Raw genomic sequence first — 219604 nt, forward strand, 5'->3', positions numbered from 1 at the left:
AATGACATGAGAAGCATTACTGATATGCTGCGTCCAAGGCGATTATCTCACTGGAATGAGAACATTTTGGGTTAAGCTTGGGTACATTCACAGAGGTTAACACCTGTTTGCCCTCCAGACATCCACTCAATCAACAGGTGGTTGACTATCACTCCTTCAGCTGTGTGCCAACAGAAGTGTACAGCCTTCAGCAATAGTTCATGTCATACAAATGAGCAAATAATTAAAGAACATATTCCAATGCTTCATGCAAATTCAACTTATATAGGTTGAATTGGCACAAGGGTGCTGTGACTGCCTCTGAGAACACTGATCAACGATCCCCTGCTGATTTTGCCTGGGTTCTAGTACCCAGTTACCATGAGCTGCCACGTGGAGGCACAGCAGAAGTCTTGGTGATGTAGAGGCACTTCAATCAATAGGTAATGCCTTATCAAACTAAGGTTACCTTCCACTTTTATTTTTGACCTGAAGTGCCTCTCATCACCCTGTGGCATATTGCACACTAGCTCACAAACAGTGTTGGGCAAGTTACTTCAAAAGCGTAATGCATTATTTATTACTTGCTACTGTCATTTCAAAGTAATTAGTTACATTACAATATTACTGTCTTTGAATTGTAAGGCATTACACTACTTTTACATTACTTTTGCATTACTTTTCGCCAAAATAAAAGGAAATATGGATTTTTTGTTCTCAATAGATCTTCTTGTGTTCAATGCAGCTCATTACACAGCAGGATGTGATGTTTTTCGCTTCAAAAAAAAAGAACGAAAAACGGAAAATGACTCGTATCCCGTTATTCGTTTTAAAAACGGAAAACGACTTGTTAACTGATATTAGATATTGTGTTCATGAATGGGATTCGGGGATGAAATAACAGGGCCATGTTTCATTCCAGATTGTCCGTACGTCTTTTTTAATGACCCGGAAGGCGCTGTGTTATGCTGCGAAATTACCTGAAAGCCTACCTGAGACATTTAGGGGGAGCTCTAAATAAACGCTCTGACAGCGTCTGACGCTCGCGTTTTGAAGTAAACCTACTGTTTTAAACACGCACCTAAAGCGTTATGACGCGGACATAAAAGCGGTTCAAAACCGACGGGGAGAATCGGAGCCTTCGCCTCTTCGCTGCCGCCCCTCAGCTGTTGATCCCCGGTGTGACTGCCGGGGTCGGCTGAGCTCTGACCCGCTCCGTGAGTCGGTGTCCAGCTCATGGAGCCTGCTAACAACAGCGCTTAATTAACATAGTGTAGAGTCACACGGACCGGCTTTCACACTTTTCCAAAAGTGGAGCGTATGCCCATCTCGCCATCGCGAATGTAGAGTCAATTGGTTTCGGGTTTAAAATGCATTGTAACGCGCGTTACTGAGATTTGTACCGAGTAAAATATTACCCGTTTTTTTTTTTGTAATGCCTTACATTACCGCGTTACAGCAAAACGTAATGCATTACAGTAATGCATTACTTTTGTAACGCGTTTCTCCCAACACTGCTCACAAAAATAACTCTCTAAAAACTGTCCCCGCCTTGATCTTGTGAGATTATCGTTGCCCACGTGTGCATGACGTCAGAGCAAGTCGGGATCAAGTCGGACACAAAACTACCCAGCATGCATTGTGCGGCGATCGCCGGCGATTGATTCTGCGCAGGCCTGGCTCATCTCCAACGAGCCTATTGAGTGGCAAAGTTCAGCCCCTTCTGCTAGACTTCCATGGGTCCTCTGAGATCGTAAAAAATGTATGTAATGTATTAGCTCAATGGAGCTAAAATAATTATTTGCTGCTCCCAGTCGTTATATGCCCCGAATAAGAAATATGTTGTTTGTGGATTTAAATTTAAATTTTTCACGTCAAGAGTTTATTGTGCAATTGTTCAGTTTAAGGCTGTAGAGAAAACACAATGAGAAAGACTACATGTCACGTATGTATGCGTAAAATAATTTCGATCTCGCCATAGGAATACATGCATCAGAAAATAGGCTCGTTCGAAATGAGCCAGGCCTGCGCAGAATTGATCGCCGGCATCGCCACACAATGCATATCGGTTAGTTTTGTGTCCAAATTGATCCCGATTTGCTCTGACGTCATGCACACGTGGGCAACGATAATCTCACGAGATCAAGATGGCCGCAGTTTTTAGAGCCAGTTGCTCTCAACCGACTGAAAGCCCCGGGGCATGATGGGAATGGGAGTCTTTCTTCTCTTTCTCTTATGAAGCAACTACAACTGTACATTTTCCCGAGGGGTTACTAAAGTATTCTGATTCTTATTTCCACAGATATTTATGAAATATCTGTGGAAATATAAATAAATGGGAATGTGGTCGCAAACTACAAATAGCCTACAGATCGCGTCAAACAGGATGTAACTTTTTTATGACTTCCTGTCAAATCTTCGAAAACCGATGGAAACTGTCCGACCGGAGCGCAGCTTTTAGGCTCCGCCTCCTGCTGCTCCGCCTGCTCTCGTCTACTTTCCAGGCGAGGCGCAGCTCATCTCCAACGAGCCTATTCATTTTGATGTACAGGACATAGAAAGGCGGGACTTCGCCACTCTATTGCGGCTGAACACACTCATGCCTGAAACCACAACCAGGAAATCATCTGTAGACCAGACTTGGCCGACGTAGGCTCCAAAGGATGGGTCCTGCAACTTTGTTGAGTTTCTGTGTGGTCAAATCCTTGCTTCACTGAGGAACCATAGGCTTTCTTCCAGAGATTTACAGGCAAAGAGGAACCGGTCTTCTTGGGGTGTTGTCTTCCTGGGACGGCCACTTCGTGGGCTGTCTTTGACTTCACCAGTCTCACGGACCTTGCTCCTAAGTTTGGAAATGGTACCAGGGCTGACACCAAATAATGCTGACTGGAACACCAGCTTCCACTTGCCCTATTGCACGGGCCTTATCCTGAAGGGACAAACGTGGCATGTTTACACTTGGAGCACACAAACTCAACAAAGTTGCAGGACCCATGCACACAAGTGCTGTCAATTAGGTGCCAATCAGGTACCAGTCACACACCTGTGACTGGCAGACACCTACCAGCACTTGAAGCTCAAAATGAGAGTGAATACCAACAGAAGAACATTGCAGGGGATTTTGGCCCATTTCTTTGGGCCACTACCAACACGGTCCCACTGACAGTTGACTGTGGATTATTTAGGAGGGAGGACATTTCACGACTGGACTTGTTGCACAGGTCGCATCCTATCACAGTACCACGCTGGTATTCACTGAGCTCCTGAGAGCGACCCATTCTTTCACAAATGTTTGTAGAAACAGTCTGCATGCCTAGGTGCTTGCTTTTATACACCTGTGGCCATAGAAGTGATTGGAACACCTGGTTGCAATTATTTGGATGGATGAGTGAATACTTTTGGCAATATAGTTTAGATAGTTTAGAATAGATAGATAGATAGATAGATAGATAGATAGATAGATAGATAGATAGATAGATAGATAGATAGATAGATAGATAGATAGATAGATAGATAGAAGGAAGGGCGGACGGACGGAAGGAAGGGCGGACGGATGGACGGACAGACTCTTTGGTGCATACAACAACAACCATTCAATGAATCAGATGGAACTGTTCACTGAATGTGGGTCACACCGGAGCGCCTCTAGAAAACCCAAAACTGCTACCAGAGTAGCCGACAAATAAAGCTCAGAAAGCCTTAGGTCCAGCACTTCAACCCTGACCTTCTACCTTTATGTTTTTTTCATACCCTGAATGTGGGCAAACCGGAGCGCCCGGAGAAAACCCAAAACTGCTACCAGAGTAGCCGACAAATAAAGCTCAGAAAGCCTTAGGTCCAGCACTTCAACCTGACCTTCTACCTGCATGTTTTTTTCATACCCTGAATGTGGGCAAACCGGAGCGCCCGGAGAAAACCCAAAACTGCTACCAGAGTAGCCGACAAATAAAGCTCAGAAAGCCTTAGGTCCAGCACTTCAACCCTGACCTTCTACCTGCATGTTTTTTTCATACCCTGAATGTGGGACAAACCGGAGCGCCCGGAGAAAACCCAAAACTGCTACCAGAGTAGCCGACAAATAAAGCTCAGAAAGCCTTAGGTCCAGCACTTCAACCCTGACCTTCTACCTACATGTTTTTTTCATACCCTGAATGTGGGCAAACCGGAGCGCCCGGAGAAAACCCAAAACTGCTACCAGAGTAGCCGACAAATAAAGCTCAGAAAGCCTTAGGTCCAGCACTTCAACCCTGACCTTCTACCTGCATGTTTTTTTCATACCCTGAATGTGGGACAAACCGGAGCGCCCGGAGAAAACCCAAAACTGCTACCAGAGTAGCCGACAAATAAAGCTCAGAAAGCCTTAGGTCCAGCACTTCAACCCTGACCTTCTACCTACATGTTTTTTTCATACCCTGAATGTGGGCAAACCGGAGCGCCCGGAGAAAACCCAAAACTGCTACCAGAGTAGCCGACAAATAAAGCTCAGAAAGCCTTAGGTCCAGCACTTCAACCCTGACCTTCTACCTACATGTTTTTTTCATACCCTGAATGTGGGCAAACCGGAGCGCCCGGAGAAAACCCAAAACTGCTACCACAGTAGCCGACAAATAAAGCTCAGAAAGCCTCAGGTCCAGCACTTCAACCCTCATCTTCTACCTATATGTTTTTTTAATACCCTGAATGTGGGACAAACCGGAGCGCCCGGCGAAAACCCTTCCCTTTTTGTTTGCTGTGCGTTTAGACCGGTGAAACCGATCTGAAGCACCTGCAACAGGCTCTGCCGACTGACAGGAAGAACCTGCAGACGGCGTTACGCTTTTTCTGCGTCAGGTGATGTTTGACGAGGCAGGCGAAGCGTTCTTCAAGTGCTGGGTCACCTGATGTCAAGTCAAGCAGCAACATGTCCCTGTTACTGCCCTGCCCAAGACACAGATCCTGGACAAGCGGCGTGAGATTTTTGAAAATGTTTCGGTCAATATCAAAATCAACGCCCTCGAGTTCAAGCAACGTTCTTTCGGTCAGGCGCTTGATGATGTCCTGGATTTGTTTTGAGGTGAGAAGCACATTTGCTTTCTGGTAAATGTGCGAAACCAGCCTCTGCATGATTAACTCCACGGCACACTCCCTTCTCCGCTGCGCTGCAGCATCCTGCTGATGTTCGGCAGGAGTTGGCGAAGCTATGCTGACCTTGGTGACCCCTGGTGACTTAGTTGCAGGGCCCATTATAGCCCGCGGTGGCGTTGCTGCAGGGCCCATTATAGCCAACACCATGTTGTCAACGTGTGTGTTGACCTGAGTGCTTAAATAGTACGCCATGACTCCCAGGAAAGTCAGCACTCTGTTGTGGATCTCATGGTACTGTTGGGCATTTCGCTGGGTCCTTGGTCTTGCGGGGATGCCGGGTGCCTGTTGGGGTCTCAAGCTACGATAGAGGAAATCACTCAGTTCCTGTGTGATTACCAGGGTTCTACCTGCTTGAGCGTTCATGCGGTTTGGCATCTCACAGAGCACATTTACAGCCTGGGCTCCCTCTGCAGACTCTTCCACAAACTGGCTGACGACCTCAGTTATGTCTGATGAGTTGCTTGACTGTTTGCGTGGTGTAAAGCACAGGAAAGCGTTCCTCAGTTGCGCCAGCAGCCGAGCGAGCATCACCTTGACAAAGAGCTTTGCAGAACACTTCTTGATTTTTTTCTGGATTTCCTGCGTGGACACTTCAAGCTTCTGTTGGGATGCTGGACTTGCAGCTCTTGATGCTGGACTTGTAGCTTCTGATGCTGGAGTTGCAGCTTTTGATGCTCGACTTGTAGCTTTTGATGCTCGACTTGTAGCTTTTGATGCTCGACTTGTAGCTTCTGATGCTGGACTTGTAGCTCTTGACGAACTTGACAAACTCTTCAGTTCTTCAGAAATTTCTCCTGCAACGATTGAAATCTGCAGAGAACATTCTGATTCCATCGACTCATAGTCAGACTCTGGCAAGTTATCCAAAAGAGGCTGAATGAAACCCCTCATCTCGGTCTCAATTTTGTCCTGCAGGGATTCCGCTTTTACAGACTCCTGTGATGACAGAGAGGACTGATCCTCTTCAGAGTCAGTTGCAAGGTCTTGTGATTTGGTGACTTTCAGAATGGGACTCTTCCTTCGTGATCGTGGTGTCAACGTGCTTTTCATTTTCTTCATGAAAGCCTTCATCATCGTGGCGGCGTGACTGACCATTTTGCTGAGTCGGTGAGGTGGAGTGTTGTGCAGGATGAATTCAGAGCTTTGATTCTCGGAGAGGGCAGTTTTGACGCTGACTGCGACATCTTTCCCAATCAAGTCTTCCAAGCTCTGACTGCTGGCACAACTGAGTTCGTCACCAACATCCATGACATCTTTGAAGGTCTGTGTGACTTTGCTGCACAGGTTGGCCTTGATCCCTTCCCCGGTTTCTGTGGCACTCATGCTCCTCATCGCTGACAGGAACACCGATGACACCATTCTCACGATGTCCAGCAGCAGCTCTGCCAGCAGCAGTTTGGTATTGACATCTGGATTACCAGATTTCAACACTGCGTACTGTTCATGTGTCAGCCTTTCAAAGAAGCCTTCGATCAGCGGACGAATGGTGTGTGAGATGTCTGAATGATCTTCCATTGCAGTTATTTATGAATCTGTGTTGAAAATGAATGTGGTGATTTGTTGATTGTTAATGTGTCGATGCTAAGTTTCTTCCTTCTTCGCTCTGTCTCTGAATGTCTTCTACTGAATACACTCTTAATGTGTTTGCTATTGGATCCTATTTATAACCTTTGTTCATGACGTCACAGCTTGATCAAAGCCAGATGGAACGTCGCTTTCGAGATCAAAGCTCCACTGACGTCACAGCTGTCTCCGACGTCTGAGCACGGGAGACAGCTGTGACGTCAGTGGAGCTTTGATCTCGAAAGCGACGTTCCATCTGGCTGTGACGTCACCTGACTGCGCTCCACCCGACGTCTGGCTTGACAGCGCAGGTTTGCAGCGGTTGCTAGGCAACGGCGCCGCCGACTCGCCACAGCCGGTGAAACTATCGAGCGAGTGTTGTCATTTCAGCCGCAACAATTGACTAAAAGTGAGACTCTTGCGTCTGAAGTCAAATGTTTGTGAATCAGCAGCAAAGCGTTTGTTCACTCTGACTTCTTCCAGGAAGCTCTACTGCGGTCAAGTGAGCCGTCATTCGTTTTTCCGAAGTCAAACTAGCCGCCCGTATATATTGAAACTGCTCAGAGGAGCTGACATGAAGGACGTTTTCAGAATAAAGTGTTGCACAACCAGGCTCATATACAGGATAACTCCACATTGAAAAGTTGTGTAATTTTGTGAGAAGATACCTGAAGTCATCTAGAATGCACCTGAATTAGTCATTGGAAAGAGACAGTTTTTTAATAATGACCTGTATATGAGCCTGGTTGTGCAACACTTTATTCTGAAAACTTCCTTCATGTCAGCTCCTCTTAGCAGTTTCAATGAATTTACCATAATTATCACAATACGGGCGCACTACAAATATACGGGCGGCTAGTTTGGAAAAAAGAAAGACGGCTCTCTTGACCGCAGTCTCATAACGGCCGATACATTTTCTCCGCATTCATTCACATTTATGTTCAATGTTAAATAAAAGCACACATAGAAGCTACCGCCACCTCTACTAGCCTACTGCTACACAAACGTGAATTAAAATTAAATCAAAACTACAACAATAAAAAAGCGAAAATAACAATAATGGGCTAAACATACAAATAACAACCACGAAAAGAGAACAATTGGTACAAATCTAGGGTAATATGTTCCAAATAGTTTATTATTTGATTTTACACCAAAAACTCACAAAATAAACTTCCCTGCATGTCTTTAGTTGCAGGGAAGAAAGCTTAGAAGGAGTACTTGAACGCAACATTTAAAAATGATGCAAGCAAGTACTGATTGTTCTGAAAAAAAATAAATCAAATCGTTTTATTAAATAAAGTACAAAATACACTCTCTATTGCACCAATGTCTCCCATTTAATTTCACAATGCTGAGAAGGTTTTGTTGCAAGAGCTCAGCATGAAAATCACCCTCAAGCTTTCCAAAGATGTCAAAGCTGCCGTTGCTATCATCATAACCAAGCACAAGCCAGTTTGTTTTTCTCCTCACATTGGCAGAAATATAGTTTCCATACACATATGGGACCCTCATTTGGCAGGATTGAGTGGGAAACATCATATTGATATCATATTGAGATTTGAATTGTCTGTAAATATTTGTAATTGTACAGAGCCCCCTGGTGGTTATGTAGGAGAATAAAAGTAAAGGGTCAAAACCCGGTCAAAAGGAGACATAAGATGTTCTGACATGTCAAGGTAGGAAAACACAGGTGTGAATACGAAATGATGGCTGAACTTTATTTAGCTGCTTTATTTTATAACGGCTCACTGTCACAACAGTCAGGGGTGATCAGTCCATCAACATCCTGCTCTACTAGATGTCATTATCCCATCAGGGAATTGTAGCTATTAAGGCTTGGGAAATAGCTACAAGGATGAGCAATGATTCACTTCTACAAAGGTTGTACTGTTTCCTTAACGGCAGGTTAATTATCACCACGCTTTTATTATTGAGATTTTCTAAGACTCTCATAAACATCGAATGCATTTTGGCTTCGAAAGTTAATTCAAGTCATTTTTTTTTTTTAACAATGCTGTGTTTGCAAAACATGCTCTGGAATCAGTGAGACAAACTCATAAATCAAACGTCTGAGCATGAAATTATAAAACCCCACCAGCCCTCCACCATGCCTCAGAGTGTTTGCCGTTCTCTCTTATCTTATTAATTACAGTAAAAGCTGCATCAACATATTCTTTCTCCCACTGCCCACGTTTGTAAAATAAATATGAATATGAAGGAGTATCAATTCACAACCTGCTCTTTGTGCAAATACACCTTGTACATGAGTTGCATTGTGCTCGACTATGCATTCAAATATACACATATGGAAATCATTTATAAGACAGTGATGGTTCAGCCTAAAGAAACTAATCTGAAATTCAGATCAGTTTTCTAATAAAAGAATCCAAAAGAGGTTCTGAGCTGTTTTAAACCAGCACATCACGGGATAAGGAATATAGCTGAAGGCTATCGTGCTTTTTTATTCAATAAACCGCTTAAGTTTCAGTCCGTGGAGGACACACATGTGTATCCACCTTTTCATCTCCTCCCTGAATGGGGATAACGAGGAGGCAAGAAAGAGATGATGGCCTGGAATGTAAAAATGTTAAATAAAAGAGTGAAATACCCTTTGCGGGGCAATTAAGAGCGACCTGCTGTTGAACTCTTGCTGGCCCCGTTTTGTCCCCCAGGCAGTGCAGATGTGGGAACTGCTGACGGACATCTTCCACAGGGGTCACAGTGACATTGCACAAATTAGCTACTCACAGAGGGTCTTCTAACAATTGATTCTGACATTTTACATCACTTAACTGAGATTGAATGATTTAATTTGACACCTGATTATCTTCCTCCCAGTGAACGGGGATGTATTTGAGTCATTAACCTAATTTTTAGCCTAGCGGAAAGACTGAAAATTGGATTTAACATCACATATCGTGTAACAAAGGTAACACAATCTGCCTCCCTGCCCCAACACGTTCACATCCTGTTTGTTAAATCAGTTCAAAAAGTGTAAAAGTAAAAACAATGCGGTTACAACTATCCCTTAAATCTACACATGCATTCATTCACTTTTCTAGTCACTTGTGTGCAGCACAACACTGACATCACCGACTTATTAAGTTGCCACATCCAACCTGTTGGAAAGCATTTGCTTATTTACACATGAAGCAGACACAAAGCAACACACACAGTCATTCTAAGCCATGCTTCAGGGCCATCTGGTTGTTAAGCCACTGATATACTCCCGAGTGGACACGTACACAGACTGCTGCGGTTACCACAGGAACGTAGCGGTTCTGTTTACAGGCCAACACTTTCTGGAGTTTTGCTTGGTTGGATGTGCAGATCGACAGGAATACGTTTTCCCTATTTTCTGGAGAGGTCAGTGCAGTCACAACAATTTGGAGGTTTATAAATGTACATCACACGGACCCTCGCAGATACGTAAACTATAATTTTGCCTCTCCTTTTAGCTCAGTTTTTGGTCTGGACACAACTCCCGGGGGAATAACTGGCTCTTTAGCTGCTATATGCTCCACTTTGTCCATTTTGATAAAAAACAGCTGTCTGATTAGAGCGTCGAGACTGTACTAAAATAGTAAAGTTGTTCTAGAGCTTCTTCAGCTGAAAGGAATGACAGAATCGTGTAGGCAAATATCAGGAAAAAACATGGAAAAAATAATCTACCATCAGCACAAGATTTTACTGCTTTTTGGAGTGATCCACGTACCTCCAAGAACCCGAGTGACAGATGAACACGGCAGATATTAAGAAATGAATGTTTACACCCGTCCAGTCACTAGATGGAGACATTCCATAGTGTTTATGTTATAGCCCCACTTAACATCTGTTGACCCAATAGCTCTCAGGACAAAATCAACACCTCCTTCATTAATTATGGAATAATAATGGAAAAAATAAAAAATAAGTATCATTATGAAGTCTGTGTGTAAAGTCATTCCTATTTTCTAAATCACTAGTAGCTTGTTTCAAATAGTAATAATAAATCCTTTATTATAATAAGCTGTAACATAACTTCCGATTGTTCCTTATTTTATTTATACTTACATAAATGTTTAAAGTTAGTTGTAATGACGTTCAGAGAGGCAAACAAACTTGAATATAAATAAATCAAATCAAGTGATTTTTATTTCGTGCAAAATGTTGCAAAAATGTTTGTTTGCCTGGACAAATATTAGTTTCCGTCTGGTTTTTTAATCATTTATAAATTCTTATTGTTATTCAGTTAAAATTTGGGACATTTGTGAATTTACACACGTATTGATCTAAATCGGAGGTTTTCAAAGCGGGAGGTGGGCCTCTCCAGGGGGGGCTCCCGTTTCAGGGGAGGATCAGTGACTGGAAGTGGAAAATAAATAGCTATTACATTAGTTATCAATGTGTGTGGTTTTGTTAATGAGATAGTTTAAGGATTCAGTAGGGGGGATTTTATTGTTGTGAGTAAGAAACTAAAAGACGCCTTAAGGCAAACCTTGTTTTCTTGCATTCGCTGCAGTCTTAATTAATCTCAAATGGCAATATTAAGCTGTCTTGTCTCAATTGTTGAATGTTTATTGGCTTTTTTTCAAGCTTTTTGTGTGCGAGGCCCACCGTCTCACTTTGAAAACCCCTCATGTAGATAATTCAAATGGGACAATAACTGTAGTCACCTCCAGGCACAACATGAAGTGGATTTTAAAGAGCATAATTCATCAAGATATCGCTCACTCAATCAATCAATCAATGATCTTGCTATGGGCACAGAAGCAGACAAACTCATGGTGCAGCAGTAAAGTGACTGGACAGTACACAGCTACTTCTACAACACAGATGCTTTGTGAACATTTGTTGTTGTGATCCTCTGTTGTATTTTTAAGGGCACGGCAAAGTCGCAGTGTAAATTATTGATATGACAAACCGCAGCTTTGAATGTCAATACACTTCCCCGGAGACGCAAAGCGAAAGAAACCCCCCCATAATAAAAGTCAAATCAATGTGGAGTCTGAGAGAGAGGAGAAGTGGAGGACCACAGGGAGAGCAAGACGAGGTAAACAAGTGATAAGTTGCTGACGACGAAGGGAGATAACGGTGCAGAAGTTTGAACACAGAGCTGACTCGCACATACGGATCTGCACGTAGGACAGTTATACAACAACGCATGACAATGAGAGCCTTCTTATGTCGTGCTACGACATCAAAGGTCAAGATGCTTTGGTTAATTGAATTCCAAATGTGTTGTTGCATGGCGGTGCCTCTCCTCATGGTTGATAGCTTTGAAGGGCTCCATAATAACACACACTGGGCTTGTTGGGTAAGTAAGTGTATTATTTGTGGATCTGCGTGTCGGCAAAGCGAAACATTCGGTAGCAGTGGTGTTAAAATATTGAACAAAGTTGTCTTTATTGTGCTTAACTGTCTCACACTGAGAGCCGGGACGCTGCCGAGGCTCGGTCAGCAACGCCTTAGATGAATAAAGGTTGAAAAACAGACTTTATAGGCATTCTATTTATTATTCATGCATTTGAAATTTTTGTATTATCTTTATTTGCAGGGGTATTTATTATTGTCTATGGAAATATACAAAACACAAAATATATCTGAGGACAGATTTATTCAATTGTGTTCAGCATGCAGTGGTGGTTTAGGAGGTTGTTATACTGGGACTCCAGCCTCTATTTATTAATTTATAATTACAATAATTGATTTGCTTGGAGTAAAGTGCGTAATGCGTATCTTAGAATAACTAAATTACATTCCTAAACGCCTCTTTTTATTCCCTTTAAATGTTGCTTCATGCCTTCCCATCGCATTCTCCGACATTTACAACTCTCCTTTCTCCAACACCACCATGGAGTTTGTGTTTACAATTGAAATGTGGTGCAGCTGCCATAATGTTTATCATGTCGTGAAGGGGATCAGTGTAATGGGCTCCCCCTGTGCTCAAAGGTGAGCCACATGAGCCACATTTTATTTGTTGTTCCATGTTGTTGCAAGAGCTCAACCGTTCACGGTTCAAGTGCTGACAGCCGTGTCATAAAGAGCATCTTTCAATCAGGCATCACTCTGTGTGTGTGTGTGTGTGTGTGTGTGTGCCTTGTAATCCCAGCACAAATCTCCCGTCAAACGCTTGGTGTTCACTATTATTACCATGACTCACATGTAAAACACGGTTAATGCCAAATTACACATTGAGGCCGTGTTCTCAGAGCGTCCGCTTCCTCTCACCCAGCCGCAGTGAACATGTCCGGCTGAAATTAGGACAAAATTGGAAAATTACAACATCACATTCGTGGTCACTCATCTGTGAGGCTTGAGCATTAGAGGATGTCATCTTTCTAGGTTGCCGAGCAATTCTGCCCGGGCCAATTGTGGAAGAAACAACTCAATTGCGAAGCATGATCACAACTAGAATCACCGCCTGGTAACGTGGTTGTGTGTCTGTGTCAACCGGTTTCCATTCTAGTCCGTCTGAAATGTCATCATTTCGTCATTTTATCTTATTCGACTAGACTAGATAGTCATAATTAGCATGAAATCTTGAGTCATGTCCAAGATTGTGTTCTGTGAGGTCAGGGTGACATTTAACTACCAAATTCTAATCAGTTCATCCTGGAGTCCAAGTGGAGGTTTGTGCCAGATGTAACGAGTTTCCCCTCAAGGCGTCCCCGAGAATGGGACGGCGGCGAGGTCACAGTGACCTTGACCTGTGATCCCCGAATTCTAATCAGCTCATCTTTAAATCCAAGTGGATGTTTGTGTCACATTTGAAGAAATTTGCTTCATGTGTTGCAGAGATATCAAGAGAATGGGACAACCCGAAAAAAGCCTGTCAGTTATGAGAAGTGCGGATGATTTAAATGTGTTACATTTTGACTGTTTGTTTACCAAAAATTGGGCTGTATAGTTAAAGTTTTAATCTCTTTTTTTCTTTTGCTGATGCATTCAGCGTTGGTTTGTTGTTGTTATTAATTTCTAAAGGCATGGTTATCTGCCCGCTCGGTGCTCACAGCCTACATGATAAGTCTAATCCATTTGTGTGCGACTGATGACTACTTACCTCTCTTGACTCACCTGCTGCATTTGCTGAGTGCACACTAAAAGAAATATAGTTGGAATTTGCATCGTTTTTTTCTCTCTTTCTGCATTTGCAGTTAAATCACCCCAACGTCAATTCTTAGTCTCTCAAATTGAATATGACCGTGAGAGTTTATGGTGCCATTAGAGAGGCCATCAAAGTGCCCGAATTTAAGATTGGATGCCATTTATCCCTTTGAAAAATATATTGTTTGGTTTTTCCTAGACAGTGTTTTTCCAAGACATCAGCAAAAATCTTACTTTGGTTTCATCCATCTTTATACGCGCCTCCTCTTTCACACAAGACACAAACAGTTACTTCTCCCCAACCGCCGAGGACTCCTCACATATCAATCTCCTAGTTTAGTTTCCCTTCCGAACACGACACAATTAATCATGCTGTCGCACAATCTGTGCATGAGCGCTAGAAGGCTCAGGGCTACAAGGCACAGAGTGACACTGTCAAAAAAAAAAAAAAAAGCTAAAAAATAGCCGAGGATGTTAACTATCCTCTTGTGTGCAAAAAAAAAAGATTTTCATTATCACTGAGATCAAGGATGAGAGTGTTGGAGTAGGCGTTCTCATTTCATCTTGCCTTACATAAATATTTTCTGAACTCAAAGTCCACTTTAACCACTCACTCAGCTGTCATCTGAGACGCCGTCCTCTTTCTGTGGAGCCATGCAAAAAAGATTAAAATGAATATTAAGAAATGAATTGTTCGTCCCATCCACTGTGCTCATCACATGCAGATAATCCAGTCTCCGGGGCTCCTATGATTTGCCTCTCTTTGATAAAGCTTTCAAAGATTACCATGACCTGGACGACTGAGAGTCTTCACAGATATGATTCACCTTGTCAAAATGAACAAACCTCCCTAATCCGACAGTGTGTTAGACAGAAATTCAGTCATACCAGGAACAGAACGGCAGATGTGTGGCAACACTTCGCGACTGTCACAGCGACTGAAAGAAATAATTGGATAATGCTATATTTGACTTTATGTTTGTGTGTTGAATCCGTGGCTGATCCCCCACCAGCACCCTCCCTAATCTTCAGCTATAACACGCCAACTAGATTAACAGATAGTAATGCAAAAGCGAGTTCCCCCCTTGTTTCTCAGCCTGCTACCCCCCTCTCTGTGCCGTGCACAGGAAGTGACACCGACACGGCGGCGCCCTGGCTGACAAAACTGTCCATTTCCGTACCGTCTGTGGAAAATAATAAGACATTAAACCCTGGGAGGGCTGGAGAGCCTTATGTTGCTTGCACCCTGTCTCCGAAGAGCGGCTTTGCCTCCTTCTCACCAAAGGAGCTTAGATTCGGGGGGCTCCTGCCTCCTGCCACATTGCTGAGGCAGCTGTGTTATTATGGATGGAGATTACCAAGGGTTGGTGGGCAGAAGACGACCTCAACTGATTATTAGAGAAACAAAGAGCACTGCCAGTTAAGGGCGGACTCCTGGATGGCTGCTTGAAGCCATTAACTCTTAAAATTCTCTCCTAACGAGGTTTGATAAAGAGTGCCAGAGTTTCAATAAAGGAACACAAACATGTTCAATATTAGTACAGAAAATGTTGTGTTATTTAAGTTTATTTCTACTTCTTCTGCAGAGGGAAGCTGCAGCACTTCTACATTTTATTCCAGAAGTAATAAGACCTCATTTAAGATCAGTGCATTAACCTTGCATTCTTTCAAAAGGCCATCTGGGGGCGACTCTTCTGGCTAAAAAGTCTGATTTTTATAGAAGTCCATGAGAAAAATGACCCTAGTTCAAGTGTTCCTCGGTGCAACATGATGTCCATTTAGTAAATTACGGACCCATTTAGAGTCAAATAGACGATAAAGCAGGGGATGCATCAGGGCGTGGCTACCCTGTGATCGACAGGTTGCTACCACGGCAATTTAAATATGGGTCAACACCCATTTTTTCAGTGTTTTTGCAAATTCTAGTTCCAAACATACAACTGGTGAAATTATAGCCTAAATATTGCGTAAACAAAGACCTACCTACATAACAAGACGTCGCCCGATGACCTTTTCTTTGTATTACTCTTTTCTATCTAGTTTCTTTGTTTTCCTCCTGATGCGATTGTGTGACTATTTTTTAAACGCAACAAAAAAAAGAGACATTTCTTTGTGATGGCTGAGCAGCATCTGATTAAAATCTTTCCCCGTATCTTTAAGACTGACAGCTGAGAAATCTAAGGCAATTAAGCGATTTGCTGAACCCGTTTTTACTTCTTGTGTGATTATTGAAATAGAAAAGTATTAAATTGAAATTGAAAAGTGTTCTCGGTTATTGAGACAACAGTCATGGCTGTATTTATCTGCATGGAAACAAATCACGCTTCACAGCCAAACATCCCATCATTCTGCCTGAATGATTTCATACTTGGAGAAGCTGAGGTTGGGAAGATCAGACTTCTGGTGTGGGAGCAACTCGGACACACAGACAAAGCTTTGCTCATGTTTAGCACATGCACATTGTTTTATTGCTTTGGGGGTTGCTTAATGTCTAAACTGTTCTTATAGCATTTGATTCGATCACTTCACACAATTTGAATGGTCAGAATTACAGTTTCTACTGACAGAATTTCACTAAAAACATGAACATTCTTAGTACTTACAGTACTGTGTGACATTTGTTGCTCATATTCTTCAATTAAACAATTTATTTTGCGACATGCCTGAAGTATAGCCTATGATGAGTTATAATTAATGTTTCGGACACACTGCTGATCAAACATTGAAGTATTCCTTTCATATGACTCCTTGACTTTAATTTATGAAACCTGTGTGCATCCCTGGGTTCAGTTGCCGTGGTGACTAGATCACATTTCCTGCTGTATAATGAAAACAAGCTCATTTGCTCTATCATCTCCGGGCTCCGTGTTCCTCCATTTCTCCGTGCACCTGCTCAATTCAAGGCTATAAATGTCTTAAATGACCCAGAAAACCTCTGTTGCATGAATTATTAATTACGCATAAAAAATGTTGAATGGGTTTTCATTATGTAGCATTTTTAAAATAGTGGAAATATTTGAATTTTTTTTTTTTTAAAGGTTGCACCTGTTGTTTTCAACAACAACAACAACCCAACAACCAATCAAGTCATTTCTGATCCAGACATTTTTTTTATTTTAAATGAAATCAAAAGTTAACATAATCTCAGAGTAGACAAATCCAATATATTGGGCTAGTCGGTTAATGTGTGTTTTTGTCACAAAGTGATGAGAATAAAACACCATCAGAATTGTTATGTATTATTAAGTACTCATATTGTTACACTAAATGTCAGCGAGTACTCAAATGTAAGTAAGTCCTAAGACATCTTTTAAAATGTCACAAAGATTGTCAGTTATCCATCGCAGTCCAATGCAAACTATTCTATATAGTTGGAATAAAGTCACAGGATCATCAACACATTCTCACTCCTGCTATAACACTCCATAGGTATCGCTCTATAGTGCCAGGTTCCACTCTTACATGTATACAGTCTTTTCAACAAAACTTCCATCTTTACAGGAAGTGAGGTTCAGGCAGGTTTTAGGACAATAGTGTTTTCCAGTTTTCCTTTATAATCCCTGAGCCTCACATCAAGTAACACAAACTGCCTTCTATCGCTTTCATAAAATAGCCATTTGATCAAAATCAGATCAATCCTCGTACATGCCTTTGTGACGTCGAGAACAGACTAGTGTAGCACAGGGACAAAAGATCAAACTGGTCCAGAACGGGGCTGCCAGAGTCTAACAAGCTGGATCATATAACTGCTGCTGATGCATCGGCAGAACCGTCCTTACATTCAAGGCTTTAAGTTGACAGGCTCCCTCATATACATCCAGCCTTATTTCCCCCCATATCCTCCATGCACATGCTTTATGTTCCCTTGATGCCGGTTACTGAACCATAACTGGGTATAAAAAGATTTCGTTTGCTGGTTGAGCCTTTGCCCACCAAGCTCCACTTCCCTGGAATAATCTCCTAATAATCACAGCACATTCAGGAGGCGCGCTCGGGTGATACTTTAAATCCAGACTGATCTCTTCTAATTTCACCGGCTTGGAACTCAAATCACTGTTTGTTTTACCTCGTTGACGAGTAGGCTAGCTGTTGTCATGTTCACATTATTACTCGTGAATGTTTGTTCTACCTTTACATGGAAAAAAGCTTTTGACTCAGAGACTAATACACAGACTGTCTGGGTGTGGATATGTATTAGCAGGCTAATGCCGTATGGCGTACATGCAAAATGATTTGCATAGTTTAATAATTAAATTGTTTGACTTTATTTCTTATGCCTGTACGCTCAGTATTAAGCTACAGGCAATTGCCGATTAGCTTAGCATCAAGACAGGAAGCAAAGGAAACAGGAGGAGGAAACTGGTTGGTTCACAAACAAGAATACGTGTGATTTTCTGTCCGCTACATCAGACCTTCATAGCTGCCTACAGAAGCTATGAATCTCATTGTCTCATAATGGGCAAGTGTCTGAATACATCATTTTTAATTGGTTAAACCATCTACATATTTTCTGCTGCAATCTGGATCCAAGTTGCGTTCATTTAATTCATTCAGCAGGAATCTTCTCGCCTATATCCCCCCCCCCGCAATTGGTTTTTAACCATGCTTTAAAACTTAAGTCTGTATGACGGTGAAACAGGTGTTAACTTTAATTCCACACGCTGTTAAAAATGTGTTTGAAAAGTCTTACATTTCATTTCGGTGAACGCTGCAGAAAAGAAAGAGTCACAGTCGTCACGTATTGATTATGTTTAACTTCTGGGTATTTTGTTGAAGGTTTGCACTGTGTTGACCTACAGAAGGATTTAAAGAATCAAAGCACTGAGAGCATCAATATGCCGTGGGATTGAAAGGCATGACGGTGGGGGGCGGGGGATCGACTCTTTTGGACTCGATCCCTCTTCGGCTCGGCGCTGACATGAGCTCAATTAAACGCCTCATCTCAATGACACGCGGGACGTGTTCGGATGAGATACCGCTCGGCCCACATTTCACCTGGACACCGAATAACGACGCTGCTCCCGACCCATGTCGCAGGTAATGTCACTCTCGTTCATCATGTTGTGTGTGCGCATGCCTCATTGACAAACATTGGGATAATATGGCTCCGTGAGTATTTAAAGCCCCCGTTGAGGGGCCTTTACGGAAATAGCTTGTGTCTATTTCATTGTAAATCCTGCGGGCGTGCGTAATATTCATTGGCAGATCTATTTGTTCACAGATCATCGCTTCATCTGTTGTATTGTAGCTTCGGAGCACCATCCATCAAATCCCCTTTGCACAATTTAAGACTGTTACTAATGGGCTTATAGGAGTCAAAATAGAAATATTCCTCTCCATCGCCCCACAGCTGAGCGAGGGAGTCTTTCTGATTAACACGTCGTGACAATACATAACACACCGACGCACACTGAATGTATACTGTAGCCAACCCCTGCCACCGTGGCCCTCAGGAGAAGTTTGTTGAAGTGCTGATGTTGATTAGCATAGCTTTGAGTGAGCCAACCCTTTGTCATGCATTTGCCACGATGAATCAAGTTCAACATCCGCAGCCACCGGGCTGTCACCGCAGAAAGATTTGCCACAGATGAAGTTGATTTGCATATCAAACTGGGTGGGGGGGAGGGGGGGGGGGGGGGGACGACCTCATGTGCCACAACCCCCCACCCCCCACCCACTCATTTGCTGTGAAAAATATGCCCACACCTGCTTCAAAATGATCAATATGACCATCGCAGCCCTCCTCATTTATTCATAGCTTATAGGCAGAATCCCTAATGACAGCAGACTGAAATGTTTGAAATCCGTGGGATTATTAGTACTTTCTACAACAAGCTCTCTCAGCAGTCGTCTTGATTATCGCTTTGAATCACCATCGGCATACAGACAGGCCTCCATTCGTTTTCTTTAAATTACTTTTGTTGCTGCGGAGATCTAAATTATTTACACATGGAAACACATTTATACGAGAGACACACATTTTTTTTTTTTGTTCTTTCCAACCGTGCTTCGTGAATAATTAACAAAGAGTGTAAAATGTATACTGTGCGATTAAATCGGAGCCATTTAATCAATGTTTCATTGTGTTTGACTTCGGCGGCCGTTTGAACACACAAAGTGTCGTCTTTGATTTGATGATGACTGCGATCATTTCATCTGCTGTTGCCTCAGTTAATACAGTGTTGCAGCTTCTTAAGTGAAAGTAGTAACACCACTCTCTGAAAATACTCCAAGTATTCCTGCATTCAAAACCTTACCAAAGTAAAAGTTAGTAAGTAATATCAGCAATATGTATTTAAAGTTGATGATTTCTGTTTTGTTTTCATTGTGTAACATTTATGACTTTAAAGTATCAGGAGTAAAGGTGCACAGTACATGATATATGATGTTTCTGGATTACTACTTCTGCTGCAGTATTGCATTTTACTACTAGATGTTTATGGGTGTATTCATTTTAACTCCTTTATATAATGTTGGGTAGTTTAATCTACAGCAATGCATCATATTGTATAGGATCACCATCTGTTTGTAGCATAGCTGTCCGTTGAGATTTGTGTATCTCTAAAAAGAAAAGCAGCTCTGGGATGAAACATTTCTCCAGCTGATCCAAGATGGTTTTTAAACAGTTTAATATTAGCTGATGAAGTAGGACAATTTCCTCAACACACGGGGGAACATATCGTCCTTCAGTTCAACACAAACATTCTCGTTCTGAATCACCATATTTCGGGAAAATTGTAATCTGAAAAGGCTCTCAGACAAACGTAGTGGAGTAGAAATATCCTGCCTCTGAGATGCTGTGGCGTAGAAGAAAAAGCAGCATAAAATGCAAATGCACAACAAACACCTTGAATTATTCTGCTGACTTCCCCTGTGTGTTTCATCTATCTACGTTATATATTACGCACCTTGTATGTGTTGTGATGTGAAATTTATGTCAGACTGCAGTGTTTTTGATAGGATTAAATTAATGCAGAATAAGGGCGAGAACAATGGAGCCTTTTCTTGGTTATTATCTTTTTTCTTTTTTTCGGTTTATTTCCCAGCTGTCTCCAAATGATGGAATATACTTTAAGAAGGAAGCAGTAGCATTATTTTTCAAACATACTGGACATCCTTGGACAACACCCGGTAAATGATGTAGAACGAGGTAGAAGTGTTGCACCCCAGGCCTACTCCCTTGAAAGCTGTTACATTGGTGGTGTTTGCCACACCAAGTGAATACAGGTAGTGAACCTGTTTGCATTAACAACACCGCCGAGCAGACGAAGGGGGCGAGTCAGTATCAGCTGCAGCAGACACAGGGGAGTAATTGACTCTTTTTAAAACCTGCAGCCAGAAACGATTTGTTATTTGCCTGTTAATCAGGAGCGGCCAAGAGGAGCAGATCCAATCTCCAGTTTACAGGAAGCACCGTCGACCGCCCAGACCCAACCTTTGAGGGGAACCGCGGAGTGGGGGGCTGCGATAAGCTCTCAATTATCTGAGCCATCTCAGAACAATAGCCCACCAGTGTAGACAGCGTAGTAGTTCCGCCCTGGTTTAACTACATTAAGGAAGGGAGTCACCCCGAGATCTGGTTAAAAACTCAATACCACTTTATAATTACAAAAGCACGAAATCATTTTTCTAATGCCTTATTCGTCACAGGATTCATTGAATAACTTTAATTAATGGTTAAGAACGTAATTAAGGGATAAGGTCAGGCCAGTTGGCGTACGCTGTAGTTCAACATAATATAGCAGAAAAGTCAAGTCAATTAGGTTTAGCTCGTTATTTTCCTCGCCCGGGGTTTTTTTTCACAGCCTTGATTTGAAAATAAACGCATATGAACGGTCACTTGTTCTAATTATCGGACATGAGAAAAGCATTTGAATTGAATCCTCTGAGGTTTATATATATATATAAAAAAAACAGCAAAGGGAATCAGCTGCAAGAGATGTATTTGCTTTTATTCAACTTCATTAGCTCCGCTGTCCCAACGGATACAGCTGGGCAGTTTTCACATCCCAATTCACACCCAGTTAAATAACTGCTGCAAAGTTAGAAACAGGTACATTCGCTCAAGTACTGAGGATAAGTACAACTTGTGGGTACTTTAACTTTATTTGAGTGTTTAAAGGTTATGCTACTTTCTACATTTACTACACTACATTTCAGAGGGAAATATTTTAGCTTTTTATTCCACTACATTTATGACAGCTGGAGTTAGAGATCAAGAGTTGACCAAAAAAAAAAAAAACTATTTATAAAATAAGATACTGTGCTAGTAGTATGTAGATTAAACAGTAGCCAAAATGTGCTCCACTAAAATATAAATTTATCCAATAATACGGTTATGCATAATAACATAACTCTCTGAAAGGGACCATTCTGACCAACAAACGCATACAAATGTAGGACTTTAACTATATTGTTAAACGACGTGGTGTGGCTACTTTTAGTTGAGTAAAAGATATGAGTATTTCTTCCACTCCTGCAGCCTGATGACTTCTCTTCCTCTCCTCGTTTTCTCTTTCACACGTATAGTTAAACCCTCATCATTACGGGTTGTAAACACTCGAGCATCACAAACGGAGCGATGGGGGACTGGCGGTGGGAGAAGCCAGATCTGGGAAAGTCACAGGTGGTTTAGCTCGGGGAGAAGTTTATCACAGGGGACATCTTGACCTGCGGGGACCAGACGAGTCAGTCAAACTGTGAGAAAAACAAGCCCAGTGGTCGTTATGTATTTTTTTTTAGTTTGTAAACACTGTGACGGCCCCAGAGTCCTGTTGCCTCGGTGCTGTGTGTGTGTGTGTGTGTCTTCCAGGTCTTTGACTGAGTGGCACTGAGGTGCCGTCATGTTCTTCATGTTATTTAAGCTTGCCTGCCCAGACGCCAGTCGCTTCACCCACCAAGCTGATGGCTTCTCTGTTCCATCGATTTTTGTTTCCTCGCACGCCGAAGACACGCGCCTCACATTGACCACTCGTCACGCGCTCTCACACGCCACCGACTTTCACATCTCATTGGAATCATCGCTGGCAATTGACTTCAACGCGTTTCGGCTCGTCATTGCTCAGTTTGGCGTGACTCTCCCTCCTTTGTTGAGGCAGGGGGAGGGGGGGAGAAGGAGTGGTGGCACGGGGTTACAGTCGGATCCAGAGTGAGAGTGTCGGGGGGGGGGGGGGGGGGAGTGATGCAGAGGGAGGGGGTAGTCTTCGGCTCTGGTTAGTAGTTGTTGTGTTTCTTCGTGACTCGCGTTTCGTATCATATATGTGATGCAACAAATCACCTGGGGACAAATGAGATTCATTATGTCCTCACACATTTTTGCACACACGTTATTACGCATGCAACATACACTTAACAAGCTTGGCCCTGCTTTCACACACTGAAACACACACACACACATAGATATCTACATACATTCAAACACACTTGAGAGACAGTGGAGAAGAAGAATCTGTTGTATTCATCTTCTTGCATGCTAGGCTGCTGCTGCTGCTGCTGCCGCCGCTGCAGCGTATGTGTGTGTGTGTGTGTGTGTGGGTGTGTTAGTTCCCTTGGATGAGCACACACACGGATGAGGATGCAGCTGGGAGCATGAGTTCTGACCGAGAGGAGTATGACATGGTCTGCCAGAAAGCCGTGACCCTAATTGTTGACCTTTGCCTGCACAACAGCACGCTGTTGGATCAGGACACCTGTCAGGATTACCTCTTCCTGTTGTCCAGCCACAGCTCTGAACGCAAAGACCTAGGTAAGGACTATAATTAACTCCTCATCTATATTGGGTGAAAGGCAGCAGCCTTTCTAGTGTGCTTTGTAAGTATCCATGCTTAGTTTATCACGCAGAAGAAAGCTAATGAGGATTTTGTGTAGCGTTACTTGCAAGTGGGTGCCAAATTAGAATCAACATTTTTTTCTTCTTCTATTTAACATGTAGTTTTACCTCTTTTTTCCCCTTTTGTTTACCATATGTAATGGTCACGGATGGTTGCCCAGACAGAGCTTCGGCCGAGCCATTAATACAGCCTTAATGAGTTTTTGTGACCCCAGGGGCAACGGTGAACAATAGGTATATAAAACAAACTCACATTGACTCCTCAGTTGGCTCCAGAGAGCAGAGCTTCTATATACCGTTAATAGATAAGCCTTCAGGCTGACTAATGCCAGCTGATGTTGTCCCGACCACTCAGGCTTACAAAGAGAGGAAACAAACAAACCTTTTCAGAAATGTATGTTGCTGTGCCTGTGGAGAACAACAGAAAGCAGCGTGTGTTTTATCTGCTCTGCAAAGTTGAATGTAATTTTTGACTTATTCATGAGGGCGCGATTTACACATCTGTTGCAGCGTCGTGCATCTGTTGCTTTGGCACTTGTAGTGAGCTCTCTTTAAAGGAATAATCCCCCTCTTGTTAATAGAGCAGCTCTACTAAGGGCGCTTGCAGGCTTTAATTCCTCGTTGCGTGAATTCTAGTCGTGACAATGTGCCGTTAAATTTGGCAAATATAGGCTGAATCGTCATGAAGCAGAGAAATCTCATGAATTTTCTGTTGTATTGGAGATAACGTTATGCAAGATATGACCAAAGGGTGTGTGAACAATTGTAGCTTTACAGATGTAGAAAAGCACGTGTACAGGTTAAGGGATTTTAGATAGCTGAGATCAAACAAGGAACTGTTTCTGATTACAATTTCTTGAACAACACTTTATTTTTGCCTGAACTGGATTTAGAATACCAATGCAGTATATCAGGTGATTCACACACATACGTGTTCTTTAATCATTTGCTAATCCAGACAATTTCTCGCTAGTTTCTTGCAAATCCACGGACCTTTAGCTTTGTCAGCAGGTGCACAAGAAAGAGGATATATCGTTTGTGGCTGCTTTTTTCCGAGGATGGGTCCCTGTTCACAGAGTGCATGTCACACCAATCCTGACCAAATCCACTGTCAACTCACATCATTCTCAGCGGAGGAATTGAACGTACATTACAGTGCCACTGGCATCCACCACTGTGCTGCGGGGACATTAAATGCCATTGCATGTTATGCAGCCATTGATGTGAATTATTTCTGCCACATGGAAGCTAAACAAGCTGCTTCACATAATGTTAGAGGATGTGTAGGTTAGGAGGGGGGGTTGTATGAAATGTTCCTGTAAATATTTTTCTTTTCAATAATTCATAAATCCCACTAGGAGCACTATTGCAAACACTATGTTCAAAGAAATTTAGACAAAAAGATTTATGCTGAGGCTGCAACACATCTATGGCATCAAGAACACAAACCAAAAGCTAAAATATCCTTACTATGTTATTTGTGAGGATACATTGTTCTACTATAAAGTTGTAAATGTAAAATAAAAATTACATTTAAATAAAGATCAGCGGTATATATCCTGGGCTATATTTGGTATCAATTATAATAGAATTGAAGAAATTTACCATAGACCATCAACCATAGACTTTTTTTTAGATAAAAAGCAGTGGACATATCTTCTGGGTCTGAAAAGTGACGCTAAGGCTGAAGTGCCTTAGATTCTTTCTAATGGCCAGCAGGGGGCGACTGATTTGGGATTGAGACCGGGAACTCACCCAACTCCTCAGTGGATTTCTTACCTTAAACATTGTAAATATGGATTTATTGTCTCACCATCATATTGATTTTAGAAATTACTGTGCCATTTAGAGTAAAACAGATTATAACACACGTGTACTTTAGGGCATGACTTGTGATTATTGCTATTTTGGCGAACTGTCAACGCGGATAGAGGAGTAAACAGTCATAGTTTATTAGTTGATTGAGATTTTCTAAGATTCTGAATCATCAAGGTAGCCTAACTAGTAACTTGCATTGTCAAATATATTGTGAAGTTAAAAGTACAATATTTCTCTGTTATGAGGACTAGACGTATAAAGTGCATAAAATGGAAATAATCAAATTTACATAATCCATAAAATACAAGGTAGCTCAATATTGGACAGACGTACAATACTTGAGAGGCTGAAATGTACTTATTTACATTCCACCACCGACAGGAAAAGAACACACAATTATCTACAGAGCACAAAATTCTTCATAGATCTAGCTTCTTAATTTTGCTCTCACAGTGCAGCCGACTGATGCATTTAACATTAAAATGGACAAAAAGTTCTCCCGGGGGAGCAGGACCTCGAATGCATTAGAGGGAAATAAGTTAAGCTTTAAAACTTCCACTTTAAAATACAAAATTAGTAGTATAGGTGTTCCTTCCAAATGTTTAATAATGAAACCGAGCACACAAAAAATAATTGAGCACACAAAAAGTAATCGAGCACCCAAAGAGTAAGGAGAATTCCAATTTCAGACACACTATTATTTTAAACTTGCAAAAGTGTGCTGCATGTTTTCCGTTTCCCAATACTTTTCTCATTACTCCATGAACCTCGAGAAGCAGTTTTCACAGAATACATACACTTGTGACAAAAAAACCATTATGCATTCACATAGTGTTTCTACTTTCTTTACTGCTTCAGATGGTCACATTATCAATAAACTCTATTGCTCCAGACTACAAAAAAAGTTGCATTTTTCAAATCTTTCTCAGCTTTTAGGGCGATTTAAGAATTTCTTAAAATGAATTGCTTTAATTTGCCCAGTTTTTCTGTTGTGACAGCGCACAAGCACACATTAGGGTTGCAAACATACAGCTGTTCTCATATACATCTCTAGCTATCAGGGTAACAGCAGCAGTCATTTGTGAGTAAAAGTTCCCTTTAGGGGTGTGAATCTTTGGCTTCACAGCGATTCGATTCGATTAACGATACAGTAGGCGATTCGATTCAAGGACAATTTAGTTTTTTTTGTGACGATTCGATTCAGTAACTTGTAACCAAAATTCTATATCCGTGAAATAAACATGCAATAATGCAAGTGAGACTATCTGTATTCTTCTGAAAGGTGAAAAATAACATATTTATTCTAGAAAAAAGTAAACCTGCATAATATTTTATGCTGAATACAAAAATGTAATTAAACATTGCTCAGTTATTTTGAACATTATTCAGTAGACCACATGCTGGGAGGGGAGAGAGTGTCTTAAACGTATTAAAACATTAATCATAAGTAAGAATCACGATTCATCGGATTAAATACATTCATATTGATTATTGGTGAAGCCAAAACGATTCATTCTATTTATTTATTGTAGCAGATCGATTTAGTAGAATCTATTCATCGATTCATCGATTAATCGAATGAAACGTTACACCTCTAGTTCCCTTCCAAACTCCCAGCTGTTCCCCTCACTATTTTGATTGATTAAGATCAAATAAGAATGACTGATTGGAAAGCCTGAGACTTTAATTCCCTAGATAATAACCCATTGTCTATATTGACCAATTTGTTGAGACTTGAGTTGGCTGATTGTATTTCAATCAAGGCTGCGCGAGACCCACCTGCTGTGTGTGTGAAAGACAACAGAAGACTTTTTCAGGGATCGGAGTCTCACACTCTGCTGAGCGAACGTTTCCCACTGATCAACTGCCTGCCTAAGGTATTGATATTTACTGAGAGCTAATACAAGTTACAAAACACATCCCATGAGCCTGTGTAGCTCCTGAACAGCCGGATGCACTCTTAACCCACCTTTCCGCCCTCGACACAAACCCCTCTGTCATTATCAGCCGCAGCTTCACGTATGTGAGCTTTGAATGGATGATGTTTATTTTTTTGGATCATGCTATTTCTTCGCACGCCCATCTCATCTTGAGGTTTATTTAACAAGACCTTGGCTGGCAGAGGACATTAGCATCAGCAAATCATTCATTTAGTTCCTACTAGTATCCACTCGCTCTGTGTCCGTGGTATTTGCAGGGACGCGGTGGTGCATTGCAGGTTGAATCCGAAACAGAAAAACAAGAACATCAAATTAACTGCACTGTGGAGATTAGAACCACATTCGAACCACTGTGCCTTTCAATAATTAATACCCACCGTCGGTGTGTTTTATCGATACAGCATTTCACTGTAGACCACAGAAGAACCAGACAGACCTGAAAAATACCTGTCATTAAAAGACCAAGTGCAGTCCTCACAGGCTTGTGCTATCATTACTGTAATCACGACAATAATAAAACAATAAATAAACCGATATCTTTCACCTGATGACATTAACTCCAGCAAGGTGGAGCAGGGAAATAGATCCCACGATGCAGAATTAGATGTGTTTATGTATTTATCCAGCCGTCATCCTTTCTTTGCGCCTGAACACAAGTGTGAAGGTGTATCTAATGTAATGTATGACTATTTACATGACACCGGGGGTTCAGATCCAAACGGATACGCTAGAGTGGGGTCAATGAGGTGGTTCAGCAGCAGGAGGATAATGACCAAGTGGAACACATTTTTCATTAAAGTTAATGTGCTAAAGACAAAAGTCAAACAGTGGCCTGAATACCAATCAGCTGTTCTGTAAGCAGCCTGTGAACGGCATTACAAACAGGAACGCCTTCATCTTTCTTTCTCTAAGGGCTCCTCTGGTGTTTCCTCCCCCCCCCACACACACACACATTTTTATTCTGAGGCTCAACTGCAACAAGGATGTCCCCCGAAGGCACTAATTTCAAGTGATGTTATCTACTCCCCGGTGGAACAGCTGTGGAACTATCATGAATGCGAATCTATCTCACTGAATAAATAATAAAAAAAAATCCTTCTTCCTCAAGACTCCATAGTGCAGACACCAACACACTGCGTTTCACCTTTGTCAGTGTTTCTCTCCCTCTCTCTCTGCGTGGCTTTCTCCTACAAAGTGCATCAGTGTCATTAATGACAAAAGTGTTAGGAGGATGAGTAATGTAGAAACCTGCTGCATGCTATCCAGGCCAGCACCCTGGGCAAAGCCTCCGCCGAGCTATTGAGCGGTAACATCGGTTTATTGATTAAAGAGTCAGGCCCCGAGCAAGCTGAGCTGCGTTGGCCTTACAGGGCTGGCAAAAAAGACACAACAGAGCATGGGAAAATTATTTTCCACCCCGAAACATTATACTACAACGTGGCATCAATATACAACAATTAACCGTTGGCTTGGCACCGTCTCGCTTAGTTACGGTCGACAACGAAAACAAGGCCGCATTTGATACGTGATGTTCATGGTAATGTTTTACACAACGGGTCCTTGATTTCAGACGGAGGTCAATTAAAGCAGGTTTCTCACGCAGGCATCCTTCAGCCTCTGTATGCAACGCATCAGGCTTTCTACTAACACCAGTATAACCCATCCGTGTCGTTATTATTGCTCAGAGCAACTGAAGTAGTATAAAGTGGCACTAAAGTCCACTTCGGGGTGGGATGGACCTACAAAGATTAGATTAGTGGTGTGAGCGAGCTTTCCAGACGTGCTAATCATTGCAAGCTCACAGAAATAATCCATTCTTACACTCTTTTTTAAGTTTTTTTTACTGAAGAGAAACATCTTTATACAGCAGGTATCACTCTGACTACAGCCCATAAACACACGACAGACTATCGGCCTCCTGCATTAAGGGATGGTATAAGTTTTTGGTAGAAGCTGAGAAGGGGAAAAGAAAGTGGTTCTTAGCCTTTTGTTTAACCTCATTTGACTTTCTCACATGATCAATGTCAAGCTCTTCTCGTTCCCCTCTTTTCTAACGAACCCTCTAGTACCTTCTTGTGTCTCAGAGTTTTGACTGGCTGGTTTTGGTTCATGCTGCTGTCAGAAAGGCTGTTGAGCTGTCTGTCACCGTGAAGGATTTAGGGGCCTACGGGGGCCGATGCTCCCGTCAAGCACGCAGGGTTGACAGCGTAGATCAAACATGGGTCCCGCACACTTCATCACACAAATGAACGTGGAGACTTAGAGGGTAATTTCACTAAATGGTTGAACACTTTAAGTCTTTACACGATGGGGACGTGATGAATAAATGACAGGAAATGCTAAATAGCCTGCATATAGTATATGTCTCGTGCTCTTATTGTGAAAGGTAAGTACAGGAGTGGATAAACAAACAAAGAGAGACGGTTTGCCTCTGGATAAAGGGAAGGCTGAAGCATAAAGCAATGAATCTGATCATGTTTTTCAATACAGACATACAATAACATCCTGTTTCCAGTCGTGGAAAGGAGAAATTAATCACGCTATAAAAATATTTTCTGACCTACCTTCTGAAGAACCTTGAAAGTTAATGTATTTCATGATAGATGCCACCAAAACTGTGGAAGCACAGCGAGGCAATGTCACGGGCTTTTGGAAAGTCAACATTTACACAAACATTATAGCAAAACATTTAACATATTTGGGCTGCGTTCAGGGTCACTAATGCATGGGTACAGCAATATCGTTTTGGGGTAGAAAGTCTTGGAATTACAGCATATTTTTGCTAAAAGCCGTTACGTATGACTTTAAAGGTGCATGTGCACTAATAGTGTACCCAAAAATACTCGATTTCTCAGTTCCTTTAAAACTACTACTCCCTTTTCCACTCGACCTACATTTAAGTGCCATTAGCAAGTATTCCATTGGTATCTTATTCATACAATGAAATGACACTGCAAATCCTGGGCTACGTTATAAAGTGTTAACAAATCTTTTTCTCTCTCGAGCCGATTAAATTCCTCCAGGGAGGCGTACATAATTCACATCATTTTATGATTAAACCATATACGCGCGCATATATTTTCTTGTTAAGTGGAGTCGCTTGCTGAGGAAGTGTTGCTATTCTCACGCGTGTCTGAATAACACACACGAGGTCCACTCAACAGAAGAGTGTGAGCTTTTTTTAATCGGTTGCCTCCGGGTGAAGAATGTGAGATATTTTCCTTCTACTGTAACAGCCCACAGGCTACGACAAGATAATGAGGAGGAGGTCTACTTAAAATCCGCAAATTAGAAAGAGACGTTGCTGCATGCGTGAAAGGCTAAATTAAACACAAATACCAATGCTTAAGGGGCGAACCTGCGCTGCATAGTTTTATGCTATGATGCAAACAGGGTACTGAATCTTTACGCCATGTGTAATGACAGTGACTGAAGATGTTTTCCTTCTTGGTTTTTTTTTGAGAAAATATAATAATATATTAAAAAAGCCCATTAAAGAATGTGTAGAATAACGTTTTTTTTAGATTCTAGACTGTATGCTTTTGTGCCTGCCTATAAAATCATGTATTCGTGAGCTGCCAGCAAATGTGTTAGTCACAGTGCACCTAGAACATATGGTGCCTTGGGCCCTCCATCACTTCAGAGTATACCCTTCCCATTTCCTGGAATCTCCGCTGCTTCCTATATTTTGTGTTTTCACTTATATCACCATTAACCGTCCCCCGAGGAAACATGACCCACAAGAGAAGTACAATCAGGGTAGATGGGAGATGGGGGGAAGGACAGACTGAATAACAACCTCATGGCAAAAGACTAGAGGCATGGAAGGGCATGGCCAGCATGTCAATACGTGTGTTGTTGTTGTTTATGAGTCTTTTGACCATGTTTGAATAAAAACAAAAGGCAGAATTCAATTTATTTTCTTGCCATCTTTGAACACAACTGGAGGTTTCCAATTTGAGGTTTGTTGTGACATTTCATCCTCTGATTATATTAACGGGCTCTGCAAAGCAGCTGCTGTCTGCTCTGAAATGATGTTACCTAAGCTGACAAGAATTGATGCAATGACCTTACAACTTGTCCACAAGCGGAAAATTGCGTGAAACATTGGAGATGTGAAAACAGTCTCTGTCAGCCACTATTGTTCATCACTAATATTACACCAGTGGAACGACAGTAGAATGTGACTCAGGAGATCAGAGGAGTCAAAGCGTTCTTGGAGAAGAGAAATAATGCAACATATAGGAAAGTATACAAACAGCCAGACATCATGAAGGTATAATCACCTCTTACACACACACACACACACACACACACACACACAGACACACTGGGGGCCATGTTCCATTATTCATCAACAGACACGTCCTTTAAATTTGCATATTTCATTTATCTGTTAGATGCAGTAATACATATCCAGATATAGGTTCTGCTCTCTGACAAAATTACTGGAAAATGCATTAATTCAGAGGCAGAGGTACAAGGTTTACCCAGAAGAAAACAATGTGACAAAAAGTTTATCAGAAAAGAAAAAGTGGAACTTTTTTCTGAAACATATGAATAATTCTAACAGACAGGCGAGTTCCAACTTATGGGTAACATTATTACCAGCCATGACAGCAACGTCGGTTCTGATTTCACCTTGTGGATCGGTATGTTTGTTGTGGCATTGATTTCCTCTAGTTTACAGTTAAATGTGTGTAAATCAGCACTCAAAGTGCAGCTCCGTAACATCTGGATGAGTGAAAAGTAGAAATGATAAGCAGTAAGATGCATACCTTCCAAATGCAATACAGTTAATTTTTCCCATAGACAATGACACACGAGTCACAGTTAGAGCACTGCTATGGTTTGGGACATTATGGTTAATTCATCAGTACAAAATAATAATAACAACAACAACAACAACAACAATAATACACTTTCAAGAATCAATTATCAAAAATAATCAGGAACCAGGAATTCATTACAAAATAACAAGACTTTTAACTGTTTCCACGTCTAGAAAATAGCTGATCTGCATATGTATCAGCAGGTCGATTACAATTTGAATATTAATAATTTCCCCTTACATGACAAGGGGGCATATCTGTTGGCATATCAGTATCATACATTGTCGTGAATTCTTCCCCTTAGTGGTAATTAATCTTATAACAGGTGAAACGTGTTGGGAGAATGACAGGAATGAGTCGCCCCGCCCAAGCTATTAGTAATGACTGGGGGTCACTTATGGAAATCCCTCTTTGTAAATACGTTTTACACATGGGGATCCTCCCCCCGGTAGATCCTAGAGCCCCCCCCCCCACACAATTTGACAAGCTAATCCTCAGCCAAGCATGTAATTAAGAACAGAGTCTGGTATCCTGGGAATGCAATGCATGCGTGTGACATGAGAGTGAAGCAGCGCTCTGTGTCATCAGTGTGCAAACTAATCACCTGTCACTGGCCGTTACTGACCAAACAGTCACTAATGTGTCCCAGGAGCCTGCTTTGGATAGAGAGAGAGAGAGAGAGAGAGAGAGAGAGAGAGAGAGAGCGAGAGAGAGAGAGAGAGACAGAGACAGAGACAGAGAGACAGAGGAGGAGCATGGAGAGCCGAAGTCCCAGCCCTTCCAGGGATCATCAGAAAAGATTTATATGTTAGTCAACGGCAAGAGACAAGTCATTTTTTGGTCTTGTTTGAATTGTGCCATGACTTACAAATATGATGATTGCCAATTTTAAAAGATCATTTTGCATGAGTTTGAACTGCATCTCGTCTTGCACAATGTACGTCAACATGGCCATTCCCTTGGAAAGACTGCACAGTCTCTCGTGGAAGCTACAATGCCTGTATGGGTCTTACTTGTCCTTTTGCTTCCCGGCTAAATTAGACAAGCCAAAGTTGCAGCCATGTTGCTGTTGGTGAGGTTCATTGTTCAAGAGGAGAGATGTAGTTCACAAACGACAAAACTAATAACTGGTACTAGAACAAACTGTGACTTTCTTGACGTGCAAAATTGACAAACATCATATATGAAATTCATTGAACAATTCAAACGGGATACAAAAACTGACGTACATATTTCTTTTTACAAAATAAGGTCCCATGATGGAAACCGGATGAGGGTGGACTTCACCTCTCTGTTATTAAGTGGTGAACATTATTAAACATTATGAAATGACAACAAACGTTCTGTCACATGCGCAGGATGTTTCCTATGGATATTTCTAAATGTTACTAGCCTGGGTGAGGTGTTGAGGTTTGTAGCCTGAGGCATGAAGCAGCATTCTGAGTGGTATTATCACTGTATTACCATAGCATTATTATCCTTCCATTGCAGCAGAAATTGCACATGTACCTAAAGGGTTTGTTACTGAGAATCTACTGTAGTCAGCAGTCTGTGCTGCATTATATTATAATGACCAGATTTTCTTCTACCTTTCTATGGTTGTTGATGACTCAGATAATAACTGAAATACAGGCACACTATCTTTAAAGATGCTGTCATTTTTAATTTTATAATATAGTATCAAATGTCAACAAGAAAGCAACTTGGCCATATCAATTTTAAAAAAGTGATGCTATTTCAATGATGTTTTAAGTTGTTTTTTAATAAAGAAGGTATTGAAGGCTTAAGAATATAGTAATATTTACTATTTGTCACAAGACAGACACACAATGCGATCCAAAGGGACTTTATTGACATACCTTCCATGGAGATTGACTTCTGTTTTTTAAAAAGGAGTTTTTTTAGACATTTGGGGCCAGTATCACTTGTTGCATATTTACTAATGCAGCAGACACAGAGCAATATTAGCATTCGTTTCAAGTCGTCTTTCTGGCCTCCTTACGATCTAATATTAATTCTTCTTGTTGCAATGTGGCTCTCCACCAACTCCTGAGAGGAATATCTGTCTCTTTAGCTGCTAAATACTATGTTCATCAGATAGTTGCTAACTGTGTCTGTTTTTAGCTGACAACAGCTGCTTTCAGCTGCTAGAAAGGGGCATGATGAGAGTAGAGAGTGAAGCTAAACATTAAAATTGTTAATTTTTTTTTAATTCATAAATTCCTTACAGGCTGTTAAAAGTCAGCCCCCCCCCTGCCATTACACAGCTGACCATGATTAAATCTCCTTTCAAGGATACCCTTCACGTGAATTCACTGCGGACCCACTCCCATCGCGGTGAGTTGCCTTTGCATATCAAGGTTCACATGGTAATGACTCCGCAACACCCTATAGAATGCAAACATAACACATCTGACAGGACGGCCGCGGCTGAAGTGAATTTATGTCGGTATTGGAGAGCTTCCCTGCATTCAGAGTAGAGCAGGTCAGTCTGAGAGAGGAAATGGAAACACTCTCCCAGGACTGTTCAAATCACTAGAGAGAAGTCCTGTAATATTCGGCCTCCACCTGACTTGATAAGGAACTGCCACAGCCCCCTGAAAGATATATATATATATATATATATATATGCCTGGTCCAGCAAAGAGCTTGTGTGCTTAACCTTTGTAAGGATCAGTGTCGAAAAATAACAATCACTAGCCAGGTTTTAGACTATACTAACTCAACGTAACTTAAAGTCATTTTTTTGATCATATTCACTGAAGCCGACACATAAATCATCCGGTTTTAGAAAAAAAAGAAGCGTGCCTTTACATGCAGTAGATCCTGTTGTTAGTTTTTCAGAAAATCGACAGCGCCCGGATCATCCTGTCCAATCAGCACGCAGGGCTGTGTTCGTGCACACACAGAGCCCCTCCCCCCTCGGCTCGTACCACTATCACAGGGGGGAGGCGGAGGGAAGTAGCAACAAGCTTCCTATTCCTCGTTAAAAACCGAAACGAGGAGGTCCAAAACAACCAAGGAAAAGAAAACACCGGTGGAAAAGAAGGGAAAAAAGAAAGATGGCGACGGGGCCTATGATCTAAGGGATTTCAAAGGGCACAGAGTCGAGGAGAAGGAGCTCGGTGGTCGTGGGGGAGGAGCGTGAGAGTTCCGACTGGGACTTTAATTTACTTAAGTCGGTTACAAATTGCAACTTCATAGCTAAATAACGCCAAATCCTCGACACTGCACCTTTAAATAAAATATCTGATTACTTCTTCCACCACTTACCATTCCCTTCCTAATGTATCGTTGTATGAGATGTAGTGTTTACATCCCCTCTGTCATCACTGGAAACCATCATGAGAAGAGCTCACATTTCTATGAAACGAGAGTATTTTGAAAGTATAATGCCATTTCTGTCCCTTCTTAATAGAAGCATAAGATGCTCCTCCATCCCATGATGCTCTCATTCCTGCACCTCTTGCGTATCTTATTTAACCTCCTTCCCATCCTTTCTAGAGTTAATGCACACTTCCAGGTCTGCCTTGCTGATGCATGGGAGGATTTCAGGGGGCTGTAATAAATCTCCTCTGGCAAGTACCTGAGTGGATTTTGATTTTTATTCTCGAAGCACCAGGCTCCGGGGAACACAGTCCTCCAGCCTGAGCTCAGTTCCCTTTGAACTCGACTTAGATTTTCTCGCTGGGCCACAAGCCATAAGCAGATCTGATGTGTTGTGAGACCCAAGAGGACAGGAGACTCCTGATGTATTGTCCATTGGAAGGAGGATTTTTTTAAGACACCTCAAATATTGCATCCCCAGCAAATTGCCTCCGTGTATCAAGTGTTAATGTATTCTTTTTGGGAGCCTTCGAAAAGGGCTAAGATCTGGTCATCATCAATTCTGAGATGTAACATTTGTAATGATCCGTGGCAGTTTTTATTGGTGCTGCCATTCAAAGAAAGAGTCTTAGACTCTCGAGGATCTCTTAGTTGCTAAATAAACGTATTTTCCTGGCAAGAAGATGTTTCATTGAATCAGTTGAGTGCAGCTTTATAAATGGAAGGCGGCCACTGATAAATCATTTAACTAATGATCCAAGTCTGTGTTTCCCTTTTTTTTCCTGGAGACCCACTTTTAAACAATAACAAGGCATCGCGACCCAATTCACAAAAAGTACTTATCTATAAATTATAAGAAGGCTTTACACGTGAATGAACATTTCCAAACATTCTAACTGACATTTCTGCATCACGTTGTATTATTTGGAATCAGATAAAGCACAACTTAATTTTATATACGTGTTATTGTTATACAGTATCAGTAATGCAGCTTTAAGTTGTGTCAAATCTGGCAAGTGATGCTATATTTATGTCCAAATCAAGCACATTTTTTTTATTTGTATAGTACTGAAAGGGGGCTCGGTGTAACAGTGTCTGTGAATCAGGGTTAGGGGCTTTACTTTCAATACCACATGGCACAAAACACAAACAAGGCTGTATATACAAGCACACTGTAAGTAAAAATAATTTTGTGGTAAAAAGATATAACGCGGCTGATTTATGGATGCATTTTAAGTAGGTGAGGTAGGACCAACCAGATCTTTTCTCTCCTTTTAAAAGCACCCTGTGACATGGCACTCTGACATTTTCACAATGAAGAGGGCGATAAGGGCCGAATGACTCACAAAAGCTTCCCCAAGTGTATATTAAGGCTTCTGTGTGTCATTGTCAGGTAAGGGATTACATTCGGTGAGAATCTTAACTTTAACCAGAGCAGAAAATCGTGCTTCTGTTCCTCGGAACACCATCACCTATGTATTTTCTACACAAGACATTTTAAATTAACTTGAAGGGCAACATACAAAATAATAATAAAAAAAAAAGACAAACTGTGTGGGAAGTTACACATCATGTATTCTTTTTAGTTAAATCAAAGTTCAAGAGGGGATCACTGACCATTTTGTGAGGGATTTATAATAGTATAGTTTAGACAACAGAAACAATGTGAAGCTGGGGCTGTCAGTTTGGAGTCGAGACCTAGAAAGAGTGTCAAGGAAAACATCCTGAGATGATCAAAGATCAGCAGACTCGGTTTTTGTAAAAACAACATTTCAGAATAGATGTAGCAAACCCTGCAGTGGCAATTCTTCCAAGCAAGAAAATTTTGATCTGAAACTAGAAACAGGTATACATTTCTGACCAAGTGGTGAAAAAGATAAAAAAATAAAATAATCATTAGTAGTGAAACACTGCACTACATTATTTATTCCTGATGGCTCGAGGCAGTGTTAAATACTGTATACGTTTGACTCACACATGCACAGGTCAAGACATTTTAGCAGCACATTTTCCGGCGTAATGGCCCCACATTTCCCCTCATCATCGTCACATTTTAAGCTGCTTTGCTCTCTCATTTCACGCACTTTCTGTCAGCCAGTTGGGCAGGAATTACCGAGAACTTGCTCATTTTCTTTGACACATCTTTGCATAAATTATGTTCTGTTGACCAAGTCCAGGAGACCAACTCTAAAACACACATATAAGATGGGAAATGGTATTTCTGCAATATACAACATTCATTTATTAATAAAGCAGCAAACATCTTTTTGCGATGTAAAGATATAGGTTTATTTAACTACTTGATATACTGTCTGGTATGTGGGAGAAAAAAATATATATTTTCTTTTAATACAGAACTGTATTCATTTTTTTGGTATTTTCTTCAGTCTTTATTTATCGTTAAAAATATTGGATAACATGATCTATTTTGGCCCGGGTTTTTTAAATGAGACCATGTCAGGTGTTTAGAGGAGAAAGGTCTCTTATAAAGAGGTCACAAGCTGAAAAACAACAGCTAACAATGCATTGCATAAAGCTATCATATCTATGCAAACCTTCATCTGTAGAGTAGCCAGTAACTGCAGATGTCAGATAAATATAGTAGTAAAAAGTACAATATTTCAGAAAATGCAAGTACCTCAAAATTGTAGTTTTTTTAATTCACTTGCACCACTGCTGTGTGCCCTGTACACAGGATTGTAGTGATTCTAGCCACACATGAGCTAAATGTTTTCTCGCTTGCTCCATTCAAGACTGTTATAGTGTAGCTTTTTCTCTGTTTGGCCCCTAATCGTCTTCATCCACTTATGTTAGTCGGCTACAGATGCTCGGGTAACTGTTCCAGAAGGAATACCTTTATCCAGCTCCCCACAGGTGAACTCTGTCCTTCCGGCATGTTTTGAAGTAAATCTTGCGTTCCTTTTTGCCCCTTAGTTAGGTGACTGTTTGTTTTGCCCACGCAGACGTTAACATCCTGTATCTCAAGTTATCCTTGGTTGCCCAGTTTCCTCAGGCATGCAAACCACCAGGGCGGCATGGCAGAGTGCAACAGTTTTTCAGCTATTTTACATTTTATTTATTATAGCGAGCGTTTTCTTTTCTGTGGAAACAAGCATGGAAAATGCAGGTGACAACCTCAGGTTCTGAATAGTTATTCCATTGCAGGAGTGCCTTAAGCCTGCATTATGTCTAACAGTATAGAGGTCTATCGGAAAATGACTTCACGTGATTTATTACCTCAGTAAATATTGTAAACGTGAGTTAATGGTCTCTCCAGTACAGCATGATGTCTGGAGGTTGTCTATGTTTCCTCTTACAACTGAACCCTTTCACAGTGTGTTTTCAGTTCCTAAAATTTAACTGTAACATTTTGGTAAGTCCGCTTCTTATACACAGTCTATTGTAATAGGCACCGTGGTGACCTTTTTCTCTGCAAAACAAGCCAAAACAAAGAACACATTATTTCTGCTGACTATGGTGGGTCCTATAGAAGCCTCTAATACCGCTGCACAATATTTGGGAGCACTACTTCTAGCCAGGGGACTTAAAAGACACAGGGCGAGAAAAAAACACAAAATAAAACAACTTCAGTAGTATTTATGTCACTGGAATAAAAGTAATTAATTGCACTATATGAACACAATTATCGCACTATTATAATTATAAATGTAATCATCATCCATTTAATTATTCAGTACAAGAGCAAGAATACAAGTTCCTGTATTTATTTATTTATTTCGGGCATGTTAGTTAAATCATCATCGTCACATTTACATTTACATTTAGGTCATTTAGCAGACGCTTTTGTCCAAAGCGACTTACAATAAGTACATTTGTCAAAAGAAGGAAACAAAGAAACCACAACGTATCATTGCCGATAAAGTAAGATGTTCTCATCTGAGTAAAGTAGTACTTCAAGAGCAACAGTGCTATGATCAGAGTGCTATAGGTAAGGGTGTTTTTTTCTTTGGGCAGCCTTTCAATGCTTGTTGAAGTTAAGTGTGCGATGGTAAAGGTTAAGTCTGGTGGTTCTTGCTTTGTGCCGTCGTGCTTGTAGCGCTGGGGCAACAGGTCGACTGGTGAATCCAGGAAGAGTCCTTGAGAATGTGTTTAGCTCTGCAAAAGAAGAGATGTCCTCCAAGGATGGCCGATTGCTGCCGATGATTTTCTGTGCGGTGTCGATGGCCTTCTGAAGAGCTCTTCTGTCTGCTGCTGAGATGTAGTACGCCAGCACACTCTCAATGAAGGCGTGGTAGAAGTTTTTCTAGGGCACTCCCAGGAACTGTAGTACTGTGCCTTCTTAACCACGGCATGGGCTCTCCTGTATATGAAAGTAGGCACCCTTTGCATACACTCGATGTAGAGTGGAGCAGGGTCCAATCTGTGCTTCCATGTCGATAATGAGTTTCTTTGTTTTTCTGTTTGCGGATCAACACACTCAATTTCTGAACCTCATCTTTGTAGGTCAATTTGTCCCCTCCTGAAATGAGTCCGACCACAATGTCATCTGCAGATTTGATGATGTTGTTGATGGGGGTGCGTTGGAGTGCAGTCACAGGCGTAGCTGCAGAAAGCATGGCTCTATAGGTTCACATGCTTTCTCCAGATACAGTACAGTCGTGTACAAATTATGCTGAATTAGTCGCTCGACTAAATAACCAGATTGCAGAAGTACTGGGGGAAGACGACAGTAATGATTCAAGGACTGTGGCAGCAATGCAAGACACTGGCCTCTATTACCTGGACCACATGGATTCATGGCTCTGGAGTGCCTTGCTTCAAGCCCCAGAGCCATGACATCACCATAAATACTCCCACTTTCATCTCATGTTTGCCTTCGATTATTTCTTGCTGTCAGCTACAGGAGACCCACCTGAAGTCCTTTGCCTGTATAATAAGGAAGCTTGGCGGCTGCCACCGGTTATATCCACATCTTAGAGTCATATCAAATAATGCTTTCTTGGTATACTTCCAATGGCGGGAGAGAACTCAAACTCAGACCATTTTCCCCCACCTAGACACACCACTCAATACTGCAATAGAGCCTATAGACCAGCCAAGGTTGTATATATTTTTCCAACACGTTGGCTAAATATAATTTTCTTGTCTAAACATACACACAGCCTAACCGTTTACCAGGGAAACAGATTTACTCGGAACACTTTGCTACAATGGATCTCAATAATACATCTGTGCATCGCTGCAGCAAGGTGAGTTATTTCAACCAGTCAGCAAAGACAACATTTTCAGGGGATGTTATTGTTGCTCATTAGTGCTAATTTTCAGTCACAGCAGTATGCAGCTGTTTCCTGTGCTCTAATAGTTCTGATGAAGCCGTGAGCGGCTCCACGTGTATGGTGGAGTATTTAGCAGCTACAGAGCAAAAATGTTTGCCCACAGGAGTTGGTGAAGACCAAAACAGAGCTCAAAAGGAAAGTGAAAAGATGGCCCAAAATGAGACCCCAAATGAATGCTAAGGCTGTTCTGTATATACTAGATATATAAATAGGCAAATAGTTAATATGCAGGATTTCTGCTCCTCCAAAAGTGGCCATGAGAATAATGCTTAAAGTAGTCTGAGATTGAAAAGTGGAATTTTAATTATTTTTGCTGTAATTGGTCAGATTGAAGGCTACAGTGGGTTGTGAGGGTCAACTGGACTTAGCAAAGTTAAATATGGCCTTTAATTAGTGTGCTCCAAACTCAAAGTCAAAATGCTCATGTTTAATTAAAATTAGGGCTGTTTAAGTTGGCAATGCTGACTGTTAAAAACATCCTTTACATCTCTCAATACAAGATAAAACATGCTTAGGACAGCGTCCCCCCTCCCCCCCAGCTCATACATATTGTGCTCGGCTACATACAGAACTGCCATTTGTTTGGCTAACAATCATCAGCAGTCTACCTTTAGCTGAGGCATCACCATCTCTCGGCTTACACCCATCAATGCCCCATCAAGAGCCTGTCCAGCGGCTGTCAGCCGATTGTCATGCTGTTCGCTTCTTATAACCCAATCTGTCATGCATTGTTAATGTGTAAGGGGCATCGTTGTGTATGCTGTTTGCAGCGGCTACATCACAGGAAGCTGAGTGATGTGATTCGACTACAGGATTATGGGCACATCTGTTTCTTTGATATTAGAATTTTTTTTGGGGGGGGGGAGGGTGGAGGGGGAGGGGGGGGGGGGGGTTCAGCTTACAATACAAACGCTTGATTTGATTTTAATTGTTAAAGAAACGAAAGGACGGCGCAGTAAGTCAAAATCGCATTAAGCTACTTAGCAGGATGTGCTGCGTGCTGATGCGGCTGGCGATGAAATACATAAAGTGATCCGGTGTCAGTATTATACACATAAAAAAGGATCGACATGGAGTTGATCTTATGATGACAACAGTCATCACTTATCACTCATCACTCATTCCACAGCACACAGATCTAAAATATATGTTGAAACACTGCAAAATGCAACTGAAATAATGCATGAAATCATATACGAATGTAAGAAGAAGTGGACGTAGTCACCGTTGCTGCATCCACTGGTTTGTGGACTATATTTTTAAGCCTCGAGTTCAGCATCGCCATCTTGGTTTTCGGCATACAACCAAACATTCAAAGACATTTTTAGATGACTACAATGTAACAATTAACTATGATGAAATGTAACTATGATGAATTGAAGAAGCACTGTGAAAGGGTTAAAGTTCACCCAGACGGGACAATACCTTGTCCCTAAAGCATATCCTGTTTATCTATTTTACTCTAAATGGGACTAAATGAACGTCATGTTGTATTGAAGAAAACGTGAAACTAGTGATTAAGACCATAAATTCATGTTTACAATATTTACTGAGATAATAAAACAAGTGAGAAGTAGGGTAGTTTTCTCGTTCCTCCTGCTGTCCATTTGAAAGAATGCAAGTTTAAGGCGTTTCCGCCTTGGTTTTACATTTCAGAACTGGAGGTTGTTGTCTGCATGAAACCTTCAATATTGTCTTCAAATTACACATCAAAACACATTGTTTGTTAGAAGTGTTTCCTGACCTGATCGAACACCACCCTCCAAAATCCGCTTTATCATCTGTGGGCAACTTAGTTTAGGGAAAGCTTGTGGTTTGGATTAAAATAAGTACTGGAAATCCTGGTTTGGGTAATAATGACTACTTTGTTGGAAATGAAAAAGAAGAAAGTGAAAGTCTGATATTTAGTCTGACATCCATGCAACTCCACCTGTTCCCTGTGTGGACTTTGTTGCTCCATAAAGTCACCTGACTCCCCCTTTCCTCACATCATTTATTACGATTATGATTATTATGGATTCTCTTTGTCAATTAATATTATGTTGCTTTGGTAGACTTGCGGTAAAGATCTTCTTGGGAAATCAGTCTGGAAAACTGCACCGGTGTTCTGATTACTCGCGACATCAAATATGAATCAGGGACAAGCCAAGATATTGCACTCTCTAGTTTTTAAACATTCTGCAGGAGTATTTTTCGAAAGCAAATGCATAATGCATTAGCTACCATGTAAGAGCAAAGAAACCCTCTCAGCTGATCTGTGCTGTTCATGTTACCCATCCCTTTCTAGGACCGCAATTTTGAACGCTTGCTCAACTCACAGCATTGCATACATGTGTCGAGCGCTCCGAATGCAATTAATTTCTATCCATTTTGTCAGTGTTGCGCGTCCAATTGATTTCAAGGTGAGACGCATCCTCTGCGGACCTCAGCCTGTTGAGGATCTGATGCTATAGTCTAGATGGAGGGAAGACTTGGGGGTTTCACTTTCTTCCCCCACCCCTCCTTCTCTCTCCCTCTCTCCCTCCCTATCTCTGTTGAAGATTGTACTGATTGTGCTGCAATATGTCGCATGACCATGGTCAGGACTGCAGGCTGAGGCGCAATTTCTCCCATCCTTATTAAATCAGCGGTGTGTGCCTCTTGAAGCAGTGCGTGGATGTACATGTGTTCATCACAGCAGCTTACCGCAAGCTCTCATTGACACAGAACAAAGCAAAGGCTTGCATGTGTTGCTCATCAAAAAAAACACTCTCTTTTGATCCCTCTTGATTCATTTGCCTAATGTCATTCTATGTAGAAATAAAACAACTCTTGTGTAATGTTTTATCTGGACATCTATTCAAAGAAAAGCTTTGATATTCATGAGAACACCACTCATGTTTATTCATGCCCCTAAACTTATGCATGTTTCCTTTCTTTTGCTGCATTGCCCGTGTTTTAGGGAGCAGACAAACATTTTTCCTTGCCGGGTCCCTCCCGTTGCTTTTTCCCCTCCGCTGCGTGTTCTCCTGCAACAGAAGTTCAAGTGGCTTGCGGTTGTTTAAGCACAACGAGATTGAAGTGAGAAGCTATTGAGCTTGTTTGACTGTTGGCTGGGCTGGGTGGAGGGATCTGCCCCTAGACATTTGCACTACAGTATCCTGCTGACTTGCTCGCTTGCTCACACTGCCATAGAAACTGGGTTTCTGAGCGCAGTGGAGGCTCATTCTGTTCAGGAGCGAGCAAGGAAGAGGATCGGGAGGAGAGAGTGAGGGGGGAGAGGGAGGAGAAAAAAAAGAGAGAGACAGAGAAAAAAGGAAACAGAGGGTAGATAAGAGAGAGAAAGAGAGAGAGTGAGGGATCAAGAGAGGAAAAGTGAGAGACACTGGTGAGTACATAGCTGTCACAGCAGATTGAATCAGTGTTTCAAATCTGATGCTTTGAGCGTCTTTTCTTCCTGCTTTGTTCGTTTCGGACGATTGATTTCCCCGGTTTGGTTTCACTGCTGTGCTGAGGTGCTGCGAGGCAGGTTGCAGGTTGCTAGTTTGTTGGGGGATGTGAGAGGCTGAGACGCACGGTGCTTCGCTCTCAGCTGCACAAGACAGATGCAGAGCAGAGCAGCGGCGGCTTCTTATTTATTACTCAATGATGTGTTGATGTCACTGTTGTAACCTCTATACTGGTAATCTTTGTCTAATATTTACTTTTGAATAATACATGCTGAGATAAAACTACTCTTTTTTTTTTTTTTTTTTGCCAAGACTATATCATACTCTTCTCTATCATTTATGAAGCAGCATGTTAATATTTGATAAGAGCGGATGTCTGCAGCTGCACTCTCCGCCTCTATCTCACACACCTCTGCCCATTATGCTGCTGTATGAACCCGGGTGATAATTGGCAAGATATTGATTTATCCTTTCCGCAGCTTTTTATTGAATTATTGAAAGACTCATCTTGTGCTTTTTTGTTCAAAAGTACACCTGCATGGCAGAGGAGAAGGGACTCACTCAGCAGCAAAATGTTAAGTCAGGTCACTGTTTTGTGCATGTTTTTCTATTTGCGTCTCTGTCTGCTTCTGTTTGCACATGCTTATGTCACTTTTCTCCTCCTCCTCCTCCTCCTCGCTCTTGCTGGGTTTGATCAACGTGCATTATGACACTTTGATAAAGCTCCAGAGCTGTGGGGCTAATAGAGGCGGAGAGACAGAGCAGGATACCCTGTGCTTCATGTCAGCCTCAGTGCAAAGGAAATTGTGTTATTCCTACCATCGTCTGCCACACATCCACCGAGGATTTCAAGTACTTTGAATGTGTTAATGAGCAAAGATTCCTGCCCAGGAAATGCTGTTGGAATCACAGCCTACAAAAAAAAAAAATGCACAACCTGTTAATCCAGTCAGTGTTTATGTTTATCTCTGCGGTTCACTTGGATCCCCTGCCTCCCATCACCTGTTCCCACAGTGCAGTCATATTTTTTCCCTCCCCCCCACTCCGCTAGCAGCAGCTTTGGGAGAAGGCTGAATTAAACAAATCCAGCCAGCCTTATCAGTTTTCTGCTGGCTCCTGCCATGGCTGGACCCCGGTGGCCCTTCCTGGCAAGCTGTGTGTGTACTGTGTGTGCGTGTGGACGTGCCTGGTGGCTCTGCCCTGGATGTGTTACAAAGCACATGTGGCCGATCGCATGCATGCGTGCGAGCGTGTGTGTGTGTGTGTGTGTGTGTGAGAGCAGCATTGACATGATTGTGTGTGATCAGCGTAGCCGCAGGGGCTCTTTTGCTGTTCTTTGTGAGAGGATTGGGGGATTCTGGCATTTGTTATCTTCCCTCTCTCCTGTGACATGTTTTACGACTTCTTGTTAAAATGTCACTCAGTGAGGCTGGACTGTAAAATGTCCCTGCGCAGGAGCGCGGTGTGTGAACAATTGTACACAGCGGTGTGATAAACCCATAAAGCACACAGCTGGGAATGCATGGATGCAGGGTGGGTTGAGATAATGCTGAGCTCACTGACGGGCCCCTACGGGCTCAATTTGTTTCAATACGATATAAAAACCGGCCCGAATTTTGACAGCCCTGTTGCCTGGATCAATACGGCGGGGTTGTCCGTGAGAGGAAACAATATTGCTCTTGTAAACGAGAGGATGTGCTCTACCGACAATGATTGCACTTGTTAAGTGGAGGCACAAGATGCTAATGTTCGATGAAGCACATGAGAGGACAATCCTGTTCAGACGGTGGCCAAATGTTGCATCTTTGAATTGTGAGAGAGAGAGAGAGAGTGAGAGTGAGAGAGAAAGGGAGAGAGAGCGCATAGATGCCACGTGGCACCTTAGAAAGAGAGAGAGAGAGAGAGAGAGAGACAGAGAGAGGCATAGTGGCATAGATGCCACTGGAATATAAATGGCTGTTTGGTGAGTATAGTCCAGAAAGCCGGTTGCATTTTGGTAAAATACCAAGATTGATTCAAATCTGAGGCCAACAAATCCCTTATCAAATATTTAATTCCCAATCTCTCTCAGATACTCTTGTCTGCCTCTGTCTGATACTGCTGAGTTAGTTCAACCAGTGCTGAAGTGTAAACACACCTTACCAAAGGGGGAAACAAGTCTCCCACCTGTTCATCTTGTTAAAGTACAATCTTGCGTCAGATAACTAGAGAAGAGCCAGTGCTCCTCCTCAGACCAGGTGTTAAACTTCATCCTGTAACCCATTAGATTCTGTGACCTTCAGCAGTTTTCCTGCAAGTAATGTTAACCTGGAAAAATCTGTGTTGTATTTAGTTGATATTTGCTGAATGATAAAGTAGACCTAATGTTCTCCACTATGTTTTTGTTTTGACTTCTACAGCTGTAGCACCACCCCCCCCCCCCAGTGAGCAAAGGCCATTTTCCATCGCAGCAAAAACCAAAAAATGAATCAGGACAGGGTTAATGAATGTCACAGGGCAGTGACAAAACATCTGGTGAAAGCCTTACTCCCTTAGGCGAGATAAAATGCACAAAAAAACTCCTGGGACAAGGCTTTGAGAATTTCAGTTTTCTATCGTACGAGATATTGTTTTAATAACCTCTTAAATTAAAGCAGCTACCCCTCAATGTGGAAGTCAACAAGTTACAAAGTGGGACCTCTAAATAGCTGTGTAAACTGTTTATATTAACTGTTTTTTTCCCCTCTACATAACCTATCCCATCATGCATTTCATGAACCCCTCAGATTTTATGCCCCATAGGAGGGGTCCCAACCGCAACAAATGTTCACAATTTAAAAGCTGTAGAATATTTGGCTTTACTTGAAAAATTACGCAAATTATTAATTGGTGACGAAAATAGTGTTTTTTGCTGACTGGCCGATCTTACCCATCAGCTTGAAAGACGTCATCTCTAATCAATCAAACGACCTAAAGTATTTGGTGATAAGGGATTCAGATTCTATAAAATGCTATCAAACCTCATCCCTATGTTAGCAGGCAACAGGGTCATATCGCTTCTGACCTAAATGTTGCTGAAATTGCTCCATAATTACACTCGATCTCTTGCATGAAAATAAAAAAATATATATACAAAAATATGATGAAATCCAAGGCTGTCATGAGTGGCAGTGAGCTTAAAAGCCTTTATTTCATTAAGCTTCAGGCATCGCTTCTCGCTGTTAGTCACGTTGCAGCCATAAACCAGTGCTTTCATCACAACCTGATGTTGTTGTTGAACACTGTGATCTCTCCCCCAAAACACCACCAGCAGATATAATACCAAAGCAGCCTAAAGGCACTCTTTCACTCGGTTTTTGTCCAGTACTTAAATTTAGGTTTCGAACAGAAAGTCGATATGGACAGTTTCAGTGTTGGATGTTGCATCCAAGAATATTTTACAGGAGAGAAAAAAAAGTGCTTTAATGGGTTTTGTTAGGGATGAAATAAAAGTATAACAGGAAAAAAGTGAATCAATGATTCATTCATTGCTTCTCTGTAAATGTAGAGTAGTACTCCCCCATTTTAAACAATAATATACTTGACACCGCTACCATATACAATGCAGAGAGCCTCTGAGAGCAAGCTTCGAGATCGATAATCATTTATCAACACCTGATGGATCAAGTCAATGTAACTACAGAGAGGAGGCATGAGTGGATTCGGCTGCTAAAGCCCCGCAGCTTGTTGAGCTGTGCTGGGGTTCCTTTAAGCCTGATAACGCTCCCCTCGCGATAAAACGCCTTCTGCTTGCCATTTTTCATCTTATCAGCTGGGCTACAATGCATCATGAGGCGGCCGGCTTCCGAGCATGTGGGTCTCGAATGTCAAGCCCGGGTTGATTCAACACAGTCAGAGTGATGGATGCATCATTTCCTCGTGCTGACTGGTTATTTGCCGCCATCATTCCGGTGCCCAGAGGCCGAAGGTCAGGTCGAACCGAGGTCCTGCTCCCACAAAGAAATCTGATGTGGTGGCATTTTTTTTTTAAATTGGATGAGGGGATGAGGGGTTTACAGAGCATAATTTGATGTGTCCTTCAAAATTTAAAGATGGGAAGGATTGGTGAAATTAAATATGGAGACAAATAGCAGGTCATAGTCTGACATTTCCGTAAATGAAGTAATTAGCTTTCTAGGGATTTAGAGGAGAAGTCACTCATCTGTACAGTAAACGTGAAAGCCAGAAGATAGTTAGTTTATCTTAGCATATAATCTGTACAAAGCCAAAGAATAAAAATGTGTTAATTCATGGGGGTTTTGTGGTGCAATAACAACATCCTGGCTGCGGCTTCAGATATATCCCAAAATCCAATTTAATGTTGAGCCATGTCTATACTTTCTTTTTTTTAGGCCTGTGTGTGCGTAACGTGTATTCTTTATGAGCTACCTCTTATCTTCACCTGACTGGAAACACTCTTTTCATGATACATCCTGAGGTATTTCCCAAAATGTCTTTAAAATACCACTTTTACTACTAAAAACATCTATTATGTAATGCACAGCCTACATATTCAGTGCCTCACTCCATCTTCTAAACAAATTGTATTGCCCTCATACCCTCTGGTAAACAATCAAACATTTTAATAGGCTCTTAAGTACGTGGCAAAACATATTACCATTTCAATTATGTTTCTCCCCCATATTTCCCTTAAACCTAATTAGAGACATTAAGAAGCTATAGTGTCTTCCCACTCCCTCCACATCACTCACACCCTCTCTATGCACATGACAGGGTGGCTGCTATAGTTCTATTTATTTCTCATGATTAACAACGCAATATTTCAGGGCAATGGAGCATTTTTGAGTGCAGCAAAAGCTGTCATCGAGCAATAACAAGCGCTTATATCTTCCGTCTGTCAAGGATGTAGCACATCCTTTTAAAAAAATCCTCGGTGATGAAAATGAGCTTAAGCTATTTTTTTTTTACAAGTGTTCAGATTGCTCCCCGTTAGTTTTATCGTGATGCCCCTGGAAATTAAAACACCCATATAGTGGAACGCTTGGGCCAAGTTGATATACGGTTCTCCACCCTTGTTAAGTCGCACATTTTCAGCCTTTATTATTTGATAGCATCACGCTGTCCACCTGCTCCGCCGGTCTCATGAGTTCTTGTATTATCGAGATTCCTACTCCGGCTGGTTTTTCCTGCACATCTCATATGAAACAAATCATACGACTCTATATTGGATATAATATTGTTAGCCCTCAGTACGGTAAAAATGCATTAGTTACAGAAGGACGGGGCGAATTTAAGACAAGGCTGTGGAAAGATGATGGATCAGGCAGGATGCAGTGCCACTTGTCAGGTGACTGGGGGAACGGTAATGGAGATCGAGGGCAATGATGAGGTGTGTCAAGGTCAGAGGCTCATTAAAACATGCAGAGAGATCCATATCTGTCATTGATCGGCATGTCCGAACCCAACAAACTGCCTGAGGGAAGGATTTAGCTCAACAGGTGTGGGAAGTAAGTCCGTATTTCTACATCTTAAGATTTAAGTTCAGTGCCAGTACAAAAAGTAGGTACATTTTCTATACAAATTGGTGTTTAAAAAAGTGACCGCAATAGTGGACAAACGGCTACCCAGAGGCCCCCAACGGATAAATACGACCGGTGTTAACCTTAACGTCGATTCGTCCATAAAGGTGTTACCCTCAATCGTTCTTAACTTTAGCCACACAGGAGTTGCCATGTGTAGATATTGTATAAAGCACACATTTTTAAATGTTAGTATTGTACATTACAATAAACCTTTATCCAGAGATTTGCAGAACAACGTTCTTCTCTGGCAATAGGATTTGGTTTGTCTGGAAACGTCAATTTAATGACATACCTTCTCCAGCGATACCGCCCCTCACTTTTGTGCACCAGGTGCAAAATGTAGAATGCCAGACGTATCCTGGACATAAGGTCTCCTCCTGCCTTTGAGGAGGAGGCAGTTGCAAGTTTCAGTTTTATTTTATTTTTACTTCCTGAGGATGGAGAAGATTTCCCACCAGTCGCATAGCTGATTTTATTTGGATAAACAAGAAAAATCTACATGGTCTCATGGGCAACACAACTGAGACATGATGGAGTGTTTTGGGGGAAAAAACGCCTCAGCACGGCTTGAAATACAAATTTACATCAGGCACATGCAGATGTACTTACAAATAGAGTTACATTTCTTTCTAAATATATCTTCATGTATTACTCATTTACTTACATACATAGCAAAAATATTGAACAGAATATGGAAAACCTTAATAACTTGTAGTTTGCACTTTTAGTTTTAGTGCCGCTTTTAACACGTGAGTGTGGATGAGATAACATTCGTCTGGTGTCCAGCGATACAAAGCGTCGTCAAAGGATTTTCATTGAAACTATAATACATTTCATATAAGTGTGTTAATTTGAAATATTAGATTATTTACCATTAAAATGTCTTCAGTTTTGTGGTACATTATATAGATTTTTTGAAGCGCTGTTAAATGTCACCGGTTAGCACGTTTTTAATAAAAGATATAGATGGTTTAATTTAGTGCTGAAATGTAGTAAATCATTCTTTTTTCTTTCTTTTTTTTTGGTTTGCCTCAGTGCTAATGGATTGATTTTACAGTATTTCTCTCATGAGGAAGGTTAGGGTGCAGAATGTCTACCGCTCCAAATCCCTTTTGAATGTTTATTCCATCTTGAACAGGCTGCTGAAGCTCTGCAATTTCAACATTTGCTCTCAGCACCCATGAGTAAAGGCAACCTGGCTGGCTGCAAGCTGTGTGACAGAGATAGGGGCTCCTGGTCAACAAGCAGGTTAATTGTGTGATAGGACCATATGCTAATTCTGGACTGAACTCAACAGCCACAGCTCGGCAGGAGGCTCCCCTGTGGCTCCTGACTGGCCGCAGAACATGGCAATCAAATCACATTTGACACTGTGGAAAACGTGCTCAGCCCAAAATCTACTGAATTTTTCAAGTGAAGTTAGTACCGACTAACTTCTATGGATAGATGACAACAGTGTTTGAACCGTTTAGAGGATTAGGCGACATGTAGGGGGAACAGGAGCGGCACTTTGATTAACTTCACACTTGTGGAGGAGATAACAGCTTTTTGAGAGTCTCTCCTGGGTGGATTATTGAGTGTGAGCACTGGCACATTGTATGAACTCTCTGAAGCCCATTAGCAAACTCAAGTCATTACGTAGTGAGACAGTGGGAATGCGAGGCTTAAAGTATGAGAGCCTTCCGGGGGGAAGAAAAATGAATTTAAAGCAGGTTGATTTTTAAAAAAACATCAATAATCAAACTCAATGATGCTCATCACATTCGACTGTGGTTAGTTTAAAACTGTAATATGATGCTGAAGTTAAACTTTCAAGACTAAAAATCTTCGGTAAACAAATACACTCCAATACTTTGAATACTAAGCAAAGAATTGCAAAAATAATGGCAGGAAAAACGTAAATTACATAGATCTTATTTGGGGGAAATATGCGACAGCTAGCTGCCAGTTAGCTTAGCTTAGCATAAAGACGCCTACCAGCACTTTTGAAGTATCACATTGTTTTCGTTTTGTCCCAATTAAACAAACAAGATATAATGTGCAATGAACATGTTAGGTGGTTTTGTTGCTGTTACACATAGCCAGGCCAGCTGTTTCCCCTCAGTTCCCGTGTTTGTGCTAAGCTAAGCTAAGCTAAGTTAAACGGCTGCTGGATGTAGCCAGAGGGTAATTATGAGAGTGGTATCGATCTTCCTATCTCTCTCCACTGGAATGTGAGTGAGCGTAATTCCCACAATAACAAACCTTCGATTTAAAAAGGATGAACACCGACATAGTCCTCGTTTACAACAACTCCCTACCTATTAATTTGCAATTAACGGAGTCTTTGACCCGTTTCACCTTTTGAAGCCGTTGCTCTCTGTTCAAATTATGGGGATTAGTAAAGTTGAATGTTTTTTTTTTTTTTGCATTTCAGTGACCAACTCTTTCCCTTCTGGGTTCCTCTGTCACCGTGTTTGAACATTGTCACCGTGACACTTTTCTGAACGAAGACATCTCAGTTGCACATTTTGGCCAAAAGGAGACAGAAAAACAACCACCGCCCTGCTCAGACAGCTCCATATTTTAACATATTTCACACCTGGCAGTATGTCTTGGCCTCGACATGTGGAGCTGTCAACCATACTGAATGACTGAGCTGATAAACAAGAGCAAGAAAAGGTGCATCCCCCAAATCATTTGTCTGTACTGTTGCATTCGATGTACCCAATATTACGTTTTTTCGCTTAAGGCTGCTGAGTTCACAGGAAAAAATAGCTATTGTGTGTTCAAAGGTTCTGCCTCTGTTATCTTTTATTGCCAACACAGTTGGGTACTCCGAGTGGAGAGTTTAGTCTGGAATGAAGTACTACTTTTAGTAAACTGGAGAGAACATTGTTATCCCTCCCTGCTGCTTTCTGTGTTTACTCAGTATTTCAATCATTAAAACTTGTTTACAGTCCCTATTTAGGCACGCAGATTAACTTGGAATTAAAGCAGATCAATGACGAGTAATGAGTTTCTACATATTTGAAATAAGGGTAATTACTAAAACATGCTTTTTCCAAGCCTAATTTAGAGAATTCCTCCATAACATCTTTTCCCCCACTTTGGTGTGATGTGAACTTGAATGTTTTCTCTTCACGGCCTTAAATTCCTCTCCACACCTCCAGCTGATCTGCTGCAGTCTAAACTCCTCTTTGCATGTGGCGGGGCTTTAGGATTTGGGGATCTGTGGGATTATGGGATTTTCTGATCGCGTTGAAAAAGACACCATGGGATACAGAAATCCCAAAATGGCTCAGGTACCCACATCAAGATTAGAGCGTATTATAGCCCCCCCCCTTAGGGAAAGAAGACACTACACCGCTGACAGCCTTGAAACAAGTGTGTTCTGGAAACAGTTACATTTTAATGAGATTGTAGTAAACTACAAAGCCTACTTTGTGCTGAAAGCAGCTGTGTACTTTTAAAATGTCAAATTAATACATTTTAAAATGTCATTAGCTTTTGTCGAAAGTGTACTTTTCCTGGAGCGGCTTCATTTTCTCTGGAAACTGTGACCATTAATAAGTCAAATGCACACACCTCTTACACTTAAATGATTGGGGTAAAATTACTTGTACACCTGCAATTTATCCACTTACCCACCACCATCGTACAATGCGTTGCAAGAACAAAAATATATCTGTAGATTTTGGAGGGTGATACATTATATTGTTCTGGGAAGATATTAATTTGGCCAAAATTGTAAAATGTCATAAGGAATTTAAATCACAGCTCGCCCACATTTGCATGTTTTTTTTTTCTCCCCCCCTGTGGAAATATTGGATGTCGTGTGTGACAGGCAGAGAGCATGAGTAATTGTGGGCTACGGGGCAGAGACAGCACCAGCACTCACCACCATCCCTAGACGTTGGCCTTTAGGTAAATTAAGCTAACAATGCATACCACTGCAGTTGTTTTGTTGCTGTTGATCATTGGGAGGTAGTTAGGGACTGTATGCAAATCTTGGGATGAGATATTCATATTTTCTAACGTAACTTGTAACCCCCAAAAGTAATGTTTTAGTGCCCCCTGCCTTTGGGCATAACGCTTGGTTACGACTGGAGGTAAAAGCTCATTATCTGGGCTACTAATGTTTGCATCTTACGGTAGAGCAGCACACTTACATTTTTGCTCTTATGTTTGTTTAGGTGATAAAAAAGAAAAAGATCACTATTGAGATATAAGAGTCTGTATTACTGTATCTGTATTAGTGCCTGACTAACTTAAATGGTACATTTAATATTTGAGCATTGATTTTTTTCACCAAATCTTTAAACAATAAGACAAATTACATTCCCCTCCCCTCTTATAATTTCCATACAGTCCCTTGTATGACAATAAAACCACTGCCATCACGTTAGTGCATCAAAGGCTTAGGTAACGTACTAAACACAAACTGCATTTTGACATATCTATGACCTTTTTTCTACCATTGTCAGTGAAATAGTTGCCACGGATGAATCCATTCATAACGGCAAACAAAGAGACTGCATATTCTCTAATGACCAGGTTACTATGGAAACGAGGTCAGGTTTAAAAGCAGACGACGAAAAAAAAAAAAGAAAAGAAAAAGAAAGTCCTCCGGCTTCACTTTCCTCTAGGACTCGACTTCAAAACAAACCTTGATTCAATTTGTGCACCCTGAGAATCACCTGATAATGTCTCGCCAAGCTCTGTTGTGGTGAGATGAGCAGCACGAACAACAAGCGTTGTAACTGAATCAAACACAATCTTACCAAAAACATACAAAGCGGCAGCGGGGAAGGGCATAGCCACCGGTTGCTCGCTGCAGACCTCGATGCGGTTCAGCTTGCGGGAAAGGGTAAACATGCCACAACGTTTTTACGGCACTGGAGACGTCGCTGCATCCACGCAGCTCCCCCAGCTCAGGAGGTCGAAGGCATGTTTTTAGTCGTCTAAAACTGAAAAACCCTGTCTTTCACACAGCAGCACCTCGCTGTCTTGCACTTTTGCACCTGGCCCTAAAACCCCACCTGGAGGGTATTTACCGTGAGCTTGAGTCAGCTCCTGAAGTATTGATTATGAAAGGTGTTATCAGCATGGGAGGAACCAAAAATAAACTTGTGATTGACTGCAGGGAAAGTGCTGGTCCACACTCCTTCATGGCGTGGGTGTGATCATTAATAGTGTGCTAAACCCTGAGGTCAGTCTAGTCTCACGCTGTCAGATCCGGGGGGAGTAATACGTTCACACTGCTCTGCTCCATTACCCATCTGTCTGGGGAGGAAGAACAATGGTTTTTCAATCACTCTCCGTTTCTCTTGAATTCATGCCTCTCTCTTTCTATCTCTGCATCATTAGTCCTCTGTATACGGCGTGTCTAGCCTTCTCACTAGAAGGTAAGAGAAGGAAATTAACACTTCTGCTGTCATTATGGTAGATATAACTTAAAGTACCTGGCATCGCAGTGCCGGAGTTATCTCATTAACCTTATCACACCAACCACTAGAATGATGGCAGCTGCATGGTGTTATAACAGAAACCACCAGAAGGCAGAAATAAAAAAATAAAAAAAAGAAGGTGCGTGCCGAGGAAGTTGGCTAGTGGAGTCTATCCTACAAGATTTAGCCCGTTTACCCACAAAGTGGGAGCTGTAGCTGTTGGAGGTGCAGCAGATGCTGCGACACACATCATCGCGGAGGTTATTATGGTGCTTCAAACCCTCAGCGTCAGTCATAACGGAGTCAATCCTGAACAAATATGCCACGATATTTTTAGATTCAATGAGATGTCCACTTTTGGTCCTCAATCGTCAAAAAAAAAAAAAAACACCACACACCTCTGCTTCACTTTGAAGAGTGCTGCTGCCGTGGAAAAAAGTGAAACGGGCCAAAGTCACATACTCAAACACACATTTCTGGCCTGTCAACACATATCGTAGCGATAGATTGTCACCATGGGCGTTCGTACTTCGGCGCCGCCAGGATCTGCTTCGATTTGCCGTGACGGCAGATGAAGACTCTGCGAGCGACAGTCCAGTCAAGATGAAGCTTTGTGGGGAGCTGTGTGAAATTTCAGATGACATAGAGAGGCCAGGGCCGTGGACAGCTGAAGAAATCCTCCACAGGCATAAATCCTCCAGACATGAAATCCTGTCCACTGCACCCCTAAGCCATGAATACTTCTGAGTGGACAATCCATTTAGTTATATTTTTAAGATTTTGAATGCAGGACTTTTACTTGTAATGGAGTATTATATCACTGTGGTATATCTACTTTTACTTAAGTAACTATTACCTATTATCTGTTGTTCCACATACATAATAAATCACATGTATTCCCTACAAACCTAACCTGCAGGTTTCAGCACTTGTTGTTGCTCATGATGTGCCGAAGCGAGGAGAGGTTGAGCTGAGTAATTATTAGAGAATCGCTTATTCAATGCACCGTGAAGCGACTTCCTGTTAGCGCTGGACCGTTATGTGCAGAAAGTGATTTCAGGGATCCTCTCAAAAGCCACAGAGATGCGCCTCGGCGTGAGTTATTGTAGATAAATCCAACCAATCTGGGCGCACGGAAAAGCAACACTCCAGCAAATAAAAAGAATAGAATTGAATCCTGGATGGGAAAACCTGCAAACGTTCCGAGTATCAGGTAGACACATATAATGACTTCAAGAAAAGAGATAATGCAAAAGCCAGAGATACACTACTGTATGGTTTCTGTGTTTGTTCTTTTCCCTTTCTGCTATGTAAGTTCTTGCGCCTGTCAGCATTCTTGGTACATCTCCGGCATATAGGAAAATAAATGAGTTTGACTGTCCCCGGTTCCTTTTTATCTGTTTCATGTTTAAAAACAATCCTTAAGGGAAGGTGCCTGACACCTCATGCCTATTCCAGAGTATTGTATTTTTTTAATCTATATCAAATAGATTATACAGTTTTGGGTTTGTATTATTTGCCGGAATATAATTAATTTTATCTCAAATGTCATAATGTTCATGTGCATACTCTTTTGCCTGAATATGCTTTCCTTATCCCTTGGCTGAATTGAAGACTAATGGAAGTTACTGTAATATTTATGAAGCAAATCTCCCAGTATACTTGGCTCGTTGTCCTTCATCTTCTATAAAAAACTACTGATATAGAACCTGAAGAATCATGTTCTAATAGACTCTCTCTCTCTCTCTCCCTCTCTCACCCTTGAAATCACCATCTGTTTGTCCATATTGTGTGATCCTCTGTTTCGGGTCCCCGCGGCTCGCCACCAGACGCTTCTTTTGGCCTCCTCATCGCCGTGTTTGTGGTCTGCGGCCTGGCTCTGCTGGGCCTTCTTACATTCGTCTCCTGGAAGCTGTGCTGTGTGCCTTGGCGAACGAAGGCCCATTTCCCCAGCCCATCCCTCACCCCGCCCTGTGACCCAGAGGACTGCCCGCTCCAGCCGCCTCCCCATCTGCCCAGCCCCCAGCAGCCACTGGTCACCATGGCGACAGAGAAGGTGAAGGACCCCATGGGTTCGATGGGTTTTCTGGAGGCGGCGGTGAAGATAAGCCATACATCTCCCGACATCCCCACCGATGTGCAGCTTTCCATGAGGGAGCACTTCCTGCGTCGCACGCAACGCATGCAAAGGCAGGCCACTGAGCCGGCTTCCTCCACTCGGTTAGTCGTATGCAGGCATTTAAGACTGTATGATGTCGTTATTCATGTGTAAATAAGCTTAGGGATACATACAAGCATGCATGCACACACGGGCAGAGTTTGAGACACAAAGTCATGTGGTATCAAGGTCCATTAATCCAACATAAAATAAAGGAGAAAAAAAAAAATGCAAATCAGAAAGAGCCTAACTGCGAGTACATTTTAAGTGAGTAGGCAATACATTTAATATTTCACTAAAAGGGGTGAGAAATTTTATATCTCAGCAATTTGGTTTCTACAAAGTTTATGATAATAAATGCTGCAGATCGTTGTGCCTCAGAGGCATCGCTTCGGAAGTCATAATGGCAACCCTAATTGCATGTAATGATTTGTTCCTGAGAATTAATTGAACAGAGGGTGCTGTGATTGTAGCATAAGTGCACGTGTTCACCTTGTTTAGAAGTGGACATCAAGAATCCCTTCTGCTTATAATGCAGCTAGACTTTAAAAAGTACAATGTTCTAAAAGTACTAACTATTTGTCCTTGGGACTAAAGCAGCAAAAAAAAAGGCAGTGTCCCCTGATCCTCATTTGGTGTCACTGTGCTTTGTTGTTGTTATTCCTTTAACTCAATTTTACTATCCCCCACAAAAAAGACCAGACATTCCCAGTGCAAAGCAAATAAAAGCACTACTATACAGTGTCAGATGTAAATCTACATTCTTAATCTCTATTCCAAGCATATATCAATGCTAATAGTTGGGCAAAGTGGGCTTGCTTTGGAGGACTATTGTTTTCATGCATTTAAAAATGAGCAACAATATTAATACAGGCCACTAGTTATTTCCTTTCACACAGGAAATAACTCAGCTAGCCGTGCCGTCGTTGGCTGTTGTCTTTGATCAATTGCAACCTCAACAGAAGACGTTAAGTGACATGAAGTGACACATCCGTCACCCTCTGTCAGCGTTGGTTCTTTGAGGTCGTCTTGGTGTCTCCGAGCATTTGCATTCAAAACTTCCCTCCTTCGAATTCAAAGCCGCCCTTTGTCCCCGCTCCTCTACACTACTCCAAAACAATCCACCAGCTATTCCCTGTCAGTCACTCCTCCTTTCTTCCTTCCCGTCTTTTCTGTCCCCGCAGGCACAATTCATTCAAAAGACACCTGCCCAGGCAGATGCAGGTCAGCAGCCTAGACCTGGGAAATGAGTACGTCCCGGACAATGACGAGAAGCCCAAAGGCATCGGTCGCATCCAGCCAGAGCTCTACCAACAGAAGGTCCCGGAACTAGAGGATTCGTCGAAGAACGGCAGCAGCAAAAACTGTGGCAGGATTAACTTCTCCCTTAAGTATGACTATGAAAACGAGGCCCTCGTGGTCAACATCCTCAAGGCAGCAGATCTACCTGCCAAGGACTTATGCGGCACATCTGACCCTTACGTGAAGGTCTACCTGCTGCCTGACCGCAAGAAGTTCCAGACTCGCGTACACCGGAAGACCCTCAACCCCACATTCAGTGAGACCTTCCTGTTTCCTGTGCCTTACGATGAGCTGGCGATCAGGAAACTCCACATGAGCGTCTTTGACTTTGACCGGTTTTCGAGGCATGACATGATCGGGGAGGTGGTGCTGGACAACTTGTTTGAGACATCAGACCTCTCCAGGGAGACGGACATATGGAGGGACATCCAATATGCCACCAGTGTAAGAATCTATTGGCTTTTTTCTATTTCTTTTAGATCTAGTATCAACCGACTGATTATATAGTGGCACTTAAATTGAATATGTTGTTAACTGTATACAACAGTATACACAAGGGTCTATAGCTACTAATGAGCATAGTGTCCACAGGGAAATTTCTGGAAATTTGAGTGGAGCGCAGACACTGTACATATTCGGCTAACTAATTTTGGCATGAATTGTTGCCTGATGGATTTCTGGCATGTCAGTTTCGGTTGGCTGTCTGTCTTACGGTTTGAACACATTAATGAGCTTCTTTTAATAAAAGCACAGCAGTATTTTACAATGTGTGGCAAAAATATGAACTTCCAGAGCATAAAAGTTGCAAAGCGATCTAACAGGACATACAAGATAAATAAAAATGCACAGCTTTTGGCCAGCTTTAGGTGGAAGAGTACACTGTACAGTTAAAACCTGGTATTTTTCTTACTTTGAAATTCAATTTTGTCCATCTGTGTGTTGTTTTGGAGCAGTTATTCAGTTATTCAATTATGGCGGCAAACTGCATACTTTTGGTGGAAATTGGGTCTTGGACATTGTGTTGAGAATAGACATCTCAGAACCAGTTCACTCGGTTGGGCTATTAGAATGACTGACAACTGGCTCTCTATTAGCGTCTAGGCTAAAATGTGTGTGAAAGAAGCGTAGCAACAATTCAAGAAAGTAAATTGAAAGGCTGGTTGGTAGTGGGGTCGTCTGAGACTTACCTTAAGTTGACATCAGCAGCATCTTAGTAGGCAAACGGGTGCAGGCCCTCCATCCAACAGTAGCTTGATAAAGCCACCAGCTAGCAAATAAACACAACAAAGGTGACGTTAATGGAATATGTTGGGATGTTTGTTGTCATACTTTATTGTGATTGGCCCGGCGTTTTCACAGTAATGGCTGAGAGAGTATATATTGATGACCACACCTTCGATCTACATTCAATTTCAATTAGCCCTTTTGCATCCTGCGCATGGGCATCAAAATAGCAAATGGGCTTAAAGGTCTCATCTGGATGTTGCTCCTAGGCTATTAAAATAGGGCCCGAAATTATATATTTTCACTACTTTTTGGCCAATAACTTAGTAAGTTATTGCTCGATTCTTCCATTTGCATTTTCTTCATTTTATTATGCAGCTTTTCAGCATTTTTGTCTTAATTTCACTGAATAAAAACAACACAAAAAAGAGAGACCTTCTTTCACTATCCATCATTTGCTAAGAGGCGTTAAGGGTGCATTAATGGGATTCAAATCCTGGGCTTCAGCCCTGTAATCTACATGAAAAAAGCAAATGCGTTATCATGAATCAGACGCACACTTCTGTTTTATATTCTACAACACAAAATGGTCACTTATGAAAATGCATAAAGGGACTGGCTGGAGTCACGATGTGTTGACATCTGAAGCACAAAAGGATATTTTTGACTCACAGCTCACTCATGTAATTATTTCCCGTTGGCTTTGTGACTTGTTGATGATGTCCAGTGGTCACTTTCAGGAACAAAGTGTTCTCTCTGGCATCCTGTTAGGAACTTTAAAGCCCTCATCACCTCCCAAGAGCCCTTTAACATGGAAGTTTCCCCTCCTCCAGTTGTTGAACTTGAGCTTCTTCAAGGGTTGCTCAATAATCTCTGCGTTATTGCCTTAGGAGGCAGAAAAGCAGGCGGCCCCTCGGCTTGGCACGCAAACTTTATTGAGCCACCAAATGATTTTATGACAAAATCCCTTGCTCACATTAAATACAAGACTGGCAACATAAAGTTGCACAGATGGTGAGGTTAAGTAGAAATTAAAAAAAAAAACATGAAGTTGAGTGAATGGACGTCCTGGGTATGATAAAGTCACTGCTTTATAAACACTGTTAACTCTTAATGAGTGGTAGAAACTCCTGCGTTTAGCAGGGGGAGGAAGCGTAAAGGAAGAGAGCCAGCAGCTCTCCTCAGTAGATCAAGGAGAGATGATCACTGATAACACTGACTTAGCATTCCTAAGATTAAGATTTCTGGGGCAGAGCTGTATACTCAGATCATTTATCATGTAAATAATGCAAAACCAAGACATAATTCATTTTGTTATAACGCGTCCTTAGTGCGTTATGAATTAAGCAATGAACATTACAGTCAGTGATTGGACTTGATGGTGGATTTTTAAAACAAGAGTCTACAGCCAATGCTTGCAGCTAAATGCTAATGTCACCATGCTAACATGCTGATGTTTAGCAGGTTTACCGTCTTGCTGGAAAACATATCAATATTATTTATCAATTAGGGGATCAGCGCTCCCGATCATTGGCGCAGATATTGAGCATTTTTATGGTTATCAGTATCGGTCAATGGTGGTCCTAGATGAAAAGTCAGAAGATCAACAATGTTATTGGAGGGAACCACTACACTACAAAAAGTTAGGGGGGCTCCAAAATGATTACAATAGAACATCTTGGAGCCCTGAATGTCTTTGTGAATTGTTGAGCCAATCCGTCTGGAAGATAGTAATATATTTCACGGTAAAAAATGAGTCTCAAGAGGGAAAGTGAGTCAGCATGCTTCATCTTCTGGGGACCATCAAGGTCACTCCAAAATGTAATTACATTATATATAGTTATAAATATAGATATTTCAGTCTGCATCAAAGTGGCAGACTGACCTGGCGGGCCAATCAAGAGGCCGACATCCCTGGAGATTGGTCGCTAGCGTGGCCAAAATTTGATTAATACAGTGCAGATGATACGGACCGTCACCAAAACATCCTGTGTTTCTACAAGGACAATCAAAGTGTCACTTCATGCTTTTACAACACTTGACGTTTCTGCTGTGCTCTCACATTATGGCTGAACCTTCACACCCTTCAAACGAAATCCCTTCCCCAGCGGAGAAAGCCAAATCGCAGCTGTATGCGTGAAGAGACGTTAAGACCGCAGCGCTAGTGGGGTTCTCACCAAGCTCATTCACAGTGATTAGGGGTACTGTGAAGATTTAATACTGTTTATAGGACGGGCCAAAGAACTCACAGGACTCTCATTAGCTCAGTCGGGGCTCATGCAGTACTGTAGAAGCTTATATTTTAATAGGCGGGTTGTGCTTGTCCTGAAAGTAATTTAGAATATAGAAAACATTCTTACATGAGGGACATCGGTGATATAATTATCAAAAAAAAACTTTTTCAAAGACTCATTCACTTGTTTTTTACGTGGGGTAATTTGGGATACATTGTGTCAAAGTGCTGAGCTGTAAAATTCATTTCCTCTCTGCTTTTGTTTTAATTTTCCGTCTTGAGTGATGATCACCCGGAAACATAAATCAGAATGTATGCTCTTGGCTAATGAAATATACACTGCAATGAGAATAATGAAATTCCCTTGTTTGGCAAAGGCTTTGATCGGGGAGGTCGGCCATAATTTCAGCATCAAACGAGATTTTCAAGAGGATACCGACAGCTAAATAACCTCAAGGACTTGCGGTGAAGCCCAGCTGGTTGATTTCCTTGCTCGCTTAAATAGCTCATCGGGTGTTGAGGCTCGTGGCACCTTTAGCTACTTTCTTGTACACAGTTGCAGGATAAAAAGGAAAAATGAAATTATTTTTCTATTGGGATTGATTCAGATTAATTTGACTATTTCTGCTCATTAGATGAGAGGATCATGATCAGTGAGCGAGAGCTGGAAGGTGATCATCTTAGTTTTGCACAAACACAAGGGGAAGCAGCTAACCTCGCTTCCTCCATATAGTGCACCTGATATTAATATTCATGTTTGCATTTCACTACAGCATACACATTTGCTCTTTAAATGTCCTGTGTTCTCTTTCGAGAAAAATAAAGCACTAAAGTATTTATATTTCTTTCTTTCAGGCCTCCTATCTTAGCGTTAGGAGGCCTTATTTCTCTGCAGCCAATAAAATCCTGAATAAAGCAATAACATCAGTGTTCTATAATAGGCAGAGCGTACGGTCACACTGACACACTTCAACCCACGATAACGAGCGACCAAATAAACATCCAGCACAGAAAGGTTCTAACGTCTATATGCAGACAGCCAATTACCTCTCTGCAGCACATTCAACAGCATGTAAACACACCTGCAAATGTCACTTCAGAACTTTTAAATGCTGGTGCGACCCTTTCACTTAAATACCACCTCCCTATGCTCTGGCAGCCGGCTGTAGCTGCTGTCAATCAAACCCAGACATGGACACACCCCTGCAGCCGGCTGAGATTTAAAAAGAAAGGAGAATTTCTGATATTTCCCCCAAAAGACCTTTCCTTTCAACAAACTATAAATACATTTACAACACGTGAACATTACTCCTGGCAACAAAAAATATGCACTAAATGGGATTTCAGCACCTCCATCCTTTTAATTTAACCTCCTCTGTCGATTTATGAACGGCTTCGTGAAAGGAGGACGTGTTTGCAGTGAGTTACGAGACCTGAGTTGAGTGAGTATTTTGCTAGATGACTCCTGAAGGAGTACTTGGCTGAAATAATGAACAAAAGACTAGTTTGAGTAACAATAAAAATCAATCAGAAGAACATTACAATTTAATATTAGACCCACTAAAGCTAGTTTCAAATGAGGTTTGAATGGCAAAAGGGTGCTTTTCCACCCGACTAATGCACCAAAACATTTCACCTCTATGAACCAATTCGTTATGGGAGTGGTGTCAATCTTCTCATCTAAATCTCTGCAGCGACAGCCTTTTTTTACCTTAAATGTCGAACTATGTCTTTAAGAAAAAGAGAGGACCTTCTTATTTGTATTCATCTGTGTTTCAAACTGACAGAAAAACAACTCATTATCTAAGCTGCAGCACTGCACTTTACAACACATTATCCATTTGTCTTCCAACACAACTCACAGTACGCACAATGCTGTTCTCTTTCAAGCCAAAAATGCAAATAGAGGAGTTTCATTATTCTGCATAAGACCCCTTTGCGTGTAGTCTGTGCTCTCATTTAATATTCTCAACTGTGAGAATCTGGTTTTTACGGCTTGTGGCAACAAGAAGACACACGTTTTTGAAAACGCCACGAGAGTTGAAGAAGGATAACAGATAACCCAAGAGTACATTTAAATATATCATTTGTTTGTTAGTCTTCACTGACTTTTTTTGAGGTATAATTAAATGTTTTGCTACTTCTACTAAATTTCGGAAGGAAATCTTTTTTACTTTAACGCTTCAGCTACTTTGCAAATTTAGATTATTAACACAAAATATAAACCAAATAATAATGTGTAATCTATTATCATAGGTTAAATTACCTGGTAGTAAAAAAGTAGCCCCACATGTACCAACGGCATGTGATGTAAGCAGGAATGCATCACTTATTCTAATACAGTAATATTTTATAATTCTGCATAATTAGCTGGGTTTTTTTTAACTTTACTTTAAGAGTTTGAATGCACCACACCTCTGCACCTCCGCGATCAATGTAAGTTTATGTGAAACTGAAATGTTTTGCTTTTTATGTATCTTTCACAGGAAAGTGTTGACCTTGGGGAGATCATGTTCTCACTATGCTACCTGCCCACCGCAGGCAGACTCACACTCACAGTCATCAAGTGCAGGAACCTAAAGGCCATGGACATCACTGGATACTCAGGTGTATTTGTGTGTTATGTGTGTGTTTGTGTGAGATTCACTTACAGCTGCAGGGGCTCAACGTGAGTGAATCGAATATCTGTGTCAGGAAATGTGAATAAACAGCGGAGAGCGGACTCTCCCCAACTGTGCGCCGTTTATTTCAGCAGTTATTAATATTCAACACTTGCAATATAAAAACATTGTCAGCATATAGTCACAGGCGGTCTGTATTACCTACAATACTGATATCACTTGTAAGATATGACATTTATTGTGCATTAAGGGCCAGGGCTCAGGTGTAATTCGGAGTGAATGTGGCATTTCCCCCCCCCCCCTCCATGTTTAATGACATTTCACAATTTTAATGTGAGTCCCAATTTGAATCCCCTGAGTTTTCAGGCGTTTATCTGTCGGCCATTATTGGGATCTGTGCATCGTAAACCCATAGCTATCAAATTGTGCCTTCGGGCATGTTAGGCTGCAAGGCAAGCACTCTTGTTTGTTGTTTATAGATTTAGGGCAGCTTACATCTCACTAAAACGTGACATAATGGATCACACGAGTGGATTTGCTACTTATGGATGACTCATAGAAGATTGAAATCCATCAGGAAGCTTTCCCCATCATGCCGTTTAAGTTACTATCGTCCTCTGTATTTACGCAAGGCGTCGACTCATCTACTGTAATGCACCTTACCGATGCCAGGTCCAGCTGCTTTCATGCTCAAGCAGAAAATAAATCACACACACGCACACCGGGTGATGAGGTCACCAATTGCTCTTCCTTCACAGACATCTTTGAAGGTGTTTTGGCTGCCAAAGCAAACATTTGTAAAAACGTTGTTTATTTTGCCCTGACAGTTTCCTTTCGACCTTCAACCTTGTTGAAACATGATGACACTTCATTATCAGCACTTCCCGTCTTGATAAAGTCACTTATTTTTTTTTTTTGTCCTTCCTCTTTTCCTCCCGCCGCCATTAGATCCCTACGTGAAAGTGTCGCTCATATGCGACGGGAGACGATTGAAAAAGAAGAAGACGAGCATAAAGAAGAACACTCTGAATCCCACCTACAATGAGGCCATCATCTTCGACATCCCACCAGACAGCATGGACCACGTCAGTCTGCACATCTCTGTCATGGACTACGACTTGTACGTACAAACCAAACATCTGCATTGAAACAGATCAGGACAAAATATAAAAGCCCCCTCCACATGAAAACAGAATGTTGTTTGTGTATAAAAGTCTGTTTTAGAATGAATCTGCTGAAGTCACAGGTGTGAAAATGGAAAAACACACAGCGCAGACACACTAAGAATTGACTTTTCAGTCACATAAAGGCAAAGTGAGTTGGATTTTCTTTGAAAACCTTGTAGACTCACAGGAAAATAATCCATCTCAATCATCACTTAACACCCACCAGGAGAGTGTGGCGGTGTCTGTACCCACAGTGACCCTGCCCTATGCTTTCTCCTTTCATTTTGCTGTGTTTCCGTGAACCTCTATGCAAACTAAGTGACCAGCAACCATCAAACAGGAAGCTACACAACTGGTGGGCACAGAAAAAAAAACCCACAAACCCCAAGTGGACAAAGCTTTTTTTCCAGAATGAGAGTGAATCTGGGATTGCAGTTTCCTATAATCTGGATTTTTCAACAAAGGACTAGTTTATTATTGATGCAGATCTGGAAGGAGGTCTTTAATGGGAAAAAATGTTTAGATTATTCCTCATTTTCAAATTAAAGTCAGCTGTATTTCTTCAAAGAAAGAGTATCACTACTGTAGGTGAAGCAATAACAGGAAAGGGAAAACATGCATACAGTGCAGACAGCTGACAGAATGAGAGCATGCACGTTAAAGGTCAGTTTTTTTTTCATTGTGTAGTATAAAAAGCACCAGACACTTTTAGAAACCTAGCTTCTTCTTGTGGGGTTTTTTTTCTGCCTGCTTTCATGCTAGGATTAAATCAGTTTGTGCCAATAACTGGGGATTATTAGGACTTTTATTTGCACTTCAGACATAATGGAGTAAAGATCTCCTTCCTGAGATAAGTATATTTTATTGTCACGGCTGCAGATTCTAATGGGCAGGACATCCATGCTCAGATCTGTGTCTCCATTTATTACAGAATGCCCTTCTTGAAATAAAAAATAAACACTATTTGATGTATGATATGTCTTGTCAGGTTAAGTCAGATGAATTCATACGGTACATGTGTGTGTCCTCCTCCCACCCCCTACAGGGTAGGTCACAATGAGATCATTGGCGTGATGAGGGTTGGCTGCCATGCCGAGGGACTTGGCAGGGATCACTGGAACGAGATGCTGGCTTATCCGCGCAAACCCATTGCGCACTGGCACCCCCTACTGGAGTCCAAGAAGTCTGAGAAGGAGGTGTGTGGTTGGGGACTGGAGTCATTTAAAAGGGGGGGTATCCTGTATCGTGGTCATCATTTAGGGTGGAGGAATCATGGTACATCGACTCCCAACAGTTTTAATCAAACTGCGAGGAGGGGGGAGGCTCGGAGGGGAAGGGAAACTTCTAGAATGTCGTGACGTGTGCAAAATGCTAGTTTAAGCTAGTTTTAAGCTAGTTTGACCGCTTAACTTTACCAATGGTTAATCTGACGATGTTGACAAACACGGTGGACAATAAAGCTCCTTGTCCTCAGTCAAACCCGAACACACAGACACGGTACACATATTTTAAAACAGTAAATACAACTTACTCTTTCTGAAGATATGATTTCAACGTCCATAAAACCGCGTAGAAGTTACGGGGGGGGGGGGGGAAGACGCTCCCGGTAGTTTTCTTCAGTATATCCGGTTACAGTTGTCTGCACATCTACATCCGTGATAAAATTCCAAATAAGAGCTAATTACATTTAATTCGGCGTACTTTTAACGATGCTAATTGGACGCAATGTAATTAAAAGGTAGCCATCCGTTGGTTGTAGCCCGTAATCCATAGCTATTTTACACTTCCTGTTTACATCCCTGAAGCATTATGGGAGTTCCATTAGAATTGTAGTAATGACAAAATATTAACAATTTGAATATTATATTATATTATATTATATTGTATTATATTATATTATATTATATTATATTATATTATATTATATTATATGCTATTATATTATATCATATCATATTATATTATATTATATTGTATTATATTATATTATATTATATTATATCATATCATATCATATCATATCATATTATATTATATTATATTGTATTATATTATATCATATTATATTATATTATATTATATTATATTATATTATATTATATCATATTATATCATATTATATTATATTATATTATATTATTTTCCCTGTATTGAAAGTGACCTGAAAGTGACATTGCTATAAAAAGAAAGGACAAGCAGCGTGTGTCTTATGAATCATTCCTTGTCTGTGTATCCTGCAGTGGAAGGCGAGGACAGCCAGCTTTGACAGCCAGGGCTCCTGCCCCTCGCCCAGACCCCCTGCTAGTCCCTGAGCAGAGCCACCTGTGACCCAGCAGCCCAGAAGGGGGTTTCCTCCCTCCTACTGATCCACTTCCTGTCTGTCTGATTGAAGAGAAACACAACCCCACAGTCTCACTCTCTGTCTCACTCTCTCTCTCTCTCTCTGTTCTTCCCTTCCTCCCAGAGAACTAACAAGAACTGATTTTGGAACACCGTCAAGTCAGTTAGTTGTGTGAAGTGCAGTCTTTTCGGGTTTTAGCGGGGTTTGAAATGTGGGTGTTGTGATGACCCAGAGTTGCCATAGTTGTCCTCAGAAGAAGAGACTGGCTGGACACCCAGTCTGCAGACAATTTAATATCAAGCTGGCCGAGCTGAACAAATCATAGTGTCCTCGTGTACACACTCGTCAGACGCTGAAGATTTTCACTTTGTGCTGCAGAGACTCTTTGATAGAAAAACTTGGATATGGGATATTGCTCCACCAGGGCAGCAGAAGTTTCCCAGCGGAGGACACATCTGGGGTAGATAAAGAGACGTTAACTGGAACTGAAGCAATTTCAAAACTCTCCAGCTCTGTCTTATAGAATTTTACAGTGCCGTATTAACGTAAAAACGATACTGAACTGTAGCATTTTGGAACTATTAGATGTAAAAACCGCTCCGTTCTTCGTAATTTTTTGTGAATAAGCAAAACTGGAATGAACTCTGACTGAGTTCACCGTACTTCCAGTTTCCGCCAGTAACGTAAGCAATTATCTGATCCGCGGCTCATCGAGAGCATGGGATGGCTGAAGCTAAAATATTCTGATCTTAGCAATTTTGCAGCTTTAGTGTGTTTTCCTGAGCAGCCAAGACGATACCTTTTATGTAATTTAGAAGAAGGAATTACAGGATCATTGGCATTCACTTGGCTGCAGTTTTATTACTAATTTCAATTCTAAAAGTGTTTTTTTTTTCAATTTTAGATAAAAAATGTAGAAGGGGGAAATTACCTGACGAAGGCACAAATAGCTCATTGAATACAATTACTGAGCAGAAAAGATAATCTTGGCAGAAATGAGCTTTATGTCAGTGGAGCTCTGTAAAGGTGGAACTTGCGAGCACACTTTACACATCCTTACCTCCTTTCTCTGTTTGATGTTTGCTTTTGAGCAATCTCACCCTTTTCTTCCAAACAAAAACTCACTCACGTTTCCCTTCAGACAAACACTGTTCAAAAGCACTTCTTTGTCTCCTGGTTCTTTTGTTTCTGAACAGGTTTTGATGGATCTGTATAGTTTCATGTACAGCCCTCCGCTTGTTACTCTGTGTACGTTTTGTTTTTCCAAATCAGAAAAACCAAAAAAATATAGAATTAAAACAGAAAGATTAAAAAAAAAAAACACTGACATTTGAATATATGTTATAGCTTTGTTGGTGGTGATGGTTGAGAAAAACCTTAACTCTGAAAGAGGCGAACGTATTCATCTTTTGAATTGCGAAACATGCAACTTCCTTGATGTTTATCCTTTCATTACTCATGCTGTCGTACGAGGAGAACATTTGCTTTAATTTGCCATCCAGATGCTTGATCTGCAACCTGTGGTAAACTGATTACATTTGTAGATATGTGATGTGATAAAGACTGCAGCACCGCTGTTGTACGAGATATATATTTTACAACAGTACAACTCTTTAAATGGCTCCCTGCAGATCATGTGGTCTCTTTCCTAAAAGTTTTGGTCAAGATAAGTAATATGCACAAACTATTAGCAGTTCATCAATAGCTTTTAATCAAATATTACATAACGGAGGTTCCTCATTTCTTTGTGATGAGAATAAAACTATTTGGTTTCTCTTTTACACAATGTCCGGTTTACCCTCCGGTAGTAGTTCTTCTGTTTTGCTGTAATTGGCGATCACAGACAACATCAATACATTTGGATCAGGAAATGTTAAGCTACGGAGTCATATCAGGCAGGAAAACTGCCGGGAATCATTCAAGGTTATATATATTAGGGCTTATACTGATAATAATAATTCAAAATGGGAGCCTTTTACTTGCATCCGCAACTTAAATCTGGTATAATGCTCCAAGACTAGTCTAGACCTCTGGTGCCTCATTCTGGACAAGTGATACAACAGCTCAAACTACTGTACAATGAACATGCTGCATATCGCAGACTTTGCGAAATTTGGGGGGGCCAGACATGAAGTACACGAGCAGATGCATTCAGCAGACCCAGCCGGATCTGTTTTGTCCATTTCCTTCATGGGTAAGTTTAACCAGGGCGAGCTGTTCAGCACCTCGGCGTGCATGCTCGCGATACGACGGCGGGTGCCGGGGCCAGCTGATGGGGTCGAGAGGTCAGCATCAATAGAGCAGTGGCATTTCTCTAATTGGCAATTGTTCTAGTGAGAACGAGTCAGTGCATTATCGTTCATGCTTGACGGAATCCATCATGGCATCGACCAACCCGCAAATGTGACGGTTTGAAATTCGCTCTCATACACACAGTTGTTTTGATAATGAAAGTCCTCCCCAATGGCATTATTCATCAGTTTCTTATATATAGGTGGTTGAATAACAACCTATTTTTTATTATTTATTTTGTTTAATTCGTGCTTTACAAAAGGTCATATATCTCTCTGACAATGTGGTGTGTTTTCATAGTAGAAGAAACCTGTTAAATCAATTCCCTCGGTTTTATGGACTGTTTCAAGACCTTCTAGCTTTGCCCAATATTGTAATGTTTCTTCATATGATCTTGTATCCCTTCCAACTGTTATGATAGCACTGAATTTCCAATTTTTTTATTGAACATTTTGTATTTGTAATAATAGAAATGTTTGAGAAAATGTTCTGGTAATTGACATCGACGGTTGTTAGTTGAGATAAAAAAAAAAAAAGTCTATTATGAGTTCCAAGGATCATTATCAAGACTCAATATAAGTGACCGAGTGTGTAATTAAGTAAAAGTGAAATAGCAGACATTTATTTCATTCACAAATCATTGTTTTGTTTCAACATGTCTGAAAATCAACAACAGTTTGTTGTTGTTGTTTTTTCTCCCATGAGATGTGATGTGTTATTGGTTCTGTGATATGTTTTTTTTTCTTTGATTAAAAGATTTATGCAAAAAAAAAAATGGGCTCCACGCTGGGAGTTTTGCTGCGAAAAACAACAAAACACATACAACACAGGCAGTGGCTTAACGAGCAGGAATGGGCACAGATAAAAAAAATGAATGTTTGTCTGAATGAAATGAGGGGAGGACATGAAACGCCACACAGCAGGAAGACTTCACAGCCGCTAATAAACCGGGTGGCATTTCTATGCTTGTTTTGATGCATCACACACAAAAGGAGAAGAATCATTTCAATAAATAGTTCCATTTCATTCGCTTCAAAAATGTGATGATGTTATGGATGATCTGGATTAAATCTACCATGAATGGACGCTACGGGAAGACCCAAAAGCACATGTGAATTCGCTGTGCCAAACACTTCCCTGCCGTCACACCAGGAGTTTCCTCTTCATGGTCAGTCTGTAAATGATTTGGTAGCCGTCGTCCCAGCCGTACAGCTGTTTCTCCTCGGGGTTGTATTTCAGACTGGCGTGGGCTCCGTACCTCCTGGGGAAGTAGATCAGGGGGGCCTCCTCGCTGACCACCATGTCATTGACGTCAAACAGGCACTGGATCCGGGAGCGGCTAGCCTGACGGGTGTTGTAGACGACGTAGACCGTCCCGCAGACTACAAAAGCCGCCTCCGCGTTCTCACGTGGGCACCGCGTGTCCCAGATTTGCTCAATATCGAGCGTGTCGGGGTCCATCTTTGCGAGGCTGATGTTGGGCTCGCTGTCGGCGGAGGCGTACAGGAGCCAGAGGCCTTCGTCGTCTGCCGCGAGGTCTGCAACGGTCTCTGGGTTGAGGTTGTAAACAGCAGCGCGGCTCTCCACGGGGAACATGGCGATGTCTGTCACCAGGCCGCTCAGCAGGTCATATTTGACAACCTGCACGTCCATATCAGCCTCCTGCTCTATGTAGTACAGATAGCCGTTATAGACGGCGCTGCCGGGGCCTCGCCACTCAGAGGGAAGTGTGATCTCTCGGCTGCCGGTGAGGCCGGGAGAGCGGGAAAAGTCTTTCACGGAGGGAAACTGGTAGACGGTGTCTCCTGAAGTCCCGTTAAAGACGTAGACCTTGGACGACCTGGAGTCTCTGGTCCACATGCCCTTGAGACTGCCCACTCTCTTCAGGATCTTCACCGACCGGATGCCAGAGATGATGTCCACGCAGTCTGCAATCAAAGAAAACACAAAGAGAGTGTAATTGTGGGTTTGCTGTATCGTTCCTACATCTATCGAGCTTTCCTTGTTGTCGAATTCATCACAAATTCAGCCACAATGCGAGAATACATTGATTTAACTGCAGATTGTCAGCTTTCTCGACACTTTTAACAATGCCAACAGAACTAACAGCGAAAACGATGGCAAAAGCTCTACTCAGCTAGACATTACTCCACTATATCATTATAGCAAATACGTGTTTGCTGCTATATTAATGTGTGAGTGTTTCTACTGACTTATAAGGGGCTTCATTTTTTATGTGACGCACAAAGAGCCTCAGTGCAGCAACAAAAAACATTTGAATCAACATGTGAGGACAGTTAGGCTGAGTGCTCATGTTGGCAGGGCACTGACAGTCAAGATCTTGTAACAAAATTGGCTGTTTTATCAAAACTTTAACTTTGGTTGTTGGTTATATTTAATATTATGGAGAAATATATAAGGCTCTAAAGAATCCTTACAGGGGAATCCAGATGCTGCACCTCTGATTAATTACTATTTTTATATAATATCTACACAATTATTATATTAAAATCTTTAACGGGCGTGAGGTTAATATAATTATAATATTTATTTATCATCCTCCAGCTAGCACAATCAGCTCCATTAGCAAAGTAAATGTCATTCCCTCAATCCACACAACCTAACATTTAGAAAACATCCAGCACCCTGCAGCAGTCAATATCTGGCTCTCCACATTAAGGCAAATTCAAACCAGTCAGGGGGAAATTGGACATGCAGACTCATAATGAGTGGAAGTACGTGTGCAGCACACAGACTGAATGAGGATGCCGTCTGAAGGAGGAGGGACACAATGCTTTCACTAAAAATGCATATACAAAAAGGGATGTTCCCTTCCCCCCCGAATGTGTCCTGAAGCAAAATCAACATCATACTCACAAATCTGAAATGGGTCACTACAATGCAGAAAGCTCGTTTTGGGTGACTTGACAGACATTTACAATGGTTCACTGTGCGCAGAGCGAACATGAGCTCAGAGAGCAGCGCGGCTGACCTCGGGGCAGTTTCCTGTCCCTCGCCTCTGCAGTGACACAGCTCCAGATTGCACGGGAGATTTTTTACACAAGGAAATTAATAGAAAAGCCCCGGCTCTGCATTGCGCCATCATCCACTTAGAATTAAAACGTCTGAATGAGAGAAATCTCCCTTGATTGTGTAGCGCATTACTGGCATCTTCAGGGATTTATCTTTAGGAACCAATTAAAAGTATAGATCTTGCTGCTTAAAAGGAACTAAATGCAAAATTCATCGATTGCCCCTTAAAGCTGATGGTTCCAATAGCACTAACAGTGAAAACAAGGGCAAAACTGACAGAGATAGCACTGTTAACCTGAGGGGGCACCGGAGGGTCAACGTTATCAGATGTAACCGCCATATGTATGAGATAAAAACGCACAGAGAACAAAGCACAGAGAAGGACTACAACACACACAGAAGGACTACAACAGACACAGAGAAGGACTACAACAGACACAGAGAAGGACTACAACACACACACAGAGAAGGACTACAACATACACAGAGAAGGACTACAACACACACACAGAGAAGGACTACAACAAAGCAAAGAGAAGGACTACAACACACACACAGAGAAGGACTACAACACACACAGAGAAGGACTACAACACACACACAGAGAAGGACTACAACACACACAGAGAAGGACTACAACACACACAGAAGGACTACAACACACACAGAGAAGGACTACAACACACACAGAGAAGGACTACAACACACACACAGAGAAGGACTACAACACACACAGAGAAGGACTACAACACACACAGAAGGACTACAACACACACAGAGAAGGACTACAACACACACAGAAGGACTACAACACACACACAGAGAAGGACTACAACAACGCACAGAGAAGGACTACAACACACACAGAGAAGGACTACAACATACACAGAGAAGGACTACAACATACACAGAGAAGGACTACAACACACAGAGAAGGACTACAACACACACACAGAGAAGGACTACAACACACACAGAGAAGGACTACAACACACACAGAAGGACTTCAACACACACACAGAGAAGGACTACAACAAAGCACAGAGAAGGACTACAACACACACAGAGAAGGACTACAACATACACAGAGAAGGACTACAACATACACAGAGAAGGACTACAACACACAGAGAAGGACTACAACACACACAGAGAAGGACTACAACACACAGAGAAGGACTACAACACACACAGAGAAGGACTACAACATACACAGAGAAGGACTACAACATACACAGAGAAGGACTACAACACACACAGAGAAGGACTACAACACACACAGAAGGACTACAACACACACACAGAGAAGGACTACAACAAAGCACAGAGAAGGACTACAACACACACAGAGAAGGACTACAACATACACAGAGAAGGACTACAACACACACAGAGAAGGACTACAACACACACAGAGAAGGACTACAACACACACAGAGAAGGACTACAACACACACAGAAGGACTACAACACACACACAGAGAAGGACTACAACAAAGCACAGAGAAGGACTACAACACACACAGAGAAGGACTACAACACACACAGAGAAGGACTACAACATACACAGAGAAGGACTACAACATACACAGAGAAGGACTACAACACACAGAGAAGGACTACAACACACACAGAGAAGGACTACAACACACAGAGAAGGACTACAACACACACAGAGAAGGACTACAACATACACAGAGAAGGACTACAACATACACAGAGAAGGACTACAACACACACAGAGAAGGACTACAACACACACAGAAGGACTACAACACACACACAGAGAAGGACTACAACAAAGCACAGAGAAGGACTACAACACACACAGAGAAGGACTACAACACACACAGAGAAGGACTACAACACACACAGAGAAGGACTACAACACACACACAGAGAAGGACTACAACACACACAGAGAAGGACTACAACACACACAGAAGGACTACAACACACACAGAGAAGGACTACAACACACACAGAAGGACTACAACACACACACAGAGAAGGACTACAACAACGCACAGAGAAGGACTACAACACACACAGAGAAGGACTACAACATACACAGAGAAGGACTACAACATACACAGAGAAGGACTACAACACACAGTGAAGGACTACAACACACACACAGAGAAGGACTACAACACACACAGAGAAGGACTACAACACACACAGAAGGACTTCAACACACACACAGAGAAGGACTACAACAAAGCACAGAGAAGGACTACAACACACACAGAGAAGGACTACAACATACACAGAGAAGGACTACAACATACACAGAGAAGGACTACAACACACAGAGAAGGACTACAACACACACAGAGAAGGACTACAACATACACAGAGAAGGACTACAACATACACAGAGAAGGACTACAACACACACAGAGAAGGACTACAACACACACAGAAGGACTACAACACACACACAGAGAAGGACTACAACAAAGCACAGAGAAGGACTACAACACACACAGAGAAGGACTACAACATACACAGAGAAGGACTACAACACACACAGAGAAGGACTACAACACACACAGAGAAGGACTACAACACACACAGAGAAGGACTACAACACACACAGAAGGACTACAACACACACACAGAGAAGGACTACAACAAAGCACAGAGAAGGACTACAACACACACAGAGAAGGACTACAACATACACAGAGAAGGACTACAACATACACAGAGAAGGACTACAACACACAGAGAAGGACTACAACACACACAGAGAAGGACTACAACACACAGAGAAGGACTACAACACACACAGAGAAGGACTACAACATACACAGAGAAGGACTACAACATACACAGAGAAGGACTACAACACACACAGAGAAGGACTACAACACACACAGAAGGACTACAACACACACACAGAGAAGGACTACAACAAAGCACAGAGAAGGACTACAACACACACAGAGAAGGACTACAACATACACAGAGAAGGACTACAACACACAGAGAAGGACTACAACACACACAGAGAAGGACTACAACACACACAGAGAAGGACTACAACACACACACATAGGGAGAGCGACGTCATTCTCTCTTCAGGTAGTAATCACGCCTCCATATCTTGCTGCAGCAAATGGTACTTTGCTGCTCTATTAATTATCTGAATACCATATGGAGAACCTTTTAATGTGCACATTCATAGGAATCTGACGATATAAAACTGATGTAACTACAGGGAAACAAACTTGTGTCTCACAACTTTCCACATCATGCTTTAAAAAGGGTTTAGACGGCCCCATATTATAGTGATCGAGCCCGCAGCAGTGCAGCAGTCACATCTCAGCATTGTTCGTAGCAGCACGCCTTGGGATCCGAAGATTAACACAAGACAAACACGGTGCTCAAACAGCGCAAGCAGGGGAGTAGCTCCGCTGAAATAAATGAGTTGCGTCGAGCTACATTTCTCCTGGAAAACATGACGGCCCACTGACTCGAAGCACTCTGTTAAATGACTTGTAACAACACTGTGTTTGTTTCCCCGTTTTCCAGGGACATGGAAAAAGACAGGCATGGTCCAAGACAGCAACTCTGTGTGTGTATGTGTGTGTGTGTGTGTGTGTGTGTGTATATACTGTATACAGTATATACACACACACACACATACACACAGACAGACACGACAGCAATCCCCCTACAGCAGAGTTTAATTAAAATTAAAGATCAAACACAGCCATCCCGTGGAGGACATCTGTGCATGTACTTCTCTGCAGCTCACCAGAGACTCTGGAGTGCAGTTCCTCCCAGTCTCCCTCCTCTTCCTCCCCTCTGCTCTCCTCCAGCCTCCAGGCTCCTGTCTCCACCACCTTGTCCGCCTGATTCGCACAGGCCCGGGGGGAAGTCTGGCTCTCCACGTAGTCCATCCCTCGCTCTGCCCGGTCCACCCGGGCTGCAGCTCCTTCCAGGTCTTTGAACATCTCGCCGTGGTCATTTCTCAGCCCGTCCATAGCCTGAGCCGTGAGCTTTTTGAAATCCAGCAGCTCTGTGTGGTAGCGATGTGATTGATCATGCCACAACTGCATGCGGTCCTAGCAGACGTGAGAAGAACAGATTAAGTGTTAATGACTGCAGGATGAGGTTATTTTTCCCTGGCTTTCAATTAATCCACAACCCTGAGCAGCGACAAAGCTGAAAGCATACAGTCTTACTAGTGGTGCTTTTAGCTAATGCTAACGTCAGCATGCTAACACTGGCAGAATAACAATGCTGCGTGCTAATATTTAGGAGTTATGTTTACGATGTTCACCATCTTAGTTTAGTGTGCTAGCATGCTAACATTGTCAGAATAACAATGCTGACATGCTAATGTTTAGGAGTTATGTTTACCATGTTCACCATCTTAGTTTAGTGTGCTAGCATGCTAACATTGGCTGATTAGCACTAAACATAAAATACTGTTGAGGCTGTTTCAAGGATAATTTATTGTCTTTGTGCAACGCAGGGATGTACAATGAAATGCAGTTGGAGCCCATTAATGCTAGACAAGAAAACATGACAGACAAAACAAAAGCAGTTGTGCATTTCTGTAGGGCATTTTTCAAAAATGTATCATCAAGGAAACATGAACTCTGACCATGTTAAGAATCACTGATTTCCTGATTGAAATGCAATAAGTTTTGCCTAATGGTGTATTTGTATTCACACCTTGTTTCTGCTGCCTCCAGGTGACTGAAAAATCAGTTACACAAAAAAAGCCTAATGAAAGCATGTTAACATGCAAAACCAAGATGGCAAACATGATAAACAATTCAATAAATCATCAGTATAGTTGTGTCAGCGGCCACTTCCTTTGGAGGACGCAGCCTTCCTTTGAAGACCGCGAAGGTCTCTGAAATAAGAGGGTCTGGTCTACAGAAGATTACTCCTGTTTCCCACAAGTGTATTCCCTGCTTGTAACTCCTCCCACAAACCTCCTTGCTCTTCGACATGCGTTTTAATGGGGATGTCCTTCAAGAGTGCTGAAGGATCGATTTTCCAGGTCCTAAGCCTTCGGGATCGAGGATGAAGGGGGCACAAAATCAAGAAATAAGAAGAGCGACCTCGTGTTGTTGCCTACCAAAGTATTATCACCGTCACCAAACAGAATGCAGTCTTTCATTGTAGTGATTGACAGTCGTAGTGACGGGGAAATTATACAGAGCGAGATGTAATAACTGACTGCCTTCTCCGCCGCCTCCTCCGCCACAGATTCATTTTCTCCCTTTGCTTACTGTGGGCCGTGTGGTCAAATGGAAATGAAAGTTCAATGAAAACCTGTTTGATGAATTGCCGCGTTCATTTCAATGCAGAAGTTGGAACCAGCCGGCATATTGGAATTGAGACTGAAGGCGAACCACAGGGGGGGGGGGGGGGGTCGAGGAGAGCAGGATTTAGCTGTAAATAGACTATTCATTTCATGCGGATAACAGCTTTAAAGATGGTTATTTTTGCGTTGCAGTCGCACCAAGGATGAAAAGAAGAAACAAAATGTGAAAATATACCCCCGAAAGAATACATTACAAGAATTATTTAAATGAGGGTTTACTGAAATCACACACCAAGGCAACCGGATGTGTAATCCTCCTGCATTACACATAAGCCAACAAAAGTCTTCCCTTACACAAACTTTGCCGTCTTTAAAACACTTAACGTTACTGAACTGTCAGCAATTTGACTCTTTCTATTAGGATATTGGGATGTAAAGGATACGCTCGCACTGATGTGTCATTGTCTTAAACGGTGAAGAAACCGCAGAGAGACAGAAACGGTACATGCAATGACCGATAATCCCTCAGAGGCCCCTGCAGAAGTTGATGAGCTGGGCAGAGATCGCATTAATTAGATCGCATTAGTTGAGACGTTCAGGAGTCAGTCAGGAACTCGTATCAACCTTGAATTGCTAATTGTTAATGACTGTTAACTTTTAACTCATCTGCTACATGAACACACGTTGTTAAACATGATTATCTCGGCGTTTTGCACATATTCTTTACACTGTGAACTTTTGCAAAGTCTTGGTCAACATGTTCCAGATACTTTTCTTTTTGAGACACGTATTTAACATATTTCTCTCCTAATTCCTATTTTATATGCATTATTTTTGACTCATGCAGTACTTCTGCGTGCAAATTCCTTGTATGTAAAAACCTATTTGGCAATATTCTGAATCAGATTCAGGGAGGTCTGTCCTGTCCCTTAACTTGTGGGAAAACGACAGTGTATTGATCAAGTGTCCGTCATTTAAAGGGGTATTGCTTCTTACCTCAATAGCCAACAACCTGTTCTCCAGATAATCCATCAGCCCCTGGTAGTAATACTGGGCTCCAGTGAAAGTCCAGGCGGTGGAAACAAGCAGGACAAATACCGGCTTCATTGTGAGCCGGTCAATGGGTGATGGCTGAGTTTCTTTGTCTGTCCGGAGTTTAGATGCTTCTTAAGGTTATTCCCTCCAAGAACTGTCCTCGGAGCTTCTTGCAACCTCAAAGCACTTTGTGTACAGTATAACTGCATGTGCAAAGAGGTGAGACAGATAGAGTGTAAGTAAGAGGCCGCTCAGAGTTTCCAATTCTTTGACCGCTCTCACTTTGCTGGAATGTTTTCACAAACTCTCAGGGAGGAGCCTTGTGCCTCTTACCCCTCTCTGTCCTCCAAATAGTGAATGTGCTCGCTCCACCGAACCCTGTGCATGTTGGCGTTTTGTTGCACATGTTGTACACACTGTCACATAAGCAGGGATTATACAGAGAGCACATAACTAAACAGCTCTGTCCACTGCAACTTGCTAATACTGCAGGGATCCAGTCCGGATACTGCGATTTAATGAGTTATGATGCCTGTCAGGGATAATGAGTACAGGCAACAGAGGGAGGACTCAAACGCAGACAGCTCAGGGATTTATTGAAGGTAAGATAAAGTATGAAGCTTACTGGCAAGTCCAAGTAAAGTTGTAATGAGTAAAAGGGGGCTGGGGGAAGTTTTGGCAGGCAGGTCCATCCAGATACAGACAGCACAGCAAGGTTCAACGGCAAGGGATGGGCAACTTAAACAATCTGGCTGGAAATGGGCTAAAAATGGGGCTAACGACGGAGAGTGGAAACAGGTGAGTGGGTCTGGAAAAGTCAGACGCCATCTAGTGGACAGGTAGAGAATGGCAATGAATAGGTTTGGGGTTATGTCCTCTTGTATCTAATGGTCATATTCTTAGAGCCTCGACCACATTTATGTCACATCCTTTTTATCATCACTCAAAAACAACTAAGAGCACGTATTTAGCTGGTGATAAGGTCAATAGAGTTTAAACAACACACAAAAAAATCAGCAGCAGCATCAGCAACACAATAGGAAAAAACACACAACGAGGAAACCAGACTAAAAAAAGTGAGAGTAAGAATATTCCGAAAAAAAGTCTGGTGACAGAAAACTTGTTGAACTTTTACCAACCTGCGCTTATTGACAAGCTAAAACATTTGCAGTGTTGAATTTGCTCCATTAAACAACAATTTGTCATTTGGTACCCACGATCGGTCCGCCTTATTGGTTCGAGCGTACGGCTCCCCCGCGCACATTGACAGCTAGAATTAGTCAATAACACTTCATTGCCGCTTGGAAGGAGATTGCTTTCCTCTGATGCGAGCGAACGGCGTATACTGTAGATTATCCTCTCTGCAGGGGCGGCAGGGCATGAGGGTTTGATTACAAAGGCGATCAACTGACAACGCCTGACCTTTCACCCCGGGGGCAGTTAGAAACATGTAATTAACTCCGTATAGCCGCATAGTCTTGGACAGAATATGAGACAACGGGCCCCTGGACACAGACCTGTAAAAGGTCCCCCACCTGTCCTCCATAGGACCGAGACCATCAGACTGAGAGACATCCAAAACAGCTACGAGGGAGGGATCGGTGTCCCTTTTTGGTCATGTTGTTCTTACTTTATGGCAATGATACGTTGTGGTTTCTTTGTTTCCTTCTTTGACAAATGTACTTATTGTAAGTCACTTTGGACAAAAGCGTCTGCTAAATGACCTAAATGTAAATGTTGCGTCTGTCTGCGGTCATTGTTTGTCCCTTTAAGGTTTAAGGTCACTTTGTGCCTCTTTGAGGTCATTTTGCATCCCAATCTATCCCCTTTGTGTCTTTATTTGGTCATGTTGTGCCTCTTTGAGGTCATTTTGCATCCCAATCTATCCCCTTTGTGTCTCTATTTAGTCATTTTGTGCCTCTTTGAGGTCACTTTGCATCGCTTTCTATTCCATTTGTGTCTATGTGGTCAATATGTGTCCCTTTTTAGCTGTTTTTGCGTGTATTGGTGGTCCCTCTGTGCCTCTTTGCCTGTGTTTTGCGTGCCTTTGTGGTATCTTTTACACATCTTTACACATGTGTGTATATGTGTCTATGCATGTATGTATATATGTATACATGTATATGTATATATATGTGTATATATGCCTGTGTATGTATATATGTACATATACTGTATATTTCTATTTTTCTATTGATAAATATTGTTGAATAATTGTATGAAACCCTACCTGTCAAGCCCCCTTTTCTTGTTTAATTCATGCTTTTTTAACATGTGCTAAATAAATAAATCAAATCAGAAATCTTTATGCTCATTTTGCATCCCTTTGTTTTTGTTTTATGTCACTTTGAGTTCATTTTACATATCTTTCAATTTGCTTTATGTCTCTTTGTGGTTGTTTTGCACCCTTTACCTGGCCGGCCTGTTCACTACCTTCAGACTAGGTAGGTAGGTGGAGGAGACAAACCAGAGTCCAAGAAGTTCAGGGTTAAGGCTCGCCGCTTGTTGCTGTATCATCATAGTTTGATTAAGAGACCAGGTACTCCGGCCGCCTAATGACTGAGGTCTAATCATGCTATTCGTTGATTGTCTGCTGCATCCACTATCATGTCATCGGGTCCTGAACCGAACCACAGCCCCCTGTCTATTTTTATGACCGCAGACAGCGGACCAGACTGTGGGTGTCGTCATGGTAACAAAGTGCCGTACAGCTGCTTTTAGAAATCGAAATGGGCAACCTGGAGTTTGATCTAATCTGGAACACATTGCCTGTCTGGAGCTGGCAGGCGAGAGCATTGACAGGCCTGGCTGTAAAATGGTGGGGTTTTTTATATATGTGTGTGTGTGTGTGTGTGTGTGTGTGTGTGTGTGTGTGTGTGTGTGTGTGTGTGTGTGTGTGTGTGTGTGTGTGTGCGTGTGCACGGGTTCTTGTGCCTCAGAGGTTGTTATTTTCAATCATAGTTCTTGATTGATGTGAGTATAATCACAGTTTTATACCCTTTTTTTCTCTCTGTTTGGCCAAATCGATTGGAAGCATGTGTCTCATACAGGCTGCCAGTCACTGTGGATTTTTAATCTATTATTAATTACCGGCTTAATTGCACCATTGAGTAGTGTAATGTGATCAAAGGGCAAGGCATCATTCAACATTCATTTTGTTTGACTAAACATTGGCATATTGACGTCTCATAACCTTTAAGCTGGAGGGTGGTGCACAGTGAGAGGGTGGAACTGTAGCTCAGACATTTGTTAAAGGGTGGCACACATTGATTCAATTTATTCGGGGGACAGAAGACAGAAATGTCCCGTGGCGATGGCAAATCACTAACACACTGCCGCGCATGGTTCCTTTGTTATCCACAAGATGGCAGCATCTCTCTTTATAGGAATAACATCAGCAGTGAAGAAACCTGCTCAGATATGTAAAAGCTACCAGTACAAGGGTAAAAATACTCTATTACAAGTTTTACATTTAACCCCTTACTTCAGTAAAAGTCAGAAAGTATCATCCACAACATTTACTTAAAGAATCCAAATTTAAATTACATGTAGTTGTACTTGTATTGGTAAATAAATGACCTGTTAATACATATTCATCAATGTTGGAGGTGGAGCTAGTTTGAATGGATACATACCTTTAGATGTAGTATTAGTCCAGTGGTCCCATACCGAGGCCCTCCGAAGGGTCACGTGATCAATCTGGTGTTGTGAGATGATTCATGAAAAAAAGATAAGTTATGCTGTGAGACATTTTTGATTTTTTTAAAAATAATTTTACTCTTTCATGCAGTTCTTTCTTCAGTTATTTAAATAAAACCATCATTGACATCTGAACGGTGACGATCCCCAACTTTATTATTGGTGTAATCACCATCAATGTATTGTGTTTTATAGGTTTTTCATACTCAACACTCATCTGTAAAGTATAAAATAACTTTAGTTGTAAAATTATTGTAATGAGGTAAAGAAGTATATATTTTCTCCTACACTGCAGTGGAGTAGAAGTACAAAGTAGCAGGAAATGGAAATAGGCCTACTCAAGTAAACCACAAGTACCTCAAGGGTACTTAAGAACAGTACTTGAGTAAATGTTCTTAGTTTCCATCACCAAGAGTCATTGTGTTTGGCTTCATTGTGGCTTGGATCAGAAATGTGTGTCCCCTGAGGTAAAGTAGACATTATTGGTTTAAGTTTTGTTGAAATTGGCTCTACTTCCTCACTGTTTTGAAGTTCCAATGCCTGACGTGTCAAAAATAATAACAATAATCGTAAAATAAATTAATTTTATACGAATGTACCAAGTAGAATATCACAAATGTATGCAGAGAAGTTGAATTCCTCGGTTGACCTTTTATGATCAAACTTCAATAACGGAAATCCAAATAGACCCATTTCAGTTTTGGGAGAAGTGATTCTCATAAAAATGGGGAAAGTCATTAAGTAATGAGACGATAAAACCGCGTTAAGTATGATGTTTGAGCTCAGAACATTTGGGGCAAAAATATCTACCTCAATAAAAAAAATAATTGAATGTCCTTTAAAAATGAGTTTTCTTTTAAATAATACATTCTCAGATTATCATGAAGATATTAAGTCCTTGAACATTTACTAAATAGTTTATAACACTGTTGCAAATAGGACATTTTTAAGTGGTGTTCCACAACAATTATAACTTCAACATATTTAGTACAACAGTGTTGCATCTGTTCCTACAGCAGCCTCCACGTATCAGTGCCCACAGGAGCAGGAACATGTATATATAAATACATTAATACACAACAATACGCATATAAATGCTAAATACTGGGCTTAAAGTTTAGTGTTTACCCTAAATTTGAAAATGCTCCAAACTTTGTTTATGGTTTACAAATGTGTGTGCATCTACATGCATGTGTGTGTGTGTGTGTGTGTGTGTGTGTGTGTGTGTGTGTGTGTGTGTGTGTGTGTGTGTGTGTGTGTGTGTGCTTAGGATCTCATGTAATCTCATGCGTTTGCCTTCACACCAGGCGTCAGGAGCCATCCATAAAAACCCTCCTTTCCGACTGAACAAAAAGCCAAACAACCGTTAAAGGCAACGTTCTTTATGACCCTTTCGTATTGATTGAGAGAAAACTCAGCAGCCCGGTGCCAGGTCGTATAAAAGTGCAGACCGAATGGGTGAAGCAACGTAAATCCTTTAGTCCCTTGTAAATAGCTTTAATACACCCGAGGCGCCAAATCACTTGACCTGCGTTAGCCCTGCCATTTGGGGGCTTTCTGGCTGACTGAGCAGTGTGGAGCCAACCCTTCTCCTCCCATTCTCTGGCTGTCAGTCCAGGTAATAGTCAAGGCCTTATTAGTGACACACTTGCTCTGCCTGGCTTCATGGCATCTCCTGTATTTAATCAGCCACTGAGGGCCCACACTTAAGATAACCAACTTTTTTCTTTTTTTCCTTTTTATTGCAAGAATGTGCAGTGGAAAATATTCAAAGTCATTTCTATTGAAGAGCTGGATCTCTTGTGTTTGTGTTGTTGGCCGCGCAATCTTGGAAAGTTAACAGCCTGGTGTGACTACAAACCAAACTTTTGGGAACATCCGCGCAGCGTCAGTGAGTCATCTTACTACCAGGAATTGTGAAACGGTTTGAGGTGTATCCATGCCAGATTTCAGCGAGGTATGCATTATGTACACACATCAAGTACGCACAGTACACAGGTGTGTCTCCTCTTTATTCGTGGCGTACAGGGGGGCTTCTCCAGAGGAATACTCTCTTCAACGTGATATCTGAAGTTGGTCGTGTGCTATAATGAAAAACTGTCTCTCAACTCGAGTGTTAATTTCTCGCCGCCCTGACAGCCGACATGCACTTGCTTGGGTTGCTGAGCAGAAGAGCGCCTGAGGGGCTGTGGACAGCTGCTCGGAGGGTAAAAAACTCCTGACAAAAGCAGCATTTATCCACGGTGGGTGCCGCAATGGGAGCTTGACCGCTGGAAATAAAGACACAGTATGTGAGAGAATATCCAAGGAAATGCCGTCACAGCCAGCCAGTTGTCCCTGGACAGGAGCACACAGCTGGAGCCGTACTGCTCCTCGGTCTAGCCCAGAGGGACTGGTGCCATTTTTTTTAATATTCTTCTTAAATCAGCATGCCATATCAACATTAAGGTCAACATTAAGTTTCATCGGGAAACCACGTTGCAATTTAAATCTCCAGCGGATCTCTAACTTTATTACATCCACAGGCGACATGCAAAGCAACATTTAAAAAAAAGTTCCTGTAATCAGGCCACTGCAATTATATATGAGCGCGCCATACAGCTGCCGTCCTTATGAAAACATCCACAACTAAGTTCAAGTAATTAACCTTGTTCATCAGCAATAAACTCGACAAATTCTCTCTCTTCTGTTGCTCTCTCTGAGGTTTCTTTCTGAGTTTTTCCTCATTTCGATGCAAGGATTCAAGGACGGAGGATGCCATATGTATATGTCAGACATATGTATGAACTGTATAGACATATGAAACTTACCTCAGCTGTAAGGTGTTGGAAAAGCTTGTAAACCCTGGGGAACCCTGTATGGAGGTGGAACCAGGTCAGACATAAGGAGCAGCCTCCATCAAGTATGATAATTATATATGATATCAAATTAAGACATTTAAACAGTAATATTTAGAACGTAAAAACAAAGATGATGACATTTTCTTCATAAAATATTGGTACACAAAACATGTGGAATTATCTAAAATTATCTAAAATAAAGTACAAGACAAATACAGAACAACAAACAACAATCAAAGACTGTGTTATGTGTGTGAGGAGGAGGAGGAGGAGGAAGACGCTTCAATCTTTTCCCCGTGCTTCCTTCCTCCTCTTGCCAGACCTCATCACGGCCCTCTTTGTCCGCTCCAACACCTTCTTCAAAACCCTCTGCCTTGTTTGTCAGTGGTCTGAGGGTGACCTTCAGCTCTTGTATGTGGCCCTTCTCTGGCATCTGTTGAGGAAGCACAAACACAAAAACACTCGTTGAGGTTTGTTGACCTCCCGCCGAGTGGACGTTCTTGGCCTGGAAACAGCAGGAGAGAGGAACACAAAAACATTCGTACTGTTAGTGAATCCAGCAGCGTAATGTGCAGACGTGGTTATGTTGATGTCGGTGGAGTCGGTCTTCCCTGTGCCATAAAAGATGGGGACCGTACCCTGCTGGCCTTAGTGGGCCATCTCCTTTCTGAACAGTCTCTGGTCATAAAACGGCACCTTGAACTTGGACCCTATTGCTCAAATATCCGGGATAATGGGTCAGGATGCCCAGAGAAGCGGCTGCTGGCTTGCATGCTGCAAAATGCGACCAGATGCAGTCGGACATGCTGGTGCATTTGGCATACTATGTGTTACATACTAAATAGTAAGGTTATTATGGTTATTGGGACATACACATATTCAATGGGAAGCGATGAACGGTTTTCCCCTCCAGCGTGAGCGGGACTTTTCTCTATCTCTACAGACAGACAGACAGACAGACAGACAGACAGACAGACAGACAGACAGACAGACAGACAGACACAGACAGACAGACAGTATTAACCTTCCTAACCCCACCATAAGTAAAGAAAGTAAATTATGCGGAATGGCCAATTTCAAAATAATATATATTGGGTTATAATTATTGATGCATCAATCTCTTAAACAACGTTTAAGCAGGAAAAGGTGTAGCTCGCTTAAATTACTGTATATATTTCTGCTTAGTTTAATCTTTAATACGACATCATATATCAGTATTTTGTATAATCTGAATCTGCAAAGTAACCTATCCTTTAACAAACTGCACTTCTGAATTCCAGGGCTGTCAGGAATACTTGGGAGTTGTATTCAATGCAATCACATGGCGTGTAAAAATCAGATAACGTTGCCAGCACGCTCCACCAACTGCTCCTCGAGCGCCACATGCGTCCCGAGCGCGTCGACGTGACATGTTTCGGCATTGTTCTGTGCCTCTGGAGCCGAGTGAGGAAGCATAGCAGCGAGGTGGGCTCGTGCATACCATTATCTCACAAAGCACTCATTACAGGAGTTTTTTCTCTCATATCCTCTATACCAGCAAAACATGTCACCTCACGCTCCCCGCCTCGTTCTGAACACTGCAGCACTCACAACCCAACACCTCTTTGGCACAGGGCTGCACTCAAACCATGACTCACTTGAGTGAAATGCCTCAAACATTACGGTTGCCAAATTATGAAGCGAAGAGAAATGTATGCATGGGGCTCGGCCCCCAGTCTTCCTGTAATAGGGAGGGGTGACACAGCCACTTGCAACCCACCTGCAAAGCCCCCTTTTCATCAAAACAAACATGTTTTGCCACCGTACTTATTCATCATGAGTACTTCTTCTTTTTTATTATTCAATGTCAACACCAGAGCAATAAAAATGAGGTAATAGTCTGCCGACGAGAACATTAAATTACAGTTATAATTGCTCATTGCTCTGCCCAACATGCTTCAACACTGATTAGTGCATAAGCATCTGATCCCGGTAGTTATCTTTGTGAAAATCACCACATTATCTGCTGTTACATTTTGCTGAATGATCCGAGTGCATGTAAATGGGGCATACTTCTTTTGTAAGGCAATTACATGTTTAGTGGCTCCATGTCTGCATTAGTGAAAGTATGAATGCATCCCAGCCTGAGATTTATCCATACTTGCTCTGTAATTACCGTGCGACTCCAACACATCAAGCATGACATCCATTGCATCATGTTATGGTTTTGCTTCTGATCAGACTGATAAACAGCTACAATTAGCTACAGTACGGTCCTGCAAGATGGAAACAATTAAGCAGTTCCTGGACTTTTTTTCTAAATGAAATCAAAGGTTGCAGGAAGCCCATGAGGTATTTTGCTCGCCAGGCTGTCATCGTGAGCCATGAGAGTACCTTATCCGAAAAAACCAGTGTCACAATCAGAGCATCACGGCAGACTGAAGTTGGACCCAGGGGAGGTGAGCTTGCCAGCAGCTGTTTCAGTCCGTTGCATGGTGTGGAAAAGCTCTGTCATGGCCTACCTAATGGTAATTGTTTGGAGTGGTGAGAACCCACCGTCTTGTCTGCATCCTGGTATCTCAGGGGTTTAGAGTGAGGAGAGAGAAGGCGGGGGGTTTTTGTAGGTTTCCTCAATTTATAAGAGCAAGTTTATTCTGTGTCACAAGAGATGCACATTTGAAACATGGGTGACTGTATGGAAAATACCGTATTACAAGTAAAAGACATGCATTCAAAGTCAAAACAAAAGTCTGCATCACAATATACTGCAAGTACCACACATTTACTCATAACGCATAATTACCTATTTAAAGGACCATACCAGTATTATGTCATTGCTCATTGACAACACCGGCCGCCGAGCTTACATAAACCTCTACGTGTTTACGTTTTGTCCATATTCAGTAAACGTACCTGAACATGTTTGTCACGGTTAGCTAAAACTCATCTCGTCGTTAAAATCCTCCAAACTCAAATTCTAGTTTGAATCTATTTCTTGTAAGAGAAACCGGTTTTCCAGACGTAATAACATTCGCTCTTCGCTCTGTTGTGACTGACAGCTCAGAGGGCGGGACCAAAGTATAAAGAAGGTCAACGATTGGCTGAAAGTTAGGCTTCGGGCCTGTGTGTGATTTCAGGCTCGTACTGATACGGCCAGTCGCCATCACGATGTTCAGCTTCTCCCAGTACGTCTTCCTCATATTCCTACTGGGACATGGTACTCTGACCAGTATCTTCTTCTCTACATTGAATTGAGGATCGTAAACCAACGTTGAGCGACATCTCATACAAGCTTGTTTATCGCACCGCTTCCTTGTTCCCAAGTCCAATCAGAGCCAGAACTTTTGGCCAATGGGATGCAGCCAAGGGAACACGTGTTCCTTGAGCCGAGAGGGTGCGCTTGTTATGGATGTCGGCGTACGCCGAAATGAGACTCTTGAATACAGTGATTTTATATTATATTATATTATATTATATTAGATAGATAGATAGATAGATAGATAGATAGATAGATAGATAGATAGATAGATAGATAGATAGATAGATAGATAGATAGATAGATAGATAGATAGATAGATGAGTCCATGTGTACATGGAAATGTGTGTGAAATTTGAAGAAATTCCGTGACATATATGCCCACAGATGGATGGGAAGCATGAAAACATAACAGCTTTGAGGCAGAAAAATTGTCTAATTCCTTGTTCTCTGCCTTTTTTTAGATATTAAAGATGAATTGGGGGAGGAAGACAAGGGTGGTGGGGGTGGGGGTGGGGGGGCAAAGAAAATATTAATAACTCTGTGGAGTTTCAGCACCTATTCACACCCATAACAACTTCCATACAGCCCCTAAGATAGCAGCAAAGGTGAGGACAGAGGGAAAAAGGGGGAGACAGGGAGAAAGAAAGGGAGAAAAAAGTGTCAGGAAAAGAGAGAGAGATGCTGTCTCAGACAGACTGTCTGGCTGCACCGGGATCTCCAGCACTCAGCGTCATATGATTCTGGGGTCAGAGGTTATCCCCACTGATGAATATCGGGGCCGAGCCTCGTCTCCCTCACAAAAGAAAGGGAGTTGTTTTCACTCCCCGGGTCTGGAAAGTTTATTTCAGGAATCCATCCTGCCAGCACGAGACTGTAAACCTGTCTCAAGGCAGAAGAGTTACGTCCACAAATATTACTTTTTTTTTTTTAACAGTTTTATTGCCCTGCCAAAACATCTAGGGATGCTCTTTCTCAGTCGGATGCACCTTATCACATAGTGGGAGAAAGAAGAACACATACAGTGAGTGTGCATATTTACTGGTGAAACACACATCCCCGGGATTTTGACGGGATTTGGAAGATTACAGTTTGCAGGCTGCAAACTGTGTGAAAGTACACCGGTGTTTTGTGTTTATCCTGAACGCCTCTTCCCACATGCCATCCCATTATATCCCCTCGTCTTAAGGTGGTAATACACCAGCTTTTTTAACACGACGGTCTCAGGAACGAGCAAAAATAATAAAAAAAAAAGTGATAGACTCACATACGTGATCATTTCCTTGTTAGAACTCACACGTTATTTTTCTGTGGTATTGTCATCTTTCCCACAAATGTGTAAACCCCATAATGAATAATCACAGTGCATTTCAAATAACACTGTCAGCAGGATTTCTACTAAAAGCTTCTGGGAGATTATAGCTGCCCAGGAGTGACAAGTGTGATACATGAGATCACACATGTGAACAAATGGATGGCAGACGCCCGGGCATTTATGAGCCTACTGGATCAGTCCCCACCAGGATATACACAAGCGCTTGACAGTCTTGATTTGTGCAATGAAAAACCACACCGGCTCTCCCTGCAGAGTGAGAAAGGGCTGGTCTGACACTGACGGAGGGGTTTCTGAGAGTCGAGCTGCAGAGGGAGGAGGCGGTTTGAAGCCTGCAAGGGATTACACTTTTTTTTTTGCTGCTGCTTTTTTGAGTTATAATTCTCTTTATGAAGTTTGTGCTTCTGCAAGTTTCCCCTTTAAATCACTTATTTAACAAATTACTTATGTAGAGTGCCAAGCTCGCTCATGAGCAAGTAAAACATATTGAGGTGCTTGATCTTGAGTATTTTCTTTTCGTATTTCTACTTCAATTTCTGTCCTCGCTACAATTATTTGACAGCTTTATACTTGAAAAAATAAGATTGATATGAAGAACTTGACATGAAGTGTGAAGTGAGTACTGAATTTAATAAATAAGATATTTTGATGTATAAATAATTGTATCATCCACTCAGAAACGAGCACTTCACTCACTACAGTCTGATGGAAGATTGTTTATGAATTTAGGAAATAAACCACCTGATACATCACTCAGGGGGAACACTTCAAGACCTTATCTTATCCAACAGACTCATCTCACCCTCAAACATGAGCTCCCAGCTCACAACATGACCAGGTCCACTGTTTTTATTTCCAGGAGCCCCCAAGTCTGAGTTGCCTCACCAGGGCCGCTCCGCTCCATCTTCTGCTATCGCTCCGGGAAGAGATAATGAGGGATATTTGCCCTTATTAGCATCAATGGTTCTATTTAAGGCCTAATCTTCTGTCATATGGAGAGGCATGGATGTCTGACATGTTTTTCATAACTGAGTGCTGCTGTTGCATAAAGACGCCTGGGAACATGCTGATGTAACTGGAGGCTCGGGGAAAGGTGCGTTTGAATACAAGGAAATTTGATAGTAGCGTACATGAGGCAACAAAGATACTACAAGTGGTTAAAGATTCTACATGGGGAAACACATGGCATTAGTTATTATAGTCTGGCCCCTTACCAACAACTGACAAACAGCTCATTAAACAATCGAGGCACGTCAAAAGTGCTTCTCTCTCAAATACATAACAAATATTTTACACACTGATACACAATATTCTTAAATGTAGTTTGACTGCTGGCAAATATGCTAAGTCTCATATTAAACGGCATGCGAGTGGTATCAATCTTCTCATCCGACTGTCAGCAAAATAATCTAATAAACGTCATTTTTCCAAAATGTTAAGCTATTCCTTTAACACAGACAAACCGTGTAGAGAGGCATGAGAGAGCTCAGACAAAGCAGGTTCCAAATGAGCACAAATAGGTCCTGGGTCTGCGTGTGCAATTGTCCCCTTATTATGACAATGATTCAAGGGAGCGCCACATTCCTATGCCTCTTATGGTTTTGCTGCTATGTATCTCGGAGCCTGTGGAGCCATTAACACGATACCAATCTCACCAATGGCTCCAGTTTGGGCCTCCCGTGGGCTCCTGAATGCAACCTGTCCAGTTCGAGGGGATCCAAACATCCACCCTAAACCCCTCCCTCCCCCCCCTCCCCTCTGCACTCGCACACTTTCCCCCCACGAGGAGGTGGGCATCAGGACAAACAATCAGTGCCAATGACAGACGCACGTCAGACAGAGCGCAATTATGGGAACAGCGTTCTGAGAGATACCGTGTCATTAAAACCCACCGTCTCCACTGCAACTACACCAGACTCTTTCCTGCTGCCTGTCCATGCTGAGGTGTGTGTGTGTGTGTGTGTGTGTGTGTGTGTGTGTGTGTGTGTGTGTGTGTGTGTGTGTGGGTGAATGTCAACCTGGACCAGTGTTTCTAATGTGTCCCTTGTCCTCATATAACTTTTTGTGTAATTGCAGCAGAGGTTGCTGAGTGAACCTTTAAAGGTCCAGAGATGTAGACATGACAGAGACATGAGACAAAAACCTTTTTCAGGGGCCAGGTCTGATTGAGCGAAGCCTCAATTGCACTCGACAGCCGCAATTTGAGAACTAAATTCGCTGAAAATACTTACATAGCTGCTGTCTGATTGTGAAGCCGCCCAGACAGCGTTAATGCATTCAGAGGGGAGATATGACACATTCAGTTTGATATGTAGGCTACAGCAAAGTGGACACGGCGCCCAATTTGCACAGGTATATCAGCATAATAACCCGCAGGCATTGTTTGATTTGTCTTTATTCTGGGGAATAATTAAGTTGCTGAGCCACAACAAACAACAAATTATGTCGAGGCAGAAAGAGGAACCCAGGAATAAGTAAATGTGAATTAAAGATGACAGCTGAGCAAAGACATACAGCATGGCTCACCTGTGGATAAGGCACTCATATATTTAAAGTAATAAAAGTTAGCAATACCAAATTGTGGAAATACTCTGTTACAAAAGTGCCTCAAATATACTTCAAAATACTTATTGCTTGAGTAAAAGTACAAAAGTATTGAGCATCAAAATTCATTTTAAAGTACAAAAAGTAAAAGTCTTTATCCAGAATGTTAGAGAACGAATGCAAACAATGTCAATTTGATCAAAAGTGATTTCAGACCAGAATCAAACATTCTGAGATCTGTTTTACTATATAAAGTATAGTGTGCAGGGAAAAAATGAATATAATTTGAACCAAAGTGCAGCGAGTGGGTTAAAGCTGGATGTGGTACAGCTAACCTGAAGGTAATTTTTCCACTTTGCCTGGCCTGTAAATAATCTAGTATATAAATGTTATTGTGATGGAGACAAATATATCTATGTGATATATTATCTAATATAAAAATATTGAGAATAGAAGCTTTAGCTATAAAAGACGAAACAAGTGTAATGCTGGAGGAGGATATTTTCATCTGGAAACCACAAAACGTGTTCAGTGGCCAGTGGCGTCCATGGTTACCCTCGATTTGTGAAACTCTGGAGAGATGGTTGAGGTTATAAATGAGATAAATAGATGAAATAGATCATTGGACAGCGAGTCGAGACATTAGAACATTAGTAAGGCCATTCACTGCAGCTGATGAACCCTTAATGAAAAGTGCCTCATTAGAAACCGGTACCCCCATACCCAAATGCATTCAGCTTCTTGGGACGGTATCACGGCAACAGGCTTGTTTAGGCCCGCCTCGGTATCAGCAGGACTGCTCGGTCTGCTCGGCTCTGTTTGGAGTAACTTAGGCTGCTGTGAAAAAATCCGAGGCATGCTACAAAACATAATATACAGGAGCCTGGCATCCCCACGCAGAAGAGTCTCACTGTCTGCTCCTCTCCGCAGGTAGCCATGTTTGGAAGTGCTGACAAACAGAGAAGAAAGACAGAATGCACGGGGTTCGGGCCGGCGACTGGCTTCTCGCCAAAATGTCGCATCCTCCTCATATTTGGGCTCCAACTATGGTCACCTCTCATAACCATGCTTGATTGTGTGTGTGTGTGTGTGTGTGTGTGTGTGTGTGTGTGTGTGTGTGTGTGTGTGTTAAACTGCAGCACTTTTACTAATAAAGAGAAGTGACTTCCTTGATATAAAGTGTATGACTTTTTTGTTTTTAAGTAGGCAGGTATTAAAAATGTGGCACGTTTATCTCTGTTGTCTTTGTCTTAGAGACGCCTGTACACACAGGGATTTACTTTAAATACTCAATGCGTCACTAAGGTAGAGGAATCTCATAATTAAGGCCTCATTAAAGCTACACAGCACAACTATGTTGGTTTACCGGGCAGACAGAAACCTCACAGATTCACAATGGGGCTATTCATAATACCTCACTTCTCCGGAGAAAAGGCAGTTGCTCTTAGCATTTCGGCAGATGTAATTGCAATCACTCAGCTTGTCTGATGCTGATAATGGGGCGATGGGAAATTCCTGTCAGAGTTGTGGCGCACGGTGGTTTCGCAACCACTTTGGCAGGCTCCGTGTTCCACTGCGAGGCAGCGAATGCGTTACGGCATGCTCGCATAGCTGTCATTAAACACATTTTGGAAAGGAAAAAAAAAAAAGACATAAGACAATCAAAACTTGCAAGTGTGGTGCCATTCTCCTGCTCCTTGAGCAATGAAAAGGTAAATATTATGTAAACGTATATCGTCTGTCATCCCTGCACTCTTAAACATGTTGAAAGGCAGCTTATGAAAAAAAAAAAGGGAAAGTGAATTTGCTTAAGCAATCCCACTCACATAATATACACTATAAATTCTAGCCGAGCTATTTTCAACAGCTTTATTTTCATTTGTCATTTTCAAAACATTTCTCTTGACTGGCAGTTTATGTGAAAATGAAGCCCGAGGGAAATAAGAACACATATGAAGTGGTACCTAAAATTGTTTGGCAGGTCATTTAAAAAAAAAAAGAAAAAGAAAAAAAGTAACGTTTGTTTTCCAAATTTTTGGCTTTCCAGCAAGCAGCCCAGTTCTGTCCGAAATGCTACAGTAGGCGGCTGAAGTAGCACGTGGGTGCAACGTTCTTGTGGTTGCCTCTTGGGTACAGTATGTGACACTTGGCATCTCAGCAATGCTTCCATGAGAAGCCTCTATTAGAAGGCATTCATGCAATGATGCTAACAAGCTCATTTTACTGGCTGGACAAGCATTTGTGTAATAAAGGGCCTTCTTAATAGCGCTTTGTGAGACCACCCAGGAAACAATATAGTGATATTAAAGATTTTCTAATAATCTCCAGAGAGCATAGCGATAAAGTGCCATTTACCGCTGCGATGTAACAGCCATTCAGTTTTAATTAAACAAGACACTTGAGAAATATAAAATGCATGAAATACGACCTGGACGAAAAAGGCCATTTCATTTAGTTGGACACATGATCCAAGATGACATGCAGGGGGTCTCATTTCAAACACCGAGATGTTTTAGTAATATTTAACAGGTAGTCATGAATTCACTTGGCAGTCTGCCACTGTTTGCAAAAGGTATTTGAGGCATTCTTGGCATTTTGCATTGCGGAGAAAAATGGTAAGTTTTGTCGAACTCTGCAGGATGTTTTCAATAAATCTGAAATACTGTAAAAGAAGATGAAATTCTGATGGCAATTCAGTTTATAGATTATTTCCCTCCCCTTTGTAAACGAGAATACTGTGTTCAAATAAGCATCACCACTACCATTATGTGTAGAGACATTTTAAAAAGTTTAATTTCAAATTACAGCATATAATGGGTAATAAAAAAAAATAGCAAAAAGATACAATTTTATTCTTGCAGTAATCTGTGGTTTCACGAAAAGTCCTTGAGTGTCAATCAACGAGTGATTCATACATTTCCTCAAATATAAATACCATATCAAATTTCAATGCTTTCCAATGTTACTGGTGTTTTAGTTATTATAAATTACAAACATCTATATGTCAAGAAAATAATAAAATACAGGAAATAATATGATATATGATAACACAAAATAGACTGTAAAAATAATCTTACGGTTAAAAAACAACAACATTCTCTTACAGCTCTCTTAGTCAAAAGGTGAATCTCAATCTCTCAGACATGTTTAAACAGGACTAAAGGCGTATTCACATTATTGCGGAAAAACAGCTAGCTCCATTATTGCGGTGTGTTGCGTCCGTGGTGCACAGAAATATTTGAATTTGACTTTGACCTAAGCTACCAGACAAAACAAGAACCAGATTTGTTACAAAAAAAAATTCAAAAACGGTTTGAGAAATGTAGCGATCTATTTCTAGCAACATAGTGCCGAACGATACAGCACGGGAGCAGAAGGTCTCTCAAAAGTCCTGAATCTTTTCAGTTAATAAAATACTTTCAACTTTCCTTTCCTATGTGTTTCCCAAATGATGTACAGATTTCTTTAGGCATTCCATTATCTCAAAAGGCTTGAAAAATAGCGCATTTAGCTGCCGTAAATGGGGCAGGGAAAAAATGTCAGTGGAGGATGCCCCTCAACACCCCTAGGTTTGGCCTGAGCCCCGAATACTTACAACATCTGGCTCAGCCCCTGGTACAGCACCACCGGGAGTACCAACCAACGCGGAGCACTGACCCTGGTTTTTCTTTGTAATGTGAATACGCCAAAACGGTCTACAGCCATGCTGGCGGCTCTATAAGACTGTACCTAGACACAACAGTTCTTAAATGCTAACATTGGCATACTAACTAGAGATGTTGCAATACCATTTTTCCCTCCCGATACCGATTCCGATACTCGTGCTGTGGGTATCGGCTGATACCGGGTACCGAAACTGGTGGGAACATCCACTGTGAAGTACTGCCAAACCGCCGACATGATGCGCTAACATTAGCTCCTTTTAACGGTTGTCAGGTGATCAATTCTTCTTCGCCCCTCTAAAACAGCAGCTGCCGATGGCAGCACAGCTTAACTGTTTTAAGAGCGGCGAAGAAGAACTGTGTCAAAGCTAACGGAGCTAACCAGTAAATAAATTCCTATTTCTAATAAATGACGTGGTATCAGATCGGTGCCTGGACTCCAGTACTCGCCGATACCGATGCCAGCATTTTCAGCAGTATCAGAGGCATTTCCGATACTGGTATCGGAATCGGAACAACTCTAATACTAACATGCTCACAATGGCACTGCCAGGTATGTTTACCATCTCAGTTTAACGCACTAGCATGCTAACATTGGTTACAATTCTTCCTGAGGAGGACATGAATGTGTCTTCCAAAATGTCATGCCAGTCCCATCTAATCGTTGTGAAAACCACAAATGTCAACCTTATGGTAAGGCTACATGAAAAGTCAGCAGGATTCATCCTCTTGGGACCATGAATGTCTGTGCAAAATCTCACTGCAATCCATCAAATACTTGGATTAGATTTTGGTCTGAACCAAAAATGGCATTGTCTCACCGCTAGTGTGGGTAAAAGAAAATGCAGTATTGTTACAAAACATGTAATTATATTACAAGAGCTTGTGAAGCCGTATTTTGTCTATTGAGCATGCGACCATGGTCCAGTGTACTCAGTCTATGTACCATATAACATAACATATAAATGTGAGATTTAATCCATGATATAAAATATAACTATAGTTCATGAGTGTGTACATAATAGATCATGTAGACAAAAAACATTAACATGTCAGCGTACATTAAACACACATGTACTTTCTCGTGTTCCCCAGCTCTTACTAAATCTATCCAGAGAGCATCAGAAAGATTGATATTTGGTCTACCACAAGAGGTCTTCATAACCACGAGAAATATATACTGTAACAGACATATTCACTGATTTATTTTCGGGTTATTTTATTGGTGAAGCATCAGGCATCCAAGGTCCTCAGGGAAGTGGCAGTGGTGCACTGTGAAAAACAAACTCCAAAGTCCCAGAGTTCTTCACACTTTCCCTTCACCATCTGACAGTCAAGTCCATGTCTGCTTCACTTCCTTCCTTCAAACCTCCCCTGTGGTTTGGTACTGTGATGGTGCTCATAATTAGTCCATTGAAAAAAAACAAAAACACAAAAAACACAAAAAGAAAACGGCAGCATTGGATGGCTTGGATCGTGCCCCGTTCATTTTCGAGGCTATACACCAAGCAGCATGCCCATAAAATCTGAACCATTCTGTATTGTGATGGAAGCGCCTGCTGCATTATCCACAAATATGGAGGTGTACTGCCCAGCCTGCAGAGGGAGACGCACAACATTGAGGTATGAAGACTTGCATAAATACAGATATTTAATGTTCCTGTATTACTTAGTGTGCTGCTCACCTGTAGCTCCAGCAGCCCCTGCACGCTGACGGTGAATATCTTGCTGTTACTTTCTAATCCAACAATCATTTCCATTGAGCTGCAAAAAAAAAGTATTTTAAAAATTGCTCAAATTTGCATTCTTAGACTTTGTTAAAGTTCAAAATGCTTTAATTTTAAAGGATTCTTCAATATATCAGAGAAATATGCTCATTTTATTTTTTAGATGAGAAGAATAGATACCACTGTCATGCTATCAGCAGCCAGCTAAATTAGCTTAGCATAAAGACAGGAGGAAAGAGCTAGCCTGGCTCAGTCATGAACCTCAAAAACTCACTGATGTTATGTATCTTTTGTTTATTTTATATGAAAATTAAAGTGAAAAACACCCCACAATGCTAGCTACTTCCTCCTGTTCCCAGTCTTTATGCTAAGCTAAGCTACCCATCATCTGGCTGTGGCTTCATATTTACGGTACAGATTTACGGCTTCCTCCCATTTCCAATGTGTATGCTATGCTAAGCTAAGCTAACCAGGTGCAGTCACACAAACATAACAGTGGTATTACATTTTTCTTATCTTACTCAGCTAGAAAAACAGAATAAGCACATTTCATGTCTTCTTCTTTAACAACTCAGTACCCACAGAGTCTGCATATTTGATTGTAACATCTCTGCAAGCTTTAACCACACAGTCAGAGCAGCACTGGCTCCTGTTAAGTGGAAAATGCTACATTTTTTATGGCAAATCAATCATGTTTGTCTTCAGTCCAACTGCCATCACAATGAACCTCGTTTCACATTCTCTGCATTTTCATGTGGGAGGGTGAGACTGGCTGGGGCTTTGGCTCAAAAAAAAGAAAGAAGAAGAAAGCCAAGGATTTGGTTAGGTAACCCATCATAATATTATTTATACATTCTCCTCATTGTACCAAACAAGAAAGGAGGCTGTGGAGCTCTGCACAGTCCGGGGGAGGCTTCAGGGTGCAATTCATTTCTGCAGTTTTCGCTGACTTTATGTAAATAGACATTTTGAAATATTGGAAAGAACTCAGGACCTTCCCCAACCGGACTTTTAATTTTTTTTTCGCCCCATGTAGAAACGCTGCATGAGATACTTCATTATCTGCCTCCCACATCCCAAACAAGGGCATTTCACTGCCACGCTGCTGAATATAACAGGCTGCCTGAAGTGTCAAAGGTGAGTCTATAAAGATTAGTTAGGCGACAGGGATGAGGGCTCTAAGTGAGACGACATTTCCTTGAAAAGACCTGCTCTGCTTTTATACAGGAAATGCCAAACTGGTTCCACACAAACTGTAACATACAACACCTTGAACGGCTCATAAATTCTGGTGACGGTAAAGGCAGCATTTAAACCCCCCCCTCCCCAAAAAATATCTATGTTATACAGGAAAAGTAAATACGCTTTCTTGACGCAAGAACATCAAGAATGCAAAGTGCGGTTGTTTTAGTCAGATTAAATACCTCCTAGGATATCAGTGGTTATCAGTGGTTTGACTGCCCAGCATGTGTTATAGCCATGACAAATGAAAACCACATGGATTATGATCCAACAAGAGTGCCAGGTAGGCAGTATTTGATTCGTGGGATGAGTTCTCCAGCATATTTATGGTATTCAGGAAACCCAGATGAAGCCAGATTTGAGATGCTACCTGGAGCACTCCAATATAAACCATGATACTGTGGCATGTGAACACTTTATCCATGTTTCTGAACATGCTCTGGCAGTAAAGAGCAGCAAGATGTTGAGAAATCAAGACAAACATGCACACAGACGATGTAACGATCTAAAACCTGATACTGTTATATTTCCATACTTCCATTTAAACATCAAATCTGAGATCAGATCAAAACCAGGACATGACTTTCGTCAACGGACCGGTGCAGAATACCTACGTGTATCTGTGGCAGAGTGATTCGATGCAGATCAGGACCCGGACGTTATCCCTGGCTTTGAGCTGACTCTTGGTCCTCTTCACCTCGTTGTGGTCTGTGGGGAGATAATGTTCACAATAACGGCAACGCTGGTTATTGTGCGACATGAAAAATGTAGTTTCACTCACACAGCTAAAAGGTACTATGACAACTTAATACAAACTGCTACATTCTTAGTTATTAGTTATTGTTATCTACTGAACATATTTTTGTGGATGCGACTTAGAACTGTGATAAGAATTTATAAAAAGGTTCAGATGGAAGTGTATTTTTTTCAAAAAACTCAAGCGCAAAAGTGTAAGGGTAAACTGCGATTGTAAATCCAGCTAACTATCTCACCCTAAGTCATAACCTGCTACTGCATTAGCTCCAGTTTGTAGGCTAACGTTAGTGTCCTGCTCTTTATTTGATTTGGGGAAGTTTAAATTCCAGCCATCGCTATCCAAATTAATGGTACGTTAGTAAAACACGTACTTATCTTTAAAAAAAGCCTTTTCTCTTGTAACAATAAAAGTGGAAAAAAAGTGACTAGCTAGCTACGACCAATAAAATGGAATGCTTTAGTATAGCAAACTAAGGAGGGCAGGATTTAGAAAACAGTAGATTAAAACAGTTCCGTTCCTTTTTAGACTCTTAATTTATTGATACATGTACAGTAACGCCTCATAAGAGAGTGATTTACCAATGTGGACATTAGCAGAGAACTGGTAGATCCCAGTGATGGGAGCAGTGAATCTCCCGGTGGACTGGTCCATTCCCGACCCCCTGAGGAAGGCTCCTTTAGCTGGTGGCTGAAAGCACAGAAATATCTAATTAAATAAATATTCACATTTTAGAGTATGGATTTCCCCACAAAAAAGGGCACTTATGAGATTGTTATGGTACAAATACGTCTTTTGAATAATCTTTCCCATTAGCCCTTATGATAACTAGCCTGTTAACTCACAATTAGCAAGTTCACTAGCTTGGAGAGGTTCTTTCCCCTTTAGTAAATCTATATTCAATTAAATTAGGTGCAAAAAATGTGAGGGGGTGCAAGCGGTACAGTAACGAGAAAATAGCCAATGAGTCCAAGTTGGGTTGGCTAGCGTGTTAGCGGTTAGCTCGCCAGCTGCAGTTTACTAACAAGCCCCGTCATTTTCACCAAGCTTGAAACACCCATTTAATGAAGATGTATAGATGAATAATTTCTCTCTGTTCAACTTTCTGGTGTCGCCAGATATTTGAGGCCCCTAAGAGACCTTTTTATTTGAATCCTTTGCCTCCTTTTGTCCTCCTTCTCTTCACTCCCCGACTGCAAAAACATGCAACATTTCCCTTCCAGAGCCATAGTTAAAACGCCTATTCTAACACAGTGCTGCGTTAACACGTTAAATAGCTCGGCAAGCTTCATCCTCCCTCCTCCAGCCTCGTCGAGGCCCATCCCAACAGGGCATAGTTCTTCCACTGCAGCATGCCGTTTCAAACAGTGTCTATTTCTGTCCTCTCCACACTATATTCCAAGTCGGAGACAGAGTGCCTTTTGTACGCCGCCTCAGAGAGTGATGTGTAGAATTGAAAATGTAGATATTTTTTTTCGACCTTAAGAGCCAGTCTCGGAGTGGCAGTGCACGCTTTGCCAGTTACCAGCGAGCCCTGTTACCAGCGAGGGGGGGGGATGATCCGCTCATAATTCCACCACATGCAAACTAAGCAAATGATTACCGAACACTCGCCCTTTCAAACACGGTTAAGACGGAGGAGCAAATGGGTCAGAAACAAAAAAAGCATGTAACCATGCAGAGGAGGATTAGCCAAAAACATTTCTTTTCTTTTTTTTTTTAGGGGCTGAACCGGTTCATAAACATTTACTCGGTTTCAAACAAACATACTGTCTGAAAGTTCTGGAGCTCCACCAGCGTCTTCTTGTCGACCACCACGGGGCCCTTGAGCTTGCAGTGGAAAGCCTCCTCTATTCGCCGGTAGGAGGTCATCCCCTCCAGGGTGAGGAGAGCTGTAGGTAGCTGGCTGGGGTTGGTTTGTCTGTCCAACGCCGCTGCTCTCCTTTCTGTCGCCTCTGACAGAAAGAGTTAACAGTGATCTTCAAACCATTCTTTCACGATAATGTGATAAAACATACAAATCCTGCATATCCAAATGTCTACCGTCACTCGTTATCCCTCCAAACTTTAAGATAGCTGATGTGTTCAAATCAACATGTCTCTACCTTTAATCATGTCTTTGAAGTCCTGGAGAAGAACTTCCTGGGTGACTTCGGCTCCAGGAGAGCCAGGAGGTCCCTGTGGGCCAGGAGGACCTGGGGGACCAGGTGGGCCCGGCTAGCGGAGAAAAGACACATCAAAATCAAACTTGAAAATCATCATTACTGTAGAAAAAATGTACCAATCACCATGAATCAAGTACAAGTATTGTAATACACAGTCTATCTATTGGGTTTACCAGGGGTCGTTTGCGTTTGCGACACTTCCCTGCGAAGTTGCCAACCGGTCTTTTGACAAAGTCCATCCAGGATCCCAGTGGATCCACTCGCTGGTTGTCAGGAATCTGCAGCAGAAACAAAAAGGCACAAACATGAAGCAAAAAGAGTATCGCAATATGATTATAAACCAGTACCAAATAGAGGATATCATGGAAAATTACAGTATAATCAATAATGGTGCGTATTTATTTCTATAGCAAATTCAGACTGTTACTTTTAACAAGGAACATTTCTCTGCCGCCACCACGCTGCGTTCTCATTCAATAATTACAGCCTTTAAAAATGTGCCATTTACCAGATTAATGCATTATTTCTAAATAATGAGGCATGATGCAAATGACGGTACCTCCAAAACTAAATCCCATGAGTCATCATTTCTCCCTTTAAAACCATCATTGGAAAATCCCATCCTAAGATACAGTTAAACAGTGCCAGACACCAAGGGAGGTCACACAGGAAACCTCTCTGCCTCTCCTGCTCGTCGGCTGCCCTCCCTCCCTCCCTCAGGTGCCACGTCAGTTCTTATTTGTCCAATGTGCTTGGATGAATGTAAACAAACCTAGATTTTTTTTTTCTTCTTCTCAGCACATGAAAATTTCCATGAGCACGCTGGTGAAAAATGAGTGCCTCGTTTACATGTGATGTAGATTCTGCGGATTGCAGACCTCGATTACTGTAGTTTATAACATGTCAAAGCGGCCGACACCTTCTCCATCACCAAAAAGATGTGCTAGTGTTTGCTTTAATTGATACTGCTGGTTTGAGTAATGTAAATGATAGAAAATTGAATAAACAAGATAACCAATGTATACACAGCATGTACACCGAGGAGACTTAATGCTCTGTGGTGTGATTTATTTAGAGTGAGTTACTGTATAGGAGGACTGGGATCTGTGGGGGAGATAAGAAACGCAGTCCGAGGAGACCTCTAGAAGCAGCATTGTTATGCGCAGACTGGTGTGTTTTCATTTTGGTTAAATGTGATGTTGAAAGAAATCCGGCACGAATCTTAACCCTAACCCTTCCCCGAATGTCAAGTGTCTACGGTTGAGATAGAAGAGGAGATAAAGAGGAGCCATGGAGGTGAGCTGCCTGAAATGGAATTTGTTTAGGGTTGGCAGGGAGACGCGGATCACTTATCTACAAAACCAACATGACCCCTTCTTCACTGTTAAAGACTTGCCTCTAGTTCCACCACAACAAAGTTACTCCTTGTTTGTCTTTTCAATAATACTGGAATATTGTTTTTTCTCCTACATTTTGCGATTTTCACCAGCTTTCTCTCGCAGACTTCTTCTCTCCGACAGCAGACAAAATAAACTCAGCAGGCGCTGCAGCCGGCTGCATGTTGGACCGCTCTGTGTTTTTGTTGTGATTTTGAGGTTTTGGAAACAGATAAAAGCAAGACTGATTCGTTCAGGACAAGAATACTTTAACACTACACAATGATGTTTCCATAAGACCGGGGGCCCCGCTGGATAAACCACTTTTTCCTTTTGACATGTCAATTTTTCACATTCATTAACATACCAGTTCTGTAAGCTTTACAGGGATGGTTTGATATTCAAACACTTGAACCTGCGAGAACTGATTTTTTTGGGAGCAGAAACGAGTTGGTATGGGGGGACCAAACAATTGCTTATTTACAAATCATCAAAGCAAGTCCATTATTTATTCTCTTTTATCCATTTTTTGTCTCCACCACCTCCTGATGGAAATATCTGGCTCTTAACACGCTAAATGGTGTTAAAAGCTGCTTTAAATAAGAAGTTCAACATACAAAGCTATAGTTAGCAGCTAGTTAGCTTAGTATAAAAGGTATAAATATCTGGCTCTTTACACACTAAATGGTGTTAAAAGCTGCTTTAGATGAGAAGTTCAACATATGAAGCTATAGTTAGCAGCTAGTTAGCTTAGTATAAAGGTATAATATCTGTCTCTTTACACGCTAAATGGTGTTAAAAGCTGCTTTAAATGAGAAGTTCAACATATGAAGCTATAGTTAGCAGCTATTTAGCTTAGTATAAAGTATAATATCTGGCTCTTTACACGCTAAATGGTGTTAAAAGCTGCTTTAAATGAGAAGTTCAACATATGAAGCTATAGTTAGCAGCTAGTTAGCTTAGTATAAAGGTATTAATATCTGTCTCTTTACACGCTAAATGGTGTTAAAAGCTGCTTTAAATGAGAAGTTCAACATATGAAGCTATAGTTAGCAGCTAGTTAGCTTAGTATAATGGCTAGGAACGGGCTAGTCTGGCTTGTAAAAAGGGAACAAAATCCACCTCCCAGCACCTCTAAAGCTCACTGATTACATATTTGATTTTATGTGTTATATGCGTACAAAAGGAGAAGTGTTAAAAAGACATATTGCGGTTTTATGGGGGCTATGTTGGCTGGGTGCCGTGACTCCCTGGAGTTACATCAACATCCAAGTCATAATTATGATTGGCAAAGCTTGTATACATGCATTCATACAATCGTGTTGAATTGTCACATCCTGTGAAAGCGATAACCTCCAGTCAAATCAAGACACTGTTTTGACACGTTGGTTTGTGCATGGATTAAACAAACAAGATAAAGCATGTTAATGAGTGAGCTTTAGAGGTATTGTTGAGTTTTTTTTGGAGAGCCTGCTCAGCTGCTTCCCCCCGTTTCCAGTCTTTGTGCTAAGCTAAGCTAACTGGCCGCAGCTTCGAATTTACTGTTCAAAACTTAACATTTTAAAAAAAAATTTGAATTATTCCTTTAACATACAAGTCCTGTATGCCTGAACAAATATTAACATGTTGGCGACGGTGGCGCTGGGGTTGTACTAGCATTCCCCGCCCGTGGCAGTTTGAGTATTTTCCACTGGGATTGATTGTAAACCTGTGACTCATCACCTCAGACAGCCCAGTACGATATAAAAGACACCCACCTAATTACCAGAGCCAGTGGGCGCTAATTCTAAGAAAAGCCGAAGCTCCACATTTGTTCTCGTGTTTATTTCAGTGTCGTAGATCACCGTCTCGCTTCTCCAGGGATATAAAACAGCGCAAGTTGGCCCACACATGCGACTTATAATTACACATCTTAGCCATTCCCTACATAATAATAAAAAGACGGCGTATCATTGCCAGGAAATCAGCCATACTAAGCTTGTTATCCTCTTTAACACACGCCATTGTAATTAAACCATTAAAACCTTTGCCCTCAAGGATTTTCTGTGCTGCGGGAAGAAAGGCTACAACCAAGGTAATTATTACCTTCATTTCTGAGCTTTAAAAATAAAAGCAAATCACTGAATAAATAATCTCATCATCAGCCCGAAAGAATTCTTAACTCTTTCCATTAAACTGTTTTTATTCTAAGCATGTGCAGCGTACAGTGACATGTATCGCACAACTCGCCAAAAAAAAAAAAAAAAAATCTGATTCATTGTATGCAGGTGAGTTTCTGTCTCGACTGAGAACATCAAAGACTCACGCAGACTTGAAAAACCATATCGCTCGATGACACAGAAAAAAAAAATCTGTCAGAATCAGTCTCTCGCTTGTTGCTATTTGACTGTGGCGTAAAGTAAACACAGCTTCCCCATCGCACTGCATCAGCGCGTACGACTGGCGAACAAAGTGGAGAGGGAGCGGGTCCAGGTATCAGTCTGAGAGCTGATGAAGAACGCCGGGGCTCTGGCTTTGATCACCGCTGATGTGCGAGTGCCTCAAAGTGGCCTCGTCTGTCAGCGGGTGTGAGCGCACGACTTTTCCAGCGCGGGCCGAGAGAATGTGTCAGGTATTCTGTCTGAAGGTGAGAAACCTTAAATCTCCCAGACAGTGTTTATCCTTGCTGACGGGGGGCTCTAAATCATGACACATTACCGAGGCTTTAGACCTCAAGAATGGGACGCATTGTGTCCGAGGGTTTGGAAGAACGTTTCACATCCTCGTACCAACACACCAGCGTCCATTCAATGCAAAGATAGACGTATTATCTGCAAAATGCACTTAAAGTGGCAAAGGACAAGTGTTTGCTTTAACTTCTGTTATGAATAATGATGCGATTGATCGTTTAGATGAGCGGTCCTACCGTCTTTACAAACAATGACCACTCGGAAAGGCAGAGCTAACAGACTGCTAGCTGTAGCCTATGTCCTTGTGATAGCCGTCTTCTATGTTCTTCACCTCTTTAGGTCTTGAGCAATTATTTATATCCGAGTAGTTTAGAGGAGAAATGTCTCTTTGGTGTGCAAACACCCCATAGAGGTCTGAAACATGACTTTTTTATGAAGCTTCATGAGTCAAATAGGTGTGGTTTAAGCTTTTATGATGCGTTGTATTTTATAATCTCATGGATTTTATGTCAAAAATAATGTGACTATGATTAAAATGTACCTACATGTCAAACAAAGTTGATTCAGAAGTATATTTGACTCTGAAATAGAAGTAAAGTAGTATAAAATGGAAATACTGAAGTACAATACCTCAAAATTGTAATTAAGTACAGTATTTGAGTATATATACTTAGTTACTGCTTTATTATGGCCCATGGCACGTCATGAAAGTGAAGAGTTTGTGTCATTTACCTACAGCACAGCAAGTTTTTTTATTATATCAAAACGTGACGCAGTTGTAATCATTGTTTACCATTTCGCCCCCGTGAGATTTTTATTACCCTGAAAAGAAATAATTTCGGTTTGCATGGATGATCCTTTTTATGTCCTCGGCTCTAAGTGTGTTTGTCATGTAGTTTGGGGGGAAATTAGGTTGAATTTATTTGAGGCAATAAAATTGAAAATATTTCCCTGGGGCAGCGTGCCACCAAAAACAAAAACACAACTGTTAAAACACGTCTCTGGAGCCGCAACCAGATACTGAAACTCCACTCCGTCGCAGACAGCTCCTGAATTTGGTGAAACAGTTAAACGGATCTTATTTTTCTTTTCACGCCTTATCTGTTTTTCTACCTGTTCGACATGAAACTTTTTCTGCTGCTGATAAAAAATAAAAAACTGCTGCACGGGCAGGTTTAAAAGGTTGGACAGGATGATGGAGAGCCTTCCGTAATCCACCCATGCAGTCATCCATGCATGGGTGGACCAGCCCAACACTGGGCCCACCCCCGGAGGCAGGGATCCCCAAGGCTGCGTGGGACGGCCGGAGGGGAGAGGGGGGGATCCTGGTAAACCTGCGTGCGTCCCGGTCGTCAAGCATCTACCGCCGTGTTCCCCGCCGCTGCACTTCACAGAAACAGATTGCCTTGAGGATTTATCGCCCAAGAGCTAAACACAGTTAGGCATGCAATGTTGACTCTGTTCTCGTCGCACTGTGTTATTACTCAATTGGCAAGCACCGTGTGCAAAACACAATTAGTCTATCACACTACGAGCACGCTGTTATTAGTTCAACAAACGCCGAAGGAGCACTATGTGGAAGTGTGAATGAAATATAGTTATTATAGAATAATATAGCAGGAATGCACTTCTTATGGAATGATTTTAGTGTCGCTGTTGTCCCAACAAGAAGTGTGTATACATTTATGACATGTGAGCGAAAGTGAATTTGTGTTTATACTTAAGAGATCACCTGGGACGTTCTTGGCTACGTCCTGATATTTAAAAAAAAAAAGAAATAACTATACGAGCTGAAGGGAGACTTTGAACGCTGTGTGACATCTGTTTTGTGTACGAATTATAGCTTTGAAATTGGAGTGAGTGCTCATTTTCCCCGTGGTAGGTAAAACGAGCCGATGAAAAGCTGGAGTGATCCAGATCCACCTCAGGTACGCCGGTTTGCCCCGTGGCTCGGCTGTGTGGGCAGAACAGTTCAGATGAGAAGTCATTAGATCCTCCTCCTTTTATACGATTCATTTATGGCTGTACTTTATGTTACATAAGTACACACTGTAAATAGTGATCCCCCCCCTTTTAATATGCAACCACTTTGTCGTAGTAGTAAACAGGGGTACAGGCTATCATCTGAAACTTTTTAAAAACAACATATGATAGATGCTATAAGATGCTTTAAAAGGAATATGTCAACATCGCATTAAACGTATTCACGCTCTTGCAGAGTTGCATGAAAGATCGGTACCACTCATGAAAGGATGTTAAAGTCCCAGTCGGCAAGTCCGGCGGATCGAGGGCACTCTGTCAGATTTTGAATGTTTCCAACTCTCAGGCTCCTCCCCCACGACCACCGAGCTCCTCCCCCTCCACTTCGTGCCCTTTGAAACCCCTTAGATCACGCCACCTTTGAAACGCGGGTCCGATGTTGACTCTGGTTTTATCACGGGCACCGTCGCCATCTTTCTTTTTTTGGATTGTTGTTTTGGACCTCCTCGTTTGGGTTTTTAACGAGGAATTGGAAGCTTGTTGCTACTTCCCTCCATCTCCCCCCCTGTGATAGTGGTACGACCCGAGGGGGGAGGGGCTCTGTGTGTGCACGAACACAGCCCTGCGTGCTGATTGGACAGGATGATCCGGGCTCTGTCGGCTCTTTGCAAAACAAACAGGCTCTACGTTCACGTAGAGGCACGCTTTTTTTCCAAAACTGGATGATTTATGTTGTTCTATCGATTTATGTTGTTCTATGTTGTTCTAGTGTCGGCTTCAGTGAATATGATCAAAAAAATGTTGCCGACTGGGACTTTAAATATGATGCTAGCAGGAGACAGTTAGCTTAGCATAGCAAAAAGGAGCTGGAAACAAACAGCGAGCCTGGTTATGTAACAAAAAGTGTCTAAGAGCATAAAAAGCTCATTAATACACGTTATCTCTTGTTTGGTTTGGTTAATCAGCACATGATAAGAATCGGACAAGATTAGAAGGATTTCTATAAATCTGGCATCGATCTGAAGCTATTAAATGAAACCAAATCCAAATAAAACAGTCGCTCTGTGTCTGTGTGGTGAAAACAACACTTGTATGGTTTGTTTTACTTTTAGATTTGAGATGAGTTTTATTTTTTTGGCTCTCAGATGACTTCATCGGGGTAATTTTACTATTAAGTGACCCGTTGTAGTTGAAAGCAGAGTTTGCGATCATGAAACACAGGCTGGAGGTGGTCGACATCGCCGGTCGTGCACGAAGAGGCGTGTGCTCTCACGGTGGCACCGTTTCCTGTGGGACTCGGGGCTCGTCTAGCATGTGAGGGTTGATCCAAAAAAAAAAAAAAAGGTCCCACACACTGCTGCATTAATCATCACTGGGGATGAGAGAGAGGAAACAAAAACCCTCGCCTCAGGCTAAACCCCAGCCATTACTCAACACGCCGGGCGTGATGTTTGACTTGACTCCCTCAATTACAGCCATCACAGATCCCTCACTGTTCTCAACAATGACAGATCCCTCTCATCTCGAGAGAGGAGAGCAATAAGGCTTACATGCATGCACCTTTGACATATCGCTCTAAAAAAAAATAAAAAAATTGCACAACGTGACGGTTCACAGAGATCACGATTGTTTGAAATGCACTTCACTTATCATCTCATTAAAAAAAAAAAAAAAAATTCCACTCAACTCCACACCTCACTATTGTGATCACTTTCGAATGGAAAATCTCCCGAGGAATGCAGCGTACGGCAGCGTGCAGCCAGCAGCAGCCCACACACGGCAGTGGGTCAGATAGAAAGTGAAATGCCATCGGAGCAGTTTTCCACTGTTTCCACTGGGCACAAGGGAAAAACATGTAAATGTGGAGCGTAAATGTTTGGCTTGTTTGAGAACACATTCCTTGCCCAGACGGCTTCAAATGGACGTGTTGTTTTTTTCTCTGGCTAAACTTACAAACTACACAAGGAAAGCAGGTTTACCGCGTTTCACCGTGTGTGGCAAGTATTTTTTTCTTCTTCTTTTTTTTTTTTTTTTTAATAAACAGGGTCGCACCAACAAACCCAACCTCGACTACAATCACGTCCACAGATGTCACGCTTCTCATCACAGGCGACACTGTTTGGCAGAGACACTATCTGGCATAACAGTTCATCTTAAGAGTGATTATGTCATTACACTCCAATTGTGGGAGATGAGATGAAAAGAATGTTAGAGAGGGAGGCACAGGGGGCTAATCCCGACCGAGGTGTTCTCTTTCAGGACCCTTTCTATGGGGCTTTGTGAGGGGCTTACACGGCATGCTGCTCCAGATTTCGGTGCCGCACCGCCCCTATCGGATGTCCCAGACACCGCGGAGTCAGACCAGGCTTGTGAATGACAGAATCAATGGGCTGGGAACAACATCACCAAAAAGGTCTTTAGCTATCAGCCCACCTCACTTTCCCAGGGGGTTACATCATGGCAGCGGGCCTATAAGGAACCTCGTGGGACGAGACACAGGACTGAAATCCCCGTGGGGTGCAATCTTCAACAGGCTGGAGGGTTGACACAAGGTCATCGTTCAGAGCCTCTGCTTTTACAGGGCAAAGCAAGTCAAATAAACACCAGCGGGCCACAACCACCTACAATGTGTTCTTAAAGATACAAAAGGAGACCTCACTGCTTGGTTTCAAAGAGGGAGGGGGGTTAGGATTCCAGAGGCTGGCGGCTGGTAGGAGGCTGAAGGCTGGTATATAGGGCAGAGAGAGTCATAAGAGAATGCCAACATAATGGGTGGGCTGAAAGCAAAACAAACAGCCTGTTGGAAACCCTCTCAAATATGCAACAGCAGCAATAAACCAATAACCAACAGTCAAGGGCCAACGGTTGCTCCTGAAAAACTCGACCACTGTAATGCAGCTTAGCTGGAGGAGAACGTTCCAAACGAAAACAACATCGCTCTTCTGTTACAGATGTTGTTTCACAGGTTGTCATAGCAACAACTCTCTGGAGCTAATAGCAACTCTTACATATTTTTCTGTGTATAACTTTGTTTCTTGCTGCAGAGGAGGAGGGGGGGTGGGGGGGGGGGCAGCATTCACAAGTGTCTTATCTAATTTACCACATCCCTGATTTGTTCACTTAGGCTGGAGAATTTGGTGGCAGACACCCGCGGCACACGCTAATTGATGCATTGATCAGCCCTTTAGATGTCCACATTCCTAGCATACCTCCGGAAGTCATCCATTTAGTGTTTCACACATTTTGGTCCGTCTCGGTGTCTGGAGCTTGACCTAGTAGGGCACACCTGTCCTGACCTGGCTTTTACCTTTTGGCACAATTTATTTGTCTGTACCGACAAAATATCTGCACATACTTATATCTTCAAACTTTATTCTGCACTTCTGTTTGTTTTTTATGCAATATAATCATCAAGGGAATAGCTTAGGAGTGTAATATTTATAACAATAATAAAAGACAGTCTGTTTCACATTACCTTGATGCTTCCACCGACCTCTTCGCTGTTGGAAATGGTAGCGTTGTAGGTCTCTGTGTGTTGTGGGGTGGCCTCTTTTGGCCTCTTTCTCTCCTTCTTGGCATCCACCCCATCCAGGAAGACACACTGAGTCCAAAACACTGCAGCCACCACAGCCAGAGGCCCAGCCCCACACCACATCTTCACACTATTCTTCAATCAGCACCGGCACTCCTGGAGAAACAGCCGGGGGACTCAGCAGTGTGATTAGACAGAAAGGTGGAGGATGCCCACAAGGCTCACAAAACGCAAAGAAAAAAAAAAGACTGCAGACTGGAGGAATGCAGCTTCAGGGACTCCTTGTCCAAGAGACTGTCAGACTGACTGCTGCCGCCGTTGCTCCCCTCTTGATGAGCTCTCAGCCAGCACAACGTTGCAGGGGCACTGCTAACCAGAGCCAGAAAGCTAGGAGGCTTACTCAACTATGAAATGTGTCAAGCAGAATGGTCCAAGGGAATGACAGATCGGCGCAGATCTGACAGCAAATAAACCCATTAGTGAGATTTTTCACGCTTTCTGCTCTGTTGGTGGGTGAGGTGTAGAGAGGTGGTGGTGGTGGTGGTGGTGATACAGGGGGCAAAAGAAGAGGCAGAGAGGAGGGGCGTCCAAAGCTGAGGGTGGGCTGTGGGGGCTAGAGATGGATAGCAATATTCTCTTCCCCCCCCTCCCGCGCTCTCCTGCCGTCTCTCACGCCGAGTAGTGGATCCAGTCTCCAGAAAAGTTGTGCGGCTGCTGGAAAAGCTGCAAAATCCACAAAAGTTTCATGAGAAGGTGCAGTTAAGTGTTCAAATCGATATGTCTGTCGGCACACCAGGCACCCCGAGGGGATTGCAGAGCGATACAAAACCCCCCAAAAAAAGCCCAAAAAGGGAGATGAATGAGGTCCGTTTTGATCTTTGCCTACTTTCTTCTCACCACTGCTGCACACCGGTACAGGTAGCTCCTCCGCTCCAGCCTGACACCACTCATGTGCACCCCGCCAGGTAACGACGAGTCATCAAGTCCAAGGCCACGTGCAGGTTTCACGTCACAGATCAGGGATTTGTTGTGCGATAGTTTCCCCCCCCTTTTTTTTTGCCGTCAGACTCCCTTGTCCCTCTGGTCTCAGTGGCTCCTCTGCTCCGACTGAGCTCACAGGAGGGCTCACTGTGAAGTTTTATCATCACCCTTTCTCTCCCTCCCGCTCCTCTTTCTCCCCCTCTGCCTGTCTCTCACACTGTTTCTCTCCGTTTCCCTCCCTTGCTACTATTGGCAACCTTACAAGCTTATTCAGCTCTGTTTTATCTCATAGACGAAATGTTCAAGCTGAAGAGGTTCTTTGGCAGACAAGTCATGTGTATAAAGTTGTGTATCTGTCTGAATGTGTCTGTCATTTTGGCTCAATATTACACTACTCTACCAAAGCCCTGTGTTTACATCCAAGCAAAAAATAGAAATGCACTTCTTTGTGACCTCAAGCTATTATCTTGTGTAATCTGTTGCTTGAAAACCTGCCAGAGAACCCTGACTGCGCCATACTAACAGTGCCTGTTTGTTTTGTTCCGTTTTAATGTTCAGGAAGACGTCTCACTTTTATGAACGCTCCATTAGGAAAAGATTTGAAGTAAGTACTTGGATTTCAAGTACTGTAAATTGCAGGTTTCCGTAAATAACATGACTGACGTGAACAAATTATTGGTCTGGGTATTCCTCCAATCAGTCTAAAAGGAATCCAGTCCTCTCATACTCTTATTAGAATAAATACCATGTTAGCTACCAGGTCATTTTTTATCTTAAAACTTACATGTGTTTAGACTTCGTTTTCCTCCACTTGATATTATTACATTTTAAAACAGTGCCACCCAGAGGCAGCAGCCTGCAGTACAATCAACTTACCCGGTACCTTTCCAGTATGGCTCCATACTGGTGCCATCCTAGTTCCTGTATCCAGTAACACGTCCGTCTGTAAACGCAGCAGCCAACCAGCGTCAAGCTCAGCGCAGGGAAGCAGAACCAAACCGGAAGTTGGGTATGTCAGCCTTTCAAATAAAAGAGAAATTCAGATTGTATGCTTCAGAATAAATAAATAAATAAATAAAAATAAATAAAACAGTTACGCACAGACACCTACGTTTTGTCCCTAGACAGTGTTTTACATAAATTAATTTGTAAATTTGAGCTATTATTACATTAAGTTCTTGTTCTTTACATTTAGATATGTTTTAATATCCATTACGAATAATTTGAACCACGAATCCACTTCCACTTTTTACTTTTTAAATGCATTTTTTTAAATAGCATATTGTTATCCATTATTTCCTGTCAACTACTTCACCTGTATACTCCTTACATTTAGCTATTTCCACCATTTGGTGTTTCTATCTATTTTAACATTGTGATAATTATGTTCAACCATTTACCCTCGACATTTCAACTTCCAGCACCTCTATTCTAGCTGTTCCGATATTATAGCGGACTCAATATAATTCAAATTGTTATTTTTTACTCCAAAATGTGACCCCAACAAACACTAGTCAACACGGCTTTTACTTTGAAAGTTCTGCCCGGAAGTTATACTTGTGAATTCGGTTTGCTTAACAAATGCAACGTAACGTTAGCAGCTAGCCAGGAACCAGCTCGACTGACAGCTTCGAGTGAATTACCGGTAACTGATCCCCAGAAAGGACTTTCACAGCCGGATCCGCATCTCTTCACTGGATCGTTTGGACCCGAGTCGACCCACCTTTAGGTCTCGGAGGGGGAGCCACGTGTACAGGAACTGGTCTCTGACAGCTTGCCTGACTGGAACCCACCATAAAGGTCTGTGTGACTCGGAAGTCAAGCTAACATTAGCCAGCTGGTACTCACTCATACTGCGGGCTGACCAATCTCTCAATATCCACAACCGTTTTAAAACGTCCACACAGTGTTAGTCGTCGTATTTAACAGGTTGGTCTCTTGTTATATTATTTTACTGCTAGCTTCATTAATGTTTCATTAGCTCGCTAAGCTAACAGTCAACTGCGCTCTGCGATGTAAAATAATTAGAATGACGTGACGAGCCAAGATTTACGAACCGGTATCACCATCTTCAGAGTATTTAGCGTTAATTATGTTTACTGATACATATTTAAGTGGGTGATATAAAGGTTTATATGTGACGTAACGACGTCAAGGTTTGACAGCTAACGTAAAATGATCGTAATTCATGTTCATAGTCACAACATCGTCGTACAAGACGCGTCTGTAGGTTAAGGATGACTGGATTTACGTTTTTACACACACACTTCCGTTTTAAGATTGTGTAAATACAGTAAAGCTGTTGATGTGTCCTGGACTTTTCCGGTGGGCGTGACGTATACGCGGAAAATCCGATGTGACGTGAACGCATCAGTAAAGTTGAGACCTTGTGCTTGATGCTGTGCATCAGAATTGCCTTATCCCATCAAAACTTTGCAGTTTTATTCTTATGAGGTGTTTTTGAGGATGAGTACACATAACTAAAAAACTTCACCCTCCTTTAGGCAACCATGGCTGTTTGGAGAAAAGCGTGGTGTAGAAACCTCCTGCTGGTGTCTCTGCTGTTCCATGTCTACACCACGGATGCACGACCGGCCAACATGTCGGCAATTAAAGAGAAGTCTCCGGCCGGCAAAGACGACAACGAGATCCTGCCGCCGGACCACCTGAACGGGGTGAAGATGGAGATGGACGGCCACCTCAATAAGGACTTCCACCAGGAGGTCTTTCTGGGCAAAGAGATCGAGGAGTTTGAGGAGGACTCTGAGCCGAGGAGGAACAGGAAGAAGCTCATCGACATTTTCACCAAGTAAGACATGCTTGTCAGTCAGGAGTTACAGCATTCCCGAAACAATTCACTGTTATGAGAAGCTGAAGCGTGTCACAGTAACACGGTAATGCAAAAACCAACAGAATTTCCATAATGTGAGGCTGTACATAAGGTTACCTGCATGGAAACAAAGAATGCACTGAAGCTGGAAAAACAAGTCATGCAAATCCCTCTGCAATAGTTTACATTTCTGATGCAAGGTGCCATTGTTATAGCAGAGAATGGCGGAAGAAAAAGGCCACGCCATACTTTTAAATTCATCTTGGCACATCTTATTTCCCTTATTTGACCTTAAATGGTAAAGAAATGTGGCCAAACTTGGCCAGTTTAAAGAAAAGTACCAGATTAGACACAAGCCAGAGAGATGATTTGGTAATTACAGCTGATAGTAAACGGTACACTTTGTAGTTTGATGACTAATGTTAAAAAAGCTAAATTAACAACTAATCCCGCCCCATCCTCAGAGTTGATTTCAACAAGGACAGGAGTGTTAGCGCCAAGGAGATGCAGCGCTGGATTATGGAGAAGACGGAGGAGCACTTTCAGGAGGCCATGATTGAGAACAAGAACAGTTTCCGTGCTGTTGACCCCGACGGCGACGGTGAGAGAGAGAGAGAGAGAGAGTCACATCCGCTTATAATTCACCCAACTCTGGTCAAATCCTGTCAGGCTTGTGAGACCACGATGCAACAGTGCGTCATTTCTGTTCGGTGAAAACCCAAATACTCAACGTCATGTTTTGTCCACAGGTCACGTGACGTGGGACGAATACAGAGTCAAATTCCTGGCCAGCAAAGGTTTCAATGAAAAGGAAATGGCCGAGAAAATCAAAAACAACGAGGATCTGAAACTGGATGAGGAAAGTACGTATAGCTTACTATATGGAGCGCGTCGGGAATATTTCAGAACATGTACTGCAGATATCCAGGTGACGATGTAATCGGGTTGAATCTTCTCCTCGTTGCAGCCCAGGAGGTTCTTGAAAGTCTGAAGGACCGCTGGTTTCAGGCCGACAACCCCCCGGCTGACCAGCTGCTGAACGAGCAGGAGTTCCTGTCCTTCCTTCATCCCGAGCACAGCAGAGGCATGCTCAAATACATGGTCAAGGAGATCGTGCGTGACTTAGGTACACAAACATGAATCACGAGCATCAATCCTTCACTTGTATGGAAACAGACTAGAGAACAGTTGAAAACTTGTAAGCAAACTGTCTTATCTACACATCCAGTAGCTTCATAGCAACACCAGTAAAACACACAGCAGACGCTGTAAAACCAGAACAGTTTTATCATCCGTTGTAAAAATGTTACCTCGCTGCTTTTATGTCTCGGATCTGTTGCATTTTTTAAATGCGTCTTCCGAGAATTCTGTCCGTAACCGTGTGAGCTGACGTAGTTTGTGTCCGTGCGTGTAAACGTTGTAGCTCTTTATATTATGACAAGCTGATATCAAGCCGGCTCTGTTTGTATTCAACGGAGAACTTTGTTATGAACATCTTCCTACTTGCTCACGTTTGGCTCCTGCTTTCTGTACAAATAAGTTCTGGGCAGCATTTTGGCTACCTGTTGATGGCAGCAGGGCTGTTATGAAGGATTACTTCTATTATAATCTGCAGAACTTAATTAATTGATCATTTGTTTGATCTGCCAAGAGCAAAAACCAAAAAGTAATCTGCAAATATCTCTTCTGTTTACATCATAAATCTATTAGAGGATCTGTTTTGAATACGCATTGCTCCACGATGAGGCCCTTAACCCCTTTAGCACCATAATAATAGATATATTTATTATAACGCCTGGTCTTTTTTGTCTATTTTTGTCAATTATTGTGTCAAAAAATGCCCTATGTGTAAATAATTCACAGCTTTCCATTCTTATGTAATGAAATACCTAAAAACTGTGTGTTATAAGAAGAAAAGGACAAAAACGGAATTTAATTTTCTTCAACTTTCTTTTTATATATTTTTTTAAAATGCAGATTGAACATTTCTGAGATTGCAAAAATCTAATGCAAACTATTTTACAACAACTCAGACAGTGTTACATTTCTGGAGCTTTGTGAGTCCATATTACAGGCCGTTATATTTGTCAATAGCCAGGCGTTTACTTTAGCAGTGGTAGTTTCTGAAACACTTCCTGTCCACCTGAAGACAGAGAGAATGTATTGAACAGATATGGGGAAGAAAGAAATACTCAAACCTTCATTGTTGCTGTGCTCGTAGACCAGGATGGGGATAAGAAGCTGACGCTGTCGGAGTTCATCTCACTGCCCGTGGGCACCGTGGAGAACCAGCAGGCTCAAGACATCGACGACGACTGGGTTCGAGAGAGGAAGAAAGAGTTTGAGGACGTCATCGATTCAAACCGCGACGGCATCGTAACCATGGACGAACTGGAGGTCAGTCATCCCTTTTTTTTAGTCATTCATCTAAGTATTATAAATTGATGAAGTTTACTTTTTTTAATTGTTTAATGCAAATGTTCCTTTTTTCAAACTTAAATGTTGAATTGATTACTGAAACCCTCCCCTTTCTTCTCTTGCGTGGCGTGCAGGAGTACATGGACCCGATGAACGAGCACAACGCTTTGAACGAGGCCAAGCAGATGATCGCCGTCGCCGATGAAAACCAGAATCATAACTTGGAGCTGGACGAGATTCTCAAGTACAGCGAATACTTCACGGGCAGCAAGCTCATGGATTACGCCAGAAATGTTCACGAGGAGTTCTGAAGACGCCATCCATCCGAGTCGCAGGGCAGGGGCGACGTCCCTACATCTGCTTCAGGGACTAACCAGACGGGGCGGGGGGGGGTTAATGATGGGACGTTCTAGTGTGCAATTCTGTGTGTAAAAGCCTCGATGGCCTCTTCAGTTAATACATCCTTCCTTCAGTCCTGGACTGTCTGCCAGCCATCACACTTAGCATGGTCTGCCTTGTGTCTACCATTGGACGTTTAAATGTTGGGCTGCGTGTTTATGAATATGAGGATTTGTAACCATGGCTACATATCGTCGTTCCCGGTGCAGTGGCGAGAGAGACCATTTGTTCTGCGAGATCTGTCTTTATAAGCTGGCGTGTCTGTATACAGTGTAAATATTCATTGTCACGAGAGAAGAGCTGAAAAAAATAAATATAACGCTGCTACGAGGAAAAACCCTTTATAGAGATATCGTTGTATAAAGAGTTAATTGCACCCCGGAAATCCCCCACAATTCAGTGGTGGTGGTGGTGATGTTCCACTAGTTTCCACAACAGACCGTATCCGTCCTTCCACTTAAAAACAAATTAATTGAAGTATAACGATCCTTCTTAGCACAGACTTTCATTAGCCATTTATTGTCAGAGTAATATATGAGAACATATTGGTTCCTTTTTCCCCAGCAAACATCTTTGATGTGAAGGATAAACATAATTGGTTTAATCTGTGTGTGTTTTTTTGTTTTTTCTTGACTGAAAGAAATCCAAGTCACGCTCTATTAAAGATGTGGAAAAAGAGGAATTTAGTTGACCGGTATCGTTTTTGATGGACTGCATCTTTCAAGTTCTCCCAGGTTTGTTCCCGTTCCTTAATTACTGCAGGAGGCTAACGTTGGTGTCCTTATTCACAGACTGTGATAGCTCACTCCTCATCATATTTACATGCAAACTCAATTTGGTATGCTTTCGGTGTTGGGACGCAGCTACAGGCTTCTCTGTCACTGTTTGGACTGTAAGAAAATATAATAAATAGACTGTGACACAGCTTTATAAAATGTATTGCAAATATACTGGGAATAAATATTTCTTATCAATTAAAATGGCACCAGAGTTTCTTTTAGTGTTATTTTAAGGGCTGCAGAAATAAGATAAGAAATAATAATTTAGTCAACAGAATGTTAGAAATTAGTTTTTTTCTGTCCAAAAACATAATTAAAAAAAAAAAAAAAATCAATTTACTATGATATTGGTAGAAGAGGTACTTTAAAAAGGTGCTATACAACATGTAGCCACTAGATGTCGCACTCCCCCCTTCCATTGCACGTCCAACACAGCTGTTGCTCGAAGCAATAGGTTGCCAGTTGTGCGGCAACCCCAAAGACTTCACCCCTGACTACGCAGAGATGCCACGTGATACCAACGTCGTTATTCTATTGGCTCATAAGCCTTGCTAGAAGCCGCAGCCACACGTCACACATCTACACTGAGGCTACGTTTATACATAGCAGGGTATTTAGAGAAATGAATATTCCCCCCCCTCAGTTTTCAAAAATGTTGTCATTTACATCAACCCGCATAAATCCGTCGTCGAGCGCCATAATAACTAACCTATGGGCGGCAGTGTAGGGAGAAGGATAAAGCCATGCAAGCCAATCAGAATCCCCAGATGTTGAGCATTTTTTGGCGCAAAATGTGACATTTGAGAACCTAAAAACCCTGTTTCTCCCAGTGGACACACAACACATAACCGGCAGAAATCTCCACTTTAACTGGAGTTTATAGAAATAATCGTTTTCTGTGATAAAAACAGGGTTTTTGTGTAAATGAGAGGCCAAACCGCGTGGAAATATCTGTGTTTTCCCTTCATGTAAACGGGACCAGAGGTAAACAAAACATTCATTTTGGACGTCAAAAATAATTTAAATGATTAATTCACAATTCAAAACATTTTTTTTCCACAAGAAGTGATACTTTGATTCTGCATCTTTATAAAAGCTGTTTTTTGTGATGATTTGTTTAAATAAAAATATTATCAAAAGGACCTTTAAGTAAAAGTTGCAACACCAGAGTGTAAAAGTCCTGGATTCAGTACAGATGTTTTGGCATCAAAATAAACTCAGACTCATTATGTAGAATGACCAGTTTCAGAATATAAACTGCATTTAAATAGGGTTAGAATTGGTGATTCATTAATTATGTCACTTCAATGTAAAAGGCAGCAGATAAAGGAGATGTAGCTGCAGGAACGGAGACTTATCTTGACTTGTGTGAGTCCAACCAAGTCCAGAGTTCATCCAACCGACAACTGCTCCTCCGTTTCCTCTTCTATGTCAGCTTTTGTCTGTTTTTCATTCATCTGAACTGGAAAGTGGCTCCTCTTTGTTCTCCTCCCTTTCCCGCCTCCTCCCGGCTCACAGGTGTATCTCATTTATCTCGTCTCCACCTTCCTTCCCTGTCCAAGGTTGAAAACGCAGCCCTGAATCTGAATCACTACTCTTGGATTCTGGGTTTGATGTGAGATTGTATAGTTTGAGTTTAAACCATCACTGAGGCCCAAAATTCTGCTTTGAGAAGATTTTTATTGCGTATATCCGGGTTAAGGTCCGTTGTGTGTTTCACTTCACAAGACAGCAGGATCGTAAGAACAACCACCATTTCACCAAACCAATGATTTGTTTCCAAGCGGTTACATACTGGACATCAATTCATGTTTTTTCTTTATAAATCATCTTTTTTTTGTCAGATTTTGATTATTCACAATTAAACGGATAACTGCATTTTTTCTTTTTTACAATTGCAATCTAAATGGCTTCGACGTTGACATGATGCTGCGATTCCCAGTCGGATGTTTATGTGCACGCTTTACTTCACAGACGTCACTTCACAAGACTTTTTACATTTTTTACCAATATCGTTAACGTGTCGGTCGTACAAATTAAAACTATCTGCTTTTTACGAACCCGCTCCTGAATGCTACTCCATGTCAGACACATGCAACCTTAAGAAGAGCTTTAAAACGGTAAAAAACACAACAATCCCCTCTAATTCCACCCTAAGCTGAGATCAGCATCATTACATACACATAATTAAGTCAATGGCCAGCACTAAAACAGGGTTAACATGGAAAACACTTGAAGAACACAGACATTATTTTACAGTACATCGCATATATAAGAAAAAAACACAAACCCACACACAGTACGTTCATAAATGATAACATCTGACACGTTTTTAAAAGAACTAATTGACATAAGTAAGGCGATTGTGTGCATGTAAATGCAGCTTTTTAAACAAGTCTTTCATGATTCTGACATTGATGATGATAATAACGGTAATATAGAGCAGCATTACAGTTGGTCAAGTTCCCGTTTTCTCCTCGATCCTCATTTTTTTCTCAAATAAAAGAAATTAAAAATCAACTTAAAAGTTGCCGTCTGTAAGAAGTAGAACTTTATGTTTAGTGCCTTACATTTGGGGACTGTGTATTTAAAAAAAGGGCTACCAGTTTCCTCAGATGTGAGTACAGGGTTTGTTGCTGATAACCTGTTGGATGTAAAAACGGACCATGATTTGAATATAAATAATGATTATTTGTACAAAATAAGGAAAAGTCTAACGATTTATTCTGATGAGCTTGTGCTCGTCTCTAGTCTCGGTCTTCATTTGGTCTTCGTGCGGTGCTTCAGTCTTTACAGGTAGGAATACTGGCTGAGTTTCCGCTGGTAAGCTGCACTGGCATGGTGGAAAGGCTGCCCTCCCAGCGGCTGCTGCTGCTGCTGCTGCTGCTGGTGGTGTTGGTGGTTCCCGTACTGTCCCGGAGCCGACCCCCCCAGGGCCAGGCCGCCGTTCTTTTGGAGCAGCGCCAGGGACGAGTAAGCTCCGCTCGCCCTGCCGTGGCGGGACGACCCACCCTGCATCTGGTCCACGGCCTGAGACACCGAGGCCAAGGCGGCGGACGCCGGGTAGGCGTACAGGTTGGGGGCAGAGCTGAAGAGGGTGCTCTCGTGAAGCCGGTAGGAGGAGTGGGACGAGACGGGAGGGGGGTACGTGGGCTGTCGCCTCAGGGAGCTTCCTGTCGGGTCATTGGATGATGACATCACAGCCTGTTGCACCTGAAACAACAGAGGGAGGGTCAGACACGCCCACACTCTTGAGGTGACGCCTTCAGTAATCGGCTGCATCAGAGAGCTGTCACCTGACTCAGGTTGAGAGGCTGAGATCTGCTGGACGCCGCCCGCTGATGGCGATCCGTGTTGGATTCTCCGGCCCGACTCGACTGCTGAGTCGGCCCTTTCTTTGATTTCGCAGAGCCGCTTGTAGCTTGATCTGTGCAAAACGAGACGGGATTTAAGAGCATTAAGAGGAGATTATATTCGAAAAAACCTTTGGATTTCTTTAATATGAAAATAGGAAGATTGATTTTTTGCTATTTTTTTTCAGCATATCTTATTCTTATATCTTATTATTCACAATATGACTGTGGATGTGATCTAAAAAGGGTTAAAAAGGCATTTTTTGCTCTTATACCTGGAGTTTCTTTCACAATAAAAGCCCTAAACATATAATAATTGAAAGCGAGTATTTCACATTTTTGTGCAACTATTCGTTGTAGGTCTTTAGAGCTCAGCTGATTATCAGTGTAACGGAAATGGATCTGCATCTAATTATTAAAAAATGAAATATATATATATATATATATATATATATATATATATATATATATATAAAGACTAGGAGATCTCTGTGCCTTGGAGACCTGGAGCTGCCGGGGCTTTGTGGGTTGTGCTCTCCCCCGGCTGGCTCTTCACAGAGGGCAGGATGACGGCCGTAGACTTGGTGGTCTGCGAGGTGGTCTTGGGGCTCAGGGGGCTGCTGGTGGAGGAGTCGGAGTCATGGGAGTCGTGCACCGTCACGCAGCTGATCACGTTGGTCCTCTGGCTCGTTCCAGAGCTGCAGGGAAGAATAAGAGGAGTGTAAAAAAACAAACAATTTGGGCTAAAAATAAAAAGTTGGAGGAAGGAAGTCGGAGCTCACCAAGCAGCCGGGAACTTCCTGTCGTCCTCGTCTTCTGAGTCGCTGTGGATGGTGATGATGCTGACGGCGGGGCTCGGCGTGTCCGAGATGACGATGGGCTGAGACTGGTCGCCGGCGAAAGCAGAAGTGTTGTGGACCACAGTGGTGGCTGATGACACCGGCCTGCAGCGGAAGAAGAGGCTCCATTTCGGCATTTGAATATTTGATTTGAATATTTTAGCCTGCCACGTATTTATGTTTCCTTTAAAGCGTACGCTTGCTTCAAATAACCTTTCATTTTTATATGTAACATCAAATAATCATACATTGATTATACATTGATCTGTGGGTTTTGGTTACTGGTTACCTGGCTCTGCTCTCTGCATGTCGACCTTTTGACCTCTTGCCCTGTTGGGATCTTAAGTGAGCGGCCCCCGAGCCGTGGCCTTGGGAGGCGGCGTGACGGCCGACACCGGAGTCCTGCTGGCCCCCGGCGTCGTACTGGTTTCCATGACGACCCCTATCAAACGGAAGCACGCGTTGAACTTACCGAACTCACCAGACCTGAAGCTGTTAAAAGCAGCATGAAGACCCCCGTCAGACTGAACTCACCTCCAACCCGACGCCTGCTGGCTGTCGGGGACCGGGGCCCCCATGGGTGAGTCCGGCACCACGGCCTGCCCGGGGTTGTGGATGGCCATGCCCGGCATCTGCTGCCATGTGGAAGGGATGAGGATCTGCTGCGTGCCTGCTGGCCAGCCCTGCTGCACACACACACACACACACACACACACACACACACACACACACACACACACACACACACACTGAAATATTCTTCTTTTCAAAAACGCGTTAAGAAGAGAAGAAGAGGTTATTTTCTTTGAGAATCACACTGAAACAGAAAGGAACGGTGAGCTCATGCAGTTTGTAGGCAAACGCCGACGTTCCCATCTCTGTCGACACCCAGCAGACACACAACGCCATCTTGTTTCCAGACTCATTCCTGCACAGAGAGACCTGCATTTGTCTTAAGAAGCAGAAAACACCGAACCACACTTAAAGAAAGAGGAAAAAGTCAACATTTGTCACAGCAGGTTCTGATTCTAAGCGGAAAAACGGAGGAAATTATTTTTTTAAATAAAAAATAAATAATGCGTTTTAAAAAATCAGAAGTGTGTCTGCCAGTGTGTCTTTTTTTAATCTACCACTGGGAGGCGCAAAAGGAAAAAACCTCCTCCTCATGTAGATATGAAGCCCCATTGGAAGCAAAAGAAAACCATTTTTTTTTTCACTAATAAAAACACAATTTCTGCTAATAGATCCGTCCCAATTCACTTTAAAAGGGTTGAAATGCGATAACAAGCTTTAAATATTCTCCTGCATTAAAACTTAACTGAAAAACTGCAAAAATGTACTAACAAAAACAATCCACACAGTGGGGTTTATGCATACTTCATAATGGATGAGACAGAAATACGTATAAAGTGAGAACGGCATTCTTTACAAGGTGAATTTATAAACATGCAACTTTATCACCATTTTAATTGACATTTGGGTTATTGTTACTGTCCTGATGCTCCTCCTAACGTTTAATAACGACGACTCTACACGAGTACTTCCGGGCCCCTGAAGCTGCGAGCGAAAGCACAAACCAGACTCGTGAGTTGCGCATGCTTCCCGACGCTGACATACACGTCGCCAGGAGGAGGAAGGAAGAACAGAGGAGAGGTTTCAACCAGGTGTGACGATGGTGCTTTACCAGCATGGAGGCATTGTGATCCAGGAAGCCGCCGAGGCTCGCGGCCCGGCAGCCGACCGGCAGCTGGACCGAGCCTAAAGGCGGCATCCCTGCCACTGAGGCGTACAGGCTGCCTACCAGCAGGGGGTCCAGGGAGGCCTGGCAGGAGGTGTGAGGGGAGGAGTTAAGACATCGGAAAGGGCTCCATATCATACTGAACCCCAAGGAAGGAGGCTTTACTGTGGATCAGGTGGTTTTCAGGTACTAACATACATGACCAACCAAAGCAAATAATGAATTGATGGAATTCCTGCATTCTGAGCTCCAAGGATAACAAATCTATTTTATCTACTTTATATACACAGAGAGGCAGGGATGCACCGAAACCAAGTTCAAGTGGGTACATTTTAATATTTTAATATTTAATAACATCTTAAATGTGACAAGGAGCCCCGATTAGATTATTTTCATTAACTCAAAAAGGTTAGGAGGCATTTAATCTAAAAGAATATCTTTCATTTGCATATTTTAACCTGAAAATAACTCATTTATACATATATAATGGGAAAAGGACCTCTAAAGTGTACATTCCACCAGTGCTGGTGCTGATCCTTTGGACTGGTGGATCCAATCAGATTCTATAAGACTCTGAGGTGGTCATGCTGAGGGTCCTACCTGTGTCAGCATGCCGGGCTGGATGTGGAGAGACTGGGACGACTGGTTCTGAGGGACTAACGGCACAGAGTTGTCCATCCTCACTGGAAACCCAGACGGCTTATTGGACGTCTGAAGACCTGAGAGGAAAAGAAAAGAAAGGAAAATGTTGTTGATTCAAGTATACACAAAAGATGCAGGATATAAGAAATTAAAGGATTAGGAAGTTAGTTGTAGATATCCTTTTATTGATATTTTGTCAAATTATGACTCAGTAAGTTGTTTTTTCATATAAGACTCAAACATCTGGCGTTCTCACCCTGGATGGTCGGAGGGCAAACTATGAGTGTTTGCTGAAAGGGCTCCGTCTGGGTGCAGAGCTGGGTCGGTCTGGTCTGCAGCGGCACGCCCTGCTGGGTCAGGCCCGGGATGTTGATGGTGGCCTGCTGATAGAGGCCGGGCTGGTAGTTCAGCAGCGGGACGTTACTGCTGAGGGACAGGGACTGGCCTCCCGTTGACGCCATCTGAAACATAATTCATCACAACGATACCGATATGAAGCGTAACAACATTTGAAGATCCCAGCGAGCCTGAGGCGGATCACGGGTGATGTCCTGACCTGATTGTGCTGGTTTAGTTGGCTACTGAAGGTGACGGTGAGGTTGGTGGCTGCACTGGGAGTGTTGTTACCGGCAAACAGGTTTTTTCCATTCTCAAAGGCGCTGCATCGGCGTTTGCAAATGTCCATATTTTGGAAGCAGGACTTCACACTGTGAAATAAAAAGAAATAAAAGAGGATCAAGATGGAGAAAGAGCCACCGCAATCATTAGGGTGACCGCCCTGGACTCACTGTGAGCTGTGAGGGAAGTGCAGCAGGTGTGTCATGGTGACAAACGGGTGGTTCAGCGTCTTCATGGGCGTGATCCGTTTGTCGGCGTCCAGCGTCAGCATCTTCTTCAGCAGGTCTATGAACTCCCGCCTGTCGGCCTTCTCCGCCAGGATGTCCGTCCCCTCCAGGTTTGTCATGTTCACCTGCAGAGCGACGGCAAAATGTGCGTTCGTCACACGGCGTCCCGATAACGGGATCAAAATCCATACATACAGTATTCATATCTGCCTCCTTGTACCCCTTTAAAGTAAGTTCTGCTGATCTGAAATCTGCTCCGTCCTCACCTGCATCATATCATCCAGACAGTTGAAGATGTACTTCCTCGCCTCCTTCGACTTGATGCCCATCTCTGCCTCGTGCTCGGAGGGCGTCTGCAGGAAACGAGCAAACCCTCAGAATACTACAACCACATATATGAGGGGAACACGGAATAATAATAGCACTGGTTGCAAATTCCTTGGCTGATACAGATTGTCTTTCTAAGAAAAAAAGTAAAGGATGCTCCTCCATCGCTTATTTTGAACTTGCAGGTTTATGTACTTCCGACTACACGTTCTGTCTACTTCTACTTTGCAATCAGTGATAAGAAAATATCTGTGATTTTAGCCCAGAATCATCATATTATCATAAGCATCCAGACTTTGAAGAGACATTGCCATGATTTGGGACTTTTCAGAAGGAAAACGTTGTTTTTTTTGTGCTGAATGTATGAGTTTTGCCAAGTAAACGTGAGTTTTTTTCTCTTCCATCACCAACATGAGTCTAAAAAGTCTCCCATCTCTGCAGCTTAGCCTACTTTGAGTCTCCAGAGAGGGTAGCTTGAGTCGGGGCCTCTGTTGAAGAAGCGGCTGGTCTTGGTTCCTGCACTCAGCAGGTACTCTGCAGGGAGACCCTGGGTCTGGGAAATGTACCGAATCTGAGGGAGACGACAGTTAGAGAGGAAAGTTAGTCCAAACCATGTGACCTAGATATATAGTTCTCATCACATCACTGCTGGGTGTCTCAGCCTCTGAATGAGTTCTTGTTCATTGACACAAAAACATATTAAAACATGTGGTTATTTGAGGGAATTGTCACGTGTCCTGTTAGTTATTAATAATTCACACCAAACTATTAACATTTTCTAGTAAGCTTTTTAAAGACAAACACAAAAATAAACCAACTTTCATACCAGTTAAATAAACGAGATATAACGTGTTTACATGCACATATTTTTTTGTTGTTTCCAGCGTTTACGCTGCATGTTATCCATCTTCTCATCGAACTCTCGGCAGGAAAGCAACCAAGGAAAAGTAAAACCGACCTGGTCGTACTCCGAGGCCCCGGGATAAAGCGGCCAGCCCAGAAACAGCTCGGCAATGACGCATCCCAACGACCACATGTCGATCGCTTCACAGAAAGGAAGGCCCAGAATGATCTCCGGAGCTCTGGAAGCACGTCGACATGGATAAATGACGGGAACGGCAGCAGGTAAAACGCACATATTACACTTCTTTCCTCACCTGTAGTATCTGGACTGCAGGTAGGTGGAGCAGACCGCTTTGGACACGTGGCTGGCGGAGCCGAAATCGATGACCTTCACCCGGTACGGCTGCCTCAGAGGGTCCACCAGCATGATGTTCTCCGGCTTCAGGTCGGCGTGGATCAGCCCCAGGCTCTTCAGCTTCATCAGCGCCGTGGCCACCTGCTGCAGGATGGGCCGTATGCACTTGAGCAGCAGCGGGCTGAACTTGCTGTGCTTCAGGAAGTCGTAGAGGTTCTGCTCCAGCATCTCGAACACGAGGCACGTGTGGTTCTTGTGCTGGAAACACTCGTAGGAGCGCACGAAGTTGAACTCGTCGGCGTTCTCCGTGCTCAGCCTGCTGAGGATGCTCACCTGCAGGGAGGAGATATAGATTAGAAATGTGCTCATTAATAGATTAAAAATGGAGAAAAAACAGATAACCATGTGTTGTATGTCAAACCCTCCGCTTTTATTATAAAGACAACTATTACCGGATTATTATGATAATGATTGATTATGCAAGATCTGACGTCAAAAGCCTTTTATGTGTGATTTGTAACATTTTTATTGTCACACAAACAGTAGAAACAAATCACACTGAGCAATGAAATGTGCCGGTTCCCTTCACACCGTGACCTCAAATAGAAAATACGATAGAAAATAATAAAAAAATAAACTAAAAAAGGGTATAAACGGATAAAAATATGTACAAAATAATAAAATGCATGCAGTTTAGCAGCAATTTTTTGTATAGGCAAGATATGGTGCAAATGAATGCATTGAGCTTGGTGCAAAATATACAGTTCTAAGCAGATTTATGGATGTTTAACAGTAAAATAATGTGAGCAGCTTCTCCGTCTACACACCCTTGGAGATTTTACTCCTTTGAAAACAACACACTCACCTCGATTTGACCTTGCCGAGCATAGGAGGGATGGTTCTTCAGGATCTTGATGGCCACTATCTCGTTGGTGCCCCGCTTCCAGCATTTGGCCACCTGGCCGAAGGTGCCGCGTCCCAGGAACTCCAGCACCTCGTAGCTGTTGGACATGGAGCACAGGATCTCGTGCTGGACCAGCTGGTAGTCGCCCTCGCTGTGGGAGTTGCTGCTCTTCGTGGTGGAAGTGGAGTGTGCTATGGACTGAGCCGTGGTGGTCCCCCCTCCGCCTCCGCCGCCGCCGGTGCGGTTCGGGACCACCGGGGCCGACAGCTCCTCCAGGATCTGGACGCTGTCGCTGCTGTCCACCTCCTCGCTTTTCCTCTTCAGGCTGTACTGCTTGTGGTAGAGGTCGCAGGGCTGGGAGGAGGACTCGGCGTCCTTGACACGGCGGCTGGAGGAGGACGAGGAGGACGAGGAGGAGGGAGGGCCGCGGACGCTGCCCGTGCTGTCGGCCGCCCGCACCACCGTCTGCTCCCGGGAGCCGGCCGCCGGCGGGTGCACCTGGTTGGAGTTGTTGTACACCGGGTTGAAGGTGGAGCCGGAGGTGGAGGGTGCAGCTCCTTGGGTGGGGCTCTGCTGGTAGTAAGCATTATCTCCCAGCTGGTTGGACGCATCCCAGGCCGTGTTCTCAACCTTGAGCCTCTTTGAACGAGAGTAGGCACTGGAGGAGACGGAGGGAGAGGAGAACACCTGGAGCTGAGACGCCATGTCTGCAGATTAAAGACCAGCAGCAACCGTCAATAGGACATCTATAAAAAAACACAGAGATGGCTTGGATAAGAGTTTTTTAATTTACTGATGATGAAAACAGGATATGAAATGGATCTCCACCTGTAACAAAGTCGAGTAGTTTTATAATTATAAATTAAACCAACAACAAAATGTTATGATAGTGAATCATGGTTTAGGTCATATTTTTAAGCAAAAATGCGTCTTAAATGTGAAAATGTATTTTACTTACTTACATTAAAGTAAATTTAATATTTTTAGATGTTGGACTGCAGCTCTGGCAAAACAATTAGATGATAAAATTGAAAAAAACATCTTCTACAAATCAAGTTATTAATCTATTAAACAAAAAAAATAATCAGCACGTAAATTATTCAAAGATACCTTGTCTGATAAAATGCCAATAATAAAACCTTGAATGCTTAATTATCTTCCTGTCAGAGGTGTCAAAACGATTTGAAATGTAAAGAATACATTTTGAATTTTAATTTGTACTTACTAATAACATAGCTATTATTCAAGGACAGAAGAAAATATAACAGCTGATTACATTATTATGGAGCAGTGAAGGGTGATGTTTTGAGCTGCTACACAATTACCTTAATGATGAACAGTTTATTTATTTTTTAAGTAAATCACTGACCCCTTCAGCCGAAAAAAAAAAACACAAGACACTTGATTACACGTTTTGCTTTTGGCCGCTGTCCCTTCAAGTGTGTCCGTGAACGCCACTTCGATAAAAACAAGTATCTCCTGTCTGGATTTGTAGTTTCTAGACTTTACTTATTAACGAGTGACAATACCTGTATTTGACAAGCGAACACACCGAAGTCGATCTGACATTTAAGGCCTCATCATCATCACCTCCTCTTCCTCCTCCTCCTCGCCGGGCTCTGTGCGCTGCTGCTGCTGCAGCCGATCAGCTGGAGCTGGAGCGGCTTGGATGAGGGGCTAAGCTAACAGCTAGCTAGCTAGCTACGAGTCACATCTGACTCGGATCCGCAGTCACATCGCGTGTCAAGCGTGCAAAAAGGTTGATAATGTCCCCGGACGAGTGTCAGAAACCATCGTGACGAGCGCCGTCGACCGGACACAGCTCCATCATCATCTGTCTGACTGCTCGCCGTACTTTCTAACGAGACAGACGACGTGACGACGAGACGTGACCGACGTCGACGGCCGCAGCACAGCGCCAAAGATCGTCTATTGCTACGCGTATCCAGCATAGCGCCAAAGATCGTCTATGCTATATGTCTCCAGCATAGAGCCAACGATCATCTACACTACGGTCTCCAGCATAGCGCCAAAGATCGTCTATGCTATATGTCTCCAGTATAGTGCCAAAGATGATCTACACTATGGTCTCCAACATAGCGCCAAAGATCGTCTATTGATACACGTCTCCAACATAGCGCCAAAGATCGTCTATGCTACATGTCTCCAGTATAGTGCCAAAGATCGTCTATGCTATATGTCTCCAGTATAGTGCCAAAGATCGTCTATGCTATATGTCTCCAGTATAGTGCCAAAGATCGTCTATGCTATATGTCTCCAGTATAGTGCCAAAGATCGTCTATGCTATATGTCTCCAGTATAGTGCCAAAGATCGTCTATGCTACACGTCTCCAGTATAGTGCCAAAGATCGTCTATGCTACATGTCTCCAGCATAGCGCCAAAGATCGTCTATTGCTACACGTCTCCCTCGTTGCCTTAACGCTGGACCACCGTTTTAAATCGTTTATAGACAGAAACAGAAAAACCTGCTGCAAGTAAACGTTTTTTTTGTTTTATTTTAACGTAGTATAAGCATTAAATATACTTAAAGTACCAAAGTAGTCATTGTGCATAATGGTTCATGGGAGTTTACAAAATAGAATATTTTGTATATAAGCGTGGGCCTATCTATATTAAATATGGATCAACTAGTGTGACACTGTCAGGGTTTATTTAGTTAATTCAGTAATCTCACCTTTTAACACAAGAGGGTGCTGTTCTTCGAGCTATATGATGATGTGACACATCTACGTGGAGAAACTCAACAGAGATATCTTACTGCATATATGTAAACACAAACAATGTTTATTTTTCATTCATATTTCATCTGCATTCCTGTTCATTGAGATATATTAGCATTTTTTTGCTTCTACAGCTTGTATACAGTAACATAAGCACTGCATTTCATAGTGGTACGGCAAAGTACATTTAAACAGAACATGAAGAAGACTACACCAGCATAGTCAATGCAAAAAAAACACATTCATAACACAATAAACTGCTTTGCAAATTCAAGATGGTTGATGATGATAACTAATGATGATATGACACTTTTTATCCATACAACATGGCTGAATTCAAGTTTAAGTATGAAATACAATGAGAGTAAATGCATGCATTACACACACAGGTCATTTAGGTCTGACCTAAATGTAAATGACACAGAAGAATGCATTTATGTAAAAAAAAAAATCCTTCAATCAGACACGTTGAATCCGAATAATGAAAGCGATGCAGCAAACAAATGACTCATAACAAAAAAATAAACAAAGAAAAAATAACAAAACAAGTGCTTGGCATTTTTATCCCAAAAGTTCCGTCTGACATTGTACAAAAGCAATGCTATGTTTATTTTAAAAAAGCATTTAAGGAGGAAAAGACCAGCAAATCCTCATTTCAAAATAAAAGGTTGATCTAAGAACAGCACAAGAGTCTTACAGATATAATGCAGCTATAATAATAATAATGAACAGCATCAAAGAATGTCATGATTTCATCACTTTAATGCACCTTAAAGGTGCATCTCTCTGTGAAATGTGTAACTTATTATGGTAAAGCATGATTTCTCATTTATTTTCATTTGTGATTGTTGAAGTGATGCAACTCCAGCCGTGACTGTTTATGGAAAGTGGTTGTGGCACTTTTCAAGTACATGATTGCGTTTCTCTCCGGACTACCTGAAGGAGTGTCGGAAGTGCACACTCCTCCGTTTCAGCTTCTCCGGATTGTGGGATGCCATGTGGGAAAACTCTCGGAAGATGTCGAGGTACGTGGCGTCTCCTGATGAAAGAAAACACAACGAAGAAATAATGATGATGCACTTTGAACAGTCGAAACATCTTTTATAGGAGAGTTATGAACCCGAGCGACGAGGGGAAAACAGCAGTCCTGTGTAGTAAAAGGCACTGAGCATGAATGGAACAGGCAGAGGCACCATGAAGCTTCCCTCTTTCAGCCCTCCAAATTCTGGGCTTTTACTTTCCTGGTGGCCATGGTAACCGCTGAATCCACAGGCATAACAAAAGCAGTTGAACTCTTTTGTGTACCATGAGAGTTCCTCATTAATTAAAAAAGGGGAATGAACATTCCTCGCTTTCCTTTTTCATCTGATGTGTGAATGAGAGAAGTAAGTAAAAGTACAAGAGAATCACCGTAAAATCATCCTTAAAGTACCAAGTATTCATTATTCACAGAATTCATTTCAGAATAATATATGTATATATATATATATATATATATATATATATATATATATACAGTATATATAATATTAATCGGATTCTGTAAACAAACATTTAAATAAACTTAGTGGAATAAAAAAGTATATTTTGAAGTATAAATATTATGTAAATACACAATGTAAGTGCAATTTCAAAGTTGTACAGTATTGAGGAAATGTATTCAGTGACTTTCCACCGAGTATATTTACCTAAGTACTGTACTTACTGTACTTCTACAACTTTGAAGTTCTTCAGTTTTGAAAACAATTATCAATATCTGAATACTGTTTTTAAATAACAGTAGATATTCATTAGAAACTGGAATGTCAATCTGCCTCTGCCTTGTTATAAATACTCTAGTTTATGCAATAAGTGTTCAGTCATGCTGTGAGAATGAGACGGTGTTTGATGTATTATTAGTGCACCGACGGTACATGATGTTAGAAGTTTGTTAATCGTGTTACTGAAAGGCTGTCCAAGAAGAAGAAGGAAGCACAGAAGCAAAGGGGAAGGTTAGCTTTTTTAGTCACATCTTCCATTTATTTTCATTTTCAAAGACACCGGGAGGAGTTATCCAACAAAAAAAACAAAAAAAAAGAAGAGGGTCGAAACCGAACATAGGTAGCAGTTAGTGTTAATATGCACAGGTATATTCAGAGGCACACGTTCTCTCACGTAACGAAATAGTACAGTTAACAGTCAGAGACAGAAAGAACACAAGAAAGTTATAAATTGCATGTTAGAAGCAAGCGAGTTAAAGTGTTAATAGTTTTCAGTTTATGTACACAACAGTCCACAGACACATCGTACTCTACAACACAAACGATCCTTCAATGGCTCGATGCAAATCATTGTTTGGTAAGTGATTATTACTGCACAGAATGAGAAAAAGGCTGGGTTTTCAAAGTGCTTTGAATGCATCGCTGACAAGCAAGAAGGGACGTCGCTGCCATGTAATTAAAAATAAAATGTTAAAGGCTCCGACCTGGACTGGGACTGTGAGTTATTAGCCAGAAGTTAAGCATGTTTTCCGTTTGCTGGGGTCGGAAATTCCTTCAAAAGTCAAATTTCATGAGAAAATCTATTCATTTGAATGGAATTCACCTCAAAACATATCCAACTTTGGTGAACTCAAACTCACAAATTGAATACGCCGTCTGAACTTATTGTTGGATTAGCGACCGAGCTAACGAGCCCGCTACGTGACAGTTCTCATGGTTTTAGTTAAGAGGAAACAGAAAGAGTTTGCTATTTTTTCGAAGCCAAAAAAGATGGTCCAAATTAAGTATTAATAACCTCTTGCTTTAAAAAAAAGGTGAACTCTCTGCCAAACCGGTTTTTATTGAATCCCCCTTGGATTCGTGGCCGACCATGAGGAAGGAAATTGTCCTGCTGGCACTCTGAACAAATGTCTGTGGTCTTTGGTTTGAACTAAACCCCAAACAGTCAAAGACAAGCAGCATCTTTGGGGAAAACAGGTTTTTTCTTCAGTCTAATTTTGCCTCTGATAGAAAGTGGTCAGTCTCATACGAGGCTGTCCAAAGTGGTCGATGACATCATTATGTCACATGGTTTTGGCTGACGGCCAGGCCGCCACGTTCATTGTCATCAAGCTTTTTTTTGTTGTTGTTGCACTAACCAGCCGATGGAAGACGGTGAGAGAAAGGTGTTTGCATCCGTTTCTGTCATTCCATGCACTGTTGTCACGTTTGGCAGTATATATAACATTATTCAACGATAATAAATGTCAAATATTCACATACACTGGGCACAGAAGTAAACAAATGAAGAACTGGGCAACAGCCACCCATGCAAACAAAGAACAAGTCTAATATAGGCCTAGTCGTGATACATTAGAATACCATAAACAAACATTTTAACATACAAATACTGTATGTACACAGTAATACATGTTAGTTTAGTGTATTTATATATATATATAAAAAAAATGTCCCCATCTGCTGCATTATTACTCCAAGACATTACATATCATGGAACTTTGGAGTATCGGCTCTCGTTTCTCGTAATGAGAATATAATACTGGCGCTACGTGTGTGTGTGTGTGTGTGTGTGTGTGTGTGTGTGTGTGTGTGTGTGTGTGTGTGTGTGTGTGTGTGTGTGCTCGGCAAAATCAAATCTAACAAAATAGATCCAGCTTTAAAAAAATACCATCTGTATTGTTGTTAAACAATAATACAAAAAAAATACAGATCATCTGCACGGAAATGATCATTGCACTGTCATCGCTGAGGATGACTCGTCATAAATAAAAATTCAAACTCATTGAAAAGTAAATAAATAAAAAAAAAAGATAAGAAGACAAAAAAAAAAAAAACTATATTCAAAATCACCGTTGGTAAGAAAAAGTGCATAATTTCGCTTTTAACTATAAAGCTTCACTTGGTCAATCTCTCGATCTAAACGGAGGGATGATACTTTTTCTGTGAGTCGGTCATCGCAGCCTCGTCACGACGTTAAAGCTCCGCCGCCATAAAAAAAAAAAACAGTCAGCTCAGATTTCATTCCTTGGAAAACCTGGAAGTTGGACGTGAACACATTGCTGATGACTTTAATCGCTGGTCTATTGATCGCTTGACAAGAGCGTTGCTGGATAATCTTTAAAAAAAACCCTGATTAAGCTCATCATCAGTTGCTCAAGTGTGACATCATCAAAGGAGGTTAATACTGAGTTCTTGTGAGATCCTGAGTGAGGAGCTGACTGCTTCGGGGGGAGATTCCTTGTTCTGATTTATCCGGTTTAGAGAAGTTAACGTGGCGGTGAGAAAACAAGTGTTGGAACGCATCTCTCTCTCTCTCTCAGGCAGTCGTAGTCTACCGGCACCCCCCTAAACCCCGACTGGACTCCCTGACTGGACTAGCACTCCGCTATGGTGAGACAGATGAACTCCTGGATGCATTTCTTATACTGTTGCTCAGTGGGGCTGCTAGTCGGGTATTGACCTGGCTGTCCGAAGGGTCCCTCCGACTCCCGCATCTCCTCGTTCATCCTGGCCAGACGCAGCCTAGAAGAAGAGGAGGGCTTGTTATGGATTCATCACGGCTGGAGAGTTAGTATCGAAGTGTACGTATAGAAAGGAACCCACAGTGTGACTATATCTGCGTTGGCTTGCTGGACAGCTATACTCAACGGGTCCTGGCCGTCCTCGTCCCCGTCGTTCTGTGTGGCTCCCCGCTTCAGGAACAAACACACCTGCCTGAAAACACCAGCAGAAAGGGAGATCATCCAATCAGTGAGAGAGAAAACATTTTCACATTCTTTTCCTAAATCTCTTGGGTTTTTTTTACTGAGATTTGCTCGTATGAATGCTCCAAATCGGACTCACAGGAAAGTCTTAACTGTACAAACTGGAAGGAAATTGCTAGTTTTATTAGAATGTTAATGAGATTTCGTCGTCATAATCGATGCCCCCCCCCTCTGCTTCATTAACGAGCACGTTTCAGTCAAAAAACAGAAACGAGGAATTACACTGCAGAGCTTAAAAGCTCGGCTGTGTCCGAAGTCGTATTAAAAGGACCCAAAATAATGAAAAATAAGCCGTTTTAATGCACAGATTAATGGGACAGGCGGTCAAGGAGACGGCTAACAGGACTCACCCCGTGTGTCCCAGATAGGTGGCGTGGTGCAGGGGGCCCCTCCCTCTCGCATCCCTTTGGTTGACGTCGGCAGCGTTCTGCAGCAGGAACTCACAGGCGATCAGCGAACCCTGAAATAACAACGCAGGTTAACCAGGCGATCAAATACTGCTATTGATGTTGAAAGGAAAGAGGCATGTCGTCCCCCTCTCTCTCTCTCTCCCCCAATTTCCTCTCTATAATAAATGTAATAAAAATAAGGCTTGAAAAATAATCTTTAGAAAGGAAAGAGGATTTAAAATGGATATTCACACATATGTTTCAGGGATTAGTGTCCCAGGATCCAGTGTTGGACCAAAACTGATTATTATTATCGTCTATAATTTTTTTTTATTGAGGTGAAAGTCTCATCACTCTCAGACTAATGTCACTTTGTCTTCGCCATGATTTATTCAATTTTCTTCTTTCTTCATACAGTTGATTATGCAATTCATCTATGCCTACATTTCCCATAATGCAACAAAATAGCATTTTTCCTGTACCTAACACTCTGTCTGACTATTAAGTCCCGAAAAACTACCAGTTCGTAACAAAGCCGTTCTATCAAAACACTTAAAGTCTCTAAACCCGAGCTGAGGTAATCCTGATGACATCATCAACTCTGGCGTTTCCCTACGTGACTCGTTCCTCACCCCGATGACGGCCTGTATGAGGGGCGTCTTCCCTTCGTCCTCGTCGTTGACCAGGTTGACGTCCGCCCCGTGGGCCAGCGCTTCCGCCATGACAGGCAGGTTGCGGGCCTTGGAGGCCTTGCAGAGCAGCGCTCCGGGGTGAAGGTCTCTGATGTCCTCGGGGTCCGACGTCTCCGGCTCGGCCTCCAGCTCGGCTTCCCCGCTGGAGTCCTCCGACACCTCGCACTCTGAGGACACGGAGACTTAGTACTCGCCGTACGTACCACCCAAGGTAAGTTAACGTCCCTCCGCCGGACTCACCCTCGGTGACGCTGTCCACCACGGAGCCAAACACCAGGATGTCGGTGCTGCCGTCTGTGCTGCCGCCCAACCCGCTGTCACTGCTGAGGCCTGCCGGACCGGGAGACGCCAGAACATGGACACATTAGTTACCGCTGTCTCTCTCTCCCCGGCTCATCGGTAGTCACACAATCATGCCATCATTCTCATATCTTATACCAGCTAAATAGTGAGTGGCTTACTTCGAGGGCCGGATCCCGTGTCGAAGTAGGAGAAGAGAGAGTCCAGCTCGTCGGGACAAAACAAGGAGTCTCGTCTGAACTTAGCAGCTGCTGTGAGACAAACACAGGTCAGAGGTGAGAACAAGGGAAGGTGTAACCAACTTCCTGTTGTTGTTAAAACACCTGCATGCATCCGTCTCTTTCCACCTCAACCACATGACCAGAAAGCTCCGGTGCTGACAGAGGATGGGTTCACCTGCGGAGAGGGTGGAGGGGGAGGTGCTTCCGGGCTCTTGCCGGTATCTCCGCCGCGTTTTAGGCACGGTGGTGGCGCTATTGTGTCTCCGACACTTCTTCACGCTCCACCGCCGCTGTGACTTCCTCTCCCCGTTGATGAGTATCTCCGTGGAGCCCAGCTTCTTCAGGAATTTCTTCTCCACGTACTTTGCTTTAATCCAGGCCTCCTTCTCCTGCCTGCAACGGGCCACGCAAACACATGACGGACTGACCGGCCTCAAAACATTTCATTCGAGCTGCGTTTTATGATTTTCCCACCTTGAACTGGACGGTAATGGTTTCTTCAGACCTTGTTCTTGGTATGAACCTTCATAGATGTGGTTGATGACGCTGTTTCCAAGCTCACACATTAACTACAAGGCAAAGACAAAGACATTAAAACACCCACACTAAAACTCTGAAATATGAAGCCGAAGCCAGAGGACAGTTAGCTTAGCTTAGCATAAGGAGTGGCTGTATGCTTCATATTCAAACGAGGGCACTGCTGAGACAAACCTTTAATAATTCTGGTTCCCATGAGTCCAGTGTGAGCGAGCGGACCTTTGAACAGTGAACTCCCAGACTCCTGCATCAAAACGACAGGTTAAAGGTCAATAAGGAGTTTATATTAAGAAGTTATATCGAGACCTGCTGGTCTGAATAGATGCAACGATGTAACATCACAAGAGTTCTAACACAGAGGCAAATGAGAGGCTCCCAATGTCATGCAAATCACCAAGTTCCACCGACGACGCTGTCTGGTATCCAGGCAACCGTGGCACACAAGGATAAAAAAAAAAACAACAACCAACCAAACACTGACACTTTCTCCTCTTCGTCACCCTGCATTGTAAGCAAGATGTCTGATCTCACCGTTAAGAGGACGAAGCCCCGAAAGGGAACATGAATATTCAACAGTGATTATTTCAACTTTAAAATAAAAGACACACACACACAACCGGCAGCTTGAAAATGAACATCACTGGATGAGACGCAACGTGAGATCTAGATGAGGACGTTCCCACCGAATTGATCTATTCAACGCCTCGTTCGCTGTGTGTGTCTCAGCTTTATCGTTCCTCAATGAAAGCCTGATCCAAAAAAAAGGGATGCATCACAATCCACTGCACAACGTGAGGCCAAAGGAACGGACAGTTGGCAGCTCTCTCCGTCTTCAGTGCCAGAAGCCAACTCAGTTCATTCAGACCTACCTGTGGATGCCGGAGCACTCGATACACAGCAGGATGCCCAGGTTGATGGAGGCCCAGCGAGGGTCCGCCTGGCCACAGTCGCAGCACTGCTCGTTCCCCGGCAGACACTGGATGCGCTGCAGGATGGTCTCCCCTCTGACGCTGCGCTCCCGCGGCTCGCTGGCCGAGTCGATGCTGCTGGTGGACGGGGAGGCCGTTCTGTCCAGATGCTAAACGGAAACACACTCGAAGCTACAACTTACACATACCAAACCAGCACTATTAAAATAAACATTTACAAATAATATAATCATATCAAAGTAATCCAGAAAAATGCAAATTGTGATTTTCAACATTTTTTTGTTGGTATGGATTAAACAAACCAGGTATAACATGTCAATTAGTTATCTTTAAATATATATATATATTTTTAACCACTGCACAGTTTCCCCCTGCTTCCAGTCTTCATGCTAAGCTAAGCTACTTGAACTGTACTGTTTAAGTGCATTTCCCCAAAATTACCAACTGTTCCTTGATATTTTAGTTTGTCTTCGTGGAGCTAATTTAACTGCTTTTCTAAGTGTATGATTAATAAATATACAGTTTATGTTATCAATTCATCTCATAACTGTCAGGTAAATGCAAAATAAAATGGACAGCCTGATATCTGACAGAACAGTCCACTCGAACGCGGCGGAGTGGGCGGAGTCAAAGGTCTGGACCAAGGAAATACAATGGAAATACTCAAATAAGGTACTTTACAATACAATACTTCAGTAAATGTATGTACAATAATGCAATACAATTTGACAAACAAGCTGTAAAGAATATTTCTGCGTTCTTGTTGCCACCCCGACCGCTGACTTACCTCTATATAGTAGGTGTCCGGGCTCTCTCGGTAGGCCGACGCGATGCTAGCCTGAACCGCCTGAATCCACGATTGTCTCAGTTTCTCAGACTCAGCCTGAAGCATGCAGCTCCTGTAACACAGAGAAATCAAATCACCATAAGTAATGATGCATCTTCTGCAGAATTTGTTGTGAAATGCTAAATTTTAAATTGTATGCATATATATATAAAACGTGGGGCTGAAAAGTGAAGGAATCAACACAGATATTACAGTTCAGCCTCTGAGGAACATGAATATCTCAACCAAAGTTCATGTTAATCCACCCAAGAGTCAGGTCTCACTTGGAGGGGGAGACGACCTCGAAGCAGAACCTCCTCTCGATGTCCTCACATGGTTTCACAGAGCACAGCCGGAGGTCCTCCACCACCACCGTCAGGGAGTCCTGCTCACACAAACCGACCACTTAGCACTTCTCTGCTCCTCAGAACCCCGAGACAAACATAAACCCGACTTATTTTCTTCCTCGGCAGATGAAAGCATCTGACCATTAGATATTTATACACACTGATTGAATCCCAGCAGAGATCTCTTTACTCAGAAACACGCAGTCGGGTGAGCGATCATGGATTCCAGTGAAGATCCCCCATAACGGTCACAAACCACGACCCCCCTCCATTAAGGTTGCAATTAACCTCTCAGAGCCCACTTTACCCCGGGGAGAGGCGATAGCTGGAGATAAGTATGGACTTGCCTTGAGCTTCTTCTGATAGACCAGCTGACTGTTCTGTATGGAGAACCACCGTCTAGAGAGAGAGAGAGGGTATAAATAACTTATTTCAGATGGATATCCTTCCAGTCTTTAAGAGAGCAAAGTTGAATCACAAGCATCAAGTGAAATGTGTTTTGCTTTCGGCAACAAAACATCGTGACCTTCGTGAGAGACTTTTAAACCTCACTAACCTGGAAATAGCCTATACCATACCATTATATATATATACATAAACAATATAATCATGTTCCTATTATTACTCATAGTATTATTATTGTGTTATTATATTATACATCATATTCAGTCAGCAGCACCAACCCCCGACAACTTTTTTCTGTTTGTTTATTATTTGTTTACATTTTTGCAAAGTGGTGCAATTAAAAATATGCAGAATTAGCAATTAGAAGTAACTGTTTGCAATGTAGTCATGGATTTACACTCAACTATCACTGGATTACTTTGACTGAAGAAGGTTTCTGAACCTTTTCTTCCTATGATTTCTTATTATTTGCAATTATCAAAAATAATGAATATGCAACACAAAACAAAAAAAATAACACAAGCTATAAACAGTATCATCAAAATGTTGAAACAAACACTTTTAAGGATACCTTTACCTGCATACTTTAACTTATACACAATTCACTTCCATCATTTAAGGTGCTGTAAAGTATATTTTGCATACAGCTAGATTGTTGTTTTATTTATGTGAAACGTAAACATTTCTTCTACTTTTAATATCAATTCACCGTTTCTACTAAAGTCATACATTACAGTATATAGATGTTTTTGTTTTAAACTTTTGTTTTTACCTGTTCCAGGTCTTAAAAGCATTGCTGGCCCTCTTGAACAGGTAGCCCTCCATCACCACCCCGTTAGGAGCATCCACGTTGAACTCCACCTTAGAGTCGTCATAAGAAAAGTCCTGGAAGAGAAGATGAGAGACATGAGGCCTCCGAATGGAAAAAGTGTCCCCATTAATCCTCACACAGGAAACGAAACCCTTTCCTCCCTGCAGTGAAGACGTAGCATGTGTGGCGTTCCTGGAATACCAGCAAGCATTGGATGTGCTCTGTACTGTACATACGGTCCATTAAGCGACCGCATCATCATGCCCTGTGTGATCATGTAGAAACGCTCACGTGTCGGTCCATGAACGCAGCGGGGGTCGCGTGCCATCGTCCCCGCATGGCGCGCACTGGGGCGTTTCGTAACTCAACAGATGTGAGAGGAAATTATTACATAAACAAGAGGATGATTCACGTGAAATTAGCCTGCAAGCTTTTTCATGACTTATAACGCGACGCCGAGCGCCATCAGAAAGTGGAACACTATTCCTGAAATGAAGGTTTTTAGGAAGCACAGAAAACATCAGTGTTTTGATCATTAACTCATTTTAAATGTGTTGAACATCACATGCATGCAGCCCTGAGAAAAGACCCTTTCTCCCCACTAGAGATGATTTCTTGTGCATGGATGTATCAGACATTTATATATATAAAAAGGAGGAAAGAGTCTGCCGGAGCGACCCAAATAAAATCGGGTCTTCATTCACTCTCCTGTTTCATAACAGGGTGTGTGTACATGCAGCACAGCTCCCAGCGCACCATTAACTACTCATTGCACGTCTGAATAATAGAACGACTCGCTGCTCTCCGTCATGTCGTCATTTTAACTCGTATAGATGCCAAAAGAGAAACACAACCTGTTCAGTTAGTTCCTTCATCAGGCATTTACAATGTCAAACAGGACGCTCTCTCAATATATAAGTCAAAGTTTGTTAAAAACAATTAAAAAAAGGGGTATCAAATCTCAAAACACAACATTAATGATTAATGCAAAGGAAAGGAGACTAAACATTTTCAGATTTGAATGAAAAGACTGAGAGACCATGAAGAGAGCAAGTAAGTTGTGTTACAAAAACACACAAATAATCACTCCGAGAACACGACTGTGTCCAAAACGAGAACATGCACTAAAGAAAACAGCCAATGTGATGCAAATCAACCCACCAAACTGTGTTCCCACTGGCAGAAGATCTTCATATTCAAACGTTTAGTCCCCACAACATTGAGAAACGCACCTCTCCCTTCGCTCTGCCACAGCGGCGTTTAACGGCATCGTGTCGCTGCAGTGCGTAATTCCAGCGCCGACATGCGTGCCCTCCTCTGAAGCCACCTGCCTGCCGAGCCTCCAGCATCAGGACTCATTAGCATACAGCTGCCGGCTGCTGAGTAATAATAGTGGACCACGCTACAGCACTGTAGCTGCTATTGACCCCCCCAAAAAGACAAGCAGGCTGCTTTGTGACACTTTGTGTGTCTGGGCCTCCCTTGAACACACCTACCTCGCTGGAGGAAGGTGGGAGTTTCAGCCCCCCTGTTGACCCCAAGGGGAGGTATCTGGCAAGCTGCCCACATCACCAAACTAAATACCCCCCAGGGGCTTCATCAACCAATCTCTGCAACAGTATGAGATCTGGAAGAAAGTCACCTTACCTGCAGCTGTCAGACGCCTCGCTCTTTATTTGAACATCAGAAAACACGGGAGGCAACGCTAAAACAAGATGTGCACTGGGTGGTACGCCGCTATCTCTCAAGCCTACGACAAAGGGACATCTATTTTTAATGCGGCAACGTCACAGAGACGGAAACCGAACATCGGTGAATTATTGAACAAAGCTGGGAAAAAACGGCCACTTCCAAATGTTTGGAAGCAAGTAAGCAAATTGTTGTGTTGCGTGGAGACGACGCGTGCCGGTGCTTCGTCCGCCATGAGACCGCACGCCGAGCGGGAGCACTGATTACTGTGTGAGGTATGCGAGCCTTTATGTGTCACAGACACAGTTCTCAGTCTGCTAACGGCTTAAACCGGGTATGATTGGACAGCTGAGATCATCCCTGCCAGCAGAATCACTTCACAACCACAAACTAGAGACGTAGGGGATGGCTTTCATTGCTATACTGACAATAACAACAAACAGAAGTGTTCATCATCCAATCAGATCACTGATCAATCACCAGACGGAAATTAAATTCTTGCAAAAAAACAAAAAAAAACAAAAATCTTGAAAAGGCAAAACACAGCATGGATTTTCTATGGTATTCCTCAAGGCCTTGGTGTCAAAATGTGGTTTTATGGAGGTAAATAAAGTGTGGAATTTAGCACTAGATATGTGGAACAAATGGTGAGCACGTGCATCAAGACATTTTACACTATTTTATTCCTGATTTACGACTCGATCAACTCGACACACACGACTGAGTTGAATCTCCAATTCATCTTCAGGTTCCCAGCTTTCAGATGATTTACTCCACTTCTGTGCAGCATCTACTACTACTACTAAAGAACCCTTCCCCCCTAAAACAAATTTAAAAATGGGCCTTTGGTAAAGAGAGGTGGAGTTGAAGAGGATAAATTAATCTTTGGGTGCAAATGTGAACACGGATCGATGGCTACTCGAGGATGACTGTAAGTAAACCTTCATTTAGACAAACTTCAGGTTTTCTTCGATTAATGAGCTGCGTTCGAGGTCAAAAGGGATGTCGAGGATGAGAAGAATCTTCTCCTTATGACCTCGTCTAACGAGGGCTGAAACATCACGTGACAAATGTTGCAGAATGAGAATATTCAAAATGCTTTCTGGGCTTATTTTTTATTCTCCACTGAGTTTCTGACGACTATGATATTACTTAGAGCCGCGATGATTCACAAAAAAAATTAAAAAATACAGCAATTATTTTGATAGTCAATTAATCACTGTAGTAATTTTTCAAGCAAAAATGCAGATTTTTTTGTTGTTTTTTTCATCGTCAAATAAGATAGTAGAATACCTTTGAGTTTTGAACCATTTGCTCAATAAAACATGTAGATTTAATACATTTCTGTCGGCTGGAAATGAAGATCATTTTTAAATAGAAAAAAACATTAATTGAGAAATGAATCTGCAGATTAATCATCTTGATTAAAAAAATGTTTTTAACATATACTTGTATTTTTCATCTATTTGTGGACCGTATGTTTACACCCGTGTTGAGATGAAGATTTGAGATACAACATATTTAATCATGTTTTTCTTTCACTACAAATCCATTCCGAGTTTCAAGCGGTGAAAATAAATCGAGTGACGCACACATGGGGGGGGGGGGGGGGGGGGGCGCGCCGGTGATGAAATGTAGAAATATAGAATAGAAGGAGGAGCCGGCTGCCTGGAACAGGAGTTCTCCATTAAATCTGCGGTTAAAAATGAATAGCTGTGGCATTTAGATGCTCTCCGCTCCGAGCCGGCCGACAGTCGGAGCACTTAAACTCCCTTCTGCTCTCCTGGTTTCTTGCCTGTACCGAGGAAAGGCTGCCCCTTTGGCCTGTGTACGTTTACACAAGCTTTACTGCACATTCTTCATGTGATGAGGAAGAAAGTTAACAAGTGGAGGGAAAAGAATCTCTTTAAAAGGAAGGAGGGAGAACAACAAAGTAGGCCATGTTGTTCTAAAAGCAGCGGAGAAACAAGAGCACAAAATAAAATGACATCTTGTATCTGAAAAAAAAAAAGACAAAACAAATGATGGAGCACTCACCTGCATGAGGGTCTGAGCGAGGACGGAGGCATCGGGACGAGCAGGAAGAAGAGGGGAAAACACAGCGTTAGGACCAGCGTTTAGATGGAGATCCTCCTTACTGGTCTTCCACACTGAATGTGACCACGCCGCAGTGTTTTCATCCTGTGCCCATGCTAATGTGGCTTCAGCTCCCTGCAGCAGCACGAAGCTTAGTGTCTAACAGCTAAAACCAGATCGATAACAGGCCCCGCATGTGACCCGGCCCTTCCCCGCGGCCCCAGCAGCACAGAGCCTGGAGGGAGAGCGCTGACCGCGACAGATGGCCACTGATCCTGGGGTACGCCAGACACGGGGCCCGCTGGACATGAGGCTTTCTGAATTATTAATCGTCAAGATGCCAGGCAGGAGGGAGCACCCGACATTTATTCATCTGAGAAACCTTAGACTCTATTTTAATTCATCCGATATCTGAGATATTTCACAAAAAGACCCCCGACGTGAGGAGGATTCCTCCTTTGGGGAACACGAATGTCACATCAAACCAATTAAAAAGGTGTGAAGATAAACTGTTAGGGCCAGAAACCACATGGTCAGCACTTCACAGGGAGGGTTTCCTCGTGTATCAGCACAAACAGTAGCTAACGTGCTGACAACGCTGGGATTTAGATCTCTTTAAAACACTTAATTCCACCTGATTTTAATGCTTAAATCGATGCCTTGGTCTTTGTTAGAGGGGGCTTAAATCAAACACCTCCCAGCGGCCCAGGTCTAATCCCGCCCCAGTCACAACACATGCACTGGGCCAGGTGGCAGACTGGATCCTGGAGGTGAGACACGAACACATTAACACCCTTTTAGATTTTCACAGCAGCGAAGGAGCGACGGAGGAGTCTTCTCAGGCAGGAAAACAGTGTCTTATCAGCCAATCGCCTCCTTCCTGGACTGTTATTATTATTATTATTATTATTATTTGGTTTTATTTGTTATCTTCTCCTTTAAACCTGCACTCAACTCTGCCCTCATGTATTGAAGCTGTTCTGTTTCACAAGGCCTACGTTAATGTCTGTCATTTCTTTGTTTCGCCTTTTGTCTGTCTAAATTCTCACCTGTTTGTTTAACAAAAAAGTAAAAGAAAAAAAATAACAGAAAGAAAAAAAAGAGACATAAATTGCTCATTTTTTCATCTGAAGAAAATAAAACACTGAACCTTTATAATCTTTCCTCCAAATAACATTTGCTGGACCTTTTTAACACCACATGGAAGGACATCTTATGCATCTTTCAAACCAGCTAAAGTACGAATGTATGATGGAAAACCACTCGGGACAATGTGGCCTGGAAATAAGTATTAAGTAATTCATTCAGTACTTCCATGCCGTACATAACAATGACTCCTAATGATGTCATTAATTAAATGAACACAACATGGACCAGGATTAACAGCAGACATGTTATTTCATTTAAAATGGTTCATTATGAGATGATGAGTAGTTCCTGTAGCAAGCATGTCTCATGGTTTATTTATTAAATCCAGGCTCTTCCAACCTGCTGGAATAATACTTTACATTCTTTATGTAGTTGATACTTATATTTAAAAAAAAAAAACCTCACCCTCTGCTGAATGGTTGCATGTTTATGCTCCATTTCCCTCTTCTCCATGGCCGAATCAATCACCAGCTGATCCAGCTGAAAGTCCGATCAACACAAAGACAAGTTCAGTGTTTTCCCAAAGGGACATCCTGTGAAACGCCCTCTTTTTGCAGTGAGATCCATTCAAACATATACGGTAGAATAAAAAGGTGCTGTCTGAGAAGAGGAAGCTGAAACTGCAACAGTTTCCATCGCCGACACACGCCAGCCTCCAATGATCAGGTCAGTGTTTGGTAACGAAGCATCGATTCTCCTGCAGCAGGCGACAAACCAGCTGGTCCACAGAAACACGTCGGTGCCCCCCATGAAATATTGGTTTGAGCCTTTTTTTATTGAACGCTAAGAGGGAGATTACTACCCAAATCAGATCAAAACCCCCACCACAATCAATCAGCAAGCGGAAATTCCACCATTCATTATGCAATTGTTCAAAAGAGGATGAGACCGGTTTGAGAGAAGTGAGGTTTTGTAGTAGTGATGGAGACGCTTTGCTCACCTCGGCAGCCAGCTTCTTCATGTACGGGTCGATCTCGTCCAGCAGGTTGTAGCCCTGCTGGAACAACGAGTACTGCGCGTGCATGAACGACAGCATCTGGGCGGGACGGAGGCAGTTTATTTAATATTATGAAATGATACAATACGTGACATTACTCTCTTTTTATATATATGATAGGGATGCATGTGTGTGTGTGTGTGTGTGTGTGTGTGTGTGTGTGTGTGTGTCTGCGTTGACTTACAGCATCTAGGATCTCAAATTTCTTCTTCGCCTGGAGGACATTAATCTGCAGAAAATAAAGACAGACGTGTTAAAAGATTATTGTTTTGATGATATCCACAACAATACACCACTTTTAACACAAACATGCTTTTTGAGATTACCCCCTCTAGTGGACAATATTTGCCTTTTTTCTAACCAACACCACCGGCTTTAATTTGTGTTAACTTTTAACACTTTAACACTTTAATCACACAGCTTTAGTTACTTTGCAAAAAGACATTTCTGCACACAAAACATGCAAACAGGTTATAAAATATGATGTATTTTAATAATGTGGAGGTTTGGACTGTTAGTTGGACACTGTGTCACTTTGGGCTCTTTTTCTGAATTTTCACAAACCAAACAACAAAATAATGACATTTTACTTTTCAATACAGACCTTTTTTACAGTGTGGAAGAAAAACCTGAATCCTTCCTCCACTATAAATGAACAGCACCAGTGGAAACAACACCCTGTCATAAACTAAGAAAAAGTCCCTCTGGCATTTCTCTGACTTAAAGCCGTTTGCATTGTACAGCTTAACCGATGCAAACCTAAATAACACTTTGTGCCACATTTAAGAGGTCACTTATACATATAGCGCCTCTCCCTTCGGCTTTGACCTTTTCCGCCTTGAGACACTCAATTAAGACTCAAAAGGGTAACGTGTCTGAGAGCGTTGAGAGAGAGTGAAGAATGAAGAAAAGAGGGCACGGCCGTCGTAGCGATCGCACTGAATCAGCCTCTCTGCTCCCCGCGGGCCATCGTGGGTCGGAGGCTTACAACTTGTGGGCAAAACAAATGGCGTGCCGCGTATGGACGGATGGGCGGAGGCGAGGATGTGTCATACGGGGAGAAGGATGGACGCAGACATCGTTGTGAGCTAATAGGAGGGCATCATTACAGCCATCCATGATCGTACAGGCAAGATAAAGCTGTGTGGGGCTGGCTTAGAATTAAATGATCATTTACCGTCTTTCAATAATATCGTGGTTTTGTCATACACGGTTATGTCAAAATGATGATTTGATGTGAACTTTAGGACCGAGTCTTCAACGCTTTTCAGGCCAAGGACCCCCCTTGTGTAATAATAATATCATATTATTATTATAATACAATAATAATGTGTAGTGCAGCCTATAGGGCCATGTTTAAAAGGTACTTTATAATGATGTATGCACATAAGATTCATATATTTATAAAACATATAGGGTCTTGCTGAATATCGACCCACTAGGATCCATGGAGTCTCACCTGCAGCACGTAGTCCAGAGCGAGGTGTCGGAAACACTTGCGGGTGATGCTGAGCGTGCCGGCCGCTTCCTCCACCTCGTGCGGCTTGTTCCTCGGCGCCTGAGCGTTCTTCACCTGCGCTATTTCCATATCCTCACGCACCCGGTCGAAGTGCTTCTTGGTCTCCTTGAACTTGCGCACATCCCTAACACACACACACACACACACACACACACACACACACACACACACACACACACAGACACACACACACAGACAGACACACACAGTTCAGGATTCCAGACTTGGGTATTTAGAGGCACCACAAAGCCAACGTGAGGTCACAGGTGAACCCCGAGGCTTCATTCATTGTTCATGATACGTCTGTGACAACATATCTGGGCTGCAGAAGGTGTTTAATATTTAAAAAAACACCTAAAAGGTTTTCGGGGAGAGGGGGGACGTCTGCTCTTTAAAGGTTCAAGACTTTCTGGGGTTTATGCAAACCGCGATGAATATTTGAAGGGTCTTAAAGCTCTGCAGGGAAACCGGAACCGGAGCGCCGTCGAGTGTGGTTTTACTCACTCTTTCACAAAGTTGTGCAACTGCTGCTTCACGGAGCGCTGAGCTTGATCGAACAGGATCTGAAACAGATGGAAAGGAGACATTAGCCTGTCTGGATGATGAGGGATGGTTTTTACTGATATCAAAACTAGATACTCATATACTGATACAAATATGATGACAAATAAAGATGTTGTTTCTGATTATTTGCTAATAACCGTCTAAAAAATGAAATATAATGCACATTGTCGACACAATCTGAAGCATTTTGCCATTTCTCGTTCTCGACTTTTGGAGGGAAAACTAAAGTGAGCTCCAGTCAAACCACCTATAATGTGTTTCTAACCAACAGAGGGCGACAACGCATGCTTTTTCTGTTTTTATGATGCAGATCAGCCTTTAAAGGCTCGTTAATATGAACGCTGGAGGAATGTCACCGACTCAAACGACACCCGCTGCAACACAATAACTGTCTCGCCTTCTTATGGGGTGTTTGACACTGAAGACCGCTCCTCCTTTTCTCTCGCCCTCTGAGCACATCCTCTGTGATCGCTGCTGCTAAATAGGTCACTCGGGCAGAGAGGGAGGGAGGAAGTGAGTGAGAGGGAGAGGAGGGTTTTTGGTACAATGTGACACTGCAGAGTTTTCCACCCGATGCAGAACGCAAAACCCACGCGGACAAAACCGCCAGAGCCCCGTGTGCCATCGCTGTACGGCTGAAGGGTGTGCATCCTCAGCCGGCCGGAATAATTGGATATACAACTGTGTTTGTGGATTAGAAGACATGCGAGGCCCCGTTAAACTAAGCTTCTGGGTGTTTTAACTCGGGGATTACTGGCATACGGACAGACACCGTGTCGTTGCCACTGTAGGTGGAGGCAGCAACTATCCAGCACTTTAAAAAACAAACAGCTAAGTATAGATGAGCAGGCTTCAGGATAAAAATGTGGCCGAGATGGAAGTGGTCATCGTGTCCCTGCCACCGACTCTAAAAGAGATGTTTTTGATCGTCGGGTTGGTTTTACTGCTCTATAAACTCGCTGGTTCCGAATGAGTGAGGACAGCGGCCCTCTCATCCGGTTTGTTGCATAATCACATCAGAAAACCAGCCATTTCTCTGCATGTAATCAACCGGCAGATAAATGCCTCTCCGACGCAGCACCAGACGTCACCAGCAGCGCACCGCGAGGCGAGGCGGCCTTTTGTAAGGCGTAAACGAGGCGTTTTTAATGGCGTCGTGTTCGACTGCGAAGGCTTTGATGGCGCACGTGTGAATAATCTGTTCTCCTGGATTCAGTTTAAAGAAGCACCGTGCCACCAAAGACGCCCATAAACAGGCGAGGACTGGAGGAGCCAGCAGGGGCAGCGGTGAGCAGCGGCTGTAAACACACCCGGGTGGAAGGATAGGTCGGGACTGGTGTGTTCGGAGGCTCGATGGAAACCACGAACTTTAAAAGTAGTCAAATCAACTAGTGTGTGTGTGTGTGTGTGTGTGTGTGTGTGTGTGTGTGTGTGTGTGTGTGTGGTGGCTGGAAAGCCTCTGGGAGACTTCCTGGCTCTGGGGGTAGTGCAGCCTGTAGCATTCCTGAGCTGCCTTTGTGGCGAGTTGACACCCTTCTTTCATAGGACAAGATGCCAGACGTCGCCTCTGATGTGATGTGAACTAGTCCGTCTGCAGGACCAACAACACACGGCCTGGTCCGATGGCCAATACCGAATGGATCACCACGAACTTAAGGACATTCCTGGTCCCCAGAGGTTGGTTCTCTAATGACTTTGGGGATCCCCTTAAACCCATCAACTACAGTCGCATCATCAACGAGTCTCCACTTTCCGTTGAAGGACTGATGCTAAAGTTGGACTTTGAGTTTACAGGAAAAGTAGAAGTCGACATAAACAATCTGGGTTTCAAAATAAAAGGATCCACAGGTGACAAACATCACTATGTAGCTATGAAGCTAGCGTGTCTATAGCTTTGGTGATGAAGTGAAATCCAAATGAGATCCGAACGCATCCTATTCATCCGCTCTGCTGAAGGGTTTTCATATGATGTCACATTTTAATTGATAAATATAACGTCTGTAAGTGTGAAGTCCCGCAAACATTTGGATTATAGCCAGGAAACGTTACCAATAAGCTCCTACTGAGTCATGTTAAAACTTTGAATGAGAGTCCTTTTTTTCTGTGTTTGGATTGCAGATCTAACAAATATACCGTCTTGCTCTCATATTTAACAGGCGGGTCAACACAGATAATGCCAGTTGGAATGTGGCGGAACAAAGAAAACACTGTGCGACTTGCCGTAAGTAAGAAAGTGAGTTAGCGAAATATCTGGCACGTCTTCCATGACCCGATATCAGAGCCGAGGAATGGGACGGCTCCGGGCCTCACAATGGACTACTGTACCGACTCTCATTCCACAGACATGTCGGGACACAAGACGGAGCTAATAAAAGCAGCCCAGCAATTATCTTCAGATCTTTATTTTGATCGGCGCGCGGGAGACGGTACGCAACTGTCAAATCCGACAGGAAAATGTCAACGTGAGGCAAGAAAACCTGTTGATTTAAGACTTAACATCCAGGATGTTAGACGGAGTAACACTGTTGGTGTTCTGCTGCTTAGTTACAGAGCATCAGAACATAAAAAAAATGTATTGATGTAAAAAAAATTGCGAGTCTTATTTTTTAAGATTCATAACTTCCAAAAATATATATTTTTCTTTTTATGTTTTAAAATATAAAATTATTTTAATTAATGCAATCTTTGGTCTTGGATCTGCCTTCGTGTATTTACATTATTGTCGTTTTATTTTATATAATCTTACGCATCTCATGCCATAATTTGCCACATGGCCTTTATTAGCCTCCAGAGGACGGAATAGATCCTGAATCATGTACTCACTCTAATAAATCGCTCTGAATCGTGAATTTGAATTGAAAATCGATATTTGGATCGTGAATAGTTTGACCTCAAGAGTCGTGAGACACCATAGGATTCCCAGACCAAATACCAATATGTAACACTAGAAGAGCATGGAACATATGATGCCATATCATTTATTATTCATGTATGGGGAAGCTGTCCTGGGGAATAAAAATCCCTAGTATTCATATGACTCCAGGGATTCAAGTCTAGTCTTATCATTATAAGAAGACCAATGACTGTGGATATGAAGCGTTTAAAAGGAAGACTGAAGACACATTTCTGCTCTCTGAATAAAGGACTCGGTTGTAGTCTGTAGAGAATGAGAAGGATTGCAGCTCCAGACAAGAAAAGCGGCTTCCTGCTGCGTCCTGCTTTGTTTTCCAGTCGCCAAATATAACCGTGAGACATCAGCGTTGGCATCCCACGCGGGAATACGCTCATTCGGTATGTACAGCCTCCTTATTGTATTCAAATTCACGAAAAATGTGCTGTAAAACGATACGCAATCATCCCCTAAATCCCTCCGTCCGTCCGTCTGTCCGTCCACGCCTCCGTTCCAACTACTGTAAATATCATTCCACCTCTGGGATGTCGGTCTCTGCGTCGGCCGCCTCTCATTTCTAATGCATGTTCAGAGTCAAACACGAGTCAATAATTGATCGAGTATTCATACGGAGTTTCATGCTTGAATTAAACAGAGTTCATTCTGTCGATGCTTCTGCTCGTAATGTGAAATCTTTGGCTTGACCTTCATACACACAGAGCCCGTTTGTTCTGTTGTGTGGTGCTGAACTGGCAAAGCCACTCTTTACTCTTTCCTGTGTGTTTTCTCTGAGCTCATGTCCTCGTACGCGCTGTTTATCTGATGCTGTTTTAAATAAGGCATCCGAGCGAAGCCGCTACACGGCCAGTTGGCACTCGGGTCGGTCGCCATTTCATATTGGGTGGCAGCTGTGCACGGAGGGGCGTCCGTCGCGAGCGGCAGATACGACCATCGTCTTCATTTCTTATTCATTGGCGCCCTGCTGGCGTCCCTCGGCTGCAGCGGCGCTGCACAGTCGCACACACATGGTGCCCTTCCTGATTGAAATGGCAGCGTGTTAAAGATGTCAACATCAAAATGTGAAGAAAAGCCTTCAATAAAAGCAGATCACGAGGCTTCGTTAAGGTCGCATCGTGGCAAATATGGTGAAATTTTTCATCTCGAGGGAATCCCTGTTATTGCTTCGGTATTGCACTCCTCTTACCCTCCTCCCCCCCGCTATGTTTTTACATCAAACTCACAAAGAAAACCGTGGAGAGCCAATCATATTAATGTCAATGTTAATGGATAAGAGGGAGGGGGGGCTGAAAACCCAGCTGAGCTCACAGTGGCAGAGGCCAGCTGGTCTCAGGCCAAACCATGGCTCTCTTCTGGTCTTGAAGGTGTGACTCAGTCAACCAGACAAACAAGGGGATCCGTCAGTCTGACAGGAACCCTGACGGTACCGATGGGAGCTCTGGAGTCTGGATCTGACTGGAACTAAGAAGAAGATCCAGATTTGTAATACTACTGTATATACTGTAGCATCTTCACACATTCTATATGCATGTACATACTTTACTGCTTTTCACACTCCTGTCTCAACAATTCAGTGCAAGAAATTGGGCAAGAGCCCACTAAGCAGAGAGAAATGATGAGAAACATCCCTGTTGGCCTGATATGTACATTCCCGCTCGTCTTCGATCTGACTTTTGGCTCTGGAACAGTAGGACATGACAGAGTTTACATTTTCGTTGCTGTGATTACAACCTTCACTTCACTGGCTCACCCAGTATCCCAGTATCCACACACACACATTGTTATATCTATCAGACAAAAGGGAACATCTGTCTACATCAGGGCTGTCAGACTCATATTAGGCAGTGGGCCTGATTCGTTAGAATGAGACCTCGTGGGGGCCGTCATGGTCCTGGTCATTGTCATTCTTCTGTGTGGGTAACAGGTTGTTGTTTGATGATATCCTCCTTTACTATACCCAGGTATCAGCAAACAAGTACAGATCATGTACTGCTGTCATATACTGGTCTTCCCATGTCAGTTTTCCCGGCATCTTCCTTCCCGAGGATAGTCATAGATATGTTGCACATTATTGAAGACGACTTTTTTTTGGCTCTAATTTTCCCTTCCTGCCCAAAACATCTGGGGGGGGCCCACATGAAACCAGCTGGCGGGCCGGGTCTGGCCCCCGGGCCTTATGTTTGACACCCCTGGTCTACATGCCATCGATGGTCACACATACACACTCCCGGTCCATACGTACATTCACACATTCAAGGTTACTACTGTCCAGCGGCTAATGATCCACGCCTGGCTGACCCGGGCCCATTAACCCTGAGGGGGTCAGAAAGGAATGTGACACACACACACACACACACACACACACACACACACACACACACACACACACACACACACACACACACACACACACACACACACACACACACACACACACACACACACACACACACACACACACACACACACACACACACACACACACACACACACACAGTTTGCACTTTACAGCATCGTCAAGCACGCTACGGGTTCAAGCTAATGGGCTTCAAAGGGCCTCGGAGGGGTTATGGGGGTCACGATGGGGGGGGACGCAGCAGTAAAGTGCTGTTGAATGTCCGCGGGAAGATGTAGATACATGAAAATACAGAAACACAGCTGGCTAATAAGACAAATATGAATGTTATTGTTATTCATGGCTGAGATTCTCAGGAATTTTATCAGCGGTGACTTTAGATTGCTAAAATACTTGTAGAAACAGGAAATTCCTCCAGCTGGTTTTACTCTTCCATTCCTTTTATAAAGTGTTACTTATTAACAATTATGACTCATTTACTAATGCTTTATAGATCCGCTATAAGGGCAAAAGCTGCATTAAGTGGGGCTGTGAGAATCAACTCTTAAATACATTTAATGCACATTTCATATCTTAAGCTTTTCGTCTCATTTTCAGGTTTTGGCTCCCGGATTATTACGAATAATAACTGTAGCGTTTCTGCCTTCTCAGCAAAACAAAAGATTAGACTTCTTGGATTTGCAGTTATTTTATTTTTTAGTCATTTACCAATTTTTGGGACATAAAGCTAATAAGATGGATTTATTGATATATAAATAACTGATGGAATAATACAAAATAACAATGATGTAATGAGGCATTGTGCTAATATAAAGCCTTTTAGAAAGAGTCTTTTGCATTTTGATGTGCTGCAGCTACATGTTGTTTAATGTTGGATGATGTCATCGTGTCATGATGTCATGGCGCGTGGACAATCTGAAGCGACCTACCATGTGGTAGTTGATGATTTCCTGGAGGCTTTCGCCACACTTTTCCAGGCACTCCTGCAAAGGAGAGAGAAAAAACATAACATCATAATGCATAAAAAAAAAATGTCCTAAATGGGAAATGAAAAGATCCGCAATGCTAAAATTATCTGGTTAATGTTGCTTGAGGTACACTGGAGGATTTCTTCTCTTGAACCTTGAACGGGGAAAAGAAACTATAATTGCAGGGCAGTTTCTTTCTCTTTTTTTCCTTACAATGGAAACTATAAATAAAGGACTTTAATAAGAAACTCTCAATTAGTCTTACGGTTGAAGCCAAACAGGCTTTTAATAGCACTTAATGTCAGCAGCAATAAAAAAAACAGTCCTGGTGCTGCGACCGGAGCCAGGAGTAACTTTCCAGCCTGCATCTGATGCTCGTGCACTAATCTGTCGTAATCAGGTTTCCTCACACATACGGAGCTGCGAGGCTCACGCCCAGAGAGCAGGAAAGTCCCCGTTCCCAAGAGACCCCAACGGTCCCATCCACCAAACGGCAGCAAGAAATATGACAAATAAAAATAATCCACGATAAAAAGGCTGTAATGGTTCAACTTCACACATCGCTGCTGGACTCGGAGTCACCGGTCTCACCGAGATGGTTTCATCCTTCTTGCACTGCTGAGACAAATCCCGGATGCCGTTGACGAAGAGCTTGTTGGCGCTGATGTACGCCTTCCCTGCTTCAATCATCCCACTGCATAGCTTCACCAGCTGTGGAGAGGAGGAGGAGGAGGAGGAGGAGGAGGAGGAGGAGAGAGGAGGAGGAGGAGAAGAAGAGAGGAGGAGGAGGAGAAGAAGAAGAGAGGAGGAGGAGGAGGAGGAGGAGGAGGAGGAGAAGAAGAGAGGAGGAGGAGAAGAAGGAGAAGGAGAAGGAGGACAAGAAGAAGGACAAGAAGAAGGAGGAGAAGGAGGACGAGGAGGAGAATGAGGAGGAGGAGGAGGAGAAGAAGAAGGAGAAGGAGAAGAAGTAGAAGAAGAAGGAAAAGAAGTAGAAGGAGGAGAAAAAGGAGAAGAAGAAGTAGAAGGAGGAGAACAACGAGAAGAAGAAGTAGAAGAAGGAGGACGAGGAGGAGGAGAAGAAGAAGAAGTAGAAGAAGGAGGAGAAGAAGGAGAAGAAGAAGTAGAAGAAGGAGTAGAAAAGGAGAAGAAGAAGTAGAAGAAGGAGGAGAAAAAGAAGAAGTAGAAGAAGGAGGAGTAGCAGGAGAAGAAGTAGAAGGAGGACGAGGAGGAGGAGAAGAAGAAGTAGAAGGAGGAGGAGAAGGAGAAGGAGGAAAAGGAGGAGAAGAAGAAGAAGTAGAAGAAGGAGAAGAAGGTGGAGAAGAAGGAGGAGGAGAAGATGAAGGAAAGGGAGAAGGAGGAGAAGAAGGAGAAGAAGGAGAAGAAGAAGGAGAAGAAGAAGAAGAAGGAGGAGGAGGAGGAGGAGGAGAAGAAGAAGAAGAAGAAGAAGAAGAAGAAGAAGAAGAAGAAGAAGAAGAAGAAGAAGAAGAAGAAGAAGAAGAAGAAGAAGAAGAAGAAGAAGAAGAAGAAGAAGAAGAAGAAGAAGAAGAAGAAGAAGAAGAAAACATGAAGGTACTACTTGCACAGAAAGGTTTTCACAAAAACTTTCTTTCTCATCCAAAAAAACTGATTAGATGCACAGAAGATAAAAAACATCACATGACCAGAAGTAAACATGTTATCTCATTCAGATGCCAGTGATTAAGTGAGGAATACGTGTACGTTATTAAATATCACTCCATCCAGTTTTCTTTCATGGATATAAAAAGGCCAAATAGTAAGAAATAAATATTCACATTAACGGCGACGATGACCTTCCTGACTGCAACATGACCTCTAGTGGAGGTCTCCAAAAGTGACGGCCGTAAGAAGAACAGACTAATCTCTCTCGTACTGTAAGTCAATGGAGCGGTGACACAAGCGTTACGGGCAAAACATCTGGCTGGCGTGCGACTGCCACGTCCCGTTGCAGCGGACCTCAGCTGGATTGTTCGACAGGTCTGAGCGACGCCATGCTAGCAACGTTAGCGCTGTGGGACGAGGTAAGGTCTAAGGTCTGTTGTAACAAAAAAAGGCTAACATTCCTCCTTCTTTTTAGTCATTTTCATCCAATCTATTACTGCAGTACAGACCTGGAATCAGTGCGTGAAATACCCTCTAAATACCACACCATTGCCGTTTCCCAGAACCGATAAAATAACAAGCAATTATCTCCAATAATTGAATATCTGCGAGGCAAACATACCAAATATGTCCAGAGCTGCTGGCAGGGGCAACGCACGCAAAAACTCGGAGCGTGAGAAGATTTTAAGTGAACACATGCTGTAGAAAAAGAAGCTCCTCAAACAAGATACCTTCATTAATTACTGACTCTTGTGACACAGAACTGAGATGGTGATTGACCTTCTAATGGTTCGTGTGGTGACATAAGATCTATTTCTTTATTATTTCTGCAGCATTAAAGGATGGACGTTTTGCATATATACGTGCTTGTTGGGACTTTTAAGACTCAAATAAGGCTTTTCAAATACAAAGAGGAGCACAGATGAAAGATTGTTCTTTACACTTCTGGCCACACCTTAAACAGTGATGTCACAGCAGGTGTTTCGCCTTCAGGTGCACTTCAAAAACAGGCAAAAGCAGATGTCTCACCTTATCTAGCTTTGCCTCGATCTCCACCACCTCCGTCTCCACCTCGTCAATATTTGCCCTGAAAAACAAAAAGAGAAGCTGTTAAAGGGCGTGCGGTAAATGTATGACTCAAAGAAATCACATTAAGGTTGTTTGGAAAAACAGTCGTTCGACAAATCTGCAATTTCCCACGTTCTCAGAAAGCACGAAGACACTCTGTAAATGTGTGAGAGACAGACCGAGAATATGTGTTCTCAAAACAGACTCAACACTGTGAGGGGGGGGGGGTTGTCTGTCTGGATCCTGAACCCCGATCCACCTACTCACTGTCGACACCACCGCCACTAACACCACAACCCACCGCACCACAGAGCCGGCTGTGATTTACACCCAGAGGCCGGCAGCTGCATGACGTATAGCCCCTGAATGCACCGCTCCCCAGCCCCATAAAGACTGTGTGTACATGAGCGGATCTATATTTAGCCCCCTTGATAACCTGCTGCTCATCCTGCCGTATGCTGCTTCCTGCTGCACAGCGGGAACTCGTGGCTTCATCGGAGAATGAACACGACCAACGGACGACCTCGTCATGTGATCACAGCTCTGCACGCTTTTAGGGATGGAAATGTTGGACAGTCCACCATTTTTCTGTCAAGACCGAAATATCCCAATAAACCGTCGGGTGAATTCCTACGACATTTTCTACAGACATTCATGTTCCCCCGAGGATGAATCCTAAGGATGTTGTTGATCCTCTGACTTTTCATCTAATGACATGATGTTTGGATGGATTGTAGGGGTGAGTATTGGCAAGAACCTCACGATACGATACGTATCAAGATACTTTGGTCACGATACGATACGTATCACGATACTTTGGTCACGATACGATACGTATCACGATATTGCGATATAAATAAAGCACAAGTACCTGTATATGTACATTAGACGATATTGATCAGAGGACAAATTGAGTCAAAACTATTTAATTCAAAACAGCCTCTCCATTTTATTAATTCCCATGAAATTCACTGGAATAAATATTGAAAATAAAATGAAAAAGGATAAAGTACTGCATTCACAACGTGTCTAAACATGAATCTTTTTTTTTTAAATTGATATTTGGAGTTGAAAAATTAATATTATATTGGACGGCAAAGTATCGCGATATATTGCCGTATCGATATTTTTACCTACCCCTAATGGATTGCCATGAAATTTGGTATAAATGTTCTAGTCTTTCACCACTCGAGACGCCTTCAAAAACCCCAAACTATCCCTTTAGGAATAGTTTTCCATTAGATATGAAGGAAAACTGAATCACGACACTACACCTTCTGCATCTGTGGCATAAATATCGGCCACGGCTGATAAAAAACATGCATCTCTGTCTCATCTTGGGTGGATTAGCCTACTTGGCCGAGGCTGCGACGATCTCAGGGGGGAACACGTGCTTTTTTTAAGACTCCACCCCCCACTTTTACTCTCACCATCTCCTTTAATAAGGATCTAAGGACGTGAAGTGGAAGGGGAGAGAAATACTCCAGAGAGGAAATATCTGTCAAAAGCTCCAACTCATGCAAAATGGAAACATACATAGCTAAAATAATCAATACCATATTATTCCACATGTGGACGCGTGTTATTGTAACCTCAACTGATCTCCTGCTGGACAGCTTTCCGCCAACCACACCCAGGGATACTGTTGCTGCGAGCAAAGCTGTTTTCATTGCTGATGTCACTTTTGAAACTTCCCTTTTTATGCGATAATGCAGAGCTTAGCAAGCTCTCGCTTTTCAGAAAAATTATATATTTTTACTTTCAAATGTCGACAAGCTTTAAGCTTTAACTGCAGCATGTTACTCCATAACAACATCTATTACATTCAGCATTTAATATTATGTTCATTAGGGGACAATAACGTTATTTAATGGACCATACTGGTGGCTCTCCATGTTTAATCTATTAATCACATGCATCAAGCTGCCTTACTGACAGCACATTCTCCAAAGCATATCATTAGTGTTTTGATCTGATCTTCCAGATCTTCCAGCTTCTATAAAAGCAGGAAGATCTGGAAGTTCATCTTACTGTGGCATTAATATCAAGACTTCAGACATGCGTTAAATGGTTATTCAAGGTTTTTTAAGGATTGCATTCACATTAGACACATTATTTTTACATTTTATATAGTTTTATATTTTATATATTACTATAGTTGAACCAATGTCTCAGATTTGAGAAACAGCAAATGTGAATCTTTGAATGTAATGTTCTGGCTTGTCTTCTAAGGTAGTTTTTTTATAGGCAACATAAGAAACCTGTAGCGCCTTCCTGAGGGCAGAAGGACAGACAAGTGATGGGCAGGGTGAGACGGGTCCTTTAATGATGCAGGAAGCCTTCCGCAGGCAACGGGATCTCCACCGCGCTGCTCCAAATGCAACTGAAGTGTGGCTCAACATAGCGACGGCACAGCTAGCTGTTCCAGATGTGCTGCCCCCCCCTCCCCCGATGCCCCGTCTTGCTGCACATGGCCTCCCTTAATGGATGCACACGGTTTCCCCCGGGCCTGTAGCCACGGCAACCACCTCCTAAGTGGGCCGGAGAGGTCCCCGATGTGCTTGTGAGTTGACCCCTATTCACACCGGGGGACAATAACAACACGACCATCCTCGCACCATTAAAACCTCGTCAGAAGACCATTAAAGGGCAGTAAAGCAACAACGCAACGCGTCCAGATCTCGTGAAAAGGCGGACCGAGGGGAACACCACCACTGTTTTGTGTGCAGAATTAAGCTGGGATAATTTATGTGACATGGAACAGTGCAGTTTAGCAGCGGTGTAAAAACATAATTAACAGTGAGATTGTGCTGAGCAAGCTGCAGCTCCGGTGGTTTCTACATGCTGACGAGGCGTCCGGAGGTTCTGTTTACTGGCCCAGAGTCGCAGAACACCTCAGTTTTCACTTCTTTACTACTTTTACATGATGCTTAAGGTTGAATTCTTTTGAAATGTTAAAATAAAACATTTTTGTGCGGTTTGTGAACTGTGATTTTGAGAGTTTCATCATCATCATCATCATCATCCCAGATAAAGGTTTCCATTATTCCAGTAAGCAGTGGTGGCTAAAAGTATTCAGATCCTATTGCTAAAAATAGCAATACCTCTTTGTAAAAAACAGTAAAAGTACATGTTATCAGCCAAATGTATGAAAGTAAAAGTAATTTTAATACAGTGACCTAGTTTTAGTTGGTCAAGCTGGAACTATTTTTATTTTTTTTTTCATTTTTGTTAAGTAAAGCTTTCAAGTGGAGTAAAAATACACTATTTTCTTTGATATTTGGTGGAATAGAAATATAAAAGTAGCAGGAAATGGAAATACTGGAGTGAATATTAGTACATCAGATGTGTAACCTGGTAGTACTCGGCTGGGCTGCTGAGAGCGATGGGGAATCGTGGCCGAGCAGCTTGGCGGTCCGCACGGAGAACGAGCAGGTGGGATGCCGAGGAGAGAGTCAACACCGGGCCCGGGGTAGCTGCCCCCCAAAAACCCCAAACCGCCAGCTTGGGCACACCGACTAAACCCACAGCTGGCGACTCGCTGGAGAAAACAAATTAGCCATCGAGCGATGCAGCCTCTCTCTCTGCCAGCATACAAATGAGAACAGCTGTAGAGCAGACTTGGTGCTAGCTTCAAGTGATCCTCAGCAATCAGCGGACTGTTTGATATCTCTCCAGCGGGTTTAATCTTAATTTAGAAACCTGTCACGGTAGGTTTCATCAGTGTGGAGGGTCTGGGACGCGACAGAGGGGACAGGAGGTGGACTCTAGTGGAGGAGGGGAACCCAAAGGGTTGGAGGCGGGAAGGAGGGGCAGTCTGTCTGAGGGCCCCATTGTGAGAAAGCAACTTCCTGTCTGGAGAATAGAATTTGTTATAATATTGATTGTTTTAGTGTCCTAATGGCCTAATGTTGGGCTGGAGGGATGGGAGGGGGGGGGGGGGGGGGGTCCCTCAGCATATTCTCCTTCAGCTACGGTGAAAAGCAGCTGGAGTTATTCTTAGCATGGCTCCTAATGCTGCCCTGCCCAGCTCTCCTCTGCCTCCGGACCACTTCATGAACTAATGCGGGGTCAAGGAGGCCCCCAGGCTAAAAGCTGAGCGACAGTAGGTTTCACTCAAAATATCTCCCCAAAAACGTAACCGTAAATATGCACGGCAGGCCTCCCAAGCTTTGGATTTAGCAACATTTAAAGAAATACTGGATTTAAAAACGCTTGGGCGGTCAGTGGTGTATTTTTATTCTCTTTAACTTTTCCAAAACCAAAAATACAAGCGCAAAAAATTGGGGAAAGTTAACACTCCAGCAACCGCAGCCAACATAACCCGAGACGGCAGCATTACATTGACCAAATACAACGGCTGGCTTCGTCCTGGAAGCATTTTCTCCTGGAACGATGACGTGAAAACATACTGTAACAAGCTAAACAGGTGTAACAGTCTCACATTCCCCCTTATCACTGGCTCTACGCTGCAGTGCAAGAACAGCAATATATATAAGTAGGCCATTTATTATCTTCTACATGGATCACCAGCTGTTGAGGATGTTGACATTTTGCCTGCGACGTTACACGTTACCCTTTTTTTTTTAAGTAACTCAGTGATTTAAAATTGAAATAAATGGTTGCTGGCAAGAAATTAGAAGTGTGCTTCTTTTTCTACCTCTGTCTGAAATCAAGGAGCCGCTGTTAAAAGCAGAATTTCAAGCAACAGCAACTAGGGGCGTGTTTAGCCAATTAGTGACATTATGACCTCCAAAGGCACATGCATCCTCATAATTAAAAAGCTGTAACCCCAAACCCTGATGCATCTAAGGTGCAGAGGGAGTTCAGATGTCTCCAGTAATACCCTCGCCAACATGTGTTCAAAGCCCTGCCTATTGTTTCCGTAAGCCCGGGCTTTTATCTCCGCTTGAAAGCTCAGATCGCGTTCCTCGTACTTAAAGCGGGGTCTTGCTTCCGCCGCTCACATCTCTGCACCAGACTGTGCTGAGTGCACCGCCGTCGCCGCATTAACTTCAAACCCTCCTCCACAACACACATCTGCACTAACAGCCTCACAGAAGTGACACGACTCCAGCAGCAATAATTACTCATTTATGCTTCGATTACAAGGCGCTGCAGGCGGGGAGCACTAAGCCGTATAGATCCAGCTGTACTGGATGGATGCTATCCGTCACTGTGTTAACATGGATGTCTGAGGACGTGTGCTGTCAGTACATTAAAGCTCTGACGACAAGTGGAGGTCATTGCTAAAGCTCACCATCCCCCCCCCCCCTCCGATTGCATACTGTGGCGAATACTTCACGTACAGCCCAAACAGCTGAGTGGCAGCCATTCACCAAGCCCCGTTTCTACGGCAACGTTCATCTAGCCTCGCAGACAGACCCGGTCTCCCAGCCCACCCACTCGTTCATTCAGTGGACTCAATACGGAGACCACCAGCACTCCCCTAGCAAACTATTTCCATACGGGGGCCTCGTGTGTCTAATCTCCGCCTGGTCTGTGAAGGCACCGTCTGGTGTTGAGTTCAGGAAAGGATGGGACCTTTCAACCCTTCTGGGGTCACATGGTTTCACGTAAGTGCTGGAAAAAATCTATCCACAGGAAGGTCATTGATTGGAATGTTGACCATTTTAAATCGTTCTCTTTCAACTTCCTAATTATGTAAGTTGGTTGGACAAAGGAAACTGTTTGGTCTATAAAATGTGACAAAATAGAATAGAATGGAATTTTGTCAGAATAACAGTCTAAATCAATATCCTTAAGACAGAGAGCGAGAAACTTCAATGAAGCTTTAAATCAACGTGCTGTTGAGTTTACTGTCTGCAGACAAATAGATGAATCAGATGTGTTTTAATATCATTTTAAAATTAAGATCTTCCAAATCTAGACTGTCGGCCAACAAAACAAGACGTAGTTCACAAATGAATGTCATTTATCACGACTTTTCTCTCTGCTGCAATAACCAAATGTATCGGCGAGTATCACGGTTGAACTGAATGTCATAATAAATGACCACTCGTGCTTATGCTTTGTGATACAGTCGATGCTTTGGATAGAGTCCATGCAGGACGATCATCCATCATCCCTTCCGTGATTTTCCCCCGGAGCCTGAACTCCACATAGGATGTCAGAAACGTACAGTATCTGAACTTACTGTAACGTCGGGACATTTCTCATCCAGAGAGACGTCTGGAATGGAAAGAACAGGAAAAATATGAAGAAGAGGTTGAAAAAGGGGGAACTTGAGTGTTGCTGACAACACATATTCCTCTTTCCTGACCTTCTCCAAAATCAACAACCCTGATGTGTTTTCTAACCGAAGGAGATATCTAGTCTGGCGGCGGGCTGAGCGCTCCACCTTAGACGACCGCTCTGCCTGCTGCGGGTGAACTTCTGCCTGTCTGCTCCCCCCTCCACCCCCTCCACCTCCTCCGTCCCTGCCACACCCCTGCCAGCCCTCCCCTCCCACATGCTCATGGATCGGCCGTGTGGTGTTTCCCTGCACGCCGCAGACCGCAGCACATAAATCCCGACGGGAAGAGCGGCCCGAGAGCTTGACGCATCTCCTCAGAAAGCAGCCCAGAGACGGAGCTAAAAACACATTTGGTGTTTGCGTTATCCAACCAAGCCACAGACAGGAGCCAAACATATTTCAAGTGTTTTTAAATGAAGGCTTCACTAATGACTTTCCAAGTTCCAACACCAACAAAAATGGATTATTGCCGGTGTCAAATATCTTTAATATATGACCGTGACACTTAGATCTTCACTAGACACTTTAACAGCCCAGGGAATCCAAGCATCATTTTAAAAAAAATCAAGAAAAAAACTATAAAAAGGAGAAAATACGATTTATTGCTGGGTTTTTTGACAGATTTTATGAAGCTGTGGTTAAAAAAATACCCTTAATGACATCAGAAGAGAACCGCACGACTTGACAATGTCCCATACTTAATGAAAGGGCCAATATCGGTCTGTTATATTGGCATATAATAAAACATATTGCTTTAACCAGGGTTTATATTTATGTATCCAAATGGACTGTGAACTCTCATTTCGCAGGATTGAAGCCATGTCAGTTTAATCACAGTAAATCAGATACATTACATCCATTATTGTTTTTACGTGTTTGAATTATAATTATATAACGGAAGCCGTGACATCCTGACTTTTACTTACAAATGGGGCTAAAATAACACTGGATCCTACATTTCCCATAATGCAATTCTATAGAAATGCTCATGCCCCCAGCTCCTAATTTCTCCGACTCTCTACAATGCATCAGGAGACATTATACAACTTGTTTTCACAAGCTGACTAGTACTTCTTATTGATGAGTTAACACCCTTTATGTGTTCAAATTGGTGGAATGGCCCTTTAAGAAAAGAGCTTGCATAAAAGCGAGGGAAGGCGTCCACACATCTGCCCGTTCAAACTGTTGGACACACATTCTGTTGCACATCGAAGTACAGAAAGAAAATATATGGACCGAAGTGAATATCCTCGCTGCTGTAACGAACGATCCCCCAGCATCAGGCTGTTAACTGCCCTGCTGGACTTTGAACAACATGTGCATACTTTCAGCCCCCCCACCCCTCTTGGCGAGACATCAGTTCTGGCACCGTCCGACGACCAACGGTCTCACAGGCAGTGAAAGCAGCCAAGCAGGCCCCTGAGCTGGGGGATAACATTCTCCTTTTAATCGGAGCAGATGAATCTCATCTTCACGTGGAGAGAACGAGAACCGGGAGACATTCTTCTGCAGAAACACTCAAATCTAACGAGACTCCTGCAGCCAAGCTTACTCCTGAAATGAAACCCGCCAGGACTGTTCTATGATACCTCAACAGGAAAGGTCAAAGGTTACACAACTTTTGATTAGAGTGAAACTAACATTTTGGGGAAATAATCTTATTATTTCATTATCTATCTATCTATCTAATAATCTTATTTTTTTTATTATTTATCTTTTTCAAATGAAATTGCACGACAGTATATTTTTTAAAACTGTTGTTTTTTCATGAACACTTTCAAAATAAAAGCCCTAGATATCAAAGTTGCATGCTCAGTGTTGGTTGTAGCTCAGTATTTATTGGACAGACATGAGAGTGATATCCATCTTTTCATCCAACTCTTGGCAAGAGGACGTATTTCCAAAAAATGTCAGACTATTTCAGTTATTTAATGACAAGACTTAGAACAACAACAGCCTCAGTAATGATTTTGACCTCATTGCTAACATGCTCACAATAACAATGCTAACATACTGATGTGAAGCAGGTATAATGGCTTCCATCTTGCTCGACAAACGTTAACGTACTAGCAGCTCTTTCACACCTCACTCACTCACGCACACCTACAGCAGATACTGGCTGCCAAACCTTGACCTCTGACCTCACAGCGACCCTGTGAGACCGACCCGACCCCCCAGGGAGCGAGCAGCTGCCCTCAGTAAGTAGGTAAGTCTGCCAACAGGGGAAAAAATATAAGTTGAGCATGTCTCACCCCGTTTGCTTCAGAATAAAGAGACAGAGAGACAGACAGGCCTCTTCTGACCACCAGCAACAGCTGAAGCAGCTTTTCCCGCTCTTTTTTTAAATCCAGTCTGTTTGCAATCAAAGCATTAACACGCCCACGGAAGCAACACGCAGTTCTGGTCGTACTCTTCTTAAGTACAAGTTTGAGGTACTACACGTTCTACTTCAATACTATAACACTTATAATGAAAATATTGTAGTTTTACTTTATTATCATTTCATAAATATAAAGATTACACACACAAAAGTGGGCTCTGGGTAACAACCTTTTTCTAAATCGATAAATGATTTCATAATTAACAGTAATTTAATAGTATTCTTGTACAAAATTGTTCTAAAAAAATCAGAAGCTCAAATTCAACCGATTACAACAGTTAATGCAAGACTAACTATAATCCAATGATATCATATTTGATAGGATAACAGTCAGAGGGAACATGTTTCTGCATTGACTTTTAATGAAGTAATACGTGCATACTTTTACTTGTAATAGAGTATTTGTACAGTGTGGTATTAGTACCAAGGATCTGAATACTTCCTCCACCACTGTGACAAAGACATCGACATGATTTGGAATAAAGAATTGAAACAAATACAACTTATTCCTGATCAGATGTTAAGATTCTCCTTCAAGTACAAAACGTGCTCTTTTGTCATCGAAGTCATCCGCTTGAGATTTTCTAAAAATGTCTAAATAATGAAAATAACGATTCCATTTATAACTCATCTGGCTCCGGGATGTTGTGCAGTAGACAACGGGACAAAAGATCTGGAGGATCTAATTTGAGCATCTTCCCAGACAGATTGCTTTAAGGGGACGCGATCAAAGCAAAAGGAGTTATTATCTGCATGTCAAAGCAGAATCGCACATGCTTGAACTCCACAATTATAAACCCGTAATGTGGCAGGAAGTCTCTCTTCTGCTACGTCGACGTTGGATCCGCGAGGGTTTTTCTTTCCTGTGTCAGCCTTTCCACTAATATTTCAAAGCTTTGAGTATGGGTCAGCTGTGGAACAGACGTCTCCTGCACAATATCGCCTTTCATTCTGTAGTCAGGCTGCTGGATGGATTTCAACACCGAAGACAAGTCGACATGAAAGAGCCAAAGTGTCTAAAAGCAACATCTCCCTCACACAAACTGAAGACCGTCGATCCACCCCTGATCGAGCTGTTCAGACTCATCTTACTGTGTTCGTCGCCGGGGGGATTTGATTGGTATTGCATCCTGGGTAACGGTGAGAGTGGTGGAGACTAAAGGTCATCAGTGAGTTCACTGTGTGGCTGGAGGCCTGAGGACTCAACGAAGCTTTTTAAATGATGGGCAAGCATGTTACGCAGCATTACTTCAAAGTTGAATTTGAAGCCACATTTTAAAGGATAAGTCCGGCAACATTTTATATTTTTCTTTTGATTGTTTGAACATTTTTTGATCATATTCACTGAAGCCGACACTATGCTCCGATAGAACAACATAAATCATCTGGTTTTAGAAAAAAAAGCGCACCTCTACGTTCACGTAGAGCCTGTTTGTTTTGCAAAGATCGGATCATCCTGTCCAATCAGCACGCAGGGCTGTGTTCGTGCACACGCAGAGCCCCTCCCCCCTTGGGTCGTACCACTATCACAGGGGGGAGGCGGAGGGAAGTAGCAACAAGCTTCCAATTCCTCGTTAAAAACCGAAACAAGGAGGTCCAAAACAACCAAGGAAAAGAAGACACCGGTGGAAAAGAAGGAAAAAAAGAAAGATGGCAACGGTGCCTAAGGGATTTCAAAGTGCACGAAGTCGTGGGGGAGGAGCTCGGTGGTCGTGGGGGAGGAGCCTGAGAGTTGTAAACATTCAGAATCTGACAGAGTGCCCTCCATCCGCCGGACTTGCCGACTGGGACTTTAAACAATCTCATGAAAAGACTAAAAACCAAAGTGTTGCCGTTGTATCCACTGATCCTTTAAGCTACGTTCACAACAAATGCAAAGCGAATGTTTCGCTTTACTCTATTGCATACAAAGTCAATGCAAAGGCGCGTATTTTTATCCGCTCGCGTTGAAGTGGAGACATAACTGGGATCGTAGCGGTCTGTGGTCTCCATGAGCTCTACGATAGAACCTCACATTAGTCCAGAGACCGGACCAAACTATGTGTATGAACAAAAACAAAAAGGTTGCTGCCATTTACGAATAAAAAATAAATAACTCTCCGACTCCGGCGCCTCAAATTTGAGTATTTATGTCCCTGTTAACTGAATATATTATATGTTAGTTGACATTGGAAATCACATTCATAATAATAATGAGGCTAAATTGCAGGCCTGTGTTTAAACCAAACATCTACAGGAGGGTCAAAACCTCTTTTATGACACGTTTGTGAAGTGCTGACGAAAGTTATTTGTTATTGCAGGGCTTCTAACTTTCACCACCAACACCCGTCAGCTGTAGGAAGGTTGACAAGTAAAAAAAAAAAAAGCCTGGCATCTGAATGTACGGTCTCTGAAAAACTGAATGAAATGATCTCTTGAAGGACACAAAATGAATGTGGTTTGTTCCTTTCGCAGTTATACACAAGCCTTCATGTTGCTAAAAAGCCCCCGGGGAGCTTTTGTGGTCGGCGCTCTATTAGCTACTAATACATCCACAGTCTGTGCTGTCTGTTCGACCACAGACACGGGAGATGCAAGAGATCAGCCATGTGATGACGCTCAGTCAAGACAAAGAGCTAAATCTGCTGCATTTATTAAATAAATAAAGACTATAAATGCAACCATCTCAATGTAAAGTATTTACAGTGAAGGAGGCGCTCCCCTCCTGAACTTCCTCCTGTCGGTTTCTTGGAAGCTGAACTGGAATGCCTAAAGTATAAAAAGAGAGACAATGAATGGGAATGCGGCCAGCCGCGTCCCTGCGTGACCTCGAGTCGGCGTGGGGGTCGACGGTGAAGTCATTCTGGAAATCCCACAAACAACAAACTCCCACTTTGATATCGCAGGAAGAAACCAACAACCCCGCTTTCGCTCTCACTTCTTTAATGGATGAAACATCTGCGTGAATGAAAATACCTCCGCTGGTGTGATGCAACGGTCTGTAATAGACTTGACCAAAATATCACATTATTGGTGGGTTTTTTTTTTTTTTTTAACAAGCCACAAGATTTTTTCTGCTTTTCTTGAGCAAAAAACCTGGAAGTTACTTCAGGACAGAATGGAGAGGTTTAACATTTTACAATTTAATTTATAATAATAATAAGAAGAAGAAGAAGAAGAAGAAGAAAACATCACATTGGGTTATGGTTACACTGTAGGTGTGATATTTTATGATGGTGCTGGATCACCCAATGTTATTGCAAATTATGGTCAGGCAATATATCGCTATTTTATCGATATTATATCAATATCGTGATATGAGACTGACATTTTGGATAGGCTGCATGACAGTAAAGTGAAGTCATTTTCTTAAATTACCAGACAGTTGTTCCCTTTCACCCACTTATCATTCAATCCACTATTATAATATTCAAACCAATACAGTATCAACCTCACAGTGTTGCTCAAGGAAACATCAGGAGTACGTTAGTCGGATTCATCCACTGGAGAACATGAATGTTAACGTAGTTAATGGGATGTACCATCTTAGCTTTGGTTTCCGGGTCCAACTGTGAAGCGATCCAGACCTCAGCTTAAAAAGTTAAATTTGGCACACAGACCAGCTGAGTGTAGTCACCATGCATAATGCGATGCCAATCCCCCCCCCCCCATCAGCTACGGTGATGGTGTGGGGGTGGCTCAATTAGGCCAGCACCACCCGTGGGGATGTGGCACTTCTGACAGCGAGCCAACAAAGACGGTCATGTAGAGGAAATGTGACACAGATGAACCCGTTCTGCAGGACAATAGAGTAGCGTCGCGCCGCTCCTCCATTAAGAAGCGAATGAGCTTCCTGTTCACCGCCACAGTCTGGACACTCTCCGATGGGCTGTTTATTATCACAAAGGATGCGTGAGGATGTCTTCTACGGCGCGCCGGTGTTGTAAGACTCGGGTGGAGGGGGGGGGGGATGCTGCTGATCGGCCGGGGTAAACGGGAGAAAGGCCAGAGGAAAGGTTTATGTTAACTCAGGGTGGTCCGAGATGACGGCAAAGCACAAAAATGTCCACGGAGATATTTGGGACGTAAGAGAGAGAACACACACAGAGAGGATCCAGGAGAGGCCTCGGCTGTGAGAACCGGCCTGGACAATGTCCCATTGAAGGGAGGGAGACAATAAAAGCCTACAGCCGTGAAGCTCCTTTCGCGGCCTTTTATCCGGGCAGCACACCAGGCTGGAATAGAGCGCCGCTCTCTACAGTGAGCACAATCCTACAGTTTAACACCCTGACATTTGGGGCGAAATAGCTGAAATCCCTCCGTGAAAATCCCTACACAGGCGTGATGCGGTGGGGCTGAGCTGGGACTCTTCCCAGCATTTTTGTGGGCTAAAACATGCAGCTTGGCTCGCACTAGAAAGGCATACCAGACGTGTGAAGCATTCAGCTCCTTCCTGTCTGAGAGGCTTGAGAGACGGTCGCTCGCCCCAAACAACGGCTCAGGCGGCTTCCACGTGAATTGTGCCGATATCCCTCAAAACATGCTTTTTTTTTTACATTTTAACCCAAAATGAAAACAGCCTCAAACAAGCGATTCGTGGTTTTGGGATTGGAGCTCAGTCATCACGTGGACGCCACAGCGTCGGATCAGCTGACTGACAGTCAAAGACAACAGGAGGAGTGCTTCCTTCGGGGTTTCCCCCCCAGGTGTTTCCTCTGGTCTGAAGTCAGCAAATCGCCCCCCCTGACGTCACTCTCTGGCCCTCTTCCACTGACCTGTAACCCCCTTCTCCATTAGTCCACCAGAGTGTTGATGTGACTCCCGTGTCACCCCGGACCCCCTGACACGATCGGGCGAGGGAACATAACAAGCCGGGGTCGATACTGAGGGGAAACAGGGACCTGACATCATTCAAAATCACATAGAAGCAAGACAATAACATAAATGTGATTTTTTTTACTCGGCGAAGACACAAACGGACACTAGAGCGAGGAGAAATGAAGCATGGGACAGCTGGCCGCCCTCAGTTAACAATGCAGAAACACGGCACTTGAAATGACCCTCTGGAGAATTACAGCTGCAGCAGTTCTGCCAGAGTGAGAAAAGAAAAGAGCAGACTTATAACGTTTTGAGAGAGAGAGAGAAATGACGTTGAGTCACGGCTCATTTGTCTCTGAGCCCTAAAACCACAATCTCCAGGGTTAGTAAACCCAGACAAGGACTTAGAGAATGTGATCCACATCAGGAATCTAATCTCTTCATTACCTTTTAGTTATTCGATTTACAGTTTTGTCTGTACAATTTCAGGAAATAATCTAAAATGTATTGGCTTTTTTAACAGTCCAGGATCCCAAAATATTAACTTTACACCTGTATAAAAAGTTACCCACAAATATTCTGTTTCAAATTCTTCTTTAGCATATAAAATAGATGTTGCAACAATGTCCCAGAATCCTCCGCAGACAAAGAAAGCATAATCTAATCTAATTTTCTTCTAATAATCCATTAAATACTTGATATCACTGCTATGATAAATGCTGGGAGTTGGCTGTGACTCAGGTCTGGGTGTCATAACGGGGGTGGAGAGTCAGCAACCTCCTCGCACACATCGTCTTCCCCGGGGATTTTTTTTATTTTTTTTGCCCTTTACTCTGAACCTGCTTTCAATATTTGAAGCAGACTGACGCATTTCCTGGCCCGGTCCCTAGACCCGGTTCTGGCCCAGCCGACGACCAGAAAGTCTGCCCCCGCACACGGAGGAGGGCAAGGGAGGACGGAAAAGGGAAACAGAAGGGGGGGGGGGGGTGGAACAAATCAAAAACAGATGCTTATACACGTGTGATTCAGCGTTTTAACGGAGCTGTAAGTGCTCGTGGAGCCCAATGATTTCTCCTTTTATCTGCGCGTCACTTTCCGTATTTGTGTTGGACGTCCAGTCATTTCTATATTCCCCGGGTGACACAGCTGTATGGTAGAAACCCCCACTTTTATACCGTTTCCTGACCCATGGGGCGATAAACACGGGCTGATGTTGATACACCTGGAACTACCCAGTCATCCCCCCCCCCTCCTCCTCGAGATCATGGCTTTCCAAGCAGCCCGGTCACCAGGGAGACGTTTCAGAGACATTAAACATTAAAATCTGTTAGTCATAACTCTTTTTGTCAATTTCTGCTATTTATCAAGATCTGCGACGTTGCTGATGAATGACGCACAGCCACGACCACACAGCCGAGCCCGGCCACTGTCTGTGCCGAGAGGACACATGCTGCCTCTGACTGGAGGGCATGCCAGCGCCGACGTTGCCATAGAAACACTGAGAGACGGGCCACGAGTTGTGGCCGCCATGTGCCGAGGAAATTGGGTATTTTCCAATTAGCGTTCCGTCGTGAACGTAAAAAACGCGGCTAATGAAATACAGTCCGGTCCGAAACATGCTGCACACCCTAATGAGGAGAACCTGATACAGATTTAATCAGATTTCTAGAAATGGCTTGCGTAATGTTTGCAGGTCACGCACTCGTGAGCGAGGACGCGCTTCAAACAATCCAGGCCCTCAAAAGCAGTTAAATCGACCGTTTTTTTGGAAACATGTCATTCCCGTCTGTTAAAATGTGTTTGTCCGTGTCGATTCGTCCAAAAAGAAAGGAGAAAAATGCCAATTTAGCAAAAGTTCAGACGTAAGCTGTAAAAGATAAGCTGCTTTTTGTGTTCCTGTTGAGTTTGGCCTGTGACTGAACTGGTTTCTGTTATTCCCTGTTCTTTTTCCCTCTCTGTGCATTTAGGAAACGGATACATGAGACGCCACGATAAGCTGAACTGCATTCTTTGCATCGACTCTGCGTGCAATCACTTCTAAAATTCACTTTGCTTTGTCAGGTTTCATCCCGTTAGCTTAGCATAAACACTGGAAACAGAGGGGGACAGCTAGCCTGGCTCGAGCCAAAGGCAACAAAATCCACCTATCATTCATTAACACATTATATCTGTTATTTTTTTCTTGGTTTTGAGAACTTCAGAGTTACCGTGCACTTTGTTGAGAGCTAGGCTAGCTGTTTCTACCCGTTTCCAGTCGTAATGCTAAGCTAAGGTGACCGGCTGCTGGCTGTGACTTGGTTTTTTACCGTACAGACATGAGAATGGTATCAATCTTCTCCTCAGACTCTTGGCAAGAAACGTATTTCTCAAATTGCAATGCAAAGACAGTCATGTTGGCGTCTCTGTGACGCTGTCATGTTGGCTGTCAACTGCAGCTGCATGGTGAATCGACAGATTCTTATTTATCTCTCCACCAGAGAGTGAATTATTTAAAGAGGGTTAAGAACAACGTCACCGCTGTCCTGTCGCATTACGCAAGCCTTTTCCTGCAGCACATCGGACGCCGCTACCTCACAGTATGGATAATCCAGCAGGAACATTAGTCAGACCATTTGTATTAACTCGGAATTACAGCCCGTTTCACCAAACCGGCCGCCCTCTTTCACATCGCAGCGGGGGCTTAACTCCCTCCGTCCGGGGTCAGAAAGGCACTGAAAGGTGCACAGATGATACTAATCCAAAATACCAAGGGATTCCTGCAACCAGGACACACATTTTTCACACATTTCTCTCATGTTTTCTAGATGTTTGTGTCCTTACAAAACACATAATCGGGGTCTGTCTCCTACACATCGAAGGGGAAAAGGGGATTTTCTCCTGCAAACAGTTTGAGACATCTGATATCTACGACCGTACAGAATCGAGATCAGATGTTCGGTCTCCGTTACCATAATCCAATCTGCGAGGGAAAGCAAATGTCGAGTTGTGAGCGATTTTGTTCACCCGCAACGAAAAGGGGCTTGGATTATCAGCGCCAAAAATCTGCTCGGTCTGTCGCAGTGTGTGTGTGTGTGTGTGTGTGTGTGTGTGTGTGTGTGACTGGCCCAGCTCTTGTTTTCAAACTCCCCTGCCTCGCATTAGTCATCGCTGGTCTCATTCACCGTGGTTTGCGTGATATGAATACTAATGCCAATTTACCTAAAAGACCCGTCCATCATTTGGGACGCAGGATGTTGCCATGGTGCTGATTCAACGTCTGCGGCGGCAAAAACCTGCGGCGACACCAGGTGGCCGATTTGGAAAAGCGGGACGAGAGGAATTGAGATCTGGCGATTAGATTTCATCACACTCAATAAACCGTTGTCGCCGGTTGGGTGCCGACCGATCGAGGTCTTTGTCACCGCTCAGGATGTCCGACAGAAAGCAGATTAGCGGCGTTCAACGTGCGGCGTCCTGCTTTTTCCAGGCTCTTTGTGCGAGCAGTGTGTGAAACGTCTTGCTATTCATTCAAATGAAACGAAGGAGGACAGCCGGGGTCTCACGCGGCGGTCCCCCCCTCTCCTGCAATACAAAAGGCTCGGGGATGACATCATCTCAGCCTCCCAAAGCATCTCACCAGGGATTCATCTGTATTTACAAAAATCATCATTTAACTTCCTGGATTATACAGCATAGAAATAGAAACAGTACCGAATAAAATAATTAAAATGTCCTCATTTTCTGACATGACTACAACCTATATATAATTTTAAAAAACTCATAATATTTAGTTTTTAACTTTCAAAAGGGAAGTGTCGACCAGTACAAAGCACATAATGGAGTCTGATTTAATTAATTCATCATATAGGCTGCATGCAAAATAACTCTAAATAACTTATTTACTATACAAAGTACTATGTTTCAGTGAGATATTATAGTCCCCTAAAAATAAGCAACAATTGCACTAAAAATAAGTGTGCATGGTATGTTAATGGTCTTTTCCTTACAATCCCACAATGCAATGCTCTGCATTTATGTAACCCTACACACGGCGGTGACGACGCAGTGATTCATGATGAGTGTCTGAAACTTCAGTTTTCTGTAGTGTGGAAATATGGACAGTGAGTGAACAAGGGGGCGATTGTGGACACAACCGGCGTCTGAACACTTACAGCTGTAAGTATATACTCCAATAGAAGTGCTGGATGAGAGGGGGCTTCTGGAACTTTCCAAAACCGTTAATTCCGCATTCATCATAAGCCATGACTGCATAGTTTTATTTGTACAGGACGAAAAGATGATTGGATTTTGACATATAAAAGACAAATGCATGTATTTTTTTTTGTTAAACAGGAGCACAATATAACCAGGGATGTGATCTAGGCATTTATAATTTCACCTCAACTTTAAATGATAGAATATCCAACCCTTGCCCAACACCTGGACCCGTAAGCCTTCCCTCCATTAGACTACGACATTCATCCCAGTGAAATGTCATGCTTTATTAGGATCTACTGTTACCTTATCATACGCTGAACAGGAAAAACAAGTGGTCCCAATACATGTCCCTGTCCTTACACCACACCCTTGGGCATCCCTTTGGCGTGAAGACTCCACTATGGACCCAAATCAACCACAGACGAGTCGACGCCTTTAAAACTATCAAATCCATGTGATTGTTTACATAAGAATATATAAACAAGACAATACAAAATCCGAGCCAGCAATAGCAGGAGTCCCCCCCCCCCCCCAGGCCTCTCCTTCTATTGCTGGATCAGGAGCTTTCAAGAACTTCCTTCCCAGGTCAGGTGCACCTCACTGAGCAATGCAGCACACCTGCAAACGCTGGCTTTACCTCCTAACCCTGAAGACTTCTGCATCTCTACAGTTCATCAGGTAGGCTTCCACCTGTCTGATCTAATGCAGTCTAACGCGACTGTCCTGCCGGAAAGCCCAACCTTCATGGAGGTTAAATCATCCGGTATTGCGGACAGGTGTTCCCCATTTATATAAACCAAGGTCAGCTGAATAACAGGAACCCCACAAACCAAAATGATCATTAAGTAACCTCATAAACAGACCATCATAAACGCGATGGACGAGGAGTTTTGCAGCACCGCATGCGTCTTAGTGAGCATCTCCCTTTAAAACACTGTTGATATATATGCAGACGCCCCTGAATGCCAGTCGGCGCCGACTGGTAAAAGCCCTTCATCCTATCTCATTTCACAAAGATGAAAGCCTCTAGCTTCTCAGTGGGAGGCCAACAACGCTGTGATTATGACATCATATTGCCCTCTGGATCATTAGATCTGTTTGTGGTCCTTTTTCGCATCACGATGACACCAAATAGGACGTTAATCCTCCAGGTGTGGGGCACCTTTTTGGGTGCGGGCGAATGTGGGCCAATCCCTGATTAGAGAACGCGCGCTGCCGCTTTTAATCTCCGTCACTTTCATTACCTGGAGTCGTTAGCTCGGGGGCACCGAGCTCGCTGACACCCTCTAACAAGATGGTGGAATTTGCCCTCGGGCCAATGTCGCCATTAAATCAAGTGCACGGATGAAGATTAAAATAGCAGAATAAAACTCACGCGGGTGGAGGGAGACGGCGGCGGAGTTCATCGCGTCCAACGCGGAAGTCAGAAGCAGCGTTTGTTGCATTGAAGCCAAACAGGCTTTATGGGTAAGATCTTAAATATGCAACAGAATGCCTCATCTATAAATAATTAAGGCATCAACTGTGTATAGATGGATGTGACGGAGACCAGCTGGATATCTGCAAAGTGTTTTTTTTCTCCCCCAATTACAATAATGCTGCACCCCCCACCCCACCCTCCCCACCCTTAACTGGCCAGTGTTGTTGGGAGGAGCACTCTTAGTTGAACAGAAGGGCCACTGACACACATTCGAGATGGAAGGAGGTCAGTCTGAAATAGAGCAGAAGCAACAAGAGCCAGAAGAAATCCCTTCCAGCTCCATGCAGCTGGAGATGCAGATCTTCCAGAAACACAAGAAACATCCTCAAACCCCCCCGAAAAAAAAAAATCCCAGATGCTCTGAACGCAACACATCTGGTGGTCTCAAAGGTTACAGGGTTCATTTGTACAACAGGGTTACACAACGAAATGCAGTTTGCAGGGCCCATTTTCTACGTATTGTTTCTTTTAAATAAAACCATATTATATGGGGGAGTGTGGAGCAGTCTCACAGCCTGAAATCTCTCTTGCCATATCGAGATATTTACTGACCATATCCTGCAGTCTTTTGCACATATAGTATTTATAGACTGTAGAACTCAATTTCTTATTATTAACTTAAAATGCCACTAAGCAGTTAATTAAGCTTTTACAGTGAGACACATTCCTTCATACCATCCCCCCCCCCTCCTCATCCTGTCATCTGACTTTGTGTCACAAATCCATCCAGTTATTCTCTCACATGCAGCAAGTGTCATAGGTCACAAGCCCGGGATTCCCAGCCTGTTGGGGCTCTGTGAGTCAATGACAAACGGCATCACCATGAAGACTGCCTGCCCCCCCCCCAGCTGTTCACATGGGAGGGGGAGGAGGGATCATCTGGGCTGTCAGGCCCCGGGGCCATTCAGATGCAGAGAAAAGAGTCTCTCAGCGGAAGCAAGAAGCTCTCAGGACAATAGTGATATTCTGCTGGACGACAGTTTTGGACACATGAACGGACCAGAGAGGACGGCGGAAAAAAACCTCCGCCAATCTGTTAAAAAGGGGGTGTTCATGGAAAATCCCTTAGAGCTCAGCATAAATATTAGAGGCTTTCACAAATCATACTAAGGCTTACCGTAGCTGCCCGAGCTAGCAGAACCTTCTCAAGATAAGTGTCCTAAATGTAAGAAATAACGTATACTTCGCATCCTACAACGGAGGATTCTGGTTCTGCAGTGTGTTGGTGCGACCTCGACCTAACACGTCAGTGGGGAGAAAGACCGTTCAAACGTGGCGCGTTGCCACCGTCGTGCCGAAGCAAACACAAACACACGAGTTCCTGCCGCCGTGCAATCACCACAGACCGCTTTCTCTAAAAGCACATGTTGAGAGCATCACCGGTCCCGATCTCGCAAGGGCATCCATTCATCACGTTGTTGGAGCTGGAGGAACTGATTTCCCTACATGATTTTTTTACACCTGCAGGAAGTGCCGAGTCATGCCAGAGGACCCATGATGTTCCCGTACTCTGGGTCCGCTGCTTCCTTTCTTGTCGTCCACCTCCAGGGTCGTTACATAACGCAGCGCCGCATTTAGCGCCACAAAAGGAAACCGACTCTGAAAAAAACCCCAGTTACAGGCACCAGTGGCTACAAGAACATGAGTTTACTTTGTCTCTCTCAGTGTTTCTTCTGGTCATTTAAACATCCTGGGAAGCAGATAAAGGACTCTTAACATAAACTGGAGGAGAGTGCACAAAAACTCAACGTGGACCAAGAAAGGAGGCATATTTTTCCTCTTTCTGGCGGCTCCGGTCAGATAAGATGTGACTTTATCGACCCCAAAGAGAAAGTGTGAGGCGTTTTCAGAGCTCTAAATAATGAGGTCGGTGACTCTTTAGCATGCAGCTTGCGGGCTCGCTGCTTTGCATATGAATCAAGGAAGGAGAAAGTTATTGTGCAAATACCCTTCACTCAGCATTTCCTGAGACTCTCCGGCCCAGATGGCCGTCATTAAGGTGCTGCTGCCAAGTCTGGAAGTCTTTGATTTATTTGGGGAGCGGAGATTTGATCTCCGGGAGCGCTCACACAAGTGCAGTGTCAGAAAGCATACTATTGTAATAAAAAACAATATATTGCTTTTCAGATTTTACATAAAAGTCATACGAGGACCTTAACGGAAACCCCTTATAATAAAGGCATGTCAAACTACTGACCATGTTTCAGATGTCTTAGCGCTTCCATCAAAGAGTCATTTCCACGCTGATGGTTTCATGTAAATAACTGTTCAAAAGGCCAAATAAGTGAAATTGTTCATTTTTCACAAAAACAACATAAATTAGATGAAAAAAGGCCAAAATGAGGATACAAATTTGTGCATCAGAATTTTGTTTTTCCTCGATTTCTTCCTCATGAATCATCTCGACAGATTTGTCTCGTGACCCTTTGGAGGAACATGACCTGGAGATCGGAAACCACCCGACTGAAGAAGCTAACTGGAGATAGTTCAAATCTAATAATGCCTTTTAAACAGTCCTATCTGTTCTCTATCCTCTTCAGCACAAGTTCCACTAAAATGCATGCAAGATGTGAGTATTAAAGCCACCAGTAACCCAAAATGCAAGATAAAAAGCCTATAAAAATGTACAAACCTGTAGTGAAATTCGATCAAAAATAGATAGAACCATCCCCATGTAAGAACTAAAACTATACCCCAGCATATTTACATTTACATTCAATTGTTTTTATCCTTCCTAGTGTCTTTTCATTGAAGATCTACAGCAAACGCCTCCGTAAATCATTTAAAATACACAAGTATGATGTACAGACGTGAATGGGGTGCTGTGACACCAGCACTTTCAACTGGTTCTCTCAGTTTGTGATGTATAAATAAATGATGTTACAATAAATGAAACATGCACAGTGTATTCAGTATACTGGCAATGCCTCTGTGTTAGCTTTGGATCCAGGACATATTTGTGATGCAGTATATTTGCAGTCAAGTTAAGGATCTTTGCACCACTGCACGTCTAAAAAGATTCCTCCCTGAAAAAAGGCTCTTGACTTGGTTTAGATGTGGGTGTAGAAAATTCCTGCCTTATTTATGTAACCTTTGGTGCGGCGGTCAGGGGCTGTGTGGGGAAACCTTCAGTTTCCTCTGATCCCATGACGGGCGATACTGTTTGAACTGGAGCCGACACGTCAATCAATTAGTCCACGACTGAGAAATTGATAATGGATTCAATGTGCAGATCCTTTTTTTTCCAAAGCAAAAATCCCAAACATGCGTTACAGTTCCAGCCTGGATGTTGGGGGGGTTAAGACTAGTCAGTAAGACAAATTGTGAGGTGGATTCTTCAGGGGTTTTTTTTGTAAGATTTTGCAGGCAAGTAACTGATTTCACAATAATAGAAGATAAATACTGAGTTGCAGCTCCCAGTTTGAAGTGCACCCTTGTGCCGGAGGGATAAGTGAACAATCTGCATCCATTACTTTGATGTATTCTGTATTAGCATTATGTTTTCTTCTTCTTCTTTTTATTACAGTGATCTCCTGGACACCATTTTAACTATCAAATGGATGCTGATGAATACCAAAAAATAAATAAAAAAATAAACACTAAATCTGCGACTCATGTGACAACTCATATGGCTGCATTGGTCATCCTCATGCCGACTGCGAGAAATAACTGACACGCAGGCTGAGAAATGACTCACAGGGCTGATGGTCCAGAACTGAAGCCTGATTGTGATCCAGAGACACCAATTTATCGGATCACAGTCTGAGATCTAAACCCAACGTGCAACATGAACAGAGAAGACACAGAAATCACAGTTGCATTCAATGTCTGAGATAAAGAATGTGAATTAACCCGCACGGAAATTGCAAGAAAAAACGTGACACAGTCTCGCGTGGGGAATACAATGTGGCGTTCGGTAAATTCCAACCAGCAACATGAGCACTCGGGAGTCTCACGTCCTCTTACCTAAACCGGGGAGAATCTTTAATGCATTCTTCAAAATCCACCGTCATCTTGGACCGGAGAGTAAAGTTTCACCGCGGTTAGAACGGGGATCTCATGTCCCGGGTTGTAGCGCGAAGGGTTTCAGTCGGTCGTTAAGTATCCGATCCAGCGAACACGATCCCTCTCCCGCAGTCTCCTGCTCCCGCAGCGGTTCAGTCACTCACTGGAGTCCCGGAGCTCTGGTGATCCAGACTCGCCGCCTCACTCAGTACTGGTCTGGACCTCGCGCTGCCTTCACGTGCTCCCGCTAAACGTCCGACGTCCGAGCTTTTAGCCTCTCAGTGCGATTTTGAGGTATTTGAGCGTTGCACTTTAGACTTCTCCACGTTTTAGAGTTAGGAGGTTGATGACGTCATATGTATTTAACGGAAGTAGCCTGTTAGATAAAAAACATGCACTCACAAATACAAATCAATCAATCGAGTACAAAGTAAGTCTAATTATGCAGACTGGCCAATTTCATAATAAAATCTATATTATTTTTACATTATTGATGCATTCATGTGTACATCCGTTTAGTGTTGCAGCTGAAAATCTAACTTCAATTCATTCATAAACTGTTAGGTAGCTTGTTTTGTATCATATGAACATATTATAAAAAGTAACTGAAAAGTAATTGGTAACGAAAGCTGTTAAATACATGTAGTGGAGTACAAAGCACAACATTTGCCTCTGAAATGTATGTGGAGTAGAAGTATAAAGTAGAGCCGACGATGCAAAGTACTAGGAAAGTACACGTACATTGTTGTTAGTACTAGAGTAAATGTTACTTTCCACCACTGTCAACAGCTATAGTATCTAATTACTATGCAAATATGTTTTTTAAATATACGAAGAGCATATATAATATGATACATTGTTATTCAGTAAATTAGACCAAGAATAAATGAGAATGGTTCAATTTAGCGCTAAATTATTAACAGCAAAATTTACTAAAAGTATCAAAGTCTACATTATATTATTATCATTATTATTATAGATGCATTGTCATCTAAACAGCACTTTCATGTTGGAGCTGATCGGTGTAGGTATAAAGGTTAGGTTAACGACAAAATAACTTTATATTATACATGTTCATAAAGTTGTGTATTTTAAATCTTAAGCAAAGTAACAACAGATGTCAAATACGTTTAGTCAAAATACAATATTTTCTTAAATGTAATGGTATAAGCAGCGTTAAGTGAATACTTTCGAGTAAAGTACAAGTATATCAAGATTGTACTTAAGTACAGTACTTAGTAAATCTTTTACTTTCCACCACTGATCATAGCAATTTCAGTCATTTTACAGATGCAGAGTCGCATCTCGTAAGAACGTCAAGATTTCCGATAGTCCGTGAAAGCAACACGTGCTGACCTCTCTGCATGAGAATTACAACGCTGACGTCACGTTCTACCTAATTTGAATGAATACAACACGTGCAGTAATCTCACATATGAGGGTAGCGTAATGAAGAGACATCAATCATCTTCTTTTTCAGGAACATACTCATCAGGAGTCTGTTTTTAATACATAAACTGGAGCCGACACCCATGAAGGCATCACTTTGGCTGCTTCACAGATTAACTCATGTCATCTTTTTCACACCTCGGATACAGTATGCTATCTTTTTCCATCGCAGAGCATCGTGTTCATCTGCTGTGCAAGCTGTGAAAAAAAAAATCTATTTCATGTAAAAGCCTGACTCAGTGAAACTGATTGCTTGATGCCAAAACGCTTCAAAGAAACCTTTTAACACATCCCAGGGTCCGCTATATCCAGCTCCTTTCCCATGCCGCTGTTCAAATGACGGTATCTTAAGTGCATCCACTTCCCTGGCAAAGGCTATTATTAATTCACAGGAAATGGGAAAGCTTGGAGAGGCGGGGAGCGCCTGCTTGGGATTTCGCTGCAGGTTTCATAGAGCGCCATTGTTCCTTCCGATCCCGGCTTTAAAAAGAGGCTCAGGCCATGAATGGAGATGATCTCATCCATTCTCAGCAGAGGTGTCTGATACGAATGAATCTCAGAGGGGAAACAGACTTCATCAGCTGTTTGTTGTGTAAAAAAAACACACACTAGTGTCATGGCCTAAGGGATGGTGAGATCAGTTAGTTGCTCCACCACTTTTGTCCACACAGAAATATCTCATTATCTATCGGATGGATTGGTTCAGAGAGAAATATCTCGACAACTGTTTCTCCCACTGCTTCATCCCCAGTTCCTTTTACTAATCTGAGATCAAAGCGCCTACTGCTTCTTTATGAAGGTGCTGAGTCAGCAGTGGGCTGATCAGAAAGTGCACACTGCTGAAGAAACTACAGAGCAGACTTGCCAGTATGCGTATAATCTATACCGTTCTGGATTTTTATTACAGCAGCAGCACATGATCAAAGGTGCAGACATTTATATTCCCCTTCAGCAACAGCATGTTAGCATGATGGCTACAGCATTTAGCTAACACGGTGCATAAATGGGCTTTCAGACGGGAAGCACACTTCTGTTACTGATTTTGTGACTTTCAGACAGAGTCAGGCTAGTTGTCCCCCTCCCCAGACTTAATGCTAAACTAAGCTAGCCTGCAAGTGTTGCTTCATCTCCACAGACAGATATGATAGCCTGGTATCAACTCACTCACCTAAAGTTGAGCAAGAAAGCCCCAAAAGCTGGGACTCTGTATGTTTTTTTGGGGGGCAGATTCTGAGCCAAGATTCTGGGTGTTTGGCAACAAGACGATTTACAGTGGAGGCTTCCCATCTAGCATATCAGTGACTACTGTTCAACTCCTGCTGCGCTTGTTTCCAGCGTGGCATCTAACGGGAAGCAGAGACGAGGCTCGTCTGCAGGAAAACTGAGCGGAAGGGAGCTGTCGACTTCCATCCCTGCTCCCATCAGAGGCCCTCTCACGGCAGCCACGAGCACTGCTGCAGTGTGAAATCACTGGGAGAGATGTGTGGGTCTCTGGGAGGATGACCTACTTTTTTTTTTTGCTCCCCTCTTTGGTCTGCGGGAGCGGGCTGCGACGGTGCACTGCTGAGCACATAGCTTGTAATGTTATCCCTTCTGACTGCAGGTGCAAGGCTCTACAAGACACCGCCAATGAGGCATGCACAGATGCTGCGTGAATGTTCTGTATTATGCATGCAAAAGGCTTCTCGGCACTGACTTACCCTGAAATGTATTCCCAGGTCTATTTTGAATTCATTTTAATCTTGCCATAGGACTGCTGTGCTCACACTAGTGGTAATATATATATATATATGTGTGTGTGTGTGTGTGTGTGTGTGCTAAGAATAGGAGGTGGGTGGAAGTATAGAGACACACCGGCACGACTCTGGTATTGTAGCGTTTGGGCTCTGCAGACTTCTCTAGGTAAATGTTATCGAGAACACTCTTCTGCACAGTAAATATGAAGCTGCTTAGCTTAGCTTAGCTTAGCACAAAGACTGGAAACAGAGGGAATCAGCTAGCCTGGCTCCCTCCAAAACTAACATAATCTGACCAACAGCACCTTTAAAGTTTACTTATTATCTTATTTAATCTGTACAAAATAAAATAATAATAATTTTGCCATTTTATGTGCTTCATTATTTCTAATTGTCATAGAAATAATCATTCATATATAACACAAAAAAAAACCCTACAAATTTCCATGTGACAGTTTTATACGTATCAGACAAACAAGGTGTCGACTTGTGAGCTTTAGATGATTTCATGTTCATTACTGTACAATTATACCTCTAAAAAGACACATAGACAAGGTGACGAGGGGTCACAAGTAGACATACAGCTCGTGACCCCTGCAATACGTCTGGGAACCACGGAGGTAAAGGATACTGCATGTTGGGATAACAATACACGTTTCATACATTTATATTCTCATTCTGCATACTGGGTCACATCCAAAGGCACACGACACATGACCTTTTGGAGTCTGAACCCCAGAAGCTGTTTGCAGTCATGCTAACATCACTGCTGACTTATTTAGCAGCCCCGTCAATGCAGATTAGCTCGCGTGGCTAATGTCTCACAGGCAAAGTGCTTCTCTGCCGCCGCGGCAGCTCTACGCATCGCTCCTGGGGGTGCGACAACTTCCAGCATCAGTTCCACCGCATCAGCAAAAAATAACTTGGGATGGAGGCGGGCGGGCTCCATTCTTGTAATTCAGCTTTATGATTTTGTGTTTTGATGGTTCTATAATGAGCAGATGATGTTGCTTAGATGTACAACCAATGCGATCCACCTTAAAACGTACAATTATATGCAGGAAAACCAAATAAATAATTAGAGAATTAAATGAATATTCAATATTCTCTTTCTTAAAGACGAGCAGAATGACACCTATCTTAAATAAGAGGGCCAGCAGCCATGCTTGTGGCTCCATCTGGTTTTAAATACAATATAAGAAAACAGATTTAGGGCCTTCACACGCGTGGAAGAATGAATGCACGACAAAGTCTGTATTTGTGAAACCACTCGTTTCAATCTTTGAGAACAGAGCGTACTAATAAACAGACTCAGTTTCGACCTCGGCTCTAGTGTGTTAATCGTGTTAGGGTGAGGCTAATTGCTTTGAGGAGTGGCCGTCTTTACGGAAAACAAAGCCCTCATCCGCTCCTGCAGTATGTCGTTCCTGTGAGAGAAGCTGTGACGGGATCCCCGTGCCTCAGAGTGGACAGGGGGAGTACTGGGTCACCGCTGGAACAGCTGGAGCAGAAACAAAGGAAAAGTATTTTTCAGGAAGCCCGTTTCACTGCGTCAGCGAGACAAATATCCCCATGATATGGGGATCCTTGCCGACAGGTATCAGGATGGCAGAGTTCACCGAATGGTTGAAATGAGGTCATGTAGGGTGTGGGGCAAAGCAGCTGACCTTCTGGAAAAAAAATGATTCAATTGAAGCTATTAAAAATGGCTTTTGTGGAGTTAATTAGTGACCATAAGAGGTATGGGTGTGCTGACCTGGTTTCCAGTCTTTCTGCTGATCTAACTGTCTCAGGCGTTAGTTTCATATTTAACTGACACAAGAGTAGTGAGAATAAGCAGATTTCCTCAGAAACTGCTCTCCAGCATCGCTAAGGTCAGGTGATCGCCTAAGTAAAGACACACCAACAAACAGGGACCCCCGTGAGTGCTTTCTTGTGTACGTGTGGTTTTACACACATTACAGAGTCTCGGCGTTGACATTTTTGTTAATTTCAACAATTCTGCTCAGCAAACACGTCTGGCGGACGAAGGTGAACATTTGTTGTTGTTGTTGTTGTTTCTGTGCACATTGTTTTGAGGGGGAAAAAGTAGGGCAAGATGAGCTGCAGGCTTGTTAAGAACCCGCCCACTGAATTACAACACACGCCGATAACACACACACGGATACATATGAGCTATAATAACCGTAATATCAGGGAGTCATTTTGGTGGAATGGTTTTTTTGACTTCACACCATGCTACCTGTACGGAAGACACTGGGTACTTTAGACACATAGATGACGTAGTCATTCAGTTTCGGGTTCACATTTCTAGGGATGGAGATGTTGGTCTGTCGGTCCACCACATTGGTTCACACTGAAATATCTCCACATGACATTTCTGCAAAGATAAATGACATTCCCATCAGCCTCGGTGCTGCTTAATGGGTGGTTGGCTAATAGTCGGCATATTTTTAAGACTGGAGGTGTCTTATTTTGAAGGAACTCATTTTACAAAGCAGTAAATTAAGTTTATATTCAATTGGGGAAAAATTTAAATAATAAAAAGGTCAATTAAAAAGTGAATGGCCGTAGCTGAAGAGATGCAGCAGGTAGTACATTAATGTTGGTGATGAGCCACAATGTTCAATGTTCATTTACAAGAACACACTGCAGTTTAGTTAATCTCACATTCACCATCCTGGTAGTGTAAATATTCAATACAGCACCCTGACACTGGGGAAAAAGCACTACTTACTGTTTACTTTAAATTAAACTTCCATGTGTAACCTGTGTAAGGATTTATTTCTCCAGTAAATTAATGGGCTGAATGCTACAGACCAACGTGACAGATGTACAGTACTGACAGGCGGACTAATTCATTGTTGGTTTTGGTCTTTTCACAGGATTTATTGAGTCGTAAGAAAATGACAGAATGAGGCCGGCCTTATCTTACCTTATCTCCTAACAAAAGTAAAACAAACACATGAAATAAAAGGGAACTAACAAGATCACTGATATAAAAAACTACTTCTTCCTCTGGTCAGGTTCAGAGCAGTGCCTTCACATGTTGATGTTTATAACACAATGCTGCCCCCGTGTGGTCATTAAACAGCACTACATTTATCAGGATGTGACGACGTCAAACCATCTTCCATGTCTCCTTAAATTGCACGCTTCCTTTTTTTCCTCGTCTTTAACTCTGTGAAACACACAAAGACAGACAAAGACATAATAAAAGAATATGAACAGGCTTGTGAAGCTACGGGGAAGTGAACTGACTGTTAACTTACTGACTGCAGCGCTGTGATGAAGTGCAGCTCCTTCATCGGTTGGGACTGCAGGCGTTGATGATTTGGTAGATGCTGAGAAACCAGAACAACAAATAAAACCAACACATTATTTAATTTCATTAAAAAAAAACAAATGGCGGTCACCCACACAGTGAACCCAACCAGGTCAAGAGGCTCGTTCCAGTAACCACAGACACCAGCAGCGAGAGAGGATGCCTACATGTCGGTGGGGTGACATGGTGGAACGGTATTTATACATCACCCCTAACAGCACACATGCAGGAAATGGTTAGATACCACAGTGACAGCTTCCTCTAGTGCACAAGTCTGTGAAATGAACAAAACCACGGATTCAATAACTGCTTTAAATTGTTTCCTTTGCCTCGGCTGCTCGAGCTAGTTAGTGGCATACTTGAGGTTACATAAATGAATAAAGTGCATGGGGGAATTTAATGGAATATACTGTAGTTCACACACCTGCTAGATAAAAGGTTTCACCTATCTCATACACTATACAGTTTTTTTTTTTACTTTTCTTGCCGTTATATTCCTATAAATTATCAATTTCCCACACTGTTTTGAAGTTTTGTTGAATTTATTTTGGGGGAATCTTAACAGTCAACAAACTAAATTAAGAAACCTAAATGACTTATTTGTTTAAGTGTCAGATTTGACCAAATAAATAGCTGGTAATCTTTGGAAAGCACAGTAAGTATTTCCTGGAGGTATTCTCAGCATCCTCAAAGCCTCTCCTTACTATTTGGATAAAGGATATATTGTCTTAAAAACACAAAATTGTAATTTCTCCAGCTGTAACTGTTTTTTGTTGAATCCAAACAAAGATTGTTGCCAGGAATGACATGTCCTTGCTTAAATTTGTAAATAAATATAATTATTAGTTAATATTCTATTAATGTTACTCTCTGATATTTTCTATTTTCATAAAACACCAACCTGTTTATATTTTATTTGTGCCTTGCAGAACAAACTAGATGTGTCATTTGTGGCTACAAAGGGAGGGAAAACAAAGTCGTTTTGGGCTCATGCTGTCTAACAGATGGTGATAATCTCTGTGTGTAACTGACCCAGGAGGGTCGGGTCCGAGGACGAGGACCGGTGCTGGCTCTGCTCTGGAGTCTCTGGCTGTGTCGTGGTTCAGTGGAGCTGCTGGGACGGTTTATAGTGGAGGGTCGAAGGCGACTGCTGGTAGACAAAGTTTCGTCTACTTCAGCCAGGAGGTCTGCTAGTTCGCCATCGCTGATCTCCCCCTCCACCATGGAGCAGTCTGTGCAGGGAAAGTTTCACAAAATGTACTACAAAATTTCTCATAGTAATGTGTTAAAAATCTATGACTTTATTTTCAGGGGAAAAAAGCTTTTTAATGGTTACTTTAGCTACTTTTGGTATAGCCTTCCCTCTGTTATGTTGTTTATTCTACAGAGAGAAGACAGTCTGTCGTCCTTTTAAGAAGAAAAAAAAGAGCAGTTTAAACACGTTCAAATATTTTATCCATAGTAAGATTAATCTGTTCAGGGAAGAAGCTGCTGGTGTCAGTTCATGCCAGTGTGGCGTGACAATTAACTTTGTCAAACTGTATGATCATAAACCACTGACACATACATCAGGTATTATTATTTCTTTGGAAAATGGATGGCAATGATTAAATAATAATAATAATAATAATAATAATAATACATTTCCCCAGTTGCTCGATCACTTGGCCGATCTGTAGAGCGAGCTCGTATGTTGGTGAGAGACAAAGGCACTGGAAGAACCAAACAGTTTTCAAATGTTGAGTGGCATTTCAGCTTCTACTACTCAATGTGGACACTGGCTGGACTTTGCAGATTACATGAGATGCTTACCTGAGTCTATTTATTGTCTGGGTTAACATGGCTGAGCATGGCTAGAGAAAAAGCAGCAGTTTTACCTGTGCCAGACTGTGACTGGGCAATCAGATTCTGAGGTCTGGGAGAAGAAAAATATAATGAAGTGATGTAAGAAACGCAAGTACAATTGTTAGAGTCCAGAGCTGGAGCAATCAGCAGAACATACAGATCGATCATCTCAATCGAAAACTTATTTTAAAAGCATTATGCTCGGTTTGATGACCTTATCTTGTTCTATGTGATGTTTTTCAGTTTTAGGATCAAATCAAACTTTATTTATAGAGCACATTTTTCACGACCAATGGTTGACCAAAGTGCTGTACAGTTCAGTAAAACAAATACAATATACAATACAATGAGAATAATACAAATAAATAAAAATATACACAAAATACAGTAGACGGGTGTCATGCTCAGCCTGAATTAAAAGCCATGGAGAACAGGTGGGTCTTCAATAGGGACTTAAAAACCTCTAGGGTCTGGGCTGATCTAATATGCCAAGGCAAGCTATTCCAGAGCCTCGGGGCAGCTGCCGCAAAGGCTCGGTCCCCTCTGGTTTTAAGTCTGGTCCTGGGGACTTTCAGGAGCAGTTTATCTGCCGACCTCAGTGCTCTGGCTGGATTGTGACTGTGTAAATGTTCAGATAAGTATATTGGAGCCAGTCCATTTAAAGCTTTAAAAACAAATAGCAAACGTTTAAAATCAATCCTGAAGCGGACAGGGAGCCAGTGTAGTGAGGCCAAGACTGGTGTAATGTGGTCGCGCTTTCTTTTTCCAGTCAGAAGACGAGCGGCAGCATTTTGCACGAGCTGCAGGCGACGGAGCAACGACTGGTCGACACCAACATACAGAGAATTACAGTAATCTAGCCGTGAAGAAATAAAGGCATGGATCACTCTCTCTAGGTCTTTGGGAGGAAGATAGGCCTTAATCTTGGCTAAGAGTCGAAGCTGGAAGAAACTTGTTTTGACAACAGAGCTGACCTGCCTGTCAAATTTAAAAGCACTATCTAGTGTTACTCCAAGGTTCTTGACATGAGTGCGGGAGTTTGGAGTAAGTGGGTCCAGAAAACCAGCAGAAAAATCCTGAATATTTTGCCCAAACATAATAATCTCAGTTTTTGTTTTCATTAAGGTATGTCCATCCAAGTTTTTATATCAGATAAGCAATCAAGCAATGGCTGCAATGTATCCTTACTCTTGGATTTTAAAGGGATATAGATTTGTACATCGTCAGCAAAACAGTTGAAAGAAATGTTGTGTTTCGCTAAGATGGATCCCAGGGGCAACAAATACAGTAAAAACAGGATAGGGCCCAAAATAGAGCCTTGAGGGACTCCACAGGTGAGAGGGGCAGCGGTAGAGGAAAACCCCCCCAGGTGAACTGCGAAACTCCTATCAGAAAGATAAGACTCGAACCATTTGAGGGCAGTACCTGTGATGCCTACGCACTGTTCTAAACGTAACAGAAGGGTCCTGTGGTCCACAGTGTCGAAGGCAGCTGACAGGTCTAGGAGCACAAGGACAGCAGAGTTACCTGCATCAACAGTTAAAATAAGATCATTAAAAACTCTTAAAAGGGCCGTTTCCGTACTGTGGCGTGGTTTAAAGCCAGACTGGAATTTTTCATTGATGCCATGGAGAGTTAAAAATGATTGCAGCTGAACATAGACTACCTTCTCCAGAACCTTTGACAGAAACGGTAGCTAAGAGATCGGTCTAAAATTAGAAAGAACAGAAGGGTCTAGATTTTTCTTTTTGATTAGAGGCTGTACTACAGCTTGTTTGAAGGCAGCTGGGACACAGCCTGAACTGAGACAAGTGTTTATAAGAACAAGAACACTTGAGCCAACAGTATCAAAAACTTCTTTGAGAAAGCGAGAGGGAATGCTATCAGAGGGGCAGTTCGTAGGCCGCAGACCCTTCACTATATCTGAAAGTGATGACAAGGATACTTTACAGACTAAACAATTAACCAGTACAATAATTGGTATTAATTGATAACAAAAGTAATCATTAGTTATAGCCCTAGTCCATTGACTCATGCCAAATTAGCCTTTTCACATTCTCATTATAGATCTAGATTATTCACTTAGACTAACAAAACCAGGGTTATAATGAATGTATATAAAGTGCTATGTGTAGCCCGGTGGAAATTTAGGAAGAGTAAAACGAAATATGTTCAAATAAATGGGTTAATTGCATAAGAAAAGTTATGTTCATGGTTAAGAGATGTCATTTAAGGTTGAAAAAATAAAGTTAATGTCATTCAGTGTAAGGAGTGAATGCTGTATGATGTTTTTGGTATGTGGAGCTATGCCTTTAATATGTTGGTTATTTGTTGTTTGTAAATGTCGGTAACTGTGGTTCGACTTTGCCTGAAAGTACAGGAAGAAATAGACACACAAATGTTTTGAATGTATTTTATTTTGAAAGGTGTGAGAGTGAGCCGATGATCCGGTGGTAGAAAAAAAACACGAGGGAGACGACGCAGAAAAACGCGGTGAAAAGAGGAATAGACCGTCGAGTGAATGTCCGTCACCAGGGTCGTGGAGGTGTTCGACCAGAACTCCTCGAGAGACTTTGGGGGTGAGGTTGCTGTCTGTTTGAGCGGATTGCTCAACTTAAAGGCGGGTGCACACCGCACCGACTGCCCGACTCGCGTCGGTAAATGAAGTCGGGCTACTTAATATGGCCGACTCGAATGGCGGATTACACATTTGAATCGGCTGAAATAAACGCCGACGTGGGCCGATTCGAGCGACCACACCAAGGAGACTCATGTCACGGACGCCGACTCTCTCAAAGACGCCGATTTTCGGTCCGGTGTGGACCCGCCTTAAGAGAAGCGAAAGCTAGCGGCTGGACAAGTGGCTAGCAGTTTCCACGGACTTTGCTAATAGGCTAGCGGCTAGCGGCTAGCGACCCCTACGGCAGAGCCTGTGGCACAGCGTGTGTGTGTTGCGGACAACGGAGCCGAGTCACGGCGAGAGCGACAGCGACGCGGATGACGACGACGTCGAGCCACGGTGGGTTCGGCGGCGGCGCGTGTCTTCTTTTCCTCTGGGTGGATCATCTCTTCCCGCTTCGGCCGTTCTTCAGCGCAGGCGTGTGAGGCTTCAACGCCTGTGGATTACGGTACCCCTTCTTTCCTTTTGCCCTCGTGGCGAAGCCGCCATTTTGTTTGAGGATAAAACGTACCCGAGCTGCATTCAGGCCTGCCCTGGTTGAACGGCATATTGGAACAATTGAGTGTTCATTTCTTTGCCGGCTATTTTATTTTCCTGGGGCCCATTAAAGTGTCATGGTGACATGTATTCTTGTTTGGCAATGTCTTTGAAAAGTGTGTGTGTACCTGCTGAATCATTTGTGAGGAAATGGTTCCTTTTTTATTTATACTGAACAGTTGTGGTCACTTGAGTTACTATTTCAAGTTCATTGAGGTCAAAAAGAATAAGCTACGTTAAAAGGTGATTAAAAAGTAATATTATTATAAAAGTATTTAAGTTAATCCGAGAGTAAAATTGATGGTTAAAAACTTGATTTAAAGGGGAAGTCAAGACCACATTTAAAATTCTCTGTTCGCACCTACTGTTGTCGTATATGTTGAAGTTTATTACCGAAACCCTATCTTGTTGTTTAAGAGTAAAGAAAGAGCTCAGGTTAGCCACCTCTCACTATAGTTTCATACACTAGAAAGGCGCTACATATGAATTAGTTTTAGTCTTGGATGTGATAAAAAATACTGCACTAAAGTGCTTAAAAAAGTGCTTTAAAAAAATGTGCTGAAATGATTAGTCAATTTATCAATAAGATGATTGCCAGAACATTGAGGATGTTTTTAATTAACTGAAAATTAATGAATAATTTACAATGTTTTCAAAGAGAGAAGAACAGCAAATCCTCATCTTTGAGAACCTTGAACAAAATTTTATTTTTCATTGATGAACAACTTGAACAATTACATGACAATCAAAGTAGTTAATTAACTTCTCAGGTTCTTTTAATGACAGAGAAGGGCAACAAATCCTCATATTTGACTGTCAAACTCACAGTCTCAGCTCCTCAAAAGTCTTTGAGGGAGATGAGGGGTCCCGCTGGACGACCTCAACCTCATTGGTATTCCACTGAAGAGTGCGCCGGATCAGCTTATTTAATAGGGACTCTTCAGCCAGGTTCCCACTGTCCCTCCTGTCCGGCAATATGTTGCCTACACAGGTGGATATAACACAAAAAAACACAGCTAGGCGGTGGAAATAGGTAGTTCAGATGCTAATTATAACTAAAAATATATATAATAAATATATTTATTAAGTTACCAGGTACTCTGCTTATCTCACCAAGCTGTCGATCCACTCGGAAGTCAAACTGTTTCGACAAAACACATTATTATAGGTTTTTTTTAATGATGCAACAAACTCCGCGGAAAAGACGTTAGTTAGCTTAAATAAGCTAGCTTGCTAATGAGCGAGTAGCCTGTTTGATGATACATTCGGAGCCGTTTGTCAACTTTGTATACATACCGTTACCGGTCTGGTCTGCCTTGTGGTTCCTTGAACACCGACGGCAACTTCAGACAAGTCTTCAGACATTTTCGACATATTGTTTCTTTGGGACGAAAAAGTGGATCAGACTGAATGATGAGTCTGTGTGGAATCCCTAACTGCCGCTGCTAGCCCTCAGACCTTGACCAACTGAAAGCATCTCCGCGGCGCGCGACCACACCGTTGCTGCCTTTTTTAAATCTCATTGAGACTCATTGTTCCACGTAGGCAGCAGCAAAACACAAAGTTACAGACAACTGAACATACAGGAGACACAACACAGAATACAAACATTAATTCAATTCTTTATTTTTGGATAGAGACAGTGCACATTAATGAACATCGATTACATATCTCTGTAAATATGCCGGATTATAGCAAAAATGCTAATTTGCATCCGTAGTCCCTACTTCATAATGTATATAAAGTGCTATGAATTAGTTTTAGTCTTGGATGTGATAAAAAAATACTGCACTAAAGTGCTTAAAAAAGTGCTTTAAAAAAATGTGCTGAAATGATTAGTCAATTTATCAATAAGATGATTGCCAAGACATTGAGGATGTTTTTAATTAACTGAAAATTAATTAATAATTTACAATGTTTTCAAAGAGAGAAGAACAGCAAATCCTCATCTTTGAGAACCTTGAACAAGAAAATTGTATTTTTCCATTGATGAACAACTTGAACAATTACATGACAATCAAAGTAGTTAATTAACTTCTCAGGTTCTTTTAATGACGGAGAAGGGCAACAAATCCTCATATTTGACTGTCAAACTCACAGTCTCAGGTCCTCAAAAGTCTTTGAGGGAGATGAGGGGTCCCGCTGGACGACCTCAACCTCGTTGGTGGTCCACTGAAGAGTGCGCCGGATCAGTTTATTTAATAGTGACTCTTCAGCCAGGTTCCCACTGTCCCTCCTGTCTGGCAATATGTTGTCTACACAGGTGGATATAACACAAAAAAACACAGCTAGGCGGTGGAAATAGGTAGTTCAGATGCTAATTATAACTAAAAATATATATAATAAATATATTTATTAAGTTACCAGGTACGTCTCCGCCTATCTCACGGGGACCAAAAAGTCTTCATGGAGATGAGGGGTCCCGCTGGATGACCTCAACCTCGTTTATGTTCCACTGACGAGTGCGCCGGATCAGTTTGTTTAAGAGGGACTCTTCAGCCAGGTCCGGACCAAGCTGTCGATCCATTCTCGTTCGGAAGTCATACTGTTTCGACAAAACACATTATTATAGGTTTTTTTTTTTAATGATGCAACAAACAATAATGGAGGAGTATCCTAAACAAAAAATACACCGATCAAGAGAGAGGTGGGAGTCTGACCTGGGCATTACAATACATGAGGACCTGTGGTCTGACCTCTGTCAGAACAGCTTATTTGCCAGTATAAATGCCAGATTCAAACTGGTCAACTACAATTTCCTTCACCAACTCTACCTCACCCCTCAAAAATTACACCGGTATAATCCCTCAATTTCAAATATCTGTTTCAGATGTGGTATTGCTGAGGGTACCATGATACATTGCACATGGCAATGCACTAAAGTAACTACATTTTGGTATGATATATGTGACACGCTAACTAAAATCACGGCTACACCAATTCCACTAGATCCAGGACTTTTAGGTAATGCAACAAACTTGAAATTAAGTCAGAGCTCCAGGAAACTCATTGACATAGCTTTTACTGTTTCTAGAAAATGTATTGCATTAACCTGGAAATCAGATTCCTCCCTCTCTATATCGAAATGGATATCAGAAATGATGACCTGTTTACCCTTAGAGAAGATCACATATGTCATGAGAAATAGATACGACACCTTTTTAAAGATCTGGCAACCTTTTATTGATTATATAGAAACAACAGCTGTGGACTCTCTGTAACCCTTAAACTGGTTCAATTGTAAATTAACATTAAGGTCCAGGTACAATGTTTAAGATGTCTTAGTGACATATGTGTCACAATGTAATGACTGTTACTTTAATCGTTTTTGTTTGATTGTTTGTTTTGTTTTCTTTCTATTATTATTATTTTATTTATTTTTCATGTATTCATTTTATTTCCTAACCATTTTATTTTATTATTATTTATCTACCTGTTTGTTTGTCCTTATTACTTATACTACTTTGCCATGGGAATAGGTTGTATTATGTTTGCATATTTGAAAAACTTAAAAATAAAGTATTCCAAAAAAAAAAATGATGCAACAAACTCAGCTGAAAAGTATGAAGGTATTATTGGTGCAAAAGGTTTGAGCTGGTGGTGGATCTGAGGAGAACCACGACAACAGCGACCCCAGTTTCCATCCTGGGACATAACGTGGACATTGTGGATCATTACAAATATCTGGGTGTGTACATCGACAATAAACTGGACTGGACTAAGAACACTGAAGTCCTCTACAAGAAGGGACAGAGCCGCCTCTATTTTCTGAGGAGGCTCCGCTCCTTCAACGATGCTGAGGATGTTTTATGAGTCTGTGGTGGCCAGTGCTATTCTGTTTGCTGTACTGTGCTGGGGCAGCAGACTGAAAGTTGCAGATGCCAACAGACTCAATAAACTGATCAGAAAGGCCAGTGACATTGTGGGGGTGGAGCTGGACACTTTGGCTGCAGTGTCAGACAGGAGGATGCTGTCGAAGGTGCGGGCGATACTGCAGCATGGCTCTCACCCTCTCCACAACGCTCTGGCTGAACAGAGGAGCACCTTCAGCCAGAGACTAATTGCTCCTAAATGCACCACTGAGCGCCACAGGAAGTCATTCTTACCTGTGGCCATTAAACTGTACAACTCCTCTCTCTGATTATGGGACTCATTTGGCAATTTAAAAAACAAAAACAAGACAAACAATATAAATATTCATTCTCATTTCATCTATAATGCTATAACAATTTCATTGTACATTGTATATATTTCAGATTGTATTTCAGATATATTGTATACTTGACTTGTTTATTATTTATTTGTATTTTACTGGCTACTTTAGATCTTATTTTATTGTATTTTATTTTGAATCTTACTTAGTATTTGTTTCTATTTACTTTTTCATCTTTATCGCTTGTTTCCATCTCTACTTTGCACGGAGCATTGGAACGAAAACAATTTCCCCCCCGGGGATCAATAAAGTATTCTGAATCTGTAGTTGTGACAGTGATTGTGTATGTGTATCAGTACATTTGAAGTCACAGACTCTATGAGTTGTGTTTTTTTTTCTCTCCACAAATACAACACAACACTTACAAATTCTTAATTACAGGTGCACAAATCCTATTTTACAAGTCACAGATTAAAAAACTGACACGCTCACATTTTTGCTCCTATTGTTATAGTATATTTGGTGCAAAACATATTTGTGTACCTGTATCAGACAATGTGATGTTGTGGACAAAATTTGAATGTGTGCAAATCTGAATGTGAACTTGTGCAATAAATGTTCAATGTATGTAAAATAATTTCCCACGGAAATATTTGTGTTCTTTTAAAACACAAACACAAATCGAGAAGTACAACTGCGCAAATCTTCCCCACGAGTCACAGATTCTGTTTCCTTAACCTACAAATCACAAATCCCACCTCCACTGAGATATGTGGAGCAATATATATATATATATACACACACACACACACACACACACACACACACACACACACACACACACACACACACACACACACACACACACACACACACACACACACACACACACACACACACACACACACACACACACACACACACACACACACACACACACACACACACACACACACACACACACACACACACACACACACACACACACACACACACAGGTGCTGGTCAACGAATTAGAATAATTTGAAATAGTGCAATCATTAAATTCTTTGAATGCATTTTTTGTGCAGAAAGCAAATCAGGTGTTCACCGCACCTGTCCTACTCGTTAGACTAATCACAGAACTCGTTACCTGTAAAAAATTTGCTCAGCTGAGCTTTCCAAAAGGCCCATTTAGGCCATTTAACTGTGACACTGTTGTTTTATTGAATTAGAATAATGGAGAAACCGTTTCATTGAATTAGAATAATTTTTATAATAATTAGAATCATCACTCAGTATTTTGTGGCTGCCCCCTTGGCTTGTATGACTGCCTGAAGTCTCCGCGGCATCGATTTGACCAGCTTGTCGCAAGTTTCCGCACTCACAGCTTCCCAGGCAGTGGCGATGTTCTGCTTCAGTTGGTCCAGCGTAGTAGGCTTTCTGTTGCGAATTTTCCGCTTGACGATGGCCCAAAGGTTTTCAATGACATTGAGGTCAGGCGAGTTGGCCGGCCATGCCAAAACTTCAAGCTGTTTTTTAGTGAACCAATCTTTGGTCGACTTTGCCGCATGAGCCGGTGCAAGATCCTGTTGAAATATGAAGTCTTCTTCGCCGAACTGTTCCTCAACAGTCGGAATCAGGAACGTTTCCAGAACATCTTGATATACGGCAGCATTGACAGTCGTCTTGAGGAAGCAGAGTCTCCCTACACCTCGAGCGGACATGCATCCCCAGACCATAACGCTCTGGGGAAACTTGACGGATCTTTTCATGCACTCGTGGTTGTAGGTTTCGCCACCACGACGCCAGACACGAGGACCTTGGTCACCGAAGGAGATGCAGAAGCGTGATTCGTCACTGAAGACCACTTTCTGCCAGTCTTCAGCAGTCCACTCGACGTGTTCTTTGGCCCACTTCAGCCGTTTCTCCATTTGTTTCTTGTTCAGCATCGGTTTTACTGCTGGAACGCGAGATTTGAAGCCGAGTTCGCGCAGACGACGGTAAGTGGTTGATCTGGAGACGTCAGCGCCGGTCTGCTTGTTCCACAAGTCGGTGAGCTCGGAAGTGGACTTGAACCGGTTGCTGACTGCGATCTTTCTCAGCTGCTTGTTGTCGCGAGCAGAAGTTTTTCGGACGCCGGAACAGTTGGTGCGCTTGCTGCAGTTTTTCTTGAGAGCTTTGCAGACGGAAGACTGGCTGATGCCGAGCTGCTCAGCAATTTTAGTTTGGGTCAAGCCTTGTTGGCGAAGGGCTTGAATTTGAGCCACTATTCCGGTTGAGAGGTCGCGCTGCTTACCCATGATTGATTTTACAACTTAGAAATTCTACTCAACCCTGACTTTATACTGCACAGTGAACACTCTTCACAGAAAACAAAAATTCGAGCATTTATTCTAATTCAATGAAACGGTTTCTCCATTATTCTAATTCAATAAAACAACAGTGTCACAGTTAAATGGCCTAAATGGGCCTTTTGGAACGCTCAGCTGAGCAAATTTTTTACAGGTAACGAGTTCTGTGATTAGTCTAACGAGTAGGACAGGTGCGGTGAACACCTGATTTGCTTTCTGCACAAAAAATGCATTCAAAGAATTTAATGATTGCACTATTTCAAATTATTCTAATTCGTTGACCAGCACCTGTATATATCACACACGCAAGGCAACATGTGGAAGGCATTCTTTTTCCCAGTATATTTGTATTATCATTCTATGTTTGTATTAACCAGACCTCACATATAATAGGCCTACTCACAACACAATGCACAGAACTTTAGATCAAGCCATGAGATCAATGCGACCAAAATAAAAAGTATCATTTCACCACAAGGTGGCCGCCGAGTGCGGACCTGAACACACGTCATTGAACTTTTAACCAATGAGAACCATTCGGCTGTAGCGGAGGTGTGGACAAGCTGGTTGCAGCCACCGTGGACCGCGCTGCCGAGCGCTGCAAGAAGCGCCTCTTAAAAACTTGTTCCCGCAATGTTTTGGGTCACGTGATATGGTCGCGACCCTGTGACGTCTTTGCAGTCGGCTGCTAAGTCGGACACAATTCTAGCCATCATGCATCGCTTTCAACCCACAATACATCACGTTAGGTAGCGCGCTGCAGGCGGCTACATCAGGTCGAAGCAGAGAGATTTGTCATTGAGAGGCAGAATTTTGCTGACCAAAGCTGAGGGATTATCCCGTCTTACATATGTTGCTTTATCTCTTGATGTTAATAAAAAGATCTCAAAAAACATTGACAAGATGCTATTTAACTTTGTATGGCGAAACAAAAACCATTACATAAAAAAATCAGTAATAATGAATTCTTATGATAAGGGCGGTCTTAACTTCTTAGATTTTCACACTTTGAATAATACATTTAAAATTAATTGGCTAAAACAATTCCTCAAGAACCCCTCTTCAATTTGGAATTTCATACCAAACTTTATTTTCTCTAAATTAGGAGGCTTAAATTTCCTTTTATTTTGTAATTACAATATTGTAAAAATCCCCTTAAAACTATCCAACTTCCACAAACAGATGCTTCTCTCCTGGTCATTAATCTATAAACATAATTTTTCCCCACATAGATACTACATATGGAATAATAGAGACATTATATATAGAAACAAATCTTTATTTTACCCCCATTGGTTTATGCACAACATACTTTTGGTTCATCAGTTGTTTAACTCAAACGGATCATTATTTTCATATCAAGAATGTATCCTAAAATACAGAATCCCTGTTCCTATTAGTGAATTTAATATTGTCATAAATGTGATCCCTTCTGGAGCAATTATGTTATTTAGAAGTACATTAGTACAAAACCCAACACTTTTACCCTTTGATCCAACCGAACTAGATATAGGCCAAATTTGTTTCTCCTCGACACGCAATAGTAACCGTAATATACGCTCTTTATTTCAGAAAGAAGTCGTATCAACTCCATATGTAATAGCTTATTGGAATAACTTTGTTAATAACCTTAATTGGAAAAAAATCTGGAATTTACCTGCTAGATATATAGTTAATAATAAGGTAAAAGAAGTATCTTTTAAAATAATTCACATCAAAAGTTTTTTTACAACGATTTAAAAAAGATATAGATTTAAACTGCTCTTTCTGTGTAGGACACCCTGAAGATATTTTTCATTTATTTTGGTCTTGCCCTCTCTCAACTAAATTATGGGAAGATATTTGTAACCTGATTTGTTTTTCGATTGAACCTCTTTTTCCCCTGTGCTTTGAACATGTATTGTTTGGCTTCACTGACAATCCATCTTCTAAAGAAAAACAATACTATATCATCAATCTTATTATACAATTAGCCAAATGGCACATTCATAAATGTCGTTACACTAATCAAAAACCACTTTTTCTTATTTTTGAAAATGAAGCCAAACAATACATCAAGTCTATTAAAAAATCCATCAACATGAAAGCTATAAAGACTTTGAATTTATGTACACTTTATAATGTTTTTGTATGAAAGCTTGTCTCTGCATTGTCTGTATTGAAACCCCCTGGCGATGTTCTGTTGGTGTATTGAATTGTATTGCACCATAATGACTTATTAAAGTTTCTAAAAAATAAAAAAAAATAAAAAATACATCAGGTCGAATTCGCCTAGTGCAACCATTTGACGTCACTACCCAGAGTGCATTGCGACGTAAACAACAATGGCGACCTACGAGTTAAACTATTTTTTACAAATTTTATAAAAACGAAGACAGCAAGAAGGTTTTTTATATCACATTATTATCACTAACACTAACATTTATCTTTTAAGAACTACAAGTCTTCATAGCCGGGCTTCCTTTTAAGCAAAATTGTAGATAAATAAATAAAGCCTTACCGTGTCGTCATTCCCTCACAGGTCCCCCACTCGCGTCCGTTACGGTCCTAGCTGTGCTGGGTCAACTAAGGAAACAACAACGTTACTGTTAGTATACGTTGATACGGCAAACAGTGTAGGCTAATGTTAACGTAAGATACACAAAGAAATGCGCGAAGTGGAAACGCATGCTAAGTTAGGGGCTAACTTCAGCAGCTAGCTAGCTAGAAAGTTTGGCCTCGCAAAAATCAGTCTTCGACCAAAAATAAAAATGTGCCGTTATTATACTGATAGAAGACTAATATAACGTTACTTTGAGGAGTAAAATGGCACTTTTACCTGGCTCACGAGGCAAGGTCCCGACAACTTGCTAACAGCTAGGGCCCGATAACTTGCTAGCAGCTAGCTGCTGAAGTTTGCCCATCAGTCTGACAAAATATACAAATGTAGCGTTATCATACGTCCTATTATCGTCTTAAATTCCTGCACAGCCTAATATAACATTAGTTTGAGAAGTAAAATCACACTTTTACCTGGCTCAAGAGTCACGGTGAAGTCCAAGTGAAGACTGCTGAGTGGAGCGCGGCGACAAAGCTGTTAACTACTGCAGTCAAGCCAGCCTCCACTCGGAAAACCCCGGTCAAGCTAGCCCCCAGTCATTCTGTGGTGCCTGTTTATACTACATATTACGGTAATGCAGTCCAAGAACAGAATTCAGAATAAAAGCACAGACCTATGAACGCAATTTGCAATTTCAGTCTGTTCATTAAATGTTTAAGCGATTGAACTATTATTTCATTGATTTATTGATTGATTGATTTATTGATTGATTGATTGATTTTGCATTTAAGGAATTCATTTATTGATTACCGGTATTTACGTAAATCATTTTACCAGCCTCATTCTGATCACATTTAAGCCTTAGCAGTTGGAGGCAATGGCAATTAATCTGTGTGAATAATTAGTCCAACATAAAAATAAATACAATATCAGGAGCTTCTGATGAGGAATTTCAAAATAAAAGCCAATTTAATGGTCAAATATTTTCAGTATATCCATTTGAATTCAGCTTGACATTACAAAGAAACTACCGGTTTCCACAGATTGATTTCACTTCAGACTGATAGTGGTCGACCTCACAGACTCACTCATATAATATCAGGAAGTTCTGATGTGGTTTTTCAAAATAGAAGTCCTCTGAAATGTCAGATATTGTCAATATTTTCCTCAAATTCAGATTTACATTAAAAGGAAACTTCCTGTTTCCACAGACTGATTTCACTTCAGACTGATAGTGGTCGACCTCAGAGACTCACCCATGTAATATCAGGAAGTTCTGATGTGTTTTTTTCACAATTAAAGCCCTCAGAAATGTCAGATATTGTCAATATTTAGATATGAATTCGGATCGATATTAAAAGAAAACTTCCTGTTTCCACAGACTGATTTCACTTCAGACCGATAGTAGTCGACCTCAGAGACTCACTCATGTAATATCAGGAAGTTCTGATGTGGTTTTTCAAAATTAAAGCCCCCTGAAATGTCAAATATTTTCAATATTTCTCTTTGAATTCAGATTGATCTTGGGAGGAAACTTCCTGTTTCCACAGACTGATTACACTTCAGACTGATAGTGGTCGACCTCAGAGACTCACCCATGTAATATCAGGAAGTTCTGATGTGTTTTTTTCACAATTAAAGCCCTCAGAAATGTCAGATATTGTCAATATTTAGATATGAATTCGGATCGATATTAAAAGAAAACTTCCTGTTTCCACAGACTGATTTCACTTCAGACCGATAGTAGTCGACCTCAGAGACTCACTCATGTAATATCAGGAAGTTCTGATGTGTTTTTTCAAAATTAGAGCCCTCAGAAATGTCAGATATTTTCAATTTGAGATATGAATTCAGATCGATATTTAAAGGAAAATTCCTGTTTCCACAGACTGATTTCACTTCAGACTGATAGTGGTCCACCTCAGAGACTCACCCATGTCATATCAGGCACTTCTGATGTGGTTTTTCACAATTAAAGCCCTCAGAAATGTCAGATATTGTCAATATTTAGATATGAATTCAGATCGATATTTAAAGGAAACTTCCTGTTTCCACGGACTGATTTCAATTTAGACTGATAGTGGTCGACCTCAGAGACTCACCCATGTCATATCAGGCACTTCTGATGTGGTTTTTCAAAATTAAAGCCCTCAGAAATGTCAGATATTGTCAATATTTAGATATGAATTCAGATGGATATTAAAAGGAAACTTCCTCTTTCCACAGACTGATTTCAATTCAGACTGATAGTGGTCGACCTCAGAGACTCACTCATGTAATATCAGGCACTTCTGATTTGGTTTTACAAAATAAGAGCCCTCAGAAATGTCAGATATTGTCAGTATTTAGATATGAATTCAGATGGATATTAAAAGGAAACTTCCTCTTTCCACAGACTGATTTCAATTCAGACTGATAGTGGTCCACCTCAGGGACTCACCTATGTAATATCAGGAAGTTCTGATGTGGTTTCACAAAATAAGAGCCCTCAGAAATGTCAGATATTGTCAGTATTTAGATATGAATTCAGATGGATATTAAAAGGAAGCTTCCTCTTTCCACAGACTGATTTCAATTCAGACTGATAGTGGTCAACCTCAGAGACTCACTCATGTAATATCAGAAAGTTCTGATGTGTTTTTTCAAAATTAGAGCCCTCAGAAATTTCAGATATTTTCAATTTTGAGATATGAATTCAGATGGATATTAAAATGAAATTTCCTGTTTCCACAGACTGATTTCACTTCAGACCGGTAGTGGTCGACCTCAGAGACTCACCCATGTAATATCAGGAAGTTCTGATGTGTTTTTTTAAAAATTAAAGCCCCCCGATATGTCAAATATTTTCAATATTTCTCCTTGAATTCAGATTGATCTTGGGAGGAAACTTCCTGTTTCCACAGACTGATTTCAATTCAGACTGATAGTGGTCGACCTCAGAGACTCACCCATGTAATATCAGGCACTTCTGATTTGGTTTTTCAAAATTAAAGCCCTCAGAAATGTCAGATATTGTCAATATTTAGATATGAATATTGACAATATCTGACATTTCTGAGGGCTTTAATTTTGAAAAACCACATCAGAAGTGCCTGATATTACATGAGTGAGTCTCTGAGGTCGACCACTATCAGTCTGAATTGAAATCAGTCTGTGGAAAGAGGAAGTTTCCTTTTAATATCCATCTGAATTCATATCTAAATACTGACAATATCTGACATTTCTGAGGGCTCTTATTTTGTAAAACCAAATCAGAAGTGCCTGATATTACATGAGTGAGTCTCTGAGGTCGACCACTATCAGTCTGAATTGAAATCAGTCTGTGGAAAGAGGAAGTTTCCTTTTAATATCCATCTGAATTCATATCTAAATACTGACAATATCTGTCATTTCTGAGGGCTTTAATTGTGAAAAACCACATCAGAACTTCCTGATATTACATGGGTGAGTCTCTGAGGCCGACCACTATCAGTCTGAAGTGAAATCAGTCTGTGGAAACAAGAAGTTTCCTTTTAATATCCATCTGAATTCATATCTAAATACTGACAATATCTGTCATTTCTGAGGGCTTTAATTGTGAAAAACCACATCAGAACTTCCTGATATTATATGAGTGAGTCTGTGAGGTCGACCACTATCAGTCTGAAGTGAAATCAATCTGTGGAAACCGGTAGTTTCTTTGTAATGTCAAGCTGAATTCAAATGGATATATTGAAAATATTTGACCATTAAATTGGCTTTTATTTTGAAATTCCTCATCAGAAGCTCCTGATATTGTGTTTATTTTTATGTTGGACTAATTATTCACGCAGATTAATTGCCATGGCCTCCAACTGCTAAGGCTTAAATGTGATCAGAATGAGGCTGGTAAAATGATTTACGTGAATAATCAATAAATGAATTCCTTAAATGCAAAATCAATCAATCAATAAATCAATCAATCAATCAATCAATGAAATAATAGTTCAATCGCTTAAACAATTAATGAACAGACTGAAATTGCAAATTGCGTTCATAGGTCTGTGCTTTTATTCTGAATTCTGTTCTTGGACTGCATTACCGTAATATGTAGTATAAACAGGCACCACAGAATGACTGGGGGCTAGCTTGACCGGGGTTTTCCGAGTGGAGGCTGGCTTGACTGCAGTTGTTAACTCAGGTGTAGTGTTGAATCAGGCTCCTCAACACCCAATAAATGAACACCGAAATATTACACCGCCAAAGAGGTAACCTCAACACAAGCTGTAGTTAAATGCAGAGAATAAACTCCCAAAATCTGTACCGGATATCGACCGGTACACTGGGGTTTGTTGTCGCCGTCTCGCCGTTGGCTGGCATGTGGCAATCTATGCCTGCCGTTTGAAAACAACATTAACGGTAGGGGCGGCGCCTCGCTGTGAGCATGAACACTAAACCAACGACTTTGAATGAGGCTAACATCATGGATGGACTTACTGAACTCCTGTTCGATCTTGCCCTTGAGGAACTCCAGTTTCACCGCCTCCCCGTGTACCAGCAGCATGTTTCGAGGCTCTGCCATGCGAATGAGCTGCATGATGCCCTTGGCATCGGCGTGAGCACTGAAGGACATGTACTCCACCTGTACCTTCACGTCCAACTGGAAGCATCACAGGAATTTTATTCATATGGATCACAATAAAAAACATTTTAATGAAAAAAAAACTAAAAACATTTATGATCGATTTAAAATCGTAGAAAATTAGAATCGTGATTTTTACATTAATCATTTTTTTTTGCCCAACCCTACTCACTGTAAAATTGGTTGCTGATAGTTAGATGAGAAGATCATTATCAGTCTAATATCTGTTTTATTAAATATGGTGGTTGCTTATCTGCGGCTAAATAAGCAGAGTGCTAAATGTCAACCAGCTGGACACAGTGGAGGTAACATGAAGTAATGAAACCGTGGTGTAGTTCATTTGTAGCAGAATGTTAACCTTTTCTATTCTGGTGATTTTATTCACGCTTCTTAAAAACACAAAAGTGGGTGTTCATTTGTGAAGATTATCATGCTGAACAAAACTTGCAAGTATCATAGCACTTTGTTCACCACGGAGCTGAAAGCAATAATTCTAACCATAAATACAGTGTGATCTAAGGACAGACATAAAAGGGGAAATGAGAAAAATCTCACCGTTGACCTCCCTTCCATCTCCAGTTTCCTCTGCCATTTAGGATCTTGTGACCGATTGTTCCTTGTACACAATACCCAGGCATGATTACCTAAAAAGGCAGAAGTAGTTGTTCATCAAGTATTGTTATTTTTAAAAAAAACACACATCTTCAAATTTTCTCACAAGCCTCACCATGTTTTTCTCATTGCCAGCCCATTTCTTGAAGATCTGCAAAGACTGGCCGGCATGCAGCATACCTGGTGTGGCGAACACCACCTGAAAGTGAACATATTCCTGCAGTTCACTGGCATTTCAATTTTCATCCTGAAATGCACTTTGGAGGAAAAAGAAAAATGTACCCTAGGTCCAGGATTATCAGCGTAGGAGCGATCAAAGGCCTTGATGTGCTTAAATTCAAACATGTTTCTCTGTACAAAGGTTTTTCCAATCTTCTGGTTGGTCCATGTTATGAAAAGCTTGTAATAATGATTCGCTTTCTCCGTCAGCCCAGTGGAGAAGTAGATCGGGGCCTTTAGGTTCATTCTCTCCCTGTTTGAGGAGAGGGGTAATTAGAGTGTCTGCCCAATGAGCCGCCACTTAATATGAAAAACTTCATGCACCATTATTCTACCAGGCTTAATGACATAAATACACATATTTAAACGAGCTGCTATTTTGAGATATCAATCAGCTTGGGAACATAGATTATCTCCACACATCACGTTCACTATCATCTTTTCTCTGACAGAGATTTATTTACAACAACAAACCCATACTGATGTATAAGAAAATACAAGAAAGCAAAAATGAATTTAGCTCATTTTAAAGAAAAAACCTACCAAAATGTTTCCAACAGGATGCAGAGTTCTTGTGCTCTTCCGAGGGCAAAAACTGAAATGAGAACCTGTAAAGATAATGAGAAATCCCAGATCTAAGTAAGATTGGCAGGAATCTGAATTTTGTCACCACGATATAATATAACAAGCAAAGTAAACACCCAAAAATACAGAATTCCACTAACTCTAAAAAAAATAAATACCTTTCCTCCTCTTTCGATGGATTCATGCACTTTCTTCAAAAAGTCCCTCTCTCTGCATCTCTTGGAGTCACGGATGGTGGTGGCATATGTGGACTCTGAGATAAGGATTTCTGGGCGGCACTTGTCGATCCATGCGGCTCTTCAAATAAACAAACAGGAAGATAAAGAGACTGTTGGCATAAACTCCATCATGGTATCATTAAAAACAGTAAAGGGCACTTACCCTAAATGCCTGTCAGGTGTCATGTTATAGTCTCCCTACAAATGAAAACACATTAATGTGAGATCCCGTCTGTCAAATTTCACCCATTCTGATACAATACAGACGTGTTTACACTCACAGTATAGACCACAGACTCTGATCCCACTTTGACGTGCACCATGGCAGCTCCCAGGACATGGCCTGCATAGTACGCCTTGATCTCCAGCTCATCATCCTCCTGCCGGCAGCACAACAGAAACAGCTTGATCTACCATCAGAAGAGAGGAGCAGCTGGTGCAGCAATGATTAATAGATGGATATCGTCAAATATGATAGAGGCACTGCACCTGGACGGTTTGGTGGAGGTTTAAGGGCACCACTTTCTTCATGCAGTCCTTGATCGTCTGTGAGGTGAAGAAGTTGGTTTCACCCTTTTTGTCAACAGTGATCTTCCGGAAGTCCTCCAGCAAAATAGGGCAGATGGCCTTAGTGGGGTGGGTCATGTAGATGGGTCCATCGTAGCCCACCATCTCACTCATGAAGGGCAGAGCGCCACAGTGGTCTAAGTGAAAATGGCTGAGAAAGGAACAGGTAGCCATTGTCAAAAAAAAAACCACTGGATTATTCATATTAATGCAAGACGTTATATATTGTGAGTATTAGGACAACAAACCTGATGATCACACAGTCCAGAAACTCTGTCAGACGCCCATTCTGGGTTATATAAGAAAAGTCTGGGAAACGTCTCTGCAATGACAATACAGATTTGCACTCAATTGGGATTATACTATAATTTACCTTCTTCACAAGGTCCAAAACTCATGAAACGTGTGCTATATTTTAAAAATAGGTTTTGGATTCGAAACAAGACAAAACCCTAAATATATTCAATCGACAATGACACAAGTCATCACATTTAAGAAGCTGCAACTAGAGAAAGTACAGCATGTATAGTTTAGATATGTATTGATGTTGTGACTCTGGGTCATGTGATGTCATCATATCCAGTACTACTTATATATATGTCCATCTCCCATGTTGGATTTCAAAGTATTTTCACACTTGTACTTTTATGCGAGTATCTCGACCAGTGTAAGTTGTTCAGTGACAGAATTAAACTTGAAACGTGACGTATACTGTTTATCTTACAAGGTGAAACGTTGACTCACATCGTCATTGTATCCCATGTGCATACCACAGTCAAGCATTATGTTTTTGCCTCCAATAGACACGAGGACGCAGCTCCGGCCGCCATCCTGTCCAGCACCCTGGAGAGGGAACGGCGAAGTTAAGAGAAAGCTTGAAAGACAAACGCCCAGTAAACGCACCACTGAGTTAGCTTCGCCAGCTAACAACGGCTACTCGCGGTAACGGGTGAAACTTACAAGCGGCTTTCGACCACAATAACAAAAACACACAAGTAGTTGCTATTCAGAGAGAGTCGGGCATTTAGCGAAAAGACAACGGCGAAGTTATAGACGCCTTTATTATTGACGGAACTAGCATATCATAGCAGATGCTAGCTAGCCGCCGTAGCGTAAACGTTTCTCACCCAGTTGAAGATGGACGAATGACCCCCAGTGAATACAAGGGAGGTCGGTCTACTTCTACTTTTTTTTTTTACAAAGAAATATACATATATATATAAATATACACTTTTTTTTTGTATTAGTGTCAATGTACACAGTAAAACGTCCAAACTTCCGTGCAAAACATTCAAAATAAACCCACTTCACAAACCACGTTACAAGACTGCTTTGTTTTGGGGAAAGTTTACATTTTAACACTCACTTACACAAACTTACGTTTTTCATGAGTTGTTTCCAGTTATAATGAGCCAAGGCATAACCACCCCTGCTTTTTGGGGTCTGGGGATTTTGTTATTTTGAAGGCATTGTCACCAATTTCCGGTCTTTTCCGGCTCGAGTCTGCGCAGTAGAAGGCAGCGGATTATAGCAGAGGAATGAGCTGCCACTCCACTGAGATGAAAAGAAACGCTTACATTTCCTTGGTTTTCCCTCAATTTTCTTGGACTTAATGTCTACGGTCTCTTTATTTAATACTCCGGACTTTCTTTCGTTACCACCTCCACGTTGTTTGTAGCCGTTGGTCACATTTCAGCATTCATTTGTTGCTTATTTGCGTTTGGCGATAGCACTTCCGTATAGAGAAACCATGGCTGGTCCTGAAGAAGACCACAAATTCTGCTTACAAGAGGTGCTTGACACTTTCAAGCTGTGTTTATCGGAGAAGAAAGAAGTGTATCTTGAACACTACGTCGCTGGGTGGCGTGGTCTCGTAAAGTAAGTGTACTGTACACATAGTGCAATCAACTGTAACATACAGTGTCAGGTGTGAGCATACTGTTGACCTCTTTAACAGGTTCCTGAACAGCCTGGGGAGTGTGTTTGGCTTCATTTCCAAGGATGCCGTCAACAAGATCCATATCCTGGTGACTCACCTGAATGGTGAGAACGGGTCCCAGTATGTCACTTTCCAGTCGATGGTCAAATATGAGCTGGAGAACGAACTAGTGGACCTGACCAAGAGAGGCGGCCACCCAGAGTCCGGATGTCGTACTCTCCTGAGGCTCCACCGCGCGTTGAGGTGGCTGGAGCTCTTCCTGGAGCGCCTCCGCACCAGCAGTGAGGACAGCAAGACTTCTGTCATGTGTTCGGAGTCCTACAATGAGTCTCTTTCCCAGCACCACCCTTGGGTGGTCCGCAAGGCAGCGGGCATGGCGTTCTGCATGCTCCCGGGGCGTCCTGCTTTCTTTGAGGTGATGAACGTCGGCCCCCCGGAGCAGGTGGTGGCCAAGCTGGGGGAAGCTCTACCTCTAATCTCTGAGGTGTACCAGCTCACAGAGGAACTTTACTCTCAAAAAAACATGCTCGACTTACCATAGAGAGCAAAATAAAGTGCTATTATTTGCCACTTCATACATTACACGATTAAAGAAGAAGGGCTGTTAATCTAGCTGCTACTTGTTCTCTGAACAGTGTTAATTTAGCACATCACTGACTATAATATGTACCTACAACATTACCTGTTTTTATTATACCTAAAACTACTGTTGATTATAATGTTGCATGTTTATCTTTACTCTTTATAATGGACCTATTTTTAATTCAACTCCTGCTTGTAGATGTATTCATTAATTTAAGTAGATAAGGGGAACCGTGGGGCCCAGAAGTCTTTGCTCACTGCCAAAAGCTGTTTTTTCAAAAAAAACAAACAAGTATATTCCAAAAAGGGAAAAGTGCTGTACCACTATTTTGACAATTAATTAATCATTTAAAGCCTTTTTCCTCAAGCAAAATCACCAAAAGAATTGATGAAATCAGAAATCTGCTGCTCTTCTTTGTCTTACATCATCATAAATATTAGTGTTTTTTGGTTTTTGATAGTTGATAATCAGCAAATGGATAATGAAAATAATTGTTAGTTGCAGCTTAAGGTAGAATTGATACCAATCCTGACTTTTTTCGTCAGTCAAGTGTTCGTGTGACATAATGTACTGAAAGGGCCATAAAGTCGAGTCATGTTTTCATACCATATTTCATTCAAATACTGATTTCACATATAAATGACAAAAAAATCTGTTCTTTATTTATAGTGATTGATGTATTGTTTTCCTAGAATGTAGTGTATTATATATATACTGTATATTACTTTTAATCCAAACAGAATGTATAAACAGAGTAGCATAATGAAAACCTACCTACCTGGTGGATGATTGTGTATTTATGTTTGATCTGACTATTTATTTTATGCCTAGTGCAGCAGGCCAGACAGAAACCTCAGCTTCCACTCGCCCATTTAGTGGCAGGCCGGCCAGCAGATCCAGGACGGGGTTCTGCAGCAAGACCCACCGCAGTCCTTGAACCGGTACAAAGTTCTTCCGTCCATAGTGAGGAGGCAGACAGAGGCGAGTCCCGAGAGGAGCCTGGACAAGACGATGTCCGAGCTAAACCTGTCTAATGATGCGACCCTGCAGCGAGGGCACAGGGAGCCACATGTGACCCGGATCAGTGGCTCCGAGGTGGACCAGAGGGACGGGGTCCGGCCTAAGCCCCCTGACACGGGACAAACAATGAGCGGGGAAGCTGGCAGTTTGCTCCTGGCTATCCGAGCCCCGTGTGGCAGGAGGTTTCAGCAGCACTTCGACCCCGCAGACAGTCTGCTGACGGTGAGAACCAGCGCCGAGCTCAGGTACGAAGCGGAGTACGGAGGGGCTCGCATCGAGACCATGGACGTGCCACGCAGGACCTTCACGGACATGGATCTGACCTTGGCCCAGTGTGGCATTTTGAACAGATCGGTCCTGTGCATCTCTCAGAACGACATTTAAAATAGTTGTCAGCTTTTGAAATGAGAAACAAAAAGTGCATATTCAGAGATTCAGAATTTGTCAATTAGGGAGAAGAGGATTTGCACAATGTTGGTTTGCACAATATATATATATATGTTATTCACAGGATGACATTCATCTCTTTCAGGACTTTGGAGGCCACATTAGGAGAACTTTGTGCTTTGAATGGGATTTTTGTTGTTGTGAAGTCCATATTGGACTCCAATTAAGATTCAAAGCAGAGTTTTATTAATATGTTTGTCTTAAATCATGTCTGGAGAGGACCTACGTATTCAAATCTTATTTTTGTAACCGTTTTTAGATGATAGCAAGTTCAGAATAATCCTGTCCAACTAATTAATCTAACTTGTAACCTTTTTTGACAAACAACAACTAAATGGCTATAGTTTGTTTCCATATCTTACATTTTTTGATTGACGTTCTTATATGCCGAATAGTCCTCCGTTAGAGAAGTACAGTCAATGTGTTGAATTCATCACTATCTTTTTATACTGCAACGATTGCCCTGCTTTCATAGTAGAACACAAATCCATAAATCAGGTGTCAATAATAGAATTAATGAATGACGCTGACCTCATGAGTAACACCTGTGCTTTTGAATCAAAATCACTGTGAAAAAGGCCAACAGCTAACAAACTTCACTCTGCTCCAAACAAGTACTCCTTTTATAGTTCTTTCATACTGAGTCAAAATCATTTCTGGAAGGATAAAAGCTGTTTTTGATGATGAGTGAACGTACCACGATGTGACTCATCAAACTCCCTCTGGAAAATGTTGAAAACAAATCAATCACACTAAAGAGCAGAGCATTCAGAGGCTACAGGCTTAACTTTAGAACATATTGTATATTCCCTAAAGACATATTTGAATCATCATGTTTAATAAAAGATTGTTTTGGATACACCCAATATAATGATTTTACTTGGTACGGTGTAAAAACCTTTTCCTCTGACGAGCCGCAGCTTTCATGAACAGACGGTATTTAAACTGCAAGTACAAGTTTGATATGCAACGTATAGTTATTTATTCTTTTTTCACACAAAACAAGCAACAGGCTTCATAGTGTGCTAGAACATCAAATTAAGTAATGGTCAAACTAACAGTCAGCTACAACAAAAGCTGAAACAGGCATTTAAAGCTTAAAATGCTTCAAGTCCATCCATCCATCCATCCATCCATTTTCTTCCGCTTTATCCGTGCTATGCTTCAAGTCACTCAAGGATATTTTAGATGAGACAATCCAATGCCAACAATTCATTTAAGACAAAGGAACAACACTGCAAACAATCAACTGTAGTCTCATAGACACCCTTAAATGCTGTTTTAACAGCCGGCGGGTGATTTTATAATTTACATGCTTAAGGTGACTTAAGGATCAATCAAAATTGGACACATCAAATAAAAAATGGCACAGAATACTGCCATGAAAGAAGTTTGCATAAACATTAGCGTGATTCTCTCCTCTGTAAAGAAGAAAAGTGTCTCACTGCGTGAGGATCTGATGGTGCACGGAGCAAAGCATTCAGCAGGTCAGGAGTGCCATTTCTTCAAGATTGCTAGGATCAAGCTCTCTGATCTGCCTAACTGTAAGAGGAAGAGAGAGATAATAGTCACATTAGGATCCGTGCATTCGCCGTTTTGCATGATCAAAGTGAAAGAAACGGCAACATACAGAAATGCATTTCAATTTGATGGATAATATCCATGCTGCGTAGGCTGTCAACCATATTGATCACGAATCCTCTTCTGCCGAAGTGCACTGTGCAGCCGATCCGGTTAAGGTAAGTCTCGCTGTCGGCGTTCCCAGTCATGTCCACAGGGGGGTCAAAGTTCACCACGAGCGACACTTGTTCCACATCAATACCTGTAATCATCATGACAACTAATGAGTTTGAGAAAATGTACACACTCGCCGTCCAACATTAACGTGATGTTTTCATTTTAAAACCCCTCCCGTACCTCTGCAGCACACGTTGGTGCTGACCAGCACTTTCTCTTTCCCGTCCCTGAAGCGCTCGATGACGGCGGCTCTCTCCTCCACCGTCATTTCACCACTCAGCAAGGACACCTGGTGCCCTTCTTGGACCAGTTTTGTGGACAGCCGAGCAGCCATCCTGCGAGTCTAAAGAAAAAGTATCAGCCAAACTAAAGTGCTCATACTGATGTCTTGTCAGGAGACATTTTCCCAGGAATTGGAAAATACTTGTGTGTGTGCCAAAATGTGTATCATAACAGAACGACATGCCTTCTTATGAGACTTCTGCTCTGATCCTACTTTGCTTTGAATTATGCATTACTGATTAAAAAAATATCTGTTGGTTCACTGGAATTCAACACCCAATTTACAACCGACATCCACATGCAATCTGTACCTGGAGATCCTATCTTGACAAATACAAAAAACAACACATTAATGAAAGATGTAGATGTAATAGACTGGATCAGCCAGACCACATCTAGAGATCCGCTTTGTCATCAGATCTGAACCAGATGTGGATGCAATGGGTACAGCATTACCACATTCTAAGGAAAGACAATCCATCCGACAAGTTGACATCCAACACAGGTTACAGATACAAAGTAGTCGGCTACTAAAACCAGCTATAAAACATTTAGGGTTCTATGGTGGATTGGATTGAGCCATGCAGCCACGGCATGCAGCACCACGTAAGGAGGAGGAGGTTCAACAATGTTGCCCAGAATATGCAAGCAAGCAGGAATGCAGCAGATATGCACTGACCACTGCCTCCGCAGCACCACGATTCAGAAATGATCTGATGCGTGAGCCGAACAATGCTCTTACCAGCCTGTTGAGAGCTATTGCTTTAAATAACCCTTCTTGGGATCAATGTGCTTGTACTTAGTGCACCAATCCAGGACTGTGCCTGGCGTCCCGATGACAATCTGCTCCTGCAACTTGATGCCTCGCGGCACTGAACAGAATGCAGGAATTCACACGGTGACACCGGCTCTCAAATACCAGTTTAGCCCTAATTCCATCAGGTGTAATTACAAGTACAGTCACATTCTTACTTCTGTTGCCCCGAATGCCGTAGGCCAGTTTCACATCAGGATAAAATTTCCCCATTTGCTCGATCACTTGGCCGATCTGTAGAGCGAGCTCGTATGTTGGGGAGAGACAAAGGCACTGGAAGAAGCAAACAGTTTTCAAATGTTGAGTGGCATTTCAGCTTCTACTACTCAATGTGGACACTGGCTGGACTTTGCAGATTACATGGGATGCTTACCTGAGTCCATTTATTGTCTGGGTTAACATGGCTGAGCATGGCTAGACAAAAAGCAGCAGTTTTACCTGTGCCAGACTGTGACTGGGCAATCAGATTCTGAGGTCTGGGAGAAGAAAAATATAATGAAGTGATGTAAGAAACGCAAGTACAATTGTTAGAGTCCAGAGCTGGAGCAATCAGCAGAACATACAGAAAAATATAACTATTTTTCTCAATCGAAAACTTATTTTAAAAGCATTATGCTCGGTTTGATGACCTTACCTTGTATATTCTATGTGATGTTTTTCAGTTTTAGGATACTTTACAGACTAAACAATTAACCAGTACAATAATTGGTATTAATCGATAACAAAAGTAATCATTAGTTATAGCCCTAGTCCATTGACTCATGCCAAATTAGCCTTTTCACATTCTCATAATGGATCTAGATTATTCGCTTAGACTAACAAAACCAGGGTTATAATGAATGTATATAAAGTGCTATGAATTAGTTTTAGTCTTGGATGTGATAAAAAAATACTGCACTAAAGTGCTTAAAAAAGTGCTTTAAAAAAATGTGCTGAAATGATTAGTCAATTTATCAATAAGATGATTGCCAGAACATTGAGGATGTTTTTAATTAACTGAAAATTAATGAATAATTTACAATGTTTTCAAAGAGAGAAGAACAGCAAATCCTCATCTTTGAGAACCTTGAACAAGAAAATAGTATTTTTCATTGATGAACAACTTGAACAATTACATGACAATCAAAGTAGTTAATTCACTTTTCAGGTTATTTAAATGACAGAAGAGCAGCAAATCCTCATATTTCAGTGGCTTGAACCTTGATTTTTGCAAGTAACGTTAATGTAAATTATTGTTCTGTCCAATGACTAAACCAAGATGACTTGAGTGAAAATGAACTCACGGCTGTGCCAACATCAGGGGCAAAGCTTTCTCCTGGATCCTGGAGGGTCTGTTGAATCCCATATTGTACACACCCTTTAGCAGTTCAGGTTTCCTATTGATCATCAAAAGCAACACGTGTTTGAGGACGGAGGGAGGGAGAGAAACAACAAACATCTGCTTGAAAGTTTAGATTACAGTCAAACTCACAGTCTCAGCTCCTCAAACGTCTTCGCGGAGAAGAGAGGAGATGAGGGGTCCCGCTGGACGACCTCAACCTCGTTGGTGGTCCACTCAAGCGTGCGCCTGATCAGTTTATTCAATAGGGACTCTTCAGCCAGGTTCCACTGTCCCTCCTGTCCGGCAATATGTTGTCTACACAGGTGGATATAACACAAAAAAACACAGCTAGGCGGTGGAAATAGGTAGTTCAGATGGTAATTATAACTAAAAATATATATATAATAAATATATGTATTAAGTTACCAGGTACGTCTCCGCCTAGCTCCCCAAGCTGTCGATCCACCCGGAAGTCAAACTGTTTCGACAAAACACATTATTATAGGTTTTTTTTAATGATGCAACAAACTCCGCGGAAAAGACGTTAGTTAGCTTAAATTAGCTAGCTTGCTAATGAGCGAGTAGCCTGTTTGATGATACATTCGGAGCCGTTTGTCAACTTTGTATACATACCGTTACCGGTCTGGTCTGCCTTGTGGTTTTTTGAACACCGACGGCATCCGCAGACAAGTCTTCAGACATTTTTAGATGTTTGTTGAATCCCTAACTGCCGCTGCTAGCCCTCAGACCTTGACCAACTGAAAGCATCTCCGCGGCGCGCGACCACACCGTTGCTGCCTTTTTTAAATCTCATTGAGACTCATTGTTCCACGTAGGCAGCAGCAAAACACAAAGTTACAGACAACTGAACATACAGGAGACACAACACAGAATACAAACATTAATTCAATTCAATTCTTTATTTTTGGATAGAGACAGTGCACATTAATGAACATCGATTACACATCTCTGTAAATATGCCGGATTATAGCAAAAATGCTAATTTGCATCCTCCCTACTTAATAAATATATAAAATACAAATAGAAGAGACAAGACACAGCGCAATACATTACATACTCAGAAGGACACCAGACCCAGACAGGATAGAACAATGAAATAAAAAGGAATGTGTAAGTAATGCGTAATTTGATTCATGTCGAGTCAG

The 219604-nt window shown here is 42.3% G+C and overlaps 10 protein-coding genes and 1 pseudogene across 14 annotated transcripts; 4 read left to right on the forward strand and 7 right to left on the reverse strand.

The window, feature by feature from the left end:
- Positions 1 to 23252: 23252 nt before the first annotated feature.
- On the forward strand, positions 23253 to 70792 carry syt6a (synaptotagmin VIa). Its single transcript, XM_084016489.1, has 7 exons — positions 23253 to 23500; positions 57046 to 57436; positions 58559 to 59120; positions 64620 to 64740; positions 65703 to 65874; positions 66966 to 67116; positions 68161 to 70792. The coding sequence occupies exons 1-7, from the start codon at positions 23308 to 23310 to the stop codon at positions 68230 to 68232; spliced, it is 1662 nt and encodes a 553-aa protein (XP_083872615.1). The 5' UTR covers positions 23253 to 23307; the 3' UTR covers positions 68233 to 70792.
- On the reverse strand, positions 70791 to 83567 carry olfml3a (olfactomedin-like 3a). 2 transcript variants are annotated; one of them, XM_084016500.1, is made up of 4 exons: positions 83550 to 83567; positions 79876 to 80117; positions 77353 to 77662; positions 70791 to 72481 (listed from the first exon to the last, which is right to left on the reverse strand). In XM_084016500.1, exons 2-4 carry the CDS (start codon positions 79984 to 79986, stop codon positions 71697 to 71699), a joined length of 1206 nt encoding a protein of 401 aa, XP_083872626.1. In that variant the 5' UTR covers positions 79987 to 80117; positions 83550 to 83567; the 3' UTR covers positions 70791 to 71696. The 2 variants fall into 2 exon arrangements, with proteins under 2 accessions (XP_083872626.1, XP_083872625.1); XM_084016499.1 differs by lacking the exon at positions 83550 to 83567 and having other exon boundaries at positions 79876 to 80165.
- Positions 83568 to 96356: 12789 nt separating this feature from the next.
- c1qtnf12 (C1q and TNF related 12) lies at positions 96357 to 113483 on the reverse strand. The gene is made up of 8 exons (XM_084015326.1): positions 112616 to 113483; positions 103289 to 103393; positions 103056 to 103167; positions 102721 to 102905; positions 101532 to 101640; positions 100811 to 100904; positions 98913 to 98991; positions 96357 to 98823 (listed from the first exon to the last, which is right to left on the reverse strand). The coding sequence occupies exons 1-8, from the start codon at positions 112793 to 112795 to the stop codon at positions 98725 to 98727; spliced, it is 963 nt and encodes a 320-aa protein (XP_083871452.1). The 5' UTR covers positions 112796 to 113483; the 3' UTR covers positions 96357 to 98724.
- A 1763-nt stretch (positions 113484 to 115246) lies between these two features.
- On the forward strand, positions 115247 to 119904 carry sdf4 (stromal cell derived factor 4). Of its 2 annotated transcripts, none has more exons than XM_084014496.1 (7): positions 115247 to 115453; positions 116158 to 116462; positions 116948 to 117084; positions 117233 to 117346; positions 117451 to 117609; positions 118705 to 118880; positions 119036 to 119904. In XM_084014496.1, exons 2-7 carry the CDS (start codon positions 116164 to 116166, stop codon positions 119210 to 119212), a joined length of 1062 nt encoding a protein of 353 aa, XP_083870622.1. In that variant the 5' UTR covers positions 115247 to 115453; positions 116158 to 116163; the 3' UTR covers positions 119213 to 119904. The 2 variants fall into 2 exon arrangements, with proteins under 2 accessions (XP_083870622.1, XP_083870623.1); XM_084014497.1 differs by lacking the exon at positions 115247 to 115453 and adding an exon at positions 115564 to 115582.
- Positions 119905 to 121747: 1843 nt separating this feature from the next.
- On the reverse strand, positions 121748 to 131787 carry hipk1a (homeodomain interacting protein kinase 1a). 2 transcript variants are annotated; one of them, XM_084015908.1, is made up of 17 exons: positions 131455 to 131787; positions 129887 to 130632; positions 128981 to 129354; positions 128782 to 128905; positions 128275 to 128394; positions 127763 to 127849; positions 127440 to 127621; positions 127208 to 127358; positions 126908 to 127112; positions 126610 to 126728; positions 125956 to 126093; positions 124806 to 124957; positions 124561 to 124713; positions 124215 to 124376; positions 123937 to 124130; positions 123376 to 123506; positions 121748 to 123292 (listed from the first exon to the last, which is right to left on the reverse strand). In XM_084015908.1, the coding sequence occupies exons 1-17, from the start codon at positions 131492 to 131494 to the stop codon at positions 122870 to 122872; spliced, it is 3501 nt and encodes a 1166-aa protein (XP_083872034.1). In that variant the 5' UTR covers positions 131495 to 131787; the 3' UTR covers positions 121748 to 122869. The 2 variants fall into 2 exon arrangements, with proteins under 2 accessions (XP_083872034.1, XP_083872035.1); XM_084015909.1 differs by lacking the exon at positions 125956 to 126093 and having other exon boundaries at positions 131455 to 131786.
- Positions 131788 to 132711: 924 nt separating this feature from the next.
- LOC311017003 (arf-GAP with coiled-coil, ANK repeat and PH domain-containing protein 3-like) lies at positions 132712 to 183085 on the reverse strand. Its single transcript, XM_084015094.1, has 24 exons — positions 182859 to 183085; positions 159744 to 159801; positions 157686 to 157805; positions 157056 to 157109; positions 150803 to 150861; positions 150239 to 150422; positions 148964 to 149008; positions 148723 to 148818; positions 148188 to 148262; positions 142830 to 142942; positions 142000 to 142051; positions 141590 to 141690; positions 141267 to 141378; positions 140420 to 140628; positions 139725 to 139794; positions 139488 to 139582; positions 139189 to 139406; positions 138954 to 139043; positions 138733 to 138822; positions 138433 to 138659; positions 137762 to 137871; positions 137251 to 137361; positions 137108 to 137169; positions 132712 to 133706 (listed from the first exon to the last, which is right to left on the reverse strand). The coding sequence occupies exons 1-24, from the start codon at positions 182903 to 182905 to the stop codon at positions 133600 to 133602; spliced, it is 2505 nt and encodes an 834-aa protein (XP_083871220.1). The 5' UTR covers positions 182906 to 183085; the 3' UTR covers positions 132712 to 133599.
- Positions 183086 to 195671: 12586 nt separating this feature from the next.
- Positions 195672 to 211382, reverse strand: ints11 (integrator complex subunit 11). The gene is given in 16 exon segments (XM_084015289.1): positions 195672 to 196043; positions 196568 to 196724; positions 196834 to 197014; positions 203456 to 203520; positions 207950 to 208112; positions 208650 to 208681; positions 208684 to 208738; positions 208822 to 208905; positions 208989 to 209178; positions 209469 to 209533; positions 209669 to 209807; positions 209892 to 209926; positions 210010 to 210108; positions 210218 to 210446; positions 210544 to 210617; positions 211040 to 211382. Coding segments are annotated over 13 exon segments (1230 nt in total). The 5' UTR covers positions 211079 to 211382; the 3' UTR covers positions 195672 to 196043; positions 196568 to 196724; positions 196834 to 197014; positions 203456 to 203494.
- Positions 211383 to 211822: 440 nt separating this feature from the next.
- cptp (ceramide-1-phosphate transfer protein) lies at positions 211823 to 213637 on the forward strand. Its single transcript, XM_084015148.1, has 2 exons — positions 211823 to 212173; positions 212253 to 213637. The coding sequence occupies exons 1-2, from the start codon at positions 212046 to 212048 to the stop codon at positions 212773 to 212775; spliced, it is 651 nt and encodes a 216-aa protein (XP_083871274.1). The 5' UTR covers positions 211823 to 212045; the 3' UTR covers positions 212776 to 213637.
- Positions 213638 to 213818: 181 nt separating this feature from the next.
- ubxn10 (UBX domain protein 10) lies at positions 213819 to 215136 on the forward strand. Its single transcript, XM_084015149.1, has one exon. The coding sequence runs from the start codon at positions 213829 to 213831 to the stop codon at positions 214219 to 214221; it is 393 nt and encodes a 130-aa protein (XP_083871275.1). The 5' UTR covers positions 213819 to 213828; the 3' UTR covers positions 214222 to 215136.
- Positions 215137 to 215442: 306 nt separating this feature from the next.
- Positions 215443 to 216355, reverse strand: LOC311017794 (ATP-dependent RNA helicase DDX19A pseudogene; annotated as a pseudogene). Its single transcript, XR_014599290.1, has 3 exons — positions 216202 to 216355; positions 215915 to 216106; positions 215443 to 215826 (listed from the first exon to the last, which is right to left on the reverse strand). The product of XR_014599290.1 is annotated as an ATP-dependent RNA helicase DDX19A pseudogene (transcript).
- Positions 216356 to 217059: 704 nt separating this feature from the next.
- On the reverse strand, positions 217060 to 219118 carry LOC311017795 (ATP-dependent RNA helicase DDX19B-like; the record flags this gene model as incomplete). The annotated part of the gene is made up of 6 exons (XM_084016373.1): positions 217060 to 217175; positions 217276 to 217390; positions 217491 to 217593; positions 218401 to 218493; positions 218589 to 218825; positions 219078 to 219118. The coding sequence occupies 6 exons, from the start codon at positions 219116 to 219118 to the stop codon at positions 217060 to 217062; spliced, it is 705 nt and encodes a 234-aa protein (XP_083872499.1).
- Positions 219119 to 219604: the final 486 nt, after the last annotated feature.

The sequence above is a fragment of the Eutrigla gurnardus genome (assembly GCF_963514095.1).
Source record: "Eutrigla gurnardus genome assembly, chromosome: 8".
NCBI classification, from domain to species: Eukaryota; Metazoa; Chordata; class Actinopteri; order Perciformes; family Triglidae; genus Eutrigla; species Eutrigla gurnardus.

What these genes read in the sequence shown, in the direction of transcription:
- syt6a (XM_084016489.1), top strand. Translation starts at nt 23,308, where the DNA reads ATGAGCACACACACGGATGAGGATGCAGCTGGGAGCATGAGTTCTGAC. An exon ending in ACATCCAATATGCCACCAGT is followed by an intron (nt 59,121 to 64,619) that starts GTAAGAATCTAT and finishes TATCTTTCACAG; the next exon opens with GAAAGTGTTGACCTTGGGGA. An exon ending in CCAAGAAGTCTGAGAAGGAG is followed by an intron (nt 67,117 to 68,160) that starts GTGTGTGGTTGG and finishes TGTATCCTGCAG; the next exon opens with TGGAAGGCGAGGACAGCCAG.
- cptp (XM_084015148.1), top strand. Translation starts at nt 212,046, where the DNA reads ATGGCTGGTCCTGAAGAAGACCACAAATTCTGCTTACAAGAGGTGCTT. An exon ending in GGGTGGCGTGGTCTCGTAAA is followed by an intron (nt 212,174 to 212,252) that starts GTAAGTGTACTG and finishes CCTCTTTAACAG; the next exon opens with GTTCCTGAACAGCCTGGGGA.
- ubxn10 (XM_084015149.1), top strand. Translation starts at nt 213,829, where the DNA reads ATGTCCGAGCTAAACCTGTCTAATGATGCGACCCTGCAGCGAGGGCAC.
- hipk1a (XM_084015908.1), bottom strand. Translation starts at nt 131,494, where the DNA reads ATGTCAGATCGACTTCGGTGTGTTCGCTTGTCAAATACAG. An exon ending in TTGCCCTCCGACCATCCAGG is followed by an intron (nt 126,729 to 126,907) that starts GTGAGAACGCCA and finishes TTTTCCTCTCAG; the next exon opens with GTCTTCAGACGTCCAATAAG. An exon ending in CAGCAGGCGTCGGGTTGGAG is followed by an intron (nt 124,714 to 124,805) that starts GTGAGTTCAGTC and finishes TCCGTTTGATAG; the next exon opens with GGGTCGTCATGGAAACCAGT.
- olfml3a (XM_084016500.1), bottom strand. Translation starts at nt 79,986, where the DNA reads ATGAAGCCGGTATTTGTCCTGCTTGTTTCCACCGCCTGGACTTTCACT. An exon ending in ACAGGTTGTTGGCTATTGAG is followed by an intron (nt 77,663 to 79,875) that starts GTAAGAAGCAAT and finishes CACGTCTGCTAG; the next exon opens with GACCGCATGCAGTTGTGGCA. An exon ending in ACTGCACTCCAGAGTCTCTG is followed by an intron (nt 72,482 to 77,352) that starts GTGAGCTGCAGA and finishes CTTTGATTGCAG; the next exon opens with ACTGCGTGGACATCATCTCT.
- LOC311017003 (XM_084015094.1), bottom strand. Translation starts at nt 182,905, where the DNA reads ATGACGGTGGATTTTGAAGAATGCATTAAAGATTCTCCCCGGTTTAG. An exon ending in TTGCACAACTTTGTGAAAGA is followed by an intron (nt 150,423 to 150,802) that starts GTGAGTAAAACC and finishes TGTGTGTGTTAG; the next exon opens with GGATGTGCGCAAGTTCAAGG. An exon ending in GAGGTCGTCTCCCCCTCCAA is followed by an intron (nt 141,379 to 141,589) that starts GTGAGACCTGAC and finishes TCTGTGTTACAG; the next exon opens with GAGCTGCATGCTTCAGGCTG.
- sdf4 (XM_084014496.1), top strand. Translation starts at nt 116,164, where the DNA reads ATGGCTGTTTGGAGAAAAGCGTGGTGTAGAAACCTCCTGCTGGTGTCT. An exon ending in TGTTGACCCCGACGGCGACG is followed by an intron (nt 117,085 to 117,232) that starts GTGAGAGAGAGA and finishes TTTTGTCCACAG; the next exon opens with GTCACGTGACGTGGGACGAA. An exon ending in TAACCATGGACGAACTGGAG is followed by an intron (nt 118,881 to 119,035) that starts GTCAGTCATCCC and finishes CGTGGCGTGCAG; the next exon opens with GAGTACATGGACCCGATGAA.
- c1qtnf12 (XM_084015326.1), bottom strand. Translation starts at nt 112,795, where the DNA reads ATGTGGTGTGGGGCTGGGCCTCTGGCTGTGGTGGCTGCAGTGTTTTGG. An exon ending in CTTCAAAGACATGATTAAAG is followed by an intron (nt 102,906 to 103,055) that starts GTAGAGACATGT and finishes TCTTTCTGTCAG; the next exon opens with AGGCGACAGAAAGGAGAGCA. An exon ending in AGGGGCTGCTGGAGCTACAG is followed by an intron (nt 98,824 to 98,912) that starts GTGAGCAGCACA and finishes CTCCCTCTGCAG; the next exon opens with GCTGGGCAGTACACCTCCAT.